Source organism: Trichoplusia ni, chromosome 5 (genome assembly GCF_003590095.1).
Source record: "Trichoplusia ni isolate ovarian cell line Hi5 chromosome 5, tn1, whole genome shotgun sequence".
In the NCBI taxonomy this organism is placed as follows: domain Eukaryota; kingdom Metazoa; phylum Arthropoda; class Insecta; order Lepidoptera; family Noctuidae; genus Trichoplusia; species Trichoplusia ni.
The window spans coordinates 13,665,593-13,953,950 of record NC_039482.1 but is presented as its reverse complement, the minus strand read 5'-3'; the positions used below and the strand labels follow the sequence as shown (position 1 = coordinate 13,953,950).

The following is a 288,358-nucleotide window of genomic DNA, read 5'->3' as shown; positions in this document are numbered from 1 at the left end:
AAGCTATTCACTCATGTTTGGGATCACGATATAATGAACAGTATTGTGGCACAGACCAACGAGTATGCCTGGCAAACGATAGCGCAAGCATCCGAGTTACCGGACGGTATCTCGGCGCATTCTCGATTAAATGATTGGGTAGAAACCACTACTGATGAGCTGTACAAGCTCTTTGCGGTGATGATTTTTATGTCGCTGATGGTCGCAGGACGTGTGAGTGAATACTGGAGCACGGGTACCCTGGCCATGCCAGGTTTTCGTAAACTTATGAGTATAAAACGGTACTGGCTACTCATGCGTTTCCTGCACTTTGTCGATAACAATACTATCAGTGTTCATGGTTCCGATCGTAAAGTTGCTAAGATACAACCCATCATTGACCATTGTAATAAAAAGTTTAATAGCATGTACACGCCTCGCAGAGAAATAAGCATTGACGAATCGTTGCTGCTTTTTAAAGGACGCTTGAGTTGGATTCAGTGTATCCGTACAAAAGCAGCACGGTTTGGTATCAAATTTTATGAACTTTGCGAGGCGGTTACAGGCTATTTGCTCAAATTTGAGGTTTACACGGGAAAAAAATATCCACAGACAGGGGACTCTGCGGAGGACTCCTTGTATGGCTTTACGAGCGCAAGTGCGAAAGTGGTGCTAAGGCTCATGCAAAGATTCCTCAACAAAGGTCACTGTCTTGTAATGGATAACTTTTATAATTCAGTTACTTTGACACGATTTTTAAAGTTGAATAAGACCGATGTCATCGGAACTCTGAACAGGCGAAGAATGGGGACACCGAGGGACATACAAATTCTCAACGAAAGGAAACTTCAAAAAGCAGCAGTGGTAAGTAGACACTGTGGTGACGTATCTGTCTTATCCTGGAAAGACGTTAAATTAGTAACCACAGTGTCGACTTACCACAATGCGGACATGTTGCCTGGAAGAAGAGCAGGACAACAAATATTGAAGCCTGTGGTTGTGCACGACTACAATAAGTACATGGGCGGTGTAGATTTAAAAGATCAAATGCTGTCCATGTACTTAATGGAACGCAAAAGGGGGATGAAATGGTACTTGAAAGTGTTCAAACGGCTAATAAATGTTAGCATTTTGAACATTTTTATCATACATCGCGAGAACAGCACAAATCCCCTCAGCCACAGGCAATTCAGATATAAATTGGCGGAGCAACTGGCTCAGAAATACCCAAATTTGACCTTATCTCGGCTAATAAATCCTCCTGCTCTTCTCCGCTTAGATGGTGATAATCACTTTCCAATCTATGCAGATTCTTTAGAAGATCGAGCGGGGAGCAAAAGAAACAAAATTAAAAGAAACCGCTGCGTTCGTTGCTCCTTAAAAAAAATACGGAAAGAAGTTAACACCGTTTGCCAGAAGTGTCAGAAGTTCCTTTGTCTCGGTCAATGTTGGATTGAATACCACACTCTCGAAAATTTATAAAATTTTGTCGCTAATGTAGGTATAACTAACATCGTGCCACAAAAAAACCCGACTACGGAAAAAAGCATCTGAAAAGTATGAAACAAGAATATATTCCAGAATCAACGAAATACGGTAGTGAGCATCTCCAGGTTATGGCCGTAGTCGCATGCCATTGTAAGCACTTAAATAAGCACGCATAAATCATAACGGCATGCGAATACGGCCATAACCTGGAGATGCTCACTATACCGTATTTCGTTGATTCTGGAATATATTCTTGTTTCATACTTTTCAGATGCTTTTTTCCGTAGTCGGGTTTTAGTTTTTATAACTTTTATTTTTATTTTTCTCTTTTTGGTGGCTTGTGACAATTACTCAAACTTCACGTTCAGGACAAATACCGTGTCTAGAGCATTTCCAAATAATACGGTCAACACACAAGAGATGGCGCTAGCAGGTCGAACAATTTCTAATTATTCAATCTTTGCTATTTTATTTTTTATTTATTTTAAGTAATATTTGTAATGCCAAATGGTATTTCAATACTCATTGAATCAAAACTAATGCAAGTACGTTATTTGTGAAGAAATCAATTTATTTAGTGCAACTTTTTCTGTCTCATCGGCTTTTTTTTTAAAGTAGCCTATTTTTTATAGAAAAAACTAGCCTATGACACTCCTGGTGTTAAGACGAATCAATCGACACCTCATTTGTCAAAATCTGATGAGTACTTTTTGAGCTACGGTCTAACAACCGATTCAGATACATACATACATACATAGGGTGTCAAACTCATTACCCTTCCTTTTTCCGTAAAGTGGTCATTTTTATTCTATGGTTATTGTCATTATTTAGAAAATTATCCTTTTCCTAGAAATTTTTCCTTTATTTTTATTGTCTTTTTAAGTATTTTTGTTTCCATTGCTTCAATTATAAATTTTGCAAGATCAGATTTTGAATAGAAGGAGGCGACGTAAATTATAATTGATCTTGAAAAATTCAGAAGGAATGGAAACGAAAAGATTTAAAAAGACAATAAAAAGAAAAAAGAAAGGAAATTTTTTTAGATTAAAATAAACCAATTAATTTTTTTTTATTTGTAACTAATTATAAGGAACAACTTTTAATGTTTGTTAATAATTTAATAAATAAAAAGATACAATTTTGTACACGTTTTTTATTTCTAATCCAGCATTAAAGATTTTTCAACAATCAAAAATAAACATCCTGTATCACCGGTCTATGTTATGGCGCGAAATTTAAAATGCTTACACACACATACAAAGGAACGCTCGCCGCTTCCTCGCGCCATTTCATTTCGGCCGTGCATACGACGGTAATTATTACGAGCGTGGGTCAATCACACGAAAGGTTAATATTTTTTTATTTACGAGATTCTTAATAGCCTTTGGTTGGCTGCGGGCAGGTAGTCTCGCCTAAAGGTGTTGAAGCAGTGAAAGCCTAAAACGAAAACAATAATATTATCAAATAACCTATTTTCTAAATGGCTTAACACGCGTTCTGTCAGTCAAGATATGGTATTACGCGAGTTTGTCACTAGCTGTCTTTCGTCGAAAGCGCGAGGTGCCAGGTTCAGGATCAAAACAATTTTAAATCAACAAGTATTCATTAGCATACCTTACTCGTAATTGTAACAATCTTCAATAATCTACTCGACATGATCCAATCTTATCACATAGGATATTAAGTCTGGAAACTGATTGGCCGTTATTTGCTCCTTGAAAAATATGGATTTGAGCTAAATACTCTATAACTGGAAGCCTACGTGAAAATGCATGTTGATTGACGCAAAAGTATCAAAATTTGCTCTAAATGGTTTGTGTAACATGAACTTGGCTCGACGCGCTACCGCCCGTCTGAGTACCTTCATAGTGGAAGTTGTTTTAACACTACACCTCTATTTTTTGTTAACGTTGACATCTGACTCTAAGATCGACCTTAGATGACTCGTAAGAGTGCGCCCATCTATCTTTAAAGTGATGTGCACACGTGTGTAGATTGCTTATGACGCTGCCGCCGCCGTGCTCCTGGACTAGTAACTGCTCCACAATATTGATGCAATTATTAAATTTTAAGCCTATCGAGATGAATATCTAGGTGATAACGAAGAGAGTATTTTAGGTACCTTAGGAGTTAGGCGCCATAAAAATTTTCCATTTTGACCAGTCTATTTGAATGGTTTTCTAAGATACCATAAAATAAGATGTTTTTGCACCAGAGGTGTGCTAAGCTACGTTGCTATGGATGCGTTTGCCATTTTCACCAATAATGTTCTATGGAGCATATAGGTAGCTGAGACCCGGTTGAAACGGACACATAATCTCGTAGCTTAGCTATTCTCGCTGCATAGAACAAATTTAATGGAAAGGCACGAAGATGACAATTTTTTTAAGGGTCTTTGCAGAATGATTTGGAATCGTTACTTCCAAAGATAAGGATCCCACGTGTTTTGTTTAAATTAGTCTTCAACCCGAGCTATAGTTACGGAGATTTCCGACTTTCAAGATCACCAAGAGATTATCACACTACATCAACGAACAATCAGACAATTTAGCCCTATGGATGGACATATAATTTCAGGTGTAACCAAAACTTGGCCTTGACATAAAAAGTTTTAGATAGACCTGTGATCATCAGATTCGGCTGTTACTCGTCCAAATTACTTCTGGTAATTCTTACCAAGGGGCTGTCCATTAATCACGTGATCTTTTTTTAGCATTTTTTTACCCCCCCCTCCCCCATTGGTTAAACGGAAGAGTTTGCATAGATCATACAATTACAATATTTTGTGCTTGATTCGAACTCGCACAAAGCTAACGTGCCCATACGGGTGTTGATGCGGCGAGCGTCCGCATTGCTCAGGATTATGGTAACGCTGTTGGCTGCATGAGCTCAGTCCAAAGCGGGCGCGCACTCTGTTTTGCTGGGTGTCAGTTCACGCTTCGAACGTCTCTTGTGTCTATAGAGCCTTAACGGTGCAACGGTATTGCATTCAATGTAACTAGATTTCATGAAAAAGACATAATACTTTTTATCATTTATACCTGTTTTTTTTATAGCAACAAACTTTGCTATATGTTAGTAAGAAACACTATTTTTTGTAAAAAGGTTATCTTAAGCTGTTGATCTTGAATTGATTTTCGATCACACAGTTAAGCCGAACGTCCACCGCCGGCAACGACTCCGGTTGGGTCGGAAACTAGTCGGGCACGCCCGATAAATGCGCGTGAGTAAGCCGTTGCATCATTTAACAATGAATCGGTCTCACGATAGTTACTATAAAAATAAAACAGGTTTTTTGTGTCAGGAGTTTGGAACATAAATAAAACATAATTACAGGTAATAAACATTTATTTTTGTCAAAATAAAAAGGTTGCTTATGCTGAAATGTTGCGGATAGACGAGTGATTTTAATATTAGTGACTCTTTACTTAACATAACTCCGTCGCTTCTGCGGGGGCGTACTGAGGGCGTTGGTTAACTCCATTAATTGAATTATTCTGCCCAATACGTAGACCACATGGTTTGATTCAGGTAATTTGGTCAAGCACCCTGCCCACTAGGCGGATCTTGAGTATGTAAAGGCACCTGCAACAAATTCGGAAATATTATTTTTTCAGCACTGCTTTCAATAGGTACGTTTGTCGTGTAACTTAATGCTAAAAACAAGTTACGTTTTAAAAAGGTATCTATGCAATTTCAAATCAATTCATTGTGGCTGCGGAGGCGAGCCGACAGCAGAAGACTAAGTCGCCGATGATCAACAAATACCTAATGCTCAAAACCTTTCTGTTACTTGAACACATTACAATAATGCAATAAAATGTAACAAATTATTCAAAATTACAAAATAACTAGACGCACTGAAGTACATTTTCATTAATACAAAATTAATTTGTCAAAGAGACTAAAAAAACATTAATAATTTTCAGTTTTGAGAAGCATTCTTAATGAAATATTCATCTTCTACAAGCGAAAACGCGGTATCTTAATATTTGAAAAGTCCATTTAAAACACCCATCTTGGCCTGTAGAAATATGCACGAGAAGGTAGACAAATGGTAAAAATATTGCGCAAAATTATACAATAACATATCTAGTTTTTGATCGAGTAATCCAAATGACAGAATTTGTGCAAAACCTTTTCAAACCAAATAGGGCATAAAGAAAAATAATAGTCCCATACCATTTTAAACATTCGAAATAGGATGTTCATAGATTTTTGCGCAGGACTTGATTGTAGATGGTATCATGTCGCCCGCGGCTTCCAACGCACATATTTTTTTATTTACAGAGACTAATAACTGACACCACTAGCGTCGGTTGTTTGCTATATGCGTTGGGAGCGGCACGCGGATGAATAGTATTGTTGCACGCATTTCAAATACGAAAAGTTGCTTATTTATTGACCCCCTTAGTCATATCTCATATAGAAAATATTTTTGTTAAGTTTTTTATAAGTCAATATTAATAGACACTTCGACACCATCGTATGACTAAAGGAGTTATTAAATTCATGTTCTAGCAAAATCTTCTTATGCCGCGACGGTTGTTAAAAAAACCTTGACTTGCAACGCCTGTCAGCTAGAAGATTGTTTCTTGTTTCTTCGTATTCGTCATTTCCTGTGGCAGCCATGTTGAATATCGCTACCCGTCCACCGCTCCCAACGCACATTCTTCGGCAATGTGCGTTGGGAGAGGCGGCCGGGGCGAGGCGGCCGGGGCGAGGCGACGAGTCCGGTTTCTTCAAGACCATTTTTAAGCTACGCGTAATTACATATAGTTTATACAAAAAGCGTTTGAAAAAAACACAAATGACATTCAAGGAAATTGATATTTTGTACAAAAATGTGCATTAGCAGAAAAAAAAAAACATTATTTTTCAAATACTTAAGCAGTTAACATATTGAATTAATAAGCATAAAGAATCGTCATCAAAATCAAAAAATATATAAAAAAATACAATAACAAGTAGATTCAAAAATTTATACAGTTGACATATTCAAAACACAGAAACAAGTTACGCGTAAGCCGCGCCACGATGTTCTAAAGAAATGTACTGTTTTGGTATCATAGACACGCCAACGTCAGCTTGCATTTCCATAGTACTTCGTGACCGAGTAACATATGAAAGGCAGTAAATATCAATAAGGGTCCATCCTCTTCAGCGCGAGCAGCCATGATGCGGGGTCTAAGGGCCGGGACCACAATCGTGTTCCTGTGTTGGAACATGATTTTGGAGCCGGCCCATAGAATTATAATGAGTCCTTGGGCTAGAGGGAAACACATTTTAATTTCAATACACATAATAGTTATAACAGAAATAGTTTTAACAATAATATGTGTACGGGGAGGAAACCGTCACAGTAAATATTCTTTTTAAAAAGATAATCTTTGATATCGAGTAAAAGTCCTTAAAAAACTACAACGGTTTCGTCTATGCACAACTTTATGACAATACACATAACAAAAGGTACAAAGGTGACAAGTAGGTACATTTCAAGTGAATAGACACAATTTATGCAAACGATTTGGAACAGAAAGGTTTATGAGCATAAGACTGTTTTGGTAAATAACAATTAATTTGATGACTTGGAATGCGGACTGATAACGACCATTAAAGTATCTGTAAACAAATACTGCCATCACATAATTAAAAGTTAAATGGTGTTACATACTGGAAACATTAAATATTGTACAGAGATCGAACCCCGCAACTGATCTGTATAAACTACTGTGTCTACAAGATAATTTTAATTATAAAATTGGAAAGAGAAAGGCACTAGAATTTAACAATATTCTCAAATATTTTAATTAAGGAATAGATTTATGCTAAGACTTTCGGGTCATCGCTCATATAAAACGCAGCACACCTCAATACTCGTAGCCGTTTCGCTATAAGGTACAATAAGGATGATGACGGATATAATTCACTCTAATTTGATCAATTTTAGTATGCGGGAAAATACCGATAAGATGACGAACATTGAAGAAGAGTCTTCACTCCTATTTACAAGTAGCTACAGGATACGAGAATGTTAAACTTTCGAAAAGATGTTTACATGAGCGACAACCACAAATTACCAGTAACATAAGAAAAAGAAAAAATACGTACCTCAGCTGCAGGAGAGTCGGACCGCGGATACCTTATTACATATTATGAAATAATAGTCATGTTATTGCTAAATATAATTTCATTGCTCTGATTACATTAGGTACATGTTTTACACTAGACATAGCTGGTTAGTATATGCTATATGCCTGACTACCTACATAGGAGTGAAAGAGTGACATATTTTTGTTTCACTATTTACGAAGATAAGAAAAAAAACTTTAAATATATGCCCCTAAATATACATAGTTACATAGGGTGTACCGAAAATGGCTTGGCCAACAAAGAAATGTGTTCAATATTTTGCAATATTACTAAAAGCTGTAATATTTTCATATGTTATCTTCGTAATTAGTGAGTATTATTTGTAAATTGCTTATCGCGGGCCCTATTCATTCACACCGTGTTTTGTTTGTAAAAATATATATAGATATGAAAAGAATAACACGTTATTATAATTTGTGATATGAGCAAAGAGGTCAAATTTCAGTCTATTTCTCTTTGAACATCGAACCAATAAAAAGATTTAGGAAATATCGGTTATAAAAGCAAAAAATAAACTTTATATGTTGTGTTTAGCATAAGAGCATTACATTCTGCCGGCTATAAGAATGTATAGGGCCCCCGTGACAGTAAAGCATGGCTCTGATACACGTAACAACTATATTGATTACACTCTACCATAATTAGACTCCATAATGTTAGTTCAAAAATAGTGTCTTTTAAATCGGGGTGCGAAGTAAACCGGTGCTTAGACAACGAACAAAACTTAGCTTATACTCCTAATAATGAGAATTGATACAAGATAACGGGGTTTAATAATATGGTATCAGCTTACATACGTTGAATCTTAATATCGTTACCATTTCAACCTAACACTAAGTTACTCACACTATCCTATCAAATGTTCCAATAAATTATTTTCATTAAAATCGGCCTCTTATTTTCGATATTCTTTTTATATTACTTATCACACCATCAGATACCTACATCATTTTCAAAAATACACATTTTCGAGTATTTTATTCCAACTCTAAAATCACAGTCCAATCGAGATGTCGGCTCTACTAGGTAACAGTGCGCAAGGGTCAGTAGGACGCCTACCGTTAACAGGTACTTGGAAATTAAATATAAATACACACAATAAGCGAGCGGTTACCACTCGCAAGTTCTAAATAAAAAAAATCATCTGTAATAAAATATTATAAGCAACGACACGGTTTTCAAGACAACACCGCCCCCTGCAATATACTATCAATAACTTATTCGATTATTATCGGCCTCATACATCCTACAAAATCTGCATTACACATCTGCTAGGCCTTAACCTTACAAACCATTCCGATTTCAAGCAGTACACGGTTAACATTTCAAATGATTACTTAGGCCAATCACACTCCTAAAAATGTTGCCATATCAAATGTATACAGATTAAAAATAGATTACAATAAATTGTAATTATACTTTTGCTACATGACGAATGAATTTTACAGATAATAACACACTGGTTTTATCAAGAACAATGAATTTTAAATTCATTGGCCTAAATCTAGGAGTGGCCTTATGATATATGGCCAAAGCAGCTACAGGGACTGGCCTTAAGGCCACGAACACATGATAGCGAGTACGTGCGAACATGAACCTACTTAGTACGTTTAAGTTTTTTAGTAAGTTTAAGTTAATTAGATCAAATAATTCAAATATGAACTAATTAAAAAGATATGTTGCTCATGAAACGTATTTGACCTATTATTGTTAGAACAAATTTAGAAACAAAATAGTTTTTAGTTATTCTATGATCATAATCTTAATATGTGAAGTGTATGTTACATACAATTTAAATATATATACATGTATGTTAGCTTATTATAATAGCCAAAAGATATACACGAAAGGAAACCAATTCAACTAAAATGCAATGATTTGAATGATTTTAAATGCATTTTAATGTCATTTATATTTTACAAAAGTTCGTTAAGAACTCATAATGTTTGATATATCGTCGTTTCTGAGTTCAAGTTAAGAATAGAAAAATCAGAAATTAAACATTATATCTTAAAGATATAATATTTTGAAGTGGTTTTATTACTTCTCCATTCTACTACTCATATTGTTGTAATATTCGCTATCGAAAGACTATCATAATTTATGAATAAATATAAACATGATAAATACACATACATGATCACATGATTGTAATATAACTGGGTATAATTTGTGTAGTGTTCGATACATCGCTTATACAAGTTACACAGTGTGGCACCGCTCGCGGCGAATGATTTCCAATTTTATATCCGTGACACGCGCTGAAATCTGAAAGAGAAATGTTCGGTCAGCAATTCACGCTTTGTCTAGCGCCTCTTAAACTATTAGTGGGTGGATCATTTGAGACTTCAGACATTTACAGATCTATTCATTTTGAGGTCGAAATATTATTTCTAAATTGCGATAGTTCTTTTTAATATAAGGCCTCTCTTTAAGGTTAAAAAAGTAACTAACTAATCTCACACCACGCCACATTACGACACCTAGTTCTTGGTGGAATTCGATGCTATTAAATACATTTCGCATCTGCACTGATAAAGAAAACAAATTATCTCAAGTTCCGCCGACTCTTAGGTTTAAAACTATGCCTGAAACTGTTTGTGTGACCTCTATCCCTAGTATCTTATGTGTGTGAGTGTGTGTGTGTGTGTGGTACTCACCAGGCGCGTATGTATGCGCTAGGTGTCGTTGTTGTTGGGGCGCGGGTAGTCCATGGTCTTGATGTAGGCCACGGCCGCGCAGAACTGCGTCCACCAGTACAGCGCCTCGCCCTGCAGCGCCGACCCGCCCAGAGCGTTCACCAGCTCGATCGTCGAGAGGAGCGATGGTGGGTTCACCTACGAGGAGGTAATAGAAAGATTTTTGTGTTATAGTCATAATTAATGCTTGCATTTTGATGGAAGCACACATTGACAGAACAATTTGCCAATGGCATGGAAGATTTCTGTGCCAGAATTAATTAAAATAGATTAAGGAAATCTTAGAAGGCATCAAGGCAAAAATCTATTGCCCAAAGTTTGATAGTCAATGGCTGCAGGAATATTAATTATAGCTGACATTAATTCACGTGAAATGTGATATAAGACTTCTTTACTTACAAGGATTAACATCCTCTATTTTCCCAAGTTAAATGTAAAAAAGTATAATAATAACAGAACTTCGTGTAATATGTTACCTTGAGTATGACGTAGACGAGTACGGGCGTGAGATCGTCGGCGGAGGGCGTCGCTCCCTCCGACAGGCCCAGCACCGCCATTATAGACGTCACGCATCGCATTATGCACGACAGCTGTTAGGAATAACACTAGTTACGTAATGCCAAGAGAGAGATAGCAATATTAACGCAAGGTGTAATTACTTTTTTGATGACAAATCACCAAACACCCCGTATCTGTTGCCTAATACATGGATGACAACACAATAACAATATAACATGTCAATTATAGTTAGGTTTAAGTGGCAGTGTACAGTGGTATGGTCGTACCTTGTCGCGGGGCGTGCGGTACACCGGCAGATGGCGCAGATGGCGCTGCGCGCGCGGGTAGGGCGCGGCCCAGCGGTGCGCCGGCGCCACGCCCGCGCCGCGCGCTGACGTCACGGCCGACACGCGCCGGATGTGCTCGCTCAGCACTCTGCACGACACAACACACGTACAGGGACTCACACTACTACAGGACGAAATTCCTGCACGAAGTTGTCTTGTCTATGAAGATTTGACTACAGACTATTGTATACTGAATATTCAGGAACCATTTTACAAAAAAAAAGTGCGATATTAACGAGTAATCAATATTTACTTCTACTACGGCAGCGTCTGCTCGACCTATCTCGTTAATTCGTTCACATTCCCTTAGACTGGGATTGAAATAAGTGCATACTTTTTTCCACCCATTAATCAATTACATATGGCTAATATAAAGGGACCAACAACCCAGATTAATATAAACCAAAGGTTTACTCTTTCTAAACCTTCATATCTAGTTTAATAGATTAGTTCTATATAATATATAAGTGACTCACTGGTCTCGCGCGATGTCTCCGTCGCCATTGGGGAACAGCACGTGCAGGTACAGTCTGGCGAACGCCGCTCGCTCTACCGTCATCTCCGCGCTCTCTAGCAACGTGCTGGTTGCACCTGTTGTTAAATAAATGCTTTAGTTTATCGAGCAGAAAACGTATGAATAAATACTTCTTTTTTCTGCTGGGTAATTTGTGTGATGGTAATTAAATATTAAATGTTGGTATCTTACCTTCCCAAGACGGATCAGCCTTAACTTCTGCGGTAATAGCTTTGATGCTGGCGGTTAACTTCGTTGCCTTCTCGTCCATCAACTCCCCACCTAATACAACAACGAAATACTGTGTAATAAACATTACTTCATTCACTAATTTTCTTGTAAAAATTGTAAGTGCATGTTATACTCATGTCACTTGTCCTATGTTTGGCTGAATTCGCTTTAACTTTATGTATCTATGCAAATCATGTTTAAGTACTCTTTTCTTCTTTATGACAAGTTTAGAAACATTCAAGAGTTGAATAAGATTATGTGCGTATTTCACTAAAATCAACGGCTGGATCGATTTGAATGATTTCCTGTACGCGTTGAGATATAAGATCTAGGGCGCTTCAAGATTGTTTAGATTCACAAATCAGGCAGGCAGATGGACGTTCTCGGAACACTTAGTAACTATATAACCTATATTTTTATAAAATAACTATCTTTCCACACTTTATTTTAGTAAGGTGTTTTTTTTTTATACTACGGGTAGAAGCTATTTTAGTTTAGTTATAAGTGTGTAGTGTGGGTACCGTTGTGCATGTGTTGCTTGGCGTGCGCGTGATGGTTCCTGGCGAGGCGGCGCAGCGCGGAGCCCCGCTCCAGCTGCTCCAGCACGCGCGCCGCCGCCGCCGCGCGGCAACACCACGACCACTCCTCGCGGATCTGCTTGATCTGTCTGAGGGGATAGCATACGTAAACATACCATGGATAACTTACGTAGTTAAGCTAAAGATATCCCAAAGGGCAAAGCTTGTATATCGCGTCGTTTTCCAACATTGAAGCTTTGATAAACTGATACAGTTTTAGAGAACATGTTGAATCAACTTCTTTTTTTATACATTTAGATTCAAAATTTCCGTTTCCTGCTTATTTCCATTTTTCTCGCTATCATATATGCGATATAAAAACGGCAAATTAGTCACACAAACTTGACACTATTGCCCTACACCTTATCATCATCTACCTAGCAATATAGTGCAATCACTGTTTGTATATTATCATCCACAGCCTTTATCCTCCCACTGCTGGGCAGAGGCCTCCCTTTTCTCGTGCCAATTTCTACGGTCCTGTGCTAGCCTCATCCTTTATTATGAACCTTTATGTTCAACCTTTATTATGTCATCGAGCTATCTTGCTCCCGACCGCGTATATTATGCACGGTATAACACATGTAGTACATACTTGATGAGCGCATGGTCTGCGTGTGCGAGCGCGGCCCGACAGGAAGCCAGATAGGCCGCGTAGGGCCTGCGCGCGGCCAGGTCGGCCCGCAGCGCGGCGGCCAGGCGGGCGGAGGCGCCGGCCCCCGCGCCCCCGCCGCCGCCCGCCAGCGCGCGCGCCAGCTCGGCCGCGTGCGCCGCGCCCGCCTCGCCCGCTGCACTGGCACCGGCTGCGCGGACCCACTCCACCAGGGACGTGCTGGTGCAACGCTGTGCGGACGGACACAGATATTGTAAATACGCAGACAAACTAAATATGGTAGAAAAGTGTTCAATAACAAATTGCTTTAATGGATGAAAGAAGATAAAGTCAAATCGTTTTGTTTTCTTTTTCTCTAGCCCACTGTGTCCTACTGCTGGGCAAAGGCCTCCCCCAAATCCTTCCACGACGTTTTCCACGTTTTTAGATTACAGAAATTAAAATACAGAATTAGTAAACAATTCAATAATGTTACGTTATGACTAAATTACAAAGTACTAAGTTCCCAGTCTAAAAAAAACCTTAGATTTTTGGCAATAATAATGTAGTGACTTACGTTAGGCATGTATTCAACGCAGTGTAAGTCCGGGTTGGACAACACCACGCGCAGCTTGCGCTTCATGCTGTTGAACACCTCCGGGTCGCTCAGATCTACTACACCCTCACACCTGAAACAATTATATATGTTGGGAAATGCAATTCTAACTTACCACAAGATGTTTTACATATTATTTTATTGAGACAGGTATGAAATCGAATGGATAACAGGAACTCTCGGAAACGAAGTAAGAAATTAAATCGATTCAGCGCGTAAAAATACTTGAAAATCATTTGCAAATGTTTAGTGTCGCGATCAGCGATCCGAAGGGGTATGAAACACTTCCCGACACAAGAATTAAATTCCTTAATACGGGAGTCTTTTTTTATATCCTCAGCCCCTGACCTGTCGAGGTCGGCATCAGGTACATCAGACGTCCTCCTCGCGGGCCGTCGCGGGCGGGCGGCGTCCCCCGAGCACTTGCGCCGGTACTTGGCCAGGATCTCCTCGGACGTCTCGCCGCCGGCCTCCACGCGAACTGCCTCTTCACTGCGGATCTCTTCCTCGGGTAGCTTCACGTCTGTTTGATAATAGGTGTCATTTTGTAGTCGGACAACTTTGATACAGACATATTGAGTGAACTATTGCTTTAATATAATATATGCTACAACTTTGAAGTTTAACCAAAACTAACGAAGACATTGGTTCTGATACAAATAGACTCTGACAAGAAGTCATATCAAGTCGAAGACATTCACATAGTTTAAACTTCTCTGAAGGAGATGCAATTGACAGGGAAATAAATTTTATATAAGATAATAGATTTGCTAAAAGTAAGACCGCAGACTTACCACTTTGGTGTGTATGCGAGCGTCCCTTTTGCCGGAACATCTTGATCTTGTGCAACAGATTACCGCCGGAGCGCTTCACATTGTTCTTCAGTTCATCCAGATTCCCGACCAGACCGTCTTCACCCAAGCGTCTTCTAAACGAAAACATACATTTTAAATAAAATTTTAAAGTAAAATATCTGTAATTGGTAGTTAAAGATCAGTGTTCATTACCTCTGGCTCTTCTCCGCGGTGGCATCGAAGCTGATGCTCTTGGGTATGGCGCCGGTGGACACGTTCTTGACGGGCGGCGGGCTCACGCGCCGCTCCGTCACGTTCTCCGAGTTCACGTCCTGACTCGAACTCTTGTCGGACACTGAAGTCTCTGCGCTATTCACCGACAACGTACTCAAAGAGATATTACTAGTGCCGTCTCGTTTCTTCTCGATTTTGGACGAGCTGATGCTGACGATACTCGTCCGAATCTCAGATTTAACGATACGGGAAGTGATATTATTCACAAGGTTGGCAGATGTAGAGATTGTAGCGGAACTCATTCGAGTCATCAGATCGGTGATTGTTGATCTTGATTCCGATTCGGCGCGTTCCGTATCGATTCCTGAATCGAATCGTCCGCCGTACATCGCGTTGAAGGAGCTCTCGCTGGAGTTGAGGGATCGGTCGAGATCGTTGTCGTCGTAAGGTTTGGAAGTGGATGGTTGTCCGTATTTGGAGGTCGACGGGTAGGGTCTGTCGGGTGAGTGGTGCGGAGCGGGGAAGCTGTCGTCTACCCACTGGCTGGTCGCGTCGGACTGGCTGTTCGCATCTAGTGTAGACTCTGTTTGGGCGCCACTACGGAGAAATTAACATGGTTAGAAGATAAAATATCAGTTAAAAACAAAGGAGATTCAATATTGTCGAGGTCGATACTAACTTGTTCTGCGGTACGTAATCAAACACGTCGTTGGGCAGCGGCGCCGGAGTGGACGTGCTCGGGCTCTCGGGCGCTGACGTAGCGTAACACGTCATCACCTGCATTACAGCACTTATTAATACCAAGTCACACTCGCAAATTTTGGCTAAATTCAGCCAATGTCATTTTCTAGAGTTCAAGCTACAGCAATATAATTATTTTATCAATTTCATTGAACAGTTTAGCCGTGAAAGCATACAAAACAATATGTGAATAGTATGTATAACTCACTGGGTATCCATTGACAAGGATGCTCTTCCTGTTTTCTATCGGGTACTGTGGGTGAGTGGGTCCGTGAGGCAAGTCTAACTCGCCGCCGCGGGACAACGCCGCTGTGGCAGACAGGTAGCCGCAACCCGATCTAGAGAACAATGAGAATACTTTATATCAAGGAGAAATCTTAAATATATGTTAAAGAGATTTACTTGTTTATATAGAAGAATAATTAAAAGCCATGATTTATAGGCCATACCTGTTAGGCAAGTTTGGTCGTGACGTGTGTCGAGGACTGCCGACGTCGCCTCGTTTCACATTGCCGTTCTGAAACAAAGAAAAATGAGCTTTATTTTTTGAGCGTAAGGTTTATGAGGTCTGATTGGTTGTAATATGAAGCTGTGTGGCTACCTGATGGTTGTTGTTCCTGAAGGGCATGTTGTCGTCTTGCTGCGAGGGCCGGCGTGGCCATGACGTGTCCGAGCGAGCTGCTACCGACACGCAATCATCTGTGTCCACCTAGAGCAAACAATAAAATAACGTTTAAAAAATTTAATGTTTCAAAAAAAACATGTAACATATTAAGATGGTCTCAAAAGTGTAGCAATAGCTGAAAAATTAATATTGTGAGATTGGTCAAACAACACATTTATGACCAACTCAACCTCGATTTTTATGTCTAAACGGCAACACAAAGACTGTAAAAAATCAAATATCTAACTGTTCCATTTCGTGACTTACAGACTGACAGATTGATAGACACCGTAATATAAGGTAGGCAAGAAACCCTAAGCAATACATTTCTAGTCGTAATCGATTAATCATAATTAACGTGTGGAAATGGTGCGGTGTAACTAGTGACGTTATAATATTTCAAAATCATTGTTTGTTGTGGGACTATAATACGTCTGTACGTGTACGTACCTCAGTGTTGCGGTCGCTGTCGGACGCGAGCACGTCCATGCTCCAGGCGGACTCGCTCGCCGTCTCCGACACGTCCGGAGCGTTCGTGTTGTTCGCACTTGTACCTATTAGGGGTAAGATACCAATAACTATAAGTTGGCGCATGTGTCTCACGGTTAGGCAAAGATCGTTCCTAATCTTTTATGACGCCACGTTAAAATCTTAACAATACACAACTCAAAATCAAGCAATTTCAGTGAGGTGTAGAATTTCTGCAGTTAGGGCTTGAAGAATTGGGGCGTGTAAAATTAGAACTTTGGCTCTACACATAGTAACTTTGTGACATTGCGAGCCATAATATGGTTTCTCGACTTCCAAGTCTATTTGGAGGATAAATAATCATTGTAATGTATGCTATTTTGTGTCCCATTGTCAAGACAAAATTTAGACAGTGATAAATTGACTGGGAGACACTTGAACTTCAAAGAAACGTAATAAAACTTCATAATATTATCAGTTTAAATGTCCATTATAATTATGTAGTGACTGCGTACTCTGGCTGGCGGCGACCTGCGTCTGGTCGCACGAGTCCCCGATGGTCTCCGAGTCGGAGGCCAGCACGTCGGTGCTCCACGTGTCCGACATGATGCTGATGGTCTCGTCGCCTTCCAGCAGCTTCTATACAACGAAGTTATATAGTTGTTATAAAGATTCTGATTTAAAAAATATAGAACTTTTTTTTTCGATAAAGTCAAACGTGTCACTCGGATAATGAATGAGAAAATAATGTAGTCTGTAATGTAAAAAGTTCACCATAGACGATTCTATACTTATTTCCAAACTAAGGTTTTCTTTTTTTGTCTACTAGCTGTTACTCGAAATAACTACCGAAAATAATCCCACTGGTACAGTCTGAACTCCAATAAAACAGTTTAGATTAAGACTGACCTTGATCTCAAACTTGCAGAACTTGTCCTCGATATCGTTCCGTGTCTGCTTGAGCAGCTTGTGATGCTTGGCGGCTTGGCTGCTGAGCGCGGGCGCGTGGGGCGCGCGCCGGCTGTCGGGCGCCTCGCCCTCCGTCACCTGCGAGGACGGCGTCTCGCGCCCCGAGATGTTGGGGCTGCCGCGACCCGACACGTTGGCCGACACCTGGGAGCGGGTGGGAAACACGGATTACATAACCATCAAAAATACGACTGTAGTACGAAAATGAGACAAAAAAGACAGTCTATGACAGTATGTAGTATGAAAATCAGACAAATATAAAACAGCTTTAAGCTGGTTCTCTTTCAGAACCAAAAAAGCTTTTTAGAGAGTAGTCGTAGCCCGCGAGCTTTTAAATCAAGGGAAAATAAGAAAATTTTAATGAAAACTCAAATTGAGATCCAACATTTTGAAAACAATTTTACATTTATTGACTTAAATTACGATTTCTCTAAAGCAGTGAAACGACTTACCATATCCGACAAATTATCATTCTGATCTTCAGTTTCCAACTCCAAACTGGATGTGACGCTATGGTTGGACGCTGCCTCGGACACCGCCTCAAGATTATCTGACGTATTACCCAGAGATACTTCATCGTGGGACACCGAAAACCTAGTAAACATTACATACACTTAAATCATATATCAAATGTTTATAAAAAAAATAAAATAAGTATTTGATATTCAATACTGTATCGTAAATGGATGAAATAAGGTTGTAATTACCTCGTCCGCTTTTGTACGGGCGCGCCGGGCCCCGCCACGGCGAGTGCGGACCCAGTGTCGTCAGCATCACAAGCTTCTGAACCGCCGTAATAACATTCCAGAACTTTCGACTCTGGTACTAAACCTGTGGAATATTAACAGAAGTAAGTATGGGGGAAAGACACTCATCGGCGTCGAGCATATCCCGGTCAGAGTGTAGGAAAGCTGTCTAAGACCTAACGACTTTCTAGGATAAATTTCACCCATAAACATCGCCTCAACAAGCCTTAGGGATCCGGTGGGATGCGGGAGTAGTACGCGGGAAAAAATAATAAATGCGGCCTCATTTTTGGCCGTAGTCGGGTAACAAGGTCTCAGAACTCACCAACATAGTCGTGCTCCTCGACATTAGCCAGCTTGATGACGAGCACCTCCATATGTTCCAGGGTACTCTCTTCCTTGCCGTTGCTCCCGTATAATGTCTTGTCTTCCAAAGCTGCTGCTAACGAGGAGTTGGAGCTGGCGCTGCGGGGGAGGCGAGGCTTCGGGACTTTAGCTAAGATACTCTTCTTGTTAGAGTGGCCGTTCTCCACTGGGGACAGGTCTTTGGACTCCGTTGGGGATGATTGTCTGTCAATGAGTTTTGTTGTAAATTTCGTTCTGTTATGTAATAGATATAAAAAAAACATAAATGTTTGGATTGATTTTATAGATGGGTTTTTCGCTCCTTGTTTATGAAAATATCTATGTGGAGTTGTATGGTAACTACTTATATGTTTCGAAGCTAGAAGGTTCGTAATAGAAATAAATTTATTTATCCTATATTTATTAATACTAGGTCAATATAAGATTTACGATAACTTTTACATGTCATCTCTACATTGTCAATTATTTTTACCATAATGTATTATAATCACTTTCCGTTTTCTACGAGTTGCTAATACATACATAAACAGGTAATAACAAGTATGAAGTACCTGTATTTGGTGAGGTCGGGCATCTTCCTGAGCAGGTCATGCAGGCGGCTGCGGTAGTTGGGCTCGGTGTTCTGCAGCAGCGACGCCAGTCTGTTGGCGCACGCCTCGCCCGTGCTCGAACCTTCACTGCTTGACTCACTGAGTCAAAGGAGGTCAAAATGGTTATATTGGAATGGAGCAATACCTTGTTCGTAAAAAAATCTTGGGGTACTTGACACCCTGGATTAGCAATTACACACAGCGATAAAGCTAGCACCCAGCTAGCTAGCTAGCATAGAGCAATAAATAGCAAATTTTTATCAAAAGAAGACTTACGAATTGTAACAATAATCGCAAGGGACATAAAGGCGAAATAAGCTAATTATGTAGTAAGTAAGTACCTGAATGCGCCAGCTTCGGCGATAGCTCCGCTAGCCGACTGATCGTCGGCGGTCACACTGGGCGTGTTATTGTTTAGCTTTGACGATATCCGCTTTAGGAACATTATCTGTAAAACATACATATTGATCACAGGTCATAGATTTTTAAAGCCTAATTATTCAGAGTATTTAAATGATTTATTCAAGTTTCGTGCGTTACTCAGTAAACAGTTTGAATTTTACATCAAATTTAAAATGCTATGACACTTTCTCCATTCTTGTTAGTTTCATTACTCGATAATAGCATAAAATAATTAGAATTTTTGGCAAAAATACATAAGACTGTCGCTCTGTGTGTCTACGCTCATCACATGATCTCCTATCTTGCTTTTTTACTTTAAGAGGACAAAAAAGTAATGTATTAATGATTACTGACTAGTGTATGCGCGTCTTGCGGCGTGAAGAGCGCGACGGTGGTGTGCAGCTGCGCGTCGGAGGGGATGCGCGGCGCGGCGGCGTGCGCGTGCGGCGCGGGCGGCGCGGGCGCCGGCGCCCACGCCTCGCTCGTCACGCTCTCCATCAGCGACCACACGCACGACCGCTCGAACTTCACGTACACGTCGCGGACCTTCGCTTCCACCTGGACCGTAAATTAATTAATAATCTAAATCTAAATTCTTAAGGTTTTAAATCAAATTCGGCTACTAAGTTACGTTACTAGTTAAGTTTTATTGTGTGTCATGTCAGGAAGATGTAACTTTGGTATCAAATGAAGAGATTTAAATGAAACTAGTTTATAATTAAGACTGCTAGCTGATTGTAATAAATAGTTTCATAAGTATAAGTATCGCTAGCTCTGTTTCTTGAACTAGCCTTCATACGTAACCGCGTTTCAAGATACCCAAAAAATATTTCATATTGCTTTATCGAGTCATAGTAAAGTGGTGTGCTAGCTTGGTAATCAAATGCCTGGAGGCCGGGGCCTAGTAAAACGACGCATATACAGGCTGGTTTTATCATACTTGCTCAGGTACATGTTGCCAGAAAAGTGTCACCTTCTAATTAAAGTTGGGATGCTCAATAAATGAACATAATTAGTACTCCACAAATCAGCCAGAGACTGGCACAGCTCTCCAGATATGTCACGTTATTGATTCAATACTTTCAAAACTCTGCCTGTAATGTAACTTAACTAATTAACAGTAGTACATACCTCTTGGAACTTGGCGAGGCATAGCATCTGTATGATCTGCGCGATCTGTATGAGGTTGAAGCGCGCGATGTACGAGACCGGCACCTCGACGACGCCGTGCGCCTCGGGGTTCACGATCGCCGGGCATATGAAGTGGTTCAGCACTAGGTCCGTACATATTGCGTGGAGCTCGCGTTCTGAGGTTCTAGATGAAATAGTGGAGAATGAGTATCATTTGTTGTTTAGGAATTATTAAAAAAAAAGAAAAACGTAGTAGACATGATGCATATTTAAATTTTGCTTCACATTAGCACGTCATAACTCTTAATAGTCATAAAATGTTAACCGAGTATTTTAGGTGCTAAGTTCCGAACTCAAAATTAGTAAAAAAAATATAATTTTTAGTAAAAAAAACTTATTACAGCGTAAAAGATTATCTAAATGACAAATAAAAATGTTAAAATATATTAATGTATACACATTTTATTTGAATATTAAAATAGGTTTAATTTTGGTTTTATGTGTTAGAGTTTTAAATATTTAAAAGTTATGTAGACTTATAAGTTAATATGTTATATAATGTATACTGTCATAAGTGTTTAGATCTAATAACTTAGATATAGATATTTTGCTATGCCCTAACCGGGTCCATAATGTATGTCCAACCCTAAATTTAAGATCTTTATGTAAAAAACATTGTGGAAATGCAATAAAGAATATAGATATGGAAAATTTAAAGTAGCTACAAGCACTGCTGCTTGTATTCTCCTCAACGAATTATTTCTTAATGAACATCGTTTACCTGGAATGTTGTTTAAGTAGATGGACGATTTGCTGTACAATCCAGGCAATAGTAGCCGGGAAGTTCGGCCAGTGCTCCCTGAGCGAGGCGATGAACTTGCTGGTGAGGTTGTACAGCGACTGTATCGTCCACTTGCGGTAGCGGGCTACCTTGGTCGCGTACTCCTGGCTGTTCGGCTGGCCGAATTTCTTTATGCGATCCGCTGAAGAGAATCTATAGACAAATGAAAAGAATTTAAAATAATTTCATAAATGAGAACCACAACCAAAGGACAGGAAATACTAAAAGTTTAAGTATAAAGGCTCGGCTACCGATATTCTAACTCATTGAAGCGCCGTTTTTTTAAAATAATGAAGAACAAAAAAGGGTTCTGAATCCGAAATACTTCACTGCAGTACACGGACGCGCAGTGGGCGTGGCTTGGTAAGCGTTCACCCCCACGCGCGTAATCCCCCTCCGCCGCACCACTGCACTTCACATTGATTTTAGGATTTGCGCTTAAAGTATGCCAAACAGGCGAAGTTACGTAACTTATTTTTTTTGTTAAGTCCGCGTACTAAACAAAAATAATTTTAAAACTTTGATTTAAAACACATCCTGCTTTAAAAATGTGCTTAATTACGATTAAATTAAATGTATTTTTTTATTTTTCATCAAATTACTCACACCTATACAAATTAGCAGAACATTTTAAGTCGAGTTACGAGTGATCCAAACTATTCCAAGCCCAGGTTCCGACATGAAACGATTAAACTTGCAGCGGGCATGGCGCGGCATAAGGACGCGCATGCGCGGTGACCAATCGATTCTGGTGCATTGCGGTAATAGAGGTCTTTACACCGTGATTGCTATCAGCAGTATATATTATGGTAGGTAAGGAGGGGGGGGGGGCAACGAAGGGTACGCGAGGCACGAGGATGCCGGCCACACCTACAAGAAAACTATACGCTTTAGATGTGTTTTATTTTCGCTAATAGGTAGCCATTTTGTATCTCTTATTCTTTATGCCATCTCTCTTACTTGCGTGATACGTCCGTCACTTTTTCACAAAACTATAAAAAGCAGTTATCATCAGGAAGGAGTCACTGCACTTTATTTAAATTCAGTTCTTTAAATGCAGTGTTTAAAATGGAACTATGGACAGGCCAACGTCTGACTTCCACGCGGTTGAAATTAGTACTGCGGTAGAGGTGGCGTGGCACGGCGCGAGTGCAGCGCGACGCGCATGCGCGGTGACCTCATAGGCGTGGTTTTGGTGCAATGCGGATATTTCCGTCTTTGTTTCAGCGATCGATTGGTGCAATGCGGAATCAAAAAACTACGCCATTATGTTTTATAATACATTAGGGTTAGGTTTAAACGTTAAACAAAAGATTTACAACAAATATCCTGACTTAATAACTGATTTATTTTTTGATATCTAAACTGTTTACTGAACGCAACTCATTTGAACGAGCTTACACGCCTAAAACACAAAGTTAGCGTGGCACCACACTGGAGTATTACGACTCGCATGCACCATGACGTATCGAATTAGCCAACTATACACGATCGGTTATAGAATAAAATTAAAAAGTTGTTACTTACTATTAAATGGAAACCACAAGTGATCGGTTACTGTATTGGAATTAAACCCGCCGTTTATTTAATTGAAAACTGAACTCTTAACGAGTCAACGTCTGGACTCTCTCGCGGTTGGTTTGGTAACTGCAGCGTATGTGTCGCGGCACGGCGCGAGGTCGCCGCGACCCGCATGCGCGAGCAACTATCGATTTTGGTGCAATGCGGACTCGAGACTGCGGCAAATTTGTCTACCATTTAAAATCATGTCGAATTACGCATTATAAGAATTAACCGTGAAAGCAAGAATTGAATATTTAGTTTAAATTTGTAATTTAGAAATTATTAATAATGCAAAAATAAGACACTTACAGATCTGGAACACCGTAGACTCTTTACAAAGCGATCAATGATATTTTATAAAACACTGAAAACTTAATTTTAAACCGAGTTACCAGTGAGCCATCGCGGCAACGTCAGGCTTCACCGCGGTTAGAATCGTAACTGCGCCAGGCCTACGTGGCGCGGTGCGGCGCGAGTGCAGCGCGACACGCATGCGCGATGACCTATCGATTTCGTTATGTTGCGGAGCCGACACATTGCTTTAATATTTTACAAAGACACAATATGGGTAAGTATTTATTTTACATTTAAAAACCTGTTTATTGCATTTATAGATTTGAGAATATAGTTATTAAAAAAATGAACTTGAATTTAAATCTGTACACGTCTGACTTTCACCAGGTTGGAATAAGTACTGCGGTAGACGTGGTGAGGTACGGCGAGTGCAGCGCGACGCGCATGCGCGGTGACCTGTCAAGCGCGGTTGTGGTGCAATGCGGATTGGGACAACGACCCGATAATGTTGCATAGAGACATACTATACAATTTCGAATAAACGAAATCGTCACACTTACAGAAGCTTAAAAAGCAGTCGAAAATTCTAGAACTTAATTTACACTCACTGAACACTTTTCTCGGTACAAATGAATACCTTGGCAGAGTTATCTAACACACTTCCCACTTTAATATTGATTTTAAATCAAGAGAATAGATTTTCTCTTTCTCAAATATTTAATATTACAACAATGATAGAGAAGACTAGTAGATACACAGTAAAATTAATTTCAATAAATTTCAGTGATTGGGTATTTGAATAAACGTATGGAAAATATCTGTTTAACTATAAAATGCGAAAATGCGGATTGCGGGTATTTGTGATATAGATAAAGATTAAATTAAAAAACTTACTCATTTCCGCAAAATGATAACCGCAGTAAACAGAAGTGACTATATTTAAACTTGGTTTTTGAAACATGCTTTTAAATTGGGACTTAGACAGACTGGGATAAGACAAAGTCTAACTTTCCCGAGGTTCGATGGGTACTGCATTAGGCGTGGCGCGTTACGGCACGGGTGCTCTGAGGCACGCATGCGCAAGGAATTCGACTGGTGCAATGAAAAGTGCGTTACTTATGTGTTTAGGTAGGCAGTAGTCGGTGAGTAGAAGATTAGAACACATGGAAAATAAATGAGGATTAAGCAAAAACGTTCAGAATTTAACACACAACATTGAACTTACCGTAATGCCGACGTTTTTAGAAAGAGAACCACAACCGTGTTATATTATATTTTTGTTCAAATCCAGTGGAAAACAAGGGGGCGCCTGGATTTACCGCGTTTGGAATCGCAACTGAGCCAAGCGGGGCGCGGCTTGGCGCGAGTGCGGCGCGACACGCATGCGCTATGACCTAGCCATTTTGGTGCATTGCGGAATTGAGACGACGGGACTTTTAATACTTTATACTCAAGCATTATATACGCACAAATAGAATTAACTTAACATTTCCTAGTGAAAATCGTATTATAAAACAACTTTAAAATTAAGAATTGCATAATATATTGCTCTCACAGTTTTTATCCAGAAAATATTGTGATAGTTTCACACTATTCTGTAGTATTTCTGAGAGTAGTTTTTTGAAAGTATTTTATTTTATTGTGACTTTAAAATTTCAAGTATCAATTTACAAATTAGCTGTTGGACTAGCTGACAGTTGGCTAATAACTGCAATAGGCGTGGCGCGCCACGGCCCGAATGCAGCGCCACCGTACGTTCGATGACCTATCGCATTTGGTACATTATGGATTTGAGCAATGGGACGATATTTCGTATGAATATAAATGTTGAATTTTAGCAGATTTGTGGCAGGTAAATTAAAAACCATCGATATTTCGTTTGCAAACCGTACTTCGTTAGAAGATATACCAATATCTACCAATACTGATTTAATTACTTAATTAAACAATTTTTTGACTGACAATCGAGCTCACAGATGAAATCCCGAAGATATAATTAATGGAACAATAATTGCGTATCAATATTTGATCAGAAATTTAATTTAAACTAACTTTGGCTGTAATCGTAACTACGAGTACCAGCTCATTGGCTGCAGTAGGCGTGGCGCGGCACGGCGACCGTACACCGGGACACGCATGCGCAGTGACCTATCCGTTTCGGCGCATTGCGAATTGGAGACTATGCGAAGTAAGGTAAAGAAAGTATTTTTTAAATTAATAGGAAACTACTTTCCACTTTCATTGTATGTTTGTATAATGAAAGTTATCGTTCCTAATAATACTGTTATAGTACCGGTTAAAGCTACTGTTTTTAAATTTACTAAAAATCCCTTCATACGTTGTTAATTTTATTGAAAATGAGAATCTTATCTTGTATTATTTAATTTTAAAATTAATTATTTATCCTCGTCTAATATTGAAGTACTATAGACCCATAAAATTATAAATGGGAGAGCTATTAAGTACAGTTGGCGGCGCCCAGTCGATGCATCGTAAATAACGAGAAAAAAATCATTTGAATTAATTAACTAAATAATTATAAAGTCTGTTTTGTCAAACACAACAATTATACTCACCAGTCGCCACGAACGAACGTATATAACACGAACACAAGAGCTTGAGAACTAATTGAAGTTGGAAGAGAAGTGTGCACGTTTAACTCCAAAGTGAGTCCAGTACGAGTGCTAACCGAGACGGGGGTAGGGTGGCGTCAGTGGCGTGGTGCGGCACGGCGCGAGTGCACTGCGCATGCGCGATGACCTCAACTTAGGCGCTGTACATGGATCGTTTAAACGGAAAATGTTGACGACAAATTCGCGTTGTTTAAATTATATTCTATTTTAACATCTCTTTATGTTTATTTTCTTAAAGTTTAAAAATCAAATTAATCTAATGTATAAAATTTAATTTTGTGTAATTTTTTTTTTCTGTTAATTTAAAAAACGTCTAGATAAACGTCGCAACCGGCGCATGCGCGATGGATTTTGGCGCATTGCGGACTCGAAGCAGTTTTATACAGCTGCATAAAATATTTGTGGCGCCATATCAATCAATCTGTCCCCGAGTATGACAGCATTGTTTTAAGTTTATTTTTTAATTTAACACACTTGCTATTATTTTCGGTCATAGCACTCATATTAATTTTAACATTAAAGTTTGAATCAGTAAATATTGCTTTAACTATGCACTTGGAGTTGCTTTGTTATCAAAGATTCTCGCATTTGCTACTGATGCGCCACCAATCATAGAAATTATTACTAGGAAATTGTGTTCTTTTAACAAACCAACATGTGGTTCAACCTCGGTCGAATCGCACTCAGCGAAGCACGGCACGGTGCGAGTGCATCACGAGGCGCAGGCGCGAAGTCAACTCTGCATTGCGGCCATTGCGGGCTCAAGACGGATTTTATTTTAAATTACATGACTTTTGTAATAATTACTTTGACAATCTCGTATTTTGTTCAAAACCAATAAGGCAATAAATAGTATTAAACAAATAGTTTTTTTTTATTAAAAGTAATGATTAAAATCATTTTAACATGACAATATTTATTTTATCATACATAAAAAATATCAACTCACCAGTCGCAGCAGATGAAACAGGACAGATGTAAGAATAAACGAAAGCCCGGACTCGAGGGTTATTTAATATTATTTAAATTATTCAATAAATATTCTGTTAACACGAGTACACGACTAGCTCCAACGCGGTTGGAGTAAGTTCTGTAGTAGAAGAGGCGTGGCACGGCACGGCGCGAATGCACTGCGACCCGCATGCGCGATGACCCCGTGCGACCTTTAGCGCAGTGGATCAACCATTTAAAACAAAGAAAATCGCATTTGTTGCTTATTTTTGTGAATTAGATTTAAATAGAGTTTAATTATTATGACAATAACAATTTAAAGTTAAAGTTGCAATAACCGATCTAACGTCTGACTCCACCGCGGTTGGAGCGCTGACTGCAGATTTGCAGAATACGTGGGGCGGCACAGCGCGATTGCACTGCGACCCGCATGCGCGATGACCCCGTGCGATCTTTGGCGCAGTGGCCAACCGTTTAAAACAAAGAAAATTAAATTTTGAATTTATTGCTCATTTTTGTGCAACTGAATTTAAACAGTGTTTTATTATTATATCAATAAACAATTTTATGTTAAAGTTGCAATAACTGATCGAACGTCTGACTCCACCGCGGTTAGAGCGCTGACTGCAGAATACGTGGCGTGGCGCGGCGGGTGTGCTACGCGACACGCATGCGCGGTGACCTAACGATTCTGACGCATTGCGGTCTTTTGCTGAGACTTGTTTGAATATATTTTTTTTAATAATTGTTTGAAAAAAATCGCACGCGCGCTGTCGTATTCGATATACGTTTTAAAGTTTTGAAATATCAATAGAAAAGGAAAATGAATATAATTTTAACAAATTTTAATGGGCTCAAAGAGAACAATATGTTCTTGTACTATTAATAAACATATATTTTATGCAGTTTTAATACCTTGTATACGCATTATTTTTAATTTGAAAACGGAAATTGCAAAATAAGCAATGCACACTAATAATTATTCATCGCAAAGCACGACGCTATAGTCCGGTGAAACATATTTGTACAAATAAATCGCATGCGAAAAGATAGTTTTCTTACATGCAAATAAAAGAAGCACTTTGAAAAGCTACGACATCGCATCCCCAAACTTTACGGTTGATTTGTGAAAAAAAAATATGATTTTATTCTTTCAAATGGCTACTTTATATTTTTTTTTAAAGTTTCATAATATTTACGTTACTTTTTATCAAAAAGAAAATCCTTTAGTGGTTTTAATACTTATTTAAAAAGACTACGGTTTAATTTCAATTACCGGGCGTAGGATGGGGTGGGGTAGCGTGGGGTGTGGTGGGCACGGCGCGAGTGTACAGTTATTTGAATGCGCGATCGATGTTTTTAAGTGCAGGCGATTTCGTATTTAATTTTACTCCATTTGGGATGAATAAATAATCTACTTACTTCAAAAAAGGCTATGGCCATGAGTGTTAATTAAAGTTTATGACTTTTACACCTATAACAGACATGTTAAAACAGATACTTACATTCCAAATTAATGTTGAGTTATAAAATTGTAAAATAGTAGTCATTGAAAAAATTAACAAAAGCTTGAACGCAATGACCGAGACTCTTGCGGAAGGTGTGGTCTCGAGGCGTGGCACGACAGGGCTCTGAGAGGCTAGCGAAACACCTCCGTGATTATTTATTTTTTATGACGCAGTGCGCAATCGTTACGAAAATTTAAAACCGAGTTTAAAAAATGGGCACTGGATTATAGTTAACAAAATATGTTACGCAAGATACAAAGACGCGACCGTACCGAAAGCTGCCGTGAGAACTACTGCAGCAACTCAGGTGTGGGGAGGCGTACGCCGGCGTGGGCGTGGGGTGGCATGAGGTGTGGGGTGGGGCGACACGGCGCATGCATGCGCGATTATCGATGTTTAGAAGTGCAAACGTTTTCGTATATAATTTTACGCTATGCGAGAGGATATGTAGGTATAGTTAAAAGGCATGGTAAATTAGATACTCACGTTCCAAATATGTAGTAGTAAATTTTAAGTTATAAAATTCGTAGTAGTTTCTTTACTAAAATTGAACTCGAATAAAAGGACCTTCCCGTTTGCGGAGGGTCCGGTCTGCAGGCGTGGCGCAGCACGGGTCTGGGAGGTTCGCGATACACCTCTGCTTTTATTTTATTTTAATGAGAACGTTACGGTAGTGTTCAATATCAAAAACACTGAATTTCAAAAATGCGACATGTATGATAGCTTAAAAAATATGTTACGCAAGATACAAGTAAGCGACTGTGCCGAGAGTTGCCGTGGGAACTACTGCAGTAGCTCAGGGGTAGGGAGGCGTAGGGTGCCGTAGTCTGGGGAGGTGTGGGGTGGGGTGGCACGGCACGAGTGCATCGCTAACCGCATGGACGATTATCGATTTTGAGAAGGGCACACGTTTTCGAATTTAAGCTATGCCAGTGGATATGCAGGTATAGTTTATAAATTATTATCTCTAACATACATAATAAATTAGATACTCACGTTCTAAATAGTAGTAAATGTGGAGTTATAAAATTCTAAAAATATGTAGAAATTTCTTTGCTAAATTTGAACTTGAATGAAAGGACCGTCGAGGCCCTTTGCGGAGGGTCTGGTCAGTAGGCGTGGCGCAGCACGGGTCTGGGAGGATCGCGATACGCCTCTGTTGTTATTTAATTTTAAGGATGCAGAGTAATACGTTACGAAAATGTAATACCAAAAAACACTCCAGTTTAAAAAATGCGGAATGGAGGATGTTTCACAAAAGATACGCAAGACACAAAGACGCGACCGTACCGCGAGCCGTCGTGGGAACTATTGCAGCAACTCAGGGGGGGGGGGTGGAGTGGAGAGGGTTAGCGTGGGGAGGAGTGGGGTGGGGCGACACGGCGCCTATGCGTCGCTAGTCGCATGCGGCTTGACCTATCGATCTACATTTAGGTACGGATTTCAAGTTACATATATTGTTCCGTAAAACCCTATAATTACAGCTCTAATAAAAACCAGTACACGTTCGACTAGAAAAATTAAATTAAATTATTAAAATAAAATATTTTCTAAGTATGAAAATCAAATAAAACTAATTTCTAGTACAAAAATTTTCGCTTCGAGTCCCCACGTGTTGTGTCATGTAGTGCGGGCTTGTAACACGCATAGGTAATCGTTTTGGCGCAGAGCACAAACCTATCAAAAGATGTAAATGTTTGGTTTTTTTGCCCATCATAATAATGAAATATAAGAAAAATCACTGAGTTCATTAATATGAGCAGTACGCTCAGTAGCTAGGCGAGTTCAGAGCGACTCACGATTGCCTGTTCTGGACTTTCAGCATTCAGCATTGTGGGCTGAAGAGGTGGCCATTTTTTTGTCTGTCTAAATATCAAGTATTTATTGTACAGATCTGATACTTGTCGATTGCCTACTACTTTCGATTAAAACAGAAATGTCAACTTAAAATTTTGTTTAATAATTACATTTTATATTGAGGCAGTTTTATACGTTTCTGTTTCATTTCACTATAGTTTTATTAATTAAAATATCGGTTTTCCTTAGGCATGCAGTGCATGTACTTCATAGCTAATACATCTCCCCTCTCAAGTAACGGTGGGGGGTAGCGTGGGAGGCGTGGGTGACAAAGGGTGGTGTGGGGTGGGGAGGCACGGCGCGAGTGCATCGATAAACGCATGCGCGATGACCTATCGCCCTCGTTGTAAAGTTCAAATCTCGATAATTTATATTTGTTCCATTAAAAAATAATAATAATAACAATATTTATAACGAAAGTACTTACAGCTCCAAAAAGAAGTACACGTTCAACTATAAACATTGTATTTTTTTTTAAGTTTGAACTATAAAACCAATTTAAAGTAATAAAATTTCAGTAGAGTGACCGCGCGATGGGTTTGGCTAGCATAGGCGTGGCACAACACGGCGTGGGATTCTTCGCGGTACGCAAGCGCGTTGACACAACTCTTGGACGCCCGGGCATGTGTATTAAATAAAATTTTATTGAATTAATTTAATTCCTTTATCATGTTAATCTAATAGTCATCACTATTGTATGCGTTCAAAAACAAAGGATGACCTTTAAAAATATTCTCAATACAAAAGACGCGACCGTTCTGTGCGCTTCCGTTCGAACAACTGCAGTAGGCGTGGCGAGGCACGGCGCGAGTGCAGCGCGACACGCATGCGCGATGACCTAACTAGTCTGACGCATTGCGGACTTTTGCTGCGACTTGTTTTTGTGAAGTCAAAAGCCAGGTGTTTAGCAATAATACTATTATTTTTTAAGATTGCAAAGTACTTTTTTCAGATATGATCTTTTGATTTTTTGTTTTCTAGACTGCAACGAGAAAAATGTATGTTTATAGATTCAATTCAGTCATGTTTTTTTTATTGAATCGCTCTCTCCCTTTATATAATATATCAAAATACAAGATTAATTTAGAATTTACTTTATCTAATCATCTAACTAACCTTTATTTGTAGTGATTACATCAGGTCCGGCGGCGTGGGATGGCGGGGTGTCTGGAGTGGGATGGATGAGTGGTGTGAGGTGCGGTTGTGTGGCATAGGCTGGTGTCAGGTGGTGTGGGGTGGGGTGGAGTGGAGTGGAGAGGAGTGGGGTGGAGTGGCGTGGAGTGGGGTGGGGTGAGATGGAGAGGCGTGGACTGCGGTGGGGTGGGGTGGGGTGGAGTAGGGTGGAGTGGGATGGAGCGGGATGAGGTGAAGTGGGGTGGAGTGGGGTGAGGTGGAGTGGCGTGGAGAGAGGTGGCGTGGGGTGGCGTAGCGTAGGGTAAATGCACGGCTTAACAAAAGCGTAATAACCTATCGATTCTGCTTTAAAGTGTAGTTGATTTCATATTTCTACCAACGTATTCGGATGCAGTAACGATAACTCAAAGTGAACAATGCAACGCAATAAAATTAAACTAAGTATACTTGTTCAAAATATACACAACTGACCAATTCAATCTTTATATAAGAAAAGGTACTTACAGCTCCAAAAAGCAGTACTCGTTCAACTATAAACATTGTAGGTGTTCTCTAGGGCGGACAATTGAAAATTGAGTACGAAAGCAACCGACGTATAACCGCGACGCGATGCGACTGGCGCTATAGGCGTGGCACGGGACCGGGAGCGTCGCGGCTACCGAAACGCATGCGCGGTACGACTCAACTTATATGACGAAAAATGCAAGCTTATTAAAATTTCATTAACGTGAACATATTTTTACTTAAATTGATTCTTAATTTCACATATAAACCGATAGTTTTCCTTCATAAAAATCAAAGAAAGAGAGCAACATTTACAAAATTTTGCGAGATCGAAACGCGACCGTGCCTCACGCTTACTCGCGAAGTACTGCAGCAGGCGTGGCGTAGCGCCGCACGTCCTGAGTGCACCTTGATACGCATGCGCGATGACCTATCGGTTCTGCTGCATTGCGGACTTTTATAGGGAAGGAGGAAGGGTAACAAGGTTCAGACTTCTTAGGTATAATGTAGTAATTTTTTGGCATATTCATTTGGATAATTTTGGAATGTAAATTTTAATAACAGGTCTTCGCAGGCAGGAATTCGTGTTTTGAGCCCTTGTGCGTGCCTTTGTGCCTTTGTCTTTGAGGGTTTGTTAGGGAGGGAATTAATAGCCATGCCCGATATTTAAAGTTTTAAATTATAACAAAAAATACGTACCAAAGGGCGCATGAAGTCTCAACATAGTTTGGACTTTTTTAGTGCATAATAAGTATTCATTTGTAAAGGTCTCTTTAATTTACTCTACTTTTTGACGTATCCCTTGGTTTAAACTGTGATATCATAATTTTTAATACAACTAAAAGCTGTAAAACTTACTTACAATTACTCCCCACGAACAAAAGTATGGAATCAACAACCACGCCCGGTGTAAAAATATATTTACTAAGGACGACCTGCGACAGATCTGCACGCGGTTACACTGAGGCTACATAAATGAGGCGAGGCACGGCAGGCGTGAAGCGCGGAAAGCATGCGCGCGAACACTGCTCTTAGCGTTCGTTCAGACATGCGGGAATCGTGCGTTCACGAATCGCGCTGTTTGAAACCGCAAAATTGTGATGCTATTAGACATTGGCTGTTATTTTGCGATTTTGTGCAAGGATAACGTCTGTTTGAAAATAGAGGTCAACTCAATAGCAATAGAAACTGGAAACAGCGCGATTCTATTTTCTGGCAGTTAGGTTGCGGTAACCGCGCGGTTAAACTAAACAATTACTTCATGACTCGAGCGATTTCCATGCGATTCTAAAATCGCGCTGTTCCCGCAGTGCCTGAACTAGCCCTTAAGCGCGCTCTACACGCGAGTGTAGAGCGCGCTTATAGACTGCGAAAGCCGCGAAACGCGTGGGTAGATTAGGATTCGCGCGTTCACGTTCACGCTGCCTCGCGCCGTTCCCCATTCGTTGCCGGTTGCACGGTGCGAATCGCGGCGTGAATTCACAGCAAGAATCGCGAGCGAGTGTAGAGCCTAGACGGTTAAATTTCAGTAAGCTATAATTCTAGGTAGAAATATTAATTTCCACCATAGTGATGATGGTGGCTATACCCTAATCTTTGTAAATACTATTGTCATTTACATTTCAATAATATACTTAGGTTATGTGCAGTGAAAATAGTACGAATATTAAATTATTGATGCGGGCGCTTAAGATGGATTTAGGATAGCGTTGTACCTTTACTCCACTTGTTTAGGTTATTATTTTTTAAACGATTAACGCACTGATGAATTAATTAATTTATTATTTTCATAGATAAAGACTCACAAGCATTCGTGGAACACACAAACGCATGTCCTACGCTGGCATTGAACCTCATTGGGAATGGTGCGACTACCATTTAAAAGCAGTAGTAGGTAATAGATGAATAGGACATGTCATTACATTTACGACCTAAATTGACTGACCACGACAAAAGGGCGTCTGCTAACGGAATCTTTTCTACGAATGGTTGATGTACAAACTTACGGCGGAGGTCAACCTGTGTGTAGGACTCAACACATCGTCGTTTTTACAAGAAAAAACAAATAATCACTTATTGTATTCATCATCATCCAAAGCCTACACCTAATAAAAATAATTTCAATCATCTAAAGCACATTATAAAATTAATAAGAAAAAAACGGAACGTAACGTTCGGCCGGAACACTGCTCTGAGTAATGTAATTAAGTAAAAAAATAGTTTAAGTGTGTTAAAGTGTGTTAAAAACGTTTCTATGGACTAAGGGTGTGCAAAAACTCAAGTGTAAATGTTATCTAACAAAACAATTAACTGTTGACCTAAAAACAATAACAACTCATAGTGTGTTTATATCGGTGAAATACTACAATAAACTAAACTTATAAGTGAAAACATTAAGTGAATTGAAAGTTTCTTACGCTATATTATTCAATTGATTCGATATTTCTACTTAATAAAGCCAAAAACACAATTATTTACTACTATAAAAATAAACTAACAGTTGCGAATAACATTTTGAAATATTTTCATAAAGTAAACAAAGATCGTCCTTCAACATTCACCAATCACAGATCGAATACGGCAACTTGACAGAACAATATTCGTTCAAAAACTTAATTTTGTGTTTTGGACTCGTGGCTTTTGAGCTACGTTTCGTTACGCACAGATTTTTCACCAAGAGAAAAATATTGAATACAATAGAAATAAATAAATATAAATAATAATGGAATTAAGTGATAACAATAACATAACATTAAGAAACACGCGAATTGTGCGTTCTCAGTCTAATATTTCTCTTAATTCATTAGACTCCTCACCAACTCTTAGTGTGCAAAGCATGATGGATTTATCGACTCATGTTAAATCTGATGAGGTGATAGAATTGCAAAACATAATTAAACGGCTACAAAATGAACTACTGGCCGCTCATTCCGAAATTGAGTCTTTAAACTTAGATAATTCTTCACTGAAACAAAAATTACAGGAAGAAATAAGCAAATATAACCAACTTAAAAAAACGTGCAATACTTTAAGCATGAGTTCAGTTACCTCGTCAAACAAGCTAAAGAGGAATAAGAAAGGTGAATCAAAGACAAAATCAAACTTTTCTGCAAGAAAACTAAACCTAGATCTCGAATTCCATACACCTAAGACAACTTCATTACCACACTCTCCAAGACAAAATAACTTACCCATCAATATTAAAGAAGTTAATGTTACTGAGGATCAAAAAACCCAGGAAAATTACCAGAAGGGAAGTACCACTTGCGAGTCTCAAACATCTCCAGCGACTAATCAACAAGTCAATTGTATTAAAAACTCGGTACCTGAATGTGGACAGGTAATTCTCCTAGCAGATAATCAAGGTAAAGGCGTTGTGCAGAAACTTATCCATAACAAGAAAAAACTAATGTTGACAAATTATAAAATTCATTCAATTAGAAGACCGAATGCGAAAGCAAAATATGTACTAGCGGACTGTAGTAACTTAGCGAAAAGTTTGACAAAAAGTGACTATGTTGTGTTAATGGTAGGCAGTAACGATTCTAATCCAGTGGAATTTATGTCTGAAGTATCTATAGCGCTACATCACCTCAAAGTCTGTAACGTATTTGTCATTAATGTCTTTCATAATCGCTACCTTAATGAATATAAAATTAATTCTCAATTAAAACTTCTATCTCAAAACTACAAAAATTGTACGTATATTGAAACTAATCCAAATATAGACATCTCGACACAAATTATTCACCAAATAAATATTGCACAATATACGAACACATTTCTTTCATACAATGACCACAAACTAGTAAAGAGTAATAATTTTAGAAATATTGTTCGAAATCAGATTACAAAACGAAATTCAGCAGATGCGGCACCGACTGTCAAACCTAAAATCAACAACACCATTATATTGGAACCAAGAAAGGGTACAATACCGTTTTATTTTCCCGTTATTAAAAAAACATTACAAATAGAACCTGACTGCAAATTGACTAACAGAAGCAAATTTTTTCGTATCTAAGTACTCTCACACAATTTTTCATCAAAATATTGCTGGTGCGTTAAATAAAATACCCGATTTAGAAATTGCGTTACAAGAGTTAAAGAAAAATCTTATAATAGTATGTCTGAGCGAACATTTCTTGAAAAAGAACGAAGAAAGTTACTTAAACCTAAACGATTTCTATATGGCTGCGAGCTACTCACGACTTAATCAACGACGTGGAGGTTCTTGTATACTGTGTAGGAAAGGTTACAAAAGCACTGAACTTGATGTGACAAAAACCTTTGCTGAAGATAAACATTTTGAGATCTGCGGCATACAACTAGATAAACCTAAAATAATCGTACTTTCTATATACCGAACACCCAACTCAGACGTAAAAATTTTTTTCAAACATTTATCAAATATTCTATCGAAATTACGAAATAAAAAACATAAAATAGTAATCTGTGGGGATTTTAATATAGATTTAGGAGCGTCCGATAAAAATAGTATCCAATTTAAAGAATTAATAGTTAATCAGGGATTACAATATCATATAAATAAACCTACTAGACTCAACAAATGTATAGACAATATTATTAGTAACATTGACGGTGCCATAGGCGAAACTTTCAATTTCTATCTCTCTGACCATAATACCGCTCAAACTATAACGGTAGAACACCAGGATTTAAATAACAATAGATTCTACAATATGACTTTAAAAGACTTAAGTAAGGAAAACATTAATAAATTTGTTAATTATATTGGTAGTATAAGTTTCAATGAAATTTGTGAACTAAATAATGTCAATGACGCCTTTAATGAATTTCACGATTTGTTGACACTATTTCACAAACTTTGTTTTCCTACAATAAAGGTAAAAATAAAACAGAATAATAAAAAACCTAAATGGATAACCAAAGGTGTAAAAATAAGTAGTAAGACTAAACGGTTATTAAGGTATAAATATTATTTAAATAAAAATAGTGAAAATAAGCAACAATTTAAAACTTATTCCAGACTCCTAAAAAAATGTATCAATAACCTACAGTCCCTATGTAACCGTAGAGTTATAGCCCTTTCACGAAATAAGGTAAAAGCCACGTGGGATATTGTGAAAAAAAGTATGGGTAATGTTCTGCCTAGAGAATTTATCGGTAGTATTATTGACAACTCTATAACCCTTACTTCTGGGTCTGACATATCTAATAAATTTAATAACTATTTCATTGACATTGCCAATAATAATTCATTCAATTCAATTAATAATAATAACACTGACTTGCTTAGTATACAATCACAGGACAATAGTATTTTCTTGGAACCTACAAGTGCAACGGAAATATATTGGGTAATTCATTCGCTAAAAAATACCAAATCAGCTGGTTATGACGGCATCACAACAGATCTTATTAAATATATTGCTCGTTATATTGCTCCGCCTTTAGAGCACATTATTAATCTGTCTTTTGAACAGGGTTGTTTCCCTGATAGATTGAAATTATCATTGATTAAACCACTACACAAAAAAGGCACAAAATCAGACGTAAACAATTATAGGCCGATAGCGTTAACTCCAATATTATCAAAAATATTTGAAAAGATAATGTACAAAAGATTGCTTAAATACTTAGATAAATTTGAAATTTTAGTTCCGCAACAATATGGATTTAGACAGAATAAATCGACTACCATGGCAATATTTACCTTAGTAAAAAACATCTTAGAAAATATGAATACAAAAAAACCATCCTGTGCCTTATTCTTAGATTTAAGTAAAGCATTTGACCTCGTTGATCATAATAGACTTATAGAGAAACTTGAAAAGTATGGTGTCAGAGGCCCAGCGAAAAAATGGTTTCAGTCGTATTTAAGTAACAGACAGCAGATAACAAGGTTAGCTAAACTTAATAAAGTAACAAATACTATTGAAGATTTTGATTCTGTTCCACGTACTAATAGCTGTGGCGTGCCTCAGGGTAGTATCCTGGGGCCGCTATTATTTCTTGTGTACATTAACGACCTACCACAGTCAATAAGTCATCAGTGTGTCCTATTTGCAGACGATACTACTATCATCATAAAGAGTAATCAACCCCAAAATTTGAGTTCTCAGGTCAACAAAGCATTAGGTGAAATTATTAAATGGCTAGATACTAATAAGTTAAAAATAAATATTTCCAAAACTAATGTAATTTATTTTAAAACATGGAAAAGTAAGCCCATACAACTTAATGTATCTTATAATACTAGTGTTATAGAACAAATACATTGCTCTAAATTCCTGGGTATAACGGTAGACGAACATATTACTTGGAAAACTCATATCGAAAATGTATGTGTAAAAATTAATAGATTTGTCTTCGCTTTAAGAAAAATTACATGTATAACATCCATGCAAACTGCCCTAATGGTATACCATGCATACGTTTGCTCGGTTATCCGCTACGGTATCATTGTGTGGGGAAACTCTTCAGATATATCACGAGTGTTCATTGCTCAGAAGAAGTGTGTTCGTGCAATGTTTAATATTGACTGGTGTGATACATGTAAACCCGCATTCCAATCAAATAACCTCTTAACGGTTCCCTGTATTTATATCTACGAGATTTCTAAATTTGTGAAAAATAATCCTCAATTTTTTGTGTCCAACAATAATATAAATAAAAGAAAAGCTACTCATTTAGAATTTCAGTTACCTATTCCTAGATTAGAGTTATTTAGACGAAGCTGTATTTATATGGGTCCCTTAATATATAACTCTTTACCAAAAACTATAACCGGTCTACCTCCAAATAAATTTTGTGTAATGTTAAGAGAATGGTTATGTCAGCAATGTTTTTACTCAGTTGATGAATTTTTAGCAAAAAACCCATGTAAATTCTACAATTGTGAACGATCTGTGAGGTATAGACTGTAAATTAAAATAAGTTGAATTGTTATAAATGTTCTATTTCTGTGATAATACTATATATTTGAACTGTATAAAAATTTGCATGTCGCCAAGCGGCAAGATGTATATGGCACCTTGACAATGTTTTACCACCATTATGTACCTACATTTTATGCAAATAAAGAATTATTATTATTATTAATTTCAACATAAATGATTGTTTAAAACTGTCATATTATTATCACAACTACTTCAGTTATATGTATACAACGGCGGGGACGTCTAAACAAAAAATGTTTACATCGAAAAGATCAGTGATCGACACGTCTGATCTCGCGCTCGGTAAATATTTACATTATAAATAAATAACACTCCACATTTTACATCACATGTTTTGAAAATATATTTTGAATTGACACACGATTTTGGACTCTAATCCTATCGCTCTAGGGTCGAAATTAGATCAATTCCAAAATTCTTAAGACATTTTTAATGACTATAAAAGAAGAAAAAAAGAAACCAAGTGAATGAATCTGAACTTTATCAACAAAATTATAGTTAGTGGATAATAACGGCCACTAGCGGTGTTATCTTTGTAAATACTAAGTTCTAAATACTAAGTAATTAGATAAAACTTTTTACTACTGTAACGGCCATTAGAGTCGTAATGATTAAGACTATTTTTTATTTGGTATTGTTGATAACTAAAGATCAAACAAATTAGTATCGACGGAGTTAGTCTCCTCTAGGCAAGGTAGCCAAGTGGTATTTTTACAATCGTTAGCGTGAATTAGAAAAAGATGAATGTGCATAGATGACAGTGCCACAGTCGCGTAACTTATCGAAACGAAATGTCATCGCCATACATTTGAGTTATTTATTACGCATAATATTGTAGAAATATCACCCGGATAGAGTTTAGAATCCAAGGAGTATCCCATATGTTAATCAGTTAAAGGAGTGGAATGGTAGAATATGGTGGTGCAACAATTAACTTACCGCCACTAAGCAACCACATTTCTTATGAGTGAATTGATTTGATTTGATACAACCATCGAACCGATCGTTTTTTAAAGTAATAGGTACTTTTTAAATTATTCTAAGACATCACTAAAACAGTTTAGGAAAACATCGTGAGAAAACTTGGATTCCAAATATTGGAATCTGAAACGGGCAAACCGCAGTGACCTAGCGGACCTTTCCTTTACGGAAGGGGCGTATGCCCAGCAGTGAGACGCATATAGGCTCATATTACATAATATTACCGAACCAGCGAGTCATCATAATAAATCTACGGTGAAAAACGGAAGTTGGCTACTACAAATAGATTTTTAGATCAACTGAACACAATTAAAACAAATTCAATTTCTTGCTGCTGTGCTATTAGATAATAAAATAGGCACCTAAAATATTTAAAAGGAATTTAAAAATCTATGTACACTGTATAGTATTAACTGACTTCTGTTTCTAACAATAGGAATAGAGGTCGTGATTCAAAAAGTACTTCAAACCTTGATGACGTTGCTCAGTATCTTGAGGCTGCGTTCAGACCAAAAGTACACAGTGGATTGTCTTTTCACCCAAAAAATATAGATATATAATTTTTCGTTTGCATTTAAAAGGTAAATTGCTGTGTATACAGTCGCATTTACTATTTACACGGGGGCTCTCATTGAGACTGTTAATGTAGTCAACAATAATTAAGTTTTTTCGTGATTTTCCTAATGTCGCGCAAACAATTGCATTTTGAATTCAATTCAATTTTCCATAAATCAAATGATAGTGAATGGAATTTACACGTGACGTCACTTCTCTGTATACATTTTACAAAGTTACGAAACTATACTTTTAATTTGAACGCGTGGTATAAGCATAAAGCTCACTGACCTCTCCATAGCTTTATCAGGATCGATGTCTAGGAAGAACTCGTCCTCGTGCAGCACCGCCATGACGGGGTTCTGGAGCGCCGCGATGAGGAACTGGCGCGCCGGCGTGTGTCCGTCCCGGAACACCGCGTACAGTGATGACAGAGCGCATTTCCCGGCACGGAATAACCTGGTGGGGAATTGGAGGATTAGTGGGGAAGGCAGAAAATTGCAGAATTACTTTTGCACAATAAATATTTACTCAGAAAAATTACTTCCACGATGAAGTATTGTTTTTTCTTATGAATACTTTTAATAAATACTTGAATCAAATGCACGGAAACACCCCAGATTCAGAACAGGACACGAGAATCGAATCCGCAACAGCGCGTAGCACGCTATGGTCATTGGTGTTGTGACCTATACAGAAAGTAGGACTGAGAACAAATAAGGAGCCCGTTTGTTAAAAAGCTCAAGTTGGTTTATTTTAAATGAATTTTAATTTACAAATTGCTATCTAAATAGAGCTATATATTCCAATCATTAATTGGCAATATAAAAAAGATAGTACATCGCAAGTTTTTATGGATGTTTTTGGCTTTGTTCATCGAATCTTGTGTCTAAAAATGTATTTTGTACGTCATTGACTTAAATTAGAGTCATTGGTACTCGTTCATTACAATTATTGATTTGTCTAAATGTCTAGTGCATGACAAAAGACTATCCATAAAACCAGTTAATTAAAATGTCTTGAGACAATAAAATTGTACATTAAGATTCACTTGAGACATTAAGGTAAGCTTATTTAACTTGAGCTGTTTTTCGAGATCTATCTTCGGCTGCTCGCAACCATGTACAGACGAATGTACGCAGTTCGCCTAAGCGCAAGCTTTGACTACTTCAAAAGGCTCAAATAGTTTTGGGAGCACAGCCAGGTCACAGCAGTTCAGTTTATTAAACTTTAACTAATCTTATTAGTAGCTGGCGGTGAACATTTGACAAGGCTAGCCGACGGAATGGTAACGCCACACCCACCGTACGCGCGGCCGCGACACATGTACTGTACCCACGACGTTTAGCGAGTTCGATCTCCGAGTAGAACAAGCAATTGTGTGATCCACAAATGTTTGTTCTGCATGTGACTTAATTGATTGTGAAATCCCCAACGCAAGTTTTACATAACTTAGTGCGGTAGTTTTTTAAGAATGAAAAAAAGTTGGTTGTGATATCACCAAGCCACAGTGAGCGAAATTGGTATTTAATACTCAAAGTAAACGGGGAGAGAAATATGAATAACAGAGAGTCATCTAAAGGCTTGTTATATTCGAAACATACAACTCATGATATTAGAAGGTACTTACTTCCTAGGATCACTGGAGTTAGCCATCTGGTGCTTGATAATGGAGCGGACGACGGCCAAGAAGCGGGTCCGGTCGGCGGTGGAGCGGCAGCTGCCGTATAGGCCGGAGACCAGCGCGGCCGGCAGGCTGGGCGGCAGGTGCTCCTCGCCCAGCAGCAGGCACAGGGAGACCAGGTGCGGAGACTCGCGGAGCCATCCTAGCAGCTCGCCAAGCGCTGCCGCCTCCTGAAGTAGATAGCATTTTTGGGATTTGAGTTTAAAATTTAAAGTTTCAATACGTAAAAAAATGGTTTTAAGTTTTATGGGTGGGTGGTATTTATTTTTCAAGATACAATATTGTAACTAATTAATCAACAAAATCACTTAAACGACCGAGAATGTGCTAGTTACTAAGCAATGTCGTTGAACTAAATCAAACTCACCTTTTTTCACGTGCATTTCTTGACACGAATCAGATCAGCTAATTTTAGTGCTTTATTACAATTTTATAACTTAACAATGATTTAATTTAATAACTGCTTCAAGCAGACCTCCCGTTCGGGGTGAGTTTGGAGCGCAACTGCCGCATGCATCTACAATGCCTGTATAGGAGACTACTGCAGTTGCTTCGATCGGCTGCGCAGAAGGCAATATTGAGGGTTTTGCACATTCCCAACTACATGCATACGTACAGTTTAAAGTGTCGTTACACTATCGATTGGTGGTAACACAGCCCGGTGCCTAGTCTAGTCTCCATTAATAGTTTATTATATCCACCCCCGTTAAGTCTAGAACGTTCGTTAGGAGAGGTTTCCCTTAGGCAATGCTTGTTAACTACCCATTTAATTATTTTCCTTATAACAGTAATGCATTGCAATCGATATACGCCTTGAATTTAAGTCAACAATCTTAGGTATTGGGAAAGTCAAACTCAATAAATTTTCTTAACTTTTAACAAGCGGATTTGGATATTTCATCTGAAATGAATGAGACGCGAAATTTAAGAGCATAGGGAGATTACTACATCGTCTTAAATTCATTTTAGTTGTGAAAGCGTGACATGGCTGTATACAGCGAAGAGCGGTATCTGTATTGCAAACCCTACAATAATTTGACTTGAAAACGTAACAGTAAGCCTTCAGAACAAAATTATTTATAAGATCGTTGTTGCGAACTTCTTTCCTAATTTACAACAACAGCACATTCTACGCAACACATTACGTCGGGCATACACTAAACAGAATAGCGAGTCACGACGGACTACCGCAATAACTTCCTGCTGTCGTAGGTCAGGACTTGCAAAGGAATGCATAATTACAGTACTCAGAGTCCAGTAGTAAATACATTTCACAATATCTCTGGCATGAAACCAGATTAACGTGAACTATCGTACTTTCACGAAAGTGTGTACGCGTGTACCACCTACACACATTCACAAACACGGGTTTTGCTGCTTGATTTGGCTTCATGACTGTCAACGATTAACGTCCGTCGGTGAGGACCAACGACTTTATGAAGTATGGGCACAGATTACTTAATAGTCACTACGTAAGCACGGGGGTGTACATATCGCCAAAATTTGACTCAGATATCTAATCCGTTTTTTTACAGAAACGCCAGCTGTTTTATTACAATCTGGGATTTGCATCTGAGACCTTGTATACACTAAGTCTAAACGAAGCAGACGTATCACGTAACCATGTCACGAGTTACCGCCGTAATATTTATAATACAAGAATATTTTTAATAGCTCTCGTATGCATCTCTGGCTCTGATTATGAGTATTTCCGTGGCGTGTCAGTAATAAATTACAATTCCATAGTAAAACAGTACCTAGGTATCGCAAAATTATGTAAAGTAAGTAATGTTGCTTGGGTGACGTTAAAGGATTTCCAATCCGAAAGTCTGCAGTGGTGTAGGTACCTAGATTGATGTTTAACGCTCCCCACATGGGACGCTATATAGTGTTCGATGCTCTCTATGCCAAGCAGTGGGACATTTACACTTTTACAGACTGCTATTATAAAATTGTTCACTAACTGTATATATATGAGATACAACATCATACAACCCTGTCAAACTGATACGAGATAAGGAAGATTGTTATGACAGTTCAGTAAAACAGCTACGATACATCGATAATGACGCTGATGACTGACATAATTAGATCGTCGAACAACTTCAAATGAACGTCGAAATGCCGACAATAATAAACCGATGCACAGACCAGCAACTGATTAATTTATTGCGAATTTTAATCATGCAATTAATAAACGCCCTTGAGAACACGCTGTATAAGTAAAAACAATTCGTGTTCATCTATTTAAGATGCATCTGGCTATAAAGATGCGATTTCATGTTGAACTCAATTAAGAATATTTATGCAAAGTTAGTTCAGATTTCATTATTAAAAACAAACAGATTCAATTATATTAAAGCCTTGTATCGGGATGTTAACTTTACTTATATTTGGAAATTACCTATACCTAAGTGGTTTAAACTTTTGGTCCTTGAATCTTAGACGAATACTTTTTTACAATTAAATCTGTTAGCGTCCTTGATAAAATAATTAAAGTCTGACTTCAAAGAAGTTTGGTACTGTTTCAACTGCTTAGTTCTCTATCTTTCCCAAAGTAATCAATTGATAACACTAATTTTACAAAATAAAGGGTAGGAAACCGCTTTTCCGTGACGACGGTTAAAGTTTTAAAGGCAATTCACAAGCACGTAGACACCTCATGAGGTGAGATTGAAGTAAATTGAATGAACCTAAGGTCTACTAAACGTGTGACAACTGCTAACTGAGATGTAAAATATGAACGTATCGATCAATGACAATGGCACTCGAATCATTTGTAAGTATTGGGGTATTTCCACAAATGGTTGCATTGTATTTTAACAATGGTTAACCCGATTACCGAGGTGTGAAGTATAATACTTAGGCCAATGACGGTATTGATCGTGTCTCATCCGATACCTAAACCTATAAGGATAATATTACGACAACAGGTCAAAAAATAGATTTTTAGACAATTTTCCTAGTATTAGCCATTTTAATGGTAAGTATGTAATTATATCTGCATTAAACTTAATCGGCAATAAGCTCGAAGAGCTAAAATATTATTTTCTCAACCCGAAAAAAAACATGGAGTTTTCCGCCAGGGGGATGGCGAAGAGGTGTCTCCAGACTCATACCGGCTAAAACCGTGCTTCACCCGTCCCCTGTACCAGGATTCACGCAACGTAATGCAAACTGCCGAGTTTCCCGGTAACTCGGGACTTTCAACAACAACTAGTCGGGTTAACAGAAGATAGTCAAAGAGTTGGCGTGACGAACCAGACGCCTTGATAGGGAATTGGCCGAAAAAAGTATAAGTTAGGGATCGCTGGAACAGAGGGAGAAATTTGCCCAGTAAAAGGACTGAATAAGGAAGCACTGGCTAAATATTAAAGTAATCTGTAGAGGCAAATAAAATCATCCTGATATAAATTCGGTCATTACTCATTGCTGATAAAATATTATTGTTTACCCGTTGCCCTGATTTATCTAACAGTCTCCGACATCCGAGTCATCATAATAAACCCAATTGCGTTCCTTAGAAATCCACAATACGTGTAATGATAAGCCAATTCGACAATTTCCGGTTCGTAAATTCGTTACCATATTGAATTGAAGGGGAAAATGAACAACGTAGTAATAAAATTTATTCCCTTTTAATGTTTGTACGGCGAGTAAGTATACAGTATTAATGTTTTAAGCATATAGAATTACTAGCTTTTGCCCGCGACTTCGTCCGCGTGATTAGAAGATATAATTTATGATTTATACCTGCCCTATTTTTTTTCACATTTTCCATTGTATCTTCGCTCCTATTAGTCGCGGCGTGATGGTATATAGCCTATAACCTTCCTCGATGAATAGTCTATTCAACACAAAGATTTTTTCAATTTGGACCAGTAGTTCCTGAAATTTGCGCGTTCAAACAAACTCTTCAGCTTTATATATTAGTATAGAGTATATATACGGAAATGTGTCGCATAAATAAATATGCGAATAAATTTATGTTCGTTAAGAAGAAGTAAAGGACATGCCGTCTTACTTGTAATGTACATAGGTATTTTCTTTTTAACATATTTATGCAGTTATCATATTTAATCAGTCTGTGTGCTGAGTGCAGGCTTTACTTCACCGGAGTATGCATTTTCTCATAACTCTCAATTTTACGAAATTTTCAAATGTGGAATACTGAGAAGCGTTGTTTTACACAACGCGAACGATGTAAAAACCAGAGCTTAAAAATTAAAAACATCGTTAATTCAATTTTCATCCAAGTTTCGTAATTGGAAAGCTAGTTAACATATTAAATAATCTCGTTGAGTACGTAGGTACTCGGTATCGTCATAAACGAGCATATAAAGACAAAGCCCAGCATAGTAATGAACACTATTGTTTAAGCTCACTGCGTGTGACTGGCACGGGCCGTACGACTTGTGTGTCGCTGCACAACTCTACAACAATGAGATAAGTGCACCCACATCTGTTTCCTGATCCACTTACAATGTATCGTGATTGAAAGATTGTTTGAAATATGTAGAAACAATTGACGGTAAACAGAACGGTCACGTCATTCAAATGTTATATTTATTGTTATGCAGTGGCCCAGTGGGTACATGCAATGTGTGAAGTTAGAAACTGTATTGGTATTGCCTGACACATCACTTTTACGTGAATATAGACTGGCCTGTTGGTCAAGTGGTTAGTGGCCTTGGCTACTATACCAGATGTCGTGGGTTCGATTCAAATTCAGGACAAATGTTTGTATGATGAGGAAGATCATTTGTCTTGGGTGGGAATTTAGATTAAATACTTTATAAATTTATAAATATATATAAAAATGAATTGCTGTTCGTTAGTCTCACTAAAACTCGAGAATGGCTGAACCGATTTGGCTAATTTTAGTCTTTAAATATTCGTATGAGTCCAGGGAGGGTTTAAACGGTGATAAAATATGGAAAAAAATGCGGGAACGCAAAAAAACTACGCGGGTGAAACCGCTGGGAACAGCTAGTACTTTATAAAGATGTATGTAGGTATATAGAAATATATAAGTATAAGGTCTGTTTAGTTTGAGACTAGGTGGCAATGTATGAAAATTGTGGAATATTATTAATACAATATTAAATAGGCATCCTATATATGGTTTAATACTTTAATTAGTAATAAGTATGAATAGTTCTACAACTTATTGACGTAAAATCCACTTCATAATTATTGATTTTGTTTCCAATCATATGTTGCTAATCATGTTGGAATTAAGATAATAAGTTTCTATCACATATCCAATCATATGATGTCGACCTTGTTACAAGTGGGTATCAATAGAAGTATGTATCATATAGTGAAAAGATATTCAGGAAATGTTTATGGTACTAGAAGAAACTTGAGGATGATTGATCATTAAGCAAAGATTATTTTACACATTATATTAAAAATTCTGAGGTAGTACATTTGGATTGTCTACATTATTATATACATGACACAAAGTACCTATTGATTAAATATGGGAATGGTTTGTATAAGTTATTACGATGGGCCTTCGAGTATCTTAGTTAACGTAGGTCAGCGTAAACAGTGACTTGCAATTTATTTTTATTTATTCTAGGAATAATAATGATAAATTAAATAGTAATTACTTACAAATTTTATGTTGCATTAAATTTACAAACACACATTTGTCTCTACCATCATTACATGTGCAAGTTTTTTTTTTATTATTGACATACGGGCACAGCAGATGTTTAATTGTTTTGACTTCATTCTCCTTTAATGTATTTGTCCTTTTAACAGAGGTCAGAAATTATTATATAATATTAAGAACATAAACATCTTAATGTAAAAATTGAATTAAAGAAGTCTTTAAGAAATTAGATATACATATAGTGTTACAAACTCTTTATGGTTAAAGGCCTTGGTAATACAATTTCTACATGACAATTCAGTTACCATACAATGGTTTATTATATTACTCATTAGGCAGTCGGAATGGGACAATGTATTGTGTACTCAAAATATTGCAACCATTTACAATATTGTTTTAATTAACAATTTGTTATGTCACTAACATGCATATTCATGTTTAGATCACCCTCTCACTCTTATGCTACTAGTACCACTGAAAAATAAGTTTTATCATTGAACAAACATTTATTTTCTTCTTGTTTATAAACTGATCAATTGCAGAACATCCATAGATGCAGAGATTGAATTTGCTTGTAGGAGTTTTTTATATTGAGGGGAAGAAGAAAGAGGGAACATATCATAAACAAATAACTCGGACAAGAACACAATCTTCAAGGATCTTCTTGCCTAGGTGTAAGAAACATGTTTCTGGAGGAAAATAGAAAGTTGATGGTAGTAAGAACTCTCAGTATTAATGATCAAGAAGGAAACCTTTTAGCCTGATAATTATCATAATATCTAAACTGGTACTAACTTCCAAAGCAAAAATATATTCTTGAATAAGTTTCTATATTAAATAAGTTTTGATTTAGTTTGCTAGTCATGTTAATAATGTGTATTACATGTTTATAGTCACTGATACTGCGGATGAATAATTCTTCTTTTAAAAAAGGACAAACAGAAAATTCTTACATAGGATAATATAAAAAAAAATATTTAAAGTTCATTAACTACCTTTTTTTTAATATCATTTACAGTAAACTCTGCCATAATTATGAGGTACAGTAAATAATTAAAAGTGAATTCTGATTTGCCAAAATTAAATGTGGACCAGTGAATTTAAAGAATAATTCATTACTTGCTAGATAATAATTATTCACTAGATACCGCAGTCTCCATTTTAAAACAAATAAATAGAATGATTACAGATACTTTTTTGCTTATAATCATTGATTGTTCACAAAAAGTGGGTGGACATGTAGGTCATATTGTTTTGTAATTACTAAGAACTGATATAAATTGCTCAATCAAAACAATATTACAGTTTTAATGATTATCTACTTTACCATTATCATTAATAAATAACATAAAAATTGTATAATTTAGTAAAGAAGTATGTTACTGACCTTATACTTCAAAACTTTGTAGGCATCAACAAATGTAGCTCTTTCTAGGATGCTTGCTCTCTGGCAGGATGCAATGGAATCTGCCTCACATCTCGACGTTATCAAGTTGGTGAGGTTTTGGCGCTGCTGAGAGCACACCCAGGCCACCTGCAGCAGCTCCAGCGCCCGCTTCTCCACTTCCTCATTGAGTTTCTGCAACAGCTGCCTCTCAGAGTTGATAAAAATCTTCTCTCGCCTCAACTGGTTCGCTAGTTCAGCGATGTTCATACATCCCTCTGACGTTGATTGCATCATGATCGTTTTCATAACAAACACATTTCGCACATCAATGTCTTAGAAATTGTATTTTCACGTCATTTTATGAAACAAGTTTCTGACAGTTTTACACCTCCTTCACTACACTTGCGCACTGTTTACTTAACGCTTTACAATCCTATCCATCTGATTTTTAATTTACTGCGTTATTAAATTTAGGAAGGATTATTATTTTGAGCGGATTATAACTAAAAATTTTCTCGTTTTCTCTTTTCGGAAAGTAAGGCAATAAATGTTGAGTTCAGAAACGCGAAATGAATTGTTTCTTTTTTTGATATTTTACTGGCTCAGGCTCTGAGTCTTTTAATCACACTGAATGACAGAACAGAAAAAGTCGTTCAGAAACTAATAATTTTGTTATGGTTTAATCACAACCATTTAAAAAATAATATTAACACTTTAGTTTTGAATTAATTTTAATATTGAATCAGGATTTTATGATTAAAATTAAAATCGATTTTATTTCCTGGAATCCCAACTTTTGACAGTGATATCACAAACTCTACTATATTAAAAAGCGTGTGACAAAGACGTCATCTTACGACTTTTAACTGAGAAAGAAAGAGACGCACATAATTGTTACTGTACTGCTTTACTTAGTGACATTATAAAAAGAATGTTTTGACTGTATGAACGTATGATTAAAGATTAAAAATGAACGAATGGAAATGGTTGGCGAAGGAAATTGAAGGAAATCCTTGGACTGCTGCGCTTTTCATTGTAATTTTGTGTAAATAAAAATTAGTATATTTGTTTTGTAATAAGTACTTAAATGTTATTAGTGGACTATTTTCGTTGCTATAATGTCAAATAGTTCGATTGAGGGGAAACTGAAAGGTTTACAAGAACGTTTCGAAAATGAAATGCGTATTCGAAGAGAAGGTGGTTTTAACAATCAAGGTGGAATTGGTGCTCCCAGGCCGGGGAGCGGCAGGAGCAGACCTAGGCCTCGTAAGTACCTGAGCGCTCTCGTTACTCAGTGCATGTGCAATAAGTAGGTTCAATACAATTGTCATTTATAACCACCACCTTCATAAATTATCTCTACGTTTCGTTCCAATTTTGTGTCGTGCTGGTGGTGTTGTTTTCTAGTATTAATGCATTATCTTCTCAACACCTAAAGGTCTAACGTATCCTCTTAGTAATAGATCAGAATCTCTGCCAATAAAATACATATTAGATGAGTGATTGTATTATCAATAACTAAAGGTTATGTTGTAGTCAATGACAAAATAATATGTTAAAATGCATGCAGACGGCTTCCCCGCCGCCTGTGCTGCACATTGTGTACAAATTATTTGCATAAATTGGCATTGACTGAGCTATGGGTGGTCACTGCAGTCAAATGAACCCATACATTGTTTTGTAAATCATCATGCTCCATACATTACACTTATCTTTAAGATAGTGGTGTAAAGACCTTTAGATTACAGACAGTCTGATCAGTCATTAAGAGAATATAATAGATTTGAAGGGATTAATTTGATCAAAATTAATCATCTGTATTAAGTAATCCTTGTATTCTGAAACAAAAATAAATAATAATTAGCACATCTGTCAATGATCTACTTAAAATAAGACTGTGTTACAATTAGTTTCTGTAAGAAGCCGTTAGTTTACAGTGCCAGCTACTAGTATTTTGCCAATTATCATAACCTATTATTGTCTAAGATATCTCTAAATGACACGCTTTATATTAACTTATGTCTGGTTTGTATGTGTTCGGTGATCATGAAAATTAGCATAAAATTACATAATTGTTATATATTTTCCTTTATTTGCTTGTAAACACTGTATAGCAGTTACTTCTTAAGAAGGATTGACAGCATATTATTAAGTATAGTGCTACTTTGTGGTTGAGATATGAAGAATAGTGTTTTAGTAAGAAAAAGTATTATTATTGTATGTTGTATTGGTTCTTTATTAGAACAAGGCACATACCTAAAGAATAAAATGATCAAGTACCCTTAAAAGTTCTTTGTATTTAGGACAGGAAAATAGATCGAAGGTATTCCACTAGCTATCCATTCAAATATGTCTTCTAAGATGCTGTTTCTAAGATGCACCCTTTTGCCATGTCCCTAAATATATCCTTACAATGTTAATTATACCTACCTGCCTTTGACACTATCTGAAAAAAAAGTTAAAAACAAATGAAGTGGTCATTTAATTACAATATATAGTTGTTAGACTTCTCTTATCAGTTATGGAATGTTACACCTGAGCCCGTTCATCGGTGTTACCTGCCAGGTGACACAAATTGTTCAAACTGATCTGTTGATTCGATCAGTGCCAAATTATTCTCAATCACTGGATTATATTGTACTTTACATCCATAAAGTATGTACTATTATGAATATGTGAGGATATTGTTGACCTTGAGTAACCTGAGTAAACTTTCTTATTTCTTCTTTCAACCAGTTCGTTCAACCATCTTTCTGTCAACCAGTTGTTACTATGTACTCTACTGACTTTTATACCGATTTATTTGCTGTTTAATATGCCCAAGCGATTGCCCAAACAATTCTTTTTTGTTTTCTAATTTTTCTTAGGATATACACTGGTCATAAACATCATCACTATGATTGATTGATAAGCATTCCATTTGCCAGACTTACTTTGTTTCACTGACTTCTGAAATATTATGCTTTAATTAAAATTGTCTATTTTCCTTTTAGCCCCGATGTTTGGGTCCAACAGAGAAATCCCGGCATTCCCACCGAGATCACCACAAGCCACTGAGACTGAATATAGAATGCGAGAGGTGTATAAGGTAATATCATTTTCCAGATGTAGTTGGAACAAGTTTTATAACATGTATTTTTCGGAATGGCTTGACTAGTTTCGATCCTGACCTCAGTCCTTAATCATGAGCTGAAGCAGCAGACCGCGATAAATACGCGGCAGTAAACCGTTATGAAATAAATAAAAGAAACGAAAATAATGATTAGCTTTAGACTCTTAAAATCGAATTTTGTATTTAAATATTTTACTGTGGCTTGACTAACTTTAAAAAATGACGATCATTGAGTATAAAACTAAAAGTATAAAACTGTTTAAAACTAATTTGAATGAACATTCTCTTAAATATATACTTTAGGCTTGAGATATGATTAAATTAAAATTTGTTTGATTACTAATCATAGGAGCCAGTCAATCAAAGATAAAAGGCAAATTGTACTGTTTCCCTGTGCTACTTATCTATAAATTAAATTCGATTGTTTTACAGGTGAGTGGCAAGCTGAACGTCGACGGCGTGGAGTACAAGTCTCACGTGGACGACCTGCAGCACCTGGGCGAGCTCGGCAGCGGCACCTGCGGCCATGTCGTCAAGATGCTGCACAGGCCATCCGCCGCCGTCATAGCTGTTAAAGTTAGTATTTTAATATATCTTCTAGAAAATGCTATGCGAAATCATTCACGTGATATAACATAACATTGGTCTCAGTTTGATAGTAGAGTTTTAAGAAATATTACATTACAGATTAGAAATATTATATTACTGATTTAAGTGGTAATATAAAAATAAAAATTTCGGTTAGAATAGTTTTTGAAACCACGTCTGTTAGAATAGACAAATATTCTGAAGGTAGTAAAGTCCTCATCGCTCATGCTTCGAGGCCTGTCTTCTTTGCGAGTTCCGGCTTTATGTGGGTATGGGTGTGTGTCCGTACCCAGTACCAAGTCACGCCTATCAAATTAATATCTTTAACTTGACAATTTCCAGCAAATGCGTCGCTCAGGCAACTCTGAAGAGACGAAGCGCATCCTGATGGATCTGGACGTAGTGGTGAGGTCGCACGACTGCCCCTACATCGTGCGCTGCCTGGGCTGCTTCGTGACGGACGCCGACGTCTGGATCTGCATGGAGCTGATGGCGTCCTGCTTCGACAAGCTGCTGAAGAGGCTCGGTGCGCCCATACCAGAGGCTATCTTAGGGAAGGTTACTGTTGCGGTGAGTTAGAGCAAGCCTAAAATATACAGCAGATCTTTCTATAATTAAAAAAGTCAAAACAAAATGTCTTATCATCATAATATAATTAGCCTACTGTTATACCAGGTTTTAACACCTTAGAAATGACTTATTTTGAGTCTGACCTGTATCTTCAATTTTTACTTGCTGCCCCCTTTAATTTTGACTATATTTGTCCTTTTCGGGATAGAAAACCAAAACTATATCGTAACTGCAGTCTACCTACAGTTTCCATAAAACACCCTCTATACTATGTTGTCAGACGGTGAACGCGCTGTCGTACCTGAAGGACACTCACGGCGTGATCCACCGCGACGTGAAGCCGAGCAACATCCTGCTGGACGAGCGCGGGAACGTCAAGCTGTGCGACTTCGGCATCAGCGGACGACTCGTCGACTCCAAGGCGAAGACACGCAGTGCAGGCTGTGCGGCTTATATGGCGGTCAGTTGTATTTATACTAGCTGTTGCCCGTGAGCTCGCCCTCTACATTTCATGAGAACGTAAAATAGGGATTAAAAGAATCCTTTTTGTTAAATGGGTGATAAATTATCTGTGTACCAAGTGATAAAGGAACAAATATCCATACAACCATACATACAAACAATCACGTTTATAATATTACTAGGACTATGCATTTACTTTGATTGTTTTCCCTGCTCTGTGCTCAAAATTTTAACTTAAGCAGTTGCATGCCTTTGACTGCCAATTCAAAAGTTGTAGGTTAAAATTTATGACATACTGGCAGCTTAAGCTAAGCTAAAATAACTTCTTTCTATTTAGAGAGTGCGAAAGGGCGACAGAACTAGAACAGGTTGTATAATAGATGTTTGGTCCCCCCAGCCGGAGCGCATCGACCCGCCGGACCCGTCGCGGCCGGACTACGACATCCGCGCGGACGTGTGGTCGCTGGGCATCAGCCTGGTGGAGCTGGCCACCGGCGTGTTCCCCTACCGCGACTGCCAGAACGACTTCGAGGTGCTCACCAGGGTCAGTCACCACAATATACACGACCAGCATAATATAAAAATTTATAATGTAATAGTATAAAGCAGACACCCCATCACATTTTAAATTAAAGTTCTCAACAAGGCTTGTGCATGTTTGGACTGGTGTGCCCCTTATAAAGGACCGGGTCTCTTCCCATGAATGAAAAGAAATATAAAGCCTATCATTTACTCACTGAAGGAAGAACAAAAATTCTTCTGTTCTTCTCTTTGTTTCAATGATTTTTTTAAGGTCACGTTATATCTGACTATCCAAGAAGCTAGCCAAAACTTTCAGATCTATAATGCCTACTTTTAAGTATGAATATTGCTAAAACGAGAAATGTTCATATTATGTCGTTTAGCTTCAACTTATTCAATGAAAGTCAACAATTTAGTTACATTTGTATTGTATAATGTAAATTTTAGTAAAATATTTTACAGTCATAATTTTTTTGTATTATTTTCTAGGTAATAGCAGACGATCCTCCACAACTGCCAGACACTAATGACTTTACACCAGAGTTCAAAGTATTTGTATCACAGTGGTAAGTGATATTCAACTTCATAATTATATTTTTATCATATATGTATGTATTCTGAAATATATTCAATGCTTATTGTTATTTGCTTTACATCTTTCAGTTGTAAAAGCTGATGGCTGTATTCAGGAATGTCCTTGAGTTATAAAAATCCGCCATGTATATTAGTAATATTGTAGTATTCAGCTATTAGAGTATGTTTTACATGTTTTTTTTTCAAACTTCTCTTACCATTGCCATTGTTTAATTTCCAGCCTAACCAAGAACTACAGACAGCGTCCCAAGTACGCGAAGCTGCTGGAGCACCCGTTCGTGGTCCGCTCGGCCCGCAGCTCCACGTCCGTGGGCGCCTGGTACGCCTCGCTGTGGGCCCCGCCCGCGCCCCCCGCGCCCGCGCCCGCTCCCGCGCCCGCCCCCGCCAGTAACGGATATGAGGCGCCCGTCACGCCGCAGCCCGTCAGGAACTTCGTCACCAGCTCACAGCATTGGATGGACCAAGTCACTCCCACGCCCACGAGGTTAGATTTCAACCATGTTATATATAAAATATTGACTTTTGTTTTTTGTAGAGTAACGATGTGAATGTTTGCGATGAAACAACCCTTTATCACTACTGGATATTCCTTTTTTCCTACTGTTTTTTTATTAAGATGAATTTAACAAGAAAAATATATCAGTATTTTAAAAATCCTAATATATTTAACATCGACCACCACAAAAGAACCTGAGGCGCTGCAGAGCGGGGGTGTGTGGCCGGGGGGGGGGGGGGTGCCTGGGTGTTTAGCATTTTGTTTTATATATAAAAAAAACACTTGATGAAAATAATTAGGTCAGTATTTCATCTTCATCTTATTTATGTACATATATCGCATTCCGTCACACTTGTCCTCACATATCCGATGTGTTTCCTCCCCAGAGCGTGGTGGGCGGCCAGCAGCGCCCACGCGGGCGGCAGCAGCTCGCAGCCCGCCAGCCTCGAGGCCGAGCTGGGCTCACACTCGCCCTACCCGCGCAGGAGGTAACTGCACACGCAGACATTATGTCATGGGTCCAGTTACCCTGGTTGGAAGCTTTTAAAATCTCTCCAATAAGACAGGAGTCAAAGCCTGCCACAAAACAGTAGATTGTTTTCACATCCTGTAGTATTTCTTCTAGGAAGTATTGTAGGCATGGCCTATATGGCACATGTAACAAAACGCGGCTGACATCACCCGGCAGTTAGGTTTAGTCAGTAAGAGTCTGACACTACCCGTTTCCTCCCCCGAGGGGTGTCCATGAGCATTCCGTCGCCTAACAAAAGAAAAGGCATGCCCGATAAGTGTGATTTATGACTAGAAGTTGTAAGTGATATCTCTTATGCCTGTTGTAATGTTTGCCTGTGTGTGCAGGACGCTGGACGCGTGTGGGTCAGGCCCGGCGCCGCCCGCCCGCCGCGTGTCCGCCGACAACCGCTGGAGGGCCTCGCCCGCTGTACGTACACTACTGCCTTACTTACTAATATGAACCGTATAGCTCTTAATTCTTGCCCTCATTTACGGTGTGTCCTTTCCGATGCACCGAATGATTTACTGATTACAGTAAAATTTTATATTTTTGATTTACAAATTTTAATTGAGCTTCTTTCTTCGAATGATATAATGTTTAACGTCTGTTAATAATTACACCTTTATACAGAGTTCCGGTAACACTAGTCCCATAGTTCTTCAAAGGTTCTACCATCAGAACCAACAGAGAAGATCGCGAGTGGACCTCCACGCCACGCCCAGGCATAGAAGGTAAACATTAGGTTACTTAACTACTATGAAATTAAACCAAAAATATATCTAAATAATTTATTGCATAAAAAGGATTATAAAAGCAACTAAGTAATCTTACTTTCTGTCGATCAATCGATTGTCGTGAGGAATTATTACGTAAATACCACCAATTATGACAATGGGATATGTCAAATAATCGCTTATAACTGCATAATGATGTTTATTCATTTTGTTTCCAGTTTAAGTAGAGAACACAGTACAGGCCGGTCACCGGAGCCCCCTCCCCGGACCAGCAGACAACACCAAATGTTAGGACATGAAGGTATGTTTATGTGGCTTTATTTGGTTTCTTACTGCTTGGCAAGGCTTACGACGAAAAACTTTTCGGTTATCTCTCTATTGGCCTTGGCCTTGCCTAATTTGCCAGTTACATCAGCAGTCTTGCCTTACAGTCGAAATTCATTCGACAAAACTTAGCCCTATTGTCAAATTATCGTGAGCTCCCCTTTTCCGCACTTAGGCTTCAAAATTAGGCTGGAAGTTTTGTGCATATCGTTAGTTCTGTTAGGCGATTAGTCTAGCTTTTGAAATACCCTGTAGAAGGGCAGAAGTAACCTAGCTCTTAATAAGTAAAGCAGAGAGATTCATACTATTATTATTTCTTGTTAAAGCGAATGGCAGTACTACGGACTTAGAGCCGCCGGCGTTGCACGAGAGGTTACACCCGCCGTCGCCCTTACTACTCAATGATAGGTAAGAAACATAATACACTAAATCTTCTGTCAATTTTAAATTACAACATTATTATACTGTGTCATGCCTATCAACTACACATATCAGCCTATCCAAAAGAAACAAACAGAAAATTGGCATCCTCATTTGTCTTGCTGTCCTTATTAAATCTATGGTAAAAGTGAATACTCTAGGATACCTCTTTTCTTCCGGGGTGAATAACGTTAATGGGGCAAGAACACAGTATGGTGATATTTCGGGCTTCCACTGACTATAAACATCCTGTGGTCCTTCCACTGCCAAAGCCAGTCACCGGTCACCGGTCACATTACATATGAGTCTATACAAAGTGTAACCTCCCTGCCCCTGCCCCCAGGCTATCGGAAGGCCGCAGCCAGAGCCTGACCCGCGCCGAGCTGCGCAACGGGTTCCGCGCGGAGCCCGCGCACAAGCTGCATCACGACGACCAGGGTGAGGGACCATGCGGGACTACTCACACGCATATGCCTGGCCTTATTCAAAATACCTTTTCTTTGCAAGGACGTAAACTACGAAACTTACCGTACAAAGTTGTGATCAGTTGACCAAAAATAATCTGAGATCATTTTCCGTAAAAAAAGGAAGTTCCATTATTTTCGGAAAAATCTCGAAGCATTTTTTTTTTTGGGAAATATCGTTGGTTTTTTATGTAGAAATGGTATTTTAAATATGGCTATGCATTTTCCTTACATCCTTTATACCGTATACACTTGATTTTGTAGGGCTGGTGTGTCGAAGGTAACTATGATTGTTCTCAGGTTCCCTACTTTACAAAGCCCTATAGAAAAACCTGGATACAATTCATGGTTGCCAAGATACACCAAAGTTTGAAATAGACACTGTATGTTTTCTCTAAACATTTCTCACTATAAGACTATGAGTTTTGGTAGATAATCAAAGTAAACATAAGAAAGGTATTTCACAGGACAATACTGTTAAAGCATAGGTAAAGATTAGACCACTTAATTAGTCTAAAAGTTACGGTTCACGGACACGCGGTTTTTATGACCTCTTTTTATGAGCAAATACATGTCAGGATAATATAATATATAGAAATCATTAGAAAACTTGAATTCAAATCCTGCTTAATTCTTTGAATGTCGTATCGCAAAATTCAAACTATGACGCAGACGCAACGTTCAAAGACTTAGAGAGCAACCATTTGTGTTTTGATCGCTTGTCGTCTGAACCGAGATACAATAGACTAGTGTACTACATCTGCAATATTTATGATTGACAATGACAATTTGTAACGAAGGAGGGCAGCCAGCCTATGACTATAAGCGCGTGTCGTTCGCTGCCGCGGCGGCCTCGCTCTGCGCGCGCTCGCCCCGCACGCATCCTGTGTATAGACGCGTGAAATGATTGCTATGTTGGAAATACTAATATACTATTAAACATATTTATTGTAAATATTCTCCCTTTTTTATTCGTTATAAAATCCTCTTTTACGTGGCATTTTGTTCTCAAACCAACAATTATAAAACTATTGGTTTAAAGACCAAATTTGATTGGAGGTAAATCTTGTATATAATAGCATATTGATTTTTCAGCTATTGGGATCTGAACAACGACACGTAAAAACAATTGGTGCTAATAATACCGCCTAAGCCTAAAACTTGTATAAGAAAGTGAACTAATTAGTATCGAGGCTGAGATCAGTATTACTCGTTAGACACAATGTTGCAATCATTTCGCGGATCACCATCATGCTCATACAGTCAGTTTTCCCTTCCATTGTGTAAGAGGTAAAACCATAAAGTTATGGGATATGCTTTGACGCGCCCTCTGTGCTTGCGGTTACATGCTTTCGCACGACGGATGTATCGGAGCCAGTCAGGCTGGTGGCTACAAGAGACTACCTGAGAATAATGCTTGGAGAGTTCATGTACTTGAAGTTTTATAAATGTAAATAATATTTTGCTGAATGACCTAATATGAGATTAGTCGAGTCGATGCAGGGTTTATAAAAGTATTAAGTACACTAGATGGGGTTAATAAAACTCATTTTTAATTTTGTTGTTCACTAGACACTCTTAGATCAATATCATACTTTGGTATACGACAATGTAAGAAAACATAGTAAAATGGATCTTGAATAATAAAAAGATCTCGACACTACAATATCTTGATCTAAGCTCATGATAAAGGGTACAAGATAACTTAAGCCTTCGTTGAATTTGTATTTTAACAACATTATTCTAAAATTTACTTGAACTCTTCAACTAAGAAATCAATTTGTAGATACTTAGCCCAAACTAATATTCGATTAGATTCTCTTCTCAAACACGCTGGCTATAGCTCTGTTACTCGACCGCAGACTGGTACACGATCGTGCAAAATTATTGTAATTCTATAAATATTGTCGAAATGAATGTGTATCAAACTGTTCTGAACTTAACCAACTCATTGTATGTTTAGCTTGTTCAATACTGTTGTCCCCAAGTGTATCTTACCAACATGTTGATGTATTGTGTACTTTTAACATCGAGGGAACATTTTTTTTACATTGGTTTTACAACTTGTAGGCACCCTTGATGTGTTTTCAACAAGTTGTACAATCAGAGGTATCTATCAGCATTTATTTTTAGAAATATCAATACTGACTCTTAGGTTGCTTTTCTACTGAGTTATGTGTAGCTGCTGTGTTTTCTAAGAACCAACACAGTCGATTTGGTTCAGTCTATATACGTTTTTTGATAAAGCTATTGGTTCTTGAAAAATATGCCTACACATGTCATGTATAGTGGAAACGCAGTCTGAAACGTGATACAAAGATCTGATGTTTATTAGAACTGACCAAGAAATGTCGTTAGCTCCAGAATAGAACATTTTCTTGCCTTTTCTAGTTTACATCATTCAAGAATCAGTTTATTGAGTCGATTATATAAATTCGGAGTTAATTTAGCAGACTGAAATCAATAGTTACAATTGATAGTACCAAGAAATGTTCCTCTCGATGTGATCTGTGCTTTGCCGCTGTCCTTCCGCGCCCCACACATCGCCTGCCCATTAGTAGCTCTGTCACATGCCTCGCTACACTAAACACGACCTTAACACCAAGCTAATAAGGGCTATATTTGTTCGCCGGGGGTACGTATCGCTTTGGGGAGCGTTGCTCAAGTATTGTGCGACTCTTTGTATCATTGAAGGGTCACGCTGAGTTAATGGTGGATGGTTTACGGGTATACATGAAAAGTTTTTACTTTTTTTACTGCATTGTCATTATATATCGACTTCATAAAGTGGCATTAGTTTTCTGGTTTTATTCACATGTCAATGTTCTGATAACAGAAGACAATAATATTGGAATTAACACGTTGTTTTACTCTGATGTATTAAAAAACCAGCAGACACGTTGCAGTAACAATTTCTTAATTATAAAGAAGGTTCTTTCACTTTACTTCATAGGTTTGACTATTGAGCACCATTGAGCAATAACCTGTACATATATATGTGTTATACTGCTTGTAAGCCATCCACCTTGAGGGTCGCAACAAGCTTTTACTGGCGAGGTGTGAGGACGCCTGTGTTCTCATCACTCATCATCATTCGGTAGCTTCGCTATCAGTAACATTAGCCAGGCATTCAGTAACGACTCTTTGGTTGAACATCGCTCACAGCCGTCTAAGTTAGGAGACAAAATGTACTAGTAAAATACCCGAAACATGCAAGCGATTTTGAACCTTATGATGTTTAATGTCAATATTTTTTTTAAGTTTGAACGTAATGGATTTATATTCCTCTGCATTCAGTAATATAAATGAAAAAGATTAATTCCTTTGATTATAATTTAATCATTTTCAGTCTTTTTGTATTGTCGGCTCATTATCAAGTTTGTTTATAGAAAAATGTCTTATGAAAGACTATTTAAACTCAATTATTCATAGAATAAATTTAAAATGAAATCTAAAAGTATCATAATTCATGAACGATCACTTCACTCTCAACTTAGTCTAGCTTCGCTTGCCTCCACATCTTAGACGGCTTCTAGAGAACTCTATTTAAAGTTGAATAAACATAAAACAGCAACGAGAGCGTATATGAGTTGTTAGTATCGGCAACCAAAGCGTGGTTTCTGGCTGGGCGCTCAGAGCGGGCTGAGCGGGCCGAGCGGGCGGAGCGGCGGTGTGTCGGTATGGTCGCGTGGTCGCGGTGTCGCATGGTGGTCGGTCGCAGGCTGGCTGCGCTCGCTCGCCGGGCTGGTGAAGCGCCGGCTCAGCGGGTACGTCAAGTGGCATCACCTTGCAGCGCGCAGAGACAACCCGCACCACCATCATCTGCAGCATAGGTACGTACTCACTACTTACTTATACATTATAGTTACCGGCACGGATCTTGAGCGCGAGGCGGAAGAGTGGGGATCGCTTTGCGCATCGTAAAATAAAACGCCAATCAATTGTGCGTACTCGACGTTTTGTGATGCATGCAACTGCAGCAAAGAACGAATTTCAATCAATCACGAGTGGCGGCTATGACGCGATGCACTGCGGGCCAATCACTGTCCTTTATCCGCCCCGCGCCTCACTTCATACCGCCAAGGGCACCCAAAAAAATCACTTCTGCGCAAGTGAAAGTCAGCGCTCAAGGTCCGTGCCGGTAACTACACTACTATATATATCTGCCCAAGTGTCATACAACGCCATCTATTTTCGAATCAAGTCAAACTTTTATTATGAGTACTAGACAACTAATAAGCGTATTTATATTATATTTCTAAATAGATACCTTTTTGATAGTATACTGCATGTTTTCTTTTTGAAATAGATTTTAGTTAGAGATTTTGACTATTACTGGATTAATGAGTAAGCATGGTATTCAATGCGCGAGAGTTATTTGTTCAGCAGTAAGACAATTATCAGCCGATTTAATTTGTACCTATTTTTTAAAGCAATATCTCTTGTCTAAAAGACCTGCACAAAATATACTTATTCCGACAGTCTCAAGTCTGCAACTCCAGTTTAACGAATTCACATCTGTAATCTGGTTTCCATTCCCGGCGCAGATGGGGCAACAGTGAAAGTTGGAGCATGCCGGCGTCGCCGCTGCCCCCCCGCGCGCCCCCGCCGCGCCCCGCGGACTAGCCCCCCCTCGCCCCCCACCACACACAGCTACACGTGGCATCTGCACTTACACACACCGATGTGGCTGACACCGCGAAACCACACAATAATGAAACATGATCTAGAAACAATAGTATGAAAGTGATTTTTCAAAGACTAGTGAAATGGTAGTCGATTTAACGATTGAATTTATATTCACACCAAAGATATGTATGATACAAACTGAAATTGATAAAAATTCAATTAAAATATGTTATTTTTAATCGCTGAATCTTCTACCTAATTATTTTACTTTATTAATCAAACATACATACGTCAAAGTGAATAGCAACAATTGATAGTATAATATATTGTGTAAGTTGATGCCACTTAGTCCTCGCAACCAGTGTTGTTCAACTTTCTACGCTAAATAATTATGTATCGATAGTGTTAAAGTTTAGTGAACGAAAGCACGAGCTTTGTATTTTATTACCGCTTAAGGTGCGGTTTCCGTGCACGCGACTATGACCGCTACTCATATCAAATCGTCGCTGTCGCAATTTTCTTCCAATTTAAACATGGTAGGTGTTTAAGACAGTATGTTACAAATGTAAGTTTTTGCTCAATTTCCCGTTCGCAAAGAGTAAAATTTAAGTTAAATTTAGCCAGAAGATTCATTTTTATTGCAAAAAATGTTTGTCATTGCGTTGGCAACACTAATGTAATTCTAGTAGCCAGTTACGAAAACATACTTCAGTGTACCTGCTGTGCAACTACATACAAAGTGCCTGACTTAAGACTGAGTTACCGACTGAGATCAACACAATAGTTCTAATTCTGAACGAACTACCTCGTGATGTGATCCTCACTACTTTTAAAAGACCAGTCTATTTAACGTCTAATCGTAATCGAACAAAAATAATGTCGTGATTGCGAGCGAGTCGCGTGCACGGAAGCTTACCTAGGCCCGGAGACAAGCGACAATTGAATAAGCATTAGCACTGAATCATCACTGAAATGTAAGGAAATGTCAGATTTTGACTCGTCACGTCACTGACTTGTCATTTTCATAAATTTGAGTGGTTTGATAAGTGCTATCGCTTTGAAGATGCTCCTTGTCTGAACGGGCCGTGTACATAGTCAGGCCGTGCAGTATTAAGCCGGTGTTCCGATGGCTTACCGCGAGATAATAGTTACTTAGCACGTTCATAACACGTTAAATGAATATTTTGGAACAAAACGCGTTTAGTAGTAATATCGAAAGATTTAGAATGAAGTTGTGACGTTATAGTGAATATAAAATATATTTTGGGATATACCTACTAAGTTCTGTGATTTAGCCCGACTGAGGATGGTTCAAATATAAATAATTTAGGTGCGAATAGAGCCATATTAGTTTATTTTAACATATTATTGCAATGAAATCTAAGAAATTACTTTGTGAACACAACAGTCGGGAAGACACCTAATGACTTATTCTTTGTATTAAAAATGATTTTAGCTAATTGGACCGCTGTGATTTGAAACAGAATACAAAACATTGCAAACAAACTTAATAATAATATCTTATACAAAAGCGAGTTCATTAGATGTCAAAAAATGTTCAAAATATCCCTCGTTTTGATATCTAAAGAACTATAAAATCACAGAATATAGTACACCATGTATAAATTAATTAAATAATATTCGCGGGCTAGATGGTTCTAATTTATAATGGCATAATAATTTTCCAAAATAAACCTTATTTCTATTAGCCATAAGACTCAAAATCGTGTGAACCTCAAAAGGTTTTTATATTGCTGTAAGAAAATAACGTTTATTTTTGCAATTTCTTATGCCATAACAGATTATAACTACATAATTATTACGAATCCGAGCAGTGTAGCTATGACAATATGTACTTTACGTATTGAACGGGATTCGACATTTGAAGGGAATGTACTGTTATTAATGTAAGTAGAGGCAATAACTATCAATGAACAGAATTAGATCTCTCTGGTCAGTTGCGTTAAGAACTTTGGCTTTAAACTACTTTCAGTAGTAAATTAAATAACGGTTAAGTCAACATTTTCATAAACAAGTCAGATTATAATTAAGAACTCTTGTTGAGTCCGTAACTAGTCGACCTAACCGTTCAATAAATAATTACCAATCCCTCTCAGGAAAGTGATTATGTCATAAGTTTAATTTGCTGGAATCCGAAAATCTATATATGTATATTTTTTTAAATTAATCTATTTGCGATTATGGTCTATCGGTGCTAACACATTTCAATACAATCAATTTGCTATATATTATGACATTCACTGTACCATATAATTATATTATAATTGCTCTAGTCTATTCAGGAAGCCATACATACTTATATTAATAACATTACATCTCAAGTACGATTCAATAAGAGCCGCAGCTGGCCACAAAATACCAATAAAGGAAATTGATTCGAAAACCAAGTCATTAAAGTTCATATTAGCATGAAAGTAATTCATCGTGACAAAGAGTGGTATCTGCAAGGAAATTTGTATCTTAAAGGACGTACGGAAGGTTTATTTTCGTATAATCTAGTATGTGGCAAGCTGAGTCTTATGAATTGTACTCCAGAGTGCACTGTGAAGTTGGAGTTGTATTCCTATTCGACAATCAATAGTAATAGATAACGACTTGTATTGTAAATATCGTGTATATTTTAATGTTAAGTGACAAATAATGCAATACGATACGATAGCGCAAGATTCATTTTTATAGACGACGTTCACTGATTGGTTAAGAGCTGAATGTAAAATGTGGTTTTCATTTGGTTCTTAATAATGTGTAGTTTAATATCTCTTTGTCTAGTTGATTGGGTTGTGAAGATCTGTCGGAACGTAGAAAGTCGTTTGATGTAAAACACGGTAGTTAGCTGACTCTGGTTAGACTGAAAACTAACTAACTACAATATAGCTTGGGAAGACAAATATAACTCTTGTCAATATCTCTCTCATTACATTCAATCTTTGTCACAACCACTCAGTGAATGTCAAACAGAATAATTTGTACCAACTAGTGCGTATTAGTTACAGCTTAAATTTTAGTAGTATATAATTGTACATTTTTTTTATTAAATATTTTGACCAAATGTATAGATTAAAATCGGATATATTTTTGTTCGCTTCGGGTGTACGAGTGTTGTAACTCGACTATATTGACTTTAGTCGATTTATTAATGCGTTAGTCGATTCTGACAACTAAACTGCAAATTACACTCGATTTAAATGTGTAATTAGTAGCTTTTATAAGTTTAGTTGACTAGATTATGATTAATACAATTAAATTAAGCAAACGTGATGTGCGTCAGATAGTTTTTGTTCAAATGTTTTACAGATGGTTATGTTATATTCATTCGAATTATTTTGACTATTCATTTTTGTTTTGTAAAACACTGTCTGCTTTAAACTCATATAAATAAGCATCAATTTGGCATACACATATTTTTGGGTACATATTAGTAGTCGCTTGATCTATCGAATTGATACGAAAACTATCTTAAATGCTTTTGGAGCAACGTTTGTGATTAGCACCGCGTGTCCCACGCTGGGCGCCAACAGTCGGTTGTTCAGTGGCAAGTCGTAGACAGCACAAAGACATGTCAACAATAATTAAAAAAAACTATTTTTCGGAAATTCATAAATGTACAAGTTACCCTTATGATACAACACATGACGTCACTAAACAAGCGACGCTGGCGCCCTCTAGTCCGCGCGCCACCCCACGTGCAACCGCGATAGTTAAGGCGAGACTATATTAAATAATCTATTTAAATAAACAACGATTAACTTGTTTTTTTTTATTATATTATTGCAATAATTATTATTTTATTGTGTATTATATGGATCAAATTTTATATTTTGTCTTTTATTACCTAAATCCCACAAGTCCTTCAAGCAAAATGTTAGGGAAATAAAACTAATAAGGTTTTATTTTAAAAATAATATATTTTGTACAATATTTGTGTGTAAACAACGGATTATTGCGTCGAAATACAAAACAGAATGTAGTACGGAATAGATACTTATGAACATACAGAGAAAGCAATTAGCTGCTGGCAAGTAATAACAAAATATATTTTTTGCCAATAACGCTACAGCCAAATGAGAATCGAATAAATCCACAAACTACTATTTTAATATATTTTACTTTTTGGTCATAATTAACAATAAAATAATTTAATACGAAAATAAAAAATAGTAAGCTAGCCTTACTTGCCAGCAGAGCTAGTTCTATTTCACTAAAAAAAAAACATTTAATATTACAAGAATCAATATAAAAACAATCACTTAACTAATAAAACATGTAAACACATTCTTTGGTACAAAAACAGTGGGCTAACACCTAAAGCAGTATCATGTGGTGTGAAAGAGACGGCGCTCTACACCGCAGTATTCTATCTCGCTTCTACAATGCAAGTTCTCCTTTAAAATTCGGTGTTAGGCCCTCAGGCGCTATGTTCTACGCGTTAATAAAGGCAAGCCAATCAAAATAAGGACAAAAATAACATCCATTTTGAAATGATAGCAGACTATGACGTCAAAATATCCGCTTGTCTTTTTAAAACTTAAATTATAGTAAATAACATTGAAATAAATTCATTATCTGCGATTATCTCAAAACGTATCTTACATTCATTTTACGATATTAGGTAGATGTTAACAAATATAGCAGGTCCGCATAATGTTTCTAGCTAGAGTCAAGCTATTTCTTTTGGCTCAGGCAATGGATCATTCTATCCTGAGGTGTCCTCGGCGTGGGTTGAAGTCATAAGCTCTTATTTAAGAATTATAATTAATATATATTATTTAAGGATATCTCTTTAAGGATTTATTGTAAAATCGGAGAAAAAAAATTGGTCGACGTCAGAAGTTACAAAAAAAAATGTCAGACGAACACTTTTGAATATTTGAACGTAGCTTGAATATTCACACTATACGATCATGCCACGTTTGTTAACTAATAAATAAGCATTCATAATTTAAATAACAAAATCAACATACACGATAGGCATTAAAGACGCAAAACAATATTACAAGTTCCTATGTTACTGTGAATGTGTCATCACATTAATATACTGCCGCTTAAAAACTAAATAGTTATAATCAGCCTAGATACGTTAAAACATTACTGCTATTTACGTTAAAGTGAAAGACAAAAAACAGAAAAATAATATTCATGATTTTTACGAGAGATTTACGATTGGATCGTTTTCCAATTAGCTTCGTTGGAAGAGAGAAAGGTCTAGCACGTACGCACTTGGGAGTCGGAATACAATATTGAAGTCAAAATATCAAATTCTTACCAGGGAGGCTAATAGGTACCGGCTCTCCCAATACGTAATCCGTGCCTATCTCGTATAACATATGAGGAAACTTGTCTACAAGCTACTCCTTACTCTAAATACAAACTATAATAAATAAAATCAACAACAAAATAGCGAATATCGCGCATTAATACGACAATCTTTCTTAACAGCCTCGATCATTCCTAACTATCCATTAACACCTGACTAGGAACACACTGTGGACGTCCGCAGGGAAGAGAACTCGCACGGAGTCGACATCCAACACTTTTAGGTACGTTTTAAAATTCTTTGGCACCTTTGGCTAACTTACATTCAACTTCCCAAATAAACGTCCGCTTAATGTCAGCTTTTAAAAAAATATAACTTTAAACAATCCTTTTCAAAGCTTAGTTACGTATTTATTTAATAATTTATCTTATTTACGATTTAAAAGGACAAACAAAGGAACATCAAAATTTCTAACAGACCGAATAAGTACTAATGCCGTTGAGCATACGTTTTGAAAGTTTCCATTGACTAGTACACAACTAGAGGATTTGTATAACATTGTTTTATCTACTAGATATGTTGCTCGCTTGTGAGATTTTTAACTATTTTGTTAATTAATTTACTTATACCTAGGTCTAGATTTTCGTGCAACAGATGTTTCTCTAATATGGCGCTGCGAATGGCGGGAAAAATCTACGTAGTCGATAAACGAGGCGGAACACGATTTCATAAAAAAATAATTTGTGCTTCTAACGCTGTCACTAGAGTTGAGAAGAGAATTGACGAACATTCTAATGGATACAAGTTACTGAGACATTAAAACAACTAAACTTACAATGTTATAATAATTTACGTCGATAAGTACCACCTTTATTATCAAGGCACACCACTATAGGTCCGGTCTTTTACGAGCCCCTTATAAATATCTAATTTTAAGCTTATCTATTATCCAAAGATTATTCTAACGAGTGTCTACCTATGTTCACGACCATTGTCCCTTGGGGAGTGAGCACGGCTCCGAGCAGTACCGACACTTGGTCGCTTTGACTTAAGCATACATTGTCAACGTAAGCTATACTTACAAGTATTGATTTCAAGGTGTTATACACCACGAGTATTCTGTCTTAGGTTCTGTAGCTGGACCATTGACAATAGTATGCGTGAGCCATAGAGTAGTCTTAGCTTATAGATAACATAGGTAACTGTGTCGAGGCCGCGTAAGGGAAGCTTGCGAGTGAGTCCGCCGCCGGGCGCTGCAGTCGCGGTGCCGGCACATCGCCTCTATATCTCAAATTATTGCTGGTGTTGCTCTTATGTGTTATGTCTGGAAGCAGAATAAATCATTTAGTAAGCATATGGAAAGAAAATAGATGCTCTCTTGTATGAAGAACTTGTGCTATTCACGCAAAGAGAGCAGAGAGAGGCTATTTGCATAGCCTGCCTGAGTGTTGTGGAAATTTGCCCCTATACGATTGTTCGACCGACTTCAAAGAGGAGGAGGTTCTCAATTCGTTTGTTTTTTTTTTCTAATTCTGTTACTCATTTCACCCATTTTGACACAGTGGTATTTATTTGAAGTCGGTTGTATGTTTTTCTATATTTTTTATGGCTTCTTGGAGCTGTTTTAAGAAGGATCCCTTACGTAGGCGGTCTAGTGCGGGCGGCCGCCCTTGCCGGCGCGCTGCGGGCTGCCGGGCACTGACGACGAGGACAGCCCCAGCTCCAGCGCGATGCTCTTGTCGGCCGGACTGCGCTTCAGGTAGTCCGAGATGTGCTGCACGATCAGGTCGATGGCCACTGCGGTCACGACACAATATCACACAATGTCAAGTATATTGTAAGAAGGGGTGGTATGGAGGGAGGGGTATTCACGATTGACAAAGGGAAGTGCTGTAATGTGTATTTATCTTTTTCTTTATCATGATAGAGACGGCATTACACTTGACTCTTAGCTCACGTCGTTTGTTAATTAGGCGGCAAATGTTTAATATAGCAGTACCACAATGATGCTAATGTCTTAGTTAACTGATACGTTAATGGCTATATGATTTTTATATAGGGTTACGTAGTTGGTCTTCATAGGTTCAATTCTAGACTTGTGAGAGAAACTTTTGCTGCTTGCTGCCTTACATATCTACTAACTAATGAATAAAATTCTCTAGACTCTAGACTTCAGTAGCAATGGAATGGTGCTTGAAAATTTGTATGTGATCTATTTCTAACCATGTTTTACAAATCATAAATGATTTGACTTGATTGATTGAAAATAGGCGATGGTAATGAAAAACATAGCAACTATGCCATAGAAAAATAAGTACCAGGTTCAAACCCGAAGTAAGCTCGAGAGAAAAGCAAGAAACAAATTAATAAAACAATGGAAATAGAAATCAACCTTCATCAACCGTCTTAAAATAACAGAGGTAATAAAAAGCTAAGTAAAAGTACAGTAAGGAGAATGGATAAAATAATTAGTCTCGTCGGTAAAGAGCCGTGTATGCGTTGCCAGGCGGAAAGAATCGAGTTGAAGAGAATCGACTAAGCATTCGAATTAAAATGTGGTAATAATAAAGCTTGATTTTACACTTTTCTCTATCTCAGTCACCACTTATTGCAATTTAAAACTTAGTAAAAGGGTACTTATTAAAACAAAACTATTTTATACGAAATAAGGTCTCATTTCATTATAAAAAAAAACACAGCAACAGGTTTGCAAACACTTTATTCATTTAAAATATACATAAATGGCTTCAATAATACATCATTTTTAATTGGAAATATACAATGACGTAATATAAAGGAACGATATAAATTGTTTGTGCAGATTGAGGGGAATACATTAGTGTTTAGCTTAAAACAATACATTTCAACATAGAATTAAAACAATTGTAATATGCAATTCATATACCTAAACAGGGTACAACATAATACATATATATTTTTTATATAATATGCCACAACATCACACAACGCCACCCAGTCTCAAACTAAGAGATTGTATTACAAGTAGACAACTAATATATATTAATTAAACCCAGAAATAGCACAAATGATTGTGCTCATTACACTAACATTTGTCCTGGGTGGGAATCGAACCCACGACCTCTAGTATAGCAGTCAGGGTCATTAACCACTAGACCAATAGGCCATCTACCTCAACAATTTCAATACATCCCGAAAAACGCATGGGTTTTTATATAAAAATAGTATTCATGTTACCAAAAACGTGTTATTAATATTTACAAATGTAACATAATTGAAATGTAGTTTTAAACAAAACATTAATGTATTGACATGTAAGTAGAGGGTAGATAACGCACACAGATATATAAATAGATACACACATACATACACTAGGTACTGTATATAAATGCTACGTAAAATGCGGATCTATCAATACAGATGATTGTGCATCACAAATTATATAATTGATAGTTCCAATACGTAAGGTGTAAGAGTTCATTATTTAAACTGTAGTAACTATCGTGAGATTGATTCATTCATGAGCTGACGTGGATCGCCAGTCGAACTGTTCGACTCGCGATCCCGCCGCGCCAGCTCATGATTAAGGACTCCAGTTGGGACCCAAACTAGTCGGGAACCCCTGATTAATACGCGTGAGTAAACCGTTACATCATTTAATAATAAACTGTAATAAGATGTTGACTCATATTTATATTAATTAAAAGGGAACTGAAATTAGTAAGAAACTTGGGGTTGATAATGTAACAACTAACGCCAGTTTTCTGAAAAACTTCAAACAAGACGTTTTCATTATATCAATAAGGAACTCTTAAGATAAGATCAAATAGCAAAAGATGGTGGACTTTTTATTTTAATCGAAAATAGTCTTTAATACTTCTTTAAACCTACTTCACGAAAGTTCACAACTGTTGCTCATAATTTCCAGATTTCTCAAACAATAATTACCATTGTGACATTAAAGTCGGTTTTCATTTAACATCTATTCTATTATATTCTTTAAGTGAAAAAACTAGTGTCATCATATGTTCGCTATGTACCGGGTTGATGCCGAATAACAAAAAAAATGGTTTGTAATATTGTTTTTACAATTGTTAACTAAATGCATATTATTTCGGTTTTAGTAACAATATAGATTCAGTAATAAAGTACGTATTTTTTTCTTTTACGATTGATACTCAAATAAGGTGCTATGGAGCAGAGACGATCACTACTACAACGACATACAATTTACATACATTTTTACATATTTTTTTACGTTTTCATCTACGTTTTATCACATTACATCATTGGAATTACAACACCTCTGTTTCATTGGACAATCTTTACAATTTAGTATTTCTATACATATCTCTTAATATACATAACTATATTTTAATATATAAAGGAGATTGGATAGATAAAATGTAACTGTCGCGTTTGGTGTCTTTGGAACTGCTTTACACTATAACGAGCTAAGAATTCTAAATAGCGAGACTTTTAATTCATTAAGGTATTATAACAAACCCGACAGCTCAATCATATAATAAATCCAGAAACAGACGGCGTATACGATACTTGATATAACCATTAATAAAATGTAACTAATGCATGCCACGCGACCTGCTAATGTACGAGTCTTTTCCATTGTTTTCAATCAGTCAGTACAAATTCCTATAATTGGGAAATTCAGTATTGGGATGTTGACAAAATGGGAAAAGTAATATCGTCTATATTATACAATAAAAAATATAAGATGTATTTAGACAGTTAAAGAGAATTAAAGTTGTTTAGACGGTGCGAGGAATAGCATAGCAACAAGTTGCTTTACATTGCCGTCAATGATCAGTCACTTTTGTTGCTATTGGAGTATCACTCATCAAGGTATAACAACCTGTACGACATTTCTCGCATCGTCTAAATAAGACTTTAAAGTTCACTAGTGGAGACTAGTAACGTCAGTAGCTAGGACCATTGCTCGAACAAAATGTACCTATTACAAAGTGACGAAGCGTTTTTCCAATTCATAAAATTCGCGCTGTCTAAGTAGTTGTACTTCATAAAAGAAAAAATACGATTGTATAACACTTTCATACCATATCTAAAAGAAAAAAAAATGTCAACACCCCAATACTTCAAATTATTATTACATTTTTGTTTGTGTTTTGGGACAAATGCTACAATATATATTTCATTTTGGAACTTAACAAATTCATTATATTCAATTATAATGCGAAATTATTTCAAATATTTATTTGTATATTTGTAAAAGTGGTAAAAGGAAAGTTATACTTAAAATCTACATACGATACAGACTTTAATTTTAGGAACAACATTGTAAGAACATATAATAGTTTTATTAGGAATTTCCTATTTAAGATCTGTAGGTATAAAAATAAAATACACGTTAATAAAATACTATGTATATCAAATAATTGCGTTTGTATTGTGCGTTAACATAGGTAGGGCGATGGATAAGTGCTCGACTGAAGAACTTGGGTGGAAAAATTTACTATATTATTAATAATATATATTATTTTAAAACGAATATGAGTTTATAATGTCCTACTGCTGGGCAAAAGGTCTCATGGTTAGCCCAGCAGTGGGACACTGATGGTGGAGCACAGTGGACAGTTGGAAACTGATATTATAATCAAAATCTTGTACCACAAAAATTCTTAATAGACATATTAAGTGTGTCGCACTTATCCATTCTAGGCAGTTTCTAAAATGAATTTAATTCGACTATTGTCAAGTAACAGAAACATAAAACAAGTTAAACCCTATTCCAATGGCGTATTTTTAAATACTGATCACATATTTTACCAGTAAGCCTGATACAACGAATATATAAAAGTACATGCCTTAAGAAAAAACTAAGAAATTATTATGTTGTAACCATTGATGTATGAAAACCCTGGATGCACAGTCCCGGCAAAAAGCACCCTTCAAAACTGTATTTTAGACAGACATGCTATTTTTAGAATATTCGACCTTATATCCATGTCTTTAAGTTGGTTTTGCAATGAGAGACTACTTACAATATAACACACAGTTTTGAACGGCACTTTTGGATCACGTTTTTCATTTTGAGACACAGGTATGCATGTTGGGTTTTCATATATCATTGGTTGAAACTAATCAAGGCGTAATAAACTTAATTAACTAAACAAAGACCCAATAATAGTTAATAACTAAACTTTGCTCCGAATGTTTCAAATGTTGTAAGGTTTTATTTTAATTTTGTTTTCCATTTGGCGTTTATGGGTATATTGGGGCATTTGGTACGCAGTACACGTCATAACCTTTTCAATTCTATTTGGCTTGGATCTATATAAATATTATATAGTTTCTACAATATAAAGGTATCAAACATAAGCTGAATTCAGGTAAAAATGTTAACTTAAATGACAATTTCCTTACGGATTCGAATGGGATATGAAACGAGCAATCGAGCAATAAATAGAAAAAAAAAATTTTTATGTTAACTGGTCCTACATAATTTAATTTAACTTGTAAAAAATGGCATATTGGACCTCGGCATGGATTACAACCTAGTTTAAAATTTTCTTGGCCAGCCGTATTAGCCGTAGTATCTGACAGAAAAACAAATCTAATCCGTCAGACAGATTTCCTGATGATTATTGATGGCATTTTGGAATCTATTAATTTGAAAACATATAATATTATAATATTTATACATATCTAGAAGCCAGCCTGTACGAATACACTTAAACTATGCTTTGATAAGCTTCAGCCTTATAATAAAATAATAATGGACCTTAACTACGTATTTACTTATACACATGGATATTTGAGAAATACCAAACTGGGAGCACGGGAGACAAGAGGCGGTCACACGAAAACAAAACGGGCTATTTAAACAAGTCTATATATAGGAAATTGAGGATATATATTCATTATTAACCAGAGGTATTTTTATTTGTTAGAACTATACAAAGCTACTTAATTCGTAACCAAGTTGGGCTCCCCTGCCCACCTTGTCACGACTGCATTAAAATGACAAACAACCAATCAACGCTGATTAAAATCACGATTTTAATTGAGGAGGAGAGGGGGTTATAATTAGACCTCTGAAAATTTCCACTATGAGGTCAACCTGTCTTTATAATTGACTTAATATTATGTACTGTGATTATTGTGTCAAATCCGGTTATAAAACTGCAAGGTATATCTCGTCTGTGCTCCCAGCAATAAAGCCTGAAAGCCGTTTACAACACAAGTGAGGTACTAACACTATCCGAGACACGATTAAGCACGAGACTTTGTCATATAAGTACTAATAGTAATGTCTGACTGTTTATGGTTCACGACTTCTGTTCAAAACAGTTGTATTGTGGATGAAACAAATGCTCTGAGAATACCGCCACGTCTTAAAAAGAAAGAGAATAAAGATTGTGAAAGAAAGAGGCAGCTACGTCATGTAGCGCCATCTAGCTTCGACAACTGCGACAATACTTCTTCAAGAGATGGTGGTACGCCCAATGAAAATGGCAGTTTGTGCATTTGACATTATATTTTATAATGCACTAATGGGGAAAAAATAACGATTCTAATCTTTCCTAAGTAAAACTGAGGGGCCCACTACGATGTATTAGAGTAATATTATTGCGGGTGTGAAAGAGAGATACACTCTACGCAGTGTATTGCGCTGTCACGCTTCCCCAACTATAATAATAATATTACATTAAGACGTGGTGGAAGACACTAGGACTTTGTGGACAAAAGTGTCAATTTAGCAATCATTAACGCTGATCGCATCCCACAAATGAGTCACGTGTTACGTTGTCAATTTAATACAATTGAGCGATTAGATCAGCGTCGTTACTTGCGCAATAACACTTGCTTTAACAGCAGCCCCTCTAGCCAAGTGGCATTTCTACAGATTTTTGACCGTTAATAAATAACGCTCAAACGTATGGACAGGACGCTCCATTGGGATAAGTCACGTGACCTTGACCAGTCATCTCCACATTCGAGCGTTTACTATTATCGTTAACGATTGCAGAAATGTCACTCGTCTGGACGAGCTGAAACTACGTATAATGTACGTATAACGGATAACAACTAATACTTAGGTGACAAAGTCTCTTGCGGTGTCGCCGTGGACTATCGGCTGAGCGTGTCCTCCGAGCTGCCCGACAACCTCCTGCCGTTGGTCTCGTCCGCTTCCTGATGCCCGTTACACCCGTTCACGATCTTCGGCGGCGACGCCCTCTTCTTATACATGATATCCCATATATGATGCACGATTAGGTCAATAGCCACTGCAACAATGCAAAACGGACTTTGAACGGACCGAATAAGGTCGGTATTAGCAGCTACATAAGAACATAGCCGCTGCAAACATTGTTGCATTTTTTTTTTAAGTTCGGATACAGAATGGGGCAGTATGCGACCTCGTTGCAGTGGCTATGACCTTGTGGTACTTACCTTTGCTTCGTATCACACTTTTTAAAATACTCAGGTTTTATGGAAAAATATATTTAGAAAGATACGGTGCCTAACGAAAATATACGCTTGTCGATAAAAGTTGACAAATTGGAAAGGCTTTTCAGTGCTATTTAATGAAAATAATATTCAATTTAAAACGTTTCTAAGCGCGATAGATTTACGCAAAATAAAAAACATGATAACTCATCTAAATAATTTAAAAACTTTTTCATATAAAAGTGTATTCTTACCTAAATTGTCTGCTCCTCTGGGGATGATCACGTCAGCGAATTTCTTGGTCTGTAAACGAAAACCACGTATTTCAGTTATTATTGCTATCCATACTAATATTATAAATGCGAAAGTATTTCTGTCTGTCTCGCTAAACTACTGAGCCGATTGTAATTAAATTTGTTATACAGATAGTCTAGAGCCTGAGAAAGGGCTTAGGCTACTTTTTACCTAGAAAAAAGGTAGTAAAGGGCTACTGGGGACTCAAAGTTAATATGAAACTTTTTTTTTACAAACTATTAAAATTTAGGCATTCATTATCTATAGAAAAGTGAAATATAAAATACGGTAGCCAGCACATAGTAACATCATTAATTACCCATCAGTGTTGCACAGTGAAAGTAATAAATTAATGTTTATAGGGATAATTAAATAACTTATTATGTTCATGACATTATTTATCAAGTCAATAAAATATTTTAATGGTTTCCACACGATTTTAAAGTTGTTTCTATTTGGTATATGTCATCATCGGCCTAGCCTTTTCCCAACTATTTTGGGGTCGGCTACCAGTCCAACCGGTTTCAGCTAAGTACCAGTGTTTTACAAGGAGCGACTGCCTATCTGACCTCCTCAACCCAGTTACCTGGGCAACACGACACCCCTTGGTTAGACTAGCTGTCAGACTTTTTTCAGCTTCTGACTATCTGTAACGACTGTCAAAGATGTAGGAATAACAGCCGGGACCCACAATTTAACGTGCCTTCCGAAACACGGAGGAACTCGTTATGACAAAGATGGTCACCCATCCACGGACCAACCGCGTCAAGCATAGCTTAACCTGTGATCGAATCACTTATGCGGTTATAGCTTAGCCACGAGCTCCTCTATCTATTTGGTATATGTGTAACAACAAAAAGAGGAGTTGCAATATTCTAATAGGTGTACGGTTTATTTTTTACAGCGTTGACGACTGGGGATTATTATCATTTATCATTTAAAATCTATTTAGTCCGTGTGATAGATAAATTTAGAAGTATTACATATGTATAATAAACAATAAAAATCTTCAGTATATTTGAGAGGATCAAAGTTTAAGAGGGAGGCTTGTGACGCAACAAAGCAAAATATATTCATAGAAGTGACGTCATGCATGACTTCTACTCACAGGACTTTAAATAATTGTTTGTAGGACTCAAGAAGAATACTTTATTGTCTTTTTTTATCTAATAGACATAGGAAATGTCGACCTATTGAATATACATAATTTACCTCTTCTATATCAGTTGACTACGAATAATTATACTATCTATAAACGAATCCCAGCTTAATAACTACCTACACATGTCGACAGCCGTGTCTGTTTAAAAAACAATGAAGAGTTTATTTAGGAATAAATCTACATAACAGTGCCGAGACACGCCAAAACGAAGCGGAAGGTTTCCAATTGAAATGCATTACCATCAAAATTAACGATTTCAATTGAATTATTAACACATTGTCACTTCTCTTCATCAACTTACACATACATACTCGCACAGTTATTTGCAGTTTCAAGCGATATTATATTAATATGAAAATACTCGCTATAGACCGTGGGCCTGCCCGGAGATGGAGATCAACTATGTTAGTGAAAACTACAGACGTTTTGATTGTGTTTCACAAAAAAGTAAATACGAATATTCAAAAGGTATTCGGGAGTAACATTTTTTCTTGCCATTAAGTTTTGCTAACTTGTATAAAGTTTATTTTCGTGTACAGATATGTTGTTTTTCACTATATGTCCGGCATAGTTGCATAGTAGTGTAAAAGCTGTAACAAACTCACCGGTAAACAGAACTCCTCGAAGGCTGGCTTCACGAAGTTCATGTACTGGTTGAGAACCTGCTCCAGGTCTCTGCCGCGCTCCATAATGTCGCGGGGAACTGCAACACAATCGGAAACAATGAATAACGCTTTTGTGCGGGAGTAGGGGTGTTTGTTTAGAATTTAGTGAAAAGTGTGTTGAATTGACATGATTACCTACTACCAACTTATTTTATTATTTAGATGTCACACTTGGCGGAATATGCTTTTATGAATTCTGAGTTTTGTTCTCATAACATTTGTCATTTTCGAATAAAGAAATGATAACTGATCAGGTCCTGACAACCCTCTAGTGAAATTCTAATCAAATTAAGTACATGGGATTTATTACATATTTTATTAAATGATAAAATACTACGAGGTTATAAAGGTAAATTGTTGTGACTGGATATTGCATAGATTAACAATATTAATATAAGACTAATGTTTTATACTTCGTGGCAGATAATGGAATACTTCATAAACAGTATTAAATTTATATTTCAGGAGTACAAAACTGTGTGTTACATAACGAAAAGTGTTTCTTGGGCAGGAAGGAAGAAGTAAATGTGCTATCAATTTACATACACAATGGTAAACGGCCAATGAAAGCTGACGCCTCGGTTGGCGCGATTTTATGTAGCTCAGATTAATAATACATAAGTGCTACGCGTTATGACGAAGCGAATCAAATTGAAATGGTTTCATTCTAAAAGATAAATAGAACAATTTGCTGTAATACAGTTATGGCTGATTTTACCGTTTATCTATTTCTCGTTACACATTGTGTAATGGAATTGTCAAATACAAATTTAAAATTTACAATGGAGAAATTTAAACCAACTAAACTTGACCAGCGAGTACTAATACAACACACCAGTCTCTTCACCAACAAAGCTACCTAGTACCCAGGTCATTGACCGAGAGTTCAAATTTCTCCATTGTACGCATGTTACCTCTCCTAGCGAGCCTGGTGTCGGAGTCGGTGTCGACGAACAGCTTCATGTGGAACAGCTCGCGCACTTCCGGGAAGTAGAACACCAGGATACCCTCGATGAGCACCACGTCCGCCGGGTATATGGTGTGCGAGCGGTGCGGGCTACGACAACGGTCAACTTTAATAGACATTGTATGGTTTGGCAGTCAGTTGAATTTATTATGCCGTAAATAAAGAAAAACATTTAGACATCAGCGCCGTTTTGTTTGGCTCCACAGTAAAATCTCGAGTTGATCTACAAATTATACGAATTATAAACACTGAGAAGGTGTGACTTTAAATAAACATTAATTAAGTCATACCTGGCAATTAAAATGCTATTTTAAAGAAGAATTGACTAGATAGTGACAGTCACATTTTAAACTAGGGAAATAAATACATCTAAGGCATTTGTATATAGCTTACCTAATAGAATTCGTAATATAATCATATTCTGGCACTTCCACCTTTTTCCCAGCCAATATATCTTTCAAAATCGCCAGCAGTTTCTTGTCATCAAAGGCATCAGGGTGGTCGAAGTTAAACTGTCCACGTTCAGCCCGGAGCCTCTCTGAAGGGGTGAGTGTGCGGTAGAACGAGTCCTGGCTGATGCAAACCACGCGCCGCTCTGTCTGCTCCTTGTGCTGCTGTCCAAGCTTCTCCATTATACGCTGGCATACTGTTGACTGGAAATATGCAGATTTGTTACTTCTATGTATAGTTTACACTGCATGTAGCTTGACTGGTATGAATTTGGATTAAAGTATATACCCGCCTATATACATCCCAATTTCCAGGCAGTATCAACCATTGATCACTAAGCTAGCTCACTGCAGGTTTGCAATTTCAGATTACAATATTTGTTGTCCAGGTTTCTTTATAATGTTTTCCTTTGCTGCTTCTAAGTATATTACTGAATACAGTATAATAATGTGATATTAGAACCCTAATAACCCTGTTTCAGGTTCTTAGGTGGCTGTTTAGGTGGCTTTAATTAAAAAATGTTTTATATAAAGTATCAAAAGATAATAGCTTGGTTTCAAAAAATACTAAGTATTGTGCATAAAACCTAGTAAATTATTCACCATTGACTTGACTAACATTTTTCGTTTTATATTTTAGCACAAAAGTAATCTAATTACCAGAAACAACAATTTGCTACATGTGATAAAGTCCTTAAGTAGACTTTTTAGACAGTTATCAAACAAGACTGACTGGCTAACTGCTCAGATAGTTGAGTAGTATTGTAATTACTACAAACACACTGCAAGATGGTTCACTTCACTTCAAACAGGTTCAATCCCCATATGTGACTGTTTTTGTGCATATAACTTGAATGTTAGTAAGCCCCTGTGATACATGGATTAAATTCCTTAGACCAAGTAAAGGACTTTAAGGAAAAAAAAGGTATTGATCTACAGATATTTGATCACCTGGAAACTTTACTAATCTTTATTCATGGTTCATACTTAACTCTTCAACAATGCAACACTACTTATTTGTCCTACTTTCAATGTTTTCTGTGTTCTACAGAAAATCAGTATAAAAATATTGTGACATACATATTTAGCCCAAATAGCTTATCTAAAATAGATTTGGTGACCTGATTGAAGATTACATGAAAAAAGCATATTGGTCAGACAAATTTTCATTGAAATTTATTTTACTATTATTGTAAAAATGTTTTATCATCTATGTATTTACAACAATAATAAACAAACAAAACAATAAACTTCTTAAACACATCTGTCGTTGTGTATAGCATCATATCATCATTTCTATGAAGTTATCTAACCTCACTAAGATCGACATAGGTAATCAAGAGTTTAATAAAATTAAATTGATAGCAATGTTTTGATTACGACGTAGGAAGTCGAATGTCGGTTCGTTACAATGAGGTTGTGGCATCGAGGTTATATGCTTCTATTATGTTAGACGACAATAACCATATCAGCATCAGCATACAACGATAAATTTTATAAATTCTAAGCACAAAGAAGTTAACCTTTGGATTACGTAAGTTTGAATCCAAGTAAGAAAAATCAATAATGGTAATGGAACCAAAACATTAGGTTAGACTCACCTTCCCACTGGCCGTGCCGCCTGCTACACCGATCAGGAAAGGAGTTTTACTCTCAAAACCATTTGTCGTAGAATAATCAGCAGATTTCTCTGCCATTTTGAATGTATGAATAGATCTTACTTGTTTTCTCACACTTAAAACACCACAATACGCACTAACACGACACTTTTGAAAAAGACCTAACATTGACATTTGATCTCCTGGGTTGCAAGGTCAATAATACTGAAACTATCGTGTAATTTTCAGAGTGCAGTGTTGCTGCATTCAAACTCGTGTCACAAACGAGTCGAGTTCAATCTTCGCGGATATTTAAAAGGAAGGTCGTTACTTGCTATCTTACAATTGTTGCGTCGTTTATCTCTTTTATCATGAAGAATTTCTGAAGTTAATTTACACACTTATGTCGTTGGCTTTAAATACGATAACTGTTAACTTGTAGTCTGCAATGCAGCTTGCGGTGTACGAATGAATAAGTGAGATAGATTCAACAACAAAGATTTACTTAGGTAATCTGTAGATCTTAGCTTAGAAACAAACTTATCATACTTTATAAAAAGAGCAATTCAATCCTAGTTTCACAATACTCCATTCATTTAATTACCTTTTTTAAAAAAAATAAACAGTAGGAGTGAGTTTTGTGTATGAACACTTATAATATAAAATATATATAAGCGAGTTGTTTCTTTTTTTTGTAGTATAACTTTGTTTTTAAATTTTTGTCGTCATTTTATATAGGTTTTAAGTCGTATTTTATTATGAAATTGAGTTTTAGACACAAAAGCACGAAATTTTATTGATCTGATTTGACCAGCTTTTATCCTGCCAGCATGCGTGCCACGCCGCGAACAAAGAGGACTCCAAAGGCGATAAGCTCAAGGCTATGGGGGCAAGTAACGTCTCTTGTTGGTAGTTTCCGACCGAAGATAGAGTTTTGCCATTAATTAAAGTGTGCAGTATTGTCCTGCTACAACATATCTCATAAATTATTTCAAATCTTAAACCTTCTAATGTTTAGGTCCATCTGCTAGGAATATCATTTATGCTACGAATGTAAAGGTCTATTTGCTACAAACATCCAATGTGCCACGAATATCAAGTGTGCTACGTAATAAAAACCCATTTCCCTCCAGCCGTCCCGGTAGTTGCCAAGGTCACGGCAGCTACGAATATAAATTCTGCTACGAAGGACAAGGTCTACGTTTGTCAAGTGATCTCTGAATATGAAGTTGAAATCGTAACAAATGTCTAGTTTGTAAAACAGGCAAGCAACACATGTGATATCTAAGAAGATTGAACTTAGAATGTAAGGAACCAATTTACTACGAATTATACGTGTGCGTATACTGCCAACATGGCATTCTATGCACACGTAAAATTAGTAGACTTGGCGTTGCCAAGTAACATTTTCTACGAATGTCAACTTGACAATGTATGTTACAAATGGCTAATGTGCTATGAATACCAAGGTCTGCCTCAAATTTCGTGTGCTATGAATGAAATGTTTTCCACGTACTTAAAGTGAACTAGGACGTAGAATGGTGTGAGGCCGTTAAACCATCTACAAACATTAATGACACTACGAAAAGAAAAAATCTTATGACATTAAACATCGCTTGAGTAGGTACCTAAATAGCATCATCGGGGCCCAGGCCGAGATCTGGGAACCGATTCTGCTATTTACTCTCGCTGTCAATACAATGAATTTCCAATTATCGTGTTGGCAAAATGCTTAGGAGAATACGAATAGTGTTAAACCAATTTCCATTTTTTCATCCGCCAAAATAGTACAATTGGTGCCCTGATGTCTGACTTAATTACAGTTCTTTTTTCTATTATCTACTCGTTTGAAAGGTTCGAAAAACGCTCAAGAAAGTGTTTGATTAAAGATTGTTTGCGTGATACATAATGCACACTGGCAATTTGGTTTGAAGTTCTTACATTCGGGCGTAGATCTCGTATTATTTGTATAAAGAAAAAAGTTATCCTAACATAGCCAAAAAGTGGGCATATCTTCGAGAAAAAAGGTATTATTTTGTCATTTGAGTAGTTGTAAAACATACTATACTCACTTTCTTGCAGTTTCACCTGTTCCACTAGAATTGCGTGTTGTTGGTACTTAGCACTTTTCTACGAAGCATTAACTTTAACGCGTTATTCAGGAGAAACATTCGTGGAATTAAGTTAATTACCTAATAAAGATCACAAAACAAGTTGACTTTTATTTAGCTGCAAAGTTATTAAGTTGACACAGAATAAATAATTGGTAAGAAAAGGAAAAATCTTCAAACGCACGGAGTCATGTAGGTACTGCTGACTATTGCTCTGCTAAGAGAGTTTTAACACAACTGCAGTACCGATTTGTTTGTGAAATTGTCAAATGTACACTGTGGCGGCAGGGAATCCCCAGATCGTAGACAATCCATTAATCATTAAAAAGTTCTTGATACTTGGGTACTATAGCGTTCGGAAAGCGTGCAAGATTAGTTATTAGTCAGTGGCGTACCTAACTATATCTCTGACCTTGAGGAGGATAGTCTTTAAAAGAACTAATTTAGTATTAATGGTTTCTTCGTCGTTCGTCGTTTCTTCGGCTTTTGAAATTGGAGACAAAAAATATCAACTAAGCATTTAGACTAAATACTTAATTGACCAATTTACCGAGTTAGGCAAATAAAATTAAGCCTTTTAATTTCCATTATACTTACTTACCTGTACTAAGTACCTAGGCAGATACAAATAAAGGACAATCCTGAACCAGGAATGTTAATTATTGCAAAAGTTACGTATTTCCCTGTGACACAAATATTTTCCTTATTTTGTAAATATTATGATGTGGTTAGTTTTGCGCATCCTTATTTATTTAACCACTAGCTACAACCCGCGATACCGCCTGTGTACCTAGTATCATTTTTCGTCTCGGTGCTTTGTGCATGTAACTTGCATCTTTGTGAAGCCCCGAAACAAGGATTGTTAGACTAAGACTAAATTGTTTAGCGCGGGAGTCGTTTAAAGAATGGCCGGTCTCTACCATCATGTGATTTCCTTAGAAACATTTTTACTATTAATAGGTACACACACAAAGCAATTAAGGCACCAACGAAGGCAAATTACCAGTATTTCTCTGTGGGTAGTAGTAGTAGGAGGGTCTTAATTCTTTCATCTTATTAAAAGATTGACACGTTTTAGCTGCACTGTCATACAGAGGAAATTGATCCATCATAATTTATTAGTGTTTGCAAGTAATGCTCTAATTGAGTTTATCTATATCAGTTTTCCTGTTACTATAAGTATGTTTGCAGAGCACATGAGTGGGACACTGGATTAGTTTAGTCTTGTCTATTCAGTTACTACAATGTCACGGACAGCACACTACGTAACAATCCTGTTCATAGCACTTCTAAATTCTTCCTTTAGCCATGGCAGAAGGATACGATACTTGAATTTGCGTGAAGGTAAGTGATTCGAAAAAATATTCTTTGGTTTTTGCGATTGTTCTTTTTACGGAAGTAGATAGTCTAATAAATTTATCATCATAATATTGAACATGTAGTCCAATGTTTTTTATTTAATGCGCATAATTTAATTGTAGAATCAATAAAGCAAAAGCGAGGAGGATTTAACTTATATAACTATAAAGGATAATTTAACAACCACTTGAACCCTTGTTCCTTCTTGCTTTAAAAACTTTTTTTTCATAATGTTATCTATTTCCTCAGGGTCAACTTGTTCATGGAAGGGTTTAGATGGAGTTTGTGCCAACATATACAACTGTCGAAGTACCATGAAAGACTTTCGATACGGGGACCCCCCTCCGGTAAGCGTTGACGTCTGAGTTTATATTTGTATATAGAAAAGAGAGAATAGAGAGATAATCTAAGAAAGAACCATGGGTCAAAATCGCTAGTTACTAGAATAGCTACTGATTTTGTGATTTTATAAGGATCTGCAACCCTGCAAATAAGGCTCCGCTGTCTTTGTATCCATCTTTCAAGAAGCTTTTCAAATAAGAAAAAAAAATGAGTTCAAATTTGTAGGTGGATCTCTACGGAACTCTTGTTGTGGAAGTCCAACTTCGCACCTAAACCTTTTTCATTAACATAATACAAGAAGTAAAAACTAGACGTTTCTTTTCAGATATGTAGTTTCCAAGGAGTAAAAACGATTGTGTGCTGCACTGACTGTGAATTGAAAGACATTTCAACCGGGTAAGTCGACTTATATCATTGCTCACGTTATTAGTCCACTCACTAGTCCAGAATGTCCCAATTCTCCCACTTGTCGCAACCATGAGCCCCGAGTGACCAGTTTGGTAAGAACAAAACCAGGTCATACCGCTATCTTAATGGTCTCTCAAGTCTTTTAAACTTTAAGTTGTATTCGGGGCACTAGTGGATTTAAGTAAGTACTGAACATTTTAATTTTGAAATAACACATGTTTTAGGGTATTTCAAATAAATCCTGGAGTCCCAGCGTGGCTCTACAAAACTGGAGAGAAGGCGAGGGACCGTAAGTAACAAGAATATATTCGATGACCCTAACTTTTTGAATGCGTTGTGCGCTGAAATGTGCGTGATTCGCAGAAGTGTAGCGGATTCGATGCTCGCTTTTTTCCACAAATGCTTGTTCCGAGTTTCACAAAGACACCATTGTATTATACATGAGACTCAAATGTTTATTAAACGTAGTTTTGTAATCGCTTGTGAAGTTTCTTACCGGTTCTTCTACTTACGCATGTTTTTTTTTGGAACCGCACATCTAGAGGTATTACATATGTATAGTAGCATAATTGAAGTAAAAACTTTTAATTGACAGATTGTTTAGACTACCTGAATCAATTAGAGAAGTGCATACCTCATACAATTTATCAATATGAAACGGAAAAGCACCCGACTAAGAACTGCAACGATATTTTAATATCCATTGTCGGAGCGGCTGGAGGGAAAGACGCCAATCGAGATCAATTTCGACATATGGTAAACAAGATGGAATATTAGTGAATATATTAAGCATTTAACGATTGTGTAACTGAGACCACGTATTGCGTTCTACCCATAGAAATCTAAATAACAAGGTAATAGAAGTGCCAACGCCGCGTGACCTTGTCGCCACACTGGTGTCTTGGACGACACCAGCGCGCGAACTTACGCTCAGTCGCTCGCGGAACGTCGTCACAGCAAGAACCACTAAAAATGGTGTTTTGCGGCGTTTCTCAGGCTGGAAATTCATCTGCATCGTGTAATAACATAAATAAATAGATAACATTTTATCGGTAAGTAAATTATTGCAGTAATATTGATGTTATTGCAAAATTAAATTTCAAAACATAACCTTCATTATAAACCATATTTATATCGCACCATCCTGCAACAATTGCATTCTTTACTAATCATTGCCTCTGCAGTAAGAGACTTACAGAAATACACCGTTGTAAAAAGAGAAATGTATAACGAAAAATAATATTTATCAATGCGATCGTATTTGTAGTGGTACGGCCGCACAAAGCTGTCGGAAATAGTGATGTGGTTAAGTGCGGACAAATTATCCAAAATGAACATTGTATACGAAAAGTAACAATTTTAATAGTCGTTCGTTTTTGTGAACATATTATTTAATATATTTTCATTTCAGAATCCCGCAGGATGCAAATAAATACAAAAGACAAGTGGATGACTACCACGGGTAAACGAAATTGGTACCCTACAACTTAGGCCGAATATACACTATGAAATTAGTTGCATGCTTGATAACTTGCCGCCCGCCGCCGCCCGCGCCCCTCTCCATTTTTACGGCTCGGACCGCGCTCGCAACTGAATGTTTCAAAAAGTACGCCATGCATTGAATAAAAATTGCAATTTAAATTTATCCAAATCTCATAAATACCTATTTTTTTATTATGAACGTTTACTAGATACATGAACTGGGCTGCTTTTGTAAGACGACTAAAAAGTCACCGTATAAACCAAACCTACCTAGGTACCAAGTATTTAATAATAATATTTTTTTTTGTCAACCGACGATTAGCGAATTTTTTTTTTGTAAGTAGGTACATATTATAATGTAATCCATAGAAGAATACAACAAAAAACATTATCACTCATAATTTCGTCTTTCATTATATTTCGGATCCGTAGTCAATCCCTAGTGTAGTTTACGTAATCACTACAACTAATGCAAAAAAATGCAATGACTGTGTGAGTTAGTGAATCCATACAACGACAAAGTCAACCTTATTGCATTAGACGTACGGCCTAGTGTTGTTTGCTTGGTCTTCTCGATGTTAATGTTTGCGTGATTGCGTAGTTATTAGCTGTAAATGTGTTGAAGCCCCGCCCACCGGCGACATGCGTTTCGATAGATCGCCGCGGTGTATGCCATTTCTATTACCTTGTTATTTAGATTTCTATGGTTCTACCCTTCTAGGAAAAGTAAATTCTACGATCGTTAAAATCTATAACAACATATAATACTAAAAAAAGGTCGACATTAAGTAACGGTCTTTAAGGTCATAAAATTTTAGGTGGTTGCCAAATTAATTACAGGGTGGGAACCCACTTAGCACCCAACAGACTTGTTGCCTTAAGCCTATTTCTGAGAACCCTCGATACCGCGAGACCAACTAGCACTTGACCTCTTATACGTACTATGCGATATCGCTCATTACTAGGTACCGCAATTTAAATTAAGGTAATCATTTGAAAAGTAAAAATATATTTATACACAGATTACTTCTTGCCATCACCATAGCTGCCTTCCAAGTTCCTATAATATCAAGATAGATAGATCCAAGAATGGTCACATCTAGACCTCAGTTTCAGAAGCCTACAGAGATAGATCCTGCTTATTATAACTATCATTATAGTTTTATTTGACCAAAATATGTTTTGTGACGTCACCAAACCAGTTGCGAATGATTAATTTATTCAGGCCCTGCTGGGGTATGGAAAAGACATCAACTCAGCGCAATGGATGTGCGGCGGATCGCTCATCAGCGACAAATTCATTCTCACAGCTGGCCACTGCACAGCAGCTCCTAGAGTGTAAGGAAATATTTAATTAAAAAAAATAGTACAGTAACAAGTTTTGTATTAATAGTGCAATATTAATGAAGGGTTATTTAAGTAGATTAATTAATTGGACACTAAGTGAATGAAAAATAAGTTAGACTTCTCATGATTTTTCCAAATCGTTTTTTTTTTTCAATTCTAAATTATTTTAAACCTTAACAAACAATCAAGCTAAAACAAAATTAGTTAAATGTGTGTTATCATTTTATATTTGCCACAGAGGCCCAGTGCGGTACGCCGCGCTAGGTATCCTGAAGCGCTCGGACCCGCTGGAGCTGTGGCAGCGGTACCTCGTGAAGAGGATAGTGCGTCACCCGCAGTACAAGCCGCCATCCAAGTATCATGACATCGCTCTGCTGGAAACCAACAAAAGGTCAGTGTACAGCATGAAGAAACTGAACTCCCGATATGATTTCTGGCTAAGCATATAGTCACATCAGTACTTATTTTTTGTTCGCTATGCCTTTTTGTCTAATCAAACATTCAAGCTGCTGCTTTTTATTCCCCAGGGTATTTTTTAACTCGCACGTGTTACCCGCCTGTCTTCATATTATGCCTCAAAACTACTCGGAAAGTTTTGCCAGAGCGACCGGTTGGGGCGCACTAGGCCGTCGTCGTGAATTGGCCGACACCTTGCAAGCAGTGAGTTTGTTTATCACAGATACTATACTGTAATTTCTGTTTTAAGTCTTTACAAAAACAAGATGACTAGGGTGTCATTGACAATCAAGTCACATGCGCAAGATACCCAGACGCAGCACATACATATATTCGGTGATCACAGGAATGCTTGTCTGTACCACTCAGATATCTAGGCCGCCAGAATGTTAATAAAATAATTTATTTTGCGAATCAGGTGCTCCTAGATCGATATGACTCTCATGAGTGCAGCCAGCTGTACCCGAAGCACAGACATATGCGGCACGGGTACAATCACACCACGCAAATGTGTTATGGGAGCAGACAGGAAATCAGGGACACTTGTGAGGTCAGTAACGTAATACTATATTATATATGAGGTTATCTGTAACAGTTGGATTCTGAAACTGACTCTGGTCAGGCTAATCGAGCCCAGTGACCTTTGTGCAATTGTTAATATGGCCCGGACTGTTGGTATTGGGGTTAGTGGCCCTGACCTCCGGTATGCAACCGGAGGTCCACCCAGGACAAATGTTTGTGTGATGAGCACGATAATTTGTTCTGCGTGTCGGTGTAAGTTATCTTTATTATGTATGTATTTAGAATTATTATATATATATAATATTGTTTATCAGTAATCTACTTAGTACCGATAGTACAAGGTCTGCTTAGATTGAGACTAGATGGCGTTGTTTGAAAACTTGTGAGTTATTTGAAAATATCAATAGAAATCTTTCAAGTCTATCATATTAATAATTTAATTTCAAGTCATTTATTTAAATTTTCTCCGAAGTCTTTGCTTTGTTCGTCTACTAGTAGTAGTGCAGGTATAAGCTTGTCTTCTAGAAACATTTGGTTTCCGCAGGGCGACAGCGGCGGACCACTCCAGAATGCAGCTTATATTTCTGAATGCGTGTACACTATCCTCGGAGTGACATCATCAGGCATTCCTTGTGGTGTCGCCGGTAACTCCGGCGTGTACACCAGGGTGCTGCCATACGTGCCTTGGATAGAGAGCGTCGTGTGGCCGGACTGGCCGGACTGGCGAACGGATTAATGCATAAAAATTAACCTTGCAATTAGTTCATGTATCAATAAACTATTTCGATGACCATTTTCACAGCTGTTTTATTTATATTACGATTCCTCTTACCTCCCCATTACTTCAAATAATCAATTCAAACAATCAAAAACAAAAAAGTCAACAAAAAACGATGAAGTAATAAACTTATCAGGACTAATTGTTGAAACTAGGCTCTGTTGGGATACGGCGAAAACATTGACTCCGCGCAATGGATCTGCGGCGGTTCACTCATCAGCAACAAATTCCTGCTCACAGCTGGCCACTGCATATCAGCTCCCAAACTGTAAGTAACTGTAAAACACGAGTGACATGTCACAACTCAGCTCATCTGTCAAGAGACTACCATAGAAAGCCCTTTTTCGTTTTACAATCACTAAAAATAAAGTATAGAAAATCATTTGAATTGCGAAAAGATATAAAGAAAAAAAACAAATCAATTTGTTTTCTACTTTTTACTAAGACATTAATTAATTTAATCCTTATTTCACTCTTCACAAACAATCCAGTCACTTAGAGACTCGGGCTCAGGACAAGCATTCATGGGTCACACAAACGCTTATCTTACGCAGGGATCGAACCCACGAAAAGTCGTGCACAACGCTAGGGCTGTTGGTAGTAGGGTGGGCCACCACGCCAAACCCACAATATATTGTTATCAACCTGAATCTGAACTAATACTCTAAAACTTCGAACTTTTTAATAAGTTCTGGAACAAAGTTAAGTTAAAAAAACAGCTCCCGACGATAAGTAACCCATTGGTACGTTGGCCTGGGCATCCTGAAGCGCTCGGACCCGCTGGAGCTGTGGCACCGATACTTTGTGAAGAGGATCATCCCGCACCCGCAGTACAAGTCTCCCTCCAAGTACCACGACATCGCACTACTGGAAACTGACAAAGAGTGAGTGTGACAAGTGGCCGCTGAGGTAACTCTTTTTCATCTACCGGTATAATAATAAACAGCTGCAAACTACGCGACATAAAATGTCGCATCCTTCAATTTACAACAATATTTTCTTAAGTTCGTCGGTTTGCCAAGGCATTTAAACTCATAATATTGGGATTGTTGTCTTTTCATAATGCGTTAGTTCATTATTTTTATTTCTGTGTAGGATATCATTCAACGTCCACGTGTTCCCTGCGTGTCTCCATTCTTTGCCTGAACCGGACTGGGAATGGGATACCATAGCTCACGCAACCGGTTGGGGTGCTTTGGGTCATAATCGTGAACTGGCCGATACTTTACAATATCTTACATATTGTTTATGTTAATTTAATACATTGAAAGTGCGTTTGGATGTAACGTAACAACTAAATAATTGCAAAAGCCGTTCTGTTCCAGCCATCGCAAACGCATACAGTTCAGTAGCACACACAGTAAATTGTTTCTTAAAATTGCCAGATACTTCTTTGCTGCCTTAACCTCTTGTCAAAAGATTTCGTATTTGCTATTCAAACAATGCGTTCAAAGGTTAGCTTTACTTCCTTGTACTACGTTCATTCTCTTATTAATTTATCATCCTGCAAAATATTATTAAAATGTTTATTTTTGATCATCTGTTAGGTTGAGTTGGAAAAATTTGAGCATGATGAGCGCATGCAGCTGTATCCGAAGCACAGACACCTGCTGCGTGGATACAATCACACGACCCAGATGAGTTATGGAAACCGGGAGCAAATCAGAGACACTTGTCGAGTAAGTAGCCTTGAACTAAATAAGTGGAATCGATGAAGACTTCCCGAAACGAATAAATTAGTTTGCCCTGCAGTCCATAAATAATTCGAAGTCGGTTTACTTAGTTGAATTTCATATGCAGTCGTAAGCGCTATTATTTTACTTACCACTTTCTTGGGCCGGAAACAGAAATTAGTTCTCACGATCAGAGAGGCTATCATTTCCTGCATTCAAAAAGAGGAAACCCGCTCCGGGTTGTGTCGCACCTCTCTTAACGCTCTACACCCCAAGTCTCTCGAACTGGTGTTTTTTTATGTTCAATTTATTTTCATTATTATACGCAGTAAAGGTACTTGCCATACTTTTTCGGTACTCATAGTATGCAATAATTCTGTATCTACTTTGAAATCGTCCGGTATATCATCTCCCATCTCCCATAGAGCAAGGTTGAACCATCCTTGGTAGATACTCAACAACTCCTCTACTTCTTGGACCTGTGTGGACGCAAGTTACGCTCAAAAGCTACTTAAAATATGATTTATTTATTTATAGGGTGATAGCGGTGGACCTCTTCAAACCACACATTTCCTGGCAGAGTGCGTGTTCACCATTACTGGTGTGACGTCATGGGGCAGGTCCTGCGGGTTCGCCGGTAACTCGGGCGTGTACACCAGGTACGCTCTCTATCCAGTGCACTACGTGCCTTGGATAGAGAGCGTCGTGTGGCCGGACTAGAGAACGGATCTAACGAAGTCTGGTGGTTTTCCTCACTTTAATTAATGACTATGTAACGACATTATTAGAGAAAAATAAAGTTTGTTGATGACAAACCAAGATTTATATCAAATCCATGACTTATGACTTTTAATAAAGAAGGACTGTGTACTTTTTTATTTTGAAATATCCAAATCTACTATCAAATTTTGTTAATCAAAGCTTAAACAACTCTAAATCTGACAGAAAGCAAGTTTAATAAGGAGAGGAAGATATCTGTGCAGGATAAAGAGTTATTCAATGACTAGGTAGTAGGAGTAAATTAGTGAAGGTGGGGCATGAGCCAAATAAATTGTACAAAAACGTTGGTACTATCAGATGTGGGAAAGCAGAAATTCAAATTCAAAAAATTGATAAACATTAAAATTCCAAGACGTGACTGCGTGTCAGGTAACACTTGTATGAAGAGCAAACCTGTTGTGATAAGGAAAATGAATCAAATATTAAATAAATCCAAGGTTTCGCGTCTTTCTTGATGACTATTTCGTTTATTTAAAACAAATAAGCTTATGTAAGTGGTTTCAAATGATAAATATACGAGTATGTTGTCTGCATTGTCTGAACTGTCATCATCATCATCGTGCAGTACGAGTACCTGAGTGTCTACTATTACTTCTGAAAGTGGTTACTTATTATGGTTGTGGAAGCGTGATTTAAGCGGCATTTATCCATTAATAACTGTAATTAACCACAACCAAATATAACTGTAATTCATTCCCTTCGTTTTTAGACTTTTCATACTGATTCTAGGTAATCAAATATTCACGCATAAATACTAGTGCCTATATACAAAATTGAAATTATATAGTCCGCGTTTCGGATTCCCGTTCTTGGCCTCCACAGGAGAAATCTGATCAGAAGCCAATATTCATCAAAAATTAAATGGTAAAATCCCGAAGCGTTTCTTTGGGGGTACACCTGGTTAATCGTATATTTTCTATACTTATCTACGTTCATTGGGTTTAGACCAATTCATAGTTCCCGATTTTCATACGCGTTTTCTGTTTATTTTAAAGACATCATCAGATGGAAAGAAAAGTGACTTTCAAAACGAGGTAAAAATATACTAAAAAACAAATATCTTCAATTCATCAAGATATATTTCTTATGCACAGCATTAATGACAAGTATTACCCAGCATTTTAGGAAATCTTGTTTTTTTTTTACAATAAATAATAACAAGTATTTAATCATTTTTCGCTACACTACAAACCCTTAATTGATCGCTATCTTTTTAATACATAGGTGCTGTAAACATGTACAGGTGTTTTTTTTTCAATTTAAAGTGAAATTTGCTGGCCCTACATTGTTTTAACTCTTCTCCTTGATATTTCCTAATATACGACTGCTACCTGCTCTCCTGTTGCCATCTCATATGAATGTGACTCATACCTTCCCTTAGATACGGTACGCCCCTCATGTACTAGCGCGTTTAGAAAACTTTTTCTTACCACCACCTGAAACAATTAATATCTTTGAAGCGGCACGCTAAGCACCTAACATGTTTAGATATGAATTATTCATTCTCACACGATATTACGTGTTACAAAAATTAAGGCTTCATATCATAATAACAACGCCTTCATGACGGGAGGCCGCTTAACAGTGTCTGTGGTATAATAAACGTATTAAAAGTAAACTTATGAATAATTATGAATCATCTTCTACAATTCATTTCGATTTTATCTATTAGTAGTACATTATTGTGTTATAGAGACGGGAATGAAGTCATTTACGACTATCTAAACCTACCAGAAGGTAAGTCATTTTTTGAGCAATAATAGTTGTATTTTGTAGGTTATGGCAACGACCTCAGTGCATCGATTAGTTTTACTCTCAAATAATTTTATTGCTTGTTTAATAAGTGTCATAATGGTAGTCTATTGCCGAGGCTCTGCTTTCTTATTATTATATATTGTTAGTGTCTATGGGCTGTCGGCTATAATTCATGACTGATAGATAGTTCCGGTCATTAATTTGTTATTGTTTTCAACCTTCTGATTTGTTTTTATTTAGCTTTTTTGTAGGGACCTGTAAGCTTTTTATTGTTGTTTTCTTTTTGAAATCACAGGATCTCGATGCAAATGGAACGGATTAAATGGAGTGTGTGCGAGTCCGTACCACTGTCGTACAACCATGGAAGACATCCGAGATGAACGCTACCCGCCGGTGGGTCAATATGTGAAAATTGAGACATTACATAATTTGAGTAGATTTTTGTATTACATACTTATACACATTTAACTAACATTTTTAGGTCTGCAGTGTACAAGGTGCGAAGGTGTTCATATGTTGTACGGACTGCGAACTGGGTGACATAACCGAGTAAGTACATGCCCACCAGTATACGAAATAATAATAATAAAAAAGCTTTTTGCAGAACTCTATAGACTTACCTTTTGCATGTGAGTGTTTTGCAAGCATGTGAGTAACGACCTTTCGTAGCCTACATGTTTGTCAAAGGATAAAGTCTGAATATATTATCTTAAAAATTATATATTGTTAGTATCTTAGTTATTATCTTAAAGATGGAATAAGTTTAATTGTAAAATTGTTAGGTTAATAAGATTAAGTCATTACGCCCACAGACAAACTGTGCAAACAGTTTTGTGGGGCTTATACAAAGTAAATAAGTATAATGTAAACAGTTTAATAAATAAATAAAAAAGTACATTACTTTTCTAGTTATTATGGTTGTGCTGAGGTAGTCTAGCCGCTATCCGTGGGGCAAGCGGCGTCTAAATGCCAAATGAGCGAAAACAGTTAAATGTGCAAAATTAAATTTTGATTTCGTCTGTTGAAAGCACGAGGATTGTTCTACTACATTAGGCTTCAAAGAAACAGTTAATGAGTAGACGCTAAATACATTTTCTGAGAAAAAAGATAATATGTACAGTGTCCTAAATCAGTGGTGCCGGTCCCGGTGATTGGCACCTTGCCACATACAATGTATTAAGTACTACGCTGGAAGTCACTGATTCAAAAAAAATGTTTTAGTTCATTCAGACTAGACGCGGGGACCCCAGTGTGGTATTATAAAACTGGAGAGAAAGCGAGAGACCGTAAGTAAATGAAATATAATGTTAAATGTATAACTAACTGCTCACCCTCACCCTCAATAACAATACCTGCTCAATTATAACATATTTTTTATTGTAAAAAAAGAAGCAGCGTGTTATGCTGTTGAGTCTATTGAGCCGTTTCTTTGCCACGGCTAAAGTGTGATGATATTTTTCTGACAGTAATTTTCATGACAATACTATCGATTCATATAGTGAATACCCACTCTTTTTTGCAGATTGTTTGGACTACGTAGCATTGGAAACTAAAACCCCATACAGGTGTTATTTCGTGTATGACCAGTATAAGACATCCTATAACATAACAAGAAATTGTTTCGATGTTGTACATGACGATACACCGCCGGGATCGGGTAGCGGAGGAGTCGGAGGAGTGCCTTCAAACCGAGATCAATATCGACACATGGTAAATACAAATCAATGATTTGTTTACGTAACTGTCAGTAACTGATATGAAAATATTTAAATAAGCCCTCTAACATACTAACAGTGCAGTAAGGGCTAAATTTGAAAATGCTAGATACTTTAATGACAAAAACTACAAATTTAAAAACATTTGAACTTAATTGGCTAAAGAGAAAACCGTAAAGCTACAAAAAAAAATGTTTTTCATATACTACATCCAAAACAGTAGTGAAACTTAATTGTAGGTCACTCGGGAGGACGCTCAGCCAAACGTGATGTCGATTTTTTGCTTACGTCGAAAGTTTGCTCAAAACGATATGTATTTTATTACATTCGACTCAATAACCTGAAACACCAAAAACAGGTTGTTTAATACCCGGGCTTGTGGATGCCTGCCGGGCCAGCTCAGCGGGATTTTAGCGGGAGTTATCGCGGCCCTGTTACGCAAAGCGCTAAGTAACAATTGTAACAAAAATGAAGGTTTTAGTCAGTAAAATTCTGACACTCCCTCTTCCGCTCAACCCAAAGCGGGAGGACGCGAGAAAAAAGATTGTTTAATTAATATTTACAATATAATGTAAACTCTACAGGCTCTATTAGGGTACGGAGACAACATTGACTCAGCACAATGGATCTGCGGCGGATCGCTTATCAGTAACAAATTCATCCTCACAGCTGGTCACTGCACAGCATCTGCATTATTGTAAGTTAAGTAGTAATTTTGGAGAAAGCTCTAAATATTATTTGAGAAGTAGATATTTAAAGTATTTTTCGTACAGAGGCCCAGTGCGGTACGCCGCGCTAGGCATCCTGAAGCGCTCGGACCCGCTGGAGCTGTGGCAGCGGTACCTCGTGAAGAGGATCATCCCGTATCCACTGTACAAGCCGCCATCCAAGTATCATGACATCGCTCTACTGGAAACTGATACAGAGTGAGTTTCTGAATTTTTGAAAACAATTAGTTTTGCCCAAATCTAAAAAGAAAACAGCTACCTTTACTACAAAGATTTTTTTAATTCACCTCGTATCTTGGTTACTTGGATAAGTATCTATAGATTTATTATTTCCCAAACATTATTTGCAGGGTAGCATACAATAAGCACGTCTTTCCTGCCTGTCTTCAGTTCCTGGCTAACCCTCGCGGCGATCGGTGGAATTTATTTGCCGTTGCAACTGGTTGGGGCGCTCTTGGTCATAAACGGGAATTGGCCGACGTCATGCAAGCCGTACGTTAGTAAACATAATTGCAAATCTTAGATGTTGTAAATTGACTGATATCCGACAAATGAAACTTACCTGTGTATCGATTTTTCTGTTATGATAAAATTGCTTTTCTTTAACCAACGCTTGACCAACAGTAAAAATATTGTTTATCAGGTGTACCTGGACCGATACGAGGCCCATGAGTGTAGCCAGCTGTACCCGAAGCATAGACATTTACGGCACGGGTACAATCACACCACGCAAATGTGCTACGGGAACCGGGAAATAGTCAGAGATACTTGTGAGGTACCTAATAACTAACACTAAGTAGTGCTCATGTTTTCGTAACACCACTGTCAAAACTCTTGAGTATTCCATTATTTGTTCTATTGCAGGGTGACAGCGGAGGACCACTACAAGTTGAATCCCTAGTAGCAAGATGCGTATACAGCATCATCGGCGTTACGTCAACGGGAAAGGCTTGTGGATTTACAAGTAACTCTGGTGTGTACACCCGAGTGATCCACTACCTGCCCTGGATTGAGAGTATCGTGTGGCCGGACTGATAAAGGAGATAACCTGTGAAGACACAACAGTGAACTTGATTTGATACTTAAAACAAAATAATGGTTTTGATCATTAATAAATGTTTCGAAAATAATGACGTTTCGTTTTCGTTGCTAATAACTAACACGCAAGTGGAAAAATGCTAAATATGTTACTTAAGAACCAGCTACATTAATTTATTTAAAACAACAGAACCTGTTTTGAACCAAGTAAAGTTTAGGTATCGAAAATTTTAACTGATTCGTAAAATTCGGGACTGCGTAGGTTACTATAAGACATGCAAGCCGAGTGGCCGAAACGACACCCGTATATTTTCTATACTTATCTACGTTCATTGGGTTTAGACCAATTCATAGTTCATAATCCCGATTTTCATAAGCATTTTCTTTTTATTTATTGACGGGCCTGTTGATCTAGTGGTTAGCGACCCTGACTGCTTTACTGGAGGTCGTGGGTTCGATTCCCGCCCAGGACAAATCTTGTATGATGAGCATGATCATTTGATCTGGTGTCTGGGTGCAATTTATCTATAATATGTCTGTATTAAGAAATATATAAGTAAGTTCATCAGTTGTCTGGGTAGTGGTTACCATAACACAAGCTCTGCTTAGCTTGGGATCAGATAACCGTGTGTGAGTTGTCCCAGGATATATAATATTATATTTTACCTACAACATCAGATGGAAAGATAAGTGACTTTGAAGACGAGGTAAAAATATACTAAAAGAAATTTTTTTCAATTCATCGAGATATGTCTTAACTCTTCTCTGATATTCCCTAATGTACACGACTGCTAACTGCTCTCCTGTTGCCATCCCTTACGAATATACATTTAGAAAGGTTTTTATTACCACCACCTGAAATAAAATTAATATCTTTAAAGCGTCACGCTAAGCACCTACAGTGTATAGATATAAATTACTAGCTGTTGCCCGCGACTTCGTCCGCGTGGTTAGAAGATATAAGTTGTGATTTATATCTGCCCTGTTTTTTCCACATTTTCCATTGTTTCTTCACTTCTATTAGTCACAGCGTGATGATTTATCATAGCCTAAAACCTTCCTCGATGAATGGTCTATTCAACACAAGAAGAGTTATTCAATTTGAACCAGTAGTTACTGAGATTAGCGAGTTCAAACAAACAAACCTTTCAGCTTTATATATTAGTATAGAAGTATAGATAGGATAGATATAGATTCATTCTCACACGATATTACGTGTTAGAAAAATTAAGGCTTCATATCATAATAACAACGCCTTCATGACGGGAGGCCGCTTGACAGTGTCTGTGGTATAATAAACGTATTAAAAGTAAACTTATGAATAATTATGAATCATCTTCTACAAATCATTTCGATTTTATCTATTAGTAGTACATTATTGTGTTATAGAGACGGGAATGAAGTCATTTACGACTATCTAAACCTACCAGAAGGTAAGTCATTTTTAGAGCAATAATATTTGTATTTTGTAGGTTATGGCAACGACCTCAGTGCATCGATTAGTTTTACTCTCAAATAATTTTATTGCTTGTTTAATAAGTGTCATAATGGTAGTCTATTACCGAGGCTCTGTTGTCCGTCCGTCTATCGCTAGGCAGTTGTAGTTTTGACACAGATAACGTAAGTATTTCTATTGAGGCTAAAACAAAAAAAAATCAAGTCAGGGTCATTAATTTGTTATTGTTTTCAACCTTCTGATTTGTTTTTATTTAGCTTTTTTGTAGGGACCAGTTAGCTTTTTATCGTTGTTTTCTTTTTTGAATCACAGGATCTCGATGCAAATGGAACGGATTAAATGGAGTGTGTGCGAGTCCGTACCACTGTCGTACAACCATGGAAGACATCCGAGATGAACGCTACCCGCCGGTGGGTCAAAATAATTTGAGTAGATTTTTGTATTACATACTTATACACATTTAACTAACATTTTTAGGTCTGCAGTGTACAAGGTGTGAAGGTGTTCATATGTTGCACGGATTGCGAACTGGGTGACATAACCGAGTAAGTACAAGTACATTATTTTACTAGTTATTATGGTTGTGCTGAGGTAGTCTCTAGCCACAACAATGTATTGTTAATAAGAACTACGTTAGAAGTAACTAATTAAAAAAAAATGTTTTAGTTCATTCAGACTAGACGCGGGTACCCCTGTATGGTATTATAAAACTGGAGAGAAAGCGAGAGACCGTAAGTAAATGAAATATAATGTTAAGTAAATGTATAACTAACTCACTCACCACCAAAACCTACTCAATTATTTATTACATATTTTTTATTGTTAAAATAGAAGCAGCGTGCTATGCTGTTAAGTCTGTTGAACCGTTTCTTACTACCTACTTAAAGTGTTTTCTTTATGAGCAATGTTACGTTTAAAAACGACTTAGTGGGCCAACCTCACTCGTGTGCCAACGGCTGGGTAAGGGCCTCTTCCCATATAGCGTTGCCAGGCGTCCGGATAAAGCCGGACATAGTTAGGCTTTTTGATTGCATGTCCGGCTAAAATAAACGGTGTCCGTCTTGTCCGGCGGATAAATGTTTAATTATCTAGAATTTAATTTTATTGTGCAACTCAAAGAGAATAAGTTTTTATTTTAATAATCAAAAAAACCTGATTTTACATAAAAAAATTGTCGTACCTAAATCCTCAATAATATAGGGTGTCCGGCTTTGTTAACCAAATGTCCGGCCAAACTGGCTGGTCTGTCCGGCTATTAGGTTTGGCGACCTGGCAACGCTATTCCCATAGCGTATGTTTGAGCATTGATCAACACCCTAACTCTATTCGCCGGTTGGCGATTGCTGATTTTAATATTTAGAATCTACAATGTTACCTCATGATATTTTTCTCCACCGTTTTACTTTTCTTGCAAAAGGGTTTGGGCATACCACCAGACTACCACTGGACACAAACATTTAGTCCGACAGTAATTGTCATGACAATACTGTTTATACATGTTGTAAATGCCCACTCTTTTGCAGATTGTTTGGACTACGTAGCATTGGAAACTAAAACCCCATACAGGTGTTATTTCGTGTATGACCAGTATAACACATCCTATAACATAACAAGAAATTGTTTCGATGTTGTTCATGACGATACACCGTCGGGATCGAGTAGCGGAGGAGTCGGAGGAGTGCCTTCAAACCGAGACCAATTTCGACACATGGTAAATACAAATCAATGATTTTTTACGTAACTGTTATGAAAATATTTAAATAAGCCGATGCTATGATATGCTAAGCTACAAAAAAAAATCAATATGTATACTTCATCCAAAACATTAACGGAACTTAAATGTAGCTCACTCGGGAGGATACTTAGCCAGACGTGATGGCGATGTATTTCTTACGACGAATCAAATGCCGCATCTTTCCCAAAAACGACATGCATTTTATTACACTCAATAACCCGACACAACAAAAACAACTTAATATCCTTTAGGAAATAATGCGAAAGACTTCAGGTTGTTTAATACCCGGGCTTGTGGATGCCTGCCGGGTCAGTCCAGCGGGATTTTAGCAGGAGTTATCGCGGTCCTGTTGCGCAAAGGGCTAAGTAACAAACATATATAGGTTTTAGTCAGTAAAATTCTGACACTCTGCCACTCAACCCAAAGCGGGAGGAAGCGAGAAAAAAGGTTGTTTAATTAATAATTACAATATAATGTATACTCTACAGGCGCTGCTAGGGTACGGAGACAACATTGACTCAGCACAGTGGATCTGCGGTGGATCGCTTATCAGTAACAAATTCATCCTCACAGCTGGTCACTGCACAGCATCTGCATTATTGTAAGTTAAGTAGTAATTTTGGAGAAAGCTCTAAATATTATTTGAGAAGTAGCTATTTAAAGTATTTTTTTAATACAGAGGCCCAGTGCGGTACGCCGCGCTAGGCATCCTGAAGCGCTCGGACCCGCTGGAGCTGTGGCAGCGGTACCTCGTGAAGAGGATCATCCCGTATCCGCTGTACAAGCCGCCATCTAAGTATCATGACATCGCTCTACTGGAAAGTGATACAGAGTGAGTTTCCGAATTTTTGAAAAACAATTATTGTTTTACCCAATTCTAAAAAGAATAAAGCTGGTACCTTTAATACATATTTTTTTTAATTCACTACGAATCTTGGTTACTTGGATAAGTATAGGTTAATATTTCCCAAACATTATTTGCAGGGTAGCATACAATAAGCATGTGTTTCCTGCCTGTCTTCAGTTCCTGGCTAACCCTCGCGGCGATCGGTGGAATTTATTGGCCATTGCAACTGGTTGGGGCGCTCTTGGTCATAAACGGGAATTGGCCGACGTCATGCAAGCCGTACGTTAGTGAACATTATAAATAAACAACACCTGCAAATCTTAGATGTTGTAAATTGACTTATATCCGACAAATGAAACCTACCTGTGTATCGATTTTTTGTCTTATGATAAAATTGCTTTTCTCTAACCAACGCTTGACCAACAGTAAAAATATTGTTTATCAGGTGTACCTGGACCGATACGAGGCCCATGAGTGCAGCCAGCTGTACCCGAAGCATAGACATTTACGGCACGGGTACAATCACACCACGCAAATGTGCTACGGGAACCGGGAAATAGTCAGAGATACTTGTGAGGTACCTAATAACTAACACTAAGTAGTGCTCATGTTTTCGTAACACCACTGTCAAACTCTTGAGTATTCCATCATTTGTTCTATTGTAGGGTGACAGCGGAGGACCTCTACAAGTTGGTTCCCTTGTAGCAAAATGCGTATACAGCATCATCGGCGTGACATCAACGGGAAAGGCTTGTGGATTTACCAGTAACTCTGGTGTGTACACCCGAGTGATCCACTACCTGCCCTGGATTGAGAGTATCGTGTGGCCGGACTGATAAAGGAGATAACCTGTGAAGACAATTGACAATTGATACTTAAAACAAAATAATTATTTTGATAACTAATCAATGTGTATTTCAAAAATAATAGCGTCTCGTTTTCTTTACTTGGATTCCACTTGCTAATTAATTTATTTAAAAGAACAGAACCTGTTTTGAACACAAATAAATGGTTTAAGTATCGAAATCTTTTCCTGATTTGTAAAATTCGGGACTCCTTAAGTTAGAAGTAGCTGCTAAGTTTACAGTAGACTTATAAGCCGAGTGGTTGAGGTCATCACGATTGAGGACAAACCTTCAGGACTAACCCTGATGCGTGACGGTTTGGATCCCCACAATGGACAAGCGTTTGATCCACGAATGCTTGTCTTGAGTCTGGACCTCTTTATGCATGTTTGTGAAACCCCCCGTGACACAAGTATTAAATTACTAAGTGCGGAGTCGTTAAAAAAATCTTTTTTAACAGTTAAACTGTTACTATTGTGATTATGAATCATACTGAATGCGGTGTATGCCACAGACTTCGTCAGACTCGTGATAATTTCGTAGCGAGTTGCCTCGCCTCGTACACTGATCCTCTATGCGATTGAGTTCGAGTTCGTTACATTGGAATAATTAAACAACACACACTACACGACGCACTAAGGAAGCGTGAAGTTATCTGTGCTAATAATTTATAAGAACCTCAGTTTTTTTAACCTTTTTTTATGGTGTTATTATATGTACCTAGTTATTTCTCTTGAGTGAACGTCTCTTTGTTTTGAGTTTTTTAGTCATCAAAGTAGTAAATAATGACGAATTTTAAAAGAAGTAATTTTTATTAGGAATTGTTTTAGAATTTCATTTTATGAATGGAAATAATAAATAGGAATTCTTACCGAAGGTAGGTTTGTAAACGATCTTATCTGAAAGGTTCCGAAATAATGACTATGAAGTGAGGACAATTAAATATACCGTCTATCACTATAATAAAACAGAAGCGCTTTTTCTGTCTCTATTTCCCCTTGACTACTTAAATCTTTGAAACTACTTGACGGATTTAGATGCGGTTTTTTTTAATAGATAAAGTGATTCATCATCACATCATACATCAAAATAATGTACTAAAATATTGTACACCATAAAAAGATCTAAAAAATAGCTTCAGACAACATATTATATCTATCGTCTATATATTAAGATTGACTCACAATAACCATTCTTTTGGCTATTAATTTTATAAAAAAATGACCCAAATTAAAAACAGGAATGAACTCAAGACACATCACATTCAATGAGCTCAAACCGATTTCCGCCAAACATTAAAATCCAGATAATACAAATACACACACACGTCAAACTTATAACAACCCGTCGTTTTTGCGTTAAAATAGTTGCGGTTAAAAAAAATATATTGAGAAGCTGATTTTGTTGAGATGGTACTTATCCTTATCAAAATAAATACGACCTCTGTGAAAAGTATTCAATTTTTCTTTCAATTACTTATTTCAAAGTTGTTTTAAAATATAACGATCGCGATGGTATGAATGCCTATCAAAATCAAAGTAAAGAACGTTAAAGAAATTATGTAGCGTACATTAGCATTGCTCTCGTGCGAAGCCGGGGCGGGTCGCTAGTTATATACTTATATACTTACACACGAAATGATTACTTAATCACAAAAAACTTTCGTTATCCGGATTACTAGTAGTAGGTATAACGCGATAGTTGTATATATAGACATTATATAGATATGACGGCGCGCGGATTAATTGAGAATACTTTGTTTATTTAGACGATTTTAATTGATTGTGGAAATGTGTATTAAGATAGTCCATAATTATTATTATAATGAGTAAGTGGTAAATTATAAAAGGGAGCGGGTTACCCCGAATAGAGTAGTAGGTGGCGCTAGGTGCGACGACGTTCGTTTTGCTTGTCAAGACAGTTGTCATAAAAATAGCGAGCACGTACTAACCTATTGGCTCCAAATAATATTCCATCTCAACCGTCCTATTGTATTCTACTCCATAATGTTATAAGTTCACATTATACAATCTACAAGATAACATTGACGCTTTTATTTCGAACATCCCGTCGCTCATACGCCCAAGATGGAGGCCAACCTAGACTGTTCGGAAAATGTTCCTGACGCTCCCACATCAGAAGTGGGATTACCAGCGACGCATCGTAAAAGATAAATACAGGTCAGCATGAAAATATGTCCTCAGAAAATTATTGCGATTGTTGGAAATATCTTTTTGCAATGCAACTACGAAATACATTTGGTGAAGATAATATAGACCGTTTCCTGGAATAGCATGCCTGAATTGAAGACGTGTTTTGGCAACATTTGATCAATTGAAAAACCCCAGCTGCAAATTTATGGCGATTACTCAATAGAAGTCGATGATTGATATGAGTTATGAGCACCTGAACCGCACGGATGAAGTTCTTGTCAGTGGAGAAGACTGCTATTGCTTTTACATTGGCGCACGCATCGATGATAGAACCACGATTGTACAGAATTGCATTTACCACAGATATTAAAAGTCGCAGTAGACTGCAACAAGAACTCGTCGCGCTTACTTTTAGAAAACAAAGCCTACTATGTATGAGTATACCATTTCGCCGATAGTGGCAATGAAGTCACGAGTAGAAGACGTTCCAAAGGCCTATAGTTGTGGCAAGCAGGATTACGTATCGAATGAGTGCCGCAACCGTATAAAGAAAACAATCAAGTTCCTGTATAAGCTTCTAGAAGACAGAAGTGAGGTTGTTCTGAAATCGGTATCGACGATAAAGCAGTTTGTACGAGAAAAAGCAGGTTGACAGATCAAGCATTTGGAAGAAAGCTGATTGATTTGGTTTGAAATCTAGATTTGAAAATGAAAATTGGCCAACTATATACTACGTTGCTGTCTTACAATGCCTACTAAATTGAAATTCGGCAAGACGTTTAAAGGTTTGATGGTTATTGTACTAAGTTAATAAAGAAAAGCAACGCACGTAAGTGAATTTGTCTTTGCTAAATGGAATGTAGCATCACTTCGAGTCAATTGTATGTGGTCAAGTCAGTTGTATGTCTTGTGTTTGAAAAAAAGAAGTGAGTAAGTATAACGATTGTAGCCATTAGGCGAGGTATCGGAAGTTTAAGCAAAATGTCTTGAGTTTGATTTTTGTATGGTGCCAATATTGACAACTAATTATTGCTCTTATTACAGCTTGTCGTCTTATAATGTCGATTCAAAGAGACAGTTATTTGCGGAGGAGGAGCGACCTATGTCGACCGCTATGTCTGTACCTTAAAGTCATCGAGGGAAACTGGTGCGAAGTGCGGAGAGTGATCTGATCGTGTTGCGCTGTGTGAGCTCCAGCGAGTATCGAGTTAATTTGAACTGGGTGCTTATGGTCAAGCTTTCCTTAGGATCACTAACACAACGGTGGGTCGATTACAATTTATTTTTGATAAGGAGCGGCATATTTATCAGTATGAGTTGATGGCAGTTTCGTTAAGAAGTTGGTTATTTAAGATTTTAAAGTTATTGATTTACAAAAGGGGCTATGTATAGGACAAATAAAGTGTCAAATTGAAAGAACCAAGTTTAATGTTATTTTGATCAAGGTTTGAGAAAGTGAGGTTCTCTAGTAGTGGGTGTTGTGTTTGTAACCGGATGGAAGTTACGTGTGGTAGTGACTGGATAGAGGTTACCCGTTGTGATCGTTACCTAAGGAGGTTGCATGATCATGCCCGGAGGGAGGTCATTTTGGTTTGATGCTTATGATTGGATTAAAGTTATAAGTGTGATGATGAACATTTCCCAGGGTTAATCAAAGTTAAGCACTGATATGTTATAATAAGTTTCTTATTGTTTGAATGATAATAGGTGTTATTGCACATGTCATTGGCAGTTATGCGTTCTGAGTATAAGGCTGTTAACACTGTTGTTACCACTAGTAAAGATTTTATCCAAAGTGCCTATATCTTTAGTCCGAAAACTAAGTACCGTTCCAAATAAAGAACGAGGTCGAGAATGGTGATAGTATAGAATTTTAGGTCAATGGTCGGGATCGAAGCAGAGACCGTGTTAACTATGGCAGAGGTGGCGACTGAAGAGACTATGGTGACTCTGGCTGAGATTGGGTCTTGGAGAGGCCATGGAGTCGGGTGGACTCAGTATTCACATGGAATGCGTGCGGACTTTGTATGACTCAGATTCCTGCTTTGAGATTCGTGATTAGTTCCAGTAGTGAGTTGCTGGTGGCAACTGTAAGATTGTAGAGTTACTTGGTAGCTCTTGACTTAATGAAAGGTTTCTGGTAAAGAAGATACAGATGTTAAGATAAAGTCAACTATTATAATCATGATAACGAATGACCGAGTGGTGAGTACTGCTGTGTTGTTCTTTGATGCATAATGATCTTTAATAAAGCAGACTTTAGCTGACAAGTTTCCAGGCTAACGTAATACAATGCTGTGCAATACGTAGCGATATTTTGGGTTGAGTCAACGCGGCCGTGGCCGTGCGGACTTAAATGACTTTGTCCTAAAAATTAGGATTTCATATTTTTCATAAGTAAACATAAAGAAATATTCTTGGCTGAAAACAAATGTTGAATTTTGAGCTACGAGGTTTCCGTTGGTCAAATAAGACCCAATCCACGTAAGTGTGGAGCCTGAATTTGGAACTTAACTGAGTGAATTTTTGTTCTTGGTTTCTTGTACTTTTGATAATTTGTCCCTGGGATAATTCATGAGTAGAATGTGCCGATGACGGCGCGGGTAAGTGAGTCCTACTTGTGTGGTTAGAGGAGATCACTACTTAGCAGTTGATTCAATTTATCAGTTGGACTGTGTGGCACCGATTGGACTGTGTGTTGGCCTGTGTGGCAAATAGCCTGTGTGGCAAATGGCCTGTGTGGCAAATAGCCTGTGTGGCAAATAGCCTGTGTGGCAAATAGCCTGTGTGGCAAGCCTGTGTGGCAAGTAGCCTGTGTGGCGAGCCTGTGTGGCAAGTAGCCTGTGTGGCAAGCCTGTGTGGCAAGTAGCCTGTGTGGCCAGCCTGTGTGGCAACGATTAGCCTGTGTGGCGACGATTAGCCTGTGTGGCGACAACTATCCTGTGTGACACAAACTAGCCTGGGTGGCGAACCTGGTTGGCATTCAAGGGCCTATGTGGCATTGGTGAGCCGGTGTGTTTAATATTTGCTAATCTATAGCTATAGCTGTAGTTGGAGTATAGTTCGGAGATGGATTTTATAATTTTTAAGATAGATTTGTGGAAAATGTGTCTTATGAGAAATGATAAGTGATCAGCAGTCACCCAATTGGTCAGGAAGGCCAAGACGAGAGTGTAGTGTATCATTTTATCTAATGTTTGCAGACAACAACGATGCACATGAGACACACGAGGACGTGTGACGACGCAGGACGGCCGTGACGGCGCGCGGATTAATTGAGAATACTTTGTTTATTTAGACGATTTTAATTGATTGTGGAAATGTGTATTAAGATAGTCCATAATTATTATTATAATGAGTAAGTGGTAAATTATAAAAGGGAGCGGGTTACCCCGAATAGAGTAGTAGGTGGCGCTAGGTGCGACGACGTTCGTTTTGCTTGTCAAGACAGTTGTCATAAAAATAGCGAGCACGTACTAACCTATTGGCTCCAAATAATATTCCATCTCAACCGTCCTATTGTATTCTACTCCATAATGTTATAAGTTCACATTATACAATCTACAAGATAACATTGACGCTTTTATTTCGAACATCCCGTCGCTCATACGCCCAAGATGGAGGCCAACCTAGACTGTTCGGAAAATGTTCCTGACGCTCCCACAGATATATATATCTCTCTGTAGGTATTTATGTAGCTTTACAAGTCTTCAAGTCTCTATACTGTTTAATGTTTTAAAACTTACCACCAGCAGCCCACCGCCACAGTCAGTGATGGGCAATAATAGTTGCATGTTAAACAACAAGTCAGCCATAATGAGAGTTATTTACATGCCTATTACATAAACAATGTACAATGGCGGATTTTATACCTTAGGCAATTTCTACAAAGGCAATATCTAAATAGATAAATATTTGAAAACCTTTGATTATATACGTCTTTTTACTATGTCCCGCTTCTGGCGGAAGAATCCCGCTATTTTCACTCAAAAAGTACCGAAGCCCTGACTTGTCAAAAAAAGTCGGGCAACGCTGGTGCTACAGTTTATAAGTGCCTCACCGCCATGGAAGATAATATTGATTTTCCACCGGTAAATGTGAAATCTGAGTTTTGAACTCTTATTCAACATTAGGTATACATCGTATCGTAAGATTACTATGTCTACGTCCTACGATAACTAGCACTACAAAGACAACACAGTTTTGTCTAACCTTAAGTCTGTTATTGCCTGGAAGAGGGTTTATTAATGCACTATTCACAACCACAGCACTTTTAAAATACTCCGAATGGTTTTGATCACAAGACGTACGGTTTAATTTTTAACTAAAATCAGGAAATAACAAAACAGCATCACAAAAAAGCTCCGCTCTTTACAAAATCGCGCCAAGTTCTTGGGACCACAGATAATTGAGGAACAGATTATGCTTAAATTCCTACTTGGTGAAAGAATCGCAAAAAAAGGTTTTATGGTGCGGCCTCATGGAGCCACTCGTCGCTCGTTCAGCGACAAATAATACAAATATGGTCAGGTGATCCCATTTAAAATTTCCCGCGACTCGAAAAAGCAACAAAATATGGTCGCAGGAAAGGTAGCTTATTATCACTACACCAACTTTTGTTTCATATTACTCTCCGCCTTTTCCGGAGAAAGACCATGAAGATTTCCCCGGATTAAAAAATTGATGTAAACCTGATATTTGCATTTTACTATTAGGTATGTTCAAAGGTGTGTAGATACATATTATTTGAGCTGTTGCGGTTTATAATCTATCTCATATGTTTAATTCTATAATCAGGTTTTAAACATGTTATTGATTTGCCGGCTGGTTTTGACAGTTCAAGGAACTTATGGCTGTTTCAATCAAAGTCGTTTTTTAAGATCCAAAAAAATATTCTAACACGATTCGACATCAAAAAACTTATTACTTAAAACTAAATCTTAGAACAGTGAAATTTGTGTATTGAATAAAATTAAAAAAAAAAAAATTTTTTTAATTTTGCTGTTCTAAAATATTTTGTTTTCATTTTTGACCATTTCTCTGTACGTTTGTGCACGATGAACACAACAACGGCTTATCCGATTCAATTGCTATTTGCTCTTATGTATTAGGATAAGCTTCACTTAATAATAAATTACATTTAAAGTTTGTTTCATAGGTGATTTTCAATCACTTTATAAATAAGAATATATGTCAATTTAGATAATCATGTATAATATATCTATAATTTGTGCAAAAGATGGATCTAAAAAATACGGCCCGAAGTAACTTTGCCGCGCAAACAAAGTTAAAGCTAAATAAAAAAAATACCATATTAGATCTCATCTCATATTATTGTTTTCTACTCAAAATTTGATGGCGCTTGCAAAACTACATCATAAAAAACGCCCGTCTCAATTGATATTTAATAAATATAATAAATATAAATAACCTGAGATTAACCTTGCGTGCCTTGTGATTTAAAACCGGTTTTTAATTACCTACTTGGCTAGCCTCTCAGCACGATTTTTGATCTCGGTAATGTTTTGCCTCTTCGATAAGGCTACGACATTATGTCGTCGACATAACACTGGATACTAAGAGCATGACGTCATAATCCTAAGGGAAGTGAAAGGAAACGTCACATTTAGTTTAGAAAACGAAGCTCCAATGTGCCGAGATACGCGGAAATCGTTCTTAGGTGAATACAATAAAGTTCTGTTTAGATTAACAGCTCTTTTGACTTACATCTTGTAAGTTCTTACCGTAGCGTAGTTCTAAGCTATGTCCTACAAGGCCAAATTATACTTCCTATATTGTCTGAACCTATTAAGCAATTGATTTCACTAGTTTCTTTATTTTTAGTGGTCCCTACCGTTACGTCTGTCTGTCCATCCGTAAGTCTCGAGGTTGATAGCTGGACAGTTGAAATTTTCACGGATGATCGAGACTAAGCAACGATGTATATTTTAAAATAATAATGTGTTTGTGTCTCAGCCTGTGCAAACGCATAGGTTAATGTGTATCTTGTTATAAATTTTATATTACGTTTGTTTTGTTTATTAATAGTTTATTCTTTGACTAGCTGTTGCCCGCGACTTCGTTCCCGTGGGTAGAAGTTATAAGTTATGATTTATATTTGCCCTGTTTTTTCACATTTTCCATTGTACCTATCTTCGCTCCTATTGGTCGCAGCGTGATGATTTATAGCTTAAAGTCTTCCTCGATGAATGATCTATTCAACACAAAGATTTTTTCAATTTGGACCAGTAGTTCCCGAGATTAGCGCGTTCAAACAAACAGACTCTTCAGCTTTATATATTAGTATAGATGAAACTAAGTTTCTCATGTTTATACTTTAGTTGGTTGGTTTTTCTACTTTATATTATGTTTTCTTTTTCCTATTTGAAATTTCACGTCTATGTTAATGTAATTGGTGTCCCTATCGTTTTAACATAAATAAATAACGATTGTTACGGTCATAAATTTGTTGGTGGGTGACATTTACATTTGAGGGTCGATTTGTCCCTTTGAGCCCTCAGTGTCGATAATTCGACTTGCTCTTGACCGGTTTTCGAATGCATTTGGATGCAGGATGATGTTGCCCTTAGTCGACTTATCTTGGCCATACATAGAATTTTACGTGCACGCGTTAATTAAACAATTCAAATAAATATAAAGATTTATTGTTAATAACATAACAAACAATACGGAATGTGACAGCAGATCGTATACAAAAAAAATATTCTGTAATTTATCTCAACATAAACGAACTTTGTTCCAAAAATACTGCACAAAATTTATTCGAGTTTCTTAGATTTGCTTTTGACTTAGTTTCTGATTTTCTTGTCGGCCTGTCTGAGGGCGGTGGCCATTTCGAGTTGCTTGACCCTGAGGCGGGCCCACACGATGTAGTCTTGGAGGCCAATGATCTGCGCGGCCATGAGGGCAGCACTGTCGGGGTAGATCACGGTAGAGCAACCCAGGCCCGAAGGCACCGAGAGCGATGACCAGATGTCCTAGGGAAATAATAGTACTATGTTAGTTGTAATCATCAAATAGTTTGATGCGTCTTAGGAATTAATTTATAGATAATTATAATATTTGCGCCTCGATAATTTTAATTAGTCAAGTATCTAAACTGGCCTATTTGTCTAGTAGTTAGTGGTCTTCTATGAAGGAGTCCGCGTTTACGATTCCCACCCAGGACTAAATGTATGAGCACGATCATTTCTCGTATCAATTTTATAGAACACATCCTACAAGCTTTGCTTAGTTTGATACTAGGTGGCGTTGTATGAAAGTTGTGGAATATTATTCTATTATCGTGTCCGAAAGGACAATAAGATATATAGAGATTTTTACCTGAACCAGTTTGTCTGAAGGCGGGGGACAGTTGATGACTGGGTAGGAGGTGTTCCCGGACAGCACAGGCCCGAGCCCGTTGGAGCGGCCGGCGACCGCGATGAACACGAGCGCGCCGTGCGTGTCCTCGTACTGCTGCATGATGCGCAGGGTCTCCTCCGTCGCCTTGTGCGCTGACGTCACGCGCAAGTCCACGTTCAGGCCGAGGTCGCGGGCCGCTTATGGTGGTACAATTTTTATAAAATATAGCTAGTGTTGTAAATGTATTTATAAGTTATTATAGCAATCGAAAGTTTGCGCGTTTAGAGGTAAAATGCTTCTTAAGCACGCGCATGAAGTCACATTTTACAAGCAGTTACAAGAGTAGTGAAGAAAGAATCCTTGTACATTTTATGTTTTAGCATGCAAATATTGATACACATAGATATAACTACAAATTAAATAATTTAAATTTAGGAAATCCGATACTGCAAGCATTTATGTATGCAAATGCTATTCTAAGTGTGGATTTCTTGTGCATGTGAATTTTATATGGGCACTATTCCGTCTAAAAAGAAAAAAAAAACAAGAAAGTAAAGCTACTCACAGACACAATGTCTGTTGTTATAAATTCTTAATCAGCCTATAATTTGGTTACTAGTTTCGTCAGACAGTTCATACCTTTAGCGATTTTCTGGCAGTGCTCCAGGTCGGCGGGCGAGCCCATGAAGACGACCACCTTGTGGTGCACGTTGGGCGTGAGGAAGTCGAGCTGGTCCTTCACCCAGCTGAAGTTGCGCTTCACTGTGTCCAGGTCAGCCGCCGTCACGGTCGTCAGGTTCCTGTATACCTATAGGAATCATTGAACGTTAGCAGACTTCCTAAAGCAAATGTTCCTTCCTAAAAAAAAAGGAGATTTCATGTCGCATTGTTGTCTAATAAATACGTTGATGACTGACAAATTAATACTCGGTAATAACGTGAGCGGTATTCTCACACTTTCTACCACATGCTACTGTGGTGGTTCTTCGACGACGTGCAACTTGCAAAATCTAATGATAGCCAAAATATAATATCAATATTTTACCTGTTTGTCTACCATGAGCCTCTTGTCTCCGGAGGGCCAGAGCCTCCACGAGTCGGAGTCGATGACGTCAGCCAACAGAATGTTACCTACAAAACAATAGTATGATTTTAATCATTTTATGGCGTGGACCTTATCTAGGGTACTAAGCAACTTCCTGAATTCATAGAGGTTGATCATCCATGAACAAAAATTACCGATAAAAACGAACTACCATTAATTTTCTTTTATCTTAATTTTCACGTGTAAGCTTTGATGGAAATATGTATTTGTATGTTATTGCATGACAAGTATCCGTATGGGATTACAGAAGACGCGACTAACAAAAAAGAACGAACAAATTTGCCGCCCTGACCCGGGCCCACTCAACCATCAGGGAAATCCGCAACAGACTTTGACGGCTGATAGCCGAATGCTTGAGGCGACTTCACTAAACGCATTATGCGCAACGAGTCGCATGTAAACCATAATATTGCCTTATCTTGCATACCTTCGCTATCAACACCGAATTCGATCTTCATGTCGATGAGGGCGCAGTCGCGGAGAGCCCACGCCTTCTCCAAGATCTCGAACACCAGGATAGTCGCCTTCCTCATGTAGTCGACTTCATCTTGACCTGCAAAAATATGCACACTTAAATATGAACTTTATCAGGAAGATACAAGGTTTATTTTCAATTATGACGTTAATTATACTTCAAAACAAGCAGAGACTTCTGGAGACGAGTCCGCCTTCGTTTAAATGGCAAAAGTATTATTTTAAGAGAACATGGCTGACAACAAGTCTAACCAAGGAGTATCGTGTGCCTAGGTGACTGGGTTGAGGAGGTCAGATAGGCAGTCGCTCCTTGTAAAACATTGGTACCTAGCTGAAACCGGTTAGACTGGAAGCCGACCCCAACATAGTTGGGAAAAGGCTAGGCCGATGATGATGTATGTCTATGACTATGTATAGTAGCTTTACTTACCAATGGTAAGCCCATTGAATTTGAATTTAGCGCAGACGATTTGTTCTTCGGACCACTGGGGGTCATGGTTGGCATCATCCTTGAAGAATGTCTCCTGCTTGGGGGGGCAGAACCTGAAGCCCTCGGGCACTCCAGGGTTCCTCTTGAGGAAGGAGCCGGTTGCCAGGCGACGGGTCACCCACTCAATCGGGATCATCTCGCATTTTTTCGACACAAATGCTGTCGGCGATGCGATTTTGACGAATGAGGTTTTAATACCTGAAATTAAATGAAACGAAGTTATTAATAACTCTAATAAATATTCACACTCTTGTATCTATCGCAATGAATTTTTTTTTATCCATCTTCTCCCATCCACAACGGTAACAGTTCTTATTTAAAAGAGACTGGCTACTCATAACTAGCCTTCTTGAAAATATTATGTAAAATTTCGAACGAAACAATTCTATAATTTGTATATGACACCTAATCGACATACATATTTAAAAAAGCATGTAAAAGGTCGAATGAAGAAACCTTTTCAAAGTCACTTAAAGAAGAAAAAAGCCTTTCTTTAAGAAATCGGCATAGTTTGTCCTTAACTTTTGAATATCTGTACCATTTGTCTTCCTCACTGGACTTTAGATACAAGCTGATATCCTTCCTATAGTAACCTCGCATTGAGGTCGCACCATACGAAATGTTATCATACGCGAGATAACACACAGCAGCCGTCTATTACGACGCTTACAATAATCCACACAAATACGACCATGAATGCGTTACTAACGTAATCATTTTGATTATAATTATAACTTCACTAGAACAATATGTTCGGTAACATGCTAGAATTATAATTGTATTGTTAACAGGCCTTTAATTTAAATATTAAAAGTACAACCACCTACTCACACCTCTATCTACTAATTATTTAATGTTATTACAGGTTAGTATGATATGTAGTTTCTTAATTACATATCTTCAAATTCACGGGATTAATTCATGGAAATTAACTCGAGACTTTGAATGGTGACAAAGGTCCAACATGCGAGACCCTTAACACAAAAATATGATAGGGAATCAACAAGGTAATACCCAACCCTTCAATTAATCTTAATTATTATTATTATAATTGTAGTAATACACAAGTTCAAAAACCTATGCTTTACGTGGCATATCGTCCAAATTGACGTCAGCAATTGTTTTTTACAGTATAAAAAACAAGCCCATTATTGATAATAAATATGTAATGTCCATAAATATTATTAACATGACCTTTAACGAAGGCAATGTTTCATAACTGTTACATTACGATTATAATATATCTGTTATTGTTTGTCAAGGGATCGCGGGGTCAACAAAATAAGGAGACGTATTAGTCTTGTACGTAGTTGTGGCTGAATGAGCTAAAAATACAAGATATCAAAGCACTGGTAATAGGTATGTTTATGTAATGCGCAAGGTTTGCTTCAGGATGGCATGTACAACGCCGGTGGCCCTCTAATCTTATTTTTTTTAATTTGTTGGTTTTTTTGGTGTTACTGCTATTTTGAAGTTATGTAATGGTCCTTAATGAATGTATGAGTGTCTGAATTAGTATGAAGATATTGCAAATTGAATGCAAAGATTGAAACGTTCACACACTTACTAAAAATCGCAGTGTTTTATTGGGGGGAGGGGAAAGGAGTCTACTAGTCAGTTTGATTTTGTTTTTTTAAGAGCCTATAGAAGTATCTGATACATAAAGATTTATGACGGCAGTTTTGCCATTACATACTTTAATGCGTTAGATAAACAACATTTAAAATAAATAATAACAACTGATAAATTTGTTTCTTTGTAATTATTACATCAGTTCAACAGCAATAATGATGTAATTAGTTTTATCATAAAATAACGAACTTTGAGATTTAAGATGTACAATTTATTAAAATGCCCTTGGAGCAAATATATGAGACAATTCGATATTGCTAATTAATAACAACTTGTAAACAGTAACTGTTGACGTCGTTTCTAGTGTAACGCACAGCTAAGTCGCCTACGTTGCGAAAATTGACATTATTTCCATCTGGCAATTTCAAAAATTACTTTTACAACAGCTTTTTGACTTTCGTGTTTGTTTAGCATCTAACCATATAATATCTAATCAGATTCTTATTATCTGACTTCAGAATTTTTGTAACGCGAAGAACTACAAAAGTTGGATTAGCAGGATAAGGACTACCAAGCCGTGCCATGTCCACGGAGGGTACGCGGTAATGTTCCAAATGGCAAGAAGGGCTTTAGCAATGGCCTCTTGCAAAGCCATAGCAAGTGACATAAAAATATGCTATCAAACTGACGATATTGTGATACAAAGTGCGAAATGAATGAATTTACCTTTTTTTTTAATTTCGATTCGATTTTAATAAATGACGAAGACATTGGGTTAGAATTCAGTCATAGCCGTTTGCTTTACAGAAAGACATGCATAATTCAGTATCATTACACAAAATCGGCAAGTCCTGGCAACCATAAAATCGTCATCTATTATTTTTATGGTTTCCAATGCCAGGATCTTACGATTTTGACTGCGATCGGAATTTACAATTATAAAATACCAGTATTCGTCTCACAATCCCACGCTAACGTTTCAACTAGAACAAAAATGGCGGACAGCTTTCTTACCCGCTTCTTTCAAGATGTTGAAAACTTTGGCAGTCGTTTGGTTAGAGATGGCGGCCTTTCCTTCAAGGTCGTGGGCCTTGACTCCATCCCCGGCGGTGATGCGGTCCTTGTTGAGCAGCAGGCAGAGGCCAGGCTCGTTGGGAAGGTCGAAGACCTGCTTCGTTTTGCCTTCGATGATCAAAGCACCGAGCTTGTAGCCGCCAACTGGAAATTGCAGATCAGCCGTGTTAAAATTATACAAGACTCATGATTACACAGGTAAATACAATACTTCGGTATTTCACATTTGAATGTAGATCAATGATGTAGATTGAGGAAATGATACCGGTCAAGTGCGAGTTGGACTCGCGACACTGAGGATTTCGTACAAATAGGATAAAGACGAAAAAGGTTGTGCTCTTAAAAACACGAGAGTGCATAAACATTTATTTGTCACTCGCTAAGACATTTTGTGAATGTTGCTTCTTTAAAATCTTATTGATTGTAATATAGGCAGCAAAACTACGATACAACGGTTCATGATATAGAGCCTGACGGACGGACATAGATGAGATAGCAGATCCTCAGTAATAGGGATCCGCTTTTACCCTTAGGGTACGGATACCGGAAAAAAGTAGTGCCTACCCTAAGTACGACTTAATAAAATAATACAATATACCTAGGGGCTAGGTAAGTGCGTCAGTTAATTATTACCTAGCATTAATGTCGAGAACCGGTTGACAGATTTTAATAAGTACAGCGATACTCTCTTATGTACCTACCAAAATGTGTTATTGTTCCGTTTATAAACAATTTGTAACTAAAATGTATTTACTTAAATCGTAATATAAAAGTAAAAATAGATTTTTTAGCTCAATTTTTTCCAGATGTAGGTAGGTACTTTGATCATTCCAAAACACTAGACAGTATAAATGGTATGGGCACAAAAATACCTTGTGAAAAGTGACAACAAAATATCCTATTTGAAATATTAGGAATAGAAAAAGGTCGAATTTAAGTGTCTGCGAATAAAGGGAACCAAGCCATTCATCGAGTAACAAGAACATAATAAACGCGAGTAACAATTCGAAACTAATAAATTGATCCGTCTTCTTCAAGGTCGTACGAGACAATTCCTTGTGTTTACTAAAAAAAACAGAACGCCGACAAAAAAAAGGCAGGATACTCTATGTCATTTCGCTTTGACGCCTTTTCAATTTTGCCGGATTATAGACAGGTGTTATTTTAAATGCGATAGGTGGTTCAAAAGTTTATTTACAAAATGAATTTAATTAAATTCTTACATACCTTCTTTGGGATGAGCCATTTTGTGTATAACGCTAACGAAATGTAAGTTTGCAAGACTATGGATCGCGCGTTTGTTTCACGACAAAGTGTGGGCCTTTTATAAAGTTCTGTGGCTGTGTTCGAAGTTTCAAAGAATGTCACACACCACGTGCTCTGCGGCTACGCACACGACCGGCGCGGTTTGATAACATGTTATATAGGTGGATCAACCAGTCTTGATATAACATCATTTAAAATATTGCTATCAAAAACTCTCAATAATTTTAAAAACTACTGCATAAATGTTACGTAGGCATTTCCTCATATTATCTATTACATTTGATATTTTTATATTGACCTAACCAAGTTTAACACAAACAAAATAAAGGTAAAAATTTGAAAAAAATATGTTGTACGACTTTCAGACTTACAGAACATGTACACAAAATTTCATAAAATTGCTCAAGCCGTTTCGGAGGAGTTCAATTTCATACACACGAGAGTTTTAATACTTTAAATACTAATAATAATAAATTCAGTCATTATGTTGTATTTCAGGACTTCTTGTACACATCAAATTGTTAAAACCTTTAGAAGTAAGGGCAGAAATAAGAATCTATCAATACTTGTACATAAGATAAACATCACTTTTATAGCTCGAAGTATGGAAGATTTTATGTGTCATGTTGTCTCATTTCTGTTTGAAATGCCAGAGAGTTCAACTTAAAAGAAAGTTATTTTTTACATTAAGTATTAAAAACTTAAGAGGTATTGGTTTAATAATCTTTTGACTAGTTTTGAAGCAAGTATCAACATGGTTTAAAACTTGTGAAGGTACTATAATTACGTTCCAAAACGAAAAACATGCACAGTTGCTCGTTTTGCCATTGCCTCGAAGCAAACAATTATCTTTGTGATATCACTAGATTCTTCATTAAAATATCTTTAATTTTGTATATCATAGAATTGAATGGTAACTACGCGTAAATATTATGAAACTACCTCTTTGTTTATTATTTATTAGTCTTTAGCTGTAATGACGTAAATATGTTACAAAAATTGGAACGTACATAATGACCTCTTTGATTTTGTATCTCTGTCGCACACTTAACGTCAACTAACTAATTCAAACAAATGAATGAATACAGACAGACGGTCGTACAAATTACGTCTTTCACAACATCTAAGTTGCCGCTCCGCTGTTAATATATTACTAAAAAAAACATTGTGACTTTTTGAGAAGTATTTAGCTGTCAAGTTATCCGTCCAGGTGAGTACTTTATTGATATAACTTAAATATAATTTAAAGAAGGTCAGGTGCGCGTTTACCTGTTGCTAAAATAATTACGCGACAAAGTTAAACTCAGTGAAGTTGTGAACTTTTGTTTGTTTGTAATGCTCTTCACAATTTGGTCAGGTTATTGTGTTTAATTCATGAATGTTAAGTGTACCACATGGTTAAAATTTACGACTTGTTTTTTTTTTTACGTAATTTCCTTGTTGATTTTAGTGCTCATGTCACATGTGGTACTAAGGCTAATTTGCTACAATTGTTGGTCAATTAAGGATACTGTAGTCTTACCGCGAGGTTAGGTCGAATGGCCTCGGATTTTAATTCAACTTCAAGTTACGTATTCATTGTAGCCAGGAAAAAGAACCTAGATAAACAAAAATATTCAGATTTTTTCTGTTCTTCATTTTAATGTTGAGGAAAATTTTGAGATATTTTTTGTTTCTGAAACTTGACTTTCAGATCTGTATTTAAATAATCTATCAGCCAAAACTAAATTTAAAAAAGCCAAATATTTACGTATCTCATAAATAGAATTTAGACTTGAGCTACAACCAAATTGTTTCCACTTAATTCGTCTAACAGATAGCACAAGTTTTATTATACATCTGGCTATCCAAACATTTTATTTATTATTTTTTTACCTCCTCCAATACTCTTTCTAGGTAGGTAAGAAACATGAGTTTAAGTTACAATTATCTCAATAGCAACAATATGGTGTCACTGAGGTACTTCTTTGAAAGTTTAGTAAACATTGCATCATTAAACTAAGATATAACATTATCATCTGTGGTCAAAATCTATCAGGAGACCAACGGCATGTAACCTCTTTATCAACTACTGTGTGATGTGACCGCTGGTTATAAACTTTATCAAAAAACGTGTTGTCAAACACCTGAGTACTTAATATAAATACAAACGTGATCAACCTATAATAACGTCTTTGATAGTTAATATGGATAACTTAGCCTGATAATTTACTCTGCCAACTTAAAAGTTGCTCTTATCTTATTGACTTATTGAAAGTCTGTACTGAAAATGTTTGAAAGTTCAGAGTGCTGTTTTTGGCCTACTCAGTACTTTTATCCTAACTGGATTGCGGAATAATAACAAAATTATTTTTTATCGATTTTAATAAGAACGCAAAGTTGCTTTAACAAAATTGGGGTAGATATTTACAAATGATTGTGTAAGCTGATTATTCAACTATTATCTTTCCTAATTCCTGTATTGGAAAAATAGTAAAAAGTATTAAAGTTATTATAAATACATAGAATTCTATTTCATGAATATAATTAATAATTAACAATGGTTAATAGCTGTGGTGTTATTGGCCCAGTTGGCTTGCCCTAGCTATCATAAGTTCATGGAACATAGTATTAAAGAAAATAACTTGCAAATTGTTATTCAATTAATATGCCAATCTGGTTAATACTAAGTGTTATTTGGCCTCATTAAAAGAAGATTGTTTTTCTAAACTTGTGATAAAACTTTATCTAATTTTGTTGTCTGCCTAACAAGTCCCTAGTTTGCTGATGTCGTGTATAATAATTTATTAATAAATAAGGTCGCATGATCTCGATACGCAATCGAAATACGCTTTACGTACGTCATTGGAATTTGCTCGCGTATTTGTAAGGAATATTTTTTTATAAGCAAACATCATTTCAACATCCTTCTTATTATTTATCTGATTGTGCAGTCAAAGTTTGTTACATAAGTGCTAGCAATTTTCGAGTAAAAGGACCAGTGTGGTTATTTTTTTCGGTAAAATTTTGCTGTTTTCTTTAACCTGATATTTTAAAGTGAAAATGCTTGTATAATTTTATAGATATGAGTAGAATTTCCTCGTTATGACATAATTGCATTTGTCAATTATTATAGTAAACATTTGCCTCTATCCTGTTTGAAATACAGTTATGTGTCTTTTTCAATCTTTGTTTAAAAACTTGGTTTATAAAAATTGCGTTCAAAAATAATTGCGTTCTATAAGATTTTCCAGATTACAAGTTATGCAGTAGAGTATTTGTTTGACAAAAACATTAAGATCGTTTACCTTTAGTTAAATATCGTACCAAGTGGAGAGGATAGCTTAATGTAGGTACATATAAAATTACGCACGTGATTGCGTTTCCATGCACAAGACCGATTGTCTGATCGATAACCGTGTTCGATAATCCTACACAGACCTCATTAAATAGTATGACCTTAGTTGGCTTTTAAACATACATTATGTCAGCACGTAATAAAATATTTTTTTTTATATAAGCGCGATTTGATAACTTTCAAGAAACGATATGAACGCCGAAAAAAAATCTATCAAGTAGGAAGCAATTATAAAATGACATGAGCAAGAAAATGTATCTTCAACAAATAAATTCATGAAATCGTAAAACGAAAAATATAACCTCTTCACAAAGGACCAAAAGTCATGGTCCTTTGGGTCGCAAATTATATCGGTGTTTTTTCCCTTGGCAATCACAAATATTCTTCCTAACATGCGTACTAACATAGCTATACTTGCAATTTACAAGACAGTAGAGTTCCGGCATTATTCAACCTAGTTCTTATTCACCTAAGATTACTTCATCAGTTCCAATCTTCGGTCTACATTATGCGGGTCGATTGCTACGTGCCTGACAATCGGACACCTACGTCTGTTTTGTAACCAAGAGACAGTTACTTGTTGCACTAGTTACTCTTAGACAATATTAGATTGATCTGGACATAGCCTGTTACTTCGGAATTGTTGAATGACTTTATTGGTAAATATTAGATTGGGCAATACGGCTCGATGTGATTTTGTTAATTTTTATTGGTCTTGTGACGGAATTTAATTGCAATGCAAGGTAAATATTTTGACCGACAAAATAATAAATGATAGATCGAAAAATAACTGTAATCCGTTTCGAGAGGTTACTAAACCCTAGTATAAGCAGGTTAAGGACATACCAATGGGGAATTGCATATAATCAACAACCGATCAAAATACCTCATACCTAAAAATATCACTTCAAGTAACGTGATAAATAAGTCGCGTGCAACTTATCACCCAAATTTAAAATTACCGCAATTACGTACTAGGCAACAAAAATACTGCAGTTCATTGTTTTTATTGCACCAGACTCTACTAAATATAGTGAGGCACTGTCATCATTACAATAATTATTATTAATGTTGTGTTAATTTCCAATAATCTTATCGTTCGCTTGTTTATTGCTCCCCCTCGTGGAAATGTACAAGTCACAAGATAACTGACCCCCTACGAGTCAAGCGTCTTCTGTAATGACGACACACTCCCGGAGAATTGCTGTGTTTATACTAAATTACGAGTTACGATCGTCGAATTGCGTGCGAAAAGCATGTTTTTATTATGTACGTACTTCTTTCTACTGTGTTTCATCATTTTGTTTCTTTTGATAACCGATAACTGGAGGTTTAATGTTTTTGTTTGTCGCAAAATAGATCTTTTTCGGGTCAATGGTTATATTATCTTGATTGACCCAAAAAGAGCGTGATCGGAATAAATCTCGTGTTTGCTTTCGCGTGACTTGTTTACTTGTAACTAATCTTTTAGGTGCATGTGCAATTAGTGGGCGTTCGTGTTACCTGGGGAAACAGGTTGCTAACTGCGGTCGGTCCGTTATCTATCGTTCAATACCTTATCGATCTGTCTCAAATGTCAATAAATAACTTGTAAATGAGAAAGGTCCGCTTTCCATTGCTTTATTATTGCTTCTCTCGACCTCTTTCTGACAAGTGAGGTAAATAACTAATAAAATAGCGTAAATATTGACGTTCTAGGGGTTCTGAACTAGAACCTTCTCTAGATGATGTTTTCTTTCAGTTGTATTTGATTTGTTTACTTTAAGATTACCTGAACAGTAAGTTATATTCATTAAATAAATAGAAATCTGTGATTTACGTTAGACATATTTGTTAATTAGTGTATTTGTATTAATATGGCGAAGTGTTATTTGAATTCTAAAAGAAGCTGGTTTCAAATCAAATACTATTCAGCAATGTTAAATTAAACAGACGTCTGAATACAAAACCGTATTGAGAGGCCGTCCATTAAAACTGTCTGAGGCTGTAAATATGCGACTCAATCTAATTTATTCCCGACTTATATACTCTCTATCCCTATCATGACCTACATATTTGAGGGAAGTGCGCAAATTAAAAAAAAAACAAAAACATTCCTAATGTCATCGGGTTAGCAACACAATGTTTATCGAAGTCCCAGTACTGAAATGACGTCAATATATTATTTAAACATCCCCTTTACGTCACTTGGAATTAAGAGCAACTCCCAGTTTTAGGTATCGTAATAATTTAGTTGAATATAAAATTAGCCCATGTTTTGTTTTACTATCGGGTATTAAAACTTGTTTGTATACACGTTCGTCTCATTTATAATGTAAAGTGTTAAAGAAATATCGTTAGTACGGTCCTTGTCGCCGCAGTGTGATTTTGTGCGGTCAGAGCAATTAGTGACCTTAGTGTTTGTTTATATTTTCGTGTTAGTGACTATTACACAATAAGTGTTAGCTGGGTGGTTGATACGAAGCTTTATTTAAAAATATTTAGCTTTAGTTCTAATACTAGACTTCAGAGTAACTGGTAAATATTTTAATCAAAAATAACCAACACTTTCATTATTTTCTTGAAATCTTTATTGCTTATATCGAATTATTTTGATACGGCAAAGCTAGTAGGCTGACCTTACCATCGTCCCATAATAGGCAGTACTTAGTCTTACGGTACTTAATTCCTAACACGTTATGGTAGGCCTTTAATGTGACTTGAATTTAATAAACTTATTTAGAAATAGAGGTTTGGTCTTTTGGTACAATTTAAAAGGACCGGTCCTTTTATAATTATCGGGTTACAACCTAATGATGCTTTATTAGTGAATTGCAGTTTAAGGATATGACTTATTTGTTTTTTTTCTTTAACCTTATACAAATAACACACTGAGCTGACTAATTTGTGTCATTGCTGTTCCAAGATTTATAGTTTACTCAAGTGTTGACTGTCCTTAATAGCATACTACAAATCAGCATTACCAGTATATTCTGTCGTATACGGTATATTAAAGCAGATTTTTTAATCTTTACAGGTAAAAAATGAATGGTCCAGAAGGACCAAGCTGTCAAGATAGTTGTGGAAGTGTAAATAATTCACAGGCAGCCATGGAGCGCCTAGGAATGGAGGGATCGTCATCCTGCGATAGAAGTCACGGCGAAGTTAAAGTGAACAGCAAGAGATTCGGAAGGGGAGCCGTACAATCAGGTTAGTTTCATCCTAATGTGCATAGTGTAATCTCGTATCAAAGTGCCTTTTTTACAACGTCTCCGTAAGGATTCGATCTATGTTCATGAAGACTTTGTGTATATTTTGAAGAATCTCAGAATGGGTTTATAGGCTATTATAATTTTGATACCATTTTTTGTTTCAAAGAATGGACTCGCTTCTTTGAGAGATTGAAAGGGTAATGTCAGAATTACTGACTAAAACAAAAGAAGATGAATAAAAGTAGCCTAATAATCTGCGCTTGTCAAAATATTTTTTTTTTTTGACACAAAACGACACAAGCAGTTACAAGCTCCTAATTATGTAAAGCAGGAAACGAGTAATATTATTCATTTATAGTCTTACTACGAGTACGGATTTAATATCCGCTCGTCATGAAAGAGACGAAACATTAAGCTTAATCGTCTTTAAAGCTAAGGACATGTTATAGAAATAGTCCATACCTCCTTTTATATAATTGCGAAAGATTTTATTACTCTGGCATAGCAGCTGGACCAATTTTGATGATATTTGATATGGTGTTAGCTAATAGCCTGAATTAACGCAAATGCTTTTAAAGCTCTTTTTGCTGCTATAACAGACACGGGCGAAACAATAAGTATGTTTAGAGCTCGCCCATATGCAGTTAACGATACAGACGATGTAATTTTGTAGTAAATCAGATTCTCGAGGAAATTCAATAGCTACTTGAATGGAAGTCATTGTCATTTTTAAGTTCTTGTTACTTTAGACGACTACAGTAGAAAAAATAAATAAATAAATAAAAAAAAAACTTACTGATGATCCCGAAGAATTTTTGATAACTCCCTTCCATGTTCTGCTTTGGTTTACTAACTTTCTTTCTGGAACATTCGAGGCCTTCACATCTCGTCTCAACATTCTGTTCATCATTTTCATCTTCATTTCTATGAAGTTCATCGTGATCTTTACGTGCTTGCTGTATATATTGTATACTTTGTTTATAATTTTGTTCACGTTGCTCTTGACTTAGTGGATCAATCCCCTGTTCAGTGTTTGGCACATCACGAGCTTCCACGACTTCCTCTATTGGCTTGGCTTCTATCTCTTCAACCACCTGTTTACTTATCAATTCGTGCACACCTGTGTGGTATGGTTCAGTCATTTGTTCAACAGTAAATTCATGATTTAGTTCGAGTTGTTCTTTACTATTTTGTGGAAATATTTTATTACTACTGGATTCTAGTTGGGCCTGAGTCGGGACTTCAGCCATTGGTTCAGGTCGCGGTCTACTATTTTGAGCGTTTACTTGTGTAATTGTTTTCTCAGTGAAGTATTCATTATGTCCTTCCCTAAGCTCGTCATCTTGGTCTTTATTAGTTGGTGATATATTTTCTGCATTCGAAATTTCGTTGTTCTTCAATTCATTGTATAATTCAATATTTCCTTCTAGTTCGTGAATACTACTGTCTTTACTGGGAATTTCCTCTTTACCTGTTTGTCCAATATTTTGTACAGTATTTTGTTCAATTTTCCATTCATAATTTTGTTCCAGGTTGTTTCCACTTATTCTGTTATCCTCTGGTACAATATTTGGGATCTGATTGACGCTATTTTCTTCAATCACCTGTGTAATTATTTGTTCATTAATATCTTCATAATATGGTTCAGCGAGCTCTTTTTTAACTTGATCTATCATCTGTTCGACAGTATATTCGTTATTTAGTTCAATATGTTCTTTACAATTGTGTTCTTTTAATCCTTTGTTACATGGTTGGAATTGTGGGTGTTGATTTTCACTTATTTGCTTTGGATTCGGTCTACCGCTTTGTCCAGTAACTTGTGTAAAATTAGTTACAATATAGTATTGACTATTTTCTTGCCTAAATTTATCATCGCTTTTATTTTGTGGCCAATTCCCTACATTTGTTCCTACAATATTATCTTTATTAAATGTAATTTTGTCTAGTTTCTTTTGTTCTGAAATATTCCACTCGTGATTGTTTCCAACTGTTTCTTCGTCCATGTTATGAACAATTGTAATATTATTTTTACTATTTTGTTGAACTTTGGGGCTATTATTACTGGTGTCAGTATCTAATCCTACATCATCAACTACCGTATCTGGATTATGTTCACCTTTTTCATATATATTTGCTCCGTTGTTTTCTTTCTTTTCTTTACTATATTTCTCAATGTTATCACTGCTAATAATTTGATCTTGGAGAATTTGCATTTCATCGTCATTTGGATATTCGAAATACCCTTCATTACTTCGGTCCATATCGTCATCGTCTTTGTTTTTCACTTTCTTCGCACTATTTAATTTTATATGTTTTCTAATACTGTTGTCAGGATTATCTTTAGTGTTTTCTTCAACGTTTAATTGAATATCACCGTCTTGAATTTCATTAACAACGACATCCATTTGTAACTTGATCCAACTGTCCTTGCTTTCTTTACTCACTTGGTTATTTATATCCTCTTTATCTTTCTCATTTTGTCTTTGTGTACTTGTACTTGCATCAATTCCTGAAATAACCACATCCTTTTGTAGACTGATCCAGTCCTCCTTGCTTTCTTTATTATGTAAATCAATGTCTTCCTCAGGTTTCTCTTCTTGCCTCTTTATACTTTCTGTGACAAAGTTCCCTCCGTTGTTCACTTGAATAATATCTTCTTGAATTTCTGATACAACCACATCCTTTTGTAGATTGATCCAGTCCTCCTTGCTTTCTTTATTATATAAATCAGTGTCTTCTTCCGGTTCCTCATCCTGTCTCTGAATATTTTCTGTGACAAAATTCCCATCGTTGTTCACTTGAATAATATCTTCATTAGTTTCTGATACAACTATATCATTTTGTAGACTGATCCAGTCATCTTTGCTTTCCTTATTGTATAAATCAAGGTCTTCTTCAGGTTCCTTGTCCTGTCTCGGAATACTTTCTGTGACAAAATTCCCTTCATTATTTGGTTGAATAGTATCTTCATTAGTTTCTGATACAACTTTATCATTTTGTAGACTGATCCAGTCATCTTTGCTTTCTTTTTTGTATAAATCAAGGTCTTCTTCAGGTTCCTTGTCCTGTCTCGGAATACTTTCTGTGACAAAATTCCCTTCATTATTTGGTTGAATAGTATCTTCATTAGTTTCTGATACAACTTTATCATTTTGTAGACTGATCCAGTCATCTTTGCTTTCTTTTTTGTATAAATCAAGGTCTTCTTCAGGTTCCTTGTCCTGTCTCGGAATACTTTCTGTGACAAAACTCCCTTCATTGTCTGGTTGAATAGTATCTTCATGAATTTCTGATACAACTATATCATTTTGTAGACTGATCCAGTCGTCCTTGTTTTCATCTTTCTTCACCACTCTCTGTGAACTCATGTCTACATTTTCCAGTTCATAATTCTGTTGCGGCTTGCTTTGATTTATGTTAATATCATCTGTTTTTATAACTTCATCAATTCGTTGTTGGTTCTTATTTGCTTCTTTACTATGTTGTTGCCTGTCTTTTATTTTCTTTTCGTTTTTGTTTTTAATTTCCTGAATCCAGTTTAATTTTATGAAATTCTTAACGTTTCTTTGTTGCTTATTTTGTTGAGTATTTTTATAACGGTTATGTTCGGGTTCGTTTGTATTTTCCGCTTGAATATTTTCTGTCCGGTTTAATTCACTGTACTCTTCAATTATTTCTTCTTTATTCGGATAACTATTTTGTAAGTTGCCCTTTTCGCTATTTTGTTGAATCATGATGACATTGATTTCGGTACTGTCGGTTTCAAGTTTTTTTTGTCCGTCTGTGAGATCTTTATTATTCTCGCTATCAGCCTTTTCTATATTCCCTTCGTTCGATACTTCAATCTCCTCCCTACAGATTTCTTCCTCTTCTTCAGTAGTTTGTATAACAAATTCTTGGTTCTTGCTCTTGTTTTTGTTTTTGCAGGTACAAGCACATTTTGATTCAATGTGTCCTCGTTTTGGATTTGCTTCTGATGAATCTTTAATATTCCCATCGCACTCAAGACACTCTTCGTTATCTCTTAGATTGTTTAATTGATCTTTGTTTTCGTACTGACTGTTTTCAGCGGTATATACTTCATTTTGTTGGATTTGGTCATAAGTACTTTCTTCTGAATTCTCATAGTTCTTGTTCTCTTTGTGCGCTTCATTATCAGACACAATTTCCCCTTCACTACTAACGATTTCGTCAATTATTTGTTGAGTGTGTAGATCTAAAGACACATCTTTAATTGTTGCATCAGTCTTATTTGGTTGACTTCCCACTTCAGATATTTTTTCTACTTCTAGGTTATCTTCAACGCCTCCGTCACGTTCTATTTCTGGCATCGTCAGTCCATCAGAACCAAATCTATCTTCGTTATTGTATTCATTTGATACTTCACTAACAATTTCTTTGTTTTCTACACTTTTATCATCATTATCAAAAGTGGTTTGTTCAATACCACTTTCGTCAATAAGTTTCTTGTTCGTTGTTTTTTTTATATCCATTTCCCATACTGCAGTATTTTGAGACATATCTCCTCCAGTATTTTGTTGGACATTGCAAAATTCACTGTTTGGTTGAAGGTCTCCTTCACAATTTGGTATGTGCGCTTCATTTGTAATCGTGATATTTTCTTCTGTACTAACGATTTCGTTATTATCGTTCTGGCTGTTTAGTTCTGACTGAAACTGCTCTCCAAATATATTTTTTATTTCCTGATTACTATTACCTTCAATGCCTTCGTCACTTTCCGTACCTTGCACAGCCAGTCCTTCAAAACTAAATCTATCTTCTTTACCACTTTCGATTTGCCCTTCACCAACTATTTCTATGTGCTCTTCACTTAAAGCATTTTCACTTGTTTGATCAATGTGCTCTGCATCTGTAATTGCGCCCTCCTCGTTATTTTTCTTATTCATTATTTTCTTGATATTCATTTCCCATTTTTCTTCTAAAATCTCTTGAAATACCTTTTCGGATTTTGATTGAGCACTTTTATTTGAGAATTGTGTTACAGTACAAGTATAAAGCATTCGAAAATGCATATCCTCTTGAGGATTTTGTGCGTGATGTATCTTCATTGTTGCTATGTTTATTGCATCTGACGGTTTCACGTTATGACGCCAATTTATACTCTACGTGTCGGATCATAACCTAGCGCCATTCATGCCAGACGCCATTCAATCTTTTATAAATGTTTTATTTTTACGATCCTCGTACACTTCATCAAAACTGGTGATAAATATGTTATGTGAGTATTAGCAATATACAGATGTTGCGACCAGACTGTGCCCTGGTATGGCTAGTATTGATTACGTCTTTGTCGTTGCGGTCCGTCAATCAAAATGAGATAACTACCTATTTATGTCAATTATGTATTTTAGACTGACTTCCGGTCAATGTTTAGTTTGGAACTCTGCAGATTGCAATTTACTCTTGTCTCTCTGACTTATGTGAAGTTATAATAAATGTCAAATTGTTATATCCGTTTTGAAATGAATGCATCCAATGACCAGATAAAAGATGCCATAAATTAACATAGAATTCAATTGGGTTTCGTTCAAAAATAACTTATTTTACGGCTACCATGTTCCAATCTCTGGAGAGTTACAGGAATTCAGTTTGCACAAAACAGTTCTACATCTGCTGTATAAATAATATGTTAAAGTCAAGCTGTCTGACATAAGAGAATGATACAATATTATTATGTAACGTTACGTATTCGGTACCTGCCAAGGCCATTGTCGCAAAAACTTATTTGTTTTACAAATACCAAGGACCTTGAATGAGCTATCAATCTTCAAAATTTAAATATTGTTTCACGAAACTTAGCATTGGTATATTGTTTGGGAATTCAACTCTCGTCATCATTCCCCTGCCCTTATCCCAATTATTTTATTCGGGGTCGGCGCAACATGTCTTCTTCTTCCATACCTTTCTATCAACGAAAATCAGCACTATTCCTTTAAAATGTATTTCGTTACTTTTATTTACGTTTATTTGATATTCCTTTTATTTGGGGTACTGCTACGTTTTAATGTAATATTATTGAGGATCCTTTAGAGAGATGCCTCTCTACTCCTTGTATTGCGATGTCACGCTTCCTCGACCATAATAATAATGCTTTAAGATATGATGTTATGCCTCCATATTACTTGTTTTGCTTCAAGTTTCCTCGTTTTAAAGTGCTCGAGATTTATAATATCATCGATTATATTGGATAATAAACAGACTACACACACTATATTGAATATGCGTAAGTAGGGCAAAATGGATAGACACTCGTTATCAAAAAAAACTTCATGTCTTTTAAACGCGTCTAATTCTCATCCAACGTTTTATGCTTAGTAAGTTTCATTACCTGTGGAACAAAGCTTTGGGCCTCAAAAAGCTTCAAATGCTAAAGTAAACCCGCAGTCCTGGAATAGTTTTGAAATCTCATAAACATTCAAATGAACACATTCATTTTGACAATCAAAATGCGGAAGGATCTCATAAACAAAGCATTGTTGTTGTTTAATTTTCTTGTTAATGTCTAAGTAGCAATATGTAGTAAAGTTTATTTCGTTGAAAGCAGGTCGTTGCGTTTGATGATAAGCGTACTTTATCACCTATTGTGAAAATTAGTATAGACGCAAATACAATACATTTTTATTTTATTATTATTATTATAGTACAATTTATTTTGTTGATTTAAAGTGTAAGTTGAGTGTCATAACTCTCCAAATGTTTGTACTAACTGGCCCGAAATATAAATAGTTGCTCTTTAGAAATTTAAAAATCAATTGAGTTCAAGTTAGACACGCGACACTAAAAGATCCGTACAAATACTACAAAGAAATACATGTTTTTTGTAAAAAAATGGATCCTCATCAGACGTACGAAGGTACCAGCGATGTTTAACCGCGATTATTATTATTTATTGATATTGAAGCATCATCATCTGGAGATTTTTTTTAGCCATCTCGGTTCATGGGACAGATACCTTACATGAGGTTGGAAGAAAGCTAAGCCTTAGTGACAGGTGGTCGTTTTTAGTCTTTAGATACGAAACCTCCAAAACTACCTTGCCGCGTTTAATAAAAATAGACTCCTGCTCGCTAAACATCATAATAACTCTTATTGTATTTCATTACGATAGTCCAAAATGAATCTGTACTCTCTGAGCCAGCCTGACCACATCCAGCCGTCAAAATTTTTATTTCGCTTCAGTCCTTTTTGACGAAAATCCATAAATATCCAAATACTCTTCCTCTAACTTTTATTTTTTTTATATTGCACAATGCCTACTTATTTTACATAGCGTATCAATTCGCCTATTACCTATTGTTGATTTCATACTTGCTATCTTAACTATAATGTGATTATAATGACCTAGTGCCATTAATTGCTATGTTACGGCATTGTTTTTACTTCTCAATGTTACGCCTTGTATATTTCAAATACACAATTTCGTTCTTAAATTTTAGTTGAATAGAAGTTTCCGACAGTCTTTCAAGTGATGTCAAATACCTATATGGCGGTTGGCTATTTTTTGGTTTCGTGTTTTATCGAAGTCCGCTTTAAAAGCTACCACACCTAAAAATATTCAGGCGTCTTCTTAATTATAAGACGACCTCCGCTCGAGTTGCGTACACACCGGTTTCAAGGTGTCGCTAGGTCTGAGGTCCCGGGTCCGATCCCCGGTCGGGTCAATGCAAAAATTCACATTTCTATACTTTGTCTCGGGTGTTTGTGGTGAATTCCATAACACAAGTGCTTTAGCAACTTATTTTGGGTTCAGGACAATGTAGGTGATGTTGTCCGCATTTATAACCTTTGGCCTAGCTTTAGGTAGAACTTACGTAACACAAATTACAACGTAGCAAGAAGCCAATATTAACACGTGCAGATAAATTCGGAACTCAATCACCAATTATCAATTATGCCGTATTCCATTATCTGTTGATGAAACTGAAAAGGTCAGAATGTCATACGTTCTGCGTGCTTTTGATAACGACCACGTGTTACAATGGAAGCTGTGGCGGTGGCTGAAATATGATGATCACGTGATAATGAAACGTTACGTATGATCGAGATACTAAAATATTCTGATGGGATGGGATATGTTGGTTGTATTCCGTTCAGAGAGCCTACCTTTTACTTAAAGTTATATTGATGCGGGTGTTAAACAGAGAACCTGTCTCTGTCAAAGTCTCTACGAGACTATAATAATGTTGCTTTAAGACATGGTGGTAGTCCCTCGGGATCACGGGTTGTAGCGATGATCTGCCATTGGGTCAAAGATGTTAATTTAAAGATTAATAGGTGACTTTCGTCAAACTATCGTCGACGTTTGTGCGATGTAGACGCTGAAACATCGTGATTGTGGTCGTTGTATTCCTGTCATTATTAAAATTATGTGAATTTATGAGTCTCTATCCTAAATAAAAAAATGTAATGGTATTTTAGAAATCGTTAGATCAATCCTTTTTCGAACAACTCTAGACGACAATCAGTTTATCTTTAACCGTTACTAAAGAATTTTATTTAATTATTTGTCTTCATTTTTTCCTAATTTTGTAAATGGAATCATTTAATTTCATCATCGCTATTAACCTTAAAAATCAATCTTCCTTGTTCTTAAACTCATTTATCTTTTGACATTTCACCCAACCTCGATTTAATCTAAATCTTCAGAGCCTACCTATTCATCTAACCTACATATATTTGTAATAAAACTTAACACAATGAGGCCGATATCTTGTATTTTTATCGGTCTAAACGTGAATAAATTGGGTCAATATTAACTGAAGGTTATGAATTGCTCGGAGAGATACGCGGGGCAGACTCTGCGAACTTTAAGTAAATGATATAATAAGATAAGCGATGTCACTACTCGAGGGGCGTGTTTGAAGCGTAAATTATGTCTTCCTTAGATTGCTTGGTAGGTCCTTCAGTTTGTCAGTAATGAAAGGGACTTTTAAAATGCTCTATGATATCATATTTGTTGCTCATGTAAAGCATTTTTTGAAGTCGGTTCGCAAGCAAGAGCTGTGGACAGATTTTTTTTTATCGTCACCCCAAGTTCCGTAATGCGCCTTTGTGGTCTCCAACATCTTCACTCACAGAATAACTGTAAGTGTTTTATGAATAACTTTATTCATAAAAAACCCACATACTTAGGAAAAGTTGTTTTTTGGAAATTAAAGGATCTACAACATTTTTCATGTTGACTGGAAGATGAAATAACTTATTTCCTTAAGATTATTTCCATGACCTAAGTTCCCCCAACCCTTATAAAGTATATGAAATAGTAACATAATTGTATACAATTGTTCCAGGTCTGACCCACGAATGTGGTGTGTTCGGAGCTATCAGTACCGGCGATTGGCCGACGCAGGTCGACGTGCCTCAAGTCATCTGTTTAGGACTTGTCGCGTTACAGCATCGGTAAGATACAGTATAACTATAACAGGTCAAAAAAGAGGGCTATAATCAGAATAAGAAATAATCTTATTGTGAGATTTCATTATAAAATGTTACAACGGATTCCCCGCCGCGTCAGCCCATGATTGCGGGCTCCGTTTGACTCCGAAACTAGTCGGGCAATCCGGATAAATACGTGTGATTAAAGCGTTGCATCATTTACTAAGAAATATTTTATTCATATAAATTAGACAGAAAGTATCACCATATCTTAAATGATATAATGTTATGTGTCGAAGAGTGACAGCTCAATACACGGAGTAGAGCGACATCTATCTTCCACACCAGCAATAACTTTAAGATGGTGTAGGCCCCAGATTGCGTCTATTACTTCAAATTGTGTCTATTACATACTTCAAACAACACCTTTATGTCAAGGTAGTAAAAATCATTTTCACAAATATCAGTGAGGCCAAAGTTCTTTCGAAAACCGGTCTATTTGTGAATACTTCTATTGACTACTTGTGTCTCTACGTGTCATTAACGTTCTAGAATAATTAATGGCTTAACTTTCTCCGGTATTTCTGTCATTCTATGTAAATAACAAACAGTTACTACTGATAGTTATGCTAAACCTGCTCCGATATAGGTCTGGTATCTTAAAAACGAGTACCAGCTAAGTTGTATTAGCATAAACAATTTAAAAACAAGTAACGCTAAAAGTTTGATGACTTTACCGTTTTCTGATACTAACTAATTATTACACTAAACCTTTAAATGAAAAATAAAACATAACACAACAATTGTCAGTTAATTTAAATTTACCCTTTCCAGAGGACAAGAGTCAGCCGGTATTGTCACATCGGAGGGCAAGAACGCTCGCCATTTCAACTCTCACAAAGGCATGGGACTGATCAACAATATATTTAACGATGAAGCCATGAAGAAGCTTAAAGGAAACCTCGGAATTGGACACACTAGGTTTGTTGTTCTTCAACTGGAATTTTAAGAAAAATAACTACTCGTTTTTCTTACGTCATATACCACGTTTCTTGGGCTTCTGTAACCGAAGGGTCAGTCGAACAGTTGAACCATGACTTTTTGGGAATAGGTTGTCAATGGGCGTAATGTCTGAAAACACAGCTAACCATATTGAATCCACTCGATTTTTTTTATATCAGGGACGTCAGGCAGATTTCCTGCAGTCAACTTAAAGAATAAATTATTGGGTTTAACTTCTGTAATGAATCATACAAAGCTTTTCAGCATTTATTCTTAAGCCATCGTTATTGTTCAGGTATTCGACATCAGCTGCATCGGAGGAGGTGAACTGCCAACCGTTCGTGGTACACACTGCTCACGGCGCTCTCGCCGTCGCACACAACGGGGAACTCGTCAACTGTGGCAGTCTCAGGAAGATGGTGGGCATTTCTTATATATTATTACTACTACTGCACTATTTTTGTAGATATACGTTAAGGTTAGGTTAGCCAATATGTTAACCGAAATTATCAGCTATACAAAATTTGGCCAAAATTGGATCAGTTGTTTAGTAGTAGCAAGCGGACAAATAACGGACAAACAAATAATACCTACTCACAAAATTTCACTTCAATAGTTGAAGAGTGTTACTCGGAAGGCATCCAAACAGGCTGTATACCATTACCTAACAGCGTGTGGTGTGCAATAAAGAATATTCTATTCTATTCAAGCGCAGCGGAGATACGATTTCTGCGATATTACCTACAACAACAAATAATAAAAATTCACAGAACATTTCTCTTGTACTTGTCTAGCTAGCACTTGACAATTTTATGACCGTATCATCTCCAATGTCATGTCAAGTTTAACTACTACTACTACTTTGTACCCCACAATGTATCTTGGCATCTTACACGAGAGAACGCCACTTTACCCGTCTCAACTGTATCACTCCAGCGATACCTAGGTCGGCAAACAGGGTGACTACCGAGAGGGCTAGAGATAGTCCCGACAAGTTTAACACAATTTGTATTTTGTTGAATGTACTTCATACATAATTAAAAGTCACGTTCACCATCCAGGTATTAGGACGCGGAGTGGGTTTATCCACGCACTCTGACTCCGAGTTGATCACGCAGGCGCTCTGCCTCAACCCGCCGGAAGGCGAGACTAATGGACCCGACTGGCCTGCAAGAATCAACCACCTTATGAGGTAAATTCAAATATATTGTGACAAAAACTTAATGATACCCAGTGTATTTGAATAAAAGTTCAAAAGTACTACAGTTAAACCATCATCGGTTAATGTTGGCTTAATGCACGGAAAGCCGAGAGGTTGGGGTTACCACGCTAAACCAGCTATACGCGACGTGTCGCGGGTTCAATCCCCACGTAGGACAAGGGTTTGTGTCTTCCAGTTGTCCTGAGGCCGGTTGTCTTTATACATGTGACTTGAATAAGAAAAAATAACCCGTCTTAGATCTTACTCGTCTGTCCCTGACAGACAGGATCAACTGTTTATTTCAATTATACTACTTAACAAGTTAACAACCGATATTGTGGAATACAATAAAATTATTATATAGCAAGGTCTATCTGTGAGTCTTCATCGATGTATCTTTGCACACAGACTGGCGCCCCTAAGTTATTCACTGGTAATTATGTTGAAAGACAAAATCTACGCGGTACGTGACCCGTACGGCAACAGACCACTTTGTCTCGGAAAGATTTTACCTTTAGGATCATCATGTAAGTACTCACAATATATAATAATGGGTTGTCATAATAACTGTTAATATGTGTTAATGTTATAATTAATGTCCATTAAAAAGGCATGCGTGAAATGCATTTGCCATTATTGGGGTTTAGATTTAAGAAAAGTTTTGGTTATAACATCAAAACTTGATGAATTTATTATTATATGTTGAATAACTTTATGTTAATTCGTTTTTTGTTTATTGCTGCTGTATGGATGAACGTAAGTATGTCATTAGAAATATAACACTTCGGTGTAAAATACAATTTATAACGAATTAAAAGGGCAATCACTAATTATTATTCGTGTGGTTCTAACATTTGGGATGCTAGTGCAAATTGCACATTTGGGGTGCAAATGCAGGGGATCGAAATATCAGAGCCGCAACCAGCAGTATATAACTCCAAGGGCGTATCTCCGTTTCTCAAGCTGCAACGTGACGTGACGGTCGCAGCTTTAGCATTAAAGACATCATTTATATATACATACGTTTGTCAAAATGTAATTTCTCTAAAGCTCTGACCGAGTGACATTTCTACAAACTTAAAAGTTTGTAGAAAATGCTCGAAAATGAATCAGTCACGTGACTTACCAACGCGACGAGACTTAGCGTTTATTATGGTCATTCTATGTATGTATGTATGTGTTATGAACATGTTTATTATATAATTTGTAACTAAACATTTCCAGATGTCTACAAACAGTCTTCAGCGCAGCATGCCGCGGGTAATGCATGATACATTTCATTATTTATCATTTAATTATTAACTAATTGATATCATGGGTATCATCATATGCATGGATTATAATCGATACCTTGTGGTTATACCCGTTATCTGTGGGTTTAAAATAAAAATAAGTGGCAAGCTCCAGGCTTTCAGATGTTGTAATGCCGTGTGAGCACATTTTTTTTTCTAGATACATCTTTAACCGTCATTTCGATATTAACATTGGGATAATCAAATCACGAAATATAATTTATCATGACATCATATTTACCGTTCTGGTATTGTATCATAAATACATTTGTGGAAATATTTAACTATTTTTAATATTATTGTGTTTGAAACGACATCATTGCAATGTTTTTGGAGTCATAACAACCTCAGCCGAGTCTGCGATTTGTTTGTGGCTATATATAATTTTTATTTACAGTTTTAATGAACGGTTGCGCCAAAAACGGCGTAGATGAGAGAGCAGAGGGTTGGGTCGTGTCGTCTGAGTCATGCGGCTTTCTCTCTATTGGTAAGTCATTCTTTAAATTTAGATTTAACCGGTGTAGCAATATAAGTAAACGATTTGACTAACTATTTAGGTACGTTAAAAATACTTACTTTTTCTGACTGTCTGAACCACGGAAGTCAATTGCCAGTTTTCAAAATTTTACTTTAACACATCCTGCATTTTTAAACAAACCGCAAAAAAAATGTTTCTTTTTTTTTTTGGAATAATTCAATATTTCATAAAGAAAAATCAGAATAAAACACCAGGTCTGTTCTTACTTATATTTTTGCTTCATTTTTTCAAAAGATTTTTTTTCAATAGGCCCCTTTTTTAAAACGTTCACATCATTCATATTGACTGTAGGTGCACTATTCTCTAATTATAATATTTCTTACCATCCTCCTGTTACCCGCAGGCGCGCGTTACGTCCGCGAGGTGCTCCCGGGCGAGATCATCGAGATGTCCCGCCACGGCGTGCGCACTGTGGACGTGGTGGAGCGGCCCGCAGACAAGCAGCAGGCATTCTGTATCTTCGAGTACGTGTACTTCGCCAGGGCAGATAGTATCTTTGAAGGTATGACTTGAAAATACTACTAGGATAATGCTGTCTTATTTTTTATGCTCTTGATTGTGTAGAGTACGAATTCTGTCAAGCGGTAAAAAAGAACTTTCTTTAGATTAGATAATAGAGACATATTATGTCCAATACAAAGACGCAGAAAAAAGTGCCTCAATTCGAAACCTCAAAACTTATAGCCCGACGGTATTTTAAACCGAATGCATTTAAATGACTACGTGTTTACTTGTTCATTTTATTGACAAACATCCGCATAGTTTTGGGCTATGAGCAGGGACCGGCCGGATACTCATTGAAAGGGTTTTTGAAGGGGTTTTTTTAAGCGCTTCAAGAAAAAACCCTATGACATATGTTACACCTTCGAACGGATTACTGGAACCCTGTTCCGAACAGGTTACCCTTTACTACCCTGTAACACTGTAACAGGGTAACCCACTCCAACCTAAGACAATGCAATATGCACTCTTTATCATAGACATTAGTTTGAAAATAGTCTAACCACGAGCGCACGTGACATATTACCGCCCAGCGGCGCCATTGTTGCATTTACCGATCGACTTGTAAACATGGAATAAAAATCATTGTGGATATGATCTTACAGTTTAATTTTGCTTGTCGCACTTTTCAAACGTTGTGATATATATTTTTCGTGTCTATACTTGTAGACCAGGGTCGATAATTTTTAAAACCAAATTAAAAAATAGTAGGATGAAACCCATTAGAAAAGAAGGGGAATATTATAAAATGAAAGGAAAAATAATTTACGGGTGATCTGAGGTCGGGAAGGGGGTGGGAGTGACGTTTGAAGAATAAAAAACGGTTTTTATCAATTTCCGGCAAAACTAAAATTCGTATCGAAAAAAGTCAAATGGCAAAGTTCTAAAAGAAAAAGATCTAAAACTTTTGTGTTTACATTTTTTTCACATAACCTCAAAATTTATGTGAAAAATCTAAAAAACCAAGATTGTGGTTTTTTATTTTTATCTTTTACAAAAATTTATTTTTGTAACGAAATTTGGTGAAAACTTACTTTTTTGTGTCCCAAATACGCTGTAATTTATTTGATTAAAAATATTTATTTTTTCACCTTATTTTGAATTAATATAAAAAACACTCTAATTTTCAATCGAAAATTCACCCGTCAAATCTTCTCAGAAAATGCAAAAAATGAAAAAAAAACCTATTCTGGCTATTCGATTTTTTTAAAATTATTATAAATAATTTCATCTAAAAAATTTGATCTCATTTTGTGTTCAATAGACCAATAATCGAGGAAGGTTTTAGGCTAGGTATATCAAATTACGCTGCAACTAATAGGAGCGAAGATTTAATGGAAAATGTGGCAAATACGGGGAAAAATATTAATCTTCGAGGGCTTTCGTTCAAAAATTCCTAACTTATATCTTCTAACCAGACGGACGAAGTCGCGGGCAACAGCTAGTTACCTATATGACGTTTCGCGCGTAGGTAGTTTGTCCGAGAGGCGCGAGTCGCGGCGCGACGCGTCGGCGATAGAAGAAAATCAGCTGTAGTCTTAGTAAAGCAATGAGGGGCCGCTAGGGTGCAAGTATGCAGCTCAAGTTTAGTGGGTAATTCAGGGTAACACGAATAAAAGCCTTTCGTGAAGGTAACCACTTCAAAGGGTTAAGTTATTGAAGGGGTTAACCCCTTCACGTGGTTACCATAATGAAGGTGTTAACCATTTCGCTGGGTTTCGAGGCTGTAACTCGAACAAAAGGTAACACTGCGATATGAGTTACCCCGTGTACGGGTTACCCTGTCAAACGGCTTAACTCTAAAGTGGGGTTGTCCGGTCCCTGGCTATGAGATACAACGATGAAAATTGTGTCATTTGATGTCATTCAAAAGAAAAGTTGATCTATTGTGAACTATTTGATCTTGTGTTTCGAACAAGGTCAATATGTAATTTAAAATGATGATTGTGTTAAATTACGAAAGTTTATCTCGTGTTTATTTTATGCAGCATACCTTTATATACAAACAAAGTATATGATTGAACTACTGCATTCATTAGCTGTAGTGCTAGAGTACCAATCTCTGACGCAATCCTCCCCCGCAGGTCAGATGGTGTACTCAGCCCGCATGCAGTGCGGCCGCATGCTGGCGCGGGAGTCCGCTGTGGACGCCGACATCGTGTCCTCCGTGCCAGAGTCAGGGACTGCCGCCGCGCATGGGTACGCCAGACAGGTACTGATACATTATGTTCCTAATTATTTTTAAAAAGTTGACTCAAGACCAGTTTCGAAGTACACCAACACGCTGACGAAGAATGCGGCAAAAAGGTCGCTAATCGAACTAAATCACCAAAATATTAGGAATGTCGCTGAGATTCCATTTTAGATCATCGTTTTGAAGAAAGAAAAAAATGTTACAATCAACTTCAAGTAGAAAGTAACGAGCCAAATTTCATAATACTGGAACGAAAGACAGCTGCTTCATATTAAATAAAAAAAAAAAATAATAAAATGAGTTCTTTCCATTACAAAATTCTGGGCAAAAAACATTTAAATACCGGTGAATTGAGAATCTCTTTTTTAAGTCAGTTGAAAAAAAAACACATTCACCATTTCACCCACGATTACCCATACAATTACTAAATATTACGTACATCCTGTTCCAGTCTGGCATCCCGTTCATGGAGGTCCTGTGTAAGAACCGCTACGTGGGCCGCACGTTCATCCAGCCGTCCACGCGGCTGCGGCAGCTGGGCGTGGCCAAGAAGTTCGGCGCGCTCTCGGAGAACGTGCGCGGGAAGCGCATCGTGCTCATCGACGACTCCATCGTGCGCGGGAACACCATCGGGCCCATCATCAAGCTGCTGCGGGACGCCGGCGCCGCTGAGGTTGGCCAAAACGTCAATAACTAGCTATTTCTTCTCTTGTCTCCCGCTTGCTATGGAGGGAATTGGAACATTTTTTTTGCTCCGCTGTTTTATTTCTCATGAATTTCTCTGCGGAATCCAAGGCAGTTAATTGTTTCCCCTGGGACACACCAAGCTTAAGTGTTTCGGTGGTTTTCGTTGGTTTCATTGTAGATCCTAGCTTACAGGAGTTGCAATGAAAGGCAGGTGTGGCGGAGTAGTTAAAAAAAAGTGTTATAGCAAGAACTGAATTCAGCAGCACTTGAAATTCTTTTCTAATATTTTTGTTTATTTTGATTTAAACATAAACCTTAGTAAAATAAAATCTTCCCAAAAAAAAATTTCATTCCTATTGCACTTTCTTGTACAAGAAATCCCTGAGTGTGCAAGTCAACTAATCACCAACCATTTGTTTCTGTCTAGGTACACATAAGGATAGCATCTCCTCCGTTGAAGTACCCGTGTTACATGGGCATCAACATCCCCACACGGGAGGAGCTCATAGCCAACAAGATGGACTCCTTCAAACTTGCTGAGCACGTCGGTAAGTTATAACGCATGTTCGACTAGTTTTGATTTTGATCACGTTCACACACAATATTAAACAAACTTTATCAGTGTTGTATTTAGACGTTTAAGCTGCGTGAGAGGTATCATACCTACTTATAAACTTTCACCTTTATAAAATCAGTTTTAATTAATTAGCAAATTATACAGGCTGTTACGAAAACATCTAGATAAAAACTACCACGAGTATGCGTTTGAAATTAGACATTTCTAGGACGTTATACTACAATAGTTACTTAAATGATGCAACGGTCTCCCGCGTATTTATCGGGATTGCCCCACTATTACTTCACCGTATCACTTTGGTAACATGAAAGATCGAGTAAATTAAAAAATACTCCATATGTAATAATCTCGTGTATTAACCATCAATCTATAACTCCAGGTGCCGACAGTCTAGAATACTTAAGCGTGGAGGGCTTAGTATCAGCGATACACTACAACATGAAGACCACGCCCAGCGATGGGCTCGGCGGCCACTGCACGGCCTGCCTCACGGGCGAGTACCCCGGCGGAGTGCCCGACGACGAGTGGTGAGCTACACTCCGCGCAAGACACGATACACCATGTTACACACCTTATACAACACGCTGAGACACTTTATATCGACTGGGTATAGCTATAGAAGTCCGTTCATACCGATTTACAGTGATTTGTAGGTATTGGTAATTATGTTTTTAGCTATACTAGGTGTCAAACCTATTTTGTTCCCTAATGATACAATAGGAACTCTTTGAATTTGATTGCGTACGGTTATTTTGAGAAGCCGGACTTCTGCTGCTGATACACTGCCCAGTCGCTATAAAGTTCGAATCGAAGTAAATAAGGTTGATTGTAACACTATAATCCTATAAAGTTATTTTAAATTAAGAATACTTAATATACTGCTGTGTGTATGAGATGTTAAAGTTGTATGGAATGTGTAACTTAGTTGTTACTGGTACAGTCGCTAACTTCAGTGGTTTTAATACCTATTTTGTGATGCTGCTCTTGTGTAGTCGACTGTACTGTTATATTTACAAATATATTGTTAGATCAATATTCTATAAATTATGGTGGTATTTGGAAAAGTAAGTGTTTGTTGCCTGATGTGTTCTAAACTTATACACATACAATAAAAAACAATGGTTTAAAATTTCATTTTAATGGGCAAGTAGTTGTTGTGTACTTCTAGTGCCATGTTCATAATACATATAATTTACATCTACTTCAATGTCGAATATGACATTCAAACAAACACTCAAACACAAGGCAATGGACAAAATATGTATGGTATGGTCCTATTTCATACTTATACTCAAATTCTTTAATTTAATACACGTTTACTGTCTTCTATTGACTTATTTGTGTATTGTTATATTTTTCTTACTCGAATAGTTAATGAAAATGGACCATTCAGTTTTATCTTCTACTTGTAAGCTGCGTTTCCACCAATGTCACGTAAGGAGGTAAGTTTGTAGAATTAATAGTGTTTTGTAGGTATTATAAATAACATATTTTAACACTATTAACAAAATTATAAACGACAATAATTGGATCATATTTTGTTTTCATATTTTTAATGAAAAAACTTCAATTTATCCATAATATACAACATACATCCCGAATTACGGCACTGATCCCTGGTGGAAACTCAGCATAAATTTGTATTGTTATATTTTGCCTATAGTAAGTCTCTTACAAACTCGTATGACGGTCCAAGCAATATATTTCTCTACAATGTGCATTTCTTTCGAATTGTTTCTCGAATATAGAATTAGAATTTATTCCTTTTAGCTAAGGTCGTGCTGGCTACGACAGAGTCTATATTACAGCTAAACTAGTGATACAATTAATATAAGAATATTATTAAGAGTTTATACAAAAATAAACATTCCTATAAATAAATATATATTTTTGTTATATGTTTATACGAAATCGAAAATGTAAAAATGCTACGGTTTTTTTTTCAAATGAATTATTTTTTTATTTTAATGTCATTGGGATTTTTTATAGTTTATATTCACGAAAACTATTATAAGCAATACGGGAGCTATTAAATCCTGATTTACAGAATGTATGAATCTGTCAGTTTTCTTGACAGTTTCATACAATCTCAACAGTAATTTAAATACAATAAGCATTGTTATAGTTGTCTAAGATATTGTAATATTTTCACTCATAATATTAGGGGACCAATATGTGCCTTCACGTGACACGTGACATTCTCAAAATACTTGCATTTCTTCATTATGACAGAATGATTGTGTCTATATTGTTATTTAATCTCGGATAACATGTAAAGGCTGATTTACATTGAACACTTTTTTTGCTATCTAAAAGGCATTTGTAGCACTTTGTTCCAGCATATTGACTAAAATGTTCAATCGTAAGAACGATTCCTTAGTCGACTTTGCCAGACAAAATCAGCTTTAATATGTGCCTACACATGTAAAAATATATGTTGCATAATACTTCTTTATTTACTTTTAGTAATTATTAAACGTGTAAACGTAAAATAATTACTCATCGGTGTTATATTGAACGGTCTCTTTGCTGTTATTATTTTCAAAAAGACCAAATCAGTGATAAGTATGCAACTTGTTAGAAGTCATCAGTAGGCAAGTCTCGTAAAACATTATTTGTATAAACTTGTGTCCAAAAGTGTATGTACTTTACATAAATGTTTTATTTTCTAAATCCTTGTAGTTTCATTTATTACTTAGAAATAGAGCAGTTGAATAATATAAAGCTGCCAGTTATAAGAAAATGTATAAAAAAGTTGTATATTTGTGTTGGCGAGGTGAGCTAGCCAATGCTCAAACCTTCCTAATAGGGGAGGAGACACGACCAGCAGTGGGACATCTAAAGGCTGGTATTATTTTGGTATGTTTAATTAATTCGGTTATCCCTCGTTAAGACGTCGTCGATAGCGCCGACGTTGCCACCTAAAATAAACAGGTTCAATGGAATAATTTATAAAAAAAAATAAAAAAACTAATCGGGTAAATTTAACATTTACTTTGTTTATGTTATTTACAATACTTATATATAAACTTAACTAGAAAATTTTGTATTCGTCTGTTTTACTAATAGATGGCATAGATACAATATAAATAAGTAGAGTAAACAATAAGTTTTCTAATAAAGTACATGTCAAAATTGTGTATAAAATCACTTGAACTTCATTCAAGGTCCTACTGAATGTTACATTAAAAAAAAACTATATTTTTATTGAAGTTGAATACATATGGTCTGCATAAATACTTTTTTATGCATTGTTCTCCTCCGTTTTGCCGCCAAAGTACATAATAACAGTCTAAAATTGTACTTGTGTTAGCAGAACAGTACCTACGTCACTACACAAGTGGTTTGAAATATTCTGGACACGCTCAAATCTACCCTAAACTTACTCACAGCTATTAGTTTGTAATTTCGCATTTAACAGGTATATAGTGAAACAGGAACGATTATGTTCTATAACTAAGACGACAGGATGTGAAGAATTGGATTATAAATACAATAAATAAATTCAAACAATAAATAAATAACATTAAAATATAAGCAAACGAAACAACAATAAATATAATTCTATGTATCATTTGGTTAGGCACTTGAAAAAGGTAAAACTGATTAAATTAAGTGGTATCTTTCATTCTGTCATCTTTATTATTGATTTACTTTGGTTTTTAGCGGTTTTATTTTTAAACTGTCTTCTTAGACAAAATATTGTTTACCTTTAGCACCTAACTAAATGAATTATAGTATAATCTGCCGTCAAATAACAATAATATTCACACAACCTGTTAAATTTGTAATAGTACCGCTAAGTCAGACCTAACGTACACACACAGCACTGGACTGTCTACTTAGGAACAAGTAACACTTGTCTTCTTAAAAAATATCTTGAATATATTCGAAGTGGTCGTATGTACACAAGATAAATAACTATATATATGGAAGACAACTGAATAGGACACCTACAGACAACGGCCTGACATAATAACTTCAAAATCTCATATCCGTAAGCGAAAATCTTACAACACTCAACCTCCGTATAAATAGAAACACTATACGTAAACAAATAAAGCTCAAATTCGTTTCAAACTGTGAGAAGAGATCGTTTAAATGAAATGAAACCTTATCACGACCACATAATGTTCATAATCGGATGTAAGAGGAAAGTTTTAAGTGTTGTAAGGAAATTTCACTTGTTTAGTTGTTCACAGCGACTGCGTACCGACTAGAGCCTCGATGTCAGCTACCTCCTTAACGCAGGAGTCGGTTAAGATGACCGGGTCGCCGTCAGTGATGAGCACGTCGTCTTCGATCCGTATGCCGATGCCGCGGAACTCTTTAGGTATCGATGTGTCGTCTGGACGTATGTAGATACCTGGGCATTGAAATATAATCATGTTATTGGATGATGAAGATAAGACATTTGTTAGGTTTAATAAAAGTACAACGACCAGACTAGTGCGAGTCGACACTGAGGGGCCGTAAAATAAGCTAACCAAAAACAAATTGGATTCGTGGCAAATAAAGGAGTTGATACGAATCTTAAATTTAACAAATTTATAGTTGTAAAATATTGTTTAAACTCGATCTTTAGAATTTTTTAAGTAATATAATGTCTTGTCTTCGAATTTAACAATAGATAAAAGTAACTAATCTTAGATTTTTGACTATCGTTGAGTTGAGAACTTGGAATAAATAAATAAATAACTAGGTTATTTACATTAAGTTTAACAGGGGCAAGCTAATGGACAGTTTGCATAAACCTATGTCAACTCAAAACGGATCATACAAATAGCAATATTATAACTATATTCTGTCCTTTCTTTTTGACAAGTCACAAGATAGTCAAGAAGCTCCTGTTATGACGGACAGTGTAGAGTGTAGACAGTACAGACCGGGCTCGACGGTGATGACCATGTTGCTGGAGATGGGCACGCTGCGCGGCACCAGCGGCGCGTCGTGCACGTCCAGCCCCAGGTAGTGCGACACGTGGTGCGGGCACAGGCGGTAGGCGCGCTGGCGGTTATGAAGCATACAGGACATAATACAGACAAGCAAATATACATTCATTGAACAACTGTTTGCCTGATAAGCATGATTATCTGTTCTGTTTCTGGGTGTAATTTATCTACAATATTTATTTATTTATATAAACTTTCATCTACAATTGTGGTACAATTAATGCCGCAAGGCAATATGTATGTATTTGAATATTCATCAGTTCCCTAATGCTCATACCACATCACTAGATGGCGTTGTTGGCAAAATTTCAATATACTGTATTATAATAGTACTGACTCCCACAAGCTCCTGCCCGCTGAGGTGTTTGGGCAGGATGCCCTCCTGCTGCAGATGGTGTCCGAGCAGCCGACACATGTCGTCGAACAGCTGATGTAGCGGCGGCCGGTGCTCGGCAAGCAGCTCGATCAGCCGCTTCTGTAACCATCACATTTTCTTAATAGTCTGTGCACGCAGTTAATGTTAAGATCTGAAAACTGTTTAGCTTAAGTTGTGAAAACGGTTTCATCGTTGTAGATATTAAAACGGTATGGTTATATAAACGGTACTGCATTAGCTGTTCATGATGTTTCCACCTCTACTACTAGACTACATGCTCAGTAAACAAGTATAGTTACCTGCACAGAGAGCACGAGTTCGTAGAGTATCCTGTGGTGTCTGGAGAACTTGCCGGACACCGGCCACGTGCGGCACATGTCCGAGTTGTACAGCCATCGCTGGCAACCTGGACATACATATAATCAGGGACCGGACAACCCCACTTTAGAGTTAAGCCGTTTGACAGGGTAACCCGTACACGGGGTAACTCATATCGCAGTGTTACCTTTTGTTCGAGTTACATCCTCGAAACCCAGCGAAATGGTTAACACCTTCATTATGGTAACCACGTGAAGGGGTTAACCCCTTCAATAACTTAACCCTTTGAAGTGGTTACCTTCATGAAAGGCTTTTATTCGTGTTACCCTGAATTACCCACTAAACTTGAGCTGCATACTTGCACCCTAGCGGCCCCTCATTGCTTTACTAAGACTACAACTGATTTTCTTCTATCGCCGAGGCGACTCGCGCCTCTCGGACAAACTACCTACGCGTGAAACGTCGCGTCATGTCAGCATGATAAGAAAACCAGCCATATAGGTAACTAGCTGTTGCCCGCGACTTCGTCCGCGTGGTTAGAAGATATAAGTTAGGAATATTTGAACGAATGCCCTCGAAGATTAATATTTTTCCCCGTATTTGCCACATTTTCCATTAAATCTTCGCTCCTATTAGTTGCAGCGTAATTTTATATACCTAGCCTTAAACCTTCCTCGATTATTGGTCTATTGAACACAAAATGAGATCAAATTTTTTAGATGAAATTATTTATAATAATTAAAAAAAAATCGATTACAAGTTTTTTTTCATTTTTTGCATTTTCTGAGAAGATTTGACGGGTGAATTTTCGATTGAAAATTAGAGTGTTTTTTTATATTAATTCAAAATAAGGTGAAAAAATAAATATTTTTAATCAAATAAATTACAGCGTATTTGGGACACAAAAAAGTAAGTTTTCACCAAATTTCGTTACAAAAATAAATTTTTATAAAAGATAAAAATAAAAAACCACAATCTTGGTTCTTTGGATTTTTCACATAAATTTTGAGGTTGAGTGAAAAAAATGTAAACACAAAAGTTTTAGATCCTTTTATTTCCTACAACTTTGCCATTTGACTTTTTTCGATACGAATTTTAGTTTTGCCGGAAATCGAGAAAATCCGTTTTTTACTCTTCAAACGTCACTCCCACCCCCTTCCCGACCTCAGATCGCCCCCGTAAATTAATTTTCCTTTCATTTTTATAATATTTCCTTTTCTAATGGGTTTCATCCTACTATTATTTTTTTTGGTTTTAAAAATTATCGACCCTGGTCTACAAGTATAGACACGAAAAATATATATCACAACGTTTCAAATGTGCGACAAGCAAAATTAAACTGTAAGATCATATCTACAATGACTTTTATTCCATGTTTACAAGTTGCTCGGTAAATGCAACAATGGCGCCGCTGGGCGGTAAGATGTCACGTGCGCTCGTGGTTATACTATTTTCAAACTAATGTCTATGATAAAGAGTGCATATTACACTGTCTTAGGTTGGAGTGGGTTACCCTGTTACAGTGTTACAGGGTAGTGAAAGGGTAACCTGTTCAGAACAGGGTTCCAGTAATCCGTTCGAAGGTGTAACATATGTCATAGGGTTTTTTCTTGAAGCGCTTAAAAAAACCCCTTCAAAAACCCTTTCAATGAGTATCCGGCCGGTCTCTGCATATAATATTAATATGTCTATATGATATGACTCTTATTGTTTGGAGAGATTAAGAATCTTCCTCAATCTTATCATAGTGAGATTAACACGAGTCGGTTACCTCCATAACGAATTTTAGCGATAATACCGCTATTGTACCATTACACTGTATGCTGTTAATTTCACTGATGTTATTCTGTGGTGTACAATAGAGACTATACATTCATTTCTTCAAGATGACACTTACACTCACACTCAAACACACACACACTTACACATTTGTGACTACTCTATTTTATAACTGCACGGATAGCCGAATGGTTGAAGTCACCACGCGACGTGTCACGGGTTCGAACCCCGCGAAGGACAAATTTGATTTGTAATTTTTGTACAACCCCCGCGACACAAGGATTGATTCCTTACCCGAGTCAACAAGCAGCATCTCGTTCTCGGTCAGCTTCTGGTTGTTAGCCACGTAGTGTATGTGCGTGGCGCGCGGGCCGCCGGCCACGACGGGTGGGAAGGCCAAGTGCTCCGCGCCGCCCTGCTTGCACGAGTACTCCAGGATCGCGTTCACTAGGTGCTCCGACGTACCTGGCAAAGATATTATCGTTATGAGTATTTATTTCGGGAAAAATACAGTGTTGGTGACAAGTTTTATTCGTAATAACTAGTTTTTAGAATAATTAGTTAGAATGTTTTGCGATGTTATGTTTATTTTTTCAATTTTACTTAGGTAGTTTGAATAATATTGGATACGCATTTTTTTTTATGGCTCGCAATCGTAACTTTATTACATTATACTGTGTTACATTGCGTGTCCATTTGGTTCTCCTCCAAAACTTCAGGCAAAAATTAAATAATAGGTTTACTCCTTTTATTTAATTTCTACAGTTAAGTTTGTATTTTTATTATCTTGTTTGCATTTTAATATCTATCGGGTCAACCGGCGAACTAAATTCCTATCATACCCAGTCTTCAGCCCAACTTAAATGAACAGATTTTCTTAAAGCATTCTTTTATTCAATGTCGATCAGCTGGTGTAAGTTTTCTATATAAACCCATTATTTTAATAATAGAAAGCTTTTTGAAGAATTGTAATCAATAAAGGCTTTATTACGAAGCATATGCAGCAATTTCCTATATCAATTCTATGCACAATAAAATATGGTTAAGTACAAAGAAGCTAGCAAAAAATACACAATTTCTTTCTCACCAGGTCTAGTGCAGGCCATGGCTAAATTAATGCTTTGTGCACCAATTTCACAGCTCGCCTTCATGAGTTCCACTTCGGCAGCTGACTTGACGACCCTCATGAAGTGCATCGCCCGCTTGGGGTCTGCCAGGGACACGTTGCCGTTCAGCGTCGCCCGCACCGTGTTGTGGATGTCAGGGTTGGCGGGGTTCTCGTTGTGATACCATATTACTGAGGTCTTGTGTGATGTTAAACTAGAATATATTGTTTGTAAATTGAATGTCAGCATAGACTATTGTCGTATTGTTTACAGATTTGTTCGTATTTTTAAAATTTATTTAAGATGAAACTGACAAAGGTAGCCGACCCCAACATAGTTGGGAAAAGGCTAGGCCAATGATGATGATGAAACTGACAAATTATTTGTGCATGACAATTTTAAAACAATTTTTTCTTGTTATTTGCTTTAAAACACACACAGCACTACCTCCTTGAATTAGGTATCATGTTATTTTGACTTTCTTTGAAGAAAAAGAAGCAAGCTAGTCAACTTGTAACCCATATAAACTAAGTTTGTGCTGAAAAATATAGCTCATAGCTTGGCTAGTGAACTCACTTATTCAAGACATTGCCGAACTTCTCGACGGGTAAGGCCTCGTCGACTCCGAACAATACGGCAGCGTTCGAGACGCCAGTGCGCGGGCCCTCCCACATCTCAGTGTGCGCGTCGTGGTCGTGCACGAACAATAAACTCTGTAGACGTAGCATGATCAAACTTAGTAGCAGAGGGGTTCCCAATCTTACCAAAACAATACATGGTCATGAATCTTTTAAATAACTCCGTACTTTTCTAGCTATCAAGCAGCTTTTATCATCTTTGGAACTGACTGTATCCTTTTACTTTGTTGGTTACGTTGAGGGAGAGTGCTACTATATAGTGGTTTAGCGAAAGTTTGGGAGTACTAAGTTATGACACTGATCACCTATGAAGTCCACTGACTGAAAGGTGAATGAAATGGTGGCAAATTCTCAAGCCATGATTTAGTTTGTTTATACCAACGAAGAAGAGGAAGCTTCACTTAACTCGAGAATTAATGACTTATCAAATGGTTGAACAGTTTTTTAGGCAAAATTTTTGGGCTTTGGTGTTGACAGTGAAAACAAATTTCGTTTCTTTTATGAGCCCTAACAATTGTATGCAACCTGACCCATGGGCAAAGATCCTCTGGATATGTGACATTGAATTTGTCTGTGAGGGTGGCTAGAAATCATAGGTAATGGAATGTGAAAGGAGAATGGGGATATCTGTGCTCAGCAAAGGAGGGCCTCAATATAGAATATGCAGAAATACATGCATAAGTCACACATAGTATCCTGGCTTACATACTAGAATTTCCTAAGTCCCAGAGGCCATTATTTTGGTTTATTGATTATTTTAATAATAGACTTAAAAAAGGTCATAATAGTATAGCCAGACTTAAGACATAGAAGTTTGACTTACCCTGTAATCATGACTTTGTGAGTATTTTATTAAAACCAGCACCGCAGATGGCTCCATGCACCCAGTGAGGTAATAGAAATCTGAGTTTTGTCTGAACACATAAGGTATCTGGTCAGACATGTACTGCTTCCTGGCCGCTGGTATTACTATCTGAAATTGTAAAGTAAATACAGTCATTAATATGGGTATTTGAGTAGAAAATATTCTCGAAACTGATTGTTTTTTAATTTCTATCAACTTTAACAGTTTAGGCAAAGGAAACCAATCACTCAGTATGTAAACTATTTACAAAAGTAAAAAAAAACGACTTACGATATGTGTGTTATGCATGTTGACAGCCTCTCCTACTAACTTGCTGACCAGTCTGTCCCGCCTGTCCTTGTACTCCAGCTGAGTCATTCCCCAGGTCAGGCAATCCGGCTGCACCAGGTGAGGGTGTGTGTGGCAAGTCGGCTGACCCATTATGCCCTTAGGTATTGATAAACTAATATGTTTCTCTTTAGGAGGGGTTTCTACAGTACTCAGGCATCTTGGCATGACTTGTATAAGTCGATATTGTAACTTATCCTTGCTCGCTAAAAAAGAATTTGATCTGATAAAGTTTTGCCAGTGCAATAACAACTTTTTATATTTGTCTGAGTATTATTGTTATGATAACCTAAAAAATCAAGTTGTAACTTACCAATATTTAAGGCGAGTCTAAACAAATTAGACATTTTCGTTACTTTCCTTACGTATTGCGGCTGAAAAGTATGGAGGGGACCATATGCTTCAGCTTCAATAAATTTATTTTATTTTATTATATGGGAAAATAAAACAGACGAATTTATAAATTTTGACATAACAGAAATGAATGACAGTAAAGGACAAGGTTGCTATTATTGAAGTTATTTTATTACCAGAGTAGATTTTATTTTATTTGATTTATTGACTAAAAATAATCAAGCTTTAAATAATTTGTAAGTTTAGGTTGCTATGCCCAATTTGCTGATTGCCGGCTTAGACTTGATAAAACCTATAAAACCGATTGTTACATCCTAAAACAGTATTTTATTAAGGATCAAAGTGATAGTTTCTACTATGACATTTGTATTATGGGGTATGGTAACTTAGTGCTCTTCTGTTTTTCATTTATTTTATTTTAATAATTACATAGCACGCACAGTCGATCAACTTAGTTTACTGATGTGAGATGCAGGGAAATGTAGCGTTTAGAACCTTTCAAATGCAGCGAGTCCATAAATCGAACTTTTATTGGAATAATCTCCGTTCAACTGAATTTATTTGGTTTTAGATCAAACTTGCTGCAGAACGGCAAAATACGTACCAAACTTAAATAGCTCGTACCACTATGATATAACTAGATGTCTGAAATAAATAAAGTAAAGATTTCTAAAATACGTGGAGGGTTCTCCCCAATATTGAAATACAATGCGACATTTTTGCAACATATCATTCAATATGAAATCTTTACACTTGCGAGTTATGTGTACTTAAGTAAAACCTATCTATAATAGTTCTATGAATAATTAAATAATCTTAGCGGTAACTTCTGTAAACTGTCTCAACTTGAGGTTAACCAGAAGCTTTCGTTTGGCGGTTTAAGCTTTAATTGTCATATAGGGAAGGTCATTAATTTTGGGGACAAATCTTAAAAGGAAAAGAGGTTCTATTGCTAGGCTCTGTGGGCAGGAAGGTCATGCTACGTTCACTGGGCACGTCTCGTGAGGCAGTCAGCGCGGAACGAGCGGCGCGTACGCACGTCGCGGCATCACACAGTCGGAATACGATCGCGGGACCCATTTGTGTCGTAAACCAATCGTGCCCGTTACAATAGTGTTTCATAACCGTTCAGTGATTGTTTTTTTTTAAAGGACATCCCGCTTCAACGACTCTGCAAGGAGGTTTGTTTACATATCTAATTTTATAAATCGATTTTATATCGATTGCCCTCTCGGGCGGTATATTGTGGTCTAGTCGATAGTTTACGTCGATAAATGGTCGGGCCCAGTTTGCGAGTTCATTTGCATCGTTTTGTAAGCTAATGAATGAACTGTTACGCTTGGTTGCAAGGATTACTTAACTCGGCCTCGTAAAACTTCAAAATACTACTTGGTATAGAACTCCTCGGTGCGTGTGTGATTGCTGGTGAGCGGGTCTATTTGTGCCCGGAGCGAAGTTCTATCGTTCTATTGAACATCTAATGTTGCGTGTAAATAAACAATTGTGTAAAGAATGTTAAGGTCTAAAGCAGAAGTTGTATATTTCCATTTACAATCCAATTGGAATGAAATGGAGTTTTCCTGGAAAAAATCTACAAAAATGAAAACTTCTCGCTTTTTCTAGAATTACGGAAGTTTTAATAGTAAATAGAGGAGTAATGTAGTAGCAAACAAACAACAGCAGTGATGTCATACAGTTTAATATTACGTACAACATTTTATGAATTAATTGTCGTCGAATATAAATTCGGAAGGTGAACTTAGTTCTTGTGTAAATAGTATTTATAAAAATTACAGAACCCTTCCCCACTATGAAAATATGGCGTTTCTAAACAAACGATTATCAATACTGGTATTCTTTATTGATATCCAATGAAATCCCAAAAGACATAAGACAAAACTGCAGCCAAAACGAAAAAAAAGCAACACTCAATAAAAAAGTTTAGATGTGTCAATGGTTGTGTACTTTGCCTTACTCTACAATGTAGAGGCAGTCTTAGGGCTAAATGAACCGTTATCGGCAATGGTGCAGCTACAAAGCATTTTCTTGACTAGGAGCATTGATTCTTAGAGCCAGTAACAAAATAACTCGTAACTTGCGAGGTCTTTACTAAATATCTTTATAAAAATCTTAAATCTGTTATAGTTTTGTTCCGTAATATCCATATTTACGTGGGTTTTCGTGGGTGCTAAGTACCACAATTCAACCTCGACACTATTAATGGATATACCTAATTCACTTATTTTCACATAAAAAAATAAACGAAGGAGCTCGAACGGTGTCTTATTTTATTTAAAAAGAAACGCGGGAAACTTGCACACCTGGATGCGGGCGGATGGAAGTGTGCAACTTGGGAAAAAGTTCTAATAACAAACATGTATTTCTTTTTCCTTCTTTTTTTTTACTGTATTGTTAATATATATAAATAGTTTTAAGTAGGAGGAATGAGTTTTCTTTTGTTTAGGCATTCGAAACAGGAGTTTTTGGTCCCATTGTCAAAGAAGGAGGCTCCTATTTCAAGTGCAAAGGTTTGTGTTTGTTTCACTTTAACACAGCTCAGTAATTTTTTCAGATTCTAGTCTTTAAACATATAAAGAATCTACCTTTAAGCAGCTATAGTATCTATATATTATTCTATAGTATATTATATTATTAAGTATTTAATACCGGTACATTTTATATAACGGAAGGAAAAATACAAGAAAAACCTTAATAATAATTTCTTATAAACAACGATTACTTTATAATGATAAAACCTGTTAATATACATACGCTTGTGAATATTTTAATTTAGTCTAAGAATGTATGAATACATGATTTTGTTGTTTATGAAGTATTTAATTGTTTGAGAATTGATACTATAAAATATTTTGGAACTTGAACATCGGTAGTTCGTTTTTTTTTTTTTTAATAGTGACCTGTGTGGTTAGTGGACTTCTTTTTACGTGTTATCTATATTTTTAAATATCTACTACTTTATTTTTTAAGAGAAGTTTGTAGTTTATTTTTATTCACTTCTATAATCTGTCGTTATTACCATAGACTAAGCTTCAATCCCGCCATAAAGTAGTATTAAATTGGCGGGTAAGCCGATTAGCCCATAAAGCTTCCTTTCGAAATTCCAATATATTTTAGTACAATAAGAAGCTTGGAGCTCAATTATTGATGTTGTAATACTTCATAATTAGTTCAAACTCAATATTTCATCTTCGTCTCTTAGGTTACTCTATTTAGCATTGCATTTTTATAATTAGTGGACAAAATTAAAGAGACAAAGAAAAGGATGCCCGTTTCGATTCCTAAGCCTTGTAAAATTTTCTTCGAAGTAAAAAAGTAAGTAATCAATTGTTGTTTTAGTCGTTATGTAGGATACAAAAAAATATATACCATTTATATCAGAAGCTTACGACAAATAATACAAAATTCTTCAGGTACTAAACAAACCAGCAATACTTTAAATCTGCAAAATATGTTCATAAGAAAAAACATTTTTACCCTTCGGGCCTTCCAGTTATTAATCATAACCAATGCTACTGTAAATAGCAACACTAACACCAACATGCCGATGTGATTTTACTTTCATATCACAACAAAAAACTGGAAACAAGGAAAAAGGAAGTTTACAGCCGTTAGGTAGCTGTATCTACATAGTAATTATGTATACAGACTAGACTATAACTTGTACGCTTGTTTTGCCGTTTCAGAGAGCAATAACAGACGGTAAGGTAATATGTTATGCCGTGTAACGACAATACATGGGTTTTATTCAAGTAGGTGCTATTTTTCTCGTGTGAATGAAATTTTGTGATAAAAATGCGAACTAAGGCCTTTTCTTGGAAGAAAACTTTGCTGGGTTTTATAGAGTAGAGCTTTATTGTCGCTTTAGTGAGCTATTTAATTGATGTTCCAGTCATATTATTATAAAATAGATTCATTAATAAAGTGTAGGTAGATACATTTATGACATTAAATTCTGGTTTCAAGATCTCTATGAAACAGGACCTTTGAGTTTCTTTCGACATAAAAATTTCTTCTCTAGGTAGTCAGAAAACTCAACTTCATCGTTCACAAAAAAGATCTACAAGTCACAAACGAAAAAACAGTGGATCTTTGTTGCCACATTATTTCGTACAGCAAATTATTTAAATACCTATGTATTTTTTTTAGCTTGTTAAAACATTCTCATTCAAACTCTTTTAAACTGTCCGTTCATGACATTACGTGCTTATATTTAAGATTGAAACACCCTAGTCCATAAGGTTTATTATCTTACATCTCCATCCACTGAATATTCAATTAAATCAAGCAATATCATAAATATTAAATGTATATTATGACTGGTATATAAATCGGTTTATTCATTCGTTAGCCTGTACACTTGAATGGGCATGACTATAAAGAATGTAGGATAAAGGAATAGACATTAGTCTCTGGCGTTGACCATAGTCAACTGTAAATGGTTACCGTTAGATTTTAAATGATTTGATGACAGATTATAACAAAGGTACAAAGTTTCCATAGTTGTTTTTTTTTCGAATATTTACAAACTTAATTTTGAAAATTAAACATTGATTTGACAACAATGTCCGTCAATCATCTATTAATCCACTATTGACACTACTGAAATGGTCGATGATTTTGAAGAACAAAAGCTTTTACAATTAAGAATAAAACTCCAATGCTTTATAACGATAAACAATGGGAAAGTATTATGCTCAAGCATTAAGCGAGGTGGTCGTTAATGGTTTCCTAAGCCATTCAAAGATCGTAAGTACGTCAGTATTCACAGGCCAGTCGGCGGAATGCGCCTATTAGGTACTTGAGTTCCGCCTCTCGGATGCGCCTGCGCCGGCCATAGAATGGCGGGAATAAGCAACGGGCCAAGTCACAAGTAATGGCGGTTCGATTGTCATTTAAATGTCATTATGCTGGCGTGATGTTCGAAATATGAATGGTTTTATAGCTAGGTACTGTTGGCTGTAAAAAAAACAATCTAGCAGCAAAAAATATTCAATGAACTGTCGGTCTCACGTTTTTTTTTAAGAATGCGTTTTAAACTCTTTGTTTTTTATATAAATATTTTAATTAATTGTTACATAAGCTTCTAAATACGCCACTATTTTCTTTTATTATGTAACAAAAATAGCTTTTCACATAACAGACTCCTCGGAGATATTAAAAAACGAGAAATATCGCGAATTAACTTCGCCTTGCGTCCTATATTAAAAACTATAAAACTTTTACTATATAGACCGTTATTAACGAAACTAATTCTCAGAGTAAGTCGTTAAAAGAGGATGGTAATGAGATTTTCGTTGTGCTAGTCAGAGGTGAAGTGTACATCAGTAGCCAGAGCTTTTAATGACTCAATGAAAACTTTTTAAATCTGTCCACAGATAATTTATATTCGTTGGGTCTATTGTACCCTTCGTACGTGTATAATAACATCTAAGATTGCTATCCATTTTTTTATGAAGTCATTCATCAAACAAGTCTATCAATGATTAAGAAACTATATAGTATCTCTTAACAGCATTTTTTTCTCGTATCAAATAGATTGCCAACTTGATTGGTTCTCACGTAGTAAGAATATAGTAAAGAAATTAGTTAGAGGACACCAGAAGAAAAAAATGATAAGGAGGATGTCGAGAAATGGATCATTAAGAAATTAAAATAAATGATAAAACATTTAGATAACGTGAAAAAGTACAAGACGAACGGAAACGGAATTATAATAATTAATCAAAATGACAACGAAATAATCTACGGCCTTATAAAATTCGCAAATGTGTAAATAGTTGAAATAAATCCAACGTTCCGCTTCTCAAAAGAGATTTAAGTTATGTTACATATTCTTCGGTAAAAAACTAATGTTTCCTCAGATCACATTGAGCGTCGTTTAGCACGTAAATGTTACATCAGCCTTGACGATTCAAGAGCATGTAATAAATACAGCCTACGGAGTTATAAGAAAAGTGAAGATATCATAGGCCCCGATCAGCGACAAATATGGATTTTGAGGTTATGTGTAATAAAAGAAATCAAGCTTGCTTATAACAAAAGATTAAAGACTTTTTAGGCTTATTAGCAATTTGACTGGCCTGTTGGTCTAGTGGTTAGTGACCCTGACTGCTATACCGGAGGTCGTGGGTTCGATTCCCACCCAGGACAAATGAATGTGTGATGAGCACGATCATTTGTTCTGTGTCTGGGTGTAATTTATCTATATTATGTATGTATTTAGATATATATAAGTATGTTTATCAGTTGTCTAGTACTCATAATACAAGCTCTGCTTAGTTTGAGACTAGACGGCGTTGTGTGAAAGTTGTGGAATATTTATTATTATTATATCTCTTTTAATTCACGGGTTAACTTCATGGGAAGAGACCCGGTCCTTTTTAAAGGCGTACACGGGGACACAGGTCCAACGCGTAGAGGCCTTCTTGAGAACTTTAATCTACAATGTGATGGGGCATCTACTAGGGATCATTCACCTCCACTCTATGGGAGAACAGACATGAAGAATCCAAAGTAGATGCAAAACTATTGCAAGTATGTATGTAAAAATAATTAGGCTATTATAAAATGAGGCATGTTGTGTGGACCAGTTCCTTAGATAATTCGGAGAACTATGGCACCTGCCTTTTTACACATGGTAATGCAAAACAAATTGGCAGGCGGTGACTCGCCGCTCACTAGATGGGCCCCCTATGATACCGTCACGATTGACAGCAGGTGGGCAACACCAGTGCGAGCGGCTAGGGGTGTAGAGAGGTGCGACACCGATTTCACCATCGCGGGTCACGGACCCGGAGCGGGTTTCCTCGTTATTACGCCATTAGACACTTCCACCCCCGAGCATATAGCTCTAGCGACCCCTCTCTAGCCAGCCAGTTAAGGCAAGAAAGAGCTGGGAGTCCCCATAAAGAGTGACCCCCTGGGGCATTCAGGTTCCGTTGTGTCGCTACTCACAAACAGCTCGCCACAAGCTGCCCTGCGGATTTATTATTATTATTATTAATATCATTTATTCAACTGAATACGTGAATTGATCATTATGCTGCGAAACCTAAGCAATTGAGAGCTGTCAATTTTTTGTGACGTTCAAAAAACTTGACGTGCTTTTTATCGCTTAATTACCTGCCTATTATTAGTTGAACTCAGTTATTATATCCGTGCGTCGGCAGGTCAAATGGATAGGCATTGATGACAAAATAAATACGCTTTAATTTCGTTATTATATACTTCTTTACATATGTATTATATTTACATACTTCTTTCTTATGTTTTGAGAAACCAGCTTGATTATCTAGTATGATCCGAGTACAGGACCGATTGTGCTATTTGCCTGCAAGTGCGTGTCGAAATTCCCAATGATTTGCACTCGTTTATTCTTGAGGCGCAATAAAAACGGAGCAAAGCGGTTATTATAAGGGCCCACAAAAACATCTTTATTATCCCTGCGAATATGATAGTTGATGCATCATTAGGCCCCGAGAGTTATCGAGCGCCCTGCTGGGACCGATCAATACTTTTTTGTTTACCTTTTTACTTGCCGTTGCCAATTTACGTAGCAGCAACACTTTTTAAAATATTAGGCACTGACAACAGACGGCCAGGGAAGTCGTGAGGGCCAACTTTTTTTCAAATTAACGAATTCGGCTACACGGTCCGGTGCGCACCCCGTTTTAATTTATTTTCACAATAATTTACTAAATTGTAACGTGAAAACATTATAATTTAAATCATAAGCGGCCTTGTAAAGAAACAATGGTGGAGCTCACGGTCCCATTACATGGCAATTTGCCTGAGCTAGATTAGACCACGTTTTAGTCTAGCCCGGAGGTGTCATGACCGAAGCGGAGTCCAGACAAAGGTGGCCGTAACCTACGGCTATTCTTTCTAACTTATTATCCTGCATCGAACCACTTAGGCAAATAACACGATGCAAGGTAATGGATGCCGATGCGTCCAGTGATTTGTGTGGATCGAGCCATGTTTCGTTCTAGACTTTTTGTAAAGTGGACCACTCCTTTGTTCGTACCAAATTAGGCAATATCACAATTTCACAGCGCACACTTGTGTACACAGCGCTACACGCCTGACATGGAACTTGTCTTTCCCGTAAGCGTTCTGTACTATAATAAAATATTATATTTTTTGAAAGAGCTAGAGAGAGCGATGACCGGCGATTAGCCGTGGCGCATTTTTTATGGACGGCGACGCATCGCACAGGATGTTAGTACGTGACTTATTTATTAGGTTGTACCCTCGCGATTTGATGGAGACGACAAAAACTGACGCTTCAACATCGTGCTTATTGAAAGAAAAACCTATTAATGAGGGACACTTTTTGCTCAATGTTTTGCTCCAGATAATGATTTCTGATTAAGTGGAGTAGACCTTATTATGAGCAAGGTGTTTTTTACAAGTTGTTTGGCATGTCTTTGATATGTTGTTGCGGTAGCTTGTGGCACGTAGATAACTTACATCACCTGTATCTACATTAGTGGCTATGACATGAGTAATACTGAGCTAGTATCTCTTCGTAATTAAACAGAAATGGGCGTTAGTCAATCAATGGACTAGAAATGATACATTATACCCAATGTTGGGGTCCTTTTAACGTGGTATGCACGGTTGCCCGCCTCCCTGAATCCACCCACAAGCGTTGCTAACTGTTCAGCGCTATGCAGGCCCTTCACTAAACTATTTGCATCGGCTATACGACCTCATTTATTAGCAATTCAAAATCTAGAACAGGATTAGTCGAGTCGCAATAAGTTGAGCCTTACGCAACTAGATGTACAGACAAGGTTCGGCTGTGGGCGCACCCACTCTAAGTTGCCAGCTGCAAATATATTATTCGGAATTTAAATAATGGCGGGAATTAATGTAGTGGAATTCATAACCGGTGGTGGTGATTTATGAGGATAATGGATTTAGCTGACAGGTGGTAGGGCTGTGAGACATCGAGGCTCGAGTGTGTTTTATTGTATGCAAAACAAAATTAATATCTCAGTTTGAAAAAATCTGTAAAATCATATTTATGAGTAAATTTAACTCAAGAGAAGGCTATAAAAAAGTGTACTGATATCACATTTCACTTCTACGGCACTTCTATCAACTTTTTAAGGACGTAGCAAATCTGAAATAAAACAAATATGACCATAATGTTGTTTAATAAACTATCAAAAAACAAAACACAAAATAAACCAACAAAAAAGAAAACGAATACCTACCAAGAATCAACAGACACTTGTTTCCAAATACAACGATCGACTTTAAGAACTTAACCTAAAAACATGTCCCATGAAAATTGGCGGGAACTGTCAATGCTGTGGCGGGAATGACTATCCCGTTTCGTATTACGGTCCGTGTAAGCCGTAACATTGAGGTTTTATTGTGTTTTGCCTCACCAGAATGGAGATGTCGTTCGAAGTCGTAAAACTCAAGTGCCAGTTTTACAAAATGAGACAAAAAAACATGTTTTATGTGTTTTTTAAATGATGCCTCTTCTCTATGGTTTTGAATGGGGTATAAAAATAAAAAGGCCTTGCTTGTATTGTGTATTTAATAGTTTGTATGCAGAAAACATAATAAGACGTTTACCGAGGTTGGATTTATTCAAATTGCATAATAATGTTCGTAATGTCCACTTTGCTAACCAGGAGGCGGGTTTACTTGTAGATTCAGTTTTATCATTACGTATCTATGACAAAACAGAATTATATCCAGGGCCATTTATAACTGGGGAGTTCTTTATGTAAATCTTTTACCATTTTAGCACAGGTTTTAAAATTCAGAACATGTACATATTTATAATAATATGATGAAAATTATATAGAATTATTGGCGTTTTCGCCAATCCATTGTCAAATAAAATGTTCCTGGCACTATTTTATCTTTAGTTAGGATATCTGGACGCCAGAGATGTAACAAACAGGTGCCGTAACATTTTCAGCACAAATGTTTTTTTTCCTAAATTTAAAATCTCTTTATGAAAAAAAAACACAAATTAAACCTGCATTAATTATAAATAGTAGGTATATGTTATAGATGGTGCATTACATGATTGTAACATAATTTTCGCTATTTACTGTGCACAGTAGGTAGGTGCAGTGTCGCGCTAGCCGAGAGGCCTTGCCGAGCCGGTTGCCATTTGCACCGGTGACGTCAGAGGTGACTCAAGATTGCTGCCCCGTTGCCTACAAAGTATTTTAATGTAAAGCCTTCAATAGCCATAAATTGTGTTTGTTTTACACTAAACTATAGCCCTTGTTAGCGCTCACATGTTATTTACGACCTAAAAATGTAAGGCGTAAGGTTTATTTTTGTTTTCTTTGAAGGTAAGTGCTAGTGTTGTAATCTTTTAGTGCTCTGGCTACTTACTATCATTCAGGAGTAGCGTATTGCAATTTTAAAGTCCTTTTTTATGTTTTTAAAGTACGCTAGATAGGTAAGAGAATTTTACTCAGTGATAATAAGATATTTTTAGGTCTTTATTTGACTTGGATTCAGGACATGTCCTTGTGCTCAATTGAAGTTTTGTTATTAAGTTATAGATTTTATTACAGGTTTTATAACAAAGAGAATGTTTGCTACCTCATTAGTAAAAACTGTTTTGTACCTGTCCTCATAATTCATAACTCATAAAATCAAACAAAACATAGTTATATCAAATGCATAACAATTAAACAGTTCGAATTTCAAACTTAAATTTTTGGCATAAACAATCGTTCACACAATGCTACATTTTTCAATCATGTTTTTTTTAAAGACCAGATTGGCAGTAACTTTAATTGAATTAGGTACGAGTCTTTTGCACCAGTCCCATAAACTTGGATTGTTCGCACCTTTCTCCCTAGTTGTACTGGTATGAGGCGTGCTTGCAAACTTAATTAACTGAGAGTCGACGCGTTAAAATATATTAAAGCCATTCCGCTTTTTGTGTAATAGCCATAAAACTGTTTATTTTAATTGCGAGTCAGACTTGGTTTATAGTGTTTCGTACTTAGCGAGGTTCAGCTGATTTAGTTTAGTGTTATATGAAATTGTGTTCTTGTTTGTCCCTTGTTTTAGGTAAATAGTTTAGCAATTCGGTTAAGGAGCCTAAAATATTATAGTTGCGAAGCTTTTTCTATGGCAGATTTTTTTGTACCGGTATATTAGAAATGTTTTATTTATTTTTAAACTCACCGACGATATACCTATTTGTTATTAAATTCGATTCTGATTCTAGAAACATTAGTATCTAGTACCAATATTAGAAGTAAAATAAACTTAAACAATTCTCTTACTTTACGTTAAGAAACCTAATTCATTACACAACTATAATAGGTGGCTGATGCAGCCTACACACATACCAAACGTCCGTCATCCTGTAATAGCCATTAAACGTACAATAAACAAGGTTCTGCTTAATAGACGAGTACTTGAAGCCTTAACTCCACTTGAAATTACCTTACAATACGTCTTTTGTCCTAGAAACGGCATCTCAGTATTTCCACCGGTTGCTACCACAGATTATCGCATCTCAGATCGGACGCATAACTCGCAGGCTTTGTCAGAACGCGCCAAGTCATACCCAGTTATTGGAGAATCACTTATCTGATTAAAGAAAGCAATAAAAAAGCAAATACTGATGAAATAATTGCCTTCGAACGTAAAAGAAAAACGTTTCTTTTTTTTTGGTTAGGGCTGAGTAGTAGAAAGCCTGTGTCCTGTAATTTAAAGTAAAATATTTAAAACTTAATAAAAATCTTGGTAGTTTTGGATAGAATTTAAACATTCAATGACATTTTCAATGCATATAGAATTTAGAATGTCTTAAAAGAACAGAATTTATACACAACAATAAATACTTTGAAAATTGAAATAGGTAGCATAACAATTTGCGTTTTTTAATTCGCAAACTTTTGTCGTCGTTTAGTGGAATATCTTTCCATTCATGGGTGTATTTAACTTTATAATTTGTCCTTAAATAGCTCCGGTATGTTCTCCTTTACAACCAGTATCGGACGTCGATAATTTATGAGCCGCATTTTGCTCGCATATCTCGCAAACAAAAAAACTATTAATTTATGTCTCTATATTTACTTTTCTACGCTTAAGTATCTCTGTCATTAACAGATAACTGGCCGATTTAAAAGTTTTAAACAGTCACAATTTATGTAGGTTGTTAAAAACAAAATTTATAGGTCGTCTGTTTCTTTGGACTAGTACCAAAAAAACATACAAGCCAAAGAAGAAGATAGAGAAGATATTCTTAATTCCATTGACATAGTTTTACTTCATAAAACTTATTAGAACAGAAAACTTAATAATAAAAAAAGAAAAACTAAAAGAAAATAACACAACAAAATTGTAAACAAAAGAAAGGCCTTAACCAGTACCGTGGATGGATGTTTAAGAATGAGCAAATTAAATAAATATAGTGTAATTCCATTTTCCTTAGCCCTAATCCGGACAGACAGCGATCAGTTTAAATAGCCAGTTAATGGTATGTTGTATGGATCGCGTGACATAAATAACATAGTATGTACCGCCCAGGCAACTTCGGACACTAGATACCCATCTTAAAAATAAACTTTTCGCTTTTAAAACAGCTGTGTGACAATGCAAAAACGAACAAATAATGACCGTTGCCGAGCGTAGAGCAGGTACTATTGTATTAATACGATAAACCATTACTAAAAAACAAAATAGAGTTGGTACGAGTATCCGAACGCGCGCGAACTCGGTATGCGTTCCAGCTAGAGACACGGTGCTTTTGTATTTCTTTCAACTGTAATTATTAGTACTTTGTAGAATTCTATTTTTATAGGTATAGGTATTATAAGCTTAAACAACAAAGAAAATGAAAAAAAAAATGGTTTCATATGTTCATTTTCCAAATCCCTACTTAGGAAGTTAGGTTCAACGTTATGTCATTGCCACTACAAAGGTATTTTACTTGTTGATATAATACAGCGATGATCCAAAACTGCGTTTTACACGCTCCATTAGTGACGCCGAATTTATTATGAACGAAAAAATAATGCGTATCAAGCGTCGGCACACGCAATTTCTTGAAATGAAAACAAACGTTTTAGAATAGATAGTTTAAGTACCTATGTACCCCGTACAAGTTGTAACTAAACTGTGTTTTAATTTTTAATACCTATGCAAGTTTATATTTGAATTTTCTTTTTCTTGTTGTCAACGTCTTGTTGATGAGTTATTTATTTTATGACTTTTGGTCATTCGATATTCAAATCAAGTAAATTGACGTGACAGTAGACATTATTTTCTAAATACTCAATCATTTCCCGCGCAATTCAACATGAAATAGGTTACTGCGGTATTTGCCGCGTATTAACAACTTATCACAATTTATGTCCTATTCCATACATATTGTATCGCTCCATTTAGCTTTATAGTAATAACTTCTAACAGTGCGGTTTGATAGATCGCAAAAACGTAATGATGCTCGCATACATGTCGGGAACGTCGATTTCTTGATAAATTACTTTTACTAACATCTTCACAATTTGCGTAATATTATGATGTAGCTATATGATGTCATAGACTACTATATAAATATCACATTATCTAGTAACTCCGCTGGGTTCACTAAAATAGCGGCTAAAACGGCCACGTTTTTTTTAAACCGTTCGTTTTTTTTTCGATTAACTGAATCCGGTTGAGAAAACAGAATTTTACAGCCAATAGGCATAATTACACATAATCCTCTGCGTAAAAAAGCTGGGGTTTGTTAATGCCAAACGGTATAAAAAAACAGGCAGTATTGTTGATAAACCATCATTTTTTTAGTTCGGGGCTCGGGTGTTATGATTACTTACTTGTAATCAACGCAAGATGTTTATCAAACAGTTTGTCATGTCCGTTAAATAAACACTAGGTACAGTACCTACGTGTGCCAGGGTCACAGCCATTTAATAATACATACGTACAAATGATGTATTGCCATCTATTCTTAAGATGCGTAAAATCAACTTAAATTACTCATTACCTGTAAAAAAGCGATGAGGAAAGGACAATAGCAGCTCTTAGAAAAATAATTTCATAATGTATTTAACGACCCAATAATGTGGTATGATGTTTGTGACAGATTTCGAATAACATTGAACATTAAGGCGATTCACAAATCTCTAAAATGGATTTAGTCCGATATCTGTACATTAATTGTGTCAAAATCCTTTGAATTTCTAAGTCGAAGACAAAGTCAAAGTGTTTATTTGCAAACTAAGTGTAAAAAGGTCTTAAACTTACCTACAAATTAAGTGTTGATCCCAACACGGCGCGAATAAGAAAAAAAGATTTAAAACATCGGACACCACTAATAAAAGTTGCGTGTGCATAAACATATTCAATATAAAACATTAATAAAACAAACAGTCTTACTCTTTAAACACCTTTAAAATATATCACTGTATATGTCCCTGTAATAAATATTCAATTAAGTTTATTAAACATCGTTGGTAGCAAGAAGCAGAGCATAACATTCGTAATATGCGATACCTTAGTTCAACAATTTGCCGTCTGCCATTCCCAATGTGAGTTTGTAGTTCACAATCGTGCAAGAGAAATAGTCTTTGTGGAGGTGAAAGCAGGAAGTTATTATGCAAGTATCACTGCCGGTGTAATTACGTATACCGTGTTGATAAACATTGCACTGTCTTTTGTTTATGGACATTTCTGTTGCCAATGTAAATGATACTTAACCTCAAACAATTTTCAGCTTTGTTAACTCTGTTTTATTGCATGTAATACGTGCGCCACTTCGAATTAATGGCCGAGTTGATTCGGTTTTTTGTTTAAAAATGGATAATATTTCTTCTTGAAAGCATCAGAAAGACGTATCGAGCTATCGAACTAAGCCGTGTTCATTATTTATCATAATTTGCTCGTTTTATATTATAAATAAATTTTAATATCAGCTTCATTATCTCTGCCTTAGGCCCGTTTTACAAATAAATAAGCTTTCATATCGTAAAGATGCTCCTTTTACTGCGATGTCTAAAAAGAACATGACAGTTATAAACGCTATTCATAGCCAAGGGAACACGTAATTAGGTCCTTGTTTAAGACTACACTTGCGATGATCGAATGCGAATGCAGTGGGAAATAAATGATGGTTCCTTTCAAGTACTATTATTCATTATTCGCATAATACCGAGATATTGAAGATACTATTCGTATCGATCACTGTACATCTTGATCGCGCCTCCGCCACACGTTTCATAGTATTTTCTTTTATTATGATCAGCCAGGTTTTTAAACGTTGTGGTCAAGATGTCTGAAGATTGAGTTGTAAGAACATCCCGTGCTATTCATGCAAGCAAAAAAGTAAAAGGATTTATGGCTTTGTGTGCTATAGACATTTACTTTGATGAATCAGTCGTTTTCTTTGTGTTATGAACACGGGTTGCATTTTATATTAAGTTTAATAGCTGGTTGTAATATACGCGCTCATGACGTTATAGCTTTTAAACTTACGTAAAAATATGAATGTTACAAAGATCAGTTTTGCGAAATATGAGTAAGGTCAACGTTTTTAATTTTACTCCTACAACCCATTAACACGTAGGTTTAACTTATACATTATAATACTACTTACTTATAAATCCAGCTCAAGTATTCTACATACGCAATATTATAGCAAAACAATCAGAATCATGAGATCAATAAACCACTAAATAGTTGTTTCTACGTAAAACGAAACGCATATAATAGCGTTCTGACAGGTACGTCGACTCAAGTGTCAACCAACCCAACGCGAATATCAGCTGTGGTTGTAAACGTCAAATGGCTTATGGCGGAGAGCGAGTGTGATTAGAACACGTCAGTATTTTGGGTTTATAAATATTACACGTATTGAATAAGAAATAATCATTTAATTTAAACTTGGTATACTGTGCATGTAGTGTGGTAATTTGGTAGTGTTGTGTTTCGAGAAAACTCCGGGATCGATAAAGGTACCAAAGTAACAACAATAGTTTTATTTATAAAACTGCTACCAGTTGTTATACTATTGCCATTGTGATACAATTCTTGAATTAAAAATTAATGTTTGACGACACTATCATGGAATTATTGCCTTTTCAGGGGTATATCACCATGGGGAACGCTAAAGGCAACGTGATAAATATGTTGATTAGTTTCGCTGTATTGCCGTTTGTTGTTTGTGATGTACAACTTTCCGGCGTCAACCCTAATATCCTGACTCAATCTAAAAGCCTCGGCGACTGTCAAGCCTGTAAATTATTCGTAGACTCTTTCAAAAAAGGCCTAGAGCGGACGTCCAGAGGTAAATACGAAGGCGGCGACGCTGCGTGGGAAGAAGAGAAGCTTAAACTATCGTATAAACGAAGTGAGATGCGTTTAATTGATATACAGGATGGCCTCTGCAAGGAGGGCAAGCACTCTATCCAATGCCACCATATGGCTGAAAAGGCTGAGGAATTTATCGAGACATGGTGGGCGCAAGACCCCGACGCGCCGACTGACTTGTTTACTTACATTTGTATTGAAAATATGAAAGTGTGCTGTCCACCCCACCATTTTGGCAAAGACTGTGCACCTTGCCCAGGTGATCACGAGAAATTGTGCAGCGGCAATGGTAAATGTAGAGGCGATGGGACCAGGAAGGGTAACGGAACATGTTTATGTGATACAGGGTACATCGGAGAAAACTGTGACCAGTGTGCTTCTGGCTATTACCTGTCATACAAAGATGACAGCAAAATGCTCTGTTCTAAGTGCCACATGTCTTGTACAGGCGGCTGCAGAGCTGGGTCACAGAAGGACTGTGTGGCTTGCAAGCCAGGCTTTGTATTTGATTCCGATGAAGGATGTTTAGACATCAATGAATGTGATGATGAAAACAGATGCTCAAAGGACCAGTTTTGTATGAACTCTATTGGGTCCTTTACTTGTATGACTTGCGATAAGTCTTGTAACAGTTGCCATGGTGACGGACCAGACATGTGCCGGAAGTGTGCAAAGGGTTACTCAAAGAAGGGCGAGTTCTGTATAGCTGATAGAGAGGATGAGGACCAGTCAGAGAAGCTGACTACCACAAGGTAATTAGTAAATCTATTTGGTACTTTTTGAAACTTGATAATGAACAACAATACTAAAATGTAATATTAAAACATTTTTTGAGAAGATCTACGCTGAGTGCATTAATATACTAACCAGCTAACTACCTGCCTCAAAAGTTGCATTATTATGTTAAATAAAGGAAAATATTTAATCAGGCAGAATAACACTGTCAAAGCTGAAATATAATGCAAAAAGAAAAATTGAAATAATAGGGCCATGTATGGGAAGGTTTTCTAATTTAATGTCTGACTACATTTTGAAACAATTTTTTACAGAAACGAGGAGTTATAATACCACCTGTTTGGTCGTAATTTTGTTTAGGTAAATGAGTTTTTTTTTCTTTTTGGTGGTGGGATTTTCTTTATTTATCATTCAGTCACATAAGTATTTTATTTACTTTTGATTGTAATGTTAAAATTTGTATTTATCCACCATGTCGTGACAAGTTTATTTTTTACTCTGGGTACTTTATTTGATATTTATTTATGTATTTTTAATTTGTTATTTTTATTTCATCTATTTTAAGTTTAAATATCATATTTGAAGATGTACAGGTTTATGGTTTTTTTTAAACATGTATTATATTTATTTTTTGTAACACACATTGGGGGAAATTTTATGGCCTTTTGTTAATTCCATACATAGATGGTTTACTTTATTACTAACAATATCTTAATTTCAAAGCTATAATAATAATTCAAGTTCCTATGTATGATAGCATTACATAGCAAAGAGCAGCATATCTTTTCCACACCTGCCAAAATATTACTTTAAAACTCAGTATATAAACCGTCTATGTATAGGTGATCAGTAAAAATTAATAGTAGCACTTATCTTCCTGACATCTGAACTCTCTTTCAAGGTACATGACATACGTGGGCCTGCTGATAGCTACCGGGATACTTCTCCCAAGGTCCACATCACTAGGCAGCATCGTAGGAGCCATGGTGCTATCCTACATAGTCGGTGCGGAGTACTACTGCATGATAAACGGGCACACCGGTCTCGTTGATCTGAAGAACTTCGATTTAAGTCAGATGTTTCATACATAGATGGTTTAAATAAGTAATGGTAGGAATATCTTGAAGATAGGGTAAGATATGAGATTATAATCTTTAGATATTTCTTCTATTATAATTTTTCGTAAATTAAGGAGTAATTTATTCAATAAATAAATCAAGTATGAGTGCAATCAAGTTTCGAAGCAGGATTTTTCCGATTGTGGGAGTGAGATAGCGCACTACATAAGACTTATTGGCGTCTCGTTCACACCACTGTGAAGGCCCTGCTATAATGTCTCAGAGTTAAGCAGGTTTAAGACAATTTTAATATTTAAGTAGGTTTGTTGTAACTTATTATATATTCAATTGAATTGTATTTCGTTAGTCTTGTACTTACGTTTGTAAAACAAATGATAGTGACGACTTGAAACCTGTGAATGAACGAAAGTTTGCGATCATTTGAGTCACCGGAGTTTATGTACAATTTTGTGTGGTGCTGCAGTAAGTGATATTAATTTAATTTTATGTGATGTTTTTTTGTTATGTCAATTTAAGCTTTTTTGCATTTTTTTTGCGGATTTAAGTTTAGGTGTGTTATTCCATCCAGACGACGGGTTTTGTTTTGTTTTTTTTTGTGTAAAATATTCGGTTGTCTGTGGTACAGTCACCGTTAAAAGTACTAACCTCCATGAATATATTTAGATTTCTAATCAATGCTCAACAATATTATTCCTTGATTAGATATTCTTGAAATGGGTAATATTTATTTAAACTGTGTAAGAGTGAATCAAGTTTACCTTTCGTCGTTGACTGTACAATGGAAAGTGTTCGTAGATTAAGTTACTAAAGTATTTTAATACATGCAATAGGTACAATCTGAGGTGAAATGTTTTGTGAAAGTGAAATGAATGCATGAACAGATAATAAAAATAGCTCAATATTATAATGGATTTTATTCTATTCTTTTAATTTTTTACATAATTTTTTGTACCTTATGAGTTCGTGGTAGTCTGCGAAAGCGTTCCTGGTTTTGACCCCGATTTATATAATCTAATGGTGGTTAATATAGCCGATAAGAGTCCAACACATTCGTTCGCCTATGACAAAGGAAATCCATGAGGATTTCTAACAGTATTATAGTCATACCATAGTTTAAGGACGATTCACGTTACAACCTTCTCGTAAATAAAATTTGGCTGAAACGGGAATAATAATTACATTTGTCTGTTTTGTACTCTTGTAAAATCATAATTAAGACTTGTTAACGAAAACACCATCGCCGGAGCATTTATGTAAATAGATTTTACATACAAACTTACCATTATTAAAACATCTGTTACATCTGATCTGACAAAAACGGACAAAACATTCATACATGGCCCCCAATATAGACAACCTACGTAATATTTGGCGGGCTAGGCGCAAGTGTCACGAGACATTTACATACAGCCACGGCTGTCAATACACGATTATGTGGTGGCCGTGACACGATTTTTATGTTCGAACTCCCGACGCCACGGGTTTTTACGAATCAACTCATAAGAGTCAAGCGACTTTCAAAGCTTTTTTTATTTAATTAGGTATTTTGTCGGTAAGCTATGTTTCTTTTCCCACATTTCAACAGTTTAATCTTCTTGTGTCTACCGGTTTACAAGGCAGCTTTTGGTAGCTATAGTAAAATCTGTTAGCAGATTCTACTCCTATATTTGAAGAAAAAAATGGTTGTAAGCCACCCCAATTAACTTAAAGTTTGATATATTTTAGCCTCATGTTTGATATTTTTCGTCGTCTTCCATCCTAAAAGTAGATAGAGGTACAAAAAACACAATAAAAAGTCAATTACTCCAACAAAACACTGAATAACACTTTTGAAATCAAAATCCTGACGGATTACACTTGACATCAACCTGATTAAGAATATTCTCACCTGCAACCTCTTCTCTATCTACAATTTATCTAAATACCTATACCTATCAGTTCGATATTGTGTTACTGCATTGCAGGACAAAGGACGTCCTTCAAAAACTTAATACGTCCCTAATTATCTGACTTCACTTAAACCGTCGCTCTCTTATGTCTTAATAACCGCAAAGCGTCAATCACAACCCACATTGGTTATGTAAAACTAAGTACCGGCTATTAGTCGTGTGTTACGTTGAAAGTGGAACTGATATGACAATGAATTACTACCAGGTAGTGGCGATATGTCTACCTATAGGTAGGTAAGTAGGTGTGTATGTTAACCTATACTGACTGTTGAACTTTTAAGGTTATGTAAATGTCAAAATTTTGAGTTTTTAATTGTATTAGATAAGGGGAAAAAGTGCAATCGACCACCTCATTAATGTCTTTGTTTGGAAGTGAAATTTATAGACTCGTAGACAACAAAGAACGTCGCTCATCATCGTCGTTTGTGGATTCGTCTTTTTCTACATAAGAGATGCAACAGTTTAATCGAGTTCGCGACCCATAATTAGCTCATGATTAAGGACTTCGGTTGGGTCCGAAACATCAATTAAATGTGAATCAATCTCCGGAAAGTTACTATTAAATTAATAGGTAGGTAGGTACTTCTAATTGTAAATCTGCCAGCAGCACGTAGCAACCTCACCCTTCCGTATAACCAAAGACCTTTGCTTCGCAACTCCAGTTATACTTAAACAAAACGTTTCGACTAAATAACAACTTGCCTATGAACTGCTCAAACTAATCTCAGGAACAACATGCGGCCGTATCAAAGTGTTCCATTTTCATGTTACGCGTAAACCAGCGACGCTTAGTACATTCTAAGACATGTTACGGCTAGAACAAGATCTTGTAAAACTAGTTTCGCTTCCGTGAACATCGCGCACTAAGTGGACACTTAGCAAGCCTCACTTTGTTTATTTCTAGAATAGGAAACTAAATGGATATCAGCTCTTTGAGATTTCGTTGATGAAATTAATTGGATACTTCCGAGTTTTAATCGACGGGAAATTGGTTGAGTATCTGCATTTTTTGGTCACGTTTGACGTTGGTTCGTTTTTGTTTTTATAATCGTTAATAAGCTTTAACAAATTAAGATATGGTCTATGGTAATTGGGCCTTTGATTATCCACTTCAGAGATTGGTTCTATCCGGCTAGCGGGTTTGAAAGAAGTACCTAATTATCGAAATTGAATCGGGATCTTGGGACTTGATTATGGATCTGATTAAGCCGGATATCAAGAATGTGTTAGTGGTTAAGATTTACCTGAAAAAGTTTATTTCTAGGTTCAACGTAATAAGTTATCCTTTATGGAACGGATTATTTTCCCTTTTTAAATTGAAGGAATATAGAAATATGTTAAGACAGAATTTTGGTAACAATTAAATAAGCTGAAATCAAAGAACTATGCAGAAATTCGTTTTAGTATCCTCGATTAATTAGCTAAGCGTGCGTGCAGAAAGCCTACCACGATCTCTTTCGGTGATACTCTTACAGTCGCGAAAGAAAGAGATGGTGCTCTACGTCTTGTCTAGCACTATCTCGCTTACACCACTGCGTCTTCTTACTTGAAGCATTAATGGTAGGTTCTCTTATATGTCGACATCTGCAAGTCCGCAATGTAGTCTACGATTGTGACAATGCTATTCAGAGCAAGACGGCGAACCTCGGGGCTCGTAACTCTAGGAGTGTAATTCTATCAATGTATCAGAAAATCGTGTGAATTCACTGTTGCCATGAAAAGCTAAATAGGTAGATTTATATTTCGTTTTCTTTTAGTAACAAGAAATGGGGAATTAAAATTCAAAACTCATTTATTCAACTCAGACTACGTATATGAAAAGTATTGAAAATGCATGTTCAAATAAATAATTATTTATGAATGTTAAGCTACTAAGTAACTACTAGTTATAGAACGTCACTGTCGACACGACATGTTGTCCATGTCGACTTTTGGCACTCTAATTCACCGAACCATCACTGCTTCTTGAGTGCTCTGCACTTGTAGAGAGTCCACAGAATAACACGCTGTCTTTCTGTTTAAAGCTTGGACAATCCGATGCCTGTCCTGAGATTGGGTGTATTTGTATATGTTCAATTTCTTAGAGGGCTCCCACTCTAAGAATTCGATTAAAAATATATAAAAATTATCATCTTCAGCCTTACATAACGCAATGCTACAACCATACTTAACAGCGATTAAATGGATGCACCTTAAGGTCGTTAATATGCAAAATAGCGGCTGTTAGTCTCTAGTATGTACCATTATTAAGTATTACGGACAGATTACGCGTAGTTTCTAAGCTGCAACCTTAAGGTACCATCGGTTAAGTGTGCAATATGACAAAATTATTAGCTTTTATAAATAAATCTAACATTGTTATGAGGTTAAACAAAATACCAGTCAAGAATGCTTGGAATGAAAGCATTCTTCTTCTATTTTTGTAGAAGACGCATGGCATGGGAGTAAAACCTTTTTATATCATTTCCCAAAGGGATAAAGGCACAATGATTATAGAGGCACATGTGAATGATCTAACCCTACCGTTAGAAAACAGTCAGCGAACTGTCATTAAAATAATATTACCATTACGATGCAAGGAAAACGGGAAGTTGCTTATTTATAACTCAGCACCGACATGCGACAGGACAAACGCGCTTATCATTAATTGTATGAATACATGGATTTGGTAGGTCTAGCATAATATTAATTTTATTTAAATGATATACTTTTTTAAACAAAACTTAGGCTTCAATAATTACCGAGCTTTTTACGATGTATTGGATGACAAAGACAATAGAATCATACAGCCCTGCTATTAGCAGGCAAGTACACTACTAAAATAGATTAAAACAGGGCCCGGTTATATTTTTAGGATTTCGAAAACAAAATTGAAATCTCTTCTCATAATGCTGGCATCAGCTAATCGGAATTTGTTCATTACTTATTTAAAGGAAGATGTTTAGTTTCATTCGGTATTTAAAATATGACAGCTAAATAAAACAAGTGTTACAAGGCAAAGGAACTATAACCATACAGCCAAACTTGACGTAAACGACATAAACTAACGTGATCGAGCATCGTAACAGAAATAATAACGTTCTCAATATACCGGAGAAAGGCTTACGAGTAGCTTTCCGACATTATAAAAACTAAAGACAATGCTGATAGAAAGTAATGGATGTGTTCCATTGTGAGTTATGTCGCACGAAGCCTTTCATAACGTCACAAGAAATACAGTTTATTATGTTTAATTACTGTTGTTAAGTAACGTTTGTTTGTCTGTCTTTGGGTATTACGTAAATACATTTAGAGCATTTGGACTATGTAATTAGATTAGTTTTGAGTGCTGATTAGGTGATTTTGATCAAGGATGTAGATCGCAATTATTATTGTGCATTTCAAGTCTTGTATATTATTTATTTGTTGAACGAATAATGTAGTGCATCGTTGTAGCTTTTGTTGCTGCCGTGCTCTCCACATTTAAGGCACTTAAGAGGTGGTGCAGTCTATCGGTTTGCCTTACGAAAAGTGTTGCATAGTGAGGTTTATATATATTCCGTGTAATGAGCACTATCATTAATCGTTGGGTCAGTAAATGTAAAATGTAATTTTGAAATATATAAGTAGGTACACATGCTTATCAGTTGTCAAGATCTCAAAATAAAAGTTTCGCTTAATTTGAGATTAAATGGCGTTGTGAAACTTTTAAAACATTTATTATTTTTAACATTCATTACTTAAATTTTAATCTGTCAGTAGTAAGGTTTATTTAAATAGTTACAAAGTTCATCTTTCGAATAGGGATGACGTCAACTTTACTTGCTGTCGCTGATGTAGGTAAACACAGTTGCTTATCTCACGAGGGACGTCGACGTCATGTAATGTTTTAATAATAACTGCAATTTATATAGCCGTCTATGCAAAGGTCCCGGTTTGCGTAGAGTTGTGGACGCAGGTTAAACGTGTTGCGATGTGGAGAAAGGTAGATGGACCCTTATTTTCCGGGTGGGACATGACTCGTAATCAAATGATTCCTCCCATTTTGTGCTAAACGGAACGGAGGGTCAGACTATTACTGTCTAAAACTCATTCATGTTCGTTCCTTTCCCGTTTGGATACTGGTGTCTGATGGTAGATGAAGCTTAATATAACATTGACTTAACTAGCGTACGACCTAAAACAGGTTGATTAGAAAAATGATTTTTCTTCTAAAATACCGCATTCTGTAGTCACCGGTATTTTCATGTGGCTTTGGATAGGAACTTGTGGAACATTTTCAGAGAGGAGATTGTGAGCCACGAGCTAACTTAAAACTGAACCGTACTGATAAAAAAGTACTTAGTTGTTTTGTGTTTGTGCCTCAGATTGTAATTATCATCAACTCTATAAACGCTCTATATCGAGCTAAACTTTATAAACCAATACCAACCTATACCTTTCATACAAACCCACAGTTCTCCCACAAATGCCATCACGTAGAGATTTCTCAAGGGCTTAACGCCAAGTAATAATTGAATGCGTTAGTTAGGGCTGAGGCATTCAATTATATATGATTACGGCACTTGTGATAGCAGGGCAAGCGTGCCGTACCGTTGAGGTTGACGATACAGTTAGGCCAGGGGCTCCCAACCTTTTTCAACCGTCATCGGATTTGTTAGAGTAAAATTTTGTCACGAACCCGACGCGCGACGCGGCAACGCCCTTTACCTATGTTATTAAGAAGAAAAAACATTAACAGAAATTGTAGTTAGAGGTGCTATAGACACAAATATGAAATCAAAGATAGCCAGCGTCTAAAATGTTGTTAGTAATACGTTAAATTTAGGTTTGGGATGATGATCGGTTTATTGCCCAACTAAATCTGTTTACACTATACACTGCGACTTACAGTTTGTGATCCCCTGGATTAGACTATTGTTCAGAGTTCACGACGCGAGAACGACGTGGTTACGATTTTTGGTCAGACTAGCTTAAATGCTAGGTACGGTATTGTGGTTTAAAAGGAGTCATATTATCATTGTTAAAACGAATGTTCAGGATGTTAATTTCATACTTAGATGGATGAAGAGTAATGCATAACTGATCGAAAAATATATCATAAACTTACTTCTTTCTTATTCATTTTTTAATACTTTTCCTTCAAAGGTTTGACATTCAAAGAAAAAAAAACACTCCGTCTAAATTAATTATTTGTAGCAATAATCTAGCTAGACTAAGTCACGGTTATCAAGAATTAAACGATATTTATTTTGACAGGAGCATCGGACTGAGAATAGCCGTCATTCTGTCATCCGACTTCTTTTAATTCAATAGCCATAGGTATGACTATGAAGTTTTGACAGCTGTCAGTTATGTTTTGTCCGTACCTAAAGACAAGCTCCCCAAAACATTGAAGAAGAAAAAAGTTCTACTCAAATGCTTAATATTGCTTTATATTTTATTATGCTTAATATCACAGCTGCAAAATTAAAATGAATAAAAATTAAAATTAGTATGCTTAAATTAAGCACAGTCTGGGTAATTAATTGTATTAGAACAGGCGAAGTTAATAAAAATGTTCCTGTCAATAATCTTCTACGTTATTTTTCACATCGATCTTAAGTGTGTTGTTTGTTTAGTTGGTTAACGGTTATCAATATAGAATCAGCGATCTCGTTAAAAGACACATTAAAAGAAATCTTCTACATTTTAATAATATATATATATATATATATATATATATAGTCCTCCTTATCGTTTTCGATAACGGCGACCATTGGCAATTCACCTCCTAGCGTGAGCCCTGAAGTGACTGGCTAGACCGAGTTTGGATCTAAACACTCGGTCGCAAGCGCTGCATTATTATTATTATTTTAATAATATTACCTTATAGTATACAACTGGACAAATGAATCTTCCATTAAACATCAATGATACGTAAATAAATACTTGTTCGACTTAAACAATACCCTCTTCCCTTCCTCTTTAATCCAAAGAGGTGATATAACTTAAAATAAATGGTCCTTCATAGACAGCGTCGCAAAGTTTCTGCCGATACGATCTCGACAGGTTTTGTCAATACGCCCACTATTCCGATATTTGAGGCTATTTGCATAATATGAGGCCTTGGATAATCTCGCTACGGTACAATAACACATAACATTTGAGATAGACTCCGCTGGGTTTAGATTACTTTATATTTATGTCTGTTGCGAGTTTTGTTGGAAATATTTTATATGTCTATGTTTTGTGTACGGGAGTTGCTCTTTTTATGGACTGTTTTAGATGGCGGTCATTTTTGAATTGATAGTTCTATTATATTCAGCCTCAAAAGAGTTTAGGCATGTCCCTAAACCCCTTTGAGGTAACACCTAAACTTGTAAAAGGTTATAACTGAGTGGTTGACAAATGAAAGTATAATTTGTATTTTTATTTGTATATTGCATTTGGTTTTAGCATTTGGAAACTAGCTTAGCTTAGCCAAACGAACGATACCAGGGAATTTTTATGGTGGTGAATTTGAGTGACATGACGTTGCGCCAGGTAAACCATACACTAATTAGGCAGAAACGGGTCTTGACATTTGAAGTTGCAGTCATCAGCTACTTAAAATATAAAAACTAATACTCGAAAGTAGGATAAGATGAATGGCATGGAGAAGAATGGCTATCTTATCCTAATTTCCTGTATTATTTTTTGCAGTGCGAAAAAGAACCGCTTTTTGTATATGATTGCAGGTCAGATAGCAGAAGACTTGTCTCCACCTTAATTACTTAGTTCACATAAGGCTCCGAGAAAAACTGTGTCTTTAGTACTTAATCATTATTAGATCGGGTTACATAAATCACCGGACCAGTCCATATCGATATACATTGGACCTCTCAGTATGGCCAACCGAAGCAATCTTGGCATTTCTACCAACATGACAAAAACAAGTTGGTTTAATTGCGCAACCCCAAATACAGTGGTTGTCCTACCAAGTTAGGAGTAATCTCCATTAGTCATACGCGTAGGCGAGATGACAAAACGCGGAATTTGGAAGTTTTTTCGTAACATTAAATATCGGAATTGTGAAATATCGACTGGTGATGGTGAAGTTGTGGTAAGCTTTTGTGCCTTTTTGCTTTGGTTATAAAATTGACGAGGGATTTCGGAATTAAAAGAATTAGAAATGTCTTATTAAGGCGCTCTTTTCTATATTGTATGGATTGGATAGATAAGTCATTCCTAAGCAATTTTACAGAAAAGAAAATTTTGTGCCGTGACGTGATGCGTGACGGTATCTTTTTTTCCTACTAAGATAAAGAAGTTTCACTTCAAATATATTTAGGAGGATATTGTTAACTTACAGCAGCACTTATTCCACTCTGACTGAAATAAGATAAAGCAACTAAGTCTGTAAGTGAAATTCTGGCATAAAGTTTAAGTTAAAATTCTCACAGTTTTAACAAAGATATGCACGAGTATATCCTAAAAATAAAACATTTATTCCAATATTATTACATCAGAAAAACATTCCTTATGTTACTCCTGTATTACATAACCAGATAACTTAATATCTGTACCTTTACCATTAACATTTAAATCTTATTAGCATTGAGCAACAAAGACGGAGCTATACACTGCACGTAACACTGTCCTGCTCTCGACAGGGCAATGGACTTGTTTTTAACATTTAAAAATGCAGGCAGGATTAAAGTCTCCTGAAATAAAGATTATACGGCGCCTCAAAATAAATCGATCCTTAAATTCGGCTCGAGTATCGATATATTTTTAAGGGAACATGACACCTGACGTCATTTCCCCATAAGGTGTAGTGACCAAAATACATTTAGAAAATATAGGCATGATGTCACCAGAAAGCGGTATCAAGTCCCGAGATTAGCTCTTGCTGCTTTAAAATGAGGTTTTATTATTTGAATAAAATGTGCATTCGAGTGTTATTTATAGGTATGTTTTTTATTAATTATATCGTACTGATTAAAAGAAATAATTTTTATATTTTATGTGTGTAAATATGAACGTATGTTTCAACTTGTCAAATATTTTGGTACATTTTAAATGTTCGGATTTTTGCGATACTTGAAGATGGCGTATAGTTTATGACGTCATGGTATATTAAAATTGTAATAATTAAATTATAGTTACCCGTATTAACTCGTTAGTTATGTTTTATATTATAAGAAAAATGTAAACATCCATTGATATTGTCCTATAGCTGGAAAGCGGGTGGAATTACTTAGGAACATTCATTCACTCATTGCCCATATAGTTTGAACTAGACAGGTCCTTAAGCAACTCAAATGTAGGCAAAGTCGTTAAAGCGTGTGTTTTAGGTGCGTTATAAGTGATTTATATTATGTATTTAAATACTATTTTTCATGTAAAGCGTGTAGATGAATAAACAGAAAAGTTGCCGCCATTTTTATTAAACCTGTCAAATTTAACTATATTTTTTTATGTAGTTATGCATGTAGGTTGATTTAAACGAGGTTGTAAAACATAATAACATTGTAAACAAAAAACAAAACATGTTGCTCAAGGCTACTCGGTCACTTTCATTTTCATTTTAGCTTATACATTAGCATAACCTTTCAGATGATGGACCGGCGATACAACACAATAAAACAAAACTTTACATTCCATTGCCGCTTTAACACCTGCGTTTAAATCTTATTTACTGCAAATACCGCAATGGATTTCGTTTATGAACTTTAAACGGGTTATGTTAAGGTCTGTTTTTGGGTGTTGGCATATATTGTTTGGTCTCAAACCGGCCCGGAATGTCAAAGGAGTCACATTGGCAGGTCCTTGGAAAGCCAGCGAAACGGGTGTCTTGCAAAAAGTTTCGTTTTTAAGTTAACAATGGGTAGGGCGACCGTGATTACGGGTATTTACGGAAGTGTCGAGATTACGATAATGAGCATCTTGCTATGTTTACTATGCTCGGCATTTCGTTTTAATTGATGTTACGTAAACCTGTGCCTTAACGTCAATAGAAAACGCACGATTGTATGAAGATGACAGGTCAAAGTCACGTGACTTATCTTAAAGAAATATCATCTCTATATTTCTAAGAATTACTTAATGCCTTTTAGGTTTGTAGGAATATCAAAATTTTCACTTCGAAATCTATCAAATCTTTTCCTTTAAAAAAAATCGACTCCCGCACTAACGAATCAAATTCATGTGTCGGCGGTCACAATGTCAAAAGCCTGCAAAGTTATACACCGAGAAAACAACAAACAACTCAGAACAGTTGCCCATCAAATGTCCGTAACAAGAATTAATACGTAACTGAGTAGTTAATTTTATTCACAGAAACGTTACACATTAGGTATCTACTTGTTACACCATTAAAACCGGTCAAGTGCGAGTTAGACTCGCGACGCCGAATGTTCCGTACGAAACGATAAAGATCAGGACAGACAATAAATAAAGACAAAAAAAAAACAGAAATAAGTGGTTATCCATCATGACTAGACAGAGTATTACGATATTTGTTATACGATTTTTATTAGTTGTCATATCGCCAATAGAAAACACATCATTTTTTTTAATTTTCAACTGCCTAGTGACGCCATTTCATGAGATGCAATCTGGTGACAGACGGACGGACAGATGGACAGGCAGTGGAGCTTCAGTTATATGTTAACCCTTGGGTAAAGAACTCTAATGAATAACCACGCGCAATTATAACATAACAATCTTCATATTAAACCTTTTTACGGTAATAATTAGTGAAACGTCACAAAAATGTAAAGCAGGTTACTTCGCTCGTTCTAATAGCTGTGTGTTACTTAAGTCCGGCAAACATGCAACATATGGTGACCCTATTCCTAAAAGGCAGTAGTTTGAAGCCAGTTAACGAGTTATGAATTATTTTGGATAAAAACGTGTGTTTATATTCAAATTTAAGATTTGAAGAATTTTAATTATTGCATTATGTACTTTTTGTGTTTCTTCTTGAGGCTAAAAATGACTAATGTTTTCATGGAAATAAAATTATTGTGTAGTATAAAACAACCTGTTGGACGTATCGTCTTAGCAGTGCATAGCGTAATTAAGACAAAGAAAAAATGACTCGCAAAACACGAGGAAAGTACCAAAAACATAATATAAGATATATTGATTGTTTTTTTGAAAAAATACTTTTTTTATCACACATACACTTCAAAAAGCACTACAGTATACATACATGCAATACTTTTTCACTTTATTGAGTATAAAGAACGCTGTAAAACTCAATCAAAAAACAAAAAAAAAGCATACACGTGTCAAAAGCAATATATTGAATCATCATTATCATCATTAGCCCATATTCGTCCACTGCTGGACATAGGCCTCCCCAACTGCACGCCATCGAGATCTATCTTCGGCTGCTCGCATCCAGCCCCCGCCAGCCATCTTGCGCGTATATTGAATACTAATTAAAAAATAAATAGAACACCTTAGTTATCACACGACACTCATCAGCTTGCTTCGATGTTAAAATTGATCTTTTATCTAAATAACTCGAAAGAAATTAAAATGGTTTTATTTTGTTACAGATAACGAACGCACGTCTTACATGCCTCGATCGGGGTCCTGAGACATCGAATATACGAGGTAATTATAAATAAAAGTAATGCGAACTATTTATAGTGAAACTATAAATAAATAGGACATGAACTGAATGTATTCATATAAGTGGATGTTCTTTTATTTAAGGTCTATATGAAAGTTGTTAGTATGTTGCAGTTTTTGACGTACCAAAAGACCAAAATGTTTTGGTCCTTAGATACTTTTGTTTTTTTTTGGGCTTCTGAGCACCTGTAGTTAAACATAAATTTTCTCGTAATAATATTGTAAATAAATATTCTTTTAAGTTCGAACTTTTTATTCGTCCATATACAGTTTTATAATAAGTTTCAGAGATCTGTATGCATATGTATTTTCAATAAATATTTTTACTGCCATAACCGACGGGGTTTATCTCAAAAATTATTACATTTTGAAAATATACCATAAAAGTTGTACAGAGATAGCAAGCATCGCATAAAATAAACATATACAATATTTAATCCTATATAAATAAAATATTTTACGGATAAACTATATTTTTGCTTCTCTATTGCGGCTAATAAAACTGCGGGGTATATCTGCATAGATTGTCATCGCTATGCACTTTACGAAACAAATTTATTATTACCCAATAACCACAAACGAAAATGACCCTTATTTCAAAAGATTTAAAGTTCAACGATGAAAAGTGTTCTTTAATAAGTGAATAAAACGAATTCTTGTGGACCAGAGACAATATAGAATAAGCGGCCATGTTGCTTGTCTATGGATAGAGATTTATGGCGCGAGTGCAGCTGTAATTTCGCAATCTTAATATTTTTCCGATTGTCCCTTTTGCTATTTTTATGAGTGGGTTGGCTGAATATTATCAATGGCTTCGCTTTCGTACGTCAGAGATGTTTAATGGTGTTTCTGTAACAAATTGTGTTGTCCGTGCGCGGGCGTTTTTAAATAAGGAACGACTTTACTTACGGATTTGTTCATAATTAAAACAGTGTCATGTTTTAATAAAGTCAGAGTAATTTGATGTTAATTATGTTTCCATCAGAACGTTTTTTTTTTATTTATGACTATTTTGTATGTAAAAAAGAGCTCTAAATGCCTAAGGCCGAAAATAGTTCTTCCGTTCCAAAATCGCAACTAAAATCAAATGCTTATTATACTTTACTACAAAAAGCTCGCGAATTATGCAAGGTTCTAAGCAATAGTTTAAATTCCATTTCTTTTATCTTATCTCTAAAGCGTGAAGATATGTAATCACAGTCGCGTGCACATAGGCATTCTTACAATATTTTCATAGCGCGAGTGTCCTTTGAAACATTTTTTTCCGCAAATATCCGAGCGTGCGGGATCGCACGTAAAAACTATATAATAACATGCGATTCTTGAGCTCAGGCTAAAATACCCTTTTTTATAGATTCTCCACATTTAATAGAGCAAAAATTAAAAGGTATTTTAATAATGCAAAAATATGTTTGTGGCAAAAAAATGTATTTATTTTAAATTGCTGCTCTAAAGCGGCTTGTGGTTGGATCGTGATGTTTTGGTTAAGTTGAGGATGGTCAGGGTTAATTCTACAGATTTAGCAAAACGATAATATTTTTATGGAGTAAAATGACGATAAAAAGTTGTTTGTTAGGAATTCAATCAACTACAGTTATAGAGGTCAAATGTTCGTCGTTTTGCGGTTCTCATTCTCGGATGGGCTTGTGATACACTTACAAATATTTTAACCAATTACAGTGATCTTTGTATTCTGTGATATGATTTTGTTTAAATTAACCTCTTCACCATGTTTAATGTCATTTGTTGTTTCTCTTTTTTGGTTTCTGGAAAATAAAGCCTATCGCCTTTATTTTCGGTTCTTTTGCATGGAAATGACATTCATTTGACTCATTTAAAGTCATTAGTTGAACGTCTTAAGCGTCTCTACTTTTAAGCGCCTGTTTTAGGTCTACAAGAAAAATAAAAACATTATTAATTTTGGCTCAGTTAATTAAATTAGTGAAACAGAGATTTAATACTTTGACTTATAAAGGTATAAATCAATTTACAACACGTGAAATATCGCATCCGTTTTTATTCAAAATTGGACATAGACGATTAAAAAGGTTTTTATAATGTGTGACCATAAAGCAGAAATGTCTCTGAACCACAATTAAGAGTGAAGAAATATGGAAACCATATGTTATCATGTAGGAAGAGTTTGGTTGATTAGCGTATTCATTCAAAAACTTGTAGTTAAATTAAAAATATGAAGCGTCAAAAACTATGTCATCCCTGTCAAAGGCGTACAAAACGTTGCAATTTTTACACACTATGAGACCAAAAACCTTTTTCACTACAGATCGAAAGTCAGACATATTTTCCAAGCCTTGCTAAAGGTGTATAGATCACGAAAGCCTCCCTTTATTTAAACGCTATTATAAAGATCGTGATACGAACTGACAGCTCGGCCTTCCAGTCGCATGTGAACATTAAAACGCATGCAAAACGCACACAAAACGCACGTCCGACGTAATTACAGTTAGTTTGCACCTCCATGTCTCACTTGATTATAAGAATACATTTTATTGTAATGCCACTATATAGATTATAAGCCGAAGAGTAAAGTTGTACGAAGGATAATTAATAATGTTGTAGAAATTATCAGTATTTGCAGTGAAACTGGCCGAAGTTTCATGAATCCATTTAAAAGTTGTCAGTAGAAAAATTCATGAATTCAACATTCATGCAAAATTCTTTGGTGCATTATGTGCCATATCTCAATTCCTTCAAACCCTTTCTAGAAACAAGCATGACCTGAAACAAACATTTTAATAAATGTATAATACTACACTTATTATTATTAGGTAATTTTGTAATCACTTTCTACCGAAACAAAAAAAGACCAACACACCACAATGTAAGAATTCACTATGGTATAAATTGCTGTTTCTCATTTGTGATAAATGTTGACCTTCTACAACTGCCTGTGACGTGGCACCTTCACATCGCGACGCAAGCTATAATTATCACTGCACATCATATTTTTTTAGTATTCACTGTCAAATGTTAACTGCCAGCGGTGTTGTTACGTATAACAGTGTTATTACAAGTGTTATTAAAGTATTGCCAGCTATTACATTCGTGCTAACTCAAATTATCTTGTTTATGCACTCCTTGGCACGCGATGTCGGCTTTTTTTGCTTTTGTAAGATGTAATGAATAGGCCGAAAGTTCGGATCAAATATATTTCTCGAAACAGAATTAACGTTTTCTGGAATTTGTGAAATATTTTTTTGCGGATTTGAAAAGGTATATTAAGATATATTAAAAAAGTCACACTTTAACAAGCTCATGTTAATTGTAAAGCAAAACAAAAATAAAATTTATATCTAACATTTTGTTTAATTAAGGTCGCGTTCATAACTAAGAAGGAAGATCAGTAGGAAATTTCATCATAAATCTTATCATTATTTAGTTCATTCTGAACCTAGCAAGAAAGTTTCGATGAACTGCATGTAGAGCACTCTAGTTGGGAACTTGGGAAAATTTTCACAGCTTATACATATATTTTATGACTGGGATATATAAGTTCTGAGTTCGACTAGGACGAAGGGGACGACTAAACAAAGCAAACATGGTACAGTAACGCTTTTAAAAATATCAATACATTTGAAACACAGATCTTAACATAATACAAACGACTCTACATCTTCGACTAACATAATGACATAAGGCTCAAGGCGCGGCCTCATTACGTCACCAACCAGTTCCGCTAATACATTGACATTTACATAACGATACACATCGGTGCTTACTCTTGAGATGGGTAAAGTTGCCACTAGATGTGTATAATCGAAAAGTAAACATAAAATGATTAGAGGTGTCGAAATAAATCTGTGTTTCCATTAGTTTTGGAGAGGCTTTTGTTGATTTAATTTATGATTTTCTAAATTATTCTAAGACACTACTGACACACTGAATGAAAATATCGTAAAGTAACTTGGATACCAAATATTGAAATCTGAAACTGTCGAAAAGCAGTGAGCTATGGTGATGGTCAAAGCTCAAACATTCCCCATAAGAGCAGAGGCCTGTCGTCAACAGTGGGACGAATATAAGCTGGTATGTTTTCTATAGTGATATGGATATGGAAATAATGATAACGGTAAACAGAATAACTTTATAAATTAACAGAATTTTGTAGAGCAACTTCTAAGTTTATTCGGGATTCGATTGTTCGGGAACTTTGCTAAATGTCATAATAGTCTTTTGAATCGCCTTTTAACTCAATTTATGATAAATAATTATCATTGAGAACAAAAGACTCCTCACTATACCAAACAGTCTACCACCAGGTCTTAATGTAACGTGTTTGTGGAAGCGTGACAACGCGATACACGTTGTAGAGCCACATCTCTCTCTCACTTTAGCGGTAGGCCCCATCTACCGTCCTTCATATATTAGCATACGTTCAGGTTTCCCTACCTCCGTAATAGTCTAGGCATTAGAAAAATGTCGGGTGACAGCTACTTAATACAAAACGCGTCAAGTGTTGGACTCCTAATGACCGAGCTAAATTAAGTAGAGCTAGTTTTTGCTCCTTTATATTTATTAGCGACAGCTCATTTTATAGTGGTTTGAGATAATCGTTGATAGCTTGATGCTATACATATTTATAAGGAATAATAATGCAAATAATCTCCGATTGAGTGTAGAATGATATTTAAATCCAATAAAGGCTTGAGACATAAGGTTCACCAAGTTACAGCCAATTCCATACATTATGTATGGAATTCTTTAAATACCCAAATGGAGAGATACCTTTGCCCGGTGGACAATACTCTAGTATTATTATTAGGTGAGCCTTAATAATTGATTTGAAAAACTGCTAACATCATTACTACAAAAAAGGTATACATTTTGGACTTTACCTACCTTTCTAGACATTCATAATAAGTGTCTCGCTGCACTGTATTGTGCAGTGAAGGAATTAGATTAATATTATTTATTTATGTATTTTAAACGAGGCTCAGCTACAAACGGATCACACAGACGTACACTTTTATTATTAGATATTAAGCACTAGATATGTAGATATAATATTACAATAAATCAAAACATATACCCATAATATTTTTTAAGAAACGCGTGAGTTCTCCGTAACGAATATGTTTGAGAGCCGTATCTAGCGGTCGTTGAGTCAAGACAATTAGCGATAGCCGGCCAAAGTTTGTTGCACCTATTATCTTTTAGTATCGAGTTTAGGGATCCGCGGGTAAATCCATATTTTTATAGGACAAGAACAAGTAGAAACCGGTAAGATTAAAAATTCTACTTAATTAGAATGAATGAATGTTATTAAAAGTCCTATGTATGTCATAAGCCTAGGCAAAATCTTCCTATTCTGTTATCCAAATTTAGTTAATTTATATTATTAATATAATTTATTTTATTGTTTCGGTCTGCTGACCTTGGCCTTAGTACTTAAAGTTTAATTTCGTATAGGTTTATATACAGCGACCTCAAACTTTTGTTTGTTTGGCATGGCACCTGCACACTTATTTTTGTTATTGTTCTGTACAATTATAATATTTTTTGTAAACGGAATGACAGCGTGCTGCTGGGGAGTTTGTTGCGCCGTTTCTTCTCTCACAGCAAAAGCACTTAGGAAGCGGTGAAGGGTGGGCGAAACTGGGTGCTGTCCAATGTAAATGACCTTCAAAAAGTGCTACTTAGTAGCCTAATTTGAATAAATGAATTTTGATTTGATTTGATATGATTTAATATTTTTACCAAATATTTTCTTTCGAAAAAGAAATTTTTTGCGGTTGGAATAATAATATAAGTAATTGAGTGATCAACTCATAAGAAGTCGTGATTCTCGTGCTTCTTTATTGACACGTGTACATTTAGTCATCGTTATTTATTTGTGATTCATAAGAATGTCCAATATATGTAGATACATTCATTGATCAAAGTACAATAATGAACACTCTATAATTAAATTTTCATTTCATCGGTTATTACAGGATGTATATATTATTCTAAATATAAATTACCTTTTAATAATTCTATACTAATGCTATCTGAATAAAATAAATAAATTATTTCCTCAGTAAAACATACCACTTACAAGCAAACGTGTTCGAGTTAAACATATTTTACGTAGTTAGACTTTTATTCGTTAAGATTACTACTAAACTGACTATTTTACATTTTGGATTGGTATGTCTTTTCGGATTGAAGGGTCCTCAAGGACTTTCAATTTTCACCTTACATCACGTACCAACAATTTGAATCATCTCAATGGTCACAAACATACGGACTTCTACCAAAAAATTCTACTCACACTTAACACTTTTTTCTATCACAACCGGTCAAAATCAATATTTGCCTTCGATTCGTTGACTCTAAAATTTCGTACGAGCGGAAGAATAAAAAAAAAAACCGGTAAACTGTATTTTCCATGTTCACACGTTCTTACAAATAGTGTGCGCCTGCGCATGTGCGCGTTGATGTCTTTTGTATGAAGCATGTGGTGGAAGAAAGATTTAGTGTCTTTCGAGTTATTTATGTTTCAGTAAATCATGTGTTAATATGATTTATGTTCGGTATGTAGCAATAGAGTATTTGTATTTAAAAATATATTTGATGTCAAAGAACTTACATATATTTGATGTAAAATTATTCTTAGCGATTAGTGGAATAATTTATACGACGATGGTATGGTAAAATGTTTTGGTTAGTAACTTTTCATTCCGACCTTGTTTCTGCTATAGACAAAAAATCATAGCAATAAGATTGTTGATTCGATAATGTTATGTTAGATTTATGATACATACTTATTATGCCAAAAAAAAAAAAAACCAAACACTAGTTTTTGAAAATTACGCGATGGGAAAATAATATTATCCTCAAATCGCGTCGTGGGTCATTTAACATAAATTAAAATCATTAACATAAAGAAAAAAATCTTCTAAAAAGCATTCTTTGTTTCGTCTAACTAAGTATATAGATACATATATTATGTATATATCATTGTACATGAAGAGAAACATGATGTTCTTACATCGACAGTAAATAACGTTATAATTACAGCCAGGTGTTACAAGGTTAGACCCCAGATGTTAGATAGAACCGAGTAATTGAAAGAGCCGATTTAATGTTGATAATACATACTTATGCTGTGTAAAGATGCGCTTGCGCATTGGAGGATTTTTTAATTATAATTCTTGAATATATCGTGTAAATTAGGTGAAAAATAACTGGGAAGGAGTTCAACTGCATTAAATGATTAAAACAATAGTTTTTTTATGTTAATTCATCAGAAACAGTAGAATAATAATTCACAGTCAACACCATTTTGCATTTCATGAACCGTTTTTGTTTATAATGTTGTTTCTATCTGTTTCCATTCCAAGTTTGGCATATTTTCAATAATGTTCATTTATGCTTTGCTTGTTGGATAAGTAACTCCGAGTCATTTAACATATAAAAAAAGATAAGCAAATTAACCGATTTGGTCGATTTTATATCTGAGAAATACGATAAGTTGTGAGAGCACCAATTAACAACCGAAAAAAAGATGAAGGCTTTAGAAACAAGAACGCATTTGCCGGATTTGCCTATTGGCATCAAATTCACATTAATCAACCGTTTTGTTTATGCCAAAGGTAAAATTAGTTTTAATCCTTTAATAGCTTTAGTAATTGTTTCATCAATCACATCACACAGTGACGTCAAAAGCCTTAATGTAATATTAAAGACAAGATAAAACAAGTTCCTCCTACAATGGCAACCCAATCATACAATTACCGGCTCATTGGTTTTACATTTGGAATGTTTTCACAAAGCCACCCACGGGCTGCGCACGCGCACTTGACTCGAAGGCTGTGTAAACAAGGTCGTACTATGTGGTACTTTAAGTGGTAACATATAACTAGGTAACAATTTCTTCGTTTTTTATGGTTAAATTACAACCTGGTAACGTAGCGTTACGGGTGCATCTTTTACCGTAGCTTAACACACCCTTAAAACATTCTCAGGTCTGCAAGTTTCCTTACGATCAAGGTTTTAGCAAGTAATTACTAATTTGCACACATGAATTGCAAAAGTGATTGGTTTGTGCCAGGATTCGAACCGACGATCCTTGAAATTCTAACGTTCCCTCCACTACTCTATCATTCACTTGCATCACCTATTCAAGTGAGTGATAAAATAGTGGCAAAACAAGACAAGACGTTTATGTGTCATGCATTATGACAAAAATATAGATTAATTCATCATGTAAAAAGCCAAATCTGTAGAGAAAGTCGTGTAGAAAACACAGTTTTAATCAATATTGGATATAGGAAACTTTCAATATCCTTATCAAAAAAAATGTAGTACATACTACGGCAATACGAACTACGGCAATTCGCCCGCTGCGAATTAATTACTACGAAGTTAATTCATTATAGATTTCTAATTAATTATAACGTTATGATTTTAAATCATTTCATTGTATCGTGTAGGTACTTGTCAAGGTATATGACTAATAACAATGTTGGATAGAATGTTATTGAGTCATTTCGTTTCGCGTTAAAGTTATTTGTCATATCATATTGTGTTTCAAATAGTATGTTAGAAGGTAAAATAAACATTTGGAGAACGATGAAAAGTTAGTCTCCGAAGCGTTATAACGTTAGTGTGGAATAACGCCTACCTTTGACGACCTCCGTGGTCGAGTGGCGTACGCACCGGTTTCAAGGTGTCGCTAGCTCTGGGGTCCCGGGTTCGATACCCGGTCGGGTCAATGTAAAAATTCACATTTCTACATTGTCTCGGGTCTGGGTGTTTGTGGTACCTTCGTTGTATCTGAATTCCATAACACAAGTGCTTTAGCAACTTACTTTGGGTTCAGAACAATGTATGTGATGTTGTCCGCATTTATTTATTTATTTGTAAAAGAACTAACCCTTTCGAGTAGGTATAGCGGTGGTCGATTAGAAACTTTCAAAGATATTTGGAGATTACCACCATAAACACTCGCATATAATTAATCTTTAATGCAAAACAAACTCTATAATTAAACAATTAAAATCTATTTATGCTCACAGTTACACAGAACAAACTAAATTGAAATCGCTTAATCTGTTCGGGAGCCCTTTTGAAGACCGTTCTTTTGCGTGGGTTTTATGACGTCATAAGATTATTTCCGCAGTGGTTGTTTATAAGGCTATCAGTATTAAGTTCCAAAATCATTCTCATAGTACCAGCTAGTCGCTCATTTAGTACCAACATAAGAATACATCGTATTTGTCACTAATCCGTTTTGAAGACCAAAAACCTAACCCTTAATTAACCTAATTTCATTCAATGTTTTGATCTAACCTGGTAATCATCATCATCAATTCAAAACAACATTGCATATTATCTTATTTTTAGACAATATTTGGTTACGCTTCGCGAACTATTTAAGACTAGCTGTTGCCCGCGACTTCGTCCACGTGGGTAGAAGATATAAGTTATGATTTATACCTGCCCTGTTTTTTTCACATTTTCCATTGTATCTTCGCTCCTATTAGTCGCAGCGTGATGTTTATAGCCTAAAACCTTCCTCGATGAATGGTCTATTCAACACAAAAAAAAAAAACAATTTGGACCAGTAGTTCCTGAGATTAGGGCGTTCAAACAAACAAACCCTTCAGCTTTATATATTAGTGTAGATAAGGAAAAACTATAGTGATACTACTTAAGTAACATCAGTATAATTACAGGTAATTTCAAGTCAACATTAATTCCTAAACAAATCTGTCTATAATTAAACCGTCCGTACTACCTATATTTTTTCCACGACGAGACTACAACTACATATGCAAAAGGCAATTTCTTAGGAATATAAAAAGCAATGTTGACGTCACCAATGACTCAGTTTCCGCTGAGGATGTGTTTGCACGGTCCGTGGGTTCGAGTCTGACCTTGGAGCTTGTGTTAATAATCATCTTTTATTTATTCTTGCCTTGTATGAGGTTAAGTCGCTTGCATTTGTTTTAGTTTCGACTGCGTTCGATTTTGTTTTAAAATATTACAGAAAAATATGTGAATTATTTCTATCATTACAATTGTGGTACAGAAAATTATATTTATCTTACCTCTACCTAAGTAATTACCGTACTGAGATAGTGTAAAATATATATGATTTAATTACCAAAATCATTAATTTCGTCGTCATTTTATGACCACACACTGCTAAATGCAGTCCTCCCCCTAAAGGTGCCCCTTATTTTCAATTTTTAAATATTCGATAGTTTTTTTTCAGACAGCCTTATAATAAATAAATTGTACAACCAGTAAAGATTGATAAAATCCTTCTTTGTGCAAGTTGGTACAAAAATGCCAGCTTCTGTGTGACTGGTCAATGCAGGCGTGTCATGCACCGTGATGCGCATGTCAAGTGGACGACATGTCGGCTGCGCACGCGCAATACGCATAGCTCTCGGACGATTGAGTAAAGTGACTATTTGTTGTTGGTTTTTAAATAAGTGGGTATAATTTAGTTTTAGTATTTTGTTAACTGTGAGGTTTCAAATAAATTCTTCAGCAGACACGTTTAAAAATACTTAAATACAGCATAACTATTTCCTGGACGACGTTTCTAAAAAACTATGAACGACTCGCGCAGTAACGTATTAAATCCTTGTGACAAGGGGAGTTTCACAAATATTCAAGCAACATTCAGAACAAGCATTCGAGGATCACACATTTTGTCCTACGCGGGGACAGAATCCGCGACATGTCGCGAGTTGGCGTTTGTGCACAGTGTCGTTGTAACCACTCAACCACTGAACACTCGACTGTACTATAAACCTACTCATTTTTACCGTAAGAAGTAACATTGCCAAGTGATCTTACTACATGATGCATCATCATTGGCAGCCAATTCGATGACGTCATATGTCACCAATGCGACACACGATCAGAATTATTTATGTGAATTGTAACGAACACAACAAGCCTCGTTAATGTCACTTGTTATTCATCAAATAGTCACGTTTTGTATCCGTAGTAAGGGCAAAGTACTGTAGGCTTTATCTTACACAGCCATACTTCTTGAAGTTGCTGTCATAGAACATATAAGCGAAATGAAAATTAATTGCGAATTATTTATTTGACAAAAATAATTATTTGACGGGCCTGTTGGTCTAGTGGTTAGCGAGCGACATTGACTACTATACCGGAGGTCGTGGGTTCGATTTTCACCCAGGACAAATGTTTATGTGATGAGCACGATCTTTTGTTCTGTTTGAGTTTTGTTGTTTCATCTGTTTTGAAATATATAAGTATGTTTATCAGTACTCATAATACAAGCTTTGCTTAGTTTGAGACTAGATGGCGTTGTGTGAATATAAACTATACTGCGAGTGCTGTTTATCATTCATTTTGACAGCCGTTACCTGTAGTTAGAAGATAGAATGTGTGACTGCTAGTCTTACTACAAATCGAATCAAATTTAAATGAGTTAGTTACTTGGGGAGTCCAAGGCGTGCAAACAAAGTGACGCTTAATTTATATATTTAAAATATATAAAGTATATGGCTACCTACTGCCGTGCATCTGACTGGTATTTTTATTTTTAAACAAAGTCCGTTTTTTTACGACGTTCGTATTCAAAACCAGTAGAATATTAGTATTATGAAACCAGTCTTACTGGTCCGGGCAAGTTATAATCCTAAATTAAATTCTAGGATTTTTATTTTTATTGTGAAAAAAATATATTGTCTTATTCAAGTTGATATTGTTGTCTGTCAGTCCTTTTCGTAGATATATCCTCATATGTATGAGTATTTGTGTAAAAATAATAGAAAATAGGATAAGTTAAACTTTTCATAAATCAAGAACAGATGTTGATACCATCTTAACATGTGAAGATTTAAGCGAAAAATTACGATTTTCTTATTGTGTTACCATATGACTACCAATATAAGCAGGTAAAATCACAGGTCACTTCTAGTTTTACAATAAAAACGGGCATAATCCGACTTATTGAAGTAAAAACCTGACGTCTGCGTGCAAAAAAATTAATATGCCTTTGTTACTAACAAAAACTTAAAACTGAATTATGTGACATTGAATTATCTTGAATTAAAGTTTGTTCGTATATTAAGTATCAAAAACCAAATAAAAAAATGATTGATCAAAGTTTAATTTCTACAAACAAGTGCATTTAAAGTTAAGTTATTTTAAGGGTGGGTGAAACCGGGTGCTGTCTAATGTAACCTAACCTTCAAAATGTGCCACTTAGTAGCCTAATTTGAATAAATGACTTTTGATTTTTTGTTGTTGTAGGAATAAAGAAAATCCTTTATGAGATCACTTGAATATTGGGTATTTTAGGATACAAAACCACTCAATTTTTACATTTATAAGAGACGATGATAGATCATGTACAACTTGGCTTAAACACTGCAGTGTGTGTCCAGACACTACTTTTAAAATATCACTATAATATTCCTTCCTCCAACAACGTTGTCATCAGCTCAACAACTTAACATTCACATCTAATGCCATCGATACAGTCTGCATTACTGCGCGTCGTCACGTACTCGTCGGATGCGCCGGCGCACCTTCTTAGAAACAACACAAATCACACGCCTCTGTACTATGATCGAAGCATTTGAAAATCAGGAGTTATACAAATAGACAGAGACTCTTTCACGCGTCAGAAATGACAATACATTGTGATTCGTTTTAATCTATAGTGATTGATTTGTACTGCTAATTGTGTTTTAACAATTAGACAAGAGCTATGATAAAATCCAACCCAACATCTTCCGAAGACAAGAAAGAAGAAAATAGTCTAAATTCAAAGAAAATGCAATTTGGATATTTTTTACATTCAGTTTCTTATTGCTTGCTAGTGAGGATTTACTTCATTTTTTTCTATGCACACGTAAATTATTCATCAGGGTGCTGTCCATGTTGGACAGCTTTGAGTATCTCATAAACCGTGACAGCTTGACTGTTGAAATATTCACACATGATGTATTAATTAAAAATTATTATAGTTTCATAACTATGAAACTGAAAGTCATGAATTTCATAGGTGATATTTTTTTCTGCGAATATCTTTAGCCTGTTTGTACAAAATCTCTTCGTATTTGTCAATGTTTCTCTTGCCGACTGTACAGCTCAGGTGGTCTCTATGGTAATGTCGCTGGTCTCTCGGACCTCGTCTCGGCTGTAGGGGGGGGGGGGGGTTATGACCATTTCATCCATTGTTTTTATGGACAAACGTGTTCATGAATTTAGATGGCCCCGACAGAGGCTTATGAATTTATAAATAGTTGACTTTTTGTTATTTTACGATTATGAGTAATGTTTTTTGAAAATGGTTGGTTGTTAGTTTGTTTTTAACGGCCTAAAATGGGGTGTTCTTACAAAGTTTCTGTCATTAATTGTTATAAATACATCTTCATGGCATTTAAAATTGAGTTCTAGTTTTATTGTAATAACTAAGAAAAAAATATCCCAAAAAAATACCATGTCCCAAAATCTACCCAAACATTTCAAAAAAAAGCTAAAAGTTGTTCACCCAAACTAAAAACAACTTTACAAGAAAAATACCTCAGTAAGAGACTAACAGTTATCCCAAAACCTGATTAGAATCATAACCATAAAGTTTCTTGTCAAAACCCGCGCCAGTTAATTCTCGTGAATTTAACTGTATCCGTCATAATGGTGGATCACATGACAGAAGTGAGGCAATGACAGCTGTCTTCGTGGATTGCATAATAATGTGTTTTCTTCTTGATAAAAATTAAAATTTGCCAAAAAATACTCGGTGGCTGAAGTAATACCCTTGGAATTTGTAGGAAAACTTCTTTAAAAAAGTTTCTTATATTTATAATTTTTATTAGTCCAGACATCTCAACTCGCTCCAGAAGCACAAAAGTCTCTTGGGACGTTCGAAAGTACCTTGGATGTATGGAGACAGGACGCTAAGGAAACGTATTTCATATATCCTAGTCCATCAGAGATGAACAAATTAAAAATAAATTAGGGTCTAAATTAAAGAATATTTAATAAATACTCTGCCATAAAAAAAGCACGGTGTACTGAGGACGGGGATCCTCACTAACTAACTAAGAAACTAAGTTTTCGACCCTCATGCACTCTAGGAGCACAACCTGTGGTGGTAGCCCCCTGTGTAACTCACTGACTATAGAAAAGCAGGGTTTCTGTATTACCCTATATACTTAGCATAGCAAATACACCAAATGACTAACGCTAAGGTATCAACTAGACGTATTGGTTACAATTGTCTCCGCATACCGTTGTGTATGGAATCACAATGTATGTATGTGTTATATAGATTGTATGAGTCAGTTTTATGCGGAACAATGTGTGTACTGGGTTTTGATTGATGCATCATTGTGGGTGTTATCAATTTAGGTGGTTGGATTAAATTTGGAGTATATAATGGACTTAGAAATTGAAAGATACGTCTATTCCTCTTAAAAGAAATGGTATTAGTTAGATAAAAAATATACTTACCTTATAAAAACATACAAAAAATGTACTCGAATATAATATCTGAAGTGAATGATTTCACATTAAAAGTTTTGCATTCCTTAAAATGGTCAAATTAACTCAACCGTTTTTTGTCCATTTCATTACGAATCAAAGAACTATATTGATATAGGATGGATTCAACAAAAACTATACTGTCTTGCATCAAGCAATATTATAGCCATATTATCTACTAATATAAATAATTAACTGAAGTAGAAAATGACTACTTACTTACAAATCGGCACTCCAAGCGAAGTACCGTTAAACAAAAAAGCAATTGTATCTCGGATTGCTTTAATCTATCGAATGCTGCAAAAAGACGCACCGTTAGCAAAACAATAGCTGTCATCGGTAGCAGCCGTTAGAATTAACCCTTTGTATGCAGATGTTGACAGGGGTACAATGGACCGGTGTTAACCTGTTAACAACGCCTATCGGTGTAGATGCTTTTTTCTTGGGATAAATTTGACATGTGTTTTGTAAGTGGGCAGTGGGCGAGATTTCAGTGTTAAATGGTGTTGACAAGTGAAAGACAATGTAGATTGGTTAGAGATATTATTATAGTGCTAAGATCTCGTTGTGTGTTCGATTTTTATTTTATTTTGAGTGTGTCAGCTTATGTTAAGTTTTTTTTTGTAGATTGATTTTAAATTCGTCATTCGATAACTAGGATTATCTATTATTTTCCATTTTTAGTGTCTATCAGGCCTCTGTTTCGCTAGATTGAATTCCACATCGTAGAATAAAAATCAAATTTAAGTAAGCTGGTCAGAAATATGTTGGGTGACCATGATTTTTTTTTTGCAAATTAGTTTTCTTTAGCCTATTTGAGGAGAATATCTATTGTCATTACGTACAATTAAATTGTTAAAAAGGCAGAAAAAACCATTCATAGCACTCTTTTGTTTCCAATTTGTTTTTTTTTCTGGATGGACTGATGAACTCTTTGATCTGTTACTTTTATACCTCTCTATAACACAATGTCTAAAGGCAGCCAATTCCAACTAAAATTACTCTATAAATCTACGCGACAGTTTAAAAAGATTAAATTTCTTTGTTGCAGTAACAAGCCGACAATGTGACGGGTCGCGGCAGTTTCCCGCCGAAACGAAATCGACCACCATCTTGATTTTATCATAGACAAGTTTTACTAGGTAAGGAGGTATTTCTACTTGATTATCTTTTTTAAAGAAATAAGAAAAAAAGTTATAGATTTAATTAATATTTTAATGACTGTAGTTTTATGTTTTTAATTTAAAAGAAAAATATAATATTGAAATTCAAATCAGTTAAGCATTTGATTTAAAGTTATATAAAATATGTTATTGATTTTTAAAAACCTTATTATAATAATTATATTTAATGTTCAGCAATATCTATTTTCTATCTAGATTACGACTGTTATTTAGACCTAGCCAGACTAAAAAAGGAAAAGTCTTTAGTCTATAAAAGGCAGACGATTGCTAAGAATCAAGTCGTTATTTCCTTTAATTACGAATATTTTGCGGTCTGTACGGTGTACGTGTGTATTTGCTGGTTCTTACACAAATTGCGGGAATATTCAGCGTACAGTCATCAGCACAAGTGCCATATACTTTGACATTAACATCATGTGTGTCTGCGAAAAGCCTTAAAGTCGATGTTTCAGTATCGTGCTGACTACTGTCCCTATATTTAGCATCTAGTTAGTAATTACATCGAATGACAGAATTTTGACATTTCATCAAACATTTTGTTTTACCATCTTTAAAAAGGGCTAGGCTGTCAATAATATGATATATCCTGGGACAACTCACACACGGTTATCTGATCCCAAGCTAAGCAGAGCTTGTATTATGGTAACCAGACAACTGATAAACTTACTTATATATTTCTAAATACATACATATTATAGATAAATTACACCCAGACACCAGAACAAATGATCATGCTCATCACACATCATTTGTCCTGGGCGGGAATCGATCCCACGACCTCCGGTATAGCAGACAGGGCCACTAACCACTAGACCAACAGGCCCGTCAGAAGAGTAATTCGGCCGGTACTTTGAAGAAGTATACGGTAGTTGAGTTATATGCAGCTTTATTTAATCTTATCAAATTTTTCGACATTGAATACAATATATACAATATTTTTGTTCCTCCGTACTTAATCACACCGCCTCTAATACGAAAGAAAAAACAAACAATTTATTTCTTTGTATTATCTTCTAAAAGAAAGATACGTTCCCGTAACAAGATATTTGAATCGAATCAGACAATCAAAGAATTTTTTACATTCATTACGATAGATGCAAATGTAAGATGCCGTGAATTTGCCTTTTTATTGACACAACAGCTGTAGGTACAGCCAGCTACAAAAGTTGATGACCAAGTCACATTTATAATACTGGAATATGTAATATGATTTTTTTAGTCAGTAATAATCGTATAGTAAAATGTTCGTGAACATATTTTATTTTCTAATTACAATACTTGCTTATTAATTTTACTGCCTACTGGTGGTAAGTGCGTTTGTATCAGAGTATGTTTCAGACTTTACTTACTTAAAGTGGGTTTTAAAATTGAACTTTATAACAAAGCAATAAAGTGAATTTCTATAATGAACTTACAAGAAATCTAATTTCTAATTTATAGTTCATTTTATAATAATTTGGAGGGAATCCAGGTGATTAAAAAGCCTAAAAAAGTCTTAGTTCATTAGAGAGACAAAATTTTATTTAAAAATTTTCATGAGGCGGATCCATGATTGTTTACTCACACGTATTTATCGGGATTGCCCGACTAGTTTTGGACCCAAGCGGAGTCCTTAATCATGAGCTGACGCGATGGAGAGGGGTCGCGAGAAGAACAAACCTGTAGTTTCGTTTAGTTTTTACTAACAGAATGTCCTCCGATGTCCATAATTTAGTTGTGGACAAAAATAAGTTGTGTGCATTGCTGTGCGCTTGTCCTTTGTAGAATTTATTGCTTGGTCCTAACAAGAGACAATGCGAATTCTTCCTTACGTTTTCCTATATTTAACTTGGCTTTGCCATTGTTCCTATTCTGTTAAACTTGGTTATAAGCACGACATACCAACCTGCCAAAAACGTTTAACTGTTTTGTCTAGCTAGTAAGGTTAGGGTATTCTAATAATGTGTTTCCTTTTAATTATGTGATATATAGCTATTCTGTTTGTCTGTTTTTCAAAATTACAAAGATGAATAGAGCAACAAAGATCATTTTATTTTTCCTGACAGTATAATAAGACTCAATAAATGTACATGTCGATGCATCCAACAGAACTAAATATTTTAAAAGGTGGATTATGGCCTGCTAAAATTATTATGATAAAATAAATGTAAAACATCAAAGAGATAAATAATAAGAAGTTTTCAGTATTTTTTATTAGCTATTTAAGAAACGAATCAACTTAAATCACTTGAAAGTAATTATGCCGTGAAAACTTTTTTAAACATCAGTTTTTAAGAATTATCCTCTTTAAAACCAGTGTAAAAAGAAATCTATCACCGAGATCTATAGGTGAAACTCGAGCATTGTTCGTAGTAGTCTTTCATTTATACTTGCATTGTATATATCTGAAATCTGCTCGTTAGCCGCGACACCTCAATAGGCGCGAAGATGCGCGTACGATAGTCCCGGCCACTATATATTTGGATCAGTAGGATCAATGTATATGGGCTTACCCTTTCTGGTGCAAAGATGGAATCGATACAATGAGTTGTGGGATTGAAACCTTTTTGGAGTATTCTCATTTGGATGTTTTTGGGTTAGGTTTTTGTATCGAGAATTGGGGTTCTTTAAGTGGTGATAAAAGGCATTAGAACAGTTTAGGTGTAGATACTGACTTTATGTTCTTTCCTTTGTTTCTAACTGAAGAAATAGATTGATTTTGATATATTTGATTAGTTCTACATTTTCAGAATCAATTGTAAACTAAGACAAAAACAAAGCGAAAAAGGTGAACCTCCGTTGCACGCTGGAAATATGTTTTTCTTTAGCCTATACAGATTGTACAGATCCCTCAGTTTAGGGGGTTTGTCTCGCGCTTAGTAACTATTTTTCAATAGTAGGTAAGGTAATGACTGAGGAATTATCTAGTATATAATGAACCAGCAAACCTGTCTTTGTCTTATCAAAATAATAATTATTAACAATTCCCTTATCATTATCTTTTCTTTCCAAGTATCGATAAAAAACACCAAAAATAAAGATTTCTGAACCCATAACACAGTCGTTTAATGCGCCGCCAAAATACAAAGTCCATACCCGATTCTGGAGCTCAAAAACTGGATTTTCAAGTATAAATTAAAATATGTAAGGCCACAGGCCACAAAAGGAACATGCCCTAAAATATCTGGACTCAAAGTGGGCCTGTCGTGATTACCGTCGAAAAAGCAAAAGTTAAAAACATGCCGAGTTGGATCGCTTGCTGAGTTTTTTTTGGAGTAATTGATTTTGGACTTGAAAACGATGTAATAAATAATGTTTTTGTATGTAAGTTATATTTAGCATGCATGATGGATTGCGATAGAGTTAAGGACAGTTGACACTTTTGTGTTGTCAAGTGTAGAGATTATAATTGATTGACGTACTTTATTTTGGCTTGAGTTTTGTTAGTGTTATACATTGATATAGTAAAGAAATTATGAATATTCCTACATGCCTTTTTAAATTCCATTCAAATTTGTAGGATTAGAAATAGCGTGAAAGTTTATCATATTTGTATTGTGAATTTTATTAGGTAAGTTAAGTTACATGAACCGTATGTAAATAGTCCTTAAGGAAAATAAGTTAAAGTACAGCAGGAGCCACGTTTGGAATACAAATTATATTCAGATGTTGTTGAAAATTGAAAAGCATCATTAAAAACAATTATTTTAATATCACTCATATATTATTTGAGAAGAAAAATATTTTAAAGGCATGAATTCGAAAAGTAGCCTTATTGGCAGTTCCCCTTATACCACCGTTAATGATGAATAATATAACATGACAAACGTATGGAAATGAAGTGACTAATTTACATTTTTTTCAGAAATATGACTTGTCTATGGTAGTGCTGTACCAGTAGTCTAGGGGTAGAGTTCAAACATTGCCTTAACATTTGTTCTTATATGTCAATATGCTGAAACAGAACTAGGACACAAATAAATGGTGATTATTTTGTACTTTAAAACCACATGCATTATGTATGTATTTTTAGGGATTGATGGTATTCTTCAGTCAAGTGCAACTCGACACTGAGGTTTCCGTAGAAATACTACAAGATATATTCTCAAAAAGAATTATCACCCAATTTTTGAGCATACCAACTGTGGCTTAAACTGTTAATTTGATTTTAAAAAAGCATTGCAAACACAAAATTCTACTGTGTAGCTATTACAGTTAATGAAATCCAGCCTTGTGACAGACGAACGTACAGACGGATAGACAAATTAAAATAAAGACACACCAACATACTCAAAACTCTTTACGACGTACTCCAGACAAAAACCTCGGTAAAAGTAAAAGTCTTTGACCGTACAATAATACCGACATACATAATGAATTGTGTGGTTTTTGTCGCACCACCAAACTGAGCTTGACTAATGAAGTGGAAACACTTAGCGAGCCCTGCTCCTGTTAACCTTGGACAGAATCGTATATGGACATGGCTTAATACAAGAAAGTGCTTTATTATAAAGAATTTTTGAAAGATTTTGGAATAAGTGCTGTAATTCTATTAATGTATTAAGTGTTTTGTACTTATTCCTCTGAGTTCGTTTTGACGTTTCTTCTCGGGGTAGCCAGTTAGGAAATGTCGATTCCAGCTAGCTTAAAAAGGGACATGTAACATTGATGACGTCGATTCTGTTTGCAGAATAAATTATTTTCTTTCATTCTATAGAACTGAAAACTAAAATTTTAAGAGACCTAATCTCAATATTCTCAATACAAATGGAAGAAAAAACAACGTTTTCTGTTTCCACTTAGAAAAAAAAAACTTAGCCAAAAAGTTCTTAATTCTTCTGCATTACGTTTTAGCTCATGTGAATATTATTACTCGCTCGGTTACCTATGAACTAAATTATTGACCTCACTTTACACTTACAGTATTATACCAAAGTGAGTTGGTATCGTTATCAGACATCTCGACACAGCGCAAGCGCAAATCTATATCTATATCTATATCTATAAATTACGACCTGCTTTCGAAACACAGCCTTGAGTTCAGACATTAAAGTGGTACTAGACTAATTATAAGTACAGATGGTAGATACAGGGTGTTGTTTCCGGACGGGAAATGATTTTGCGTAATATACAGTATGTTTCTTTGTTGGTGGCAAGTAGTACTTTAATTGTGTATTTTTCCTTTAAATAATAATAATTTAATGACTAAGGTTGTAAATAAATATTTTATTTGTGTTTACTTTTTTAGCGTAAAACCTTGACCATAAAGTAAACATTTTTTTTATGAACTCATCGACCTCATTATAATTAATATTCAGTCTAAATTAATAAAACCCGGTATTGTTTCAACAGCGGATATTATTATACATACAAACAGTAATGGCGCCCGAATGTGGGGCGATGCGCGTGCGCAAGGACAGCGCCCGTTTGCGCAGATGTTCGGCCACGTTCGACTGACTCCGGCTGTTATACTGACTTGGTTATACAAATGTCGAAATATGGAAAAAATATTTGTTCTGATGAATAATATTATTAATATTGGAATGTTTTTTGGATCATGTAGTCTTGTCTGGTAACGGTTTTTCGACGTTCCTCGTTTTTACGTTCCGTTTGTTTTGTTAACGGCTATACACTGTAGATTTTCCCTTTGCAAACTGAACTTACGCTTTAATTATTGATTAACTTTTATTATTGGTAATTTTTATAACAATAGATATGTTTTCTCTTCTCTTCTGCGGGGAACATTTGGCTATTTGAATAAAGAAATCTAGATTTTCAAAATAATATTTTATGTGTACAATTTATCTCATCAACAATCACAGATACAGTAGTTCAATCTTTACTTATTTTATGCAGTTATGAGATCGTAATACATAAGTAGCAGTCTACAACAAAAGGTTTATTTAAAATAGCCTTCCTGACAGACATAATAGTTATTTAATTGGCACATTCTGATTGTATGTACATTAAAATCTGTCCAAAACAGGTTGCAAATAAATGTGATCTATTTGCAATTAAATATGGCCTTGTCGTGCGCCATATTGAATCTTTCGCAACTCAATGCATTAATCTTGGTATTGATCTTGGCTTGCATGATTTTGAAGTTGCGTGCGCGCGAAATATGATCAGGTAACTAGGTGTATGTCATACCTTAATAGTATGTGTTATTAGTTTAGATTTCGACTGGCCTCCTGGTCTAGTGGTAAGTGGTATTGACTGCTATATCGGAGGTTTGGTTCGATTCCCCATCAGGACAAATGTTTGTGATCAGTACTATAATTTATATAAATAAATACTCTTTAAGCATTTAATAATCAGACCAAGTATTTTCATCTAATTAAAATTAACCAAAAGGATATAGGTACCACAAAATAATATAAGCATATTTTTTATTCTTAGATTTTCCTAAAGATTTACAAATAGGTACTAGAGTTACCCACATTACCTAATATAACCTGTATAACCAAGCAACACACATCGTCCATCTCAATCTCAAATCATTGCATAATCAGCAAAAGTGAAAGTCTGCCAAAAAGAATGGAAGTGGCCACCCACATCTCCCGTTGTAATTTCAATCTTGAAGTCTTACAAATTGGGTTGATATTCAAATGATTGGTGGTGCTATTGAGTAAGTTTGTAAGGCACTTGTCGGGTGTATGTCAACTGGTAAAGGACTACAGGTTTTTAACATCAGCAGATAATATCGAATGCAGATTTTTTCCTTTTTTTAATGTTTAAAACTTTTTGGTTCACCTTTTTTAGATTATGGTCTTGCAGGGCTGAAGTTGTCAGTGTATTCTTACTTATGAAATTATATTATTGTGATATGATCATTATGATTCTGTGTTACCGGTAGACGACTATTAAATTATATTTTGTTCGTTTTAAGAATACCCTTTTGACAGTTCAACAAACATTACAAAAGGTTAGAGTTAAAGGGAAATACGAAGCGAAATTCCTGCCTCAAATCGAATTTTAATGATCTGTCAAAAAGTAAATCATAAAGTAACATAAAAAAAGATTTATTTTCAAACGATGTTGTCACACATACAAAATATCATATGACTAGCTTTTGCCCGCGACTTCGTTCGCGTGGACTTCGAAACCTCAAAAATTGTAGCCTATGTGTTATTCTGATGTATAAGCTATATTGTGGTAAAGTTTCATTTAAATCCATTTAGTAGTTTTTACGTGAAAGAGTAACAAACATCCATACATCCATACTTCCAAACTTTCGCCTTTATAATAGTAGTAGGATCGTACATACTTCAGTTCAAAGTACAAGCCTCTTAAGCCTTTGTTTTCTATTAAGTCATTAACGACTCTAATTTGCTTCGCAGCTGAAATTAAACTATTAAATTTTACTACTCCATCAGGCACCTTCAGAATGACTACACCTACCATAATTGACTAGCATCATAAACGCTAATAATTAAATTATATAATCTTTAACCCTATTCACCTATAAATTGATCGTGACGTCAACGTTTATTTTTTAAATCTGGCCACATAATATTAATAAAGCCTTTGACACAAACCACAAACAGACATAAAAACATTTTACGACGAGTTTTTATTTGATCTAAAGAGTTAAATCATTGACTGGCAAGCACACAATGAAAATTACACTTAATGGTCACGTAACAGAGTTCTAATTTGGTTGGAGAAACGAAATTAATATAATACGATGACATTAGTTATTAAAGTCCGGTTTTTTAATATTAGATTTGTACCTATTTTAGATTTATAGGTAGTTTTGTCCCGTAAAGGAAGGTTAATTTCTCACAGCGTTGATTCAGAATTGAATGTGGAGTTATTAAGAATATTTAATTGCTTCCCGCTCGCTTTGGTTCTATGGATATTAATTTGATAGAACCGTTGTAATGTGTGTGAAAATAGCTGATATTGAACGTCTCTTCGAAGGTTCTCGTAATGAAGAGTGACGTCACGAAGTTTTTTTTATTTGCTGTCACTTTTATTTTAAATTTACCAATCAAGTAGAGAAATGTATTAATGGCAAGTATAAAGTTGGTAACATACTTGGATTCTAAAAATAATTCAAATCGTCAACATTCTGTGTGTTAAGTGCCCTAAAGAAAGTAAAATCTTCCAGTATATTTTTATCTTATTTTATTTGCGGGATTTTTCTATACAGATTTTTAGATTATAGAAATCTATAATTAGAAATCTATTTTATAAGTGAAGACTATGTGGTGGATTTATTTATTCAGTTCATTAAAGTAGCACACATTAAAATCGTCCTTATTGGAACCAGTGAAGGTTTATTTTTGCATAAACACTGAATAGTAGTCACTAAATGGTTTAGTTAGTTAGTAGGCCTACTTTGTAAATACAGTAATTGAGGAACCAATATTATGAGTGATTAATTCTTTACATAAGCGGATGCTAATCACCGCACAACAATGCAGGGTCTTCGCCCACCGCTTGCAAAGTGGTGATTATTTGTAATGAGGTATCGGGTTTTATGGACACGTTTGGCGGAAAACCAAATATGATATTTGCTGGATTTAAGCATTTTTTTGTAAGCTTTTGTGTATTATGTTGGCTTTACAGTACAGGTACAGTCGGTATACGCCAATTGGAGTTTGCTTACTGAACACCAAAGTCCACAATTGTTTTTAATTTTCGCTTTAACATCATCGAGAACTGTTAGTTTTTTTAATAAATTCCAGGAATATAATCTTTTAAACCACACTGAATGACTAATATGGCTTTACGACGACGACTTATAAGTCTTTGACCATAGACAAATTAGGTTTTTTTGCCGGTTCCCAAAAAGGAAGATTGGCGGTATTGGTAATTTTTATAATGATTGGTATCTACTCTATTACTAAACTGTCTGAACAAAAACCAAGACTTAATTTAACTATATATTGTCATTACTATAAACAAAACACGATCCTTTTTTGGGACTCTTTCTTTGGGCAAACTTTGAAATAAAACTGTTCCTTAGTTAGAGAAAAAAACTTTGTATCATATTGTATACCACTTATGGCACTTATAGTTTTTACACAAAACAAGTACACGACCGCATAACAATCGTGTTAAAGGATTACCGGACCCCTTTAGTATGTAGCTTTCCCTACAAATTTCATATCAGCACACTTACATTATGTGTCACTACACTTTCAAAAAAATTAACCATCCAGACAAATAATCACATTTCACACTCCCGCATTGAATTCCTTGCCTCTCTCAAATCGTTATCACAGGCAGAACTGCTATGCAATCTCATACACATCTGTTTGCTTCTCATGCATATTGACAGCTGTACCGTAAGCTGCGCACCGTGGGAGACGGACCTTCGTACTCTTCATAACCAGTGCTAATTGAATCATTCATACATGTTTTAGTGACTTGCATTCGTGGGCAGCGGGCTCTGAATTAGCATGTCTTCGTTTAGCTCTCTATAAAATGTGTAGGTTTCGTTTTGTAGGCAAATGTATTTTTGCAAAAGAAAATCAAAGTTGATTTAATGGGTGAGATTAACCAACATTCTACACCCACGATCTGGTATGAAATAAAATGTTTTGATTTGGTAATGTGCCATTACTTTCATACAACGCCATCTAGTCTCAAACTAAGTCAACCTTGTATTATGAGTAGTTCCTAGACAACAGGCAAAAAATGTTCTTTTCATTGTTTTAAAAAACTCACACACAGACTCACATTATGGACTAAAATCGTTGTGTCGTCATAATTTTTGTTAAGTAAGAAACTGATGGGAATGGACATACAAAATGTACTATATTCAGGAGATCCGTTAGATCTAGAATCTGGTAGCAACATAGAATAAGAAAATTCTAGGCAGAGGAAGATAGATACAATCTTTATGAGTTACTTCATACATTAATGTTTTATCCAAATATAAACCATGATGTACACTTATAAAGTCACGCAAGTTTCGCGGTATTTCTGCGAAAACCAGTCGGACTTGATTCGTTGCAATCCCACGTTTTATTTGTTCATAAATTTGGTAGTTAATGCATTTGTGAAATTATGTGTGGAGGGTTTTTTGGATACGGCGATAGCGAGATGTGAGGTGTGGTGCCAGTGGTAGCGAGAAAGATTTGATTAATATTAAAAACAATACATATGTTTTAATAATCGAAACATAAGTACCGGCCGCAAATCAGAAATTACTGAAAAGGCTTGACGATTCTTGATAGCTAATTAAGTTAAATGAAAGAGAATCAACAAATATGAGAAAACAATTTGAGAACCTTATCCTGCTTTTTGTAGTCGCTTGTCAGTTGAAAAAGCAACGAGAATGTGTAAGAATAATTGTTACAAAATAAAATTTCAATAACGATTCCTATTTAATTTTAACTTGGATCAAGGATGTATATTTCTTACGAAATGTATATTTCTAGCTTCTATCATAAGTAAGAACATGCATTAGGCACTAAGGCTGTCAAAATTTTCTTTGCAACAAGACTTTGGACAGTTTAGTCCTAAAGCAAGTGATTAAGTATAAGAACCCTCAAGTTGAACTTGATTTTATCTAAACAGTCAACGGTCCCATGATATTAAACCGTTACTTTTAACTGGAACTAAACTAACACAGGTCTCCTAACTGATTAGACATGGTACATATCTTCCATCGCTAACAAAATATCGTCCAAAATTTGTAAACTGTTTAAGAGATTAAAATTTTTTAAAATGTAGTAGGTGTATATCGTTTTTAATTGTGCTCTTAAAACTTGTATTTTAAATGATCCTTTTTCACGTGTTTCAATATTAAAATTCGCTGCTTCGGTATTTTTTGTATTCGGAACAATGTTTTAATTTAGCAGCAATTTAATTTAGAAGAAATTGGACTGGCTTGCTCAAATTGATTTGGCCAGTCCAGCAAAAAATGTATTTATTTACTAATTATGGAAAAACCATAATATTTAGCCTTGAAAGGGTATGACGATACCTGAGTTAGTTTCGACTAGTTTTTAGGGTAGACACTTCGGAAATGTCGACTCCAACTCTCAAAAAAAGAGTCAGAAAGAGCTGATAAATCATTTTATAAAATCGCTTTTAACCACCACTATGGCGCAAGCCTTATTGCAAAAAGCCTCACAAATGACAGTCGGTATCAAAGCCCTGTATTTGGTCGCAGGGGGCGTCGCTTCGATACCCGATCGCATTAAGTGAGCCGGGGAAATATTGGCATACACACGCAAGATCCCACAATCTTTATATTCCGATGATTTCATCTTCTGAATACGTTATTTGCTGGATGTGTGCATTTTGTAATTTTCTGGTATGATTTTTCCTCCAGTTGTTTTGATAGCGGGTTGTCTTATGACAGATTTGTAGAGAATTTTCGGCCGTCGGTCACCAGGCTGTATCTCTTGAACCGCAATAGCTATTCGCTGTAATAACAAATCCTTTTGCGGTCATAACATACTTGTTAGGTGACAATTAAATTTGTAGTGCTATCTACAAATTAATTAATATTTTTGTCTCTCAACCGATTTGTTTTTCTTTTTTTTTGTATGATCCAAACATGTTTGTCCTTTATCTGGGCGTATGCGTATGCATGTGACTTGAATGTTTATGAAAACCCCTGCGACACAAGGATTTACGTAAATTATTTTTCTACCACCCCAAGCGGCTGTCGTTTTTTTTAAAGAAAAAACAAAGCCTTACCTTAGCTAACTAAACAATACATGGTCACCAAATAGGTATAATATCAAGAGTATTAAAGCCCACAGCCGTCACAACGGTCGACCTTGTCCGGTGAAAGGTTACATGCGCGGGCGCAGGCGGCGTATCCTTGTTCAGATTGTCAGACACAAAATATGTTAATGACAGGTTTTAATGTCAAGATGATATTTAATCAGACATCGTTTGTATGTACCTGACGACTTGTTAGCTGCCATTAAGAATGCTGGAGGTATTTCTGTTCTTAGTTTATAATAACAGATAGTAAGTATTAATTAACGGTTTTTTATAGCCTGGGATGTTATTAAGGGAAAAATATAAAACAAAACAGATTGTTCAATAATATTTTGAGGAATCTAAATTAGCAACTTTTAGTGTAAGATTTAACAAAACTACATTGAAAATATAAAAAAAATCGCCACCAAAGTTTTGTACATTGACTTGAAAAAAAACCCGCGACACAAGAAAAAATAAAGAATAACGATCCCATGGTCTTAAATTAGACATAGGTAAGCGATATTGTTTCGAACTAGAGCGTTATCTATACTCTATACTAATATATAAAGCTGGAAAGTTTGTTTGTTTGTTTGAACGCGCTAATCTCAGGAACTACTGATCCAAATTGAAAAATTATTTTTGTGTTGAATAGACCATTCTTCGAGGAAGGCTTTAGGCTATAAACCATCACGCTACGACTAATAGGAGCGAAGATACAATGGAAAATGTGAAAAAAAACGAGGCAGGTATAAATCATAACTTATATCTTCTACCCACGGGGACGAAGTCGCGGGCAATAGCTAGTTGTTAATAAAAATTTAATAACTATATGAAAACACATAAGCTAAGAAAGGCAGTGAAGCTTTTACTAGCCAGGAAAAAAGTAACCGCCAATCCCAACAATTTTCTCGAAGTGAAAACTGAATTGTCTGGTGTTTAGAAAACTTGAGTAAAAACATTGTGAAATGCTGCGCAATGTGAGACGGGCTTTGCTGGCTGCTTTCTTAGAGAGTGTGGTAAAGATATCGATCGATCGACAGGTAAATATGTATGTAGGTATGCGTGTTTGAAAGCTCGTAGTAATTACGATAGTTGGTGAAACCAAAGTTGACGTGTTGAAAAATGATTCGATTTGGTTTGAGTGTAAATGGAAAAGCAAATCCGTTGTGTAGAATACGGTGTTTGGAGAAATTCTGTAAAAAATACTTAGATAATAATTTAAGATAATAGTAGATTTTTATTATTATAAGTCACTAGTCACTAAGAAACCGATTATTTTATTTTCCATGACATCTGTTCATGCAAAAAGGCATTTATTAGCAATGAATAATTCGCAGCGAAAAAAATATTTTATGTATTTCTTTTATTTCGTATACAGCTGACAATATTCTTTACTTAACTAATAAGTAAAAACAAGACGCCAATCCCGAAGTGCACAATAATATTTTTAGTTTTTATAAACGAATGAACATTCTAAATTCAAGTTTCCTTGTTACAGTCAAGAGATGGCGTTGTTTTGGTGCGTGGTGGCGTGCGCGCTGGCCGCTGCGTGCGCGCAGTCCAACTATGGATCTCAAGCGAATAATATCGAGTACCAGGGCGAGGGATTGCCTGAACAAACTGTGCTGGACGGAAAGGTAAGATAAATGATCAGGTCAGCATCAAGTTTAGTACCATCGACATTGGTCCACTCTTGCCGTAGACCACGGAATGAATCGTTTCATTTTCTTTGCTGGTACAGTTTTAAATAAATACCACAGATATCAATCACGAATATGCAAGGTTTAACTCCTATTCTATATAACAAGCATGCATTATTAGTGGATACGTCATAAAGATGTAGGTATACGTCACCAAAAACAACAATTTAGGTTAAGAAATAGGGTCCTCACAGATCCATATAAAATGGTAACAGAATTCATTTTTATGATAATAATATAGCGGCTTCACAATCAAGTCCATGGTCATTGTTAGCCGGCAATATAGGTCTAACCGCAGTATACCGTTGCAGTAAGAGTGAGGTTACGATCATCACGTTAAGAGTTTTAACACACTGAGTAACAGGAATAGGTGAGAAAGGAGGTTGGTTACACCTAGGCCTCTTTTGTAATGGTCGTATTCGGTATTAAAATAATGGTGACTACAAAAAAAAACTAAATGATACTTTAAAATTGGAACTGGCTTATCTATTTCGTTACAGTTTGACGTTTTATAGAACCATAGATCGTCAAAAACAAAGCGGAATTTTATATAAATAAAATATGAATCCGTAACAAAACTTATATAAAAACATCCCATTTTATTACGTTTTAATATCACCCAAAGACGTAAAAGCTTTTTAAATGGCACACGCAAAAATAAACTGCTCAGAGTAGCCGTTCCCGAGAAATATAACCAAAGAAATGAGCATTCATCTCAAACTTATGAAACATATAATTTGGGATGATGACATCTCCATAGCGAGATGAAATACAGCTTCATTCTCAGGGCAAAAAAGTGACAAACTTTATGTTTAACAGTCGTAAGGCTTTAAAAGGGTAATTCATATTTAATCGAGATGTGTATTACTTTCTACTTTTGTTGACTTCATTAAAACATTATTGCTAAATGTTTTTGCTATGACATTTTATAAAATTTTGACAGATATTCGAACACTAGGTTATAGATTTTAAAATTCACAGATTGTTTATTATTGTTGTCGTTAGAATAAAAAAGATTTAAGTTAAAGAACATCGAATTTGGTGCGGATAATGATTTATTTCAAATAGCCCATTTTCCTGGCATTTTTAAATCGTTACATTATGACTCTACTTGCTCAGTTAAAAAAATATCATTCCTATGGCCTACGGCGAAAAAATACAAAAGTTTCTTTAAAAATTAATTATTACAGTATTATCTTAAACATTATTATTTATTATTACTTTTTCTCTCTTGGCCGATTACTTTCCCACTAGCCAGCACACGCAAGCCTCCTTCATTCATAGTTTCGTAACGTACCGTATGCGAACCTCACAAACTCAATTAGACCTTGACTTACTTACTCAATGCTTGCCCTTTTTGGAGAGATGAGGATGAGTGTACGAATATATTGCAATTACTCATCTTGTTCGATAATATCAAAAATATTGTTCAGTAAAAGGTACAATGCATTTTTTTTTATAAAAAGTCTTGAATGAAAATTACTCTCCTTAAAATGTGACGTCTAAATATTCGTCTTATGGATCTTACGGGAGTTAAAGAGTACAATACTAACACCGGTTGTTTACTAGTATAGGCTGTAGAAACGTCATTTTAATTGAGGGGCTGATATTTTAAGTTTTGTTTGTACGACATGACGTGTAGTACGACGTGTTATATGACGTGTCGCGGGTACGATTTGTCATCAGCGAATGCTTGTTCGTAGTTCCTATTGTGCTGGTTGTCTTACGATTTAAAAAAAAAGGCATAAACTCACACATTACTTTCGTGCTTTTAGTTGTGGCCCCGTTATAAAAAAAAAGTAAACCGAAACAGAATATCCAAGTCTGTAAATGTTATGAAAGGTCAGGAACCATAAAATAATAATACAATAAAACCACCAAAACGTGTGTAAGTTGACCTCAAAATTTGTTAAGCACAACCAAATTATTATTGCCGGTGACGAAAAACGGAACTAAAATTATACTGAACAATTTTGGCAACCGTAAAGTTATCACAACGCTACTAGCGCCACTCTCGCCGGCATAGATAAGTTTGTAGTTTCTATTCGAATGATTCAAATATTATTTTTTATTAGATTCATAAAATTCGTTCAAATCGATCACGGCGATATATTTTTTAAATCAATATCAATTTTGTAGGCGACTTAATCGTATTGTTATGATTTCGCGCGTTTTTTGTCAGTTTTCGATTTGATGGTTTCAATCGAGTGTGAAAATATTAGCTACCGACGATGATAAGTTATTAAGAGTAGTTTTTGCAATTTCATTCGAATTTAAGTGTTTAAGTTATTGTGTTTTTTTTTGCTATGAATCAAAGAAATATAAAACGAGGAAGTTAAATAGTGATCTTAGCGGAAAATTTAATCTGTTTGTTGTAACATATATTATTGGTATTGAGGATAAAAATAATCTTTCCAATGTATTACATAGGTAAAAGCGTCACAAATAAGAAAAGTTCAATTTTCCATCTGAAATATTTGTATTATTGTGTAATAGGTCACTTTCCCGTTAATAACTTGTAAGTAAACCGCTGTCATGTTAGTAAAAAAATGCATAAAAATGGAATCATTTTAACTTTTGTACAATGATTAACAAAAAAACTCCTTCTCTCCTTTATTGTCAACAATTTATTCAATTTAAAGTCAATACACCCATTCTTATTCCAACAAAAACGAAACAACTATCCCTTAAAGAATTATTGTTATAGGCCTATTACACACAGATAGTAAGGCAACAAGCGTCGCGTCCAATACACTGTCAACATAGCTTTATAACGACGAGATATTGTTATTGGAGGCATTGGAAACATATATTATGCCTTGCATAGGTATGTGTGCGTCTAGTTGTGATAGCCGGCGAAGGGGGTGCGTTTTCATTGTGTACCTACGACGTTATTTGTAATGTTGGCAGCACTTGGAGGTGTCGAAAGCGTTTTGTTTTTAAGAAAGATGTCTGTAATGGATTTGTAATGTTACAGAAATCGAACGCAGAATTGAAATGTTTTTATTTTTTTTATTTTGAGAAGGTTTTTTCAGTCACATTAATTTTCAGGCATTTTATTAACGTTTAACGTATGGCCAGCTAGCTAGTTATTAGCCTATAGTAAAACCGTATAGAGTTGCTTTCTATTGGTAAATGATGTTGTTTGATCTAAAAAGATATAATTAACGTAAAAGTATAAAAATAACTATTTATTTATTATAATAGTATTTCAGTGACAAAAACTAAACATTCACCTTCATAATCGATGATCAATTAGCGCCGAAACGAAGCTCTGAAGTAATTCAATAATAATGCGTGGAATTGTAATTATTAGCGTCAATACCAAGGTCGTTTCGTTTAATTTAAACAAACAAATCATTTTTTATTATTCCGCTATAAAGTTAGAGATTTATTCGAAATCTTTAAAAATTTGAGTACCTACTTTAATACCTTTATTTTTTTAAATAGTCACTGTTACAGAGATTTTAGGATAGGCTCAAGGCTGTCACCTATAAACAAGTTACTATTGTTTTGCTAATATATAAATGGAAAGAGGAAAAGGAGGGAGCGAAACACAAATAGTTGATAGTAATTGGTATTGCATAAATTGCTATTTTTTTTCTTTGGACGTTTTTAGGCTAGAAAATTGAGCTTATAACGCATGCATTTGCCAATAAAACAAAAATCACAAACCAAATTCTCTTGTCGTGACAAACATTGGAAACGAACATCGATAGTAACTGCCCCGAAGGTAATAATTAGCAGTAAAGATTTATCGAGACGTTTGCCATGCAACAAACTAAATAAAGAATTGTTACTGCAATCTCTGGATTCTGTACATCTTTGATCTCGTGGCAGCTAGTTAAGTTTCTGAACCCATCGGCTGGTTTCTAAGAATAGAATCGGATGTATTAAATGAGAGGTTGTGTCTGTAGATTGGTTTTTTAGATCCGGTATGGGAATAATTGCTTGAAGTTTGTGATTTCGTTTTGTTTATTTTTTTTTGTTTTCGTTTGAGATTCTTTTAGTCTTTTCTTTGCCAGGCAACTTCTTTTATATGATCGATGTTTTTTCGTTTCAAGAAAGTCAAGAAAGTCCTCTGACTTTGCGAAATCTTCATTAATGTACGTCGATGATTAACGATGACGCGAACTCGATAATAGTTAAGACGATTTTTTTATTTTCGAGGGAGAACGAGAAAAAGGGTAAATATAATAAAACTCCCCATTAGACACGAAATTATTCATTTTAATAATGATTGGTTGACATGAATTACACAGAGTTTTTGAAAGCAACTGCTTCTAATCCAGCAGATGTCAGTAGTTTTTTTGGGATTTTTTTTCCTCTTTATTATTTTGGCATATACCATTCGTATTAGGTCAATACCGAACACTTTATGGCAAAGAATATTCCTCTATTCCTAACATATTATTAAGAAACAATATTAAATATTGTATTTTTGTTACAGGTCACAAAACTCGACGACCTGAGTCCAGTGATATTCCTAAACAGGACGAAGGCTGCTCTCAACTGCGCGGCTGGATCGATGCAGGTAAATACGCACATAATTTATAACTAAATAAAAGAAACCTGATAAATATTAGAAAATATACTTATTTGAAAGTGATACCTATCAGAAAATTAGGTACCTGCAAGAAAATTTCCGAGGATTTAAAATACGTTCATATTTGCTACCATAAGTTAGTTAGTGATAAATAATCTGATTTTTAATTCAGGCTATCGAAATGAAGAATGTATTTTTAACGCTAGTACATAATTTTTGTTTTCATGTATTGTTTTTTGGTCAAGCACTCAAACTTAGTAGTTTATTCTGTGTTCTGTAACATAACGATTTACGATAACTTTTACATTTACAAATTTATTGTAAGAAGAAGTTCGTAAACTTCGTAACTTCACAAACAATATACAACTACACAGGTAGTCCAGAAATATCGACACAATATCAATAACTACTAATCTTCGGTTACATTCCGTAAATAGCAGTTTATTTGTTAACAGCTATGCTTGCAATGGCTTTAAACCGTCGGTCAATAGAACAAACGTTAACGGTGTGGTTAAACACAAGCTACTAACAGTAACTGTAGTTTGTGTTGGGTGCTATCGCCGACCATGGGGAATAACACTACCTTTTAAAGCAGGGGTTCCCAACAAGTGTATGAAGGATTGCAACGCACTGATACAAAAACGCGGATGACGTAGCACGGCGGTTCAGGTTTAGTCAGTAAAAGTCTGACACTACCCATTTCCTCCCCCGAGGGAGTGGGTGTCCATGAGGATTCCCCCGCCTTAGAAAACAGGGGTTCCCAACCAGTGGTACGCTTAAGACAAAATATGGTCTGTGGATGATAGAAGTAACGCGGTGGGAATTGAACCCACGTCCCTGGGTACAGCAGGCAGGGCTATTGGTTTTAAAGGATTTTTTTGTCCATTTTTCCCTAAATGATAATAATATACGATACAATAATGATGATCTTATTAATTCAATTCATGCCTGTGTTTTAACATTAATTCTCGATTAATCGATTAATTATCTCTTCCAGATTGAGTTGAAGTTTAACGAGAAGTTCTACGGCATAGCTTACGCTGACTTCGATAGGAACTCGGCGTGTCAGGTGGTCGGCAAGGGAGCGCTGTCTTACAAACTAGAGCTGCCTCTCAAAGGATGTGGAACCAAACAGGTCAGTCAATTATAACTCTTTGAAATGTATTTTTTTAGTAACTTGTCAAGGATACAGTAATTTTGTAGGCATGCTAGGAAATACAATCCGATGAAAAATAGAATCAGTAGAAAATATTTCAAACACAAGTGTTATATTCCTGTTAGTGTTGATAAATATCTTGTTATTTGCAGGAACCTCTCCGAGTCTTCACCAACAACATCGTGGTGCGGTTCCACCCGGGCCTGGAGATGGATGGAGACGAGGTCATCACCATCGTGTGCCGGTATCCTCCGCCCATCGTGCCCAAACCAGTCTTCAACCCTCTTATTTTCACGTAAGTATCAACATACATTATAGGTAGAAAGTGCCATAGTACTCAAAATACTCAACTGCCTGTGAAGACTTTAAATCATGCCATAATACTTTACTAGTACTGTAATATAAAAAATAAGTTTTCTTCAGTAAAAAATAGGTCATGGAGACGGCCAATGTAAGTCACGGCAATCAAAAGGCTAGGCAGGAAAAACATGTCCTGATTTGTGGTTATTCGAAAATTTTAGAATAAACTAACTATAAAAACTTATTAGACTTAGTGGCAGCACTTCATTCAGTTCAAAAAACAAGATATCCTTTACGTGTTGCTATCTTTTAATAATTTCTCCCATTTCTCAATAGCCCTGAAGCCGGTCCACTCCCAGCTAAAGCACCGCTCGCCGGTACCCACATCCTCATGATAATCTGTGCGATCCTGTTCCTGACGCTTCTACTCCTGGGGCTCGGAGTATCCTACCTCTGTCTCAGGAGACGCGCGCTCCCAGCACCAAGGAGGTTCATCGATGACTCCTCCGCTTCAATTGTAAGCAGGGAGAGTATTCAAGGTGAGACTTCCTATACAATAACGGTAACAGACTCGTATCAAAGATTATTGAGAAGATCATCGAGAAATATCTGTTTAAAAAATCTAAAAACCCACGTTTTTAAATGTCACTCCATTAATGTATTTTCAACGTCGGTCCAGCTGCTTTTATATTTATAAATTGTCATCGGGTTAGAAGCTACCCTGAAAATTTCAGCCTGCTAGCTTATTGGGCAATAACTCAAATTGAGTTTAAAAAATCCAAACAAACAATCATGAAAGTGAGTGTATAAAACGAGGGAAAAATACATCACCTTATCGGTATTTTGAAGATAATTTTAGAGCACTTTCATGATGCTATTGCAAACTAAAATGAACCTTATTCTAACCCAACAGAAGTGAAGATCCCTCGCGCGCACCCCGTGTACCCCGTCACCGCGGAGGCCGCGAGCGTCGCGTCCGACACGATTCCCTCGGACTACCCGTCCGAGACTCCGAGCGAAGCCGAACAAGCGCACACCAACGCTGCGTTTATGATGGATGAGTCCTATCACAGTGAAGGTAAGATGGAACCAACAGTCTATCACTTCTAGTACTTAGGAAGCTGTGAAGGATGGGCGATACGGGGAGCTGTCTATGTAAAATTGACGTTCAAGAAGTACTTCTTTGTAACGTATCTTGAATAAATGGATTTTGATTTTGGATTGTGAGTATGACGAATATTTGTTGAAGGAATTTAGAAATACTCGGATAATTATTGGAATAGCTTTATTTCATCATTGTAGGGGACGTCTAGGTGTGGAGTTAACTAGCTTATGATATACTGGTACTTACTTTCTATCAAAAGCTAAAATCACATTTGAATCTACTCTAATCCATAAATAAATTAAAAGTCCAATCGCAATAAATAAACTACTAAACAGTAGATCATAAAGTCTTAACTCCATTGCGTTTCTTGAATTAATCCAGTCTAATATATTTATTGCTTGTACCAGGCTACGGTGAGACTCGTGAAGCTCTCGCATCGAACGCGCGGCTGGTGTCGGGCGCGGCGCCGGCGTTTGATGTGCGCGTGCGCGTGCAGCGCCCCCCCGCGCCGCCCTCGCCGCTCTCCACCATCACACTCACCGAGACCGACGGAGGCAGCATCAGGTTGGTTACTTATCAGAGTAATGGTATTTGGCTATCATTCTCTGTAAATAAAACGGTCTTAGTAAATACAGCCACATGCAGATTTATAACCAGTTACGTGAGGGTTCTGATTTTCATACACGCAAAAATAAACTTCCCTTCATCAGACTGCAAATGAAATGAGTTCAGGAGCTCCATATCTTCTCATCTATTTCATTTGCGTCTTAAGGCATGCAAATTAAGCTATGAGTTATTATTATTATTATTTATTCTATTCTGCCTTAGAACTTCGGACTAGATGAAACAATTTTGTTCTTCTTTTTCATTTAACTTGAAATAGCTGTCCCATATTGTTTTTATAAAATAATATTTTACGCCCTAGTAACTTATTCAAGATTATAAGCAACGTTTTCATCCTCCAGACAAACAATGATGTCTGAAGAGCACGAGCGCCAAGAATCAGTGCGCACAGTATCACCAGTGGCTCTGCCTCTCCCAGCACGAGCCTCTCAGCTGCCGCCGCCTGAGAGACCGCCCAGACCACCCGCGGTCTACTCACAGGTGTCTAGAGACAAGCAGGTAAGACCAGGGTAGACTGATTTTGGTGGAGGACATGTTTAATGAAGAACTCTGAAAGGAGAAACGGTAGACGGAGAAGGAGATAAAAAAATGTTGACGGCATCTGTCTTTTGTGTTAAAAATCTTTGGTTAAAGAAGTAAATGAAGGCTTGTGAGAGGTCACATGTATCATGAATCCTCCTTCGTCTAACAATTTCTTCAGTACTTTTTTGGTAATTTTAATAATCTCATTTGATAACTAGTTATATTTTAACACGCACCGATCAAATCGCACGAACCTTAACTACACATTAAAAAAAAATCGTCTCAGACGTATAATCCAAAATTTCAAACGTTCACAACTAAAAAGAACATTCTATCAATCTAGTCTAAAATTAAATCAGCAATCAGAAAAAATAAAATAATTGATCACTGTGTGCACTTTAAAACCACATATTAATTCGTAACACGTTGCAATACACCTCATCATCATAATAATCCGTCGGTCACCCGTGGCTAACCAGGACTGGGTGCGTCGGCCGCGCTCCATCGTGTCGCTCAACACTGAGATGACTGATACTCACTCAGTGACCGAGGTCACTGACAGGTCCCACGCCAGGATGTTCCATATCAAGGTAAGATTACAATACACCAAGTCTTTTTTTTGGGGAAGGAAAGAAGGTTACTCTCCTTTCAATTTGATCCGCCACCAGCCCAAAATACCCTATCTGGGTGCCAAGTACACGATAGTGCATCATTGCAGCTATCAAGGTCCTCAAGGTTTATTAAGATTGAAAGAATTCCAATGATGGTTAGACGGGCGCAAAACAGTTTCTCTTTTTCCTCATAATAATCTTCTATATCGTCTGTTGATTCATGAACAAATGTAGTCTTCGCTAAGCCCCTGTTGATTATCATGTCTGTGTAGCTGTAGCTTGTATTGTATTGTAGGAGGCTGCTTTTGTATATATGTACATGCAAGCCAGTTGTTGTATACGTCGTATATTGGCTCAAAACAAAGAAAATAGTAGGGTTTTTGTCTCATTAGAAATTATTTCAATTGATTATTAAATGTTCTTAAAGAAGTCTTGTATGCCAGGTCAGTTCTTGAATTAAAATAAGCGTGTTTTATACAGAAACCTCCTCCGCCACCTCCTATGATGAGAGAGCGTCTGGAGACCGAAGAGCAGGAGATGCTGATGGAGAGCCTCGAGCCGATCCCAGAGACACCTATCATGCCCGCCAGGTGAGATATACCTACTTGTCCTTTTTGAGTCCATGGTGGACCTGATGCTTAGTCATAGTTCATCAGCCAGCATGTTGCCAAGCTAAGGGCTCTAATGTTGAGATGCATTACGTTAGTCATTCTTTAGATGTGTGCCCAGTCAAAATACTATAATTAGTATGTTGACCTATTGGTTCATAGGAATTTGATCTCCATAAATTATATACCTTACGTTACATCAGCTGCATACCTGATAGTCATTAAATAAATGATGACTTTGAAAAATGACCTCTCTTTTTGTTTTAATTGAGAATATGTTTTTATCAAAAGTAATAATGTATAAATTTCTAAAGGTTGTCTTTAGGTTGCAGACTGCAGACTGAATATTTGAGTTAGTTTATGGAAAATTCTTAACTATCATCATCCCATTTCAGTTCAATAATGCTACCCACAATTTCGCAGGAAACCAGAGATCACATCGCATGTAGTCGACGACGTATTCCTCCGTACGATCACGGAGAAGAAGACGATAGAAGACATTGAACGTCACAAGCGTCTGGTGACGGAGTACAAGCAGGTGCCGCAGCCGCCACCACACTTCGACGTGACGATCCGGAACCACACGGTGCCTGAAGCGCAGTGGGAGAACTTCTCAGACATCAGCTCCGCGTCCGGAATGACGCTGACGCCCAAGATGGAGAGGGTCCCGCTGTCGTTGCCGCCGCAGAAGTATATTGGTAAGCTGTTGTCTTGTATTTGAATGAATGACCCATTGATGGGTAACGTGGACTGCTTACATCCCCGACTTAAATTTGTTGTCTAACGTCTTGAGGGATAGACTCGTGTTTTTATTAGGTTTTCTTTATCTGAGTGGAGTACAAATTTTGACCAATTGAAATTGAATTTCTTTTACGTTGCTTCGCACTAATTTTTTTATCATACCGTATCACAACGATAACGATACGTGCAATATTTCAAAAACATATTTTTTTATTACCCAGGTAAAGGCGGCCCAGACCTGTTCTCCCCCGAGCTGATTAAACAGACCGGCCAATCATACCAGCCGCCTCCGTCCTCCGACCTTCCCTTACTGCCGGAACTGCCTCCAGCCCGCAACCCACTGTTCAGGGACGAGGATGATGAAGACGTACCAGAACCCACCCCAGCACCACCAGTGCCATCGAACTGGAGCGTTCTGACTAGAGTATTGAAGACCGAAGCTCAAGATGAAGTAAGAAACTAAAGCTCCTTATTTGTTTCTAGACATTAAATTCATCTCTACCTAAAACTACTTTTAATTTCGCCGTTTTCGAAACTACATACTTAATGGGCGGGTAATTAAATCTTATTTCTCTGAATAGTATTAACTAAGAGCTTTTCTAGATTTTATTTGTAGAAAAAATCTAAAACTACCAATGAAAGTTCTACTAGTCCAGAAAGAAAATATGAGATAATCTGATTCTAAAAAAAAAAACAAAATTTGTTACCACAAAATCTTTCCAGATATTAGCAGAATCCGAACGCAACTACCGCCTGACTCGTGAAGAGCGTCTCCGTTGGCGTGAGCTGATCACCCACGAGAGCACCCTCAGGAGAGAGCTGGCGCGCTCCAGCACTCGCGAGGAGTTCACCAGGGTCGCTCATGATCACCGGTTCGCACCGTTGTATGCTCCACCGAAATGGGAAGTCATCATCCGTATTTTGGCACCGCCTCCGGATAAACCCAAGGTAAAAGTTAGATATATAGGTTGAAGACGCATAACTGAAAGAATGTACTTCGAAAAAAAGTTCTTTATCCATTTCTTATACAAACTACAGCACTATGCTTGTGATTCGATACATAGGTTGAAGAAATATAACTGTCTGAAAATACTTTACGTGCAGCGGTTTTGATTTATTTTATTGACTCTTTTAAGGCTGTATCGATAAATCGCTGTTCAGCCATTTTGTTTAATAATTCTTTTCCCATTTTCCACAATGGACTCTCATTTAAAAAAACTCTCTTATGTAAGTTTTTTATGTTGTTTAGAACCGTTACCGCAAGAAGACCGAGTGGGACTCCCGCTCCCGACGCAGCTCCCTGCCGACGTTGTACGAGTACGACAGTGATGCCACCTCTTTGAGGGACCCTCAGAGGTCGCGAAGGTCCTCCTACCGCAGCGACCACGTTGATATGAGGTGGGTGGAACTATCATCTAAAGATGAGCCTTGAAACTATATTGTAAAATCTGTCTAGGAAAAAAGTAGCACTGCCTTCTATGTTGTTACTAGATATTGAAAAGGTGTCGTAAAGAACTCGACTCTTTTTGACAGAACTCATTTCTATCAGCACATGTAGAGGGAGAAAAAGAAAGGTTTTGTCTTTTAGTGAGTTACTAAGTGAGGTTTATTACAGGTGCCTATCTTAACATCGAATACATACTTATCTACTATTAATGCCTTTCCAGGTCGATGTCTGAGATGATGGTGGACTACGCGCGCGAGCAGGCGGACACGCACTCCGAGGTGTCTGCGGGCACGCAGCTCGGGCGCTACTACGACGACGATAGTGATTCTGAACATCCCTTCCACCAGAACCAGTGAGTTGTTTAACAGTAGTGCAGTTTTAGACAGCATTTTGTGAACCGCGGCAGAACTTTTGAAAGAAATGGGAAAATGTAGAAACGATTCTATTTGGCACTTCCACAATTTCTAATTTAACGTGCATCAGAAATTACCATGGTTGTAAAAAATAAGGATTCACATCTATGTTGTAAAACTTAGGGGCTAATTGTTATGAAATAAAGATCTGAACTGCCAGAAAATCATTACAAAACTAACAATATAATCCGTATATCCAGGGGCTGGTCCCGCCACTCCTTGCACCGGTCGGTGAGCCAGCCGTCTCTGGCGCGCTCCGCCACCGAGGTCGTGGAGCAGTGGACGGCTCCGGAAGGTGACGTCACTCCAACACCAGGCCGCAGAGTCAGAGGTAACACATTACACTTTTGTGGTTTCGATTTTAAGATATGTGGCAGTATAATTTCTATAAAATGTTGGCCCGTTTTTTTATTAAATTATATCAGATAATAGACACGATCTTAATTGATTCTAGTTAAAATATTGAGGACATCTGAATGCAGCATTACTGTATTTTAATGTGTACTGGTGAAATTCAAACTTTTCTATATCAATGAAGAATATTGCGTTGGTTATATGAAATAGGAAGATTAAGTAAGTCGTTTTTATTCTCAGGACCACAAGGATTAACAACGTTCACATCATCTGAGGTGAGAACCTTCCAGGCATCTCGAGAATGGCGCGAATAAGAATATCTTACAAAATAGCCAAGTAAATCCGGGCCCAACTGATAGATGGCGCTACGCAGTTTATCTGAGCTATCCAAAAGATGGCGTTGTACGCAATATTGTAAATTGTAAGAAATATCAAGAATTGATGTAATTAGCAATGAATCAAGAAAATATATTGAAATGAATATTTGTAGTGCGTTATGCTCAAAGTTGCTTAAGTGATATCTTCACTGCCTTTTTATTGAATTTCTTTTATTATTTTTAGAGTTGTACCAGTCATTTGTGACTAACTACCTGTTTTTGTGACATAATTAATGTAATACATACGTTATTATAATTTAATAGAAATATTTGTGCTTGAATATTTTTTACCAGAATATTTTCTTCGTATCTGCATAGTAAGACTATTTTTTCTAATGCATGTTGAAAGTCACCAATATTTTCGCCAATACCGATACCGAAAAATCTGTGAATGGTATACAAAGGTATAAGATTTTCACAAAGTTTATAAACAATATTTTTGACCTACTTTAAAGTTATTGTTATTGTAATAAATATCAATTCTACATACTATCATTATGTACAAAATTAAAGTAAATATCAATGACCTTCTTTGTTGAATTTACAATTTAAATATAATTTAACTAACATGTGCCAAAATCATTTTTAACGCTTCTTAACAATAAAAATTAACAATTGTTTAAAATATATAATTTTGTGTAAATGCATATATTTGAACTAGCAACACTTTAATTTAGTTTAAATAATCTAGGTAAAGGTTATTGAATCATTTCTTCTGCTTTTTCTCATCTGGCAACACTAATATTAGGTGTAAATATTTTAATATAAGTTGAATGATATACCTAGCAGTTGAGGCAAGACACGGAAAATGTATACGGATTTTTAAAAACGTTATACATTTAACACATTCCGTTATATTTAGGTTTTTTGTTTGAAGGTCCATACATCCATAGGTTTTTGTATATTTCTTGCCTCGATTGCTATGTGAGAGAGGGACTAAAAGGGCATAGGGAAAGACAAAGTTGTGCTCAATTAGCGGTTGTTTTAAGATTAAATTTTGCTTGGAGACAGTTCTTTGACAAATGAGCAAGAATCCCTACTAATATTATAAATGCGAAAGTAACTGTGTCTGTCTGTCTGTCTGTTACGCTTTCACGTCTAAACCACTGAACCGATTTTAATGAAATTTAGTACAGAGATAGACTCGCACTTGAGAAAGAACATAGGATAGTTTTTATCCCGGACTTTTGAAGCGTTCTCGTGGAAACGCGATATAACCGACCTCGACGCGGGCGAAGCCGCGGGCGAAAAGCTATTAAAATATTAAATATATTTTTTGAACAAAAAAAGTTTACGCATTTACTTTATACAAAATAAAAACAAGCTTGTACCTATATATATATTTAGATACGCAATAAATTTAAATAGATATAAAAAAATTCAATAAATGATAATATTGAATAACTTGTCTCCAGTAAATTGCAATGCCAGAACCATGTGGTGCTAAGATAAAAAAAATATCTAATATTTTTTGTATGTCAAAATGAATGTTTTACATGTAGATTTATCTGTATTTACATTGTGAATTGATGTATTTTAATAATAAATACGTACCTTAACATTTTACTAGGTGTTTTTTTTTTTATTAATCTATCTATGCTTTTAGTATCGTAATCACATTTTTAATGATCCCTTTTTGTAAAATATTTTTTTAAACGTACCTGAATAGCGTTTTAATTTTCAGAAATAAAGCATTTTAATGGACCATTAAGTAATACCAAAAAAACAATCATATTTCTGTTCCCTCGTAAAATACATTTTGAAACGATTCGAACTGTATATCTTCCAAAACTTCATTGCATAAAAATAATTGAATTCAATTATATTGTACAAAAAATAACACATAGAAAAGATGTAATTACAATTTTTATTTGGATCCATCGAACAACAGATAAAACCATTGAAACACTTCCTGTTTTACATTTGATTTTAAAAATTCAAATTTAAATTCGACGATCATGACAATGTTATCTACAAAATTGCTATCATTATATTACATCACGTCCGGAAAACCTGGACTATTTTTGTAATGATTGCTATCAAATTAAACTTTTGTGAGGCGCTTTATTTTAACGGGATGTCCAAGTATTTTGAGGACTGGTCACATTATTGATGGATTTCAAGAGTAAAATTCATGTTTCAGGATCATCAAACCGACACATCTTTTGCTTGCTACTTGTTATAGGTACCAAAATTGAGAATTCCGAACAGAAAATTCTTTTACGTCTTGTTAAAATATAGCTCTCGCAGAAGATAATAGCAATCCATTACAAAAAATGCACCAGGTACATGGACCAATGATAATAAGTAATATTAATATTTAAAATTTCCTATAATTCGTCATTTAGGAACTTAATAAAGCATTATTTTTGGACTTCAAGGGCTCCAGGTTAAGAAGCGTAAGGCCCAGTGGCCAAGGATTCGCCTAAATTAAATAATAATATTAATTTTGTAATATGAATAATCGTTTTGTTTGGTATTGTACGTTTTAGTCTAAAAAAAAGAAAAAAGGAAAGGGCCTTTTAAGAAATAATAAAAGACCCCTCTGTCTAGTCTTGGCTAGAAAACTGTCTTGCCTCCTGTTCCAAAAGTGTTATTGGTATAGGTCCAATTATTTATTGTGGCCACAGCCCTTTGGCATAATTACCTATCACCTCTATAATCTCTAATTTTTGTTCACGTCCGGATCATATTTTATGAATTTCACAAATCAAGTCTATTTTTTAGCAGATGTTAGAATTTAGATCCCACAACTAAAACGTACAACCCAGAAAATATTAATCTAAAATTTGTGCGACATATAAAATGAAGCATTACACATTATAAAGGACAAAATGGACGAAGAATAAGAAGACGAGAAAAAATTTGTTACAATAGTTACGAAAAAACTAAATATACATGTTCATATCAGACGCACGATTTACAAGATAGGTAAAACAGTTCGTAACTTATCACATATTTTACATTTTCTATCAAGCTCAGTAATTACAAATCCCTATTTGTACATCTATAAGAAAAAAACTGCTTTCAAATATTTACAGTCAACAATTAGGCCTAGTTGAGTGTTATGTCCTAAAAAACACAACGATACTAAGATATGAAGGTATTGACAGGTCCCATTCGTCAGTATTTGGCATGTAACTGGTATCTTTTGGCAATCCATCGACTTCACCCTAAAATGTAGCACTTTCAAAAACACTTCCGTCTTTCAAGTCGTCTGTATTACGAATATCTAGTTTAACAGTCTCTAATTCTGAGTCTACAATATTACCGTGAAGATCTACACATGAACACTTTGTAACGTCTGTAAGTTCACGACTATATCTGACTGATGGATCCGAGAGACTGGCGTCTTCTAGTCACCTGTTTCCAGAACCTTTTCTCGAATTGTTTTTCCTGTAAGAACATTTTGTTATTTGAGGTGTTCCACTGGCGTTTTAGGTGTGTTTTTATTTACATAGTTTACGTTCTAAATCAGGGCTATTACGTCAGAAATTGCATCAAGGGTTCTTTCTGGTGATAACTCTATAAGTACAAAGGGGCAGCATGATAAAACGCTGTATGCATACTACTGTAAGCTACGTCAGTGAAAACTAATATAATTAAACTCGTGAAATGTCTTTAACAAATACAAAAGACATTTATTTCTAATTTGCAAAAAATAGCGATAAAAGTTAACACTAAGTCAGCGGCCGGCGCTAAACAAAATGAAGGGTGTAGGAAGGGCCAGCTAAGCTGTAGGATGAAGAATGAAAAGCGTGATGATATTTTATTAAAAATATATTTTCGAGAACACTCGTTCCAATCAAAATGGACAGATCAGTTCAACAGACAACAAAAACAAATTTAGCGTATTCGAAAGCTGGATTTAAACTTTAATACTAAGTGTTAAGCAAAGGATAAATTGACATGAGCTTAGTGCCAAGACAACCACAATCATAACAATTTACCAAACGGTAGTTAATCTAAAGACAAAGGTAAAGTTTTAAAACATGAAATATTTTCACTAGAAAATGTTCATTAATATACTAATTTAACAATTTAATTTAGAATTCTAAACTTTTGAAAAGAAAGGCAATTTTATTGGCCAATTTAGATTGAAATCGAATAAACATTATCAATCGCTACACTTCATATTTAAGTAATTTTAGATTATTATTCATTCACATTACCGATACTAAAGTTTCCAAATTACTCGTAATAATAATATTATAAAACTGGTACATTACTTGTATGGATGACTCCTAACGTCTCTTCTGTTTCATTGGCTCTAAGTATAACTTATGTCGATCGCTCATAATTACTACTAGTGTTATCATAAAGGCAGGTTTTTGGGACTGTCCCGTCGTTTCTTTTGACATAAGATCCAATTAAGTTCAATTTTCCCGCGAATCAATTCCAACCGCTTAAATTATTTAAAAAATCACAATTTATTTTATCAAACGTGTAGATTCTACATGGGAAGTTTTCTCATTGTTTTTTGTCTTTATAGTAGGTCAATCACTTGCAATCGTCATACGTATAATTCGCGTCAGATACACAAGCATTCATTGACATATCTGTTATCAGGACTAAGAAGCAATATTTACTTTTCTGAAGACTATTTTTTCAGGCACAAAGATGTTCCCAGAAAAACAAATGTTAGCATTGCTAATATTGACAATGGACCTGATGGTCAATTGGTGGCTAGAAATAAAGACTAGAAAGGTATTTAGCGTCACGAGTATAAAGGCTTCGCGACTATAGCTGAGATCTTTATCCATCGGAACAGAATACCGATTAAAAATACTGTGTTCAAAAAGTGTCAATATTATCTACTACTAAGACGATAAAGCAATGAAAAAACTTCCCGTTCGTGTTTAAATCCAGCTGCTTGGCACAGATAAGCCGGCGGGTGCTCACACATAGCCATTGACAAAGCATATCTTGTAATAGCCGTGGTTGCTCACGGGCGCGCGGCGCGGCGACTGCGGCCGCGGCGACGACAGGAACGGCTCGCGCCGCGGGCTATCGGACGACGCGCGGCGACGCAGGAAACCCATTCTGGAAACAGGACAGGAATTTTTTTCTGGTGTAATAATGATGATATTGTAAATATTACTGGCTTTGACCCAACAGTCAAACCATTGCAACGGTTTTGTGGGGTTTAACTTATACATACATAAAATAAAGAAAAATAAATAAAGATAAGATGGTAGAGGAATCTGTAGTGAGTTTGATGATTTAGAAAAGTGCGGCTCAGACGGGATATGAAACTAATATATCAAAATGGGAGATTGAATTACAAATGTCTGTTTGATATAGCTTAATTAACCAGGAAAGAGTTATTGGAGAGTAAACTGTTAAAAAAGGTTTTGATTCAAGTAATCTTCGGTTATCATCTTCTATAGTATAATGATGGTCACTGATCACTCACATCTTCCCGTTCTGGCATAGAGAGCGCGTCCGCGAACGCATCGTCTGAACTTCCACTCGTGCCAGTTGCTCCATCTCCATAAGTTTCTCGCTTTCTGGAACTGAAATATATACGATGAGCTAATTGTTCACTAAAATTCTCAATGTAAAGCGGAATTAGTTCAATCTTTGGAAGATAATGAGAGACTTGATGAAGGGAGTATTCTATAGCGGAATGCGATTAGGCAAAAAAGACAGAGTAAACTGATTATATTAAATTGCACAGAATAAAGATATCTCCTATTGCAAGGTGTATGAACTGGATGACGGTCTTTTGAAATGGGCAAAAGATGAACATAGTTTAAAAATGTTATTATATTACAATAGGGTACTAAACCTGCAAAAATTTACAATTTTCATGACATGCCATATAGAGTTCAAGTGGGTCATGGATGATATCTAATGTATAACAGAGTATAAGTCTCACCCTTCCAGGCATATACAGAACTGCGCGAAGTAGTATGCGGGGCGGTGCGGCGCGGGTGCGCGCGGCACAGCGTCACCGCGTCCGCGCTCGCCACGCGCCGCAGCAGCGAGCGCTGGCACGCCGCGCGAAACGACCAGGGGTCGGACCCGCCAGCCTGCACACGAACACAGTCACTGACACAAGGATAATCGCTACCAGATCTACCCGTAGATGTCTTATGAAATAACTGCAACCTGACATGGAAAATTCAGTAAATAATACAAAAAAATAACAACTTCAATAAAAATATACCATATCATCGGTAAGCGAAATTTCTTTAAAATCAAAATTTACCAAATTTGGTAGATATTAAATAGTCCAAAAATATACTAAAGGTAAAATAAAAGAAATATTTAAAAACCTATCGATCAGTACTAATTTCATCCTTGACGATTGCCAATGGAAATAATGAGCAAAGAATATAAATTAAGTATCCAACGCTACACGAGGCTCTAAAGTTTTAAAGACTTTCCAGATCAACCAATAACGTAAAAGACAAATTTAATTGTTATAAGACTGAACATTAAAGTTAAAAATGCCTTATAGCTGATCAACCCTCTAGTATGCTACCACATACCCAAGGCACGGTCTCCTGGTCTGCCAGCATATCCTTCCCCTGGTCCAAGGCCAGCCTCATCTCCGCTCGAGGACTGAGTCGCTCCGGCGTCCGTGGTCTCTGTTCCTCCGGTTGTGAGGTAACCTGCGGTGCTGATGCTGGCTCCGAGACTGAAGGGGATTCGTTAAATAGGTACTCGTCAAAAGAACTTATTGAGCGTAATAGAGACCTAAATGTGATAGCGAGCTCAAAGATGCGAAAACTGTAGACTGAAGATATTGCGGTCGGCAGCTAAGTACCAGTATTTTACAAAGAGCGACTGATTATCTGACCATCTCACCTGGGCAACAGGATACCTCTTAGTAAAACTGGTTCTCTGACTTTCCAGCTTCTGACTACCCGTTGCGACTGTCAATCATGTATGAATTATAGCCGGGTTCCACAATTTATCGTTCTTTACAAGACACGGACGAACTCGTTATGACAAAGATGGTCACCCATCCACGGTACGCACAACAAGCCATACTAAGTTATCTCAGACAATTTATCATCATTTCGATCTCTATGGTTCACACACCAACGACCTAAAAACACCATCACCATAAATACCTTGTCCGGGTGGGTTGAGTATCGTGGGGTTGTGTATAGTGGTGCGCTCGAGTGTGGAAGGCGTGCTGTCCGAGCTGGCTGATCCCCGACGAGCTCCAACAGTGGCACGCACCTCCGCAAACTCTTTTGAAACTGGAATTCAACAATCAGGGAGTTTCAACTTGTTTCGTCGATCGATCCTTGAAAGTTTTTAAAGGATCGGCAAAAAAAACTCTGACAAGTCTCTCTTTGCCTCTTTTTGTAGTTATTAAAATTAGTATCTTTATACAAAATGCATTTACCAATAAGTGCTCTTAAATTAATTTAATATTTTTTTTAAGAAAAAAATATATAACAGACAACAACAAATATATAAAATATTTTTTTACGGGACTAAATCACAGATATTTCACATTAAATAACAAAAGGAGTTTACAAAATAGGTTAATTCAGACCGAAGTTCTGAGGTAACAAATAAATACAGACAAATTGAGAACCTCCTGCTTTTTTAAGTCAGTTGGAAATAGCCAAAAACTTTTGTTTAGATGGTCTAAAAATTATGAAAATATTTCGGTTGCTAAGTAAACATTGAATATTTTTGCGATCGCTAGTATAATAAGTATGAGATAAGATACATTCTTACCAGATAGTAAGGGCATCGAAGGCACCTCGTTGGTTGGCGTCCGGTCGGGGCTCAGATCGCACCCGGCGCCACCACCTCGCACCCCTCCAGCAGTTTGAACGACGTCCGCACCCCCGCCCTCTGGTTCTGCAAGATCACCACCCTCATGTACTCAAGAAAGAACAAAAAGTGTATCTAGAAGAAAATATCCAGTAAGTGTAAGGTTGTGTTATGTATAGGCAGGATTATATAATAAATTGATATGTATGTCATATAATTATTGAAAAGTAATAGATTTAATAGATAGGTATAATATAGTCGAAGTGAAATTCTAGCTACATTATAATTCAATACCGTGCCAATGTATAGGGTATAAAAATACAATGCTTCGCCATTACCAGAAATTAAAGAATAGAAAGCGAAAATTATGTAAGTAGAGCTTAAATATTGAAGCATCATAAAATTTCTGGTAAATCGTGCAAAAGGATACATTTAAATTAGCATGCACCGTGCTGTCAATAATTTGAATGTTTTTTGTTTGTGTCAATTAGAGCCGAGACTTGAGTCGTCATCTCACCTTTCCTCAAATGTCAAGCTGTCCATATTTCTGTCAAAATGTATTTTCTTTGTTAGTCATGTTTCTGGTGTTAACCAATGTGTTGTGTTCATGTTGAAGTTGATGCCGCTACCACAAATGCTTAAACGAATCTCATGCATCCCTCATCAGTTCCCCAATTTCGAAAGTCATTTTGAAGATTTTAATTTTGGAAGGCTAGTCCAGAAAACAAGCTGAAAACTAAGCAGTCTTCCGAAGAAGTTTGAATGAGTGCTTTAATAGATATCAGTCTCATTCTCATAGACGCAGGCTACACACACACGAAGTCCATGACACAAGAGGCTACACACAAGACTTACCGAACACTATGGCATTAGGGATGGTCTCACCTTGATTTGAAGCAGAGGGCGTCGGGTGCGGCGCGTCGCAACAGTCGTCAGCATCGAGGCCACGCTCGCTGCCCTGCGCCAAGCGCCGCACCAGCGGACCAGTCACAATGTGAGATATAACCTAGCTACGGGACTTTACTTCCATTTGCCAATAGACCGGATCCTAGTCCGGGGTAAAAATACTTAGAAATTTAATTTCAAAATTTTCGAGAATTTGTTCATTTTTATATCAATTCACGATCATTCAAGGATGTAGTCCAAAATTGTATTCTATGTAAAGTTACGACAGGAAACATAATACTTAGGTTTTATCCAAATATTCCATGCAACAAGCATGCTATATCCAATAACATCATTTTGTACCGTTATTGGCATGCTACGAAATACAACGATAAGTAACCTACACAACTATAATATAATATTTCTGGTATCTGTCAAATTTGACTAATAAGTTAAAAAAAATATATATAGTAAATTATTTTTAGATTCTATAATATTTAGCTGCAACGAAAGATTATTTACTCTTTTCGGTATCAATTTTGACAGACAATAATACTTATATACTTAATTTCGATACATTGGACGTAAATAAATACTGGGTTTTATTTATTAAATACGAGTATTACATGAAGTACATATAAATGATATTAATAACAATTGCATAAAGGCGTTTGCACCAAACTTCGATTCTGAAAAATTGAGGGTATTATTACAGGAATTTAGGTGCAATTCAACTTGTGATTGCATATACAGGGGATGTCAACATTTTGATTACAGGGGTAGGAACTTTGGTGCAACTAGTATTTTGTTGTTTGTATAGATATTCACCTGGTCGTCAGAGTTGGTGGGGGTTGGCTTGTTGTCTTCGCTTCCACTGTCAGAGCCTTCTTCTTCGAGGAGAGGCTCTAGTCTTCTTCTGAAAACATCCCTAGAAGAAAAGTCATTTTTTATTTATTTATTTAACAATTCATGTACACGGAAAATTCACATAAATATGGGATATGAAAATACATGTACAAAGGTACTGCTTATTTCTATAAGAAATCTCTTCCAGCAGACTTGCGAAAGGAGAAGAAAATTAGAAATATAGACATAGGTGCACAAATTTGCAAGAGAGAATAATAAGATAATAATATATACTGTGTATGGTTAAAGGATAAGAAATAGGAGAGCAAAGATAAGAATATAGATAATACATACGAGAAAAACAATATAGAAAAAAGAAACAAAACAACAAAAATTAAGAGGACAGGTAATGTTCCTTCACTCGTCTCTTAAATATTGAAATAGAAGGAGAATTTCGTATATCAGGCGGCAGTGAGTTCCAGAGTCGGACTGCATGCCGTCAGTCATCTGTTAGTGCGTCACGATTCCTTCCATTTATGAGCTTACTGATGTCAACCACCACTCTTTATTTAATATTATTGCAATCGTGAAGGATAGGTGCAGGCGACGTTTTCTTTTTATAGGTCGCTTCTAAGAGTCTTATTTCTAGAATTTAAAAGGTGGCACTCTCAAGTATTTATACTGGATCTTTTACGGCCGCTTTCTATATTCGATCCCGAATCTAAGATTAAGATCAATCCAGATTTTTCTCAATCCCTCGATTGAGCTTGAATCTGCATTTCATTAAACGATCTCGTCTCGAAATCCATCGAAAAAAAACGGATAGATCGCTCTGCTAAACGTTTTGTTTTACGCATGTGCAGAAAAAGTACTTCAGCGATTATTAATGAGTAAAAAGGTGGCTTTTTTCTTAAAGCTTATCTATTTTATGCACAAAATACAAAAATAAATGATTGGGAAGTCGTAGCGGTAAATACTATAATATTCTACCTGAAGATTAGAAAAAGCATAAACGACAATAAACGTTTATTGATGAGCAACGGAACGTCAGTCAATCGAAAAGTTGTCAGTCAGTTTGACATTAACATAATATATTTTAAAATCGCAAGTTTATTTGTTGTTTGTTTTTCCGATGTCTCAGCTATAGAATAGAATACAGCGGTAATATTCGAGCGCATTCAGAATAAGTTCACGCGCCATCTGTACAAGAAACTGTATGGCGTGTATCCGTTCTACATACTCATGGATCCCACTCTGTTTGTTCTGGGCATGGTTGGCAATAATCAACTGTATATGAGACGGGAGTTTGCACTGGTCGTCTACTTGGTGAAGGTGCTTCGTGGAGTGGAGAATCACCCGGAAGTATTGCAGTGCTTGAGTGGCGGAGTGAGCGGCGAAGCCCACACCTACTGCTGGTTCCTACCGCGAGAACAAATTTGCTCGCCAAAGCACCTCTTACAAGAGCTCTCCACACCACCAACTTCTTCAAAATCAGACTGACGTGTTTTTAATAATGTAATGTGTTGCAATTTTTGTTTAGTTTAAGTTCTTTGCTGTCGCATTAGGGTAAACCCTGTAATGATACTTCATGGTTTTAAATAAATAAATCAAAACGAGAATATTATAATCGTTATCTATTGATTCCAGTATTACAGATATTGGTAAAAGTGTACTTAGTACTTTGTGTACTAACTAAACTATAATACCGAAAGCAAAAAAGTTTAAGCGTCAGCTTATGCTTAGCAATCCAAAACAATTACTGAGCGCTGGTCTTCAGCTTAAATCCTTGACCCCCGTTTACAAGTACAGAAAAACAAATTTTGAGGACAGAGTTTGTTCTTCTTCGCTGTCACTACTATCCCAGTCCGATAGCTGAGCTAATACTTCAAGATCGCTACCACTATCACTTGAAAATATTTCTATTTTCACAGATTTCTCAGTACAATCCGTAAAAAATTGGGGATCGCGATTATAGATCAAAAACGTCAAAAAATGGATTTGTCAAAACCAGAGATCGGTTATAGAAAACGCATAACTGTTACTTTCATACAAATACCAATCTAAAATCTCGATCCGCCCTCCCAAAGATAGATTGAAGAAAAAGATCGAGAAAACGATCCATGGATCGGTTATAGAAACACTAAAAGTTGTAAATGGATTCAAATGTCAATCTCGATCCGTAAATTAGGGATTGAGATCGAATATAGAAAGCGGCCGTTAAGTAATAGTTAGATACCTTGGAAGAAGGGGTCTTAACGTCGTTGGTCCAGTAATTGTTGGCGCCATGAGGAGCTCGTCCATCATCAGCTCCGTATCGTCATCACCAGCGTAGGATGATGAAGACTTTGTAGGTGACTGAAATCGTGAAGGAATTTCCATTCAAAAGGCATTAAAAACCTATTTAGTGGTACTGATAAAATATAAGCTTCATTAATGTTATGTTACTACGGCACATTTTTTTTAGTACATATCTTTTGATTTCTAAAACAATTTTGTATATTCTTAAGGGCTGCGTTAAGCCTCTTTGCGTAACTAATCTCGTGAACACTTGAAAGATACTTGAAAGCAAGGAGTTTTTATGCTGCATTGAAACATCTAAGTACATAGTTCCAATTAGTTTTGGTAAGATCCAGGCGATGCTGATGAAGTTCGGAAAACTCTTTAGTAAAAAAATCTTTTGTAAACTTGCTATGAACGCTTTGATAACTACAGTATCAGTTACCGATAGCGTTCCGTGTTCAGAGTCTGGCAGGTTGTCAGAGAGGTCACCAGATGATGGGGTACCCCAGGCTTCTTCACCGCTGGCCCCACTGCCTTCACCAGTTTCTCCAGTGCCATCTTCAGTACCAATATTTGACTTCCAATCACTGACTCCAAGGCATCTGTTCAAACCATGGGTTTTAGGAAGTGGAAACTGTTTTGAGATGGACAGAAACTAATAGTAAATAAGATACAATATTAAAATAATTCCAAAAATCTTAGCTTTTTTACTTGGCTACTTGAATACAAAAATAATTATAATAAAACTTGGCATCTGTATAAAATAGTACATTTTCATTTTCTACTTTGATTTAATTCTATGCCTAAAATAATAGTAAGTCTAATTTTACATAAAATACTAGAAAAAAAAATTATTTCACATCCTAGATTTTTGCCTCTACATTTCTGTCTAGCCCATTCTAATTACATCGGGTCTGCTAGCTAAAATTTGAAGTATTACATTATTTAAGACAGTTGCTTATTCTTGATTAGCTGAAACGTTAAATGTACTTTTTTCTAGACAATGTATTCTATAATCACCAAACTTACTAACATTAGCTATACAGTAATTAATCTAAAGTTAAAACTATTTTATTGTTTGTACAGTTATCTAATAGTCGAAAAATTGTGTAATTAAAAATGTAAAAACACCAAAAATAATCAATATCTACATTTGCACCCACACATACTCATCGTTTCAATGATTTTCTCCGTTGATCTGTTTTCCACCTAAGTTGGGAAAAATATTATTATATTCAAAAGTTTTTTTTACACCAAATAAAATTGCTCTTTATATTTTCATAAGAACCTGGCTCTTCCACAATATCGACTTGGTTTTGAAGATGCTCATTATTCATTGATCTAAAGTCTTGTTTAATTTAATTTTCTAATCATTTTTTTTTGTTGTAGGCGTGAAGGAACAGCGCAATATAATTTTCAAAATCACATACCTTTCTAAGAAAGATGGTTGCTTGTGCGCTATGGATGTGTTTGGAACACTTTCAGTGTAACTGAAAATATTCATCTTTTCAACGACGAAGGACCCCGCTCTTGCCGTCCAACCCATTATACCACCTGCTGCACCACTCACTGCAACAGCAATTTCGTTTGGATCTAAAATATTTATAAGTATTTTTTCAAGTCCTTATGTCCATGTACTCTATATTTACCCGGATTGTTATAAGATTTTGAAGCTTCTGGTTCTTGAGCTGTCAGTCTTACGTTGCCATCGTCAGTCTCGTCGGACGGTAGCCTCTCCAGGCTTGACATTGTGCCATATCTTGAATAATATAAATAGTCTTTATAACATCACAGACAAGGTTCAAAATAACTTTACAATATTTATTAACACACCTTTTGAGCGTTACATAAGGTAGGTCGTCTGGGACGTCGGGGGAATCTGGGGACTCATCTACAAGGTCATCCTGCAATACAAAAGTAACATCATCATCTTTAATAACTGCAAATACTTCACTGATTATATCAAAGCCAACTCACAGTCTTATTAGTGGAATTGAAATCAGGCGTTGGTGGGACGACAGCTATGTTAGGAACAGGAGACTCTGACTTGATTGAGCCTAGACTACCGGGTCTAGAGCAAGGGTTGTTCAAGCTCGCCGCTGAGCCTCTTTTAAAAGGTTCTACTCTCATTAAATGAGCTGCAGGATTGATAGCTGACAGACCCATCAGCATAAGGGGACCTAATTCTAAATCTTCATCAGATCCTGCGTCTATAGCATTATTCGCATTTAAATCTTCCGTTCTTTCAGTCTTCTTATTTATGTCTCCGTTCATTTTACTGACTGCTGAAATACCCATCCTAGGAGACCGCCTCAAGCCTCTCTCTATTTTAAAGTCATTATCGTCATCGTGTATTGAGTCATCCTCTAAAAATACTGAAGACGTTTTTAAACAAGAACCGATATTCTCTCTTTTAGTAATAATGTTCATACCCAATACTTTATTTAAAACATTTTCAGCTTTCTGTCTTGTTATTTGCTCTTTCCTTGCCGAAGCTGGTGACGGGTAACTAGATGTTGTGGTTTTAGTTTTCGTTAAAGTAATGCTTTCTACACATTTGACCTCATTCAAGTACTTTTCTTGAGCAATTACGCATTGGACCTGATTAGCAATATTTGAACTGGACATCCTTAAATCATTAGAACTAGAATTAAAAACCATAGAACTACAGGTAGTGTGGCTAGTTGATAGCGGGCTGTTTCGACTGCTTGACGATGGGCTTGGGGATCTTATTGAGTGGTCCTTCCTCAGTTCTAACTGACTTTTCGTATGATTCGAATGGACGCTTCTACTTAGGATTGGTGAATCAGTTTTTAGTTCATAGGACGTCGACTTTAGCATTCTCTGACTTTGTTCAATCGAATCTATGACTTTCATGGCTGCCTTAGGGCCATCTTCTGGACGTAACCTGATAGCACCCTTACGTTCTAAATGCGAAAAGTTCTTTGGCTTACGATTACCACAGTGAGCACTACACGGACTGGTGGAACTTTTGTTCGAGTTCGAGTTTTGGGGCGATGCTTCTGTTTTTGGTTTTGTTGGTGCAACTGGGGGTTCCTTTTGTGACACTAAGGGACTATTTGGTTTGGACAAACATTTTTTGTGGCACTGTCTGCAGACGGGTATCGTGTCAACCACCACCGGGCTTGTCCTTACCGTTATCTGAAACACGCAACGCGTATGAAATAAAATACCAAGAAGTATAACAAATAAATAAACCTGAACTGCACTTACTTGACTTCCAGAATTGCTGCTTTTTGATGGGCTTCGGTCGTTTTCCTTCTTTTCAGCGGGAGATGCTCCTTTAGCCTCATGGCTTGACACAAGATCAGCTACTTCTAACAAATTTAGTTCTCTGGACCGTTTTCTTAATTCTTCTACGCTCCACATCTAGAAGTACCCAAGACTGTTACTTCAAAGCAAGGCCGTTCGAATAAAATTAAATTAAATGTCACTTACGTTACTACTATTATCTATTAATTTGTCTCCATATTAAATTTTAGCTATCTTTAATGACGATACTGAAAGACCATTTACTTTCATATCTACCTCCATGTCAGGCTCTGGCGGGTCCAGCTCTTCAGCTTCTGGCAGTTGTGTCATCCACCTCTGCAGATGAAGAGTGGATCCTCTGCTTCTTGTGCTCCGAGCACCTTCCGTGGCGCTCCCCGCTCCCCCCGTCTGGGTCTCGACTGAACTGCGTCGCGTCTAGAATTTTATGCCTTTTTTATTTTTTGCCCAATTTCAGGCTGTGTGCTAATAGGACACTGAGCTAAGTAACGGTTACGATGTCTGTTTCCAACATTTTTTTATTCGACATTGATAAGGACAGAATATTCTATAAGGCAACATCTCACTGTGCGTCGTTTGAATTAGGTTGTGGGTGGTCCTTGTAGGTATGTATTTTGTTATATAATTTGGAGTTTAAAACATGTGGATATTTGGTGAAAATAATTGTGCACTTACCTTTAAAAAATAATCGTTTTATTCACAGAATTTAAAGTTTCAAAGCCGTCGTTTTACTTGAGTTGTGGGGTAAAATAGTTTAGAATTATTTATTTTTAACCACAAAAGGAGAATTATGAACGTTTTCAGTACCTTCATTGTGTTTATGATTATTAAAGACGTCTTATCGAATTTCAATCTTCAACGACATACAAAAATATACAATAAATCCAACACAACTTTTGATAAAATCAATTTACAATCTGCTTAGTGATAAAAAAAATGTACAGAGAAAAATGGTAGATTCAATTCAATACAAAAGTGTTTAAAATTTCGTTAGCGTCGCAAAATTCTGGGCCCTTTATGAAAAATAAAAAGAAATATATTTCGCCATTGATAAAATCACTTTATTTACGGACAATTAGAAATATACTGCTCCGATCTAAACATAAACATCCAAATTTTATATTATTTTAATCCATTAATATGTCATGAAGAAACCTGAACTACAGTAAGTAAAATGCTTTCTCAAAATTATAATTTTTCCTCATACTATCAATAGACTATATTAAAAATTTACACACAGCCAAAGACATCGAAAATTACCGGATTCTAACTACGAAGATTTGTAAAAAAAATCTCATTTACATACAATACTTTCCCGGGAAATGTTTAGGTTATGTGAACATTTTGCGATGCTAGCGACACAAATAAAACGATCTTCTAAGTTTTTGTAAACATTTACATTTGCCGTACATGAAGGAAATACTCTATGTGTTTATTTATTACACTAATCAATAAAAAAAGCATCAAATAAATCATTCACATTTAACATCGACTACCATTTTTCTTTGTAAATATATTTCCATATATCTAATGGCGATGAAGGTCTCAACGTAATAAGCTTTGTTCAAATCAAAATGCTCTAAAATGTGCAATGATGGCAACTACATGATTGATTTCGCGAAGCTGATCGCCAAATATCCACATGACCTGTACAGTAAACTCTATGTACAGATTTACAATGTTCGGTGACCGTAAGTTTACAACATCGACATTATTAGCTAATTGTTCCATTACACAGTTGAAGGAATCAGAATGTAGAGTGCGCCGTCAAACAAGTACCGAAACAAAGAAGCCTTTTTGAATTTCTTAAGAAAAGGACGGAAGACTTAAGCAAACTTGTTATACAAAAAAGTGTAATGTCGTAGACGAATGTTCTCTATTGGTACCCTATATTACATTTGACACTGATTTACTATTTGGTAAATATTGGCATACACATTTCGATTATACTAAAGCGACTTGTAAAATACCCGATCGTGGATTCAGTTCTGTAATAAGTAAATTTTCATTAATACCCGGTAGCATATCATAAGTGGGTATCAGACTTACAAATTATTACTCTATTATAATCAAAATACCGAGATTTCTTTAATACTGCTAATGTTCGAAAATATGTCTCTCAAAATTTTGTTACCACAACCTTAATCTCGACTATAAGCGATTTTTATAACAATCCAACAAACTCGCCAGTCTACACGGCGAAAGCGTTCCACCCTCTCTCCTAAACACCGGCTAAACATGACTACTACAACACTCCGTTCACAGGTTTCCCTTCAGGGAACCTATCTCCAGTTTCTACGATTCCGGGGGTAGCAGGAGTCCGCTAGCTCCGGATCGGACTCCGCGGATCAAAGTTCCAGATAGGCCGGCGGAGTCGGCCTCTCTGGCAGAGCCATCCGCGGCAGAAGGGGGTCGTCGGGGAGGAAGATGCGCTCCTCGACAGCGTGCTTGTACGAGGGGTCGACATCCAGGTCAGCTAGAGCTAAGTCTGCCTCGAAAGATTCCCATCTGCACGGAGAGGTCTCTGAATATGCTTCACCACCCTCTGGCGTCAATTGGGCACTGGGTGAAGTGTGGGGCTCATCGTTCTTCTCAATGCTCGACGATGATACGAAGTGCGAGGAGAACGTTTGCGAATCTGCTGGCGACAGATTAGCGGACGGGGTTTCTGGAGTTGGGGCTGTTCTCCAGACCGTACTGAGAGGGCCGCGGACTGGTTGGGGCGTCGGAGTGTCGGAACTCGTGCGGACGTCGAAACTAACTCGCACTTCTTTCTCTGGACGTTCTTCAACGAGCATGTTGAGGTGCGAGCGATAGGAGCTGGCCGGCAGGAGGGCCAGGCTGGAGTGTCGTTGGATGCTGGACGCGGATACCTGGCGTTGTTGCGAGTCCAGCGTGGCGAGCGAGAAGGTCAGCTGCGGGTCCGGGGAGTCCAGCGGCGAGCCCAGCGGCGTGCCCGACATCGTGTGAGCGCGGTAGCTGGGAAAACAAAGAAATATAAGTTATTTTGTGAAGACGAATAAAAATCAATTTTATTCGAAATCTCTGAATATGCATCGTTATCAATATTGTTTTGCTCACATCTGTCTCTGCAGCAGGCTCTGCCACACGGCCTTGAGGTCGATGGAGGGCGCGCGCAGCACGACGGTGCGCGTGCGCGCCGGCGTGCGCGGCGAGCACGACACCAGCGGGGACTCGCCGCCCGCGCGGCCCAGCAGCAGGCGGAACTCGGTGGCTGGGTTGGACAGCAAATAAAAGTTAGATTTTGGTAATCTTTAGTCATTTGATGATTACAAAAATAAAGTTCACTTATTTTTATTGTTCTATCTTTTCGATGGACGCTGATTAAGTAAATTCCTTAAACATTCGTGAAAAATCCCTATTACTCATTAAGTTGTTAGAACAAATGTTACAGATTTAAGGAGTTTAATAAATCTTTTTATCACAATGGATGAAACAATTATTCGATACTCCTATGCTTTTAGTGGATAACTGGGCGTGACTTAATCTAATCTACACCATTTCAATACAGTTAGAAAGCACATTAAAACAGTTTCTTCTACCAACCTTTCTTCCTAACATTGAACTGTGCCTCTGACACGGTCCCTAAGGCAACAGGCTCCTCGGTCACGAACAGAACCCGGTCCCTTGACACGGTGGCGAAGAGCAGCAGATCGCTGAACAGCAGCGCCCAGTAAGGTCGAACTGCACGACCTTCAACTCTCGACAGCTCCCCACCAAAGATCCACTGACGACCGGCAGTACTTAGTACGAAGGGCTGTAATTGGAGTATATATTCATTTTATGTAAAAACGTGGTGATATTAGTTCTTTCATTAATATATTCGTTAACAATGTTTTTTTTTTATCAAAGTAGAGAATATGCTTCATAATAGTTCTCTGAAAAATGCAACTTGTTCATGTAAGAGAAGGAGTGGTGATGACAATGAATATAATTTAATCGTATTTTTTAACCAGTTTTATTATGCCTGGGGTCGCGGTAGTTTGTGGTCTCAGGTTAGTGTGAAGCACTTCGGAGGTTTTAGCCGGTTATATACCTGTCCGCCTTCCCCAGGGTGGAGAAAGTCCATGACGGATTTCCATGGGGTAAAAAAGGTTTATTTTGATCTGAAACGAGCTTCGATATTAAGTAATATCAGATTTGAGCACCAGTTAATATTTACCTTACACCTAGTGAACACGAGTCGACTCTCCAGATCGGAGACGGACAGCAGCGGCTTGCCGTCACCGGCGAGTCCCATCAGTCCTGAGCCAGCCGTTACGTCTTGGTAGCCGCTCTGGAAATACCCACACTTTGGTCAAACTTGTGCAAAATATTAAGTACTTATTTATATATTTAGTCTATTTACTTTTGAAATGAAATGAAATAGTTTTTTTTTCTGCAAGTGTTAATCAAATAAGTTTGGAAGAGTTAGATACGCTGTTTTTTTTTTAATCTGACACTTTTACATTGTAGGTATAGTTGTGATTTGATGCAGATCTTTATCCCAAGTTATACATTTTATAAGCTATATTCCCGGATAATTTGTTTTCAATTTCAGATATCAAGTCAAGATTTACGTGATTTTACGACGTAAATTGGTTTATCTCGACAAAAATCGGTGCCCATTTCATTAAAATAATGTTCTAAAGATTAGAAGTACCTGTAACTGTTCCACAATAACTTGGAGCTGTTTCTTCTCGAGCTGGTCATAGGGCCCGGCTCCGGCCGCAGCCGCCGCCCCCCTCATCAGCCGCAGCAGCTCTCGGAACTGCTCCAGCGGCTTGTGCACCAGCGATGTGATGTCCGGCCTTCTTCTAGGTATCGGCGGGCTGGTGCAGAACCGGGAGAATGCACCGCTCGGGTCTTTTGACTTTTTCACCTGTAGGAGGAAGAGTTATAACAGAAGGTGATTGGCTTGTAGGCCTAGATACTAGTTAGTAACTCCACATGCTAGAGTGGAGGTTGTAGATTTATTTTAAATTACTCAAACTTTGTTTTGCCATGGTGCTGTACATAATATGTACAAATATAATATACGAATAAAAAAGAAGGGGGTTTGAAATACAGGTCTTGTCCCAGTCTCATTTTTCCTATGAGAATCAGTCAAACCTTCAACACAGCGATATGAGTTTTTTTTTATATTAGGTTATCCTTTCCTGTAGTCCAGCGACCTAAACAGTGTCATGGCCTCTACAACGCCACTGAGCACGGTGGTTGGTATTCACCTGAATACCTGTACGTTAATTTAATTTATTACTTACCAGGACACAATCAGCTCTCTTGAGTCCAAGGCAGTACTTTTTATACAGGCTAAGGAAAACAGGTGTCTTCTGAAGGTACACGGCGACCACGGTCGACGTCTGAATCTCTCCGTCATCCTGCACCACTTGATCTAAAATGTCTTCGGACAATCTGAAGATCTGGAAGACGTTTTTAGTTTTACAAAGTGTTTTAGAGTCAAACAATTTTAAATTATCTTTACGATTTTCATATTGGGCATATAATATAGTCTTGGAGACTCCAGGGAGGTCCATGCTCTAATTCGGACTGGCGTCTATCTTTTTTTTTTGGTTTAGAACGACCTTTTTATTAAGCCTTGCCTCTTTGACACATTTTAGTTTGACTGTATTACCTACTTCCAAAAAAACTTCTCTATATATCCTCCTCCTTACCTCTTCAAGATTTTGGAACAACAACTGGTGGTCGTTTGGGGCTATGAGGTCAGCTCGTTCAGCGAGAGGCGACACGAATCGTACGAGCCCGAACTGCAGGCAGGTGGCGTAGTGCTGCTCCCTGGCTATCACTGCGAGGAGCGCGCGCTTCCTGCCGTCCGTCGTCAACCCTGGCGTCTGCTGGGGGATGGTGGATGGACAGTTACGGGAAATGCTTGTGATACTTTTATTTTGGAAAGATTACCTGATGTTTATATTCGAGTTGATGGAGTAAGGAATAATGATCTATGTGACTAATTGTTAGACACTATGACGATCAAATTTAGCTAAAATGCCAATCATTTTCTTTTGATTTTTTTTTCTTTTGCTGAGTTTTTAGCCATAGCTTTGCACACTAGTTCGTTGAGAGTAGTTACTTTATAAAATGTTTGTGTGGCCCATAAAGTCTTGTATTGAGCTTGGATGTCTGTGACTTGAATGTTTGTGAAATCAACGGAGATGGACAGCACAGAAGAAATACCTTGTTGTAGTACTTATTATATAATCGTTTTCTTTTAAGTAAAAACATGTATGCTGTGTACTGCTAACTTAGGTACATACATTACAATGAACAATGTGATATGTTAACAAAGGTTTTTGTATCCATTAACCCCATGACCGGCCCTGTATTGGGAGATGCGGTGTTTGTTGAAAATGATGTATTTTTAACCATTCAAGTTAACGTGCAATAGTTTCTATATGTAATTAAAAAACCTTTGACCGTAGCTGAACAAGAGCCGAAAGCTGAAGATGCACTCAATCTGGGACTGATGTCTTGTAGCCATAACCCATAATTTTAAATAATGTGTAATCCTTTTCAATTTTATTTCCATTCAATTTCCATTACTTCAGAATCATATACATCCTCTGTTTTTTAAACATATAAATGATGACGACGAAAATAAAATGAGGGTGATAAAAAACAATGGGTGAAGGAAAAAAACATAAACAAAAAATAAATTAAAAGCAATAAATTTATTTGCACTTAAAATTATAGAACATAAATTAAAAACGAAATAAAAACAACAGGAACAAAAATTTTTGATCGAATACACGAACCTAATAAATTAAAAGGAAATACAAAATCATAGTTAAATAAAGACAATTATACAAAAAAAACACTGCTTTGTATTACGAAATTAAAAACACGCACAATCTAAGACAAAAAAGAACTAATAAATACGAAAGAAAAAACATTAACAAAATAAATATTAACAAAAACAGTAAGCTTAAACGTAACGATTCCCCATTCAATGAATTTGACTTAAAAACTAAGATTATAGTTATCTACGATGTACACACTAAGACCCCGTAAACTGCAGATTTTCAAGAAATATATTAAAATAAAAATAAAATTTGGAATAAATTGTTCTCATCTAAATAAATAAATTAGTAATTTCCAATCGGTCATAATCTATCAAAAACCGGCAGTACACTCAGGCCGAAAATTTAAAATAGCAGCTACAAGATAGAATAATGGAATGTATCATGAAGTATTTACAATAATAAAAAGAAAATAATAATAATAACAAAACTCATTACACTCTACTGTACATCAACTTTGATTTTTACTCACATCGAGAGAATACAAGGTCCTATACTAGCACCAAATTCGTAAATTTTTGTCTCACAAATACCAAAATAATAAATTCGAATAATGTTTCTAATGGCCAGCCCATAAGATTTCAACTTGAAGGAATATGGAATCAAGTATCCAATTATAGCAAGTAGAAGTTTGTGCTTTTATGGTATTTTCATTTCGAATCAAATAATCAAGTCTCTCGATAGCTTATTTAGCTTTAGATAAAATAATTCTAGGTTTAAAGATTTACGTTTAAATACGAACAAGTTTAAATCTGACAGTCTGGCCAAGATGACTAGTTTCCAAATTGATTTCGATGCATTGTCAAACGATAATTCCGTTACCGACCTCTTTGGAGAATGTGACTTGGGGCAGATGGAGCTTGCGTCTGTCGAGGGACTGGCTGGTGGAGGAGCAGGCTGTGGGAGGCCGAGCAGCTGCCGCGGGGGAGGCCAGGGCGGCGGCGCGGGGCGAGCGCGGCGGGGGCGGGGGGGTCGACTCCGAGGGAGGGATGGTGACCTGCGCCAGTCGCGGTCGGATGCCCACGCCGTTTGGAGGCACCCGTCTGAATGTCTCTATGTTTAACATCTGACCCGCTGATCTGGAAATTGAGAAAGACAACACTTAGTTTGAAAATATAGCACTTAAGTGTCTTAATCATAAAGGTAGAATTCATTTTAAATTATGTTGGGATTCCATTGATAGTAATGTATTTGGAAGGAGGAAGAATATTTTGTTTAATGGTTTCTGATAATTCTAATCAATTCTCTAAATACTTTTTTAAATTATACAGCTACTCACTTCACGAGGTTTCGGACCTCTTCCTCGTTAGCTGTCACCACATTCTTGTTGCCGACGAACACGAGATAGTCTCCCGCCCTGAGCCCGGCGCGCTCTGCTGAGCCCCCAGCCGCCACTCTCTCAACCCTAGGGGGACGTGTCCATACCACTGTGAAGCCGAATCCACCGCCAGTGCCACGGACCAATCTAAAAAAAAAAATATGATATTTAGTACACTTGCTTTTATAGCATTATTATTTTTGTAAGCCTTGGATATAGGCATTGACGAGTGTAAGCCTAATTTTGTTTATCCCATTCTGCTTAGCCTGTTATAAAATGGGGAGTTGTTATTTAAAAAATAGCAGGTATAGGGATAGAGATATTTTTGAATTATGTAATTCTTTAGTCACAAACTTTTTTTTGATTCAGTACAATTGTTAGGTAAATCTTGGGAATCTATTCTCAGTTCAAGTTTAAGTGACTGCGCCGTTTGGGTAATAAAAACGTTCACATCCAAGCATGAATCTTTGCCAACATTTGTCTTGCGTATGTGTACCTTATCAATTATATGATCTTCATTTATTATAAGAAACCCATTTATCAATCCGCATCATAACATAATGCAGATAAGATCTACGGCAGATCTACGGCATTCGGTCTTGAAAATCCTAGTGATTTACGCCTATCATTATAAATTTGAACTACCCTATTCTTGTCATAAAACATGCAAATCATCTAGAAACGCATACTTATCAAAATTTACTTCTAGTATTTAGTAGCATGGTACACTCACTTCCTAGTCGTAGTGAATGGTGTCCGTCCATTCCTCTGCGCTCGCCGCGGTGCGTTGGGGTCTTCGGGCGGGTCCAGCTCCAGGTACCGGAGGAACAGGTGCTCGTCAGCCTCGCGCTGGAGAGCCGCCGCCACCGCTTGAGCCTGGCTCGCTGTCGTCGATGATGGACCGTTTGCTGACACACCTGGTTACGTTCAAGTTTTAATGGTGATTAATGGACTACTTTCTTATGATTATTTTATTAAATACTCTTGTTTTCAATTAATTTCAAAAATATAAATTTTATGTCAATAAAGTGGCTTTCGTTTTCGAATAGTGTCGTTAATATGACTAGACAGTTCAATACATCAAAGTAATTTTTAGCGTTTGGGGAACTTGGCGGAAGTGACTTATCTACAGACCCAGGACATTCATCAACGGTAATTAAATCTCAATATCGTCTAATAGGGTCACGCATATAATTATAAATACACAACTAAATATTACCTTTATCATTATGGTTCTCCTTGGTGCCATCGTTGGTGCTAGTCTCAATGTTATCAGTAGCCATCTTGCGTGTATCCCCTTCAGTCACGCGGTCCTCTTTAGCGACTTTCTCATTGGCCGCCTGCGCCGCGTTCTGGCCGCGTCCAGAGCCTTGTTGCAGGAAGTACGTGCCCGATATGTCGCAGTTAATAGCATCTTTTAGTGGGAACGAGACACATCCTAGAAACTCGCTCCGCCTGTAACAATAATACAACCTAATTAGATTTAAAACTCTAGAATTTTCATCAATTTTAAAAATCTGTGACAAAAACCATCTTTTAATTCGTGGCACGATAAATTTAGTCTGTACATTGAACACAGAAGTTGTACATCCCACCCTTGCTACATTTCGGTCGTTAAAGGTCAGCGGATCGTCATTGAGATGGGAATAATATGTAAATGTTTGCAATAGGGTGAAGTCGTTATGTATAATAATGGTCAGCCGGAACGCCGGCTCCGCATGGACCAATCGGATTTACAAGTGAAATGTGTTTGCATCCTACTGGATAAAATTGTCGCAATGATAAAAAATACATTGATCCGACTGCACAGCATTCGTAAATACCTTGGATTAAAAATCGATCTCAAGAATTTAAAACAATTTAATATCCTTAAATTAAGGGTTAGGGAAATCACATTTCTAAAGGATACAGACACAGATAATAGGTTAGGTGATAGCATAGAAAATACTGGTACAACAATACAAGGTCAGTGGGTATTAGGGATGGTAAAGTAAAAGCTATTACTCAATTCGTCGTTTTCATTAATAAAATAATAATAGTCCGAAATGGAGCGCTTGTGATAGATGAGTCATCAGTAAGCCGGCCTTAATGCAGCGTGACTGGGAGGCTCGTGCCCTACATACATAATGTGTTACGTAAGGATTCCCTGGTATCGGTCGTGTTAGGTTTGAATATTTTCAGGAACGTCTTTTTGAGGTACGACTTTCGGTTGTGTGCCACTCAAATGTTTTGCTACTTCGTTGTCTTCATTAACTTTAACTTTGTGTTCATAATCACTTGGTAAAGGTGACCCAAAAACATCAAAATTCAATGTCTTTTTGAATTCATATTCACGTAATGCAACTTTCAATTCACAACCTCTTCAAATGTTTCACTACGGCTGCCAACTCTCACATTCTTTTCATTTCATCCGCGCCATCATTAAGCCGAGTCGCAATCTAAATTAATTACGACATATTTTATAACTTTTTTCAGTCTGTCAACATGCACGGTTCCTATTTCTACAGCTATCGCTGTTTGGTTTGTGCTTATAAACAGCTGTGCAGTAGCATGCACTCGAACAGAAATAGCTTTGCGTGCCATATTAGCATGCACGATAGGGGAAAGTTCACCCGACCTTGCAGGTTCATCTGATAAATAGTTCCTACCGAGTCTAGCCTTACAGTAGCGTGAGGTTGACTTGTCGTCGAGTTGAAATAACGAGCTCTCGACTGTATGTTGTTGATAGCAGATACTGTTTTTGTACGTTTCTGATATTGTTAACATGTTAACAAGTCTCCTGAAGGTAATTTCCATTAACTTAAGCAGAAGTGTTACGCTTGTAAGCGCCACAGCCATCTTAGTCTAAAACTTCACTGTTGCTAAGACCTTTCGTGAGTCACATTCATGAGTTAAAAGTACTTACATACGTGTACGAGCAGGGTTCGGCTCGTGACCTCACTAAATGGAGAACGCTCATGAATAAGGGCTACGTTTGAGTTTCAAACTTCTACGTCGACGGCAGAGCTTAATAAAGTCGTAAACAAAGTCACAATCTTTTGTGATTAGTTTTCGTACGTTTTTGCTTTACATTGGGCTGTTGTACAACATGATTTGATTGCATTTTTCGATGTACGATTAAGTATCGATTCTGCTTATTTTCGATTTTCTTCGTCAAGTTATCTCATATCATATCTATCTTTTTCTATTCTCCTTACTCTGGGCTTCCTAAATTATATTTATGTCACAAAAAAATAATTTCGTAAAATCGATCTTGGTAAGAACCTGCCACATTTCACCATACCTCGCTTGAAGTATCTCGCTGCTAAATTACCTAAATTATGATGTGATTCAATCGTTAAATTGTTTGAATACCTAGTTAATGTAGCTAACTGCTGCCAATTAAGTAAATACAAGGAAATCGCGTATGGTAATGTTTCCTTTCACGTAACTGTCTATAATTTCTACTCAACATGTGTTATTAGCGATGGATTTCGAAATTATATCATGTTCACCTTAGACAGCTTCCAACTAATCAAGCCGTCCCCTTATAAGTCAGTTCTTCATATCGGCTAACCAGTTCAGATTATTATGTCCAATAACGTCTAAATGATCACATAATCATTAGTTGCGAACTCGAGTGCGTTGAAGGAATTTAGCGAAGGTTTCACTGAGGATAATTTTATTTTCTGATGGCATTTAGTAATTTTATTCAAGAGAGACTTAAAAAACTAAGACAAATATAAAGATGAATATTATTATGCGTTTATAGTAATAATATGTAAACGAGAGATATGGAAACCAATGTAACTTTTCACTAAAGTGCATTCAATATTGTTCGCAGAACCACACTCATATCGTTTCCTGCACAGAATCGATGGGAGCTCAATTAATCCGGCCATTAACTGAACCAATTTAAACTTGAGATTTGAACTACGGGCAAGTTGGCACGGGCTAACTGGAAATATAAATTGATTACACGCACTAATTGGACTACGGACGGTTCTCGAAATATTGCAGCAGATGCGGAATTTTTGCTCTTGCTACGTTTAGTTTTAAACGCGTGCTCAAATACACCGGAGTTTACCGTCCAATTTTAATTGAACTCTGCACATTAAATTAAAATTAAGCTTAAATAAATATCACTGGGTAATTGGACACACTCATTTATTTTGGAGATAGCGGTTTGCAACATAGATTACAGTTTATTATCTACGGTTGGGATGTGGAGCGTTTAGGAAGCAGGGTTTTATTACACAAACATTTATCATATAAAATTACACATATGATTGCAGATAGGACATTTGTAGTGACTGTAGTTTAGGCAATTTTAGAGGAAATCCAATGGGTAGGTACAGCAGTATTTAGGGCAACAACTCTTCGAATAGGGGTAACATAAATAATTTCTTCGCTCTCTTGCTTCTCATCTACATTCTTCTTTTCTTTGCATTCTTGATAATTCTTTATCACATCTTCATTTACAACATTAACTTACAACATATATCTATAGGGTTCGTGCAGGGTCTTCCCCTAATCACATAAGCCTCTAAGCATGCAAGGGGCTGTTCCAAAGCCTTTCTCTCCTTCCTGTGCATATACATTGGAGTGCATCCATGCGTACTAGAGTGACGGGGACACCAATCGCAAAACTTACGGGGATAGTTGTCACTCTTCTGATATAGGGCTGATGGTGGATTCCGTCATTCTGTCCAAGATATCTGCTGGGAGGCTGTTTTTCCTGGTCCTCTGTTCTGGGGGGTCCCATTCTGGGAGACTGTTCTTTCTGCAGAGCTGCATGTGGCGGTGTGCGTGCTGGTGGGAGCAGTGCTGCCGCGGGGGCGGGTCCTTGCGAGCGCGCGTCTGACTCAGCCCCGCAACCGTTTGGGATACGAACGACATCTTTTTTGACAATTTACTGGAAAATATATGGTTTTATAGCATGGAAGAAACGCAAGCAGCTTAACCCTATTTATCCTCTTTTAATATTTCACAGTTCTTTCAACAAGAATCATCTTGTTATAAAACTTTATATACATCATCCAACTACATTTGCGACCTAATCATTCAATCTCCGTGACTGATTTGAGATTTGTCTCATTAACCTGCCCTGCCTATACCTAACATTCAGTTTGCCAACCAAATGATTAACATACAACTAATTAGTTTCTGCGAGCATCCATTAGCGATCTGTTCAGTGAATATCAACTAATCAAACTGTTGGTGGAATTTCAAATACTAATCAATGTTTGGAAGAGAAGTAATCGGAAAAGGGGAAACGCGATAGTCACGCGAGTTCTTCTAACTTTATTCAGCGATGGAGGCTTTTAAGCAATGTAACAACTTTCGATTACTTACAGTACCTACCCTGAATTACATATCAATTATGATAAGGTTGTACCGTAAGAGAATTGGGCAAGGATAGGACAATTTTTGAAGAAGATTTTGTCTTACCTGACTTAAGTTCTGGCAATAATAAGATTTTGTATCCTTAGGTGTGTCATGAGCATAAATAAACAAAAAGTTTAGGCAACACACAATAAAATTGGACCTATTTTATACAAAGGTCAATTCGCCAATGGTTCAATCAGAGTTGATTTCGTAACTTTTCAAGAAGGCTAGTCAGACCTCTGAAAAAGCCCTTAAGGGACCAGAGACCAAATAAATAAAAGGTTCAATTCCCATTTTGTGTGTCCTAAGACTGGTGGAGAACCTTTTGTACTGACAAAGGGCAGTTTCGTAGTATAGAAAGGGAAAACGGAACAAATCGTTTGTTATCACGCGAGGAACTAAACCACGCTAGTAATAAATTGTCAATTTATGTTGATTACTATATTGTTATTTAACACGTATTAGAGAATGGTAGCGGTATTATATGTCATACAAAATATCAGCAGACGATAGTGAAAATTTTACATGTGTATATTGCTTTCTTGAAGCTATATAATACGTTATTATACAAATTTACGTCAGATCTACAAATTAATATTTTACAAGCAATTTTATTTGTATACTTTTTGTATCTAATGGGTTCGATTTCGTACGTAATAAAAAATAAATTAAATTACATGTTTGTACCTTTAGGTAATTTAGAAGGTAGCACAAAATGGGACGATGTTGCTTAAATTGAAAATACTTTTATTTTACACTACTCCATGCGTTTGAATGGGTACAGAAGTTTGGTTGAAGAAGAAAAATTACCTAAACTCCACACAGACATTCATGGTATCTCATTCATACCCAGTGCTTTTTTACTTCGTAAAGGCAAAATTCTGCCTTTGGCACAAACATAACTAAAGTTAGAGATATCATGGTCCGTTAAAATTACAGAGCACAAGACAAGTACAATTTAATATAAATTTAAAAAATACACGTTGAACAACTTTTTGCATGTAGATTTTCACTACTAGTGGCAATATTTTCACAAAAACCGACTGTATTACAAAACAGTAAGGTTGCTTTTTCTGTGTACACAGTTACGTCTATAGTACGTATGGTTTAGTCAAAGTAATATCGTTGGAAAATATGGAAAGGCAGACATGTTGGCTCTTGAAATACTAAAACCGTATTTTGTTTTTACTGACTTGTGTAGCGATGCATGTGTAAGTAGAGATGTTATGATATGGATATGTCATTTCGGATTCAGTTGCGAATAAGTGCATGTGAATATTTTCATCTAATTGAAGAAGTAAAAGAAAATCGCGTGTTTCGTTAGACGGCTTGACTGACAAGAACATGTCTTGTAAACCTGAAAATCGAATTAATGGAAACTTTAATACCAGTTCGGTATTTAATTTAATTCACTTTTTAACATCCTGGCAGACGAATACTTTTGTGCTTAGCTTTCCTACTTAATTTACACACAGTTTGTTTGCTAAAAAATACACATCATCATCCTAGCCTTTTCCAAACCATGTTGAGTTCGGCTTCCATCTAGGTGTAACACTGTCAAAGATGTGTATATAACAGACGGGACCTACAATTTTATTAAGCGTGCCTTCTGAAACGCTGAGCGACCGTAATAGGCTGAACTTATGCTGTGATCAATCACCTTTCGCAGTTATAGCTTAGCTACGAGCTACACAAAATACTCCTAATAATTTTTTATAATAACTATCGTGAGACTGATTCATTATTAATCCCGCCGGTTGGGTCCGAAACTAGTTGGGCTACCCCGATAAATACGCGTGAGTAAACCGTTACATCATTTAATAACTCCAAATATAGTTGTACATATAAAGTCATTATACAATATTCTCTCCATTGCACACACCATCCGTCTGATTGCTATTCCGACCTCAGTCTATATTCTCACAATCCTAATTGGATCGAGATGCGGTCTGTGAACAATTCGATTTGAGATTGGTATGTTACTAGTGAAATCTCACCACGACTCGTATTTATTTGACTGTAGACGACTCTTAGAAAGTCGATGGAAATTTAAGGCGGAATCTTTGAAGCATTCCAAGTTTATTTGACTGAAGTATATAACGTCTGTATGGAGCGTTGATTTTCGAAAAAGATTTTTACTTAAGTAGTGTAAGAAGATTTGGCTGCCCGAGCTAAAATTCTTTTAATCTACCGATAGATTTGTAATTTATTTTATTTAAATGTTGCATATCTGTGTGCCCAAAGACAAAACAAAACACTACATATTCGAAATAGTCTTTACAAAAACACAGAAAAACGAAACAAAAGAATATCCATTTGATTTATAAAAGAACATTTATATGGAGAAAATATATTACAGTATACATTTTCACAGTGAGTATATGTTTCAGGGCAACGTACCAGTATATTTCAATTTTATTTACGTGCGAGGGATAAGGGCAGAACTGGACGTATGCCAAATATTCTCTTTTGAACTTCGAACTAAGTTCGACTAACGAGTTTTTTCCAGGATCAATGACTGAGCTCTTAAACGGACTTGACAGAGCGAGATGGTGAAATACTTTGAGTAGTGGCTTCTCGCTTCCTCATAGGGAAAGGTCCTGCTTCAAGCGTCCCTTGATTTTTGCACTGGTACCAGTGGATGAAGAGATATTTGCTAGCATCCATTGCTTTTTATTTTGTATTAAGCTTTCTTTTATCGTACTAATAGCTAAATTAAATAAAATATTTGTTGTAATACAGTCAAAATGTGAAATTTCATGTGAGACCTTATTTCAATTTCATTCATTATCTAAGGACACATTTCATTTAAGCATTTATGAATATGTTCCTATGTGGAGAAACCCCGAAACTTTTTATTTGTGTTTGGAATTAAACGGTTAAACCCTTGTTTGCGGCCTCGGGTCTATTAAGGCTATTAAAAAGGATAATATTTGCATATCTTTGGTCGAATTATAGTCTCACTGGACGAAGCTAAATACCAGAATTTTAAATGCCTATCCTCTGCTGATATTTTGTGAGAAAAGCGGTCCCAAATGGTAAAATTACAAACGATTTGCCTTTGAATAAAGAAAACTGTTTCTTGGCAATAATTGAAGACAGTTCATAAATCTAAGTTATCAAACTATCAAAACTAAAGAAAATCCAATTGGTTGGACTTTAAACTTTTATTAAGAAGCCGTACTAAACGATTATTACACATGACGGTCTCATTAGCCTAAAAAAGTTTAACTGTTATGATCAACTAGATTTTGCCTGTGATAATACTAAACACTCATATAATATGTATGTGTGTTTATAATTTGAAACTGTCTTTGGTTAACGTTGACAGAACCACACCTTTACTTAACATTAACACCATTTCTGTTAAGTAATGGTTATTTATATTCCCTAAAACTCCCTCTAATACATAACTAGTGGTTCATAAGCGTTAAAGCGCTATTAACCTTTGGCTCCTGGCAAACAGGGCGCAGTTAGGGCGCCGCCCTACACCACCACGACGTCTGTATAGCTAGGACAGATGGTTGTATCGGCATCCTATATGATGACTATCTAATTTCGTGCAGCAAAGCATTTTATTTAAAATTAGACCTGCCCTTTAGCCAAGACATATTTAATTTTGTACAATCGCCATTGTTAAAACTTCAATGGATTAAAAATGATATTTCATTTCATAAGTTACGTGACATTTGTCATTTAAATACATTCGGCCTTTTGTTTCAACAATTACGATTTTCGAATTTAGTTTATAGTCATTTTAATATGGGAGCCGAAGTCGTTTTATAATATTGCTACACCGAAATGAATGTTTTCTTTGAAGTTTGTCTGTGATTTATATGATTGAGATGCACAACAGTAATTTCAAGTTATGCCATGTATGTTGATACGATCCGAACGAATTACGTTTCTCGTAATCGTAATTTTCTTTTCATAATTCCAATTTAATATAACTAATATTATCAAAGGTATATCCCGTATCCTATATAAATTACGCAGGTACCTCCGACCAAATTATCCAAATGCACAGAGGAACCAAATTAAACCTAGCAAGCCATAACCGGCCGGATAAGCATACATAAAAATAATTTGATCGCGGAAACAGTGTAAACAGACAGGGAAAAGCCGCCGTTTCCCCCCCACTCCACCCTGGAAGGGGAAACCAGGAGAGGTAAGGGGAGACTAGGGTTGGCGATAACTGTATCTGTTTTGGCAGGGAAATAAATGAATATGCAATTGATGTGGTTTTAAATTTATTTTTTTATTTAATTTTATTAATTGAGAGCGTCTGTGTTTTGATTTTTGCTTGTTTCAATATTGAAGAGACACTTGAATTTTTTCGTTTTAATTTGTGTTTCTTTTTAGTGGCTTTGTTTTCTTAATTTAAATATTATGGTGGCCATCTTTTTCTTTTTGTTTTCGAAAGGAGCAAGTTGTAGATGATATTTTAAGATGTTTCAATAATCTAAAATTCTTTAATTATGTCTGTTTCTCTATATACTTATACGTTAACAATTTTGTTAAGTAGACTATTAATTCAATTTAAAATAGACGCTAAAAATGATATCAAAAAGCTATTTAATAACCAAATTGCCTTTAGAAAAACCTCTCGACTACATCCTGCGGCCATTTTGGGTATACAAACAAAGACATTAATTACAAAAACGTAATAAACAAAAGTTAACAAATTACTTTAGTTTATTGTTTTCGTTTTATTTGCTTTGCCTTTACAAAAGGTCGAAGGATAGTTATGGAGTTAGTTTAACCGTAGATTAATGTGACTTTGTAAACGGCATTCGTTTAAACTCATTTGGGCATTCGTTGTTTTGCCCTTTTGTTTTTACCGACTTATAAAAGAAGGAATTCCAGACTTCAGGTCAGGAGAAACTTCTCGAATTGTGAATTTTTCAGAAGAGATAAACATGTAAGATTTGCGTCACTATCTATTTCATGATTTGTGTTATTCTGCTAACATTTACTTAAAGAGTTTCGGATTTGGGTTCAAATATGACCAGTTACGAGAGAAACTTATGAAATTCGGAATTTTAACAAATTCTACCCTCGGTATTTATGAGGAACTACTACTATATTATGTATAAGGTAATTTGTGAAACTCAACAAAAACAATTATATTAATTCGTAATCGTATATATGGCAACCCTGCGTTAATAACTCGAGAGGGCTACAGATGGGCATTAGTCGAAAATTGGACGCTCGAAAACTTGCCTGATGGACGTCAAAGTGCGATGCCTGCAGTGGGATAGAGATGGCACGCTATAAAGTGTAACGTTCTATCTCGCTTGTTCAAAAGTACTAGCCTAACTTCCAGAAGAGGTGGCATCCTGTCTGATGTAGTAGTTTGTAACTTTTCCGTATTATGATGTAAGGGTTGTATTAAGTTATGTAGTTTTACATTAAGCAAATGGAAATATAGTAGAATTTTCAATAGTAATGATGCTAGAATTAAAATACTGTTTGTACATACAATTACGGAACGTTATAAAGTTTATATTTCTATGGCAGCTCATAGTTTTAGCTTATCTATAATTTTCTAAATTGTTAACTGTGTTTCGTAAGTATATGTTTTTAATTCGTAATTTCGTATAGAACTAAAATCGGCCAACGTCGGTTTGAGTAGGATATCTTATTTTATGAAGTATGATTAACCCCCAAAACATATTTTAAATTAATTGGCAAAATGACTGGCCTTCCATCAAAGTCATCACGTCCTAAGATTGTAAATTTTCTTCACTATTTATACTTAATTACAACCTGAAAACTAATATAACAATCATTACACCTACTGCGATCCTAAATTAAACCCACATTACGTTCGGAAGCTAATCCAAGATTTACTAAGCGGTCGTTTTACGATCGGCCCCAAGTGTTTATGACCCTCTGGGCTATATAACGCCCCATGTGATCCTAAAACCTTGTTGATATTTATTTATGTGTGTCTTTTTTATAGAGCTTTAGTACATCATTAGACTACCTGATGCTACTAGTGAAAGCAAACAGTCAAGAGAGAATCGGACTTGCGATTCTAAGTTTCCGTAGGATAAAATAACAAATTTTAACAAATATGTGACCACCAATCAAATTTATCACTGTAACAACCATTGATCTGATTAAAGACTCTAAAAACGAATATTGTGCCATGATCGGAAATAGTTACCAAAGCGTATGTATATAAAACTTCTGATATTGTATGTACGTAGATAAAATAAGGGTAGTAAGTTGATATGAATTTACAAAAAAACTCTAAACATGGCCATTGGCTTGACAAAATATAATGATGTTAGCCAACCACTAAATAATGAAAATCATTTTAGGTCTTAAAATAAAGTAAACATTCTTCAGAATATCGAATTTAATGTAATGTATAGTAACACTCAAAATAAAGTAAATAGTCATTAGAACATCGAATTAAATGTTAAAACAACATCTAAAGATGATACGAAACCAACTAATAATGAAAACGACCATATTCCGTGAACCGATACTTTATCAAATACTCATGATTCTATCGAACATAGAAATACATTTGTATTGTATTGTGAACAAAATGGTTTTCATGCTGCATCGTATTCCTATTGTGAGCTTCCAGTTATCCAAGCAAATAGCTATCAATATCAAAGATGAAAACTACAAGCATGAAATATCTAGAAACGTGAAATGCAAGCACTTTTGAATATTACATGGGGAGAGTGTTATTTCCTTCCCGAAGAAAATTGATCTGACAAAATTAGAAAAGACGCAGCACGCAACACGTCAGCAGTTATGACGCATAATATATATTTGGTTGATAAACCACGTAAACAGCGACCATGTTATAATTTGCATTATGAACGTTCAGAAGCCCGCTAGTTTAGAAGCACGATGGATTGACATAAAATTCAAATCTGAGAAGGAATAAAAGAAGGTGGCAATAGGTTTTAGAAGAAAGCTAATAAGTACAAGAGATAGTTTCTGTATAGAAACAGATATTTTAAAATCGCCTTGATAAGGTGTCAAACAACAAAACCGGTTACAAGACACATATGGGAGCATTATCAAAAAGAATATAGAAAGATTTCAAGCAAGAAAATCCACGTCTCCAAGCAATTTGACCATCAAAAATATCGATACAAAATAAGAATGTCATATTTAATTAGTCATAAATGTATATCGTGATAGGTCATTTCAAATCACCTATTGTATATAAATTATGGATAGTGATCCAATTTTTTCTTTGATACGAATATACAGGTCTTAATATAACTTTCACTGCGTTATTTATTCATATTGCTTTGAACTATACAGCTAATGAAATTCGATTGGATCATGCGCTTCAGTACTTTTATGATGTTCATTTTTATTAACACTGCTCACAATATGAAGGTAATGATAAAAAGGAGGATTAACGGTATTTCTTGTATTCTCAATAAGTTTTTCTGTAGCAGCTTTATTATTTAATGTCTTAGTACAGTATACGTCTCTGTGACCATCCAATTGATTGATGGGAAACGGTCTTCTTAATTAGGATTCTAAACTATTATTGACGAATCATGATCCTTTATTTAAATTATACTAACATATTATTGACAAATCACCCTTTATGAAAAACTAGCTGTTGCCCGCGACTTCGTCCCCGTGGGTAGAAGATATAAGTTATGATTTAGGTATACTGCTCGGTTTTTTTCACATTTTCCATTGTATCTTAGTTCCTATTAGTCGCAGCGCGATGGTTTATAGCCTAAAGCCTTCCTCGATGAATGGTCTATTCAACACAAAAATATTTTTTCAATTTAGACCAGTAGTTCCTGAGATTAGCGCGGTCAAACAAACAAACTCTTCAGCTTTATATATTAGTATAGATTTACCAACAATTTCACTAGCCCTCCTTTCAGACTATACAAAATTCATACCAATATTATGTTCTACATTGTATTTCTCATTAGGTTGGTATCGGTAGCTATGTGTCGCTACACCGTAGAGTTTTAAGGTCACATTAGAGACAGGTCATCACGCACGGGCTTCGCTCCTACCCTATTTCCCTTCCACTTTCACTATGAGCAGTAATTGTGTCAGGAACTCATGAGTTTATATAGGACTCTCGATGAATACAATTAAATTAGTGAACGGTTATTGCTTTGTTAATTGGTTAAAGAGATTTGAGTTGAAATTAAATAATTGGCAGTCAGTTAAAAGCTGTTTGCTAAAATTTGTCGCATGTTTCAAATCAATGGTGCAAGCAGTTAAATTAAATATATTGATTATATTATGCACACCAGTAATTAAGACCAGAATCACAATTTGAACGAAAACTTATGATTGTGCTTCTTCTTACTCATAAGATAAATGATAGTCTACTGCAATTACCAAAGTTAATCAAAGAATGAAGCATTAAATCTTTCAAGATGAAGTTTTAAAAAGAAATCCGATAATATTAATTAAGCAGTTATTAACTGAACTCGCTTTTATCACGTTTTCGGTTTCAGGATGGGCAGTAGTCCAAGCTATTCAAAGAATGCGTCAGAATTTTACATACCTTGCATAAGTTTGGGTAGTGAGTTGTCGATCCATCATATTTTCTGGCAAATAGCCATAGAGTTACCATTGGACGAGGCTTTGCGGTTGGTGGCTTTCTTTCTAGTGATTGAGTATGTCCGATATGTTTTTAGTTAATTAACAAGTACAATTTTTTATTTTCGGTGGTTATTTTGTAAAGGACAAAGAATAGCGCCTTGGAGAAGTAAGTAAGAGAGGAATTTTATTAAAGATTTGTATTTTTTCTAATAAAAGGACTGCTTTTGGTTACATTATAAAAGCGTTAGTAAAACAATAAATGTTTATTTCAGTTAAAATAAAAGATAATAAGCACGTTTCTAACGTTAAGTAATAGTTAGATATCTATAAAATTGTGATAGCTTCGTATGAAATGGTAATACGAAAGCTAATAATACACCTGGAATCGATAGAACTGTGTATATTGAAACAGTTCATTTAATTTATATTGATTTGTTTGTAGAGGTCACTCTAGTGTTTCTAGTAAATGATAACGTATTGGAAGTGCAAATTCAAAATTAATTACATGTCAAATGAACAGTAGGTTATTTTTTTGATGTTAACCTCTTTATTATAATTAGTGGAAATCGTGGAGTTTTTTGAGATATATGCAAAAGTCTTATGGTTCCGACAGGCTTTGACAACAGTTTAAGGGACTAATACTTGTCTACGTAGAATTCTAGTTTAGGTAATTCTAACCGACATTTTAAGTTTTGCCGTTTTATCGACGTTTTGCCATCATTCCTATGTAGGAGAATCAGCAAGAAACTTCGTACACCCAAACCCAATAAAAACTGGAGGGGTTGACAACAGTTTTTACGAAACCAAAAGTGGATAGCTATAATTACAAATTTATAAAACATACTTGAAAGTTATCGATCGTTCTCGTCAGCCTCAACATTTACTTACTGAGGCAGCATGAATAAGAAATAAGTAACGGAGGTCACCTGCGACGTGTCCATTTGTTCTCAAGATTTCCCCGAGGGCCCCACGTTTTGTAAGTCCAGCCTGTTTTTATCGCATTACTTATTAATCGCTTGATTATTTTTTTAAACCATCAATCCTTATCGTCCATAGCAACTAATCTTTTTGGAGCTGAAGTATATTTTACGACATGAGGCACAGAAATACAACAAAAGCTGATTGTACTACTGGCAAGTATTTTACAGGCAGTTACAAATTCAGCTCAAACTGCTAAAATAAATTTGATAAAACCCCAAAATTCGCAGGATCCCGTCTAAAAAAGATTTCGATTTATGACAGCACTATACAATGTTAAACCAATAAACTTCTTCATACATTCGAGGCTATGCTACCGCAAATGGAATAAAAGCATACACCATTAAGAAACGTACATAAATTCAATACAAAACATCAACAATATATTCAATACTGTAATTTTCTCATATGATGCGGTACATATGCATAATTCAGAAGCCTTGAGGTGATCCCCTTTGCTCTTTAAGGAAAAAGTCTGTTATTTCAGCTTCCGTATGTATATGCAGAGATAAACCGCATATATATGTATCCAAGTGATCTTGCGATTGCGTTGCCCTATTTTCCCTATCTCGATGACAACTGTCATATTTCCAGGGTTTGGTCGCAGTATGATAATAAAAAGATTTCTCGTCTATCTGAACTCCTTGAGATTACTCATTTATATTCGTTGGCACCTAAACAGTTTTTATGATGGCTGTATGTGAAATGCTTCTTGTTGGGATGAGTAGGTATTTTTTGAAAGTAGGTCACTGTACAAGTTCTAGTGTCACAGAAGCTAAGAGCTGAGTTTTGTTCTATCACAAAGCTTGATATAATATAAAAACAAAAAATCTAATATTAGTAGTTCTATGAATCGAAATAATTAATTACAATTCTATAGAAATAAAACTGATACTGAAAAGCTACGTTATTTGAAATTTCTTGGATTTTTACCACCGTTCATTAATAGTACCGTAACACCAAACCTGATACAGATAATGAAACCTCTTTAGGCGTAAGTAAGTATATATCAAAAATAGCGTCGCAGGTAGAGTAATTGAAATACATGCACAAAGCCACACCTTCAATTCGAGAGGTAATTGGACGCTGTACATTGAAATTTGGATATTTTAAATATAGGGACTATGATCCGGTTGTCTAGATTCTGATGATCCATCTTCCATCTTGTGCAAGTTTTTCCTCAACTGCAGAGTTTTGTTAATTAATGGTATCATGACTAGCTTATAGATCACCAGTTTATCAAGCTTTGATAGAAGCCATGTGAAGTTCAACTTGTAGTGTGATGTTTAACCTTGGAACATGTTAAGGTTATTTGGATAGCTCCCAAGAAAAGCGCAAATGGAATTAGTGCCCACAAATCATCTTTTTGCGTCTCGCTCTAGCTTTGTGGAAGTTATTAATCTAAAAGAGGGATAGAATTTGGGACTGGACCTTTCGGCATTTTCAATCAGAGTAGGAAATTAGTGGGTCTCGCCGAGCTCATAGTTTAAAACCCAACTGTTGCAAATTCATGCAATGCAAATTTTAATGGGTAATAAGGTACCAACGTATCAATATGTCAAAGCTGGTATTATGTCAGGAACGAGGTGACAGATAAACGGCTTTACCATATAAGATTGTAGGATAGTATGGTTTTTAAACTAGATTAAGGAATTTAAAAAACGGTTGATCACTATAATTGGTTTTTCTAGCATCGGCTTAGCCCTCTCTCAGGCTAAGGTCGACTTCTAGCAGTCGACTTTCTTCTACTAAATTGCGCAGAATATAATATTTTCATAATCCCTCACAATTAACCGTCTATAACTTAGATAATAAATTAGTGACATCATTTAAACAGGTGAAACCACAGAATTTAAGCTAAAGTAATGAAACGTCAAAATCTCTTAAAGTTATAATTTTCGAATTAAAGTAAATTTGTCCAAATTAAATTTTAACATTAATTGTAAAAAACCATTACCTCGCTAATTACGCTACTAGCAACTAATGCAAAATAATTCCAGACAGTATAGTAATAGAAAATGAAGAACATTTTAATAGTGGCAACATTTTAGGGTGTAACTTCAGAAGTTTAGAAATGTGTTAGCGTGCTCCACGTAGAGGCCGTAGTAACCCATATTCCTAATGACGACTTATGAAGGGATGTTACGATAGACAAGGGGGACACTGTCATTATTGTAATCACCTTAATCCTTAATTAACGTAGTAGGGATGAATTTGTTGTACGATTTGAAGTTATAAGCGATATAGTTGATGTAAAAACTGGTACGAATAACAAAGAAAATGTTCATGGAGATGTTGGAAGTAATTTTGTGAAATATAGAGCTTTTGAGATTGAATTTTAATTATATAATAGAATATTTTGTGATTTTAGTGGTAATAAAATTATGTTCAACTGTGGTTAATTTAACGATGATAAATAAATTATTAGAAATTTCGTAAGAAAGAGGTGATGCTTCATAAAATAAATTAAATAGAAAAAAAAATGAAACTGAAAGCCAATGAACAAATGAAACCACGAAAAATGAAACAAAAAAAAGCCTTACCCGTTAATAAAATTCAATCCACTAAAATAATATAGAAAACCACTACACACACTTCACTGCACGACACTTAAAAAAATCTATGCGTATTTAAAAAGGGTAGACGCGGCAAAAACGGGCCCGCTGTCCGTTTAGAGTCGGCAACTCAACTGCCCGGGTCTGCGTCGGTAAGCAATCGATGGTTGTGCGCAGGTCCAATCGCGCCAGCGTCACTCTGGCTCCCCTATATCTTATGTATGAAAGTGCTACACAGAAGGAAAAAGTGAATAAAACACTCCTACTATGATACGTCGGTTCTATAATATATATTTTTAATTTTTTCGACGACTTACATTCATATTTTTGGGTTAAGAGTCGCTTTTGTTTGTAATGGCAGCACTTTTGAGTGCTTACGTGTAGTATTGTGACACGTGTTACGTCGATCCGGCGTTTTGCCTCTTTACCTATTTATTTAACCTACCTATACACTAATCATTTTTCAATTTTCAAATTGAGGTCGAAACAACAAAATAGCTAAGGAACTCCAAAACAAAAATATACATTCCAGTTTCTAGGGCGCAAAAATTAGGATTTCCGAAAAAGCATGTTATTATTCTGACAGGAATAGCTTTCTGAAAGGTCGTATCAATTTTAATGATCGTTCGTATAATCGTAAGCTACTGTTTCGTGTAACAAAGCCTCTAATAAAAACTTTTAATAAGCAGTCTCATTACTCTGAGCGAACAAACTTAGTCTTTACGATGGCTAAGAAACGTATCGCCATTAAAATTTGTTATCGCTGTTATTATCATCAAATCGTTGTATTAAGTTTGTTAATCTTCATTCTTGTGATGGACCTATGTTTGCTACTATCTATAATTACCAGTGCCCATAGAGTTCATGAATTATATTCAAGAGAAAATCAAATTACAACAGCAAAGGAGATACATAAAGTCGTTGTTTCAGATGTCATATTTGGAAGAGAAAAATTTAGAAAAGAGTATTTACTCAAAAGACTTAACCCAGTAAACAGTCGTCCCCCAAACCCATCGGAGGACATTACATAATCATAAAACAACTTATACCACAGCCGAATGGCCGAACTAATACCACATTCTGTGTAAATAATACAACGATTCGTGCATGCGACTGTTTACGTACGTTTTCAAAAATTCAGGAGAGACCCTGTAAGGTCCTGTTTACGCGTAATGAAATGCGATTAATTTAAGGAATATCGTTATATATTAATGGAATACTTTGAAGTAGGTAGAAAATTTAGAGGAGTGACGTCAGACGACTCGGTTATTGCTTGCTTAATTAAGTTTGTTAGAATAATTATTCATTTGTTGACGTTCGGTTACGTTTTCGTAATTATTTCCTTTGTAGGTTTCAGGACTGTTTACATGATATGCTTTGAAGTTTTCACCTTTACTTGAACTGGCGATCCACTCGCTTTTAAGTCATTTATATCCTAATATTCATATATTTTGTGCTTATTTTAGCAGTCCATTTATATAGACTATAGTCTATAGAAGCCTAGTTCTAATTGGGAAAGGGATTAAAACTGGAATCGGCAGGCTGATCCTATGAAGGTATTGAAATTTTGTGGCAAGCGCCGTTTATTTAATTACAGGTATAACGATAAATCCGCTTCAGTGCCGCCGTAAGCTGCAGCCTTACAAAGGATTATATTGCCGATAAATAGTATTCTGTGTTTAAATTACAATTCGCCTTATTGCGAATTTCGATTTATTATTGTAGGTATTTTGTTCACGCCATCTGTATATTAAAAAAATAAAAAAAAATGAGTTGAGACTTACCTTGATTTTGACCTCATGACGCCAAATTTCATCATTACAACGTAATAAAATTTTACAACATTTGCTGCTGGTTACAAAAACTACGGTATTTCTGGTATGCATTGGAAATATTAAGGATACTTACCGGTATTTCTTATCCCTGTGCCATACGGAAATGTGCAGCATCTGGTTGTCGTAGATAGCTGTCGGCAGCGGCAGCTTGAGGTGCCTCTGGAACTCCGGCTCTCGCTTGCCGTACAGCACAGAAGTTCTTTGGAAGATCGACCTTTGGGATGGAAGGCACTGACTTTCTGGTATGCCACTGATCACAACCTAGTAAAAAAAGATTATTTATTTAAGCTTGGATGTTTAAAAGTATGTTAATGTTTTCAGTCTAAGATCGCATGTATTGTACCTTTTCTCATGCAAAAGTAACATTTTTAACAAATCTTAACAAATCCCTCGTAATGGGTCTCTAAAAAATTTATTACCAACCTTCGCATAAGCATTGATATCATCCGTTTTCCCTGTAGACCGCTGAAGATCTCGGCATCTTATAACTGTAAACATAAAAACGCCATGAAAACTCCTACCCAAATGGGAAACAACCATAACAAAGTGATAAATGGGGGTCGATAGTCACCACTCACCGTGCACGTCTATGACGTCATTTCGTGTTATAATTTCTAAATCTATCGTTCCTTTTAGAGCTTGGAATCTTTCGCTACTACGCTCTAGACGATTGCTTGCAACACTTCTTCTTTTCTCCTCGCTACTACTAATGCTGTTTTCTTCAGGAGAATAAGTCAAGCATCGTCTTATAGATTTATGCTCAATGACGGGAGTAAAACCATCTGTTAAGAGGAAATCTTCGTCTACTTTACTAGTTTTGTGAGCTCTTTCTTCACTCAACACCTTTCCAGGTCTTTTTAGGTTAGGCACTGGTGTTATAGGACTTGGGATGCCGTGTTCTAACGTTAGTCCAAACAGCTCTCTCGATCTCTTGTTGTGAGAGTTGTCGTAAGGCATCAAACTGCTATGTGACACATTCGACTTCATAGAAATGTTCTGATAGTCATCAGTCACAATTGGATTAGACAATGGAGGACTCAAAGGCTCACATAATGAGGTGTTTGGAAGTTCAGTAGCTGGACTTGGGATTCCTATTTCAAGAGTGAGAATGGATGTTTTAAGGTCTTTACCCTTCCATTGGCTTTCATTGCTCACTGTGGATTTTTTCCTTCGGATACATCTTTGACGTTTCAATCTTAGGCTTGCCCGCTCGTCAGCTGCTGAATATAAGTCGGGTGTTGACTCAGAAGATGTAGTTTCTAAGTTTCCTTTTTCACTAAAAACTTTCATAGATTGAGACCTATTGAGCGCATTAAGGCGTTTCTTTGCACCTTTACGTTTTATGTCTACGTCAATATCAGGGGTTCTTACCTCCCTTTCGTTATAGCCATCACCGTCGTCTAAGATGAAACATCCTATTGGAAGGTTTTTTAGTAACTTTTCATTTACCCTATGTACTGGCATCTTCTTAGTAGGTGTGTTTCTTGGCGATAGTGAGTTTTCTCTCGACAAATTCACATATTTCGCTTCTTTAATTAGATTGGCTTTGTTCTCTGCCTGAGGATTTACAAATAAATCTTTAACTGTCTCAAGCGGTGGAATTTCTTCTGGAATTTGCACATCTGGAACTTTGTTCAAAATTCTACGTTTGGATTTAATGATTTTAGTACTCTTTATAATATCTTCAATCATTTTCTCTAATGTGATATCCCCCATTTGTGTTGTGGATACAGTAGATTCAGTATCATTACTTGTAGAGTCTTTTCCTAAGATAAATTTATTTTCCATTTCAGTAGACGATTCTTCGTCCCTAAGAGGGATAGTAAAAGGATTCTCTACTTTGGGAAAATAGTCGGTGACGTCATTACTGAACATAACCCTCTGAGATTTGGTATGCGTACTCATTGTACTAAATCTCAGGGCAGCTAGTTTTGTAGACAGTGGAGTGATGGATACAGGTGAACACCCATCCCTTATTAATGAATGAACATCCTTCTTATCTACAGAAGGTGACTTAAACGAGCTTTCGAATTCATTAGATTTCTTCCTCGTCCTTTTCAAAGGTCTAATGTTACTAAGGCCTATATCATTATTGTTAAAATATAGTGGATTATCCATAAAAATATGATGTCCGAAAATGGGTAATGTTGTTTTCTCCACAGTGGGTTTAGGAACAACAGGTTTTTCTACGCAATTAATGACAAGATCCTCATCGTATTCAATTTCCACCAGACCTTCAGTTGTTGTCTTTGTAGTACAAACTGGGATATTTATTTTACCTAGAGCAAAAGAGCTTCTGCTACTAGCAGTTGAAGCACTCAATCTGTCTGAAAGTTCATTTAAGGATGGTTCAGATGTACTGTGACTTAGTCTTGGACTAAACGAGGTTCTATCTATGGGTTTAATTCTTCTCTCAGTTTTATACACGCAGCTGTCTCTTCGAAAGACTTCGTTGGCACTGGCCATTTCTAATTTCCTCTTCTTCGCCTCTCTTACTCGTCGACTATAAGTTGGTGGTGTTGGGGGCAAGTCAGGAGGAATGTCATCTTTAGAAACGTTTAGGTAGTATTTTCTCCTTTCAATCTTCTTGACTGGAGTGGTATTAGGCGTGATATTACTAACATCTTTCAAGGCTAGGCCTTCCGGTTTTTTAATAAAACCCTCTCTATAATAGTTTGGTGTATTTCCTATATAGTTTACGTTTTCTTTATCAATAGCTCTTATATTTTTTCTAACTGCGCCTGATCCTAGGGACCTTCGCTGATATCTGCTGGGTTTCTTGCTCCTTTTGACTGTTTGAGCATCTAAAGACCTTCTTATTTTGTTGTTGTTGTATCCGTTGTTGGTATAATGCTCGCAGTCTTCACTTTCTAGATCGTTGACCTGATCTTGGTTCTTTTTACCGTAAACTGCCCACTTCAGCATTTTGACCTGAAAGAAAGAAAAAAGCTATTTAAGAAATGCTTTATTTGATTTATTAAATTATGAGTAAAGATAACAAACAGCCTAAAAACGGAAAACCACTTTCAAACCCTTTTTTCACATATTGACACAATATTTCCCCAACATATTGATGACCATACATCTATCAACGTCGGTATGATTGATTCCATAATCAGAATCCAACTATACCGTACATTCGATACATATTCGCACGCACGAGGCAAAGTTATTAATTGATTGAAGACAGTATTGATAGTCTTAATAATTACAAGCAATCAATCCTAGTCGTAGAAAAAACTAATCCAATCATTTTAATAAAATATTTCCGTCACTTTCAGAACTCTAATTGAATGCCTTCCAAGGTAAGACTAGTTAAAAACTGCATCCTGGACTGCATAGTTGTAACTTCATTTGTTTCAAATCAATTGACCACATAAAGAACAGAGTTTATATTAATATTTTAAAGACAAACCTAATGATATAACAAAACAAAACTACTACTTCATCACACAATAAAATAACATAATATTTATCCCTCGCTCCCTCGCTGTAAATGAAACTGAAACTCTTAAGTGCTGAAAACCAAACAGCCGCAATGGGGTCAACAGATAGCTTTTTATATTTAACGCTTCAAGGGTCACAGTCAAACACAAAGAGTATGAAAAAGAAATTGTTGAAGATGAAACTCTTGATAAAGATGAAATACTTGAACAAGATGAAACAATTTTTGAATCTAAAGCCAATTGTATTGCTAGTACTGCGAAAGTCGTACTTGAATAAATGAAATATATATGCGTAAAATTGTGACATATATTAGGATACATCCTATGTCGAATAATAGAAATTAAAGTTTTCTATTTTAATTACCAAGTTAAATACCTACCTAGAATTTTTGGCCGAAAGAAGACCGCATTTTGCTTGCTCAAGGATTTCTGTGTTCTCCTGCAGTACGATCATTAATTGAAGATAAATTTATAAGAGAATTACTCAAACAAAACCCCATACCCTTTGTTTTTCATAACGTAAGGAATAATAAATAATAATAATAAATATGCCAATCTAGGAAGAACCTATAAAAATAAAGGTAGCATCCACAAATCTTTGATACGCCTATTATAAACATATAACAGGGGTATTATTTATCACATTAACATTAGCACGGTCATGTACTATGACCATATAAAACCGAACTTTTGTCGTTGTAAGACCGAGATGCCACACGCTCTGTAATGCCCCATCTCACTTCTACGCTGGCCTCAACAACGCTAATATTAAGAATTCGTAGTAAAGGCAAGGATCGCGTGAACGCATATCATCTAGGCGCGAAGGTAAATTCTTGTGATTCCTTCACGGGACTTTATATGAAAGATGTCCGTAATAAATGGATCAATTTCACGCGGAATTTCGAGTTATGAAAGCAAATTTAGAAGGAAGTTTTTTGGATTCGTGCAATTATTGGTAAAAAAATGGGTTTTCGATTACCCAGATTAAGGATTCTAGAAATTTAAGCTGTCAAAACACCAAATTTACTGAAGGCAACTACACATTTGTAAATAGGTTTAAATTCTATAGTACATAATTGCAAAGTCTGATTACATCGTCTACAAGATCATGAGGTGATAAGTGTAGTGCCATAAGAAATAACACAATTTATATCACACACACTTCCTACTTTTCCACAATCCGTTTACACCTACTTTGATGTAACCACGTATCATGATACGCATATAATAAGCTCATAAGCCATATTGCCTCCAATACGGTACTGTTTTCTACCGTTATACACCATTTGCGCCATCACAGCGTATGCAATTTGGTATGTGGCACTGACAACATCAGTTCTGCCACTAAAACGATCAACACGCGTTCTGGTTTATAGTTCTTTAATTATTATTGTTTATTATTACAGTTGTGCAATAATTTGTACGAAAACGGCGAAAGTTGAGATGTTAAGTACCGAATGTAATTGATTTGAGATCCATGGGTTTTAAAACGAAAACCATTTTAATTCGTAACCATTCTAAGCTCTTTGCATCCCAATTTAACACATTTACGTTATGAATTGGTGACAATTTTTTATTCAATAATCGATTAATTATTTAATTTATGATTTCCTCATCACAACCATAATAATTATTTCATATTTGACACTTAGAAATATCACAGCTTTTGCAGTTCTAACCTTCAAATCGAAAAAAACTAAAGTCTTTCAATTTATACCATTAGCATTATTTATACTCACACATTTTTTTTTAATTCCATAGTTTCAAAACATCCAAACGTCTTCCTTTACTTTTTATTCATGCAAGTTCAAAAGCGTATTTCTGCATACTCTCTCCGCTTAGCAACAGTTTCTCATGTACATCTATATTTCACACAAAGAGGCTATTATCTGACCTTCGCAATATCATCGCAGACCGGTTGTCAGACTCACTGGCTTTTTGTTGCTCATGAATGGATTGTCGGGCTTTCTCAAAAATAATCCATCTAAGTCCAACAGACTCGTCTGACAGATAATTGGCTGTAGTAGAGTTATTTTCAGCTTTATTATTACCGGTATCTGTATTAATAACAGCTGATCAATTTTCTACGTTTTCTTGTTGGTATGTTTGTAACTGAGTCTATGCAAACTAATCCGACTTGTAAGCAATTTTAACATTGAAACAACTTTGATTTTCTTTCACAGAATGCCTAAGTTTCAAAAAGCAATCAATTGTTTCCGTTTCTCATTTAACGAAACATTTCTGCATTTCGACATAATAGTATCTAAAAGAACTGCAGGTAACAAAACTTAAATGAAACCACGTGTTACGTAATACCACATCCCCACGGCCTAATTTGCAAAACAAACGAATTTTAATTCCTCAAACTGCAGTTGTTAAGGGCTAATCACGGACTAATCGCTTTAAAATACAATCAAATACGCGCATTATTATGCTAAGCTGTTAACAAAAATTTCCGATCCATTGTCGCGTATTAAATATGCCCGATTTCATCTTGGTTACGGGCCAGGGCAATAACTCATATTTCTCGCTTTACCTACCAAATTGACTGTGTAATTAGAAACTCGGTCGCTCCATTCAAATTCACGGTACTGTGACAGACTCATGCTGGGCAAGAAACCAGTGTGTACACAATGCGAGCCGAGAAATTCGCGTACTAAATACAACACCGCAAAAACAGGGCGTACTTGCATTATCCACTCCCTACCTATTCAGAACCAAATTACTATTGAATTTAAGACTTTTCTGAAGCATTTTTTAATATCGAATGCACGTCTCGACTCGCGAAACGTGGGGTCGCCAAACAAAAAAGATTTTTTTCTTATTGAGCGCTAAGTCTGTACTGGCCGATATAGTATTTAAATGACAAACTCACGTAGGAATAAGGTTTATATTTAAGAATTAAATACTTTTTGAAACGAATGGTGTGTGCCGAGAGTCAACGATGCCGGCTGAATAGAACGGAACACGTTTTAGCGGATTTAAAATTTGAATCTTTCGAATTTGCAGAGCGGTTACAGGGTCTGCAAAGTTAATCGAATGATCTAGATGGGCAATTTCGGCCTTTATTATGTAAGTGATAGGGAAAATTGGGGATACATGATGAGGAGATAAGTTAGGAGAAAGTTGGTTGTAATGAAATTGGAGCTTTATGCTGTTGCGATAAGGATTGTATCGGTTTGATTTTGAGATAAAGTTACAGGGAGACGATCGGCTTTGTCTTGAAGTTCCGCGCCAAGGCGGCCGGATGTTTTTGTCGTCTTGCATTGAATTCAACGATTGCCACGATGTGTTTGTTGCTTACTCAATGCACGTTGATCTTACTTTAGATAGAGTTTAAAAGATTTTACCTGAGATACAAGTTCCTTTAGCCTGAGAAAGGCAGTGCCTCAACACAATAGCTAACTTCAACGGCATTGAAATCAATCTGGACTAATATCTAGGACCTTTTCAAAATGATAACATACGATACAAAAGTATTATCAAAAACAAAACACATACAATTTCAAAAGTTTTTCCTTATTGTACTCCTTGAGAAGCCACAAATAATGAAAACCGTTGATAAGTCTTATCGGCAATCTCTGACGAAAGGGGTTGTGGAGTTGTCTGACTATTAAGACAATGGCGTATCGAGTTGTCCCACTGCCCCGGAAAGAGGACAAGGCCAGTTGGTGTTACTTCAAGTTCTTGACAAGAAAAGAGGTTTAATCTTCATCGTGTTTTGAATTTAACCTCTTTGGTTGTTCTTCTGGATTATGAGGATGGGTTTCTTGATGTGTATTTTTTTAGATTCTATGCGGGGATGGCAAAAACTTGGGGTTATCACTGTCAAAATATCAGTAATTGTGTCTTGTTTTGTCATTTTGGCAAATGTTTTTCGCTTCTACAAGTTTGCTTTGTCATTTCATATTTGTTTTTCTTAAAATGTTTAGCGTGAGGCCATGAGCTCTGTTAAAAATGTCTATATCGCAAGCCTAGTCTTACAAGTTTAAATACGGTACTAACAATATTACAACTAACTACAAAATATTAACAGTTCCATGAAAATACATTATTAACATACAAATTACGAACTCTACAAAGTTTCGTGCTTAAACGATTTCCCAAATTTCCACTCCCACTTTCCATAGTCTAATAGTTTCTACGAACGAATCAAATATTTATTAGCACATAATTTATGGTAACAAACGTTAGTTTGTCGGTTGGCCGGCAGGTGGCGCTGTCATGAATTATTCAGAGCACCCGTTTGTACTGAACCCAGAGTTTTATGGTTCAATAATGGAATTCAAATTTGACATGTTTGGGGACATTTCTGTATTTTATTATTGGTTCCGGTTTCGTGACGTCATTTGTCACGTTGACGGGAGGGGGCACGTTTGTGGTTGTAATCAGTGAATAAATTATCTGAAAACAATGGTTCGTTGTAAATATAAGTTTTCAAACAATTGAGGAATAGGTTTTTCAGGTTTGTTTATCAAAGAAGAGTTAACTTATTATTTACTTTAATGTACATATTTAATGTACCATCTACTAATTTCTTCTTCGATTCACATTAATATCACCAAAAACCAAAATTGTGTACCGTGCATAATATTTCCACCAACACAGCTCCATTTAAAACCAATCTCCTTCTCATCAAATCCATACCCAAGTCCTCACACCTGTGCCTCTTACGTCACAATATTGATATCATAGACAGACGTACATAATTACTAGCTAAACCTTTTAAAACAAGTCGTTTACAATCTATAGATTTGTAAATACACCTGTTTTTGACACGTGCTGTAATTAATACTCTACGTATGTTTTATTCTTACACCAATTGTTTTTAATTAGTAACCTGTTAATTTACAACTATATACTAGTCGACGCGCGTGATTTCGTTCGCGTGGTTTTGAAAATGTATTCGGGCGTTATTGAAATCGGATTATATTTTTTTATTCGACACAATTTCGTCTCGGTTTTGTAACATGTTTTATTACTGCACTGCTTCAATGAATCAAAGCGGGGTGTTATACATCACCACGCCTTCCTCAAAAATTGCGCTACCTAACACTGTTTTTTTCTTTCAAATCAAACATGAAGTTTCTGAGATAAGCGGGTTCTAACAAACGAACTTTTCAACTTTTGTTATACACATACATATTATTAAAGATAAAGTATAGATTAATAATCTTGGTGAATGTTAATATTATTGTGAAAACATTAATAATGTATTGTTTGATAAAGGTTTCATATAGTTTTGACTTTGAGTTGGGACTATATTTTAACGTCGAAAACCCATAGCAACGTCAGAGATGGGCTAACTTAGAGCATTGCAATCGAAATTAATTATAATATTAATTTTCCTCTTGGATCAGTTTACTTTAAGACGAGAAAAATATTGACAAGAATATACATACATATTTTTAATGTTAAAAGTAATTTTAAGTTAACTAGTTATTTTAATACATTAAAAGAAAATTGGTTTTAACTAATGTTATCACGACTTTCAAAGCTAAGACAGCCTGATAGCCTGCGGTGACTTTAGCTAGGTCTTGGTAATTGTTAAAGAGAAAAGATATTAACTGAGACATTTTTTTTTCTTTTGTGGAATACTTAGAAAGGTATTATTTCCTTAAAATTATTAATTATATGAGTAGAAATATTTTATATACTATCATTTTGCTAGCTTTTATAGGCATTTTTCAAATCAAATCAAATCAAGTATTTAAACAGTAAGACTCGAGGTCAAAGGTCAAAATCCGACCTACCGTTATATTACCATAAAAACAACATTAATACTACCTTGAATTTACTCTAAACACTAATTTCCCATGCTAAGCGGCGCACGCGCAGCTGCCCCACACCCCCACCCGATGCGTGCGCACTACGCATGCGCGATAAGTGCCGCCTATTACAGCACAATTATGTAATTAGAGATGTATTGACTTCAATTGTATTTTGGTAAGTCGATTTGGTGATAAAACTATGTAAAAGTCAATAAAAAATAGGTTAGGTTAGGTTAGTCCAAGACGCTTAAATGAAATGCCTAAATGAACTTATGCTCAAGCTTAGACGATTTTATTGCACACAAAATTTCGATTTCAAGACAAAAAAATAAATGTAAAGTCTCCGAGGCAGCAAAAATCCTCTAAAGTTCTTCATATTTCTATACCATATCTTCTAAACACACTTCCTTATGATATCAAAGAGTTTACGATTGACACTCAAGTGTCATCATAATGATCTTGATAATTGCCGAGCACATGCTGTTTCTATTACGATTTCTAATTGTTATAATGAAAGGTGTTATAAGAGACATTTTTCTAAATTACCTACATCGAATTTCTGATAAATTTCAACTGTTTAAAAAAATATTAAGAGTTGGCAATTTTTTTCCTATTTTCGCGTCAATTACGTCATCAGTTATCACAACCTAGTCGAGCGTCAGGATGACAGTTGCGAGGTAAAGGCAGTAAAAAAACTAATTTAATATTACAAAATATTGTTGCGTAGGTCAAAAAACGGTGTCTATTTAACGTCGTGCGGCCAACAGGGTGTTATCTGTAAATCTTTGACCATATGGCGCATGCGCGAGGGTCGTAGTATACCGACTATGAATCAAAATCATACTAGAGTTATTTTAACGAGCTTTTTTGGATACCATATTTCAAGGTTGTTATTTTAAGGAATTTTCAATGTACAGTTTTTGAATTTTTGAACTACGTGCATTATTATACTTAAGTTTTTACTTATTTCTTAGTCAGAAAGTACCCCTTTTTGAAGTTTTTTAGTAGCGTGTAATATCAAGATATACACGCAAATATAGAAACACACACATTTACTGTTCCAAGCCACAACAACTTATAGGTACAAGAAAATTAAAAAGTCTAGTAAAATTCCCATAGATCTAAGCACAAGCTTAGTAACGAAAAAGTTTTCAACAAGACCAGCTGTAACACAGTTTATTGGCCCAATATTAAAGAAAGCAGGCTTACCCTACAATTACCTCTAAGCACGTCAATAAAAGCCCAGCACTATAATTAATAAGCCTAATTAAAACTAACATTTACTAACAAATTTGTAACCCGTAAAATGGTTACTGGAATTAATTTTTATTAACTTTTTTTTAAGTTTGTAGGCATGGGAAACGATGTTCATCCCTCGGACGCAGGGCAGTGTGAAAAGGCATGATGCCCGCTGTGACAAACCCATAGCTATAAATTGTAGAAGTAGCAACATTGATTGTTAAGTTACAACAACTGATTGAGGAATATTTGTTGATTTTGTTAGCTCTTACCGATTGATTTTAATAATGATTATAGAAATCTATTCGATAGTCCATAGGATTGATTGCAGTATGCTATTGCGGTGTGATGGTTGACAATATGGCCGCTGTTAACTGTCTATGACGTCAAGATATGCAGAAGCACGTGCTTTTTGGTGTAAAAAATACAGGGATTAGGTGAATGTGGAGTTGTAGAGAATGCGTGATAGAGGAGTTAGTTGACCATCAAATTATATGTTGTTTTTAATTAAAGTGATTATTAGTTACAGACCGTAAATGAAACAATTTTTATTCTTCGAAATTTTACTGTTTTTAAACTTCATGTATTTTTCAGGTTCACCGAGAGAAATTCTCTGGTAGTTTCTCAATAAAAATACTAAGACATTAAAATAACACGTCATTATTTTTTAACGTTATATTTTCAAAGTAAACGTGGCAATCAAAACTCGATCTCTCGAACATCGCAAAATCCAATATTATTCTTCCCCAAAAATAATAAGGAGACATAAAAAATAGCAGATGTCTTTATGTCAAAGGTAGCAAGCCCTTGCCTATACTAAATTGAAACTATTGTTAACCCAACAATCGCTCACCTTTCGGCGTTCGGAAATTGGAGTAATAATATTTATTGTTACACAATCTGGAGTAAGTTCATCCCTTTGTTGCCCCGAACTGCTCTCGCGGTATTGTTTAAGGAAGTGTGCGAAATGGGAAGATGCGTCCGAGGCATTCGCGAACCCATCCCATATCCCAACCCCTCATTGCAAACTCAACCTTAACACACCAAAATAGGGTTGAAATATTTGAATTCAGGGGTTGAAATTATTTGTTAAGGAGACGTTTTGTTAAGTCGGTTCCGATCTAGTTTTTTTTGTACCAAGTACATGTAAATGGTATGATTTATTTGTGACAAGGAACACGGCAGTCCTTGTGGGAAATTTACGACGGCAATAAGGGGTGGGCCTGTATTCAGTCTTTGATTATGTATTGTCGATTAATTTATGGAGTTCATGACTTTTTGTATGAGATAGGTGATGTAGCAGAAGTTTCGCTTTAATCTATATTTATAATGTGATTTAATATAACGGTATTTGTATTGTACTTTAAATAGCCGCGTTAATTTTAATAATTCAGTATTTTTTGTTGTTCCGTAGGTCATAGAAAGAGGTGCAGTGAAAGATTCGTCGAAAATAATTTTAAAAAGGAAAATAAATAAGTATCACACAAATTAATTATTTAATATGATATAAGGTGATATGGAATTGAAGGACTGGCGAATACGAATTCACAAACAAGAACAGAACAAAGTAATATCGAAAACGACCTCATATCTATATTTTTGTTTAATAAGAGAGAATATTAGCGTTACCATAACTAAAAAGGTATCTCATAAAATACTCGCATGGCCCTTGTGACTAACTCAAACTTCTAAAGCAAACTGACTAACTTTATTACATCGCAAAATAGTCGTATACCATCCAAATTACAGATTAATATCAAAATCATTATCCCGACTCTATAATAGAGACGTAAAATATTTTATAACCTATTCCTAACAATATAAATCTTTACGATATACCTAACAATAAACTATTGCCATTTTTAAACGTCTGGAGACTACCCTTCATTGTTACCGTGGCTGTAAGCTGAACCCCTGTGCCTCGCGAAAAAAGTAAGGCATTTCAAATGTATTGTCGACTTTTTGAAACGAGAACAAGTTTTGTTGATGTGATTTTTCAAAATGGCGTTTTGTTTTGAGAAGCAGACCGGCTTGATTTTCAACGGTTAGAGCGGTGGTAAATGTGATTGATGTGTCTATGTATGGCCGTTTTAGTTTTTAATAAAGCAGGTGGGAACAGGACGCGTCTTTCTTACACAATTACCAAAACAAGGCGGTACCCATTAATCAGTTAAGAATTGTTTGTTTTCTAACTTTCTTTTGGTATCATATTAATAACCGTTTCTACCTACTTCACTGCAAGTTATAAACTCTCTCATCCATGTTTATAATTTACTGTCCATGGTTCTACTTAAATTTGACGACATAAGAAAGATTAATTAAAATTTCAAAGATTCTTTTGAAATTTTAATTAATCTTTCAATAATTTTCATAAAATCTAGTTAATTTAAAAGTTCACCAAATTGCAAATATCATTACTACGACAGCAATCTTAGCCGAACTTAAGCCCCAGTGAAAGTTTGACAGACTAAACTTCACGTACTTCGCGTCACAATCCCAAATACTTAAGTTTCCAACTTAGAGTTCTTCGTACGTCAAACTTGTAGGTTGGTACTGCCAGAAACACTAAATTAGTTTAGTGGAGTTTTGACGCTAGTGCCACAGTATAACAAAGACCTCTTATTTCGCTATCATAGATTATTATAACGTGCCAGTACTATAAACGGGCGTGTACAAAAGATTTTACTAATGTAAAATGTTAAATTTGAATATAGAATGCTAGATGTTGATGTATCATGACTTTGATGTAAGGCAATTTGTAGAAGTATTTCAAATTTAGAGCATTGGTATTTGAAATAGTAAATGGCTTATTGATTTCTTCTTTGACATAAATTGTTTGTATGTATCTAAGTCAGTAAGAAAAAAACTGCACTTTAGACACGTCTTAATAAATTTATGCTTAACCTTAAAACAGTAACTAGATCTAGTCACACTTGACCTGCATTCTTAAGTTTATTTTTAATGACCAATGGAAATATTTCATTTAACTCGTTCGAAAATTTATATTTTCTTCAGTTATAATAAACGTTTCGGAATCCTTCTTAATACTAACTGGTAATCAAAAACAGTACATCTAATTTTCTAAACTGCACTCCGAAAAATTATTCGCATATTTTACCACAGCAGGTGAGTAAGCATTTAATAAAGAGCTGACACTTAAGTGTTACTTAAAAAAGTCCACAAGACTTTGCGACGTGTCATTATGTCACACAGGTGCTAATTAAAGCTAATTAAAAAGTTACTACCGTACCGCTGAAGTCGCAGTGTGTGAGTTTAGTGTTCCTACTCACTTCCAGTCGGTAATTATGAGTTTTTAGTTTCAATTAGTTAGTTAGTGTGAGCTTTTAGTTAGTATTAGGTATTATATCAAATGATACTAAGTGATTTTTAACCGTATGAAAACTAATGAGGTTTAAATTCTATTGTATTTTTTCTTACCTAAAAAGACAGATCTGTGGCTCAGATAAATGAATAGAAAAATCTAGATTTTTATTTTTTAAAGTAAAAATGTATTTTACAAATGTCTTCAACCAGATATTACAAGTTAATATTGAATATACCTACTAACGACATAAAACCGTCTCGGATACGTTTGCCAACCAGGTGGGCAAGTTATATAAATCAGCCCTACTCGCCCCCTGACCTTTGAGCACCGAGGATTAGGGGATGAGTTCCCACCAGTTTGGGGTTGACCGGGGTTGACACCTACTTATGGCTTGTACGGTACTTTTAATGCGTGTCTAGCTAAACCCTTCGAAGAAATTGATGGGGATTAGTTTAATTATTTAATAAAACTTGTTTGTAGATAGGAACAAGTTGATGTTTAAAATTGTGCAGTGACTTCATAAGGAAAAAAAACTCAACCGTGCGAGGGTTGAATTTTGAAACTTGGTAAAACTAGGCAAGATCTTTAACAGCAGATAATTATGTTAAATGATGCAATTTTTTTATTATTTTAAACCTTTTTTTCCTCTCATATTCATTACACACTTAATAATATTTTAAAATAATAACATGATATATAATTGATTGCTTTCAAATGCGCAACGTTGGCCGCACTTCGTGTAACATTACCCCTTTCACACACAAGGGGTCTGAAGCACTTAGTGATGCATCAATGAACTCTCAAGAGTGTCCAACAGGCATTGAAAGAACTGTAATATACACTATTTATTATAATATTATTAGTTATGGTACAAAATACTTTATATGTTAATGATTTCTCAGATAAAGTTATGATTAGTTTTTGGTTAGACCAATATTTGATAGTTTACGCAGCGATTGTACAAAATTTCATGTGCTTAAAACTCTTTTGATGAAATTCTCCTTTTTTCAACCGCCTTTAGATACGAAGTTCTCACTTTTTTATATTTGTTACCTCAGAACTTCGAACTGGATAAACCAATCTTGTTGATTCTTTTAACTTGAACTAGCTGTGATTTGGTGCCATAATAATTTCATCTAGTTTTGCTTCGTAGCGTTATATATTTTTTAGCAATATTTGAAGTCGGTTGTATTTGTTTTTTGTTAATTAAATATGATTGTTGTTTCTATCTCATTTGTCACTGGATGGCAGTTAGCTTGAAGAATTTCAAACGGTTATCAAACGGTTCAAATAAATACATAACGTTTGAGTCAAACTTCTTTGAGTGTATCTGTTTCACTTTGCTTCGATATTTATTCATAACATTTTAACGCCATTGCAGGTGTCATAGTCATGGGCAAACTCTATGACTAGCTAAAATCGATACTACAAAAAATAAAATACCTAATCAATACAAAAGGAACGATCACTATCATTAAATTTCTTTTTTCCAAATGTGTGCCAACCCTTCTTCTTGTTACAATTGAATTTTCTCCCACGTTTTTTTTTTTTCATTTGGGACTGCCCTTTTTTTATTCCGTGAGAACTGTCAATGATATTTTTTTGCGAAAAAAACCCGCTAATGGGTTAACTTTTTCATGACTATATTTTACCTGAGACTTGAAAAAAATATGTTAAAACGGTTCCTAGAAGAAATAGCTGCGAGTTTTTGCTTTTTCATTTTTGGTTTCTTGTTATGTTAATAAGCCGGCAAATACTATGAAAAAGTTTTGTGTGGAACAAATATAAAAAAAGCTCCATTAATTTTGTGTGTTTTTTAAAACGTGTAATAAAATATTAACAATTCATAATATGATAACAAAAAAATATAGGTATAGAAAACGATCGAGAATTTCAATATCTTATGGTAATCATATTTTTGAGCATTTTTTGGAAATAATTGCTTAAACGACTTTAAACTTCAGACAGATTATTTCGAGACCACAGTTACAAATCACAAGTACTTTCAAGCAAAAAAGGTCACAAGCAGCGATTTTTTTTCTAACAAACTTCTAACCCTTTAAATCTTTAATTAAATGCGCACTCCAAGTTTATAGCTAAACAAATAAATTATGATGATAATAAAACAGTTTTACGGTTTGCTTGACATTATAAAGGATCAAGTAATTCCGGGCGCTCCTCGATTGTTCAACTCATTTGTTTTTAATTTTTTTAAAGCACCTTCTTAAGGTGTAAAAAAAATTGTCTTTTTTATTTGACGCAGTAAGTGAAGGGTTGGAATGACAGCTATTCTTTATTTGATTATTTAAGTTTCGAATGATTTATAACATAAATTGTGTATAATTTTATGAATATCCTATAAAGAATTTTGTCTACCCGTTGTGATATTAGCAAAAGGTTATGGAAATTGCTAATATTCAATTAATTTTGTCAGATATCTAATTTTGTTTTCTCTTACATAATTTGTTAGAATTCTACTACATTTTAACATTAATTCTATTTTACATTCAGCCATCGCTGTGCTAATAGAATATACTTAATATCATGCTACATTTTCAAATTATAAAATAAAATTCTTTTTCTACAAATAACGGCTACAAAACGACCGTTTAAACTATTTGCAATAAAATCAATCGGACAGCTAAACACGAACTTGGATTCCAATTAATCCTTAATTAAAAAAACATAGCAAAACGGGCATTCCCACAAATGATAGCGTGATGGTTCTCCATTACTCCACGAACGCACTAGACTGTAAAAGTTGAGTTCTCACAGAGTTTAAATTAAAAAAAAAAGAATACCAAAGAGGTTTGAACTCGTGCAAAAAAATCCGCGCTCCGCTGAATGCAAGGGTGCTTTATTATAATCTATTTACGCTTCCCTCTCTTTCGAACTTCAGTGTTTGGTGTATATCTGTCTCTGTCAGTAATTAAGGGCATTGCTGACCCCGTGTGCTTGAGAAGTACTTGTTATGATCTTTTGTTTTATTATTGCACGGTAAATGTGTGAGAGTGCTTATAGTATTTTGACGTTTCGAGTGGCTGTATTGCGATTTTTGGTATAGATACGGTTGGAGTAAAATGTAATCGATTTTTATTTAGTTTATTTTTGTTTATATAAGTTATATTTAATGTTTTTTTTAATTGTTATAGTTATTGGGGTAGAAATTGACGTTAGGTTGTTTTATGAGATCATCAACCGTGTAAACTTTGAGTATGAGTTTACATTAACAAATTTGCTACATATGGGTATGATATTAAGGTAAAAATATTTAAAACTTTGTCTAATAAAAACTTTCGTTTCAAGTAACATAAAGATAAAAGCTAAAAAATTACAAAAATATGGATTTTCCTACTTTTAAACTATAATTTCTTAAATTAAAACGTTAAGTGAAGTTTAGAATAATATTACTGTTATATAAAAAACTATTTACGCGGACGTTACAACTTCTAAAGCCGACCATTCACGATGACGGGTAGCCCGTACTCACTACATAAAAATGTCGTTCGGTCCGTACATCGAATATAATTTATTACTCATTAATTCACTTTGTGTTTACATAAAAATGGTTCGATCAATATTAATGTGTAAGAAACTAACGTGAAGGGGTAGAATATATGTATGTATGTTATAGATATTTAAATGTCGCCCAATGATTTGCAGCATTGTGGTTGGGGGTCGTAGTCATGGAGAAAACAAATTAAATGATAGTCACATGTTTTTTTTATTATTTATATTCTTGACAAAGTCTACCGACTAAAGAACATTATCTTTTATCAGTATTAACTATTAAATCGTTCGTTTAATCAGTTTTATCTACTAAAAATATAATGACACGTGGTTTTTGGTGTAACAACGAACGTTACAATAAACAATTTAAGTTGAATTATGATCAAACATAGTAAAATAATGTCAGAGAGCATATAACTTATAAAAGCGCTCAAAACGGAGTGTCGTTTCAATATACGAAGGAAGATGTAAAATTTTAAATATAATTAGTAGATAATAATAATAATATTCCATTAAGCAACGCCATCTAGTCTCAAACTATGCAAACTTTGTATTTTGAGTATTAAATAAATGTATTATACCTTTCTTAACACATATTATTATTTGTAGTTATTTGATCGTGAATCGTTAGAATTTATATGGCAAAACAACGTTTGCCGGGTCGGCTAGTTACAATAAAAATATTCATAATAAACATGCAAACGACATTTATAATGATAATGATACATTATTTAGTGTGCGTAACATTTTAGCATAAAAGTTTTTAATTACGTACTTGCATATTCATACTCTTGTTAAAACTTAAAAGCTAAAAGCTGGTGTTTCTAATGAGTCGTTACAATTTTGTTATTTGCTTAGCACAGTCCTTAAATATATATAATAAAAAAATAATTACTTTAACATTTTGAATAAGTTACTAAAACATAAAAAAATGTATTTCACGTCACGTAACGTAAAGGTTCACTCTCTTAAAATGTCTTTCTGGTGCTTCTTAAACAAGAAAAAAAGCAAGATGTTTAAATACCCAACACCAACACAATTTAATTATATGCACAATTGCACACTCTTATCCGCACAATTTCTGAGACGTGAAAAGTTCTTCAAATTTTAAATCTTAAAGTTACTCATCAGATACTTGAACTTTCTACACACTCCCCAAAATCTTTGAAAGTAATCTTCCCCTATTTAAAGGCATCCATCGAGATATTACAATGAAAAGATTCAGACAAGATTTGTATCAGCAAGCGAAACCGGATGCATTTAGTGTATCATCATGCAAATCTTCATAAATCCGTTGAGTCATTCTGCAGAAACATCAGTAATAATAACATTCGTGTTCCAATAATGTCATAATTTTAGAGAATAGCCCATTTTTTTATAGAAAAGACGAATTAAAAAATGTAATTGTCATTTGATGGACTTTATTCTGCAACGTTTTGAGGTTTAAAACAAAAAAAAAACTATTTTGGTTTATTCTGCAAGATTTTAAATATTTTTCTTGGAAAGTGTTACGTTTATTTAAATGAATGTAGTTTGTTGAGACCAAGGATGATGTCTTGCCTCAAGTCGTAATTACGAAGTTATCTAGGAGTTTCCGATAGTTTAACTCCCATATTAGTTCAGTGAACGAGTTTACAAGGTATGGTAATGATTGATTTGCATCGATGTGTTGAAATACATTTCCAATGCTCATGCAAATGTTAATTTTTCATTCAGAAAACTTAATCGAAAAAGTTTAAAACTCTTTAAAAGTTAGTTTTCAAACATATTTTTTATTTAATACATATTCTTATACATATACATAAAGGTAACAGTTGCAACTTGAATGTCTTATTGTATGGAACCCGACTCACCGTATCCTTAGCTCCGGTACAAAAAAGTAATCCCTATTGCACAATAAGATGGTCCGCCGACAAAAAAATACCAACTGTCATTTCACAAAACACTAGAAACTCCTTAGACAACACTTTACTGTCAGTTGAGAATATAAAACATATTAAAATTAAAAACACATTTCATAAACGATTCCATTTTCGAATAAAACCGCCGAAAAATTTATAAATGGAAAAAGCTCTCGCGCAGCCGTGCGTTCGCGCGCAAAGCTCGCGTTCGAATAAATGGAGTTCAAACTTTACCTGGGGACGGTGTGACATTACATGTGACGTGTCTATCTCTTTCTAACATATGTTTTATGACCATATGTGAGTGAGACGGGTATGTTTTATTGAAGGTGGTGCGAGCGCGAAGTTAAAAGTTTTTTCTTCGACCGGTGCATTGTTTTCCCGCGTTATCTTTGGCGGTCTGTTGATAGCTGTGTCTTTGATAAGGGCCATTGATAAAAATGCCATTAAAACCTCTTTAAAGGCTCCCTCATTGTTTTGTGCGTGAATGTCGATAGAGGCGGTTCTGGCACATAAAAGTTCATTGCTTATATTGATGCCTGAATGCCTTTGAAGACTTTGTTCGAAGTTTGAAAAATACGTTTTCTATCTAGAACAAACTTTGTGTAAGTAAGTGGTTTTAACATAATATTAAAATGGTTTCGAGTGGTCTCTAAATGAAGTGATGTCTATAACAAAAAGTCTTATATTTTGCAAAAAAGCAATATTTTATGGTTTATAAAAGTGCCCAAATTCAATTAATACTTAATATCCTTCAGTCAACTTTAGAATCCTAATTCAAAAACTTATATTTCAAATTTCTAAAAAGCGAAAATTAATCAAAGAAAGTCTTACAGCCATAAACAAATTACAAAATTATAAATCGAAATTAAAGTCAAGTGATCACGATGACTTTGTTAACTCCGTTAAGTTGTGTGGATAGCGGTAGTGCAATGTTGGTCAGTAGGTTTGGTCCCGTTCAATGTAATTTAACGTTCCAATGGTACAGTCATGAATTTCACATTTATGTGCTTTATTTGTGTTAATGAGATTATATTTAGTGCTCGCGTTCATCAATCTAAATCGAAACTGTACGTTGTATCGAATGCTGGAATTCATACTGTAATTTATTATATATAAATCATGGTGTCCATAGCAGTAAAGTCAA

The 288,358-nt window shown here is 36.1% G+C and overlaps 18 protein-coding genes across 33 annotated transcripts in view; 11 read left to right on the top strand and 7 right to left on the bottom strand.

The window, feature by feature from the left end:
- The window catches only part of LOC113494594 (piggyBac transposable element-derived protein 4-like), a 3,811-nt gene extending 2,294 nt beyond the window's left edge, over positions 1-1,517 (top strand). For all 4 annotated transcript variants that reach the window (XM_026873010.1, XM_026873008.1, XM_026873007.1 and 1 more), the window contains one exon: positions 1-1,517. This exon is cut by the window's left edge and continues 255 nt beyond it. In XM_026873010.1, coding sequence (XP_026728811.1) covers positions 1-1,461 — 1,461 coding nt within the window. In that variant the 3' untranslated portion in view covers positions 1,462-1,517.
- A 3,280-nt stretch (positions 1,518-4,797) lies between these two features.
- LOC113494592 (GTPase-activating protein and VPS9 domain-containing protein 1) lies at positions 4,798-49,872 on the bottom strand. The gene is made up of 31 exons (XM_026873005.1): positions 49,260-49,872; positions 42,196-42,419; positions 40,857-41,024; positions 21,582-21,794; positions 20,801-20,984; positions 20,024-20,227; positions 19,609-19,715; positions 19,229-19,366; positions 18,637-18,881; positions 18,273-18,396; positions 18,018-18,159; positions 17,506-17,709; positions 17,112-17,235; positions 16,579-16,682; positions 16,066-16,173; positions 15,914-15,981; positions 15,673-15,802; positions 15,403-15,500; positions 14,703-15,320; positions 14,490-14,623; positions 14,044-14,218; positions 13,657-13,768; positions 13,083-13,330; positions 12,431-12,576; positions 11,871-11,960; positions 11,641-11,755; positions 11,105-11,252; positions 10,796-10,909; positions 10,281-10,457; positions 7,579-9,888; positions 4,798-5,052 (listed from the first exon to the last, which is right to left on the bottom strand). The coding sequence occupies exons 1-29, from the start codon at positions 49,563-49,565 to the stop codon at positions 10,299-10,301; spliced, it is 4,950 nt and encodes a 1,649-aa protein (XP_026728806.1). The 5' UTR covers positions 49,566-49,872; the 3' UTR covers positions 4,798-5,052; positions 7,579-9,888; positions 10,281-10,298.
- On the top strand, positions 36,236-39,164 carry LOC113494593. Its single transcript, XM_026873006.1, has 2 exons — positions 36,236-38,913; positions 38,953-39,164. The coding sequence occupies exons 1-2, from the start codon at positions 36,276-36,278 to the stop codon at positions 38,994-38,996; spliced, it is 2,682 nt and encodes an 893-aa protein (XP_026728807.1). The 5' UTR covers positions 36,236-36,275; the 3' UTR covers positions 38,997-39,164.
- A 348-nt stretch (positions 49,873-50,220) lies between the features above and the next one.
- On the top strand, positions 50,221-66,279 carry LOC113494585 (dual specificity mitogen-activated protein kinase kinase 7-like). Of its 4 annotated transcripts, none has more exons than XM_026872992.1 (16): positions 50,221-50,525; positions 52,253-52,347; positions 52,804-52,947; positions 53,302-53,529; positions 53,810-53,989; positions 54,389-54,535; positions 55,003-55,079; positions 55,328-55,591; positions 55,990-56,091; positions 56,462-56,543; positions 56,748-56,848; positions 57,070-57,152; positions 57,502-57,583; positions 57,939-58,033; positions 61,781-61,892; positions 62,607-66,279. In XM_026872992.1, the coding sequence occupies exons 1-16, from the start codon at positions 50,378-50,380 to the stop codon at positions 62,683-62,685; spliced, it is 2,019 nt and encodes a 672-aa protein (XP_026728793.1). In that variant the 5' UTR covers positions 50,221-50,377; the 3' UTR covers positions 62,686-66,279. The 4 variants fall into 4 exon arrangements, with proteins under 4 accessions (XP_026728793.1, XP_026728794.1, XP_026728795.1 ...); XM_026872993.1 differs by having other exon boundaries at positions 50,222-50,525; positions 61,853-61,892; XM_026872994.1 differs by lacking the exon at positions 62,607-66,279 and having other exon boundaries at positions 50,222-50,525; positions 58,860-61,871.
- A 315-nt stretch (positions 66,280-66,594) lies between these two features.
- On the bottom strand, positions 66,595-83,842 carry LOC113494590 (probable uridine-cytidine kinase). 3 transcript variants are annotated; one of them, XM_026873002.1, is made up of 7 exons: positions 81,511-81,848; positions 79,854-80,113; positions 79,408-79,550; positions 78,434-78,531; positions 76,627-76,675; positions 69,606-69,760; positions 66,595-69,287 (listed from the first exon to the last, which is right to left on the bottom strand). In XM_026873002.1, the coding sequence occupies exons 1-6, from the start codon at positions 81,700-81,702 to the stop codon at positions 69,615-69,617; spliced, it is 888 nt and encodes a 295-aa protein (XP_026728803.1). In that variant the 5' UTR covers positions 81,703-81,848; the 3' UTR covers positions 66,595-69,287; positions 69,606-69,614. The 3 variants fall into 3 exon arrangements, with proteins under 3 accessions (XP_026728803.1, XP_026728802.1, XP_026728801.1); XM_026873001.1 differs by lacking the exons at positions 66,595-69,287; positions 69,606-69,760 and adding exons at positions 74,175-76,209; positions 83,580-83,842 and having other exon boundaries at positions 81,511-81,738; XM_026873000.1 differs by lacking the exons at positions 66,595-69,287; positions 69,606-69,760 and adding an exon at positions 74,175-76,209 and having other exon boundaries at positions 81,511-81,849.
- A 627-nt stretch (positions 83,843-84,469) lies between these two features.
- On the top strand, positions 84,470-90,333 carry LOC113494589 (serine protease snake-like). Its single transcript, XM_026872999.1, has 10 exons — positions 84,470-84,962; positions 85,227-85,324; positions 85,645-85,715; positions 85,952-86,016; positions 86,323-86,483; positions 88,435-88,547; positions 88,795-88,947; positions 89,084-89,216; positions 89,431-89,562; positions 90,079-90,333. Exons 1-10 carry the CDS (start codon positions 84,863-84,865, stop codon positions 90,268-90,270), a joined length of 1,218 nt encoding a protein of 405 aa, XP_026728800.1. The 5' UTR covers positions 84,470-84,862; the 3' UTR covers positions 90,271-90,333.
- LOC113494051 (serine protease ami-like) lies at positions 90,321-91,545 on the top strand. Its single transcript, XM_026872187.1, is given in 4 exon segments — positions 90,321-90,338; positions 90,468-90,580; positions 91,046-91,054; positions 91,056-91,545. Coding segments are annotated over 4 exon segments (285 nt in total). The 3' UTR covers positions 91,201-91,545.
- LOC113494591 (serine protease snake-like) lies at positions 91,545-92,969 on the top strand. The gene is made up of 2 exons (XM_026873004.1): positions 91,545-91,991; positions 92,523-92,969. Exons 1-2 carry the CDS (start codon positions 91,893-91,895, stop codon positions 92,703-92,705), a joined length of 282 nt encoding a protein of 93 aa, XP_026728805.1. The 5' UTR covers positions 91,545-91,892; the 3' UTR covers positions 92,706-92,969.
- Positions 92,970-94,268: 1,299 nt separating this feature from the next.
- LOC113494587 (serine protease snake-like) lies at positions 94,269-98,096 on the top strand. Its single transcript, XM_026872998.1, has 10 exons — positions 94,269-94,502; positions 94,816-94,913; positions 95,002-95,069; positions 95,742-95,806; positions 96,043-96,230; positions 96,820-96,932; positions 97,009-97,161; positions 97,314-97,455; positions 97,607-97,738; positions 97,828-98,096. Exons 1-10 carry the CDS (start codon positions 94,397-94,399, stop codon positions 97,996-97,998), a joined length of 1,236 nt encoding a protein of 411 aa, XP_026728799.1. The 5' UTR covers positions 94,269-94,396; the 3' UTR covers positions 97,999-98,096.
- Positions 98,097-99,202: 1,106 nt separating this feature from the next.
- Positions 99,203-103,065, top strand: LOC113494586 (serine protease snake-like). 2 transcript variants are annotated; one of them, XM_026872996.1, is made up of 10 exons: positions 99,203-99,434; positions 99,770-99,867; positions 99,935-100,002; positions 100,124-100,188; positions 100,981-101,168; positions 101,681-101,793; positions 101,872-102,024; positions 102,177-102,318; positions 102,485-102,616; positions 102,705-103,065. In XM_026872996.1, the coding sequence occupies exons 1-10, from the start codon at positions 99,329-99,331 to the stop codon at positions 102,873-102,875; spliced, it is 1,236 nt and encodes a 411-aa protein (XP_026728797.1). In that variant the 5' UTR covers positions 99,203-99,328; the 3' UTR covers positions 102,876-103,065. The 2 variants fall into 2 exon arrangements, with proteins under 2 accessions (XP_026728797.1, XP_026728798.1); XM_026872997.1 differs by lacking the exon at positions 99,203-99,434 and adding an exon at positions 99,450-99,621 and having other exon boundaries at positions 99,943-100,002.
- Positions 103,066-111,686: 8,621 nt separating this feature from the next.
- On the bottom strand, positions 111,687-118,513 carry LOC113494584 (multifunctional protein ADE2). The gene is made up of 8 exons (XM_026872991.1): positions 118,345-118,513; positions 117,058-117,261; positions 114,412-114,669; positions 113,935-114,060; positions 113,448-113,533; positions 113,042-113,210; positions 112,382-112,599; positions 111,687-112,035 (listed from the first exon to the last, which is right to left on the bottom strand). Exons 1-8 carry the CDS (start codon positions 118,361-118,363, stop codon positions 111,847-111,849), a joined length of 1,269 nt encoding a protein of 422 aa, XP_026728792.1. The 5' UTR covers positions 118,364-118,513; the 3' UTR covers positions 111,687-111,846.
- Positions 118,514-119,424: 911 nt separating this feature from the next.
- Positions 119,425-144,180, top strand: LOC113494579 (amidophosphoribosyltransferase-like). 4 transcript variants are annotated; one of them, XM_026872980.1, is made up of 14 exons: positions 119,425-119,593; positions 124,737-124,909; positions 134,223-134,331; positions 135,142-135,288; positions 135,605-135,728; positions 136,371-136,501; positions 136,919-137,037; positions 137,735-137,770; positions 138,200-138,289; positions 138,684-138,842; positions 140,926-141,053; positions 141,487-141,708; positions 142,150-142,270; positions 142,679-144,180. In XM_026872980.1, the coding sequence occupies exons 2-14, from the start codon at positions 124,744-124,746 to the stop codon at positions 142,828-142,830; spliced, it is 1,704 nt and encodes a 567-aa protein (XP_026728781.1). In that variant the 5' UTR covers positions 119,425-119,593; positions 124,737-124,743; the 3' UTR covers positions 142,831-144,180. The 4 variants fall into 4 exon arrangements, with proteins under 4 accessions (XP_026728781.1, XP_026728785.1, XP_026728784.1 ...); XM_026872983.1 differs by lacking the exon at positions 119,425-119,593 and adding an exon at positions 122,389-122,989; XM_026872982.1 differs by lacking the exon at positions 119,425-119,593 and adding an exon at positions 124,158-124,237.
- LOC113494577 (midasin-like) lies at positions 126,482-130,814 on the bottom strand. The gene is made up of 2 exons (XM_026872977.1): positions 127,028-130,814; positions 126,482-126,515 (listed from the first exon to the last, which is right to left on the bottom strand). Exons 1-2 carry the CDS (start codon positions 129,978-129,980, stop codon positions 126,508-126,510), a joined length of 2,961 nt encoding a protein of 986 aa, XP_026728778.1. The 5' UTR covers positions 129,981-130,814; the 3' UTR covers positions 126,482-126,507.
- Positions 144,181-145,273: 1,093 nt separating the features above from the next.
- On the bottom strand, positions 145,274-153,148 carry LOC113494580 (xaa-Pro aminopeptidase 3). Its single transcript, XM_026872985.1, has 10 exons — positions 152,974-153,148; positions 152,604-152,866; positions 152,292-152,441; positions 151,407-151,543; positions 150,812-151,044; positions 150,019-150,189; positions 147,927-148,033; positions 147,589-147,726; positions 147,186-147,306; positions 145,274-146,665 (listed from the first exon to the last, which is right to left on the bottom strand). The coding sequence occupies exons 1-10, from the start codon at positions 153,005-153,007 to the stop codon at positions 146,496-146,498; spliced, it is 1,524 nt and encodes a 507-aa protein (XP_026728786.1). The 5' UTR covers positions 153,008-153,148; the 3' UTR covers positions 145,274-146,495.
- Positions 153,149-153,958: 810 nt separating this feature from the next.
- Positions 153,959-226,539, top strand: LOC113494578. Of its 2 annotated transcripts, XM_026872978.1 has the most exons (20): positions 153,959-154,195; positions 183,627-183,684; positions 199,244-199,334; positions 212,530-212,668; positions 217,182-217,265; positions 218,275-218,412; positions 218,586-218,728; positions 219,070-219,272; positions 219,647-219,811; positions 220,246-220,402; positions 220,804-220,960; positions 221,464-221,574; positions 222,076-222,185; positions 222,627-222,901; positions 223,166-223,395; positions 223,668-223,892; positions 224,194-224,342; positions 224,612-224,743; positions 225,005-225,135; positions 225,399-226,539. In XM_026872978.1, the coding sequence occupies exons 4-20, from the start codon at positions 212,537-212,539 to the stop codon at positions 225,470-225,472; spliced, it is 2,616 nt and encodes an 871-aa protein (XP_026728779.1). In that variant the 5' UTR covers positions 153,959-154,195; positions 183,627-183,684; positions 199,244-199,334; positions 212,530-212,536; the 3' UTR covers positions 225,473-226,539. The 2 variants fall into 2 exon arrangements, with proteins under 2 accessions (XP_026728779.1, XP_026728780.1); XM_026872979.1 differs by lacking the exon at positions 221,464-221,574 and having other exon boundaries at positions 153,961-154,195.
- On the top strand, positions 168,728-172,070 carry LOC113494581 (cysteine-rich with EGF-like domain protein 2). 3 transcript variants are annotated; one of them, XM_026872988.1, is made up of 4 exons: positions 168,738-168,997; positions 169,128-170,104; positions 170,402-170,447; positions 170,989-171,229. In XM_026872988.1, the coding sequence occupies exons 2-3, from the start codon at positions 169,140-169,142 to the stop codon at positions 170,415-170,417; spliced, it is 981 nt and encodes a 326-aa protein (XP_026728789.1). In that variant the 5' UTR covers positions 168,738-168,997; positions 169,128-169,139; the 3' UTR covers positions 170,418-170,447; positions 170,989-171,229. The 3 variants fall into 3 exon arrangements, with proteins under 3 accessions (XP_026728788.1, XP_026728787.1, XP_026728789.1); XM_026872987.1 differs by lacking the exon at positions 170,402-170,447 and having other exon boundaries at positions 168,728-168,863; positions 170,989-171,226; XM_026872986.1 differs by lacking the exon at positions 170,402-170,447 and having other exon boundaries at positions 168,734-168,997; positions 170,989-172,070.
- A 2,263-nt stretch (positions 226,540-228,802) lies between the features above and the next one.
- Positions 228,803-231,322, bottom strand: LOC113494582. Its single transcript, XM_026872989.1, has 3 exons — positions 230,952-231,322; positions 230,485-230,578; positions 228,803-228,931 (listed from the first exon to the last, which is right to left on the bottom strand). The coding sequence occupies exons 1-3, from the start codon at positions 231,029-231,031 to the stop codon at positions 228,854-228,856; spliced, it is 252 nt and encodes an 83-aa protein (XP_026728790.1). The 5' UTR covers positions 231,032-231,322; the 3' UTR covers positions 228,803-228,853.
- A 1,956-nt stretch (positions 231,323-233,278) lies between these two features.
- LOC113494048 lies at positions 233,279-287,439 on the bottom strand. The gene is made up of 25 exons (XM_026872182.1): positions 287,164-287,439; positions 268,598-270,950; positions 268,443-268,507; positions 268,093-268,280; positions 249,939-250,174; positions 249,453-249,636; positions 248,681-248,866; positions 248,228-248,480; positions 246,259-246,438; positions 245,848-246,006; positions 245,247-245,465; positions 244,767-244,880; positions 244,151-244,361; positions 243,665-243,818; positions 242,950-243,562; positions 240,830-241,000; positions 240,527-240,682; positions 239,270-240,454; positions 239,126-239,196; positions 238,942-239,051; positions 238,723-238,885; positions 237,458-237,894; positions 237,249-237,393; positions 234,995-235,094; positions 233,279-233,368 (listed from the first exon to the last, which is right to left on the bottom strand). The coding sequence occupies exons 2-25, from the start codon at positions 270,942-270,944 to the stop codon at positions 233,294-233,296; spliced, it is 7,722 nt and encodes a 2,573-aa protein (XP_026727983.1). The 5' UTR covers positions 270,945-270,950; positions 287,164-287,439; the 3' UTR covers positions 233,279-233,293.
- Positions 287,440-288,358: the final 919 nt, after the last annotated feature.

What these genes read in the sequence shown, in the direction of transcription:
- LOC113494593 (XM_026873006.1), top strand. Translation starts at nt 36,276, where the DNA reads ATGGCTGCGAGCTACTCACGACTTAATCAACGACGTGGAGGTTCTTGT. An exon ending in AGAATGGTTATGTCAGCAAT is followed by an intron (nt 38,914 to 38,952) that starts GTTTTTACTCAG and finishes CAAAAAACCCAT; the next exon opens with GTAAATTCTACAATTGTGAA.
- LOC113494592 (XM_026873005.1), bottom strand. Translation starts at nt 49,565, where the DNA reads ATGAAAACGATCATGATGCAATCAACGTCAGAGGGATGTATGAACATC. An exon ending in GCAGACCATGCGCTCATCAA is followed by an intron (nt 12,577 to 13,082) that starts GTATGTACTACA and finishes CTATCCCCTCAG; the next exon opens with ACAGATCAAGCAGATCCGCG. An exon ending in GGCTGATCCGTCTTGGGAAG is followed by an intron (nt 11,756 to 11,870) that starts GTAAGATACCAA and finishes ATTTAACAACAG; the next exon opens with GTGCAACCAGCACGTTGCTA.
- LOC113494585 (XM_026872992.1), top strand. Translation starts at nt 50,378, where the DNA reads ATGTCAAATAGTTCGATTGAGGGGAAACTGAAAGGTTTACAAGAACGT. An exon ending in GCTGGAGGGCCTCGCCCGCT is followed by an intron (nt 56,544 to 56,747) that starts GTACGTACACTA and finishes ACCTTTATACAG; the next exon opens with AGTTCCGGTAACACTAGTCC. An exon ending in CCCTTACTACTCAATGATAG is followed by an intron (nt 57,584 to 57,938) that starts GTAAGAAACATA and finishes CCCTGCCCCCAG; the next exon opens with GCTATCGGAAGGCCGCAGCC.
- LOC113494590 (XM_026873001.1), bottom strand. Translation starts at nt 81,702, where the DNA reads ATGTCAATGTTAGGTCTTTTTCAAAAGTGTCGTGTTAGTGCGTATTGT. An exon ending in TATATTACGAATTCTATTAG is followed by an intron (nt 79,551 to 79,853) that starts GTAAGCTATATA and finishes CCGTTGTCGTAG; the next exon opens with CCCGCACCGCTCGCACACCA. An exon ending in TCGAGGAGTTCTGTTTACCG is followed by an intron (nt 76,676 to 78,433) that starts GTGAGTTTGTTA and finishes TTTCGTTTACAG; the next exon opens with ACCAAGAAATTCGCTGACGT.
- LOC113494589 (XM_026872999.1), top strand. Translation starts at nt 84,863, where the DNA reads ATGTCACGGACAGCACACTACGTAACAATCCTGTTCATAGCACTTCTA. An exon ending in CTGCTGGAAACCAACAAAAG is followed by an intron (nt 88,948 to 89,083) that starts GTCAGTGTACAG and finishes TTTATTCCCCAG; the next exon opens with GGTATTTTTTAACTCGCACG. An exon ending in AAATCAGGGACACTTGTGAG is followed by an intron (nt 89,563 to 90,078) that starts GTCAGTAACGTA and finishes TGGTTTCCGCAG; the next exon opens with GGCGACAGCGGCGGACCACT.
- LOC113494591 (XM_026873004.1), top strand. Translation starts at nt 91,893, where the DNA reads ATGCAGCTGTATCCGAAGCACAGACACCTGCTGCGTGGATACAATCAC. An exon ending in AAATCAGAGACACTTGTCGA is followed by an intron (nt 91,992 to 92,522) that starts GTAAGTAGCCTT and finishes ATTTATTTATAG; the next exon opens with GGTGATAGCGGTGGACCTCT.
- LOC113494587 (XM_026872998.1), top strand. Translation starts at nt 94,397, where the DNA reads ATGAATCATCTTCTACAATTCATTTCGATTTTATCTATTAGTAGTACA. An exon ending in TGGAGAGAAAGCGAGAGACC is followed by an intron (nt 95,807 to 96,042) that starts GTAAGTAAATGA and finishes TCTTTTTTGCAG; the next exon opens with ATTGTTTGGACTACGTAGCA. An exon ending in TGCACAGCATCTGCATTATT is followed by an intron (nt 96,933 to 97,008) that starts GTAAGTTAAGTA and finishes TTTTTCGTACAG; the next exon opens with AGGCCCAGTGCGGTACGCCG.
- LOC113494586 (XM_026872996.1), top strand. Translation starts at nt 99,329, where the DNA reads ATGAATCATCTTCTACAAATCATTTCGATTTTATCTATTAGTAGTACA. An exon ending in GAGACCAATTTCGACACATG is followed by an intron (nt 101,169 to 101,680) that starts GTAAATACAAAT and finishes TATACTCTACAG; the next exon opens with GCGCTGCTAGGGTACGGAGA. An exon ending in TAGTCAGAGATACTTGTGAG is followed by an intron (nt 102,617 to 102,704) that starts GTACCTAATAAC and finishes GTTCTATTGTAG; the next exon opens with GGTGACAGCGGAGGACCTCT.
- LOC113494584 (XM_026872991.1), bottom strand. An exon ending in CAACATCTTGAAAGAAGCGG is followed by an intron (nt 114,670 to 117,057) that starts GTAAGAAAGCTG and finishes ATTTAATTTCAG; the next exon opens with GTATTAAAACCTCATTCGTC. An exon ending in CTGCCAGAAAATCGCTAAAG is followed by an intron (nt 112,600 to 113,041) that starts GTATGAACTGTC and finishes TACCACCATAAG; the next exon opens with CGGCCCGCGACCTCGGCCTG.
- LOC113494579 (XM_026872980.1), top strand. Translation starts at nt 124,744, where the DNA reads ATGAATGGTCCAGAAGGACCAAGCTGTCAAGATAGTTGTGGAAGTGTA. An exon ending in CGCATGGGTACGCCAGACAG is followed by an intron (nt 141,054 to 141,486) that starts GTACTGATACAT and finishes ATCCTGTTCCAG; the next exon opens with TCTGGCATCCCGTTCATGGA. An exon ending in GGGACGCCGGCGCCGCTGAG is followed by an intron (nt 141,709 to 142,149) that starts GTTGGCCAAAAC and finishes GTTTCTGTCTAG; the next exon opens with GTACACATAAGGATAGCATC.
- LOC113494577 (XM_026872977.1), bottom strand. Translation starts at nt 129,980, where the DNA reads ATGAAGATACATCACGCACAAAATCCTCAAGAGGATATGCATTTTCGA.
- LOC113494580 (XM_026872985.1), bottom strand. Translation starts at nt 153,007, where the DNA reads ATGTCTAATTTGTTTAGACTCGCCTTAAATATTG. An exon ending in ACATGCATAACACACATATC is followed by an intron (nt 152,442 to 152,603) that starts GTAAGTCGTTTT and finishes TTACAATTTCAG; the next exon opens with ATAGTAATACCAGCGGCCAG. An exon ending in TTCGGCAATGTCTTGAATAA is followed by an intron (nt 151,045 to 151,406) that starts GTGAGTTCACTA and finishes AATATATTCTAG; the next exon opens with TTTAACATCACACAAGACCT.
- LOC113494581 (XM_026872986.1), top strand. Translation starts at nt 169,140, where the DNA reads ATGGGGAACGCTAAAGGCAACGTGATAAATATGTTGATTAGTTTCGCT. An exon ending in GAGAAGCTGACTACCACAAG is followed by an intron (nt 170,105 to 170,988) that starts GTAATTAGTAAA and finishes CTCTCTTTCAAG; the next exon opens with GTACATGACATACGTGGGCC.
- LOC113494578 (XM_026872978.1), top strand. Translation starts at nt 212,537, where the DNA reads ATGGCGTTGTTTTGGTGCGTGGTGGCGTGCGCGCTGGCCGCTGCGTGC. An exon ending in AAACTGTGCTGGACGGAAAG is followed by an intron (nt 212,669 to 217,181) that starts GTAAGATAAATG and finishes TTTTTGTTACAG; the next exon opens with GTCACAAAACTCGACGACCT. An exon ending in TTCAACCCTCTTATTTTCAC is followed by an intron (nt 218,729 to 219,069) that starts GTAAGTATCAAC and finishes ATTTCTCAATAG; the next exon opens with CCCTGAAGCCGGTCCACTCC.
- LOC113494582 (XM_026872989.1), bottom strand. Translation starts at nt 231,031, where the DNA reads ATGGAGATGGAGCAACTGGCACGAGTGGAAGTTCAGACGATGCGTTCG. An exon ending in CTATGCCAGAACGGGAAGAT is followed by an intron (nt 230,579 to 230,951) that starts GTGAGTGATCAG and finishes TCCTGTTTCCAG; the next exon opens with AATGGGTTTCCTGCGTCGCC. An exon ending in AGTCGCCGCGCCGCGCGCCC is followed by an intron (nt 228,932 to 230,484) that starts GTGAGCAACCAC and finishes ATGTTCTTACAG; the next exon opens with GAAAAACAATTCGAGAAAAG.
- LOC113494048 (XM_026872182.1), bottom strand. Translation starts at nt 270,944, where the DNA reads ATGCTGAAGTGGGCAGTTTACGGTAAAAAGAACCAAGATCAGGTCAAC. An exon ending in GTTCAATGTTAGGAAGAAAG is followed by an intron (nt 243,819 to 244,150) that starts GTTGGTAGAAGA and finishes TGTCCAACCCAG; the next exon opens with CCACCGAGTTCCGCCTGCTG. An exon ending in ACATGGAGGTAGATATGAAA is followed by an intron (nt 240,683 to 240,829) that starts GTAAATGGTCTT and finishes GGGTACTTCTAG; the next exon opens with ATGTGGAGCGTAGAAGAATT.